The 237,932-nt window shown below is 38.5% G+C and overlaps 4 protein-coding genes across 15 annotated transcripts; 3 read left to right on the forward strand and 1 right to left on the reverse strand.

Moving 5' to 3' along the window:
• Nucleotides 1-4,872: 4,872 nt before the first annotated feature.
• On the reverse strand, nucleotides 4,873-20,553 carry ANGPTL5 (angiopoietin like 5). The gene is made up of 10 exons (XM_027739041.2): nucleotides 20,381-20,553; nucleotides 18,278-18,367; nucleotides 17,262-17,307; nucleotides 15,358-15,505; nucleotides 14,251-14,354; nucleotides 13,577-13,670; nucleotides 12,531-12,631; nucleotides 8,322-8,442; nucleotides 7,120-7,305; nucleotides 4,873-5,919 (listed from the first exon to the last, which is right to left on the reverse strand). The coding sequence occupies exons 2-10, from the start codon at nucleotides 18,331-18,333 to the stop codon at nucleotides 5,600-5,602; spliced, it is 1,176 nt and encodes a 391-aa protein (XP_027594842.2). The 5' UTR covers nucleotides 18,334-18,367; nucleotides 20,381-20,553; the 3' UTR covers nucleotides 4,873-5,599.
• A 201-nt stretch (nucleotides 20,554-20,754) lies between these two features.
• Nucleotides 20,755-61,022, forward strand: CEP126 (centrosomal protein 126). Of its 4 annotated transcripts, none has more exons than XM_027739070.2 (11): nucleotides 20,755-20,870; nucleotides 21,677-21,802; nucleotides 29,761-29,906; nucleotides 31,314-31,419; nucleotides 36,413-36,608; nucleotides 45,060-47,181; nucleotides 53,790-53,914; nucleotides 54,202-54,289; nucleotides 54,805-55,014; nucleotides 57,235-57,298; nucleotides 60,377-61,022. In XM_027739070.2, coding segments are annotated over exons 1-11 (3,279 nt in total). In that variant the 5' UTR covers nucleotides 20,755-20,775; the 3' UTR covers nucleotides 60,378-61,022. The 4 variants fall into 4 exon arrangements, with proteins under 4 accessions (XP_027594871.2, XP_039241374.1, XP_039241375.1 ...); XM_039385440.1 differs by having other exon boundaries at nucleotides 21,683-21,802; XM_039385441.1 differs by lacking the exons at nucleotides 53,790-53,914; nucleotides 57,235-57,298; nucleotides 60,377-61,022 and having other exon boundaries at nucleotides 54,805-54,890.
• Nucleotides 61,023-88,279: 27,257 nt separating this feature from the next.
• Nucleotides 88,280-109,416, forward strand: CFAP300 (cilia and flagella associated protein 300). 2 transcript variants are annotated; one of them, XM_027739055.2, is made up of 7 exons: nucleotides 88,280-88,424; nucleotides 88,955-89,036; nucleotides 90,656-90,728; nucleotides 95,903-96,069; nucleotides 98,253-98,425; nucleotides 104,695-104,761; nucleotides 109,038-109,416. In XM_027739055.2, exons 1-7 carry the CDS (start codon nucleotides 88,315-88,317, stop codon nucleotides 109,167-109,169), a joined length of 804 nt encoding a protein of 267 aa, XP_027594856.1. In that variant the 5' UTR covers nucleotides 88,280-88,314; the 3' UTR covers nucleotides 109,170-109,416. The 2 variants fall into 2 exon arrangements, with proteins under 2 accessions (XP_027594856.1, XP_027594857.1); XM_027739056.2 differs by lacking the exon at nucleotides 104,695-104,761 and having other exon boundaries at nucleotides 88,282-88,424.
• Nucleotides 109,417-109,969: 553 nt separating this feature from the next.
• On the forward strand, nucleotides 109,970-200,644 carry YAP1 (Yes1 associated transcriptional regulator). 8 transcript variants are annotated; one of them, XM_027739059.2, is made up of 9 exons: nucleotides 109,973-110,551; nucleotides 113,549-113,796; nucleotides 163,005-163,120; nucleotides 171,406-171,519; nucleotides 183,696-183,889; nucleotides 185,393-185,440; nucleotides 195,334-195,464; nucleotides 199,491-199,603; nucleotides 200,267-200,644. In XM_027739059.2, the coding sequence occupies exons 1-9, from the start codon at nucleotides 110,228-110,230 to the stop codon at nucleotides 200,503-200,505; spliced, it is 1,527 nt and encodes a 508-aa protein (XP_027594860.1). In that variant the 5' UTR covers nucleotides 109,973-110,227; the 3' UTR covers nucleotides 200,506-200,644. The 8 variants fall into 8 exon arrangements, with proteins under 8 accessions (XP_027594865.1, XP_027594866.1, XP_027594867.1 ...); XM_027739060.2 differs by having other exon boundaries at nucleotides 109,974-110,551; nucleotides 183,696-183,877; XM_027739064.2 differs by lacking the exon at nucleotides 171,406-171,519 and having other exon boundaries at nucleotides 109,970-110,551.
• The last annotated feature ends 37,288 nt before the right edge of the window (nucleotides 200,645-237,932 follow it).

Raw genomic sequence — 237,932 nt, forward strand, 5'->3', positions numbered from 1 at the left:
CCCTCTACATTTAGGTGTGGGTACATGGTGAACACAGAAGTCCTGGTCTGACAAGCATTCTGACCAGCACCTGGTCAAAGTATGCTCTAACGCCTGCCTAGGAAGTGCCATGTGTTACTTCTGCATGAAAACCCAGGTGCACCAGAGGAATTAACAGTCTGGCAGGCACCCAAGCAGAAGGGGAGTTAAGCACAGTGATGTTAAGCCACAGCCAAAGTTTATCCATCCCACCTTAACTAGGAAGTCCTTCTCACATCTCTCTCTATAAATGCAACTTCTGCGCACTTACAGAAAGAGATTACCCACCCTACACATTCCCATTACACAATCTTCATCCAAAGGTCCATCTAAGCAAGCCTCACACCTGGTGGGAGCCTATAGCAGATGCCTATGGAAGCTATCAAGGCAAAACAAGACTCAGCCTTCAGAAACCTCTGGTGCAGGCATTTCCTATTCTAGTGTCGATGTCTGTGAACATAATAGCACAGGGGAAGGTTTAGATTGGATATTAAGAAAAATTTCTTCACTGAAAAGGTCAAGCATTGGAACAGGCTGCTCAGGGAAATGGTGGAATCACCGTCTCTGGAAGTGTTAAAAAAAATGTGTAGGTGTGATGCTTAGGGACATGTGTTTAGTGGTGGACCTTAGAATGTTGGGTTAATGGCTGGACTCAACGATCTTGGAGGGTTTTTTTTCCAACCTTAATGGTTCTATACATTCATCTCCCATGAATCCATCCAAGTCTTTTTGGACTACATGCAAACTTTTACTGTCTTTAGCAAACGTTTTATGTGCAAAGATTCATTGCCATGAGCCCCTCTTCCCCAGTGCTAAATAGAAAATTCCCCACAAAGTATAGTACAAAAACATTTTAAAAAAAAAAAAAGTGTGAAAACCACAGTACGCGGAAGTCCTGACAGGCAGTGCATGCTCTGAGGGTTTTCGCATGGAAAGCAAACAGCAGTGACCGCAGTTCTGGGCTGCAAGGGGAGCCCAGGACATGCTGTGCCTCCTGCCATCCCGTGCGTCCTGGGATGAGCAATGCAGGGAGGTAACACGTGACATCGCAGCTGGAGGAGACTGTAGGCAAAATACACTCAGGAGAAGGAAACAGAAAAAGAGAAAGACGGGAAGGGGAAAGGAGAAAGAAAGCGGAAGGCAGGACCTCACGGAGGACGGGAAGCGCAGGGCCCGCCCCACGCCGGGGCACAGCGGCGCCGCCACGGCCGAGCGCGCGCCGCGCCCGGCGCTTTGGCGCCCCCTGGCGGCTGTCCCCGCGATGCGCCCGCGGCCCTGAGCGCAGTCCCGGCCCTGCTGGGGTCTGGAAGCACCCGGGATTCGGGTCCCGGGCAGGGGACAAAAGGGGTGTACCTGAAACAACCCTGTCAGTTTTGAATGGTTGTTATAACAAAGCTTTTCTGGACTCAAAGCCGAGTCTGATATTTGCTTCTGAGAGCTTGTCTTTGTTAGGCAGCCTTGCCTGTGAGCCCCTGCCAAGGACAGCCGCTGCAACCGCAAACCCCGAAACTGTCCGACCAGATAAGGCTGGGGAAAAGCTGAGGCAGTGGAGGAAAACACGTGGAAAATAAATGGTTGGGAGCGTCTTTGATACTGGTCTTAGCAGCCTTCTGTCTCACTGAAAGTTGCATTTGAAATGTACATTAGTACATAGGTTTGTCTGCACGTGTGTGATTTTTACACGCACACACACACACGCACACACACAGAGAAATTGAAAATTTGAAATGATGGAGCAAAAAAGCTTTCTGTAATGAAAGGACCATTCCTTTCTTCATGTGAATTGTATCTTTGGACAGTCCTGCAGAATACAGTGTCATTTGCACTGTTTGGTATAAGAAGTATTCATTAGAGCATGTTGTACAGTAACAACTTAACTTCTGGTCAATTGATATAGACCATGTCAGCAAAACCTGTGTCCGCTGAAAGCCAAGGATGCCTTCCTTTCCTCAATTTTAACTCATTTTACAATGAGCTGCAAAATGAAGTGCAGCCTGTCTTTATGGATTAGAACAACTGGCAGATCAATACCTAGCCTGGAAATATGTATGCAGGTTTCCAGTACCCCTTTTGTAAATAATTTACTTTCTCTTTGCAGCCATGCCAACAGAAATCCCACAAAGCACCCCTTCCATGCCAATGGATTGTCTCTGCTGGCTTTTGGGTTGACAATGGGACAATGCAGGGCATGCTCCAGGGGGAGCGGTGCAAAACAAAACTAAAGTCCCCAGAAAGGTTTCTTGTGACCAGAAAGGTCAAATGATTAAATAATTTGAATTCACCAAACTGAGACTTACAAATTAAAGATATACTATGGGGAAAAGAAAACGAAAGAAATGCAGTTTCATAACATCAGAGATTGCATGTCCTGTAAATACAATTTCTCATAGCTTAGAGTATCATTCCTGGAGTAGATATTAAGAGCATTTAAACCAAGATACTCTTTATTTGAAACACTCAATCAGTTTCTCTTAATATGGTACACCCTACATGTTCCTTCTTTGTATTATAGTCGAAATAAGACTGTTTGGGCAATGACCAACTGATTACTGGTCATAAATATATGGCCGCAAAAATCTTATGTGTGGTAGTTGGGAACCATCAGCTGTAAATATGGAACATAGGCCTCTGAAACAGTTTAATATTCTTGTAAATTCTCTGTGTTTAAGTAAAAATTTGTTTTCACAGTTGTTTTAGTGGAAATGAAATGAACCTTTGAAGACAGTAGCCATCTATCACATGGAAAATGTTCTGTTGTCATTGCTGTATTTCAGATTTGAATAGGCAAGCTGCCAACTAATCTCTAGCACTCTGATTTTCTAAGCACATGCTAAATTTTAAAACAAAACTCGACTAAACCAACACTCACATTTCAGAACATCCAAATGATAATAAAACTAAGAGATTCCTATGCTCAACAGCTTTTCATAGAAACCTCCATGAAAGGAAATAAAATCATTAAACTATATTAAATTATATTATTATCTAATTACTTGGCTTGGTGCCACAGAAGCATTTAGTGTGATCATGACTAGTAGATAAAAAAGAATTAAAGCATTATCCATCTTTTGATTGAGAATATTACATTGAAAACTCATACCTGGAAGATTTCTAGGAGTTAAAACCTGACTAGTATTTGCAATTTGGACTTCATCCTGTTTGCAGTTAATGCTGCAGATCCAGCTCTCACAGCACAACAAAGACACAAGTCAAGCCTGGGGCAAAATAAATTCATTTTATCTACAAAGCCACAGAGAACATAGTGTCTACCTGCAACCTTGCTAGTAGAGCAGTACCTAATGGTATTAAAGCATATGTATTGAGTTTAAAGCCAGTGTCTGCAAACAGTCTTGGAAATGTTTTTATCTTTCAAGGAACAGTAAAATTCAAAACCTCACCCCACCACTGACATTGTGAATTCAATTCATTTTTTGTATAGGTTTTCAATTTGACTTGACTTAAAGATGCAATGCTTATTTGCAAGATGATCCTTCAAGATTTAGTTACTTTTCCAGGCCCATCCCCACTGCGATTACTTCCTGCCAGCTAACCTAACCAATGATGGCAAAGAGGAGATTAAACCTGATAATTAATCGCGGTAGTATCTGCCAGCACACATCTGCAATCTTCACTTGTCACCTTCATTTTTAATCAGGGATTCTAATTAAGCCACAAGCAGCCTCAGGGTGTCAGTAGAATATAGCTCTATGCATCCAGAATTCCTACTTAGACTCTTCCTTTCTGCTTGCAGGCTCGGACCTGGTTGTCAGAACAGGGGCCCCACCATCAAAGTTTGAGGCTTTCATTAAAGCCATTAAATTTTCATGAAATTTAGCCAGTGGCATTCTCCAGTAGGATTGTTGTACTGCAGCCTGAGGACTCTTTCTGACATAAGAGCCCTAATAGCATGACACCATCCAGGCTTGCAGCCAGGATTAATACTCTTTTTAAGTTCTAATGCCTGTTAATCTTGGTGCAGAAGCTCTTTCATTTTAGTATCTACCTTTATAGGTCTGCTGGGTCCATGTTGCCATTCAAAAAGATTGCATTCCTAATAAATATGGAGTGAGAGGGAGGGCTAAACAGGGTTTACATACAATCTCTTCACCTCTAATTTCAAAGACTAAAGTGTCTGACAACAAAATCACCCCACGCTCAGAAAATTCAGTCTCCCCCAAGAGCAGGACATATCCCCTTTCTCATAATCCCTCTACAGAGCCTGTGATATTTTTCTTCAAGCTACTTCCTACCCTGTTTGTCTTGCAGCCCCTCTCCCCCGATAAGGATAGTCCCCAATTTCTCTCTAGCAGAGAGAAGCCTTCTGCTTTTAGCAACTTTTTACATCCGACTGTTAAAGACTAGTACTAAAGCACAGAATAAAAGAGGAATGTTTTCTCTCTCTTAAGCTTGTAACATACCCTATGAAAAGCTTCATTTCCTCCTATAGCTATGTATATCTTTGGGAAGAAGTTCTAAACCACTGAGGTTCTGAACTGATGATGATTTCTGCTCACTGTATTAATGTTTGGCCTAAATAAAAAATAGCAAAGGGGAAACTCAGAGTTTTTAACTGTTTTCATTCCACGTGCTACTACAGAGTTGATCTACTGAAACTGAAGCAAAGATGAGAAATAACATGCCTAGCTGCTGCAGATTAGATGCCAGGTTCCAGAAACACTGCTGTACTGACAAAAGTCACATTTTTACTGATATTATTTTATTTTTACTGACAGAAATTCAAAGAATTAACCATTTTAAATGTACTTATACAACTTAAATTGGTTTTGTTCATTACCATATGATCATTCACAAAGTGAATTACAATCAGAATGAAAAACATAAGATCAGGCCCATATATCCAAAAATTTAAATTCCAAAGCTATGCCTTTTCTTTAAAAAAAGTTTTTAATTCATAGTGAACTGTAAAATAGACAATGGTAGAGTAAAAATTGGATTATGAAACATATTGACTGTGCAAATTAAATACAAAATAGACCACAGTTCTTGAATCTCAGTATCAACCTTACTTGTATAAAAATCAGGACCTGAGGGTATAGTGAACTCTATATATACATTGCAACAATTTTTAACTTGACTGATAAAGAATATAAAAAGGAGAGCTGATTCTGAAAAATTAACCTAAGGTGAAGAAAAGATATTTTTCCAAAATATTATGATGGAAATGGCAGGTACATAGGTTTTTAAAAGAAAATTTGCTGCAATTTCTTAGAAATTCAGATATGCAGAGAGCATAGAAAAAGTACATTCAGAGGTCATCATTACACTTCTTTTTATAATTTTTTTCTGCTGGTTCTGAGATTGCCTAAGAGTAAATAAAATTGAAAGTTGAATAAAAGCTGACAAGAACTAAGCTTAATCCTTTTTCTGAAAACCCAGTTCTTTTTAGGACCTTCTTACTCAAACAGGAGCACTACAAATGCTGACATTTCCCAATAAAAATTAGTAACTGTATTGTAGAAATCCCTAATAAAGTTTTGACTGAACTCTTCAAGTGAAGATGAAAGGTATTTATGATTGCAATGATAGATTATTCCACATAATTGCCAGAAGAGATATATTTCTAATGGAAATATGGATAATAGGTTCTCCGAATTTTCATTGAAACTGATTTAATTTTGACTGGTTTATTCTTCATTTTCCATGTATCCCAGTGAATCCCAGTTGCAAGAAATCTACCTGTGTAGCGATGAACACCATTAAGATTTGCAAGGCCACACTTGCTGAACCACCATCCAGTGCTATCACTGAAGTTACTGCAGCTCTTTACAAGCTGTTCTTTAATAGTGCATACTGGTCTGCATCCATCATTATCAACATCAAAAGTGCTGAAAGGCATTGAGTTCTGGTTATCTTCTTTTCTATATCCTCTAAATGCATCACCTAAGCACAACAGATAGAACAGAAGGATAAAAAAATTATTTATGGAAGAACATTTCTTACTTGTTGCATATCTCACAAACTTTTTCTCTGAATTTATTAGAAAAATAGAATTCTTCAAAAACATTTCAAGAGCACCAGATAATGAGCAAGCAAAGTGTTAAAAATGAAGGAAAGAAAAAGAATAAAATACTGAGAAATATGGAAGAAGTTGAAATTCAATGAAACAACATCTTTATATTGTTGTTGCTTTTAGCAGTGCATACTGGCTAGGAAGGTAAAGGCTTCTGTCCTCAAAGACAGAGGAAGAAAAGATAAAGGAAACAAAAAGGGTTGTAATTTAAGATTTTCCAGTAATGCGTCCAAAGTCCCAGAGAGACTAATGAGAAAAGACGGAATTTTAAAACTCAAAGGTCAGTGATTATTGGCTCTGTTGTCTTACTAAAGAAATACAAATACACTGTCTTACAAATACAGGTAGAGTAAAGCACCAACACCTTTAGAGAATAGCTATTTCATTGGTAATAAGGAACATTCTTGCATATTACTAAACATGTGAAAAAAAAAAAGAGAAAAAAAGCAGTAAGACATGAAATATTTAATGAAAGCCTTTGCACACTTAGCTATTAAGAGAGGTCTGAAATTGTAAATTAATTTGTGTCTATGTAGCACCCAGTAACTGTTACACACTGTAGACCAACTTTGTTCACTCAGTTTCTTTCTCTACCCTTTGTGCATGACTGTCTGGGCACTTCTGAATTAACCAAAGCATCATCAGGAAGACTTCCACTAACATCAGCAAATCTGAGATGAGATAATAGACATATAAAGAACTGTACCATTAGATAGATAAACACTAACACCTAAAAAATCCCTTATTTGTTATATATATATCCTATGGACTTGAATCTGTTAAAGATCCTTCCTTAATTCATCTTTATTAAAGAAGAGTTTATTCAGTTACTCCATTAAGGACATTGAAGTGATAAAGTGATTTCCTACTATGTAAAGATTAATGTTGGCATAACCAAAATTGCTATATCATCACCATTTATCTGCATAAATGTTCACTATGCGCCAGAGAAAAACACATTATAAATAATTTTTTAAAAGTTATCTTAATTATTACTCTTTTGAATGCATTTTTTCATATTAAGAAAGGGACGAGCTACTTTTAAATACTTTAAAGAAGGAAGTTCTTACCAGCATTTCCTGAATAATGCCCCAAATGGATCTTAAAAGAACATGCTTCATCTTCTATCCAGAATCCATCATATGATGCATAGGCATGCTTGTCATTTTCTGATTCCAAGTCCACATAAAGATTGAAACTAGTGGCTTTTTGATTTACTATGTCAAAAATCTTCCTTAGTCCAAGCCAAAATTCCCCTTAAACAGAAATATAATATATAGTCTAGAAATGGAAACTGTAAAAGAAAAAATTATTGTTCTTTCTTTTCTACTTTTCTTCCTGAACCAAATGTAATAAAAGTTGTATGATAGGCTTATATTCCTTTAAAAGACTAATGAAGGAACAGAGTAATTTTCCTACTTCCTTAGGAAATCCATGGAAAGAATTCAATGTGGGCATCACCTTTTTTCTCTATGGTACTTTTTAGAAAATTGTCCACATGATAGATTTCAAACATTCGTCTGCAATATATCTTAGGAAACCACAAAAAAAATGGATGTGCTAAAGATCCACTTGCAAAAACGGAGTTCAGCATTCCTAAGGGCAGTACTGAGAAATGATGAATGTTAGCATTCTATGAAACACAACAAAACACAGACCCTATTCTCAGGATTTGCTGCCTCCGTAAATCGCACTTGTTGCCCCATATGAGCTGTGCTTTTTTGTACAGAAAACCTGTATGCTTCCATTGCAATCCCAGATAAACTTCTGATAAAGCAAATGGGTTTAGACTTGCTGGATGAAAGGTGGAAATAAAAAATTATTATCACAATTGTGTTGTTATTAGCTATTGAAATATTTCCATTCTGTTTCTAACTTTGCTTGTCCTATGGTGAAATATTACTGGTTTTTCTCTCCTTTAAGGAAATATTTTGCAAATGTGATTCAAAACAACTATTTGGTTTGAATAGGCTATTTTTTTTTTAATCTGAAAAGAGAGCAAATACAATCTATATATTATTTCAGGTAGAAAATATCATATTTTAAACACCTCCTCTGAGACAGCAATGGCTGAAGACTCTAGCGGGGTCACAGTCATTACTGAGAAGATCATACAACAGATTTGATTAAAAAAATACTTATGTAAAAATAAGACTTAAGAAACAAGAACTTTATACTACTAAAACTCCTACAAAATTTGGTGGAATGTTGCTCACATAGAGGCAGCAGAAATGTAGGATACGAAGCACTTTAGAGTATTTAAAATTAATACCAGTAAGATCACCAAATCCATCCAGATATTCAGACCATGTTCTCTGGAATGGAATGATTCCATCAGTTCTTTTCTGAACCACAGTCCATCCACCTCCTTGAAAATCCATGTCACAAAAAACCTAAAAATAGACATAGATGTGACTTCAGAATTCAGATTCAGATTTCAAGCATTCTTGAAGGAGCTGTTATGAAGAAAACATTTTAATTAAATAAAGGTGAGCCCAAGATGGAGCAGGGTCCTGGCAGAGACCTGCAGCCCGTGGAGAGGGCAGCCCACACTGGAGCAGGTTTTTCCCAGGTACGATTTGTGGCCCCTGTGGGGGACCCATGTGGGTACAGCTCATTCATGAAGGACTGCACCCCATGGAGGAGTGACCCACGGGACAGAAGTTTGGGAAGAACTGCTGCCTGAGGGATGGACTCACGATGGAGAGGTCCATCAAGGACTGTCTCCAGTGGGAGGGACCCCACGGGAGCAGGGGAAGGACTCCTCTCTCTGAGCAGTGACAGAAACAACAACTGACTGTAAACTCCATTCCCCACCCCTCTGCACCACTGAGGAGGAGGAGGGAATACACGGAAGGAAGGGGGGGGGAAGGTGGTTTTAAGACTGTTTTGTTTCTCACTCTTTTAGACACTACACCACCTAATTTGTTCAAAGTAATTCTAGGGATACTATACATAATGAGTGTTTAAAAACAGATGTTCATTGGTAAGTGCCTCCCAATGTGATTAATATCAGGAGAATTAACCTGGAAAATGCTTATAGCTATGGAGCTACTTGTGATAACAAAAGTAAGTTCAGAATATAATGTTGGCTGTCATAACATTAAGCAGATGCACAAGTGATGGAGTAAAGCAATTTTTGTTGATGTTACAGGGAAAGTACACAATGAAACATATTTCAGAAAAGAGAGATTTGCAATCTTAGCCAGTTGATAAAAGTAGAATCTAGGTGTAATTCAGTTTAACCCTCAGCAAAATTTGTGGCAGCCTGAGTGTTATATGTTCCCCCCCATTGCCTGTACTAGCCAGATATTTTTCACGAAACCAGACTTGTTCCTTGGCAGGAACGCATCAACATCATATTCAGAGCCTCTCAATGAACACCAAGAAAGCAACAGGACAGAGCTGCAATGTGGTCTAATATAACCTGGGGAATCTTAGATCTTCAAGTAAGCCAATGCCATTGGATGCTTTGGGCAATCCTTTCAACACAAATACTAAATGAATCATAGTAAGGGTCATGTGCACGAAAGAAACTTGTGGGCTTTATTCCCTGGAGAATCACGTGCTTATTTCAGTCACCCAGGGAGGGTGGAACAGGAATAAAAAGAAATACAGAAGATTCCAAAATGAATATTTAAATGTGAATACCTAAAAGTCATTCAAAATAATCCCATTGCCTCATCTGCTGTCTTGAGAAGATGAGTGCATGCTTGGCTACTCCTCTGACTATGAGTCAGAAATACTAAGAGGAGCCCACTTGATCACAACAGCAATCTTCAGTCCAGTATAACTCAGTGGGAGTGTTGATAATTCTCAGAAGGAGCAGATTTGGTTCTACATGAGAGGTCATCAGCCAATTAAATACAGCACCAATACAAACAGCAGCTAAGTAAAATATGAGATAGATTAGAGAGAGAGAGAGAGAGAGAGAGAGAGAGAAATACAGTCATAGCTGTGTAGTTTCTTAATTCCTTATAGGCTAGAAATGTTGCAATTAAAAAGCCTTAGAAGACTTTACAGTTTACTCTATGTCTCATATCATGCAAGGTATGAGGGGCATGATTGTGCCAGGTGCAAATTAAATTAAATGAGCAGGAGAATGTTTCCATTGAATATTTCTCCTCTTTCCATCTTCAGTGTGCATGAGGTATATTCCAAACAACTGTTTAGTTTGTCTGATCCACCTTACAAATATCATTGATCTAATTTCACTAATTGAAAAATGTATCAGAAATTGATCATGATTAATTTTTCCAAAAGTGAAATTGGTTTTAATTGCCTCATGTTTAAATGCTCAGACAAAAGCCCATTTGGAATTAACTTTCTGAGATGCCAAAAACCTGCCAATACCACTGAAACTGGATATTTTTATTGCTCCTGGAATTCAGGTTTCAATTAGCCCAAGATAAGCATCAAAAACTATACTCACTTTTGACAATATGAGGTTTTAAACACGAAAACATGAGAATAGGATCAAGTTGTTTAATATTTGTTTTCTTCATTAAACTGGTATCTTCATGCAAATGATTCTGAACACATTTTCATTTAGTTTCCATTACATTAAAAGGGCAGCTTATTGCTGAAAAGGTCCTCATTGAAATAAATTGTTTATATCAGAATTCTTGGCTATTAGCCTCTAAAAATGCATTATAATTTCTTATTTATGTTTTAATGTTTTAATGTCTTGATATTTTTGTTCATTTATCATTTCCTCTACCTTTTTTATGCTTCCACACATGAAAGAATTTGCATAAAATAGTTTTCCTTAAAATAACATTCTTTATAGAACACATATTTTACATACTTTTCTCTGACAACTTTTTGGCCCTGTCTTTTAAGTTCTGTGCAACATCTACCAGACAAGAAATGAGACACTCATTTCATGACTGCAGATATTCTTCTCATTATTTATTTTTACCTTTTTCTTTTAATCAAATTATTATGATTTTTCTTTTTTGTTTCTTGTACTCCTTAAAGAACCTTTCCACTCATATAACTGATTTTCAGATTCTGGAAGTACCTTTAAATGTGGAAAAGTGGCAAAAATATTTTGAATGAAAAGAAATTTTATCATTTCAGATTTATTTGTCAAAACCTAAAAGTAAACTGAGAAATCACTTTTCTCACATAATTATACATCTCTCGAGACAAGTGATTTGGGTAAGGTATGAATATTTCCTCAATGGAATCCCGCTCAATCTAAAAGAAATTCTGAAACAAATGCACTTTTTGGTATGGTTCATCCTGGGGTGAGGCAGACAGCATTTTCTTTATACTATAAATATGGTTGTTCCGTGAACACTGCAACATGTCTCTGCATTTCTTTTACATGGGAGGAACTTGCTGATGAGTTACAGACTGTTTTCCTGAGCTGACTGCATTGTAGAGAGAGAATGACAGGTTTTTGTATCGGGGGTTGCAGTCCATTTTTTTTTTTTTTGATATCCCAGCATAATTCTGAAGCCTTTTCTTAATCAGTTTGATCTCCTTTTTTGTAGCATTTTGAAGGGTTCCAATTGGCTAGAGGTAAAGGGATTCATCCTTCCTTTGTTATATATAAAAGAAGACTATAAAGTTAGATGTTAAACTTTGCTATTTATTAGTTGACCTAAATGTCATGTTTCTGTTTCAAAAGCTAATGAATCCAGCATGTACTGCAAAGTTAAGGGTTTGAAAGTGCCATATCTGCTTTTCCACTATACATAAGGCCTTCTCTAGGTAGAACAGCCTGAAACAGAAATAAAGACATAAAACAAAATATTCCTTGTGTTTGCATGGATGTGAATGTCCTGAGTCTGAGGAAATTAACCCAAAATTCTCTTCTAGATGAACACCATAACTCACAGCAATAACATAAAGTGCAGGTGGTGATAGGAAGCATGATTGCTGCAGTTTGTCTTAAGAATATATATCCTGCAAAATGGATATAAAACTAAAATTTTAGATGCCTCTCTGCCTCAAGACTGGGTTATAATGATACTCAGAGAAGAGCTAAGCACCTGCTCCTCACACTAACATACATCTGCCCCTATATTTAGATGCTTATAGGCATTGGAGTCACACCACAAAAGAAGGCAATGCTATACAGCAGAATAATTCAAAAAGCCAAAAGTCCTATTGTAGAAGCCAAATGGATCAGTCAATTGGCTCTTCAGCTTTCCATCTCTAATACAGAAAAGAACAGCACTTGTAAATGTCCAAAAGGGGTGCTGGAAAGTACCTTGGGTTTTCCTCTTTGGTACAGTTTTCACTGCATATGAAAAATGACAACAGGCTCGTATGACAGAGATTAAATTTCTTTGTAAAACATGAGAAACTTGTCAAAATTATAGTAACAGCAGACACATGCAGAGGATTTACTACATTTCTTATTCATCCGTTGAGAAACTGTCAAGGAAAACACCTTAAATCTAATAAAAATATTCTAAGTGCATATTCTCAAGCAAATTGTGATTATCCTGAGAGATAAATGTATTACCTCAAAAGGATAATTTGATCCTTCTGGATGGATAATGTACAGACCAGATGGAGTTTTTGAAACTGAACCAGTGGTATCTTTAATATGAGTGCAGTCCAAACCTAGAGAAAAAAAATATTTGATGAAATTCATTAGCAAAATGTATTTTTTTAAAAATACAGATCAAGCACAGAAATATTACTATTCTTGGTAACATATGAATGATTTAAAATAGCATTTTTTTCTCATGCAAGTTTTAAAATCATATTTTGTCACGAAATTATCTTGTAAATTCAAATTCTCTGATCTCCATTAAGCTCATAAGTAAGTATAAATTACACTGCATACAGAAAGTTCTTTCTAATCTTAATAGATATGATACAGAAATTAAAGAGTATGTATCTGGGTAATTTTACAAATGTTTACATTTTATTTATAACATTTTACATTTTATTTATAACACTTGTACTGAGAAAAAGACATATTCTCTGGGAAATTGTATCTTTTTCCTACAGACACTTGTATTTATACTTGTAAAAGCCTTTTCATCATAATGTATACACGAAAAACCATTTGTCTCTAAGTGTTAAGCCGGGTACATGTTAAATATACTCAAAGAAGCAGTTTCCACAACCAGCATGGCTGCTTAGACATAATGTTTCCTTTAGTTTGGATGGACACTACAAAGAAGATCAACTGTCCAGTGAACAGTTGACTTACATCCTATTTGAAGAAGGATATTGCAGATGCAGAGTACACTTTATTTCATTGCAAACGAACATGCCATTTAGCAACATTAGATTACTTACTAACAGATAATCATACCTGGTATTTTGCATAAAAATCAACAACAATTCCAGGATGCCTGGAATTGTCAATTACAAATTATTTAAAGCAGTATTTATGACAACAATTTTAAACAGTTCATAAAGTTTCCAGAGTTTTTATACTACTAACACGGGATAAATGTCGATGTTACAATTCCTTACTTTTGCTTTAATTAGTTTCTTGTCAAGATACAAAAGTAAAAAGGGAAGGTGTCAAGACTATATCTGAAAAATATTTACCATGAGATTGAACTGCTTTGTAAGGAAGTGGATCCAGATGCTTTCTCAAAACTACTGCATTCAAAAGAACAAGTTTGTTCTTGAGTTCATTTACCTGCAAATTCAAATAAAAGATCTTTAATTAGGTTGCAATGAGGAATTTTACATTCTAAAGATATTTTTTTTTACTCCTAGTAAATATAATCTGAAGTTTGTTTTTGTGATGTGTTAGTAAATTGTACCTTTATTAGGCAAATCGATCTTCTTTTTTACTTTTTTCATCCAAAATCTTTTTTAGGCACAATTCCGGCTGATTCAAAAAAAAGTCCTTCAGTTTGATTAAAGCTTTTTATCTGTATTGAGTGATGCAAAGTGCTTGTAAAATACTATCAGAGCTAACAATAGTGTAATATGTCATCTGCACAAATACAACAGGACTGGAGATGGCAACTAATGGGAAGGAATAGTCCTCCACTTATGCAACTGCCATGTATGACACTATGTTGTAAAACAAGTGGTGCTTATCACTCCTTGTAAAAATGGAACTCACATCTTACCCAAGGTACAAGGAATGGTGATAGGGTCTCTAATTCTACTGGTTTAATGACAATAATAATACTTATTTTTTCCTCAGATAAACACCACCTGTAGTGAGAAATAACAAATACAAACGTTAATGATAAAGAAAAAAGTACCTGACTAGAAAGGTAGTCCAAAGAAGACTGTTGATCATCCATCATGTCTCTTACCAGTTTTTGCGTACTTCTTGCATATTCAACAAGAGAGTCCTGCAAATTTCCTTCAAAAGAAATACGTTCATCCACTTTGTTATCATAAATCTAGAATTATTCTTGACCGAATGACAACACACTTATTTATGATATCTATGCAAATAGTGAAGGTGTTTTACCTTATGGCACCTGAAAGTGAAATGAAAGTAGTACAGAGACCACAGACTAAAGCCAAAGATGCTAAAAACTTCAGACTCATTAATTGCAGTAAAGACATCTTAAGAAGTGATGGCTCTTCTTATGTTTTGAAGAAGAATTTCATCTTATCCTTGGGCAAATTGGATGACCAGTTAATGGATATCACACAAATATAAATGCAAATGATAAAAGACAGATATATAACATTTCCTATCATCCTACATTTGCTCATTCACTGTGCTACTTCTGTTTTTTGCCCTAATGCTAAAAATAAAATCATCATCATCGTCATCTGGACAGATAATTAATAATATATACTAAAAAATCATATGTGAAAACCAAGAATTTATACAGTTGTTTTCTGAGGCTGATTATATCACTTGCTGTGTAGTTTATCAAGGTAGTGATAGAGAGTGCCCTGTGTATGCATGTATAAAAGGTAAACTGAAGTACAGATTTACTCCCATGTAACTAACTAAATAACAAACTAACTGGCTAACTCCCACTTAACATCCCCACACCTAGCTATGATGTTTAAATGAGGGACAGACATCCTGCTCTTCCTCCCTAATGGAGATAGATACTGACGTTCAGAAGGTAACACAGACCTAGATGAGCTGTGCTGCTGCTTAGATTTGTCTGTCTTCACCCATGATTATACTTTAACTTTGCCACACCAACTGCATCCCAAAAAAAAGGGCACCCCAAATTTTCTGAACAATACTCAGAATTTGGGCAGCAGGGTCAAAGGCTGCCACATGTGCTCAAGAAGATTAAAAGATAAATTGGTACAGAATAACATAGCATAGCAGAGGATTGCATAGCATGACATCGCATAGCTCATCACTAAAAGTATTTTTTATGAGTACATACTGCACATGTAATGTTTTTCCCCTCGTAAAATTTTAGCTTCAGCATCACATGGTACAAGGCATGGTTCTTTTTGTTTTGAAATGTCTGCAGATTTATTTTTCTCTTCTGCCTTGAGTGGTCCCTCCACAGCTCCAACATTCCTTGTGTCCTGTTGTACCAAAAAATGTAGGGGGAAATAAATTGATCATAAAGCATATATAAAATAGCTCCTCCCGTCAAAATGAAGTAGGTTGCTCCACAGATCTTCCTTCAAAACCTCTTTCTTTAAAGCTTGGTCAAGCTATAATTGACAAAGCTGAGGCCAAAACCGATTAGATGTTTTCTGCTTAGCCATACCTCACAAGAAAAAGATAGTGTCAGGGGTAAAGAATAACCTCTATAAATCCAAAAAATACCACCAACATTTCTGGTGAGGTATTCTGCCTGTGAGCACTGTGAACCAGAAGCAAGAACGTGAAAATCTTGCAATTCAGAAGCTCACATTTTAGAAATCACCACACCCAACAAACATCTCAAATGTTGACAGAGTATTTTCACCGGAAAGGAGCAGGCTTTTGGATTTACCAGATATTAGCAAAATACTTTTACTCTTGAAAATCCCTAAATTATTTATTCAGACACTGATCAGGGAAATACTTGCATAAGTTATTAACCTATGCATTTAAGAAGTCCCAAGCAGATTTAAAGACAAACTCAGCATTACAAAAAAAGCATTTTAAATGTTCTTATAGAGGAAAGAATAAAGAGACAGTATTCATGGGCACACAATTATGTGAAATAGTAAGAAAAATAGCATTAGTAGAAGTAGTTACACCTATTAATGTTATTTAAAATAATATTTTCCTGTTTAATAGTTTTTATTCTATGGTGTCATGTGACATAAAATAAGGGAGTGCCTCTGAGTCATCACTTCAAGAAATGCTAAAAGTAATTCCTGAAATATGTGTCACTGACAAAAGACTAAACAACATATTTTCATGAGAGTCTTTGTTTTGTTGATTCCATAATCTCAGCAAACCATTTGCAGTATGTTCATATGATGTATTTTCAAATTAAATAGGATTCTTAGACATTTCAAGATTTTAATGAAGAAGAAAGCTTATTTGGACTTGAATATATCTTCAACATAGTTGTTCTTTCCTGCTTCAGTTTTTTCTTCCTGGTATTGGCACTGCCCTGGCAAAGCACTTAACAGGTTTTTCTCCTGATTTTTGCTTTTAAAAAGTAAAACTAAAAATTACATAAAACTCTTAACAAGGAGATTTTACAAAAAGGGTTTCCGAATTACTAGTATAATTACATTTTGTGCCTGGAAATAAATGGTAGAAAAGTAAAAGAATATGTTTCTTTAATTTTGAAATAAGCACAAAGTAAAGGAGGAAAAATTATGTAAGAGTTATAAACAGATCACTTGAAATTTATAAATAGATCACTTGAAACGATGGCTTGTTCCAGGACATTATCACAGCTACTCACCAGATGTTCAATTAAATACTCTCAAGCAAATATTTTTAATCAATATTTATCTTTAACAAAAGCCAACATGAAACAAGTGATTAAGTGTGAACTCAGCAATTCAGGCAAAAACTGTGACTCTGCCAAAAACAATAGTTACTCTTCATTTAGAGTCATGCAGATGAGATTAAAAATATGACCTAACAAATATGATGAGATTAAAAATATGAGTTGTGATAAAAGACATTAACACAAAAATGTTCTAATATCCTGAAGTCCTACGATTTCAATGTAGTTTCTTTCCTGAATCTGAAAATACCTGATTCTTCTGTATTTTCGTATCTATCCTGAATAAGGCACTCTACATCTTTAAAACATCTGTCACTTTTCTGAGAAATCATTCAGTTACATTCATTATCTTTTCTAAGCAAAGTAATTGAAAATCTTACCTTACATGCACAGTGCTTTCCATTACTTATGACAGTCTCTCCTAAACTGAACAAAAAAATATTAAGACAAATCAGTGAAGTTACCCTAAACTGGTAGTTCATCTTTTACTTGAAGAAATGCAAATGTTTTAAACGGGTTTCAAATTTCTGTGGAAAGGATTGTACACAATGAAGTCCTGAGCTAACTATTTGGGAATGTCTACAGCACAAAGGGCAGCCAACACATCACTCTTTTACTGCCTGGATTTAATAAATCATATTTTAACTTCACAGTAGAATTCATATACTTCTTGCATCCTGAGGGAAATTGCTGCTTATCACCTCTACATGACACATCAAACCCATATATTTTTATTGTGATAAACTCTGAGAGATTTTCTTATATGCTACTTTTGAGCATTGGTATATATTTAGCATGAGTGATCTTGTCTACTTGAAAGAAAAACTAGTATTAATCGATGTCTTCACATTTTTACAAAGGTTTTTATCATTAAATTAAGATGTTTGTATTGTGGTGGTAGTGCACTAGAACAGGCATGGAGGCAATTTTGGAATATGTCATAAAAGCAAGTTCAAAATAGAAAACTGAAAAACATTATTTTAAATTAGTACTTTGTATTACATAGAAAATGTTTACTGGGGGGACAGTAGGAGTCTTGTGGTCTGAGACCACCTGTAGGAACACAGGTACTGAGAGTGAGACAATCATTCAGTACAATGATTTTTATCCCTGAAGAATGTCAAAGTACAAGAGAATGGCCCAAAAAAAGAGGAAAATTAAATGTAGTCCACATAAGCTTAATTACCACTATGCGACACTAACAGTTTTCACACGCCCAAGTCCACTACTTTTGTACCTAAAAACTGGATCTGATATTTTAACAAAGAAAAAAATTATTAAAGAATTTAAATTGTCTGTGCTCTGGCTGAATAAATGAAACCTCAGCTTCTAATGTACCGTTGGGAGATACACTGTTTAAAGAATATTCAGAATACACTGTTCAACAGCACCTTACCCTGGTACAGCCAGATAATGTTCCAAATTTGTCTTGATAAGGTGGTTCATCTCCATCCCTGTCTGAAGCTGGAATACACAATAGCTTTTGCTATGAAGAGATTTGAAAGCGTTTGGGAGCAGAGGATTAATACAGTTTTAATTCAGTTTAATACAGATTTAATTCAGTTTTTTAATCCATTTTTTTCTTTAAAATTAATAGCTAAAGGGTACCTGAGAGGAGCATATTCAACTTCTTGTGAAATTCTAAACAACTTTCATTATTCTGTACCTCTCAAAATCACATTTTTATTTTTTTCTGAAGTACCACATGGAAAATCATAGTTTTCCAATATGAAAATTACAAGAGTTTGACTAGTGCATCAGTTGATACTCTCTCAAGAAGACAGAAGTTTTGATTCATAGTTCAGTCTCAGGAAGGTGAAAAGATTTTCATGGTTATCTATACATGACATTGAGGGACAAAAAAGTTTTTCTTCTTCTTTCTATGCACAGAAATAGGCAGAGGTGACAGATTTCAGGAAGGGATGGTTAAAATACTGAGAATATTGACTGAATTTCTTCTCCCATGCAGTCACATGCACAGCTTGGAGGAATGGGGCATGAAGCAAATTAATCCCCCACTGCAAAAAGAAGGAAAGAAAAATGTGTTTCTGCAGCAGCACAGCTATGCTGCAGCCTTCGAATAAGACTTGTAATAAATTCAGAATCCCTCTCACAAAGTTTTAAGATCTGATCTTTATCCTTCACTGGAATATCAGTGTCTAGCCCAGAGTAAAATAATGAAACTTCTTTCAAACCAACTGCCAGAGCTGGACCTTCCATTCTGTAACTACTTAAGATAAGGTTAGTTGCTGTCCTAGAATAATCATATGTCTCAGAAATACAGATCCTCAGCTAGTCACCTTCTCATCCCACAGTCTGAAAGATGTGAGGTTACCCATGAGGAGGAGTTATCCAATAACCATAAAGCAGGACTGTGAGAATGTAAGAAAAATGTAAAGAAGGGAAAGAGAGAAAGATATATAAAAACTATTCTTACTTCTAAATCTCAGAAAGTATCTTAAGGTGAAGCTGCAAGTTGTGCTGTATTAGATCAAAATTTTCAATAAATCTAAAGAAGCTCAAATCTGCCAGCATGAGTTGATCATGAACTTGAATATTCTAGATGTGCCATGGGCTCAAATTCTGCAGTTTTTTCCCAGCTCTGCTTCAGTCTTGCTTGGGTGACTCAGTTCTCCATACTGATAAACCCTTCTGCTAATGAAAGCATCCTAAATGAAACAGTGTATTTTATCAGGCAAACTTGGATTTTAAACAGTTTATGTGAGTTGGAAAGCATATGGTGGTAAAATGACAACCACTTTTCTACCTGCAACACAGGTGAGCAGATGGGGCAAAGAGGTGGTGAATTTGGGGCTAGTATTGTGAACTAGAGGTGAAAGACTTCCATTTTAGGGTCATTTCTCAACTGTGGTAACTGCGATATTATAAATATTATGCGCATTTAGCGACCTGACCATCAATGATCTTGACTGTAAAATGGCAATAGTAACACCTACTTCACAAGCTGTGCTACAAATAGGGGGGAAAGGGGCTGGGGGACGGGGTGTCTGTGGAGAAAAGTATTTTACAAATGCCGAGTACTATTTTTACCTTCCTAGTCAGAGACATAGAACAGCTGCACAGTGGAAAAAAAAATAAAAAAAAAAAAAAGAAGGGGAAGAATTGGTTTAAGCTGAAACACAACAGCCAAGAAATGTCTCGCCAGGAAATCACCAAGGCATTTAGCCTGTTGCTGACAGCTCATCCAAGGCAGAGCAATATCCCAAGACAACCCTGCTTTGCCAAAAAAAAAAAAAAGTTTTGCATTTTTAAGAGCAAATTACTGTTTGGTTTTTTTGTTTTTTACTTTGTGTAACTTTATTTAATGTATTTTTTAATATTTTCCATAAAATTTTATACAATTTTACTTTTTAGTTGTTGTTCTTATGACTTCACCCTGTGGTAAAAAAAAAGGTTTATGCTGTAACTCCAAGTCTTCACCATCAACAGGTCTCAGAGGCACCCTCAGAGAGCTCTAGAGCTCGGCAAAGGAACTCACGAGGACGTGTTTTCGTTCGGATACCGGCTGCGTTTCGGGTTTTTAAGTGGCACTGCGCGATTTACAGCGGTGCAGAGGGGATGGACAGCAGCGCGGAGCCCGGCGCCGGTGTCCCTGATGGGACGGGAAGGCACGGAGAGAGCGAGGTGCCCAAGCGTGGCTTCCACCCTGGCACGGGGACCGACAAGGACCTGCGAGGCGAGGCGGTGCCGGGGCCCACCCTGTCCCTTGCTCCCGGCTTGGAGAAAGCACAGGCACGCCAGCCAAACCGGCTCCCCCCTCCCGCTCCCCCGCCGCGGCCCCGCCCCGTTGCGAAGGAAGCGGCGTCCCCGGTTGCCACGATGCGGCGGGGCTGGGGCCGGGGCCCGGCACTGACCGCGGTCCCGGGGCGCTGGATGGAGCTCAGCGGGAAGGGCGGCGGGGCGGCGCGGGGGCAGCACCTCCCTGGCGCCCCGCGGGACAGCGCGGGAGGGAGGCGGAGCGCCCCTGGGTATCCTTCTGCGAGCCGTGCGGGGCCGGGGCCGGGGCCGGGGCCTCGGGCGGGCTCTCGGGGTCGGCTGCGCTGCGTGGGGCCCGTGTGGGGCAGGGGCGGCGGTGGCCCAGCCCCCGCTCCTCGGTCAGGGACCGCCTCAGGGGTGGCCTTAAATTAAAACTTACACTTCGTGGGTTTTACACTGCTGTGGGAAATTCAAATTCTCAGGCAGCTTCGGAGTTTTCTTGTTTTCGTTCTTCTACGAGGCTCTGCTACTGGGAACTGTGTTTTCCATCCCAAGTGCTACTTAAATCAGTCTTGCCTCCTGCCACTAATGATTTGTCTCCGTGGAGAGCTTTTATGCAGTAATGTTGATCAATTTCAATGTAAACAACTACTACTTTAGATGTGTGGAGGGGGTGTTTTTGCTCTTGAATCATTTTCCCTGTGGTACATGTGTCCGTATGTTACAGATTTAGATAACTACAGAAATATGTCCCTACAAATGAACATGATAAAGGTGAGATTTTTTTCAGCTGGTGATCATCATGAAAGATGAGTGGAAAGCTTCTCTTAAAATCCCTTTAAACAGTAATATGCAATTACATTCTTTTCTGGATAAGCATAAAGTTAGTTATGTTATAACATACAATTATGGGACCAACTATTGTATCCTTAGTCAAAAAAGGCATATTAGCATTTTGTATCTCATCAATAAAGTTTGCCCTTTCCCGAAAAGGGGAAATATAAAAATCAGTCAAAAATTTAAAGTCAATCAAACAGGCTGTTCAATCCAGTTTCTGTTGTCCTCAACACAATACTAGGGATAGAGCTTTAAAATTTCATTTTGAACAGGATTTAGAAGAAGAACGTCGGACATTGAAAGAGGATCAGAAATTACATCGGAGTAAGGCACAAAAATATTTGATAGAGACAAACAGAAGAAGAAGGTAACTAACTAAGGTTCCTTTGGTAGAAGATTTAAAAAAAAAGTCAAAACCTTGAGATAGCTCAATATATCTCTACTATTTGCATGTTCACCTTGGTCTAGCAGAGTCTAGGATAAAAAGTTTCATAAATCCAGTTTCTTGCTATAGGACAAATAAAATGTAGAAAGAACAATATTCTGATTTACTCACTAATTTTTGGAAACTCACTGTAGTCACCTCTTATTGTATAAAGTAAAAGTAAGTAGCACGTCCGTCTTGTGGCTCTGATCTGCATTTCTAGTATTATTCTGGTTTTTATTAGCTTCAGTGGATGTGTGAAAAATGCACTCAGCTGTACAGAAAGGACCAGGAAGCTGGAAACTCTTGTTTCCTTCTGAAGTGTATGCTTTTCTGTCTGCACAGCATAACAGCTGCACAGCCTCCCCTTCGTTGTGGGGCTTTGTGCTCCCGCTTCCCAATAAACACAGAGCAACATCTTTCTAGTACAGGATTATATTTATAATAAAGTTATTCTGTACTGACATTTTAAACAGACCTTTGAATAGTCTGTATTTCTGCATACATGAGAATGCAAAGCCATGAAATATTCTGTGACAAATGGATTAAGTAAATCAGACGCTGAAATGTTTCAGTGAAGTGCTGTAAGTAGTTTTAATAGATTTTTTCCCTCACACTGGACTTGTGCTCACACGTACAGGAGACTTGCCTGTGTATTCGGTAGAGGCAGATGGGTTCCTCCTTACCAGTCCCCAGTCTCAGAGCAGCGTCCTCTGCCTCATGTTAACTCATTAACACTCATCCCCCACACTTCCTGTGTCCAATGATTTCTGTTGTACAATGTTTACTTATTGACATATGTTCATAACTCCTAAGAGAGGTGGTATATATTTTTTATACTGCCATTTTAGCTTGACAGTATATGCTGTCAACACATGTTTTGAAATATAAAGAAAAGTGGAAGAGGAAATATAATCACCTGGGAGAGATTAAAGACTGTGCGACTCACAACCTTTGCAGACAATAAACTGAGTCTCAGTTGAAAAATTAAATATCTAATTTAATTTTCTGGAACAGTACCACTGAAACACTACACATCTCAGATGAACACTGTTTATTGTATTACTGGTCTTGAAATATTATACTCTAATGTAAAAGCAAATACCAGACAGCCTGCATAGTTTTGACAGACTGGTGTAGTTAAGCTAATAGTCATTGATACATAAATACATTTCCATATGTATGTCATTGCAACCTTAAGAAACACTGTATAAATCCAAGTTACTCAGGAGAGCCAGTTAAAAATTATAGGTATGGTATTCATAAAATGAAATTGTTTCAAATTGTGATAATTGAGAATGGCATAACTATTAGCATGATAAGCAGTTCAAATGGAAGTCTGGTGTGACAAGTCTGAGGAGTTAGCTATCTAATGTTAGAAAGGTATTAAGTGCATACAGTTTTAATAAGATGTGAAATATAATTAAAAATTAAGGGTCATTGCATATATGGAGGAATGTAGTTTGACAATAAAAGATTCCTTGAATCTGAATATTTTTCCCAGACAGTTTTGCAGGTAGGAATTGATTAATCAACCACCAGGTCATGTCTCAAATCTGTGTATGAGCCAAGAACCATTAGCTTTGTTACACATGTAAAGGTAAGGGCCTGTTGTTGGCTCCTGTTGTACTTGTTGTCCAGCAGGGCCCCCAAGTCTGGGGTTGTTCCTCCCCAAGTGCAGGACTTTGCACTTCCTCTTGTTCAACTTCATGAGGTTTCTGTCAGCACATTTCTCCAGCCTGTAGAGGTCCTTATGAATGCCAGCAGAACTCTCTGGTATATCAATCCTTCCAGTTTGGTGTCATCTGCAAACTTACTACAAGTACACTCTGTCCCATCATCCAGATAATTTTTGGTCAACACCTGGCTGAACATGAGCCAGCAGTGTGCCCAAGTGGCCAAGAAGGCCAAAGGCGTCCTGGGCAGTATCAGCAATAGTGTGTCCAGCAGGACTAGGGCAGTGATTGTCCTGCTGCATACAGCACTGATGAGGCTGCACCTCAAATCCTGTGTTCAGTTTTGGGCCCCTCACTACAAGAAAGACATTGAGGTGCGGGAGTGTGTCCAGAGAAGGGCAGTGAAGCTGGGGAAAGGGCTGGAGCTCAGGTCTTATAAGGAATGGCTGACAGAGCTCAGGGTGTTCAGCCTGGAGAAAAGGAGACTCAGGGGAGACTGCCTCTGTCTCTACAACTACCTGAAAGGAGGTTGTAACAGGGTGGGGTGTGGTCTCTTCTCCCAAGTAACAAGTGCTATAGGATGAGAGCAAATGGCCTCAAGTTGTGCCAGGGGAGGTTTAGGTTGGATACTAGGAAAATTTTCAGTGAAAAAGGTTGTCAAGCATTGGAACAGGCCGTTCAGGGAAGTAGTGGAGTCACTGTTCCTGATGATATTTAAAAGCTGTGTAGATGTGGCACTTAAAGTTATGGTTTAGTGGTGGACTTGGCAGTGCTGTGTTTTTTTGTTGGACTTGATGACTGTAAAGGTCTCTTCTAACGTAAATGATTCTGTGTTTCTATCTTTAATGAAGATGTTAAACAGGATTAGGCCCAGTGTTGACCTGTATTGTTCGACACTATGTACTGGCCTCCATTAAGACTGTTTCACTATCTATCATGTACTTGTAATGAATTTTCTAAATATACTTGTAATGCAATTTTCCCTGACAGTGTTATATTGATTTGTTGTCAATACCTCTAAAATGCAGCAGCTTCAGCATTAAAAATACTCAATTTCTACAAGATGTGCTCAGTTAATTGCTTTAATAGTAAAAGACAAAGACATCACTTGCTCGGAAAAGGGGTAGTATAGCTTTGGAAAGAAAAGTCTCATAACTTAAGTCACACCTTTTTCAGCCCATCTGATGCCATCTGTTTCTTTGCATCTCTTTTACTGACCAAGCTTCTTACTTTTGTGTTAACAACAATGCTTCAAAACAGAAAAAAAACCCCTAGCCTATGGATACGCTTTATATGAGTTGCCTGAGTATCAAGAAAGTAATTTCTTTATTGTCTCACTGATAGGTGAAGTTGCAATTTCAAGATCAGATTAAGAATTAAATATTCACTGGGGCAGTAGCTGACAGATATTTTGTTTAAATAACAATATTCTGGAAATAAGAGCTACTGACTAAACACATACTTGATGTAAATTAATAGGATATCGTATTTTGTGTTTATATGACTCACTGCTTTCTAAGTACCAGCTGTCAGTTTTGCTGGGGACTATAGACTTCCTGCTGTTATTGCTCAGTGCAAAATGTGCATCCCATTCTACTGGGATGTTACTGGCTGCAGGTAGTTTTTTCATTCTGGAAATGCAATTGTCTATGTGCATGTTAAAATAAACCTTACAGTCAGTTATCTTGGTTCAGCGTTTTGAATTACCTTGCAATAGCTTATCCATCTGTTGTTACCGGAGAAGGGAATGCTTTCCCAATTTATATCAGTTTCCAATCTATTCTCATTACTATTTTTTTCATAATACTTAGTTTTCAACATGTGCACAAGCTTTGTGCTCCACCTACTGGCTGATTAACATTGATTATTTAATAAAAGCTCTTTAAATTTTTCATCGGTGTTGTTGACAGAGAATGAAAAGCAGTCTAGAGCCGGAAATAAGAGAACAATGCTAGCACTTGGTAAACAAAGTGTTATACATTTTGTATTGCTTTCTATATCAGAATGAAACTATGAAAAGTAGGTGAACACTGTAACTGTAGACTTGAAATGCAGTATTGCCATTTCTAATAATGGCTGAATTTGCAAGGCTTTGGGACAGATGCTTGCCAAACTTGCTCTCTTTGAACTTTTCTTGACCTGACAGCGGCTTTTTTTTACTTGGTTTAGCTGTAACAACAGTTTCTCTAATTGACCAGGTGTCTGTGGCTAATTAATTTTGCCTTGCGTAATTTTTTATGGTATGACCATAATTTTATATAGATTACACTAACAAGTAGTTTTTCTATGTAGAGAATGAGGCATTTATGATGCTAAACTAATGATGTAGTGTAGGGAAATGCAGGCCTGGTACAGCAGCAGAGGCCTTGATATCTGGAGGTGCAGGATGCGGCACAGAGGAGTATTGGCAGGAAGAGTAAGGGACGGCACACAGGCTTGGCACTGTAGACCCCATGGCTATAAACAGCTCACCAATACTCAGTTAAAAAAATGCAGAACTAGATCTGACAAACCTTTAGAGGCTTTACAGGTAACGAAGAGAAGAAAAGAATAGTGTGTAATATACATAAAAGGCACCATGTATGCAGTATTTTTGGAGGTACTGTGGAGCTATAGATAGTGAAGATAGAACAAAGGTGTAGAAGTGTGTTAGCAAATATAAAAATTATTCCAAGTGGATCCTGAGGTGAGGAAAAAGAAAGCAATAACATGAACATCCTGTTGGTCCTGCTGAAGGGACTCTAGATTTTGCCAGTTTACCCTAACCCCCCAGCACCACCAGAATGAAACTAGAAGCAATGCAAGCATGAGCATCAGGAAAAGGGGTAGAAAACTCAATGTGTGAATAACAATTCAAACTGTTTTATCATTGTTATTGACCGTTTTCTGTATAGAAGTATTCTAACTGCATTATTATTTTTTCATTAACAATTATAGCTGGATTAATAATAATTAGACTCTCAAGATTTGAATTATACTAACAGAAAAAATGCTTGGCTTTATATAAGGTATGCTTGCTTTTTGCTTATAAACAAGGTATGTAGTGTAACAACTGGTATATAGTGTGGGCAGCTCTCCTGTGAACCTTTTGGGCATTTTGGAGGACTGCCCTCTGTGAGCCCCTTCAGCATTGTAAGGGTTGGTCCATCTGAAGCCCTTACAGCACCTTCAGGCTGTCCTTTTGTATTCAGCATATGATAATCAAAGATGAGGGAATAGGTTAATATGTGTTCCTGGTCTGGGTAAGTGTCTCACCTAGAGGAAAAAGTTGATTTATTGACAATGTGCACAGATCTTTTTAAGGATATAAGATGTGTTTCCTGTTTGCCCACGAAGGGAATTTTGAGTGTGACACCCCATTCTAGCCTTTTCCTGCACTTACTGTACTCATTGACTATACAAATACCTCCCTACCTCAATTTTAAAATGATTGTACACTGAGTTACAACGTCATATGGCAACCAAAGGATGAATAACATGAACTCAGTATCAAAAGGTGCATTTCATAGCATTCCATATGCACTGTATATATTCTTCTTTTTTATTATTATTTTCATCTGAGGCAGTAGTAAGCATTTAGTCCACCTGGGAAGGTAGCATCCATCACTTCACTGTGAAGACAATTTTGTAAAATTAACCAGGAAATAGCTCCACCATCTAGTCATGCTGTTTTTAACATAAAAATGCCTTCCACATAATGTCTGTATATCTGAGACAGCTAAATATTTTAAGTTTCATATTCCAAATTCACTATAAACATTTTGGCAGCCGTTTCAAAAATTGCTGCACCGCTGGATTGTTTATAGTAGACAGAAAAATTGGGTTAAAAAAACACCAGTCAGGAAATTCTTCTGCTAACTCTTCATCTTAAAGCCATACTCTTTTGCCAATGTTACATCTGCGATATGAACCTAAGCTGGTGGCTTAAGGAGAGCGCATGAACAAACATTTGCTTTAACTGTTTTTCAATGTGCGTTTGTAAAATTATTTATTTTACATAGTGCACCTGGGTGTCACAATTTACATTCTGTGAGGTCAAGAAATTAATGATGCCGGCTTCACTGAATATCTTGCATGCATTTCTTTACATTTAAAATAAGATCCTTTTTTCTCCTTCATGTCTTAATCCAAACCAAATAATGATCATGATGAGCTGTGGTGAAAAAGATCTCTTGCATCAGCATTTGGCCTTGCTCATTCCCAGCTATATGGAACAACAGTCCTTTTTTTATGCCAGTTATTAGGAATGTGGAAGAGTGCAGCTAAGTCATATCCAAAATCATTTAAAAAATAACTAAAAGTTCTGTCAGAATTCACTTTTTCCTTTTTGGAGTTATATGCTGGAATTACTCCAGGTGTAAAGTTGCAGAATTTCCCACATGTTTGAATTTAACAACTACAGTTCAACTAAAGGCCTTCTTGACTGGCTTCTAGAAATATTGAGGACATCATGAAGAATGTGTTTAAAGTACTTACTAGGATAAGCAAGTCTGTTTCCTCTCTCGTGATTTTTTTTATTTCTTTAGTCAGGATAAAGATGTAAAACATTGCAGATTTCTGTATCAGACTTTAAGGTGAGTGAAATTCAGGACTACTGAAAGTGGTCGATGAACTCTAGTTCTACTTTTTAGCTGTCAAAACATGTTTTGACAGCCATGTATATGTGAGTTTTCAAAACAGTGAAGGTTCTTTATGTGTCTCTGTGCTATGCTTTGGCTTCCAAGTGGATTAAAGTAGATACTCCTATATAAGTGTATACTTGGGAATTATTTGGCAGTTTTCCTATTTTTTTACTATTGTGCAGTTACAGCCTTTAGACTTTCTAAAATAAAAAGTACCTATTTCAAATTATTTTTCTGTTTGTTTTCACAGGTGATCAGTCAGCACTTTGAAGGGATACTAGGGAGGCTCAAGTTGAATATTTCAGTTTGAACTTTTTTCCGAAAGGCAAAGGGAGGAATCACTAAAATAGCTTGAGTTAAGGAGAAGCTCTGTTAAGCAGCAGCTTTACTCCATTAAGCAAGAAGATGTATGAAGCAAATGCAAGTTATTAAAGTTATGGGGTGATATCTTATTATGGTGAGAGAACTGAAGAACACATGGCTAAACATTTCTTTCCACTACTGCTGGCTAAGAGTGGGACCCTACTTAGTGTACTAGTGACCTGTCAAATCACGTTTCTAATACATAGAAAACTTCAAAGATGGGAAGCTGCCTTGCATGGCAGGCTCTTGAAGTTGAACTTGAAGACTATTACTTTTACAGTATTACTCCATTTAGAATAGAATGTTTCCAGGGATGGGACGTCTACAACCTCTCTGGGCGACCTGTTCCAGTGTTTCACCACTCTCACTGTAAAAAATGTCTTCCTTATATCTAGTCTGAACCTACCCTCTTTTAGTTTAAAACCATTAAATATGGCTTGCCTACACAGGCACTGTGCCAATATGTTTAATGGGTATATTTCACTCAAGGAGCTAGTTTGTCAGTAAAAGCTGATGATTTTGCCAGCAGGAAAAAAAATTCCACATAACTTCATCATCAAGCTTGTGCCTACTGAAGGAAACCTTTGTGATGATGGTTGGTTTTGATTAGAGCTGCTTTCCTTTCCAGGTAGTAGAAGGACATGTTTAATATATTTGATATTAACAACTGACTCTGTCAATTACAGTTTCACGTTACTATTTTATCCCGTTTTGTGCTGCTATCTGATTGTCTTTCAGGAAGCTTCTTAACAATTAGAAGTTGAAACTAACTCTTGCATATTTGCAGGTAAAACCTGTAGTTCCTTTGTGTTATTTCTAAATAGCACCTTATAAACTGTTACTATTTCTTCAACAGCTTGTGAAAGGCACACACACAGAGCATTTGCAGTTCAGCTTCCTGTTTATCTGCTCACTGTGGTACATTTAGGTGGTAATGTAAAGGCTGTTGTGAAAGTAACATTGGTAACAAGAACTGGTCAAGTCTGCATGTTAATTCAAATATAAAGAAGAATCAAATCTCTGGCTGAGGCTAAAAAATAAAAATATGTTGTGACTTCTTCCCCACCCACTGCCCCATTTACTATAAAAGTCCAGCTGTGCTGAAGTTAATGGCATTTAATTTATGGACAAGCAAGCTTTTGTACTGAAGTGGCAAGTTGGTAAGCAAGTAAGTTACTAATATTTTGGTAAAAGTAATTCAAAAACATAGGAATGATCTTCTTCTGATTCTTACATACAGAGCCTTTGAAGAAAGACAGAAGCAAGAAGAAGAAAAAGAACAAAGATTTAGACAAAAAGTTCTTCAGCAAAGGAAAATTAAACTTCAGAAGGCAACTGAGAAGTTCCAGCGTGCTCATCTGCCTTTTTCTCAGCACAAACAAATAGGTTTGTAAACTAAAATTTAATCATTATTCACAATGCAAGTGTTTTTCTATGATTCGCAGAATCATAGAATTGTTAGGGTTGGAAGGGACCTCTGGAGATCATTATTAGTCCAACCCTTCCTATTATTCTATCAGTATAAAATAATTGAAGCAAACGGAACAATTAACTTTACTCAAATTCATTGAATTCATAAAAGCAAAACAACTGACAAGCTCGGGTCTGATACATATGACAATTGAGTAGAGGGAATTAAAAACACAGTTTTGGTTTTATTCCTAAAAATTATACTGTGAGATATTGCACTATATTCCGGACACAGTAAGTACATCACCTCCTTGGGGTATTGTGGCTTCCTGGGTTTTCCCCGCTTTTTTGACTACAATGTGCTTATTGCTTGCAGTACTGTGCTTTCACAGCTGGGTGAGAGGTGTTACAAAGCCACTGACAGTTACTAGGGTAGAGTAATGGTCCCCTCTTTGAACCACTGAAAATGACATATTCAAGAATGTGCATTTTGTTTATCATTAAGTAAAAGTAGTCCTAGCATATATTAATGTGTTAGATAACTTTTTTTTCTGAATTAGTCCACTTTCTAAGCTGTTCTCTCATTGCTGGGAAGTAATGATCACTGCAGCTCAGTTCCTGCTTTCTTGGAATCAGTGCAGATTGGCAGAAGTTTGTAACAGCATTGGCCAAGTCTGATTTCCAGTCAACTTTCCAGTGTTCAAACTCTTAAGATATGGTCTATTACTTAGGTATGCTTTAGCAGATTTACTCTCCCAACTGCAATTGTGCCAACTGTGAGGTAATGTCTCTTACTTCAAGATCAAATGTCAGATTAAAATAACAAAATAGAAAAGTACTGGTTTACGGCTTCTTTGTAGCCCTACTGACAGCCCAGACTGTGTAGCAATAGAATGAATCATAATTTTTTTTCCTTGGTTTTCTTTTATAGCAAAAAGTTACTCTTTACCCTACTTTTACTTAATTGAAAGAGGCAATAACTTGTGCCTGTCTGGACTCTTTCTTTCTCCACTGATTGGATTATTTGGCCTCTGTAAAATATCTGCAAGCCATAACTTCGGCTAAGTACATGAGCAGAATAATCATGATGTAAAGAAGAATTAGATTTTTTAACCTCCTACTTTTTCAACAATGCATTTAGAAAACAAAGAGCAAAACTGTTGAATAGATGTGTAACTTTAAACACTTAAATAGGCTGGCATTTTGTTTCAGAGGAACTCGAGGTTCTCTAGCATGTTTAATAATGCTATACCACTCTGTTTATTGTAACTCTCTGGATTTAGGCTTCCAAACTTCAGAAACTTAACCAAACCATTTATGGTGAATTATTCCAATTTTAAAAATATTTTTTCCACTGTGTTTTTTTAACTCTGATCCCTCTAGTCCAGACAAAAGCATCTTCTCAGTTAGAAGAAGCTCTTGAACAACTTAAAGGATCGGTTTTATCATCAGGATTGTCCTTCCCAAGGATAAACAAAATCAACTTCAGGTAAGCATTCCTGTTTACTCTGATGATCACAGGAAGTAAATTGATTTATTCAATAAACAGGAGACGATTACTCTTTAAGAAATTGTAGGACATTTCTCTCATAGCAAAGAAGGCATTTCTGTGAAGTTTTCCAATGAAGCATTATGCAACTTCCTTGAGTTGTTTGTGTCCATTTGGTAAGACAGCAGAGGAGGTGACACACACCTTTTCCCTTCAGCAGAACTCTGGGAATAGTCAGGACTAACCCAATCTCCATTCAGTTATAACCTGACTCAGATTTCCATGGTTATCAAACCATTTGCTCTACTGTGATTTATAAAGTATTCTGTCTAGATGGTTTCTTATTCTTATCAGATGTTTTTCCTTCTGACATTCAAGGATACTTTAGTTTATATATTCATGCAAGGATCTTCTTTCCAGCTGTCATTCCTTTATATTTCTCATTCTCTATATGTATTGTGAGTATCCTGTAATTTTATTTTATATCACATACAATTTGATTTGCATACTTTTCTCTCTGCCCAAGCACTCTTTCGAAGATACCTTGACTTATAACAATGTTTCTTCATACATAGTTTGTCTAGCTGCTGTATTTCATACTCCCTCCTGATTATCCCCTTCCTAATCTCTTATTTCTTTAGCATTTCAGTTCAAGGGGTTATTTTTGTTATTGCTGCTTTTGTTGTTACTATTATTATAATTATTTTCTGCATTATATAAATTCTGCAGATGTTCAGAATAGACAAATTCTGTCTAAAAGGGGTCTTCCTAATTTTGAGCTTCAGTGTGTTCTTCATTGTGACATTAATATTCAGCTTGTTTACATAGCTACTGCTGATTAATACCTTTGTGTGTGATAAACTGATCAGTTGAGAAAATATTTCATAACTCTACAGCTAAACACTCATGCTGTTTGCCAGTCAACATTCATAGGAAGATTGCAGCCATAAAAACAAAGAAACAAGCGAGAAATCTACCCGTTAAACCTAAGTTTTCATTTATGGGAAAAAAATGTAGATGTTTCTGAACCGTGTCTCAGGGTTCCTGATGGTTTGCCTCATTTCACTTATAGGCTTCATTAAGGATAGCAGCTCAGTGCCTCTTCCCCCAGCCTTTATCACTTGTTTCTTTATTTTTCATCTTTTTTCAAATTGCTCCTTGTGCTTTGCTTTTGTCTCTCAGGACCTCTTAAAACCACTTACCATTTTTTACATTGCTGTCACTCCATTTTTATTTGTATAATTTTAAATATTCACTATCCTGTAATAATGATAGTATGTTCCTTTCACAATCTTCAGGTTCATAATGAAAATTTTATATGTCATTTTTATATGATTTCCTAAGGAAATTAAATTTATATGTTCATATTCTTTTACAGCTTGTGTTTCCCTAGTAACCAAATTTGAGAGAGAGCTAAGAATCTCAAAGTTAATTGTATTTTTATAAGTTCAAAATTAGTAATTTCTCAAAGAAAAAAATTAAAATAAGTGACCCCAGCAGGAAAAAAGTTTAAAAGTTGAGTCTACTATGATCTATTGGCAGGTCACAAGTCACTTAATACAGATAAAACAGAAGAGTGTTTTGTGAAGGTTCACAAGGATGAAGGTTCTTCAAAGCTCACCAGTTCTGAGTTTTAAAGCTTTAAACATTTCTTGTAATCTCTTTAACTGGAAATGTTGGGATAGCTAATAAATAACTCAGATGAAGTAGTAGATACCTTTCTGTATTTCTCCTTGCAATCCTATAAACACTTAAGCAAAAAAATCTTGTATTGTCTTTAGAATTTAACCTCCTTAAAAACAGAGTATATAGAATTCATTGACAGTCACCTTTCAAAGGTAGAAATGAATACTGTATTAAGTATTCAAGATAAATATGGCTGTAGACCCAACAGTCTACACATATTAGTGAATTTTAAAAGGTTCTAAAATTCCTAATGTCTATGTTTAAAAAATAAATAAATTGAGCAATGAAGATGTATTAACTCCTCTTGGAGAAAAGCAAAACCAGATTTTTGGGGGGCCAGGTGTCTGACAAGAAAGTTTTGGGATAGGGATGCTATCTGCCATACAAAAGAATAGAGCATGCAGTTTTCTGAGTTCTGTAAATAAATACGAGATTTACCTATCTGGTAAATCTTGTTGGATCTCTGCTTTTAGGTAAAGGCATACCCATTCTACAAGTAGCTTCACTGAAAGTTTATACTGATAGTCTGTTTTCTCTATTCTTCTTCTACCACCATTTGTAATCATTGTGGAGTACAACAAAGAAAATCATAGTCGTAGAACTGTTTTGATTGGAAAAGACCTTTCCAATCATCAAGTCTATTTGTTAGCTCAGCACTGACAAGTCCATCATTACATACTTGATCCTAATGCAGCAAGACTTAACCTTGGCTTTCTAATCAATTGCAAGGATTATGGCTCTATTAAACATAGGTGAAAACATAAAGGATGGATCTGTTGACAAATAACTGTATGTGCCACTTTGGATACACCAGACTAAGGGCACTGAAGGCCCTTGAACGAAGCTGGAGCCAAAAGACAGGATCAGTGTCCTTCACTAACTGTTCCACCTAGACAGTCTAGCATAGCTGGCAACCTGGCAATAGTTATACTTCAGAATACTAAAGCTTGATCTAGAACAAAGGTCTCTATGTAACCTTTCAATACTGTGAGCAGAAAAGGTCTATGGCAGATTTTGGAACATTTAGATTGTCCCCCCAAGTTCCTTAAAATGATCATCTCACTCCATGAGGATCAGCACGGCCAAGTCAGATATGGCAACACACTTTCTGAGCCCTTTCTAATTACCAATGGTGTGAAACAAGGCTGCGTTCTCGCACCAACCCTGTTCACAGTCTTTTTCAGCATGATGCTCCAAAGGGCCACGGCAGACCTCGATGATCAGGACGGTATCTACATCTGATACCGTACTGATGGAAGCCTTTTCAACCTAAGGCGACTGAAGGCCCACACCAAGACCTTAAACCATCTTGTCCGGGAGCTGCTTTATGCTGAAGGCGCTGCCCTTGTCGCCCACACAGAAGCAGCTCTGCAGCGTTTAACATCCTGCTTTGCAGATGCTGCCGAGATTTTTGGGCTGGAAGTCAGCTTAAAGAAGACAGAAGTTCTCCATCAACCTGCACCTCAGGAAGTCTTCCTTCATCCCCATATCACCATTGGCGAATCAGAGTTCGAATCAGTCCAGCAGTTTAATTGCCTAGGTAACCTCATCTCCTCATATGGTAAGATTGATGGAGAGATAGACAACAGGTTAGCAAAGGCATATAGAGCTTTCGGAAAGCTTCATAAAAGAGTTTGGTGAAATAAACACTTGAAGAAAAGTACAAAGATCAGTGTTTACAAAGCCATAGTGTTGTCTACTCTCTTATACAGATCTGAATCATGGGTCATCTACCGCCACCACCTGCGTCTCCTAGAACGCTTCCATCAACGCTGCCTCCATACAACCCTAAACATCCACTGGTCAGATTATGTGACCAATACATCTGTTCTAGAGCAAGCAGCAATCACAAGTATTGAGGCCATGTTGCTGAGAACACAGCTGCGATGGGCAGGGCACGTCTCAAGGATGAAGGAGCACCGCCTCCCTAAGATCTTGCTTTATGGTGAACTTGCCACTGGCTGCCGCACGAGAGGAGCCCCAAAGAGAAGATACAAGGACTCCCTGAAACAACATCTCAGCCTTGGCCATATTGATCAACATAACTGGTCTACTCTGGCCTCCAGTTGGGAGGTCTGGAGACACACCATCTATAACGCTGCTGATGCTTTTGAGAAAGCACGCAGGATCACTCTTGAGGAGAAAAGACAATGCAGAAAGAATCGTGTCTTGCAGGATATACCACCTAAGGAGTCCTTCTACCGTGCCTTTTTCAACCGGACGTGCCTCTCTCACATTGGCCTTTTTAGCCACCAGCGCACTTGTAACAAATGTGGGTAGAACCCTCCCCAAATCTTCGTTCGCAAAGCCCAGCCATGACTAAAGCTTGATCTACCCACAAGCTGTGGGGTTTGGCATCTGGGTTATTTTTGCTTTTTTTTTTTTTTAGGCCTTCTTTTCCTATTGCTTAAAGCTACTTGTTTCTTGATTTTGTCATCCTTGATATCAACCCAGTTCTTACTTCTTGTTTTCCAAAGCTTGGTTCTTATTCCTAGCGATCTTACCCAGCTTCATTCCAGTTCTGTCTGCTTTTTGTTCTTGAACATACCTTGTTACAAACTCCCTGCCTTCCTGGTCACTAATTGCACTTTCCTTGTCATTTGGCTTTGCATGCTGCTTGACTTCTTTCATTCCTGGGTGTCAACCTGTCCCATGGTTCTTGTTAATTCTCATCTTGTAGAAACCTGTGGTTTCCTCTGCCTTAGTTTTGGCCCACCCTGGTAGCAGAAGCCAGCTACACTAGCTACTCCAAAGCTGGTTTTTTTTCAGGCATCAAATACATGTACTTTAACATACCACAATAGTGACATTACACATCATCAGTAGATTTGGGGTCTCTGCATACTACAAAGCTTTCTTGCTCTTTGAAGTAAGGGAACACCTGACAGCATGCTCTATCTAAGCCAATTTTATGAAAAAACAAAGCCCATTTTCCTTGGTTTTTTATTTTCCTTGGGCTTTTTTTCTTCTTTTTTTTTAAAAACACAACCCTCCGTGTTCCATTTCTGCAAATTACCAAACTGTTGGCTGACATCTTCCATATTAATTCAACCTGAGGCAGTCACCCAACAACCTAATCAGAAAAGTCTGACTATTTATAAATAACAGAAGAGAGGTCTTAAAATGGAAAGTGTTGGACACTTTTAGATAGTACTAACAGCACCACCTGTAGTTACATGTAGTATGACTATCCTTCACTTGCCAGGCATTTATTGGTGGTATATACTTTCAGAAAGGGACATATTTAAAAGTGTACTGTTGACACATAAAAATAAGATAAAGTAATAAGTTGCTTGTCTGCATCAAGCACCACAGATGATACATCCTCATCAGCATCTAGAAATGATTCTTTCCATCAGAAGCAGATGTCAGCAATGTTTGGCTGTGATAAACCAATACAAGAGAGCAGTAGAACAAACATGGATAGTCACCAACTTCTCTTCCAGAAAAATCTGAAAGAAATGCAACAGCTCCTTGAAAAACAGCATCTGAACAACTTGGAGGTATGATATTTTCCTGTGATTCATTACATGATGCTTTTTAAGTGTGACAAAAAGTTTCTTGAGTGTGACAAAAATGAAAGGTTTGTTAAGCAGTCTTTACCAAGTAGACAACACAGCTGTACTATGCCTTACCAATAGATTATTTATGGTAAAATAATCTTTTGCAGTAAGAAGTCAGAGATCTTTAAAAATATTTGTAAGAATATTTTCACAAATTCTTCAAATATATATGTCATGTTGTCTTTTTTCTCTTTGAATGTAGGATTTGTGTGTCAGACTTCTTGGCTCTGAAGTTGCAAGTAATTAGTCTATCACAGGAATCTTGTGCTACCTCCAAATTTAAATTGGTGGTTTTCAGTGCACAGTGAAGTTTCTGCTTTTCTATTGCTACAGCTCAGCTACTTCTATAGCAGTATTGTGATAGTAGGTCAAATGTTGGGGGATTTTTTTTTCTTGATTTTTTTTTCCCAATGAGTGGTGATTTGTTAAGAGATTGACTTCCAGTCTCTTGAGGCCCTTTTTTTGTCATCTTTGGAATAGCTGCAGGTGTTCCAGCAACAAGCTTTCTGCCTAAACTGATTTTTGGACCCAAAATCAGTTTCAAAACTCACCTTAGAAACAGTGAAAATCAAAAACTGAGCTCAAAAGTGATTTCTTATTACTGCACTTTTAAGTGTTATTTTACGTCTGTCAGTGTTGTCTTTGATTTTGAAAATATTGTCTTCAGAATTACATTTTGTGGAAAGAAAAGGACATACTTTTATATGTTTCTTTTATATATATAACATCTACTGATATCCAGAGTCGTGGTATCTGAAATGACCTGGACTCTGTGAAGCACCATCCCTCTATACTTGTGATGGCTAGAGACATGAGATCATTGGTGGCCATAAAGTAAGAGCTTTTTCTTTAAATACATGTGTATGGATAACTTTTGAAAGACTGTATAGAGTTCGAATCTACTTTGATATGGATGTTTTCAGGAACATTCATCTCTGCCTTTGTATCTACTTTGTTCTGATGGTTATTTATGAAAATCTTGAGCAGCTGATGGCTAACACAGAAAATCTCACTCAGTTGAAGTGAGATTCAAAAAAGTTGAGAAGACAGAAAGTATAGTTGTACTGGCAATGATTAGTTTCCTTTCTTTTTTCCAAACATAAAAAAGGAAGAGCAAATGATAATTTATAGAAAAGAATTCTAGATAACCACTTTAAAACAAAAAACAAAGAAGTCTAAGCTTTTTTTTTTTAATTAATATCACATTGTGCATTTCATTGGTATAGTGCTTGCAAATCCCTCTCTAAATGATGATGCTGAATTTGGCAGTAATTGCATTAGGATATCTTAGAATTAGAAAACAAAATGCATTCTCTTTGAGAAAAAATGTGTAAAAAGATTATTCTTAATATATTGTAAGACTATATTGTAGTGTATTTTATCAAACAGTTATCACTTTCTAATTGAATACTAGGAAAAATCTGCTATGAGTCATGAATAATTTTTTACTTGCAGTTTTTTCTAAATGTTGTAGCAACTTCGGACACTGCATATAAACTTGTGTTCACAAATTAATGTGTTTTTGAAAATATCTTGGTCCTGTAGAAAATTTACCTTTTTTTTCCAGAATGTATTTTTCTGCTGCCACTAGGGGTTGCTCAGTTTCTTTCCTCTGATAAATAGTTTCAAAACGTAAATATTTATACTTAAGGCATTTGGACTTTCTTTCTGTCTTGAAATTGCATGTTTTGGAGTCTGTTAAGAAGAAAAGTCAAGAAAGCTATTGTCCGTGTTCCATGACCTGAGTTTGGGAAGTTTAATATTTAGATTCTGCTGGTGTGCATGTGCATTGAGAATTCCTGTGTTGTGAAATAGTATTTATAATACTCTTACTAATAAGATTTATAATTTATAATTATTTGTAATACTCTTACTGAAATGACTAGATTTCATTAGTCTTGCTCCTACCTGTTGTCCAAAGTCACTTCAACAGTGCTTGCCTCTCTGAAAGTAAAGTATTTCCTTGTGCACATGCTTTGCAATCTAACTCTCCACTGAGATCCTTTGACCTCTCTTTATTTCTGTTTTTACAGGCCCAGCAGGATTATAGAGATTCCTAAAATTCTTTACTTTCCTACAAGGGAATAAAGTAGATTTGCTGTGTTCCCTGCTTTACATCCCTAAAAATTTGTATAGATTCATCAGTAAGCCAAGGTTTTTAGTGACCCTTCTACCATTTTCAAAAAATTATTTTGCTTAAAATATTGAGAGCAGTAGATTTTGTTCTGTGCAACAGTTGCATCTGAGCCAGTATATCAAATTATTATTAGTTATATGTTCATGAGTATGTTCTGTTTTGAAGAATTTAATATTGTTAACTTGATTCACAAAAAAGGATTTGTTGCACAGTTTTTTCCTGGGTTTATTGTATGCATAAACAAAATCTTTAAGGTGGAGCTGATAGCATAGTCTTTGGCTAAACCTGCAGGCAACTTTTCACCAAAAGACATTAGACCCAAGTGCTTATCATTTTTCAAAATTATTAACTGATTATGTCCAAATTTTTCATTTCTGGTGCCTGCCTTGAACTGAATAATTTAGAAAATTCTCATTAAAATGGCTCGACTGTGACTAGTAATAATATTGTTCAGGTACCTTTTGTCTTTTTCTTTTGGCCACCTCTTTAATTTGGTGGCCATACAACATTGTTTGGGTCAGTACAATGTTTCTAGGCTCCTCCAGAAGAATACATTATGTTGGAATCAAAATGTTTGGCATAACATTTTACCTCTTTGTTTCACTTTTAAAACAAAATACTTGAAGTAAGAGCTAATTCACAGACAAAATAGGTATGGATTATCACATGGAGGTTGTATTTTCTTCTTCCATCCTTTATGTGCCCATAATTAGGTTACTCAAGTGATATCCATGAAATCTAAATTTAAATCCCTTTCTGCTTGATTTGAAGCAGGATTTTTAGCTTGGCTCTCCTTTTCTTCCAAGCATATTGAAGTACTGAGTATCAGTCTTTCTATGGATTCCATTCTCCTTGGAAGAAAATACTTCAATATTTATTGAAATAGAGATGGAACGTAGAACTTGCAATGCAAACCACGAACTCAGAAGGTTATTCTTATACTGTCTCTAATACAAGAAGAATTTGTATCTTATTGTACTGTGTGTTCATGTGTGTGACATGTAAAATCACATGAGTATCTGAGAAATAATGAAAAGTGTTTTCTAAGTGATGTTTCACTGAGTGGAAGCAGCATAGGTATGAACATGGCCTTCCTTGCCTGAGTTGACCTGTATGACTGTCAGCAGTTTGTGTTACTGTGATTTTGAGGTTGGACAGTGTCTATGAAATGGAGATGTTTCAGGTCACTGATGGAAAAACTGTAGTATGACTGGAATGATTTAAACAAAGGTTCCTTATGCAAGGAACCTAATTATGCAGTCTAATTCTTCAGAGGCAGAGACAAGACCAGCATGGGGAAAAGGAGGGCCTGTGTACAGAGTCTCTGCCAAGTATCAGGAACTTGTAGAATGCTCAGGGCTGGTTAGTGGGAAAACAGATTCTGAAGGGGAGGGTTGTGATAAAATGGCATTGAAACAGAAGTCAGACTAGATTTTGTGGACACCAGTCAACAACTTGAAATAGGTTTCTATGGTCACCTTAAATCTAGAAACGTTGGCCACTTTTTACTTATAAATGGGAGTGTTAACATTTTTATGTTGATCACTTAAATTTTGTGATGGACTTAAATGATTTCTCTCCTTATTTTCCTTTTGGCAAGATCAGAGGGGTTCAGTTTTCATTGGCTTTCAACCAATATTGCAATATACAGCTATCTTCCACATTATTTCACTAATCCAAAATTCACATATGCTATAAAAACAATTTGAAATGTATCTCCAGACTAAATTATTTTACCCATTTATTTTAGTTTTAGATTGCCCTGTATGGAGTCAGGCTTTGGACTCAGTGATCTTTGCGGGTCCCTTTCAACTCAGAGTATTCTATGATTCTAAAAGGATTTCTGTATCTGACTTTTAGGAGTTCGTTATATAAATCCACCTTCTGCCTTGGTTGCTGCTGTGCAGTGCATAAGATAGAGTGGGAACATGTTAAAAACTGTTCCATCTTTACAATCTATTTACATTGCTAAAATAAAAAATCATGTTTTGTCATAGACTACTAAAATGTATACAAGTGTTTTAGCGAATTAGATAGTTCTGGTAGGATAGTCTCTCAGCTGACCTAGAGATTATTTTAAAAGTTATATTCACACACTGTGATTCTTTCAGGAAGTGTGTACTAGTCAAACAGTATTAATTTATTCTTTCTTACTGATGCTACAGCTCCAGTTCATTCGAATCTGTTAACTTAATCATTAAAATGTTTATTAGTTAAGCACTTAAGAACTTCTACAATTAATATTTCATATGCATGCCAAATTTTTCTCCATGGCTATTTGCCTTATAATGGTTTTCATTTATGCAGTCCCATAATATTTTTACATGACAAATTTGCGGGGTAGATGGTGCCTGCTCACCAGGTGCATAAATTTTTTAATGGGTTAGAAACAAAAAAAGAGACTAATGCATTATGGTGCACAGTGCCTCAACATTTAATGATTTACAAATTTTCATAGTATTTAAACCTAGCATTATGAGTTCTACTCCTGGAGCTGAATGACCAGGTTAGTCTGTGAGGGTTAGATACCTGGGGCAGGGTACCTGAGAAACAGCACTCTGAGTATTGAGGTGCTAAAACAAGAGAGAGACAAGTTTAGCTGAAAATCTGTTTCCTACACAATTACGTACATTTACCTCAGGACTTAATGAAAAATGGAAGTCAGACTGGCACCCTGGCATTCAATGTTCAGATCACTTTTCTTTTAAACTTCTCTACCAGTATGGCTTACTGAATTGCCCAAGTGCCCATGAAATTAGAAACATTAATTCTTTTTAACCCTAGAAGTTTGAACCTGCATTTCTAATATCCCGTGATGATTTTCAAAGAAGTGAATCAGATCCCTTTAAATATTCATAGAATCATAGATATCTAGTTTCTGTATTCCAGGAAGCTTGGGGCAAGATCAGGCACCTAGGAGTTAGACTAGGAAAGACAGGAGTGTCGATAGTAAGATTTTCTCTAGTAATCTTACACATCCATAGCTTCTTTGGTGGGTCTGGCACAATAAAATGGATCTCTTGTGTAATGTAAGCATTAGAATCCTTTCTTAGTGGAATTTGCTCTCTTGAGTCTGCCCAAGTCTTCTGAGAAAGTAGTGCCAAACTCATATGGAAAAGAGATTATTAATAATATTTTAATGGACTTTCCTATTCCATAGTTGGTAAATTCAAAACTAATGAAGGTGTTTAGGTACTTCGCTGGCTTTGAGAAGTAGTTTTGTATCTATATGTCCACTGGTGTCTTTTACCTCAGAATCAGTTAGGTGTATAACATTATATATATGTGTATATATATATATATGTATAACAAGCAAAGAATATCTGTAAAAATAAACCACTTGAAATTATCAAAATAGTAAGTAGTGTGAGAGGTGAGGGGCCTGGGTTTTCAGAGTAGGTAGCATTTTTTCCAGCATTTATCTTCAGAAGAGTGTTCCCATTTACCTCCTGGAATTATGAACAGTCAAAACTTCTTTTGCAGAACATGTCAAATACACATATAGCAGCTCTTTGGTGTAATAGTGTTCTGACAGAGTCAGAACACTTTGGCAGAAAATTCACTTGTCAGCTTCCCTTAAAATTTCACTTCTTACAATGTTTCATTGGCCTCATGAAAGATTTATTAGGCTCATGTTTTCTCTTTGTTTTAGTGCTTTACTAAAATGAAATTTTTTGACACAGCTGTTCTAAGTCTTAAGACATACAAGTGACCTCTTTAACTCCTCGGAAGTGTTCCCTTTCCTAGAATACCACATATGTGGACAGAGGGGGGTCAGATTTCAAATGTTAGAACATAAGATAATGCAGGCCACAGGCAATGCAATACATCGTACTTATATAACAGAAACAGTATGCAAATACAGAAAATAACAAAATAGTACACTCTATGAACATTTTGTTTCTTTGTCATCCTGTAGTATTCTCACAGATTAAATCAAATTAAATGATTGGGATTTCCAGGTTTATTTCTCTGCACTTATTGATCATAAAAATGGGTAATTGTTCAATGCCTTTTTTTTGTCTGCAGAAGTAGTTCTAGTTACACATTTCTATGAGGAAACATTCAGTTGCATTACATGGTAGGTTAAAATGGGGAATGAAATATGTGAATATTTTAATAAGAATGTTAAACATCTTTAATGTGTGAAAGGATGAAATTGTATGCTGAAACAAAATAAACGTAAAATTAAAAAAAATGAACTAAATTTGCATAAACTATGTAAAAGTAAGTATGTATTTAAAGGAGGACTCTATTCTTTAGTTCCTAACATTTCTGGATGTTACCTCAACTGGGATTTTGGGTTTTTTACAAGGAGAGTAAAATTATATATATAATGAAGGATGAAGTCTTTTGTGCTCTGGAGTACAACTAGGTAGAATTTTTCTTAATCTTAATTTTTAAAAGTTGCAAATTTTCTTTCATCCTCCAGATTTATCGGTTTAAGCTGACTTGCTATCAGAAAGAGTGCTTTTTAAATCAATCCTTAGAAAATTTTTCTGCTGTCTTTGTCATTTTAGAAACATGTATTTTGCCATACAGTTGCAGTTTCCAAATTAGAAAAGGACTAAGCCCTAATTTCTTTTTATTGTTTTTTCTTTCCATCTGAAAATTTCAAAGTTAGTTCTTAAATTTGGCCTGGTATTGAAAACTCTGAGTAAATACCTTTTCCTTGTTTGGTGAAGTTCAAGCAGAGGTTAACAATATAATTTAGCCAAACATAAAAGTTAATAAATAACTAACAAAGTGTTATTTCTTTTTTTCTATTAGAAAAGCACTGGTTTATATAGCTTTAGTTTGAAAATTTTCCCTAAAGGGATCTTTCCCTACACTTCGTTCTTTGTTCTTCTATTTAGTTTCGGTATCTCAGATCATAACTATAATGGAAGACTGCACCAACCTCTGAACATACAGTGCAAGATAAGATTTAATTCAACCATAAAAATCTTTCAGGACTTACTAAGCTTTTTATTCTGCAATTTAATACATTTGTACAACTATAAAACATGCAATATTAAGGTATAACAATTTTATTAGAATAAAAAATGTTTACTACAAAAATATATTATTATTATTATTCACTAAAGAATTTTATGTATCCTTTGGTGAGTTTTCAAAATGCTAATTCTATGTTATGGCTAGGGGATATATATTCACTTGCCTCGGTTAACAGATTTTGCTACTTGAAATATTTTCCATTTAAAGTCACTAATAAAAAAAAAATCTTCATTGCATAAGTTGCATATCTAATTCAGCTTCTCTTAGTTTATCACACCAGTTTTTTCCAACATAATTTTAACAATCACTTTGCTGCTGAGCTGTGTGAAAGTGAGTGTACGAGACTGTGAAAATAGTTGACATGCTTGTTATCCTTTATGCTTATGGGTATTTTGAAGTCTTGTACTTAAAAAAGTATATATTGTCAGCAATGTCAGCATCTCAGTGCTTGGATAGAGAAGTAATAGTGAAGAAAATGCTTGTACAGTACATACATAAAGTTGTCCCACTAATGTTTCAGATGGTACCAGTTCCTCTTATTCATCACTCCATTAAAATCTGATGAGAAGGTTGGGAGAGTTAGATGGGACTCCCTTAGGCTCTTATACCTGATCTGTCCTCATAGATCAGATGATACTTTCTTCTTTCTGAAAGACACGAACAGAACAGGGAATTTCACTGGGGGGTTGGGAGCTGTTAGTTGCTGTGGTTATGATAGCTAAGAGATTTTTCTGTGTTTGCCATGACAAGGCTTAACTCCTTATCACTTGTGGCTCGTTGTATGAAAAGAAACATATTCAGTCTAATATTATGGAAAAGTTCCAGTTTGGGGCAGATCCGCTATCAAATCTGCATTTTCATGGATTCTCTTTCAATTTGTAAATTCACTTAGAAGCCTTACAGAGTATGGAAGTCATCCTGTATCGTAGGGAAATCCATAAACAGTATTGTTGTTTAGATAAATCTAGTTCCTTTTTTGGTATTGCAGAATTCATATATAACTAAGGGTTAAATTTGTTGAACTATGCAGCTCTCTCCTCTAAATTTCTTCCCAAATACACCATTTTCTTTTGCAACTTAATACAGGTAAATTTTGACTTGGTGGAAACACTCATGGTGATGTGAACCCAAGTCATAAAAACATCAGGCTTAATATTGTTTGTATTTTAGTCTAAGCTATCATTAATGAAAAATTAGTATCAGCAAAACCACATTTCTGATAAATCTAACAGTCTGATTCTTTGCCTGTATTACAGAATTTTCATCAAGAACTCAATGAAACAGATGATTCAGAAAGCCTGACAAGCCTTGACAGTCTTGAGGCTGAAGGACAAAGTGGAAATTACACAACACCGAATGAATCATCTTTGACTGCACGGTGTGACTGTGCCCTGTATGATCCAGAAAAATCCCAGACTAGGAATAATGGTTTACTTCATATAGATCAAAGTACTTCTAAAAATGCGCATCTAAATAATTGCCTGAGAAATGCAGATCCACACTACCACGACATACCTATTCATGATCTTTTAGCTAAACATAATGTTCTAACTCCTGCTGAGCATGTGAACGCTTCAGAAGAGGAATCATCTGCTTCTCAGAGATCTGGAAAAAAACTTCCAGAGTTCTCTACCTCTGATAAGCAAAAGAGCTCTGTAATTAATACATTTAGTTTTCTGCAAAATACAGAAGACAGAAGCAAGCCATCTTCTGGAATGGCTAGCACATTAGCCATTACTCATCCTGTTTTCAATCCTAGCAAAGCCTGGGACAGCCCTGATTCTATTCCAGGAGAAAGAGTTCAGGATCTGATGCAAGATCAGAGTTTTAAAATGACCCCACAGAAGAGAACTATATCTGTGCAAGCATCCAGTCAACCTATTGCAACATCTATAATCTTATTTCCTAATCGGGGATGTTCCACTGGCATTCCCAGCACAGCTGATACATTACCAAAGGACAAAAATATCAGTACAAAGTTTTTAAAAAATACCTCAGGAAAAATGACTGAAACAAAAGAAGAAAATATTAAATGTATTAATGATACTATTCCAGGAACATCTTTATTTCAAGACATACCAAATGCCTCAGTTTGGTTGGAAGTTAAGCAACAGAATAACAAAGAGAAAGGAAAGGGAAATATAACTGACACTATGTCACTGGTGTCAGACACAGAGTTCAATTCTGGAATTCCTGCACGGGACACAACCCTGAAAAGTAATATTCTTGAAAGAAAAAGAGCAAAGTTATTCAGAAGTATCCTAAAGAAGGATTCTAAATATGAACCCAGTCCTTTCAAAACTGTGGTTATGAACCATGGGATCAGTTTTGGAACTCGATCCATGTCATCTATCAGAGACAGTTTAGAACTGGCAAAAATAAAAAAGAAAAGTGCAGAAAATGAAAAATACAATAGGAAGCTAAGATGGTGTGATCAAATTGACCAGATAAGAACAGAAAATAATGAAAAATGCTCTGAAAAAAGCACCAGTGAAGTATCTTCAAAGTTGCAATATGTTCAAACTGCAAATAATTCTCCTAAGAATAATTTAAGTATTGTTGCTCAACCTTCAAACCCCATGTTCATGAAAAATCATCAGGAACATTCTCATATATCAAAACCAAATGTTAATACTGAACAATCAAATAAAGAATGCACATCTCAGAATATATTTATGTCTACTGAATCCTTTTCTGCTAAAAAAGCTTGGATGGTGTCAAAAGATGAAGCAAGTAAACCCTCAGTATATAGCAATAATTCTAAAATTAATGAAGGTAATCAACTCCAAAATAAGGCAAAAATAACTGGAAGAGAAACATTTGTAAGAGCCCAGTCAAGTTTTATGCCCAAGAGAAGAGGCACTATACTCCAACTGCAGTCAGCCACTGGAGCCAACGAGACTCAAAAAGCTCCAGGGAAATTGCTAACACCTCACCTGCCTTCCGCACCTCTGCCGGGAAACAGAAGTGTCAAAAACGCAGCCAGCCCTGGGTGTCAGTCACTGCCGCCTTCAAGCCTCCAAGCTACCACTACTAGCAGGAATGATTTAAATGACAAGCATGTTGTGCTAGCAAATTGGGGTTTAAATAGGAATGGTAGAGAAAACAGTGAGAACATTGCTTGTTGTTCTGGCTTGGCCGCTGTGATCTCTCCGCCCGACTGCAGCACGGCCAAATATGAACCTTGGGCAAAAAATACTTGTTCTGTAAGTGGTGTTCGGGCAAGAGCCTGTCAAAATCATTCAGTAACCTGCACTGAGAGAATACCTGTTAATGCAGAAAATGGATTACATCTCCATCATATCCCAGCAGCTGGAAAAACAAGCACCTCCTGGCGTGGAGCACATTCTGCCCGAGCTGCAAAGGAGTCTGCTACTGGTAAGAGTCATGTTTCTGGGTCTGGGGTGGGGGGATGTTCAGACAAAAGTCTTCTTCAATTACATCATGAATTTGTTTTCAGTTGAAACGTCCAACCTTTCATCCATCCACACAGTACAACCAGTTTTAACAAGCTTTCACCATTTGTCATTGTCATTTCTATTCTACTGGTGCCCAGAGGCCTCTCAAACATTGATCCTCATTTTTAATAGCTCTCTACAATATTAAATGAAAAGGAAGTATTTTCCCTGAGATTATATTCATGACTAATGAGCAGATGTGACAGGTGGTCTAAATAATGATATAGGAGGAAGTGACTAAGTTTATGCAAGCAAGTTTTACAAGGTAACTGAGAGTCATAGCTTGTTGTTCAACAGTCACTGCCACATGAGAGCGAAAGAAGTATAGATCTACTGTGTTTTTAAAATGTTGGCACTGAAAATGCCTAAAATTATTAAGACTTATTCCCAATAATACAATTAAAGCTTAAAAAAAAAAATTAAAGGCAGGTTAAAATTAAAGAGCTTCTGCCAAGCAAACTTTGCTCTGCTGCAAAGTATGTCTGATTTATGAAGAATTTTAAGGAATTTGATAAACAATCCTGCATTTCATTAAAAATTAACCTTGATGAAGAGATTGATTGGTAAGATAGAGGAAAGATGCATAAGAAATTTTTGGGTGAATAAACTTTCATCTCCCAGTTTTTACATTTCAAATTACATTTTATGCTTTTTGATTTGCCTTGTTTCTCCTGTGCAGCCTATCTATATTCTGTCCCTTGGGCTCTGATGACATCCTTGTGCTTATAATTTCTATGTAGTTTGTTGGTTTGCTTCCTACTGAGGGCTACAGCAGGAGTTCCTGCAACTGTAGACCCTGTTTCAAGCATAAAAGCAGCATTTCAAACTGCTTCATGTACCAAGATCACCCAAGGATTGGCCATGCAACTCAAAAATACTTTCTAGCAAAATAATTAATTCAGATAACTTAACCCCCCCTACATTTCTAGTTTTATCTACATATATCTAGTATTTATCTACATTTATCTACATTTATCTAGTAATATATAGTTTTAACTATGGAGTGATTCAAAACAGCTCTGTTATGTAAGGCAGGCAGGTGAATATTCTTGGCCTTAAGTAGGGCTGGGAAATGAAAAATGCTATCTGTTTGTCTATTCCAGTTCAAAGTCAAACAGATGAATTTAAGATCCGGGTGACTTAACCTATTTGATTTTACATTGGAAGTGAATGAAGACTTGCATTACCATGCCTCGCCTCCAGCAGAGATTCTTGCCTTTTGATGTCCTTATCTGCACATCAGATCAATCAATCAGGAAATGTACTGGGTCAAAGTTGTGTGCACTACTAACACTGTCTTCACTGCAACTTTAAATGCTACATTCCCAATGTCACATACCTCCAGCTCTTTCAGGGGAAGAGCTGAGGAATAAATTTGGGTGGGTTGCCCTTTCTCAGTATCTGCTTAGATTTTGTGTTTTGAAAGTCTTCTTTATTTTAAATACTCTAGATAACTCTTACTGACTTGCTGTTATTTGTTCAATTGCCTACCAATTCACACAGACACCATAGTCTTTGTCCTGAAGTGCTTGCTGTGAGATTGAATACTGCATTGCTCTCAAGTAAAATATCTGCAGAGTTCCATGAGGTTTGTGAAGACACTGTAGAAAATGTGATTTGTTGCAATGCTTGGCCAAATGTACCTAAAGTATAAGTGAGAACAAAATTAATAAATAAAATTATCATCCATGAGGATCTTAATTTAATTTGGCTTCCAGGCTTCAAGTTGTATATCTTCTGCTGACACATATTATATTGTAGCTGGATATTAGAATTATTTTAAGACCTTTCTTGTTTAGTCAGTAAAAGGCTTTAAAAATGTGTTTGACCTTTAGCCTGTCACAAATATGGGGCTAATTACATGCTTATAGTTGAACAGCTGTAGACTGCTTAGTATCTTGTTCCCTTAAACATACTGATGCCTTAAGCCCCTAATAGTTTTTATTTTTCTAATACTTGTAAGTTTTATAAGTAGTGGAAGTAGACTCTAAAAGCAGCATCCCTCCCTTCCTCCCTTGTCCCTTTCCCTCTAGCACCCTTGTTTACACATTCCTTAACCCTCTAACCCCATTTTGTGCTCCCTATATCACTCCTACCCCCGAATCCAGTAGAAATGTTTAGTCTTTTGTCAAGGCAAGGCCTAGATTGTTGGCAGAACAGCATATCAGGGCCTAAACCACAGAACACGGTCAAAAACTGGGTGACTATGTACCCTTTGTTCTCTGATGAAGATGAAGATGGGATGAACAGAGGGTCCCAAAAAGCCCCCAGACCCATTTTCAGGGGGTGGACCCGGGGTGGTCCAGAGTAAAGGCCACAGGGTGGACACATCTGGCATTGGATGGATGGTATTATAAAATGTAACGTCTCAGGCATGGCCTGCGCGCATCTTGTAACATCTTTGCCTTGGCATAATAAACCCTTTCTTATCTCACCCCTAATTAACTGCTCTGGGAGATTTTTTCAGCACCTAACTCCCACGGCAACAATACTATTGCTTATTATAATTTTGTCTTACATGTCTCAAAGGAATCTTTCCCTTGGCATATATCTAGCATGTCTTGCAAACTAATTAAATTAAGTATTGATGCATCTGCATAGAGCAAGTTTGAATTTTATTTTTTTCTGAAAAACATCATGTGATCAGTGATATAATCAGGGGTCTCTTGTTTTCTTTTTGTTTTCTTTTTTTTTTTTTTTAACTTTCTGCCATATTCAATATAACATTTCTCTTCAGGTGCTATTCAGCACCATGCATCATATTACAATAATTTGCACTTAACTAAATGGCAACCTTTTAAATCTAATGTGTCCCATGTTACTATTGATGGCAGCAGCCTGTTAAGACCCGCCCCAGAGAAAGGGGAGGGGGGTAACCCAGGTTCTTAACAATAATTCCCTTGGGGTGGATTAGAGTGAAACGACGCTGAATAATCGGTGTCTGAAAACATACATTGGTAAGGTTTATTTTAACAATTTTGTATCAACAGGTATGCTAGCATTTCTGTGTCCTCATATAACAATGTGACATAGAGATAACCTTTGGGGGAGGGAGAAAATGTATAGGGGAGAGAAAGACAGGATAAGAGTAAGGGAGAGTAAGGAAAAAGAAAAGCTGAGAGTGGACAAAATGTATATAGTCACCGCCCATGGGGTCCAGCGATGACACTTGGTAGTTGCAGCTTCCATGTCTGTCAGTTGAAGTGGTGGCCTTGATCTGCTGGGGGTGAAGGAGGGAAGCCCCCACACTCCAAGAAGTTATGAGTTATTATACACATGGTTAGTGTCATGGGCCATGCCTCGAACCTCCAAACTCTCCCTGGGCCTGCGCAGAGTTTCTGTGTCTGGCCTGGTTCCTGCCTTTCAAGATTGGCAGAGGGGGGAATGGGCTTTGATGGGCCATCAGTGGTATAAACTCGGCTGTTTCTGCCTTTTCAGGGCTTGACACTTAGTCAGGGCTTCAGCACTGGAGGGACTGACGGGCCCAACTGCCCATCAGAGGTCAAAAGCCTGCAAAAGTCTCCTAGAATGCATAAATCATTAACCGTTTCAGTCTCTGACACCACCCCGTGATTTATGCATTAAATAATTTTTCTTCTTTCATTGTTCTCTGTCAATCTTTTTTGTGGGCGGCGCTTTTTGTATAGTGGACAGGAAGACAGGAGAGTAAAGGAAAGGAAGAGATAGCCCCAATGCACTGCAATTTCCTCCCCCCCCCCAAAAAAAAACAACTTTATAATAAAATAGTAAGCTAATTTTCATTAGCTACTCTCTCCACTCCGTGAGTAGTCATAGGGGATGTAATATGATCTCAATAGCTACAATCAAATTTCCCAATATTAACAAAGGTACAAACATCAGGATTTAATAGTGACACAAATCTAATTTTCACTAGCCACTGTCTCCACCCTGTGAGTAATCAGGGTATCCTTTAATGCGTAGTGGATGTGAGGGATTCTATAATAATGTGTCTGTTGGGGGGGAGCAGTGTGTCTTGAAATTGTACTTGAAATTGCACATTAGTTCTTATGCAAACACATTGAGTTACTTGGGAGTTGGTAAAAGGTTTTCTTATATTCTCTTCAGGTAACATTTTCTTTTGTTTTGTTTAGATTTAGTTTCATTTGTCAATATTTTGTGAAATTTAGCCAAATATAAAATTTGATGCCTTCCGAGGCAGAGGGTTAATGCATGTAATACATATTTGTATGATTCCAAATATGCATAAATTCTTGTACTAACTCCTAGGCTAAATTTGATTGAGTTTTTTGATTCTCAGTTGATTGAGACAGAACTACACACATCCAAAAGCCTCTCCTAAGCCAACTCGCCCCCCAACAAAAAGACAAAACAAACTTGGCGAAAACTAAACTAGCAGCACATAAAATGGCTTGTCTTACACAATCTTATCAGCGAGTTGTTCATGATAAAAACACAAATTTTGGGAGTAGAGGGGACACAAACACAGTGTTCGTGGTAAACTTTTACGTATTGCAAACTTACTGAGACAAAAATACATACAGACATGTATATTACAAAGTTATTAAGATAAAACCACAAACACATGTCAAAGAAGAGTATAAGTCTTCAGTCCTGTTGCTAGTTCATTTTCTCATGGGATACCTGTAAGCTGATAATAGAAGCAGTTGTGGGGGCAGGTATCTTTTCTGCCCATTGCTGCAATTGAAAGCTTTATTGGTCTCACACAGTTTGATCTCATCTGCTGGCAGGTTCCTGCGGAAAAAAAAAGAAATCTGGCCCACTATGGACCCATTATTAAAAAGAAGGAACTATCTATTTATCCAACTCCTAGAGTGTATAAATCGTTAACCGTTTCAGTCTCTGACACAGCCAGATGACTAGTTTCAAACATGCTTCAAGTATCAATTGTTTTCTTTTTCTGTGAATGGTAGGAATTCTGCTTTGTTAATGTCACTGTAATAACCACAAAAGAAATAAAATTCCGTTAGAATCAGTAAAAGATCTCTTGGTGAAATCACGAACTGTACATTAAATGGCACATGTGAATATTTATTATGTAAATAAAGAGGTAATTTATCTTCCCAAGTATAAATCAAGTAACTGCATTTACAAGTCTAGTAACTGTGTTTACAAATGGGAATATAATATCTCCTTGGGTATGTAGATTCCTGAGTTGCCCATGAAAATGCTAATTTGCATCTTCGGTTTGTATGCATAAACATTTAATTAAGAACATAATTTTAATTTTGAAACTTGATGCTTTAATTTTGAAAATGTATTGCTACACCAGATAAAACTGAAATAGATTTTGAGATACAGTGTCTAGGTTAGACCTCTCTGACTGAGGGAAAATGCTATACAACAGTACTGTCATTACAATTAGCAAACAGATGTATGAATTAGTAAGATTAACTACAAAATCCCAAGCTATAGAAATAAGGTTTAAAACCATGACTTTTAAACCTTACAACATTTGTGAGGCCCCACCTGGAGTACTGTGTTAGTTCTGGACTCCTCAGTACAAGAGACATGGATGTGCTGGAGACAGTCTAGTAACTGGCCATGAAAATGGTAAAGGAACTGGAGCATCTCTTCTAGGAGAAAAGGCCAGGAGCTTGGACTGTTCATCCCAGAGGAGAGAAGGTCATGGGGAATCTTATCAATGTCTATAAATACCTGGAAGGAAGCTGCAAAAGGGACAGTGCCAGGCTCTCTTCTGCGGTGCCCACTGAAAGTACCAGAGGCAAAGGGCACAAACTGAAACAAAGGAGTTTCCTTCTGAATATCAAGAAACATTTTTTTTTTACTTTGTGACTGAGCACTGGCACAAATTGCCCCAGAGATTTTATTGAGTCTCCATCCTTGAAGATACTCAAAAGCCATCTGAACATGGTCCTGGGCAAGGAGCTGTATGTGGACCTGTTTGAGTGGAGGTACCTGTTTGAGTGGAGGTACTGGAGACCTCCAAAGATCTCTTCCCACCTCTACCATTCTTTGATTCTGTGAATCAAATAAAGTATGAACTACCCCATTTTCTGCAAACTGCTATGTAATCTTAACAGAAGTTGAATCCATTAAGATATACATTACAGCAACTTGTCAACAGGCATTTACTGTCTTGGGCAGTTAGACTTCAAGATTATTCTTTAAATACAATTTATTTTCTAAAACATTACTTTTTGGCACATTATTTGGTATTTTTATATCATAGCTCACCTTTCATTCTCCTTTTTATTTAAGACCACCTTGTATCTTTGTACTTATCATTTTTATTATCTGGGATTCAAAGTGGGGCTTCACTTACCATGCTTATGTCCACATACAATCCACACCTGTATCTCATAGTCCTGTGCTAACATGAGGTAAAAAACGCCTTAAAAGTGCCTGTTTCTCTCTTTTCATTTTAAGAAAATATATTTAATGAGATCAGATGTAAACATCTGAATGTGGGCAGAGATATTTACTCATCATTATTAGTTTTGCTACTGCTGTCTTTATCATGGTTTTACACATTTTTGGTTTATTTTTGTCTGCATGTTATTTAAGGTTTTGTTCCTGTTACAAGACAAAATCAAGTTCTTGGCAACTATGAAAATAAACAAAGAGCTGTTTCAGAACACAGAAGACAAAATGTAGCATCTAGGAGATGGGAGCCTACTCATCATGCACAGGTTAATATAAAATACTACAAAAAATAAAAAGCTTGTTTATCTTCAAAATGGAAAGAGCTTTAGAAATATCAAAGATTTGTTCAGTGTCATGCAATTTTGAATCAGTATGTTTGCTGTCACTGCTAACGACAAGAATAAAACCAATCAGGATACCTCACTGAATTAGTATACACTAATATTTTGGCACTTCAAAACATTTGGTAATATGAAATAATAAATAAAACATGTTCAGAAGGTAGTGGTTACCTTAAATTATACTTAAAATATTCTTATAATATTTTTTATAGAATTCGTTATGTACTGTCCCGCTGAGTCCTGCTCCATCCACATTCGATCCAGTACAAAAGATGAAGAACATCTATAAATCTGAGGAAGGTATAGTAACACAACTCACTTCAATTCTTGGTTGTACATAAAGTAGAATGACCTAATACATCCACTATGTAACATGGCTTGTGCCTTTTGACATCAGTGATTCTAAGCAGAAAAGGGTAGTTATCTATCTAGACCTAATTTTTTTTTCCTGGAAATGCAATATATAACCCTATCATGGTATGGATGGTTTTATAAATGCATTACAACACATATTTAATTTTCATTCCATGCCCGTTTGTAACTGTACATGTCATACATAACTGTATGATAGGGACAGGTATTGCTTGCTACCATTGCATATTTCCAAACTCATTAGGACTTGCTCTGGTGCCAATTATAAGATGAATTAGTGTTCTTAATTATTTTATTTTCTAATGTATCAAGTTTCTTGATTTTGCCAATTGATCTTTCAATGTCGGTTTTATGTATTTCACAGACATATAGTCATGAAAACAAGCAGTTTACTTAAATGTAATGAGCTCTTCTCATTTGAAGTTCCCCTGTAATCTCTTCAGTTTCAGAAAGCACTGTTCAGTTTCTAATGGCAGAAAAACTAGCAAATACACACATGGCGGAGGGTGAAATCCTGGCAGCTATGGACAGTGTGCAGCCAGACAGACAGCCCTCACTGCTTAACAGAGCTCCGTGTCCGGGCATGAGTGCACTCTCAGTAGAAGAACAGAGGATTTTCCAGTCTCTTAATTATCTCAATCAGAGGCTACAAAGTAAGTTGGATAATAAATAAGATGATACATCAAATGATTAAATAACTTTATATTTTTTTGCCATAGATTTATTTGGGTTAAAACTAGGAATCCCATGATAGAAATTATTATTATTGTTATTATTATTTACTGAATTTAGCAAACAGTAGATCAAAATCATGAGACCTTTCTTGAAGTCAGTGAGATTAATTTAAAGTAACGGTGACCTTTTCTTGGTCAAAAATATGATTCAAAATATGACTGGACGACCTCTTCAGCCCAACTGTAGCTGTTGTTTGCAACAGATGTTTGTCAAAAATGTTCTTTCAAGATGCATCAGGTGCATCAGCCTCACTTGGGAATCTGTTTTTATCCATCTTGATTTTTTTGCAATTATTTTTGCAAATAATTGCCTTTTATATGATATATCATATATTTTTTGCAAATATGTCCCTTTATAATGAATGGCTTAACTTACTTAAGTATTCTCTAACTTGTTCTTTCTCTATGCCAGGCTGATTTCTTACCTGCTTTATACTGGTGCTTTTTGTATGAACTCTCCAAGCACAGCTTCCATTTTGCTGAAGAATGTGGGGAAAATGTCTATACTTGTTCTCGATAATTTTTTCCCCAGTGATTAATTAGCTAACATTTTCATTAGTCGTCTTAATGATAACTAACACAATTGTAGAACAAACTTACTTCTTGGGTCTGTTCTTTTATCTAATGGTTAGGATTTGCTTTGACCTATGCGGTCATACATGTCTTCCATAAAAGCTGTCACTAGTTTGGCATAATTTTGGTATTTTGTGTGCTCCATCTTGTATTTGAAATCAGTGGGGAACTTGTGACTTAGTCTACGTTGATCTCTTCACTGTTTGACTTCTCATATGATTGAAATAACTTCTGCTTGCCATTTGTGCTGTTTGTGGAATTGCCAACTCTCTTGAATTTTACATTTTCCTTGGACTTTTTTCATACAAGATTTTACGTGTCAATTATTTGAGTTTATAAGAGTTTCTTGAAGTCCATTGATTTCATTCCACTACTTTTCCTTCTGCACTGCACCATTGCATGGTCCGGTTACCCAAGTATACCTCCTTATTGCCTGGAATCAAACTAAACCAGGGCTTATTAAGCTTCTGCACACTATCCATACATTTTTACATCACATGGTGGATTGCATGACTTCGAGGGAAAAGGCTTCAGTTTCCTATAAACTGCACAGCAGAACAATAGATCTTTGCAACTGTTTAAAAATTATCTGCAGCTGTAGCTTACAATTCCTGCTCCATCAAACAGTGGTTCCAAATTTCATTACATCATAACCTGTGGTTATTGCTTCCAGGTAAATGGAAATGAAGAATTCCATTTTTTACCAGAGAGGTGTTTTAGTACGGTGTGCTCAGGTTAGGAAAGTAGATATGAAAAGAGAAATACACGAATATAGAAACTAAATTGCTGTATAAGAGGGAAATTACAAAGAAATATAGGGAAAGGTAAATTCAGCAAAAGAACTGGGAGACAGAATGCTGAAGTTTGCAAAGTGTGAACAGGAAAACTGTAAGAAAAGTATGTTAGAAATATGAAAAAAACAAAGAGTCATAGGAGTTAACAGATTGCAAATGAAGTAACTGTGCAAATTAATGTAATACATACAGATACTTATGTACCTGGGAAACTTAATTAGCTTGCCTAATTATTTAGGGATTAAAATTGGTAGTAGGAAGCTGGGAAATTTTACAGGTAGACTTACATGTAAGTAGGTACCTGTAAATCAGTAAGTAAATGGTTGTCTGTACTTATGTGTCATAAAAGTACATTGCTTTTTTAAACTGTGACCTTTCTGCACACCTTCTTTTGTCTTTGTTTTCACATGTTAAAAAATTAAGTGACTAAAACTGTGTACCTTCATAGCGGTCTTTTTAATAATGGTCACTAACTAGTCTACACCTGGAATATTTGTTGCCAGCTTAGAGTAGCTGGCATTCTTTTCTCTAGCTTTAGATTTCTTTATTGACACTAAATCTTTTGTTCATATAATATCTAGATACAAGTTTTAAAAACAGATATATGGCCTATTACAGGAGCAGTTAATAGGGGAAATAAAACTAGTGCTGTTAAACTACATTTCCACAATCTTCAGAAAGTTCTGTCTTGAATATTTGACTGTGAATCTTATTTTTATTAAAGTATTTGGTTTACATAATATTTATTATATACTTTCATGCTTTTTTTTAGATGTTCAAGAAGCCATTACTAGAAACCCATTTGCTTCACATGTTTTACAGATAAGCACTCCTTAGTAAGTATTTAATTTAAATGTGTTCGGTTTTAATACCTACAAAGTAAACTTACAGTTTATATTGTAAAAATAGAATTGAAATATTGACATCAATCTGTTCATCTGGATTGCCATATTTTCACATTTCTATTATGCAAAACAAAGCCCCCAAAAATATGAACTTTATAGTACTGTAAACAGGCTTTAACAGACTGCCTCATCCTCTGGTTTCATTTTCATTTTGGGATCTGAAGACACTTGCCAAGTGTCTCTAGTGTCTTCAGGAAGTTCTAAGAACTTTTAAGGAACAGTAATTTAGTAGGGTCTATTTGAAGTATATATAACTAATAAATAATTTGTATTTCTTAATAACACAGAGGAAAGGGGTAATTATGCATGGCAATGCATAAAATAATTGTTATTGCAGTGAATTCTTACTTTGACCTGAAGATATACCATTTTCTATAAGTGATGGGTATTACCTTTCTTCAATAAGTGTTTGTATTTTGTTTTGTATATTCTAGATCTTGTCAGTTTGAAACAAATACGATACCTGGAATGCAAAGAAATGAATAGGCAGATGAGTGTCTGAAGTACAACATTTACATTTTAAATGTTCAGTTTATGATGCAGGAGTTAGTATTTATAATTCTGTATTATTGATCTTTTCCTTTACTATGTATTTATACTGAAGAAAAATTATAGACACATGACCATATACTTAGAATCATAGAACTGTTTAAGTTGAAAAAGATCTGTAAGATCAAGTCCAGCCATGAGCCCAGCACTGCCCGGTCCCTCCCTAAACCATGTCCCTAAGTGCCACATCTACACTACTCCAGGGGTGGTGACTCCACCACTTCCTTGGACAGCCTGTTCCAATGCTTGACAACATTTTCCATGAAGATAATCTTCCTAATGGCCAATATAAACCTCCCTGACACAATTTGAGGCCATTTCCTCTTGTCCTTGTCACTTGTTAGCTGTGAGAAGAGACCAACCCCTGCCTGGCTACAACCTCCTTTCAGGTAGTTGTAGAGAGCAATGAGGTCCCCCCTAACCCTCCTTTACTCCAGGCTAAACAACTGCACTCCCTCAGCCACTCCTCATAGGATTTATGTTCCAGACCCTTCACCAGCTCCATTGCCCTTCTCTGGACATGCTCCAGCATCTCAATGTCTTTCTTATCATGGGGTGCCCAAAACTGAACAAAGGATTTGAGGTGCAACCTCACCAGTGCTGAGTACAAGTGGACAATAACTTCCCTGGCCACACTATTGTTGATACAGGCCAGGATGCTGTTGGCCTCCTTGGCCACCTGGGCACACTGCTGGCTCATGTTCAGCTGCTGTTGGCCAGCACCCCCAAGGTCCTTTTCGGTTGGACAGCTTTCCAGCCACTCTGCCCCCAGACCGTAGCACTGCCTGGGCTTGTTTTGAGCCAGGTGCAGCTGGCACTTGGCCTTGTTGGACCTCATACAAATGGTCTTGACCCATCAAGCCAGCCTGTCCAGGTCCCTCTGCAGAGCCTTCCTGCCCTCCAGCGTATCAACACTCCCGCCCGACTTGGTGCCGACTGTAAAGTGACTGAGGGTGCACTTGATCCCCTCATCCAGATATCAATAAAGATATTAAACAGAACTGGCCCCAGTACTGAGCCCTGGGGAACCCCACTTGTGACCAGCCACCAGCTGGATGTAACACCAGTCACCACGACTCTGTGGGTCCAGCCATCCAGATAGTTTTTTACCCAGTGAAGAATGCATCCATTCACACCATGAGCAGCCAGTTTCTCCAGGAGAATACTGCGGGAAACTGTGCCAAAGGCTTTACTAAAGTCCAGGTAGACAACATCCACAGCCTTTCCTGCATCCACTAAATGGGTCATATGGACATAGAAGAAGATCAGATCAGTGGAACAGGAACTGCCTTTCCTAAACCCATGCTGGCTGGGCCTGATCCCCTAGTCCTGTACATGCTGTATGATCGCACTCAAGATGATTGTCACATACTTCATATACTTTACTGGATAAACTGTTACCAAAAATGTTAGAGAAAATATTCTTTATTCATAAGGCTTTTGCAACTTACTGAATTTGAGACTGAAACACCTCAGGAATTATCCCAGCTCATAAATTCAAAATGGTTGCCTGGTTTTGAGGTGGAACTGTGAAAAGACCACAGGGTACATCATTACCTCTCTTCTTGTGAACCTCAGTAATAGGTGTAACTTAGAATATCAGCTGCCTTTCTTCTGCCTCCTATCTTATAAATTTAGTGTTTTATGGCTAAACATCTTTTAAATTTTGCATTTTTCAGCAGAGTTACCTTTATTGGATCTAACTGTGTTTTACTAACATATTTTTGAGCTTGCTCTCTGGTCCTTTCTTCATAGTCTGTCCTACATTAAAACAAAACAAAACAAAAACAAACACAAACAAACAAAAAAAAAAAAATCCCAGGAAACAAATCTGTTCCTCTCAGCAATGTGTTTTTCCTTGGCTGGCTGGTCTGTGAGAAAGCTTCCTCCCACTAATTCTTCATCTACAAAATTTTTGTTTCGCAAATAAGATATAAACACTACATATTACTCAGGCTGTCCAGTCTCTGGAACTGTAAGTTCTCTGATGGACATTTAAGACCTTTCTTTCCCTACAAATGTATACTTAAACATTTAAACAGGTGTCCAATTGCAGATAAACATTCAGATCTCAGCCACTCGTTTAGAATAATTCTTAGTGATAAGAGTGAACTGTTGAACAAGTAGCCATCTTCAGAAAAAGTACAGATGAATGAGATTTCATCAACTATGATAGGAGAAAGAAACACTGGGATTTAAAATTTTTACTTACTGAGAGAACACCCTGCTTCAGCTCTTCTAGTTTCAGAGCACTCTAATAAAGTATGGATATTCACTCAGTAATTTCTGTGAAGGACATTGTACTCTGTAATACCAGCCTCTAAATCCAGGTGAAGGTACACAATTGTTGATATAATGGAAAACATATCACATAATACCATCAAATGATGTTTCTTGAATGTTGTACATAATCACATTTCGATTTAAATTTATATCTCATTATTCTCCATTTCATTATAGAGTATTCAGCAATGCATGTTCTCCCTTTTGGTGAAACCTGCAGTGACCTCAGAGCAGTGCCAGAGTGCCTCAGCTAGCAATCCATTGCAAATGTACAGAAGACACTGATATTATCTGCTACAGGATCTTGCAGCTTTATGTGCTTTATATGCAGTGTCTATACTGTTTGACACTACAAAATTAGCAACAAAATAAAGAAGAAAGCAAAACTCAAATAACGAATTTAAATTGACTGGTAAGCATTTTTAGGATAATTGTCTGTTTTATTCTGCACTTTATTGTCAAATTAATTTTAAAAAACCTGCCTGAGTTGTTATGCCAGTTCTAGATTAAAGGCCCTTTGTTAGTTAACCAGCATGATACCTAAATCTGTGAAGTTAGTTAAGTGCAAAGAAATGGTGACTTTTTAACTTCTTCTGTTTGCTCTTCCTCTGCTCTTTCAGTACAAAGTAGATAAACATTCACAGAATCATAGAATCACAGAATCATTTAGGTTGGAAAAAACCTCTAAGATAGTTGAGTCCAATCTGACACCACCATGTTTACCACTAAACCAAGTCTCCATGTGCCATATCCACACTTTTTTTAAAAAAAAAGTTCTAGGCTGGTAATTAGCTGTAAGAAGCAATAAAAGCAATTTACTAAATCTCTGGATTTATAACTCCCTCTTAGATGCCTGATTTTCTGCTCATATAAGTATATAGTAAGAATTAGGTAGAGTAGGGTAGGGTTTGTCTGGGGAATTAAGTCCTATACTTCCACCAGAGCTGTGGTGGAAGTATGGGACTTCCACCCCACACAGTGTCATTGCTAGCCTTTGGAACAAAGAGTATGGAAACTTAGGAGAGCTTTATTTAAGGAGCTCCATAACAGTGCAACCATGGGAATATGCCCCCCGAGGAACACTGGTATTCTGTAACTGGAATGCATCTTCCCAAAAGAAGCTATTAAATGATTATTTGGCAAAAGTATTTTAAAAACTTTATTGTTCCCCATCATACTACCAAGATCATCATGCCATTATCCGTAAAAAGTGCTGCCATTGCTTAGGAGGGAACCAACCTGTGAGAAAAAGAGAAGAGGAGAACATGCCATCGTAACAATGGACAGTTTATCGGGGATTAGAGCTACCTGCTGGTATGTTGTGTCAACCAAGACTATGGTGAGCTACATATGCAAATAATAGTTAGCAGCTGAAATTTTACAAAGAATGTTTAGGGAAAGATTGATTTCTTTTTTGATACAATGTTTTGAAGAATGGAATAATAAATAATAAATAACCTTTCTCCTCTAGCTAGGGATTCCAACGTCTTTGGAGGAAAAATCTGACAGGCTTGAAGGAGCTGACTTCAGTCTGGAGCCTCTTAAGATAAACTGTATTTAATCATAAAAATTTGAGAAACTTGGTGTCTTTTAATCACTGTTGCCATCTGTACTGACACTGCTGCCAGAAAAGGGAAAGTATAGCTGAAGTCCACATGTCTAAAAATTCTTATGTATGGCAGGACTTACAGTGTCTTAGGTGATCAAATACATGTAGAATTTCCAGCAAAAGACATGAAACAAATAAACAAAGGGCCTTCTGAGTTGGAACTCAACATTGGTTTGCACTGAAATACTGAGCCCTGACATCTCTGTTTGTAAGCAGTACCCTGCAACATTCCAGTATGGTGAGGATTTCATATTTAAATAGCAGAGGAAGGTTTCCCCACAGAGATTAAGAGAGGGGAGAGCAAATAATCCAAATACCAGAGACCATGGATCAAAAGCTGTCCTGATAGTCAGCAAGCCAGAGCACCAGCTTAACCAGGTTTCTACTCCTGTTAATTGGTTTAGGTGGCAGAAGTAAAGCCCATGAGTCAGCTTCCTCAATTACATGGAGACATTCTTTCAAAAACAGGTTGCCTGCATTTACATTTCTAGGAAAAGATTTTCAATTTAGTTTTTTTATTTAGGGTAACAGGCTTCAACTCAAAGATAATAACCTTGTTTCTGAGGGGACTTTGGCTCTTTTGACAATAGTGAATTATAGGTTTTTGTTTAGGTGACTGAACAGTGTGACTCTTGGGCATCATGAATTTGCACTATGAGAGTGGGCCCAGGGGCAGCAGCTGGATTCTGAGCACTTGTGAAAAGCCAACAAGGTCTTTTGTTCCAATTAGTTGATGGTTATTCTTCTGATTGGTGTTCCCAGGCTTTTCTATGCAACACACAAAATTTAAAAAAAAAAAAAATGGCTTAACTTTATTTTTCAAGTATAAAGAAAACTAACTATGGTAAAATCAACAAGCTTGGTTTAGAAGTGAACATACAAAATTTGGGTACCTTCACTCTGCCTACCATTTTAACTGCTTTTTTAAATAAATTAATCCATATTGTTCATGTGATAAAAATTTAGTATGAAAACCAATTTAACATTATGGTTTCCAGTACGAGCCTAAATTCAAAACACCCACAAAGTTTCTTTAAATTTGTACCTACGTACAAACTTGATTGAACACCCGTGGTTTCAGGTGCAAGCACACCTTGGTACTTTTACAGAGAATGACATGGAAATGGTCCCAAAAAATAATCACGTGCAAGCAAGTAGTAAGGCTCCCAGGTCAAATAAAGGCAAGATTTCAGCAGGAGATGGCAGCTCCACAGCTCTTCTGTGGCACTATGTGGTGTGTGATGACACATCCATTACAGCTTAACTCAGGAAAAGTTACAATAGTGGTGTACACACAGCATTGTCTTTTGCCATCAGCTCATACAAGGCAGTAGCCTGGGAGAATGTCCCAAATGGGTTGCAAACGGCAGCAGAGCAGAACCTGATTAGAGTGTGATTGACAAGCAGCTTCCTGAGTGCAGACATTGCCAGGAAAAGGCCAGGGTTAGAAGAAAGAGGTCGATGTTAACACAACCTTTATGCCCCATCAAGGGTTTGCAGGGCGTGAAAGTGCCTCTGACACGGTCCACCTTCTCCTCCATCGCCTGTGCAGCAGCCTCCAATGCCAGGAAGAATATTATCTCCCTCCACATCTGGGAGGGCACCACAGCCAATAGCCATCATCCACTCCAGCACTTGCAGCTAGGCTCTAGGATGGCAGGAGTCAACAGACCTGAGGCCTGCTGCTGGCATGGGAGGCAGTAGTGACAGGCATAATGGTGCTGTGAATGTGAGGGCTAGGTGCAGCTGCAGACACATGGGGACTATGACAATCCTCCATGCTGGCAGGGACAGGCAGCGAGACAGGGATAGGCTGAGCTGCAGCCCCAGCCACAGCAGCCTGGGGATTGTGAACAAGGCTCTGGAACTTTCTGCCAGCCAGGATCATAAGGCAGCAGGGTCCTTGCCTATGCTCATTGGTAAGGTCTTGGTGGTGGCAAGAGCTGCAGTGGTAATGGGAGGGAAGAGGGGGGCAGGGAGAAGCCAGAGACCTTCCTTCTCCCTGCCACTGCTCCTGGCCAGTTTGCTTTCCTGGGGAAAAAGTATTTTCTGTAGCTACAAAATTCACAGACTAACAGAACTGTAGCCTTGTGAAGGGCCGAAGGCCTTTGCAGAGCCACTACTGACACCTGTAATTGATGCTTCAAGAATTTTAAACACTGTGTTTTGCAGCCAAAACAGGCACAAGTAAACCTTTATGACATTGTTTAGGGGCAGCTAAAGTGTGTGTAGAATTGCAGCAGTGAATACTGCTGTGTTGTACAACCATAGGCTGTTAGGACTGAGGGTGCTTCAAAGCATTTGAGACTAAAGTGCGCCCTCAAAATATGCATTTGCCTGTATTAGGCCAGTATATAGTACCCAAGTCTTGAGTTGTGTGGCAGCAGCTGTGGTAAAGCGCTGCTGCTGGGAGGAGAACATGACTGATACTGTCAAATTCCGCAGACAAAATGGGAATGACAATGCACATTACAAAAGAAACTAAAGATGACTCCACAATGTTTTTGGAATTGTATTTCAAATCATAGCTGCAGGATTCCTTCAATATTGAATATAAATCCCAAGCCAGCCACAATGGTGGCCATGATCCAGACAACAGAAGTCGCTGTGGGTGACATGAATCTACATATAAAGTCTCTATTATTGTATATATTAATTTTGTTCTTGTTTGGAGAAGGAAGCAATTGTTCAACATTTTTATTTAATCTGTATCCAATAGTTTGTGCTCTTTCAGAGAAAAAGAAACAAAAAAGAAAATAAAAACAGAAAGGAAAAAGAAAAAAAATAGAAAAAAACAAGGAGGGGGGGGGGGAGGGAAGGGAAGGGAAGGGAAGGGAAGGGAAGGGAAGGGCCGGCAGGGCATTGCCGGCCGGGGCCTGGCCTGTCCGTGCCTGTCCGGGCCGGGCCAGTGACTGGGCCGGGCAGGGCCGGTCCCGGGCCCTGGCCGGGCCCTTTCCCGTTCCTTTCCTTTCATAGTGGGTCCCCGTAGTGTACGGGCCGTGCACGGGCCGGTCCCCGTGCCGGTCCTTTGTCCTTGCCAGCCGGCGTCCGTGATGTTTCCGGCCGGGCCCTGGCGCCACCTCACGAGCCCCCCCGTTCGATTCCCCCCGATAAGCACACAAACGAAATCAACAAAAAACAAAAAACAAAAAATATCCGTTCCCCCGGCCCGCCCCTACTTCTTCTGCCTTTTTTTTTCGTTTCTCTTCTCCCCTTTTTAGCAATGTCTGTTCCTCTTTTCTTCCTCCTGGGCCTTGTCGCCTCTCCCCGATCCTGAATTCCTTTAAGGTTGTGCCATGCTGTAGTTAGGTAAAAATGCTGATAGAATGGACTGTTGTCTGCTATTTGATGGTCATTGAAGAGCTGTGACATTAAGCAAACCAAATAAATGAAAACATATATTTCTAAAGAAGGAAATGCTCCTGAAATAATTCATATTCAGAGTTTTGATCAAAGAAAAGAAATCAGAAAAGCTGAAATATTTCTGTTTGTATATAAAAATGTGACTTTTCACTTCAAGGTAAGGTTTTGAGACTAGCTTAATCCAATTAGTCAAAAGCTATGTGAAATGTTTAGTTTCAGGTCCACTTTTACCAATTTGGTAATTTCTTGCTTGTGGAAATTATTTCCCCTTCTGATTTCTCAGTTTGGCTGTCTAATAAAAAGCAAAATTTGCACAATCAAGCAGCCTGAATTCTGTTCTCAGCTGTAGGCAAAGGGTTTGGCACTAGGGAACATGGCCTTCAGAGGTCATATGGTCAGTGTGCAAGAGTTATTTTCTCTTGGTTATTCACACTGCAGCACTGATCTCTGTGTTGTCCAGTGAACCCATGCCCATGGTCTGCCTTTGGAGAACAGAGCTATGCGGTGCTGCTTTGCACAGCTGCTGAGGCAGTACCAACACAGATGTTCTCAGTAGCTGAGAACAGCACAGGGAGGTTTCAGCTAGTGGGGATTTGATGGGAAGAATGAGTATTTACACAGACTTTTCATGATATTGCTCTGAACAGCAGGAAGAAGTAGGGAGACAGAGCACAGGGTACTAAGAGAGAACCTCTTTCCCTTCCTGTAGACTGAGTCCTACCAAAGACAAAAGGTGACTTGACTGAAAGGTTGTGCATTTAGGTTAAGTATTTAATGAGTTACATTTGGTGGAGCTGATGAGTGAGCTTGGGATCTTCTATACAGCTTCTGAGCCAGTAATAAATATAGTAGGTCTTTCCCCATTTTCTTGGATTGCTAGAAAGCTGGATGAAAATGTGGAAGCAATTATGTCCTTCAGAGCTCTTGAAATTACTGCACCATCCACACCCTGTGACTAAGTCCCTCTCTCTGACTGAGATCGTTAGAGGGGATCTTTCTTTCTGAAGCAGAATGTGCTGTGAGGTCTCATGGGATGGCAGAGGCTTCGCACACACAATGAGCCTTTGCAGACAGAACTAAACCTTTCGATTCTATGATCTTATTACACGTATGTGTGTTTGTTTTCTAGAGGGATGGAGATATATAGAATATACATAAACATATTCTTAATCTTTAGCAATGAGCACTGCTTCTGACAGTGCTTTTTTCTTTTGTTTCTAGATTCCAAGATGTGGCACACTATAAATGCATGCTTCTGTGTCTTTGCTACAAAAAATACCCTCCTGCAAGTGGGGGGGATTTGTCTTCATTCAAGGGGGGGGTTGTAGACCAAATATGGCCCAAGCCTGTTAGATAGTTCTCTCGTAACTGAAATGATGACAATCCTCTTGTGACTAGGAAACATTCCAGAGCCAGGGTGTAGGGTTACACAATGGTACAGTGTCTTGCCCCTGATTTATAATTTGAGAAGCAGATTGCGTTCAGACAGAATGTGAGTTGAACAATGAGGTTTCTAGTCCTGATCTCATTAACAGAGATTTATACCAAGGGGCTATTGTATCTTGTTCCTTTGGTTTGCCATGCCAGCAAACATTCATAAAGTTATTTAAAAAAGAAAGCTTCTGTCACACACTTAGGTCAGAAAGTTCTCAGGAAAATAGCTAGTCAAATACAGAGCAGTCTCAATCTGCACTTAACTAATGCTTATGTTTCTGGCCTTAGTAAGTCTCAGAATGATTAGTGGATCAAACATCACATTCAAGCTTATTACATGTAAAGGTTTATGGGGACATGGCTTAAAATGCCTTTTCACATATTTATGTTTGTTCATGGTTGAGTCACTCTAAGATGCTTACTATTTGCAAATCATACATAATCACCAAAAGAATGTTCTTCCAGTACAGAAGAACCATTAGAGGGTGGAATAACAATAACATCCTGAGAGCTACTTTCCCTCCTGCAGCCCTAGAGCCTCTGTGCTAAACGAAAGGTTATAAAGACATGGCCTGGAACCTGCTCTTCATCAACAGCCTAGTAGTCATTGCACATCCCATTAATCAATATTTCAATAATCCTGCCAGGCAATTTGGACTGACCACCAGTAAAAAGAAAATGGAGGTTCTTTTCCAGACTCACCACTCACAGTGCTAGAAAATAGACTGGCCCGTCCACGTGTATTGACAACATAGCTCTGAAGCCTGCGGACCAATTCTGCTTCCGCAGCAGGAGGCTGTCTCGGAGTGTCACAGCAAGAGACGAAGTCACCTAGAGCACAGCAAAATCCAGCACGACTCTTAGGAGATTAAAGGACAGCGTATGTGGAATACAGGAGGCATCTGGCTTCAAAGTGTCACACAGCTGTCATCACCACTTTCTCATACTCCTGTGAAACATGGACAGCTTGTCATTATCAAGGCATGTGACTTCCCAATTTCACCTGCACCGACTACTATGTTGTTGCTGGTATAAATAAGCACACAGTGCAATTAGCCTGTTATTCACAGTCCCATCAAATGTTGAGTGCTGTACTAATACTCCTGTGAGCTGTGTTCTCCGAGGCAGCTGATGCACATGTCAGATGAGAGGCCACTCAAAGCCAAATTTGATAGTCAGTTTCCACATATGAAACACCTGAGAGTATGTCAGGAGACAGGGCAGCAAAAATGTCAGGCAAACCTTCAGGTGGCAGCCAGCTCTACATCATGGAAAATTGCTGCTAAATAACATCTCCTGTTGCAAAGAACTTGGATCGGCCAGATGACATATAGAAAGAGGGAGAGTAATGCTGTGCAGTGCAAGGGCGTGGAGGAAAGTGGGTGTTGTAAAGATTGACAATAACTACCTTTGGTAGGTTCAAATTGTGCTGTGACAATGGGACGCATTTATCCCTAGAAAAGACAAAACAACTGAGTCTTTGCGTGTTGAGTGAACAGCCACAATCATCCTTAAATCCTGTGGTGGAACTGTACCTAGACCTTCTATTGGTCTCCTCTGCCTGAACTCCTAGTAGAGTTTAAAAGAAGTGATACAACACACTCTCAACTCCTGGCCTCAGTGTTACAGAAGAGTTGAACTGAATTTTTTACCTTAATTTTAAAACACATTTTGAAATGGATTCAGGTTATCTTAGCTTCGTATCATGTACCTTTGCTGTCTGGTGAGCCTGGGGAAATTGGAACATGTTGCTCATGTTTTCTGTACCCTTCATTGTTTTGCAAACTTTTTCCAGAGGAGTTCAGATTGTACTGCAATAAGCAGCTTGTCTATCTTGCTAATGACTTGTTACTGAATGCCAGACGGCCCAAATATGGAATAATTAGGATAGAAATGAATGACATTTTCTAGGCAATATGTGAACGATAAACTTTAACTAACTTTGGTAGTCTTCTGCTTAATCCATACCTTTTTTCCTTGGGCTGAACATTTGGTGTTAAGTGACAGAAAAATGTGAACATTTCATTCTTTTTTTCCCCCAAAATGTATTAACTATTCTTTATCTCCCACAACAGCCACACTTTCTGTAAAACTTATTCTCGATCAAGAAAGTCCTTTACAAGTTTCCTATCCAAGTGCAATTGATTTCTAGCATTTTTCACTTCCTTTATTATGAAAAACTGAAAGACACAATCCAGACAGTTTGTTTAACTCCAGTTACTAAAGCTCTGTCAATGGGCAATGATCTGACAAGGCAATGCTTAAAGCAATGAAACCTATGTTAAATCTTTGCAGCAAAAAGACAGTTTTCAATTCCTTTCTGAGTTTCCTCTCTTGCTATCATCACCATTCACACATTTCAACTGCAGCACTCACAGCAGGATCACCCAGTTTCCTGCTGCCCTTTCCATGTTTCTGAGGGCCTAGACCCAGAGTGGAAAAAGCAGGGCTGAGGCTGTGCAGGAGGAGGTTATGCTAAAGCTTCTAGTCTCAGCTTTTGAATCAAGCTCCACAATGTGTCTTCTTAAATCGTATTTTGTATTGATGAAATCAATATGAAAAGAGCCACTTTATTAGATTCCCACACTTTGATTTTTAAAAAGGTATATTTGACAGAAAGGGTCCTACTGTTAAGAGCAAACTCCCTGTCTGAGGGACTGCTCTGGGTATTAGACCCCTACACATGTCATGGAATTATTTATCCACTTAGATACATGCACATCCTGCTGAGTCTTTCCAGAGGTTAATATCCTTCAGAGAACTAAATAGTTATTTCTTGCTTCTAGTCACTGTAACATATATCTCTAAGATATACCAATAGTCATAGCAGTTGTGCTTTCTCGTTATTCAATGAATTAGGACAGAGAAAAGGAATATAAAAGACGTCTCCAATCTTATGAGCTTATGTCCTACTCTAATACATACAGCTGTCTCCTGAGTCTGTCTCCTGTCTTTGCAATGGTCCAGCCACATGGTTCCAATCTCAGTGCCATTGAACCCCTATTAAGCCCGTTGCTCACAAGGTCCGATAGCACATTTAAATCATAGGGTCATTTAGGTTGAAAAAGACCCCTAAGATTATCAAGTCAAACCATGGCCCAACATCGGGCCACTTAAGGAGTCACAGACCTCATCTCTCCATCCTCCCCATCTCTGGAGATTTGCATCCCCATGGCTCAGCTCTACTTCATGAACAGAACATGTTAATGAACACCCAGGGCTGGGACCTGGGTCACCTCAGGGCTCTGACTCACAAACCTTGTCATGGACAACACTGGAAGTAGAACACAAGTGTTTTCCAGGCTATCCTCAAGTCCTGTTATATGGGAGACATTCAAAGAAGGAGAAATTGGATAGAAAACATATTCTTGCAAAAGAGAAGAGCCCCGGGATGCTCTCAATACCCATTCACCTTCTCGTCTTGTCAGGAATCTGGTAGATATTTTCTGCTCTTCTGACCATGAATGTATGACAGGAAAGGAGAGGAAATGACACTGTAATAAGCACTGACATGTACCATTTCCAACAAGAAAACTGCACCTGGCACTGCATGTCAAGACAGTGGCTACACAGATGGGTCAATGGTGGCTACATAGATTAATATCTCCAGAATTTCTGACTGCAGGTAAATAAGCTTGTTTTACTTTTGGTTTAGGCCTATTTTTTATTTTTTTTTCTCTAATATTGTCATTAAAACCATTGCCACATCAATACCTATGGAAAATGGTTGCAAAGCCAGAGGCAGAGACTTCTGGATTCAAGTTTTGGCAGACAGGGAAGAAGAGAACAAGTTTGAAACTGAGCTAGCTATGGCAGTACCATTCCTAGGAGACCCTGCAGCAAGGTGCAAAGCTTGCCACAAACCATTTGGGTACACATGGTAATTTCAACAGCAAGATCTACTGAACTGTCTTCAGCCCAGCTGTGATCTAAATGTATTACTTTATTGACTATGTTCAATGCAACTGTCCCTCATGCATATTAGTTGGACAGAGTATATTGCCCCTAATTTTGTGTTATTTTTTATCGGCTTTTGTAGCAGACTTAGTCCCTTCTCTTCTTTCACCTGAGAATGCTATGGGATACATATTTTTTGAGAGATTCTGTACCAATGTGATAGAATCATAGAATGGTTTGGATTGGAAGAGACCTTAAAGACCACCTAGTTCCAAACCTCCTTCCATGGTCTGAGACCAGGTTACTCAGAGTCCCATCTAGACTGGCCTGGAACACTTTCAGGGACAGGGAGTCCAAAACCTCTCTGGACAACCAGTGTAAGTGCCTCACCACCCTCACAGTAAATCTGTCTAATCTAAACCTTATCCTTCTTCAGCTTAAGACCATTCCCTTTTGTCTTATGGCTGCCTGTGGCTGGATATCCTTGTGAAAAGTCCCTCTCCAGCCTTCTTGTAAGCAACCCACGTGATGAGAACATCATCAGGACAAACTTTGCCTGAATAATGTACAGAAAACTGTGCTTAAATTGTTTTGAGAGTGGTTCATCTCCGTTTGTCATCCAATATACAAAAAAATGCTAAGATCAATTCTAAGTTGCTCTGCATCTGCCATTAATGGAGTAACAGAGACCCCACACAAAAGACAACTCTGTACTTTCAACCCAACACCAGCACAGCAGGAAGAAAGTCAGTACCATCTTTCTGCAGAACACCTCAAGGGTCTATTTTCTGAGGTCCTGTCATCTGCGCTCAGTTATTCCAAGAGCAGTAAATACTAAAATTCTTTCATCTCTCTTTGCAAGTGACCCTTTGTGTATCCCATAGGATTTACACAAACAGGCCCCTCTGGGAAAGCACATTTCAAGTTTCCTATTGGTCATGCCAAAGATTTTCAAATAAAACTGTACACTGGACAAAATTTCTTGATTTAAAGTTTAGATGAAGCAGATTATTGTGAGACACTATATCCAAATGGCCATTTGTGTAAGTATGATTACATTCTAGAATAGATTAGGTGTAATAGATCGGATGCCATGTCGGGAGTCAGATGGCCCTAGTAACTCAGCATGCTCATATCTCAGAATCTGTTACTCACATGTTTTTAAAATCTTGGGGGTGTACACCATGAGGAGGGGAGCATTATGGAATCTATTTTTCAATATTCTTACATTAGTATATAAAATATGTAATAAGGATTATAGTGTATATATACTACATTGCATACACCTATTATTATATGTTGCTAATAGTATCATTACATACCTAGTTTCATATTGGTGTCTTCTGCAAATGGGAAGCCAAGAAAAAGCTTGAGTTTTGTGGTTTACTGAATGGAGCTAGGAAAGTAGAAAACATAGCAGGAGACTACTTTTGTTTTGAATGTAAAAGCAAGATGATTCTGAAAAGTAGCACTAGTCTCTGCAAAATACTTTAATTTGACTTTTGTGCTATTGATAAAAATCAAAAATCAAAATATGTTGCCATGAAATTCTCATCAGAAATGCTTTTTTTTATCTTATTTTTTCTTCATTTTGCAAGGAAAGAAGGTGAAATAAAGTATTCAATATACTGAGATCAATAATTATTTGTACAATATTATAATAGTCCAAATCAGCTTCAGAAATTTTAGTGCCAGCTGAAGGCATAGGGTTCAAAGTTCCTGTTCATTTTAATGGAAATTCTGTGTCCACATTTTTTGGAAAGGTTTTTAAATCTCAGGTACTATTTATAAACCAAGTACAAAAGCATCTGAACAGCACCCAAAAAGAACAATAAATGTACAGAGCACATTGCAGCAAATCAAGGTGAATCCAATTGAAATGTGTAGTTCAGTTCCTGAATACCAAAGTGGAAATCCTTTACAGAAGTTTTGCAGAAAATACTTTAACAGATAACATAACTCTTAAAATCATACAGATATTCTCAGTGTGTCTGGGTCCAAGTTCTCATTCAGTGGTACGTAGCCACATTACCCTTCCTCTGAGAACTGACTACAAACACACAACTTCGTGGCACAGCGCTTATAGCCCTGAACAGTCCTATCAATTTAGCTTGGCCCTGCATACAACATCTGGCCCATAATTAATACAGCATTTTAAAATCTTTCTGGTACTATTAAATGGAAGATATGTTAAACGAAAGAAGTCTCAAAGTTACTCTTTTTTTTTTTTCTTCTGAAGAATTAAAAAACTGAAGGGTTAGGGAAGACAGAGTTATTATATATTTTAAAAAGCCAGAGTACTAGATCTGACAGTTCCTCAGATCTCTTTTATCCTTAATAAGACAATACTCGCACATTGGCCTGTGGGGTATCAGATGGCCTTTTTGTGCTTATTCATTTCCTATAAAGAACATAACTACTGTGGCCGCTCATGTTTCCTTTGGTAGCTGAGTAGCCAGAGATTTAACATGCCATAAAGCTGCAGCTGTAGCAGAGCCCAGGTCCCACCAGATCCATGGCCACTGTGTTTTCCATGTGCTGAGGAGGGCCCCCAAGGTACCCCTTCCCTGGGCCAACATGTGTCACCTACATCCCACTCAGGTCTGCGGCCCTCCCCTTCACTGCCTGACCACCATGGGGGGACTGCACGTAAGCAAAAGCTATGCCTTGACTGACTACTGCTGCTGCTGTGTATGGATTTATTCAGAAAGTTCGAGGAAAATATTAAAAATTATTGTATGGCACCATTGTAGACTGAGGAATTAGAAGCTATGTATGTCTTCTGTAAATGTGCAGAAATTACGTGTGAGATGATTGCCATGTGATTCCTTTATAACAACTGGAGAGAAAGAGACAATTTTAAGGTATGTTTCACCTGTTCCTATGTATCTAAAATAGGACAGATTAATCAGTCCCTAAAACTACTTGTTCATTTCTAATGACTTGAAAGAGAGCTTACAGATGAGCTCAGATATAAAGCTGTGTAGAAGTTAGATGATATGCACGCCATTGTAGGCAGACTCAGAGGAGGTCTACTGACTTCTTCGCTTTCTCTCTTGGTGTATTGTGATGTGTTTTGAAAAACTAGATCTCAAACCAAGATGACCAAAAATAGCTACAAAAGGATGTATAACATTCAGACATGATGATCACCAATGTAGAGGCACCTATGGCATATTTTGGCCAAAATGGTTGTGTTCCTGTAGATACAACTTTGTTTGCTTGCAGCTAATTCTCCTTTATTCGAGTAACTGAAGTGTTGGGATTCCACGAGTAAATGAAAAAATGTGTTTCCAAACCTAAAATGAGGAAATTTGAAATCTCCGCATCCTAATTCCTAATGTGCAACAGCACACTGAGTGTTCAGAAGCTAAGCTGGCTCTGCATAGATCAGTTTGGCTACATCTCTATCAGTAAATAAAATGGATAAGAGCCAATTCTCTGCCCCCCAAAGCAAATGTCACACTACGGTTTGCAACCACACAGCGAAACTCTCCTCTCACCTAGAGCAGGTGGCTCTGTTCATATTGCATTTGGGAAAAGTCCCAGGACTATGCCAAGCCCTGAGCTGGGCCTGGACTTTGGGAAAGCACTAACTGGAACGTGCCATACCATGACAGGGTCTATGCCACCAGTTAAACTTTACAGACCGTTAACAGGTCAGTGCCTAAACACATCCTCTCTAATACCACGTTTCCAGTGTAGTTATAGAGGTTGTTTAGGAGTCTAATAAAATACACAGGCACAGACCTACTGCTCTGTGAATGGGGGTTAGGGTTTCCATCATGCAGACAGATCATATGCCTAGAACACGGTTTAACTTCAGCAAAGATAATCTGGCCATCAATATGGGATGATTAGCTGTATTTTCAATATCATATCACCTTGTGAGCATATCAAGGGAAATCAATATATTGGAGTAGCATGTTCAATATTTAACAGGAGTGGAATTTTGATACTACACCTTTCTAGTCTCTGGACTCAACATTTCAAGGCAGAAATTCAGTATTATCTAAGTAAGTTTTCCAATCCAACCTAACCAACTCCACTACAAAGGTCTGAGTTACTCTAGATGGAAGTTTTAACACAGGAAAAATGTGATTTCAAATTTACTAAACACACAGTTCATCTATACTGTCTTGTTGGTGTCTGCTGGATTTTTGTGCTTAAGTGTTATCTCCTGATTGTCCATGCTACTTAAGTGCTAGTTCACCCTCAAGCTTAATTCTGGAGCAAGCTCAGTTGTTTATGGACTGGGAAGAACTAGGCAGAGAGTAAGAGATAGTGTGTGCCAGTGTCCCACCCCCACACTGCATGAAGATGCAGTACAAGTGTGACTCATGTAGGGCTTGGCTTCTGCCAGACTAACCAGTATTTCAGATGGCCTCATGTCCTAAGCCACCCTTGGTGTTACACAACAAAAAGATATATCTTGCAGCCTGCAAAGCAGCTTTCCAACAGCAGCCCAGGGCAACATCTTAAAAGGACCATACTCAAATCAATGGCTCCATTGTTGGGAAGATTTCTTAGCAGCAATTTAAAATTATACTGAGTGCCATAGCACAATGTGGTTTTATTTTATATAAACAAGAGAAGTGCTAGTTGTATTTCATAAATCTATCTGTATATCTATGCATATAAATTTTGTCTCCCATATGTATATCTGTGTGTGTGTGTACATACATGCAGAAGGGGTAACCAGCCCTTGGGTGCAGGCAGGCACAGCTGCCTAGGCTATACCAAGGTGCATGTGATTCTTATAAACTCAGCTTTCAGCAGAATTCTTTGTGATCCATGACTACTGTGACCATGATCTTGAGAGGCAGGTCTCTGCTTTGCTTCTCCAGACATGAATGTTACTGAGAGTGCTAGAGAGGAGCCCTCTTCCTAGGCTGCAACACATACCCCTATAGACTCACACATCTAATGGATGCATTGTCACTGGTGCTCCAAACACTTGTTTTCAAGTTTTCACAGCAACTGGATATTTTTTCTTTAGGGAGTATCTAGACTGCTAAACCAAAGAGGACCAAGTAATGAGCTCAGGTATTCACACTTACTGTCACACTGCTTAATTCTTAGTGCTCTCCTTCACTCTGTTTTGGAGCACTTCAGCTGTCACTGAAAGAAGTCAGTTGTAGAGGGAGTTGACCTTGTGGAGTGTGGACACAAGCCAGCCAGTGCTATTCAGCCTCAAGGCTTGAATCAACTCAGCAGTATAAACACAGCCAAACAGTCTGTATGTTCAATGAGATGAAAAGGAGCAAACAATTCTGATTCCATTTAATGCCAATTTATGGCTCTTAACATTGCCTTTCCCACAAATCAAGCAGTTGTATTGTCTAGCTGAGGGCTTTTGTCCAATGACAGGATGAGAGTCTGAGAAATCTGTCTGTTCTGATAATGTTGCAGGGAGTGTTCACGTTTACTATCAAGGCTTCACTAAGACATAGTCAACATGTTGATTTTGCTAAAATAAATGTCTGGAATAAAGGACAGCACTAAAAATAAACATGATCCTAGGAAGGACATTCACTTTGTTTTTCCCCTGATGGGAAGAGGTAGAGCGTGCCAGCTTCCAAGTTGTTTGCTAACTGAATAATGAACAGGGATAAGCTAACTCTGACTATGTTTTCAGTTTCCTTAGGGGACTTGAAGCCAATGAGTTTGAAGTTTTTCTATTAACGTCTGAATACTTCTGTGCAGTGGGGCCCTTTATGCAGCCCAGGATATGACTGACTTTCTGGACAGCAAGCACACATTGCTGGCTCATTGCATTTGGCCTTGTTGATCTTCATGAGGTTCATATGGGTCCACTTCTTGATCTTGTTGAGGTCCGTCTGGACAGCATCCCCTTCCTCAGGCATGTCAACCACACCACTCAGCTTGGTATCATCTGCAAACTTGCTGAGGATGTACTTGATCCCACTGTCTATGTTATTGTCCCTCAGTAGCTGGAGCAAGACGGCTTCATCAATAGGCTTCCCTTGATCAGGCGGCCTGAAGTACAGACCAACCACAAGGTGTCCTTTGTTGTCTCAGTCTCTAATTCTTACCCATAAGCTTTCAAGCTGCTCATGGCTATTCTTCAGAGAGATCTCTTCACAGTCTATCACATCCAAAGCACTTGGTGTAGAGGGCAACCCCTTTGCCCCTCCTTCCTTGCCTGCCCCTCTTGAACAGCCTGCACTCATCAGTAGTTGCACTCCAGCCATAGGATTTGACCCACCAAATTTCAGTAATAGCAACAGTAATAGCACCTTACAGCCAGATAATTTGCTAGAATTACGGTTCACAGGACATTTGGCATCATAGATCTAATTTATGACAAATAAATAGATATAAATATATCATTATGAAAATTTCTTCCTGAGATCCCTTGTTTATTCCTTGAATAACTTGTTCCCCTAATAACTCTCAGTGTGTTCTAAATCTAACTCTTAAAAGTATATTCTGTAAAATTCTGTATTAATATTGTAAACCTAATTATACAAAAAGAGTGATAAGTTTGCAGCTTGAGATACTCAGATATGAATAAGATGGGTGTCTCCAGCCCTTCTGCTGTTGAAACAAAGGCAGGCATCAATAACTTTAGTAGAAGTAGCATATGAAACATTTTCAGGGACCTAAAACGGGGAAGACAAATGGCTAGGAAGGAAAGAAAAAAATAAACCTCAAAAAACCCACAAGCAGAACTAAAACCAAACAAAAACTGCACAGTAGCAAAGCTTGTTAATGCATCACTTAAATTTACCTTTAAGTAAACTAAAACAATCAAACAAGAAATCTATAGCCAATTCCAGGTTTATCAGGCATCAGAAATTCTGCTAAAAGTCTTTTGGAAAAATCTTTGTATCTCTTTGTGCTTATGAAATAAGGAAATGCTGACAAGCCCTCTAGAAAATTAAATAATGCTTTCTGAAATGTGTGGAGATCTCTAGGTAGAACTGTAAAGCATCAGATTGTGTACAATTCTGAGTGCATTTAACAGATGACTTTGTAAGCTCTGAAGGATTTTATGGGTTTATTAAGAGCACCTTAACCTTTCCCTACTTGTTTCTTGGATACAAGCTTGAAACCCCTTTACACCTCTCCTTCAAATTACAAACTCTTTTATTGTATGCACATGTCTGGCACAATTAATCTATATTTTGGCAAGGATCTCTTGGTCTATTGTTATATAAATAATTTCTCCGAATGTTATTTCTCTAAATGTTCTCTAAATGTCCCTTATCCATTTTTTTTTCCTAAGAGGGTCTTAACACTCAAACATTTACCACTCTAGTCTAAATATTCCTCAGCTGAACTACATGAGTAGGAAGAGAACTGCAGCATTAGAGAAAATGGCAAAACGTTCCCTCCGTGAGCCGGATCAGGCATTGTAAATCATGCAACCTTGAGAAGAAAAGCTCACATCCTTCTGCCAGGACTTCTGACTATGAAGTTTGTAAATTGAAAACTTTAGCAAATCACTTCTTAGCTGAAGCTCTAGGAAGGATAATTTTAATTTAAACATTGAAATACAGAAAATATTGAAATCAAAAGCAAAATATTGCCATTTCTCTTTCAGATCATTGCTAGGGAATAAAAGCAGATTATTCATTCTTCATCTAACAGTTAAACAGAAAAGACAAATCAGTTTCTTTTCCAGGAGATGGAATGGATTGGGTTCCATCAGTTTACATAGTTTGTAGCTCAGTTTGGCTTCTTCTTATTGCAAGTAAAAGGTATATATTCTCAGAAACACTTTAAGAAAGCACTTACATATCATTGTATTCAAATGAAACGGTGCAGAATAATAAATAAGTGAGACTCTTAACTGGCCCAATACTCAGAATGAGTTTGTCATTTCCTCATTGGGACAGCATTGCTTTAGTAACTGAGCCATACACACTCATTTGGAAAGCTAAGAGTAAGATCTCTTTCATGCTTTCAGAATTCTTTCAGAATGGAGTCAGAGGGAAGCCAGAATTGATGCTGACATTCTTACTACACAGCATGATTTGCAGACCTGAGGACTGAAAGGAGATGAAAACACCTTGTGCAGAAGGATGGATTCTAGAAGAATATTTTGCACTTGCAAGAATACTATCCTGCTCTACTTGCTGCAGATCGGAGATAGGTTTTTATTCACTTTGCAGGTGCAAATTTATTCTCACAAGATAAATTAAAGAAGCAAACTAGTGTGCATATCCTCTTATCTTCGGGCATCTGTAGACAAAGTGATGAGTTCTCTGATTTGGTTTCCTGCTGGAGGACACACACAATATTTAGGCCACACATTTCGTGCCCATAAACAAGAGCTCCACACTCTCCTTGCAGTCTTGGACCTTCATCTGGGGAGAGGAATTTCTTCCTTCAACATGGATTCTGAGGCATACTACTGTCAGGAGATCACTATTTAACACTGAACAGAAAACCACACAGAAGCTTAGAAGAGAAAATAGAGAAGAAAATCACCAGCTGATCAAGGAGGAAGAGTTTGCAAAGATAACGTAGCAATCGCATTCTTCGATATGTAATTTCTTTCTGTAGTATAACTGGAAGTTTTGGAAAAGCGGGTTTTCATTAGATAATTTCAATTTGTATGAATCAAAACCAACTTCACCAAAACTCATGCAAAATTCTGCATAAAAGCCCTCCTAGTTTCCTGTCATCAAAAAAAACTACTGCTTGGTAGAATAATCAGGAGCTTGGTCTTCCTTGATTTGTGAATTCAAGATAGATCTATTGTGCAGGTAGATCTGGATTTCTAAACTCTATATTGTTGTTCTCAGAGCCTAAAATTCCTAACTCTAATGATAACTTCACCTTGGCACTGAGGGAGAAACCTGGACACTTGGTGACCTCCATCATAACCTGAGGAACCAAAGTTCTGGATTTTTAGCTCTGCCCTGGGAGACTCCATTGGGTTTTCCTGACCAGTGGAAACCCTGTAGACTTCTGCAACACTGACAAAAAGCCCCAGATTCACTAATGGCCTTGAATTAACCACAAAAATCCTGGAACTTAAACCAAAATGGTTACCTATTTCCTGTTTCTTTGGTAGAAAATGTAGAAATGTCAAGTTTTTGTTCAAACCGAGCAACAGTTTTGTTTTGACACCACCAGTGTTTCCTAAATTGACCCTATATTTGACTTCAGGCTGTGCTGCTTTAATACACCCAAAATAGATATCCTTGACAGTCTACCCTCTCTTCAATTAGTTCTGATTGCTATTATGTCTCTTATGTTGAGTAGAATAACAAGAACCCTTTGCTTCACACATTTACATGGGTGCCATTCTGCTCCCATGTACTTATTATCCTTAGGTCCCTAGAGATGTTTGTCTGTCCTAGTGTTGAATCTGTTGAGGTGAACTAGGACAGTCACAGTGCCTGTTGCTTAGCAAGGAATGCATTATCACCAGCTCTCTGGCAGAACCTTTATCTTATATTGAGCATGTCAAATTGCATGAAACATCTCTGCCTTTCCCACGGCAGGAGGTACAGGCACCAGCTTGAGAAATAAAAGTCTTGGCTGATAGTTTACTGGCTGCTGTGGGTATCATAATTGTGGAGGAAAACAGCAAAGTAGTTGGCTGGGAAATTCCAAAGAAAAAAATCTCCCCCCAAACCCCTTTTCTTGGTATTTTCTTTATTTTTGTGAATAAGCCTTCAACAACCTTGAACTTGACTTCATAGAGTATCTGTCCTACACCTAAATAGCATCAGGATTCAAAACATAGACTTTCCTCTTTCATGCGAATTCCCAAGCTCAATTCAGTAAGCATTCCCTGAGGTGTCCCGGCAGATAGAATCCTACATTAAACAAGAGAGACATTGGTTGTGTCACCCTTTTCCTTTCTCTGTGTGGGTAAAGCTGGATTTTGCCCACAGAGGAAATGTGTATTCATGTATCACCTTTTATAACTTCCAGATCAGAGGGCAATATAGGACAGGTCTCCATCAGTCTCACTGTTGAAAGTGCCTCTGCTTGGGTAGAAGTGTAATACTAGCTGGGCTGAAGAGCATAAAAATTACTGTAAAATTAGCAGCCAGAATATTTAATTGGAATCAGGGAAGCTTAAATTCAAGGGCATGCCATAGTTCTCATAGTTCATATGGAACCTCTCCTGTCAGGTACTGGTTCCTTATGGCTAGTTTAGGCATCTTTTTGCTTAAAGTGAGGCTTTTTGAAGAGGTAGCTCAGACACATAACTTAGAATCTGGATTTTGATGGGTATCTCAGTCCAACAACACTACCTTCTATGCCTTTTGTGGATCTAGTGTTAAATGACTTGCTTAAATTCCAGTAAAAGCTTTGTGGTCACACTGGGAACTGATTTCAGTTCTGCAAAGCCCAAAACAAGCAATTCACAGTGGAGTTCATCTTTTCCTCACCTTTCTAGAAAGAATATAATAAACTAGGTTTCCTTACACGATTGAAAACAACAGCAAGAAAAAATCTGCATAGGAATTCAGACCAGTTTAATGGTTTAAAATAAGCTCCCAAACAAATAAGGTGTTCTATAAAGGTTAAAGAACAGTTGCAGTTCAGCATAAACCTCATAATTTTAGTAAACAAATCCAAAACCAGAGCAGTTTCTCCACCCTCCCAGGCTGAATTAGGGTTTAGATCGCCACTCTCTCAGGTGGCCTAGATTAAGATTCACAATTATGCAATGAAGGATGGTTGTCAGACTGAATGGAAGATGACATTTGGGTACCTTATCTTATAACACTTCATAAGCTTTGTTTAAACAGTAAAAACAGCAGACAAAGGTAAGTTGATTTTGCAATAAAAGTTATTTTTATGAAAGCAAAAGTCACATGACCTCTTACCCAGCTTTTAAGAGAGCAACAGAACTTGCTTTGCCTGCCAGCCCTGAAAAAACCTGAATTTAATGTCAAAGACGGAGGTCTTATTAGGCAACAGTGGTAAATTCCAAATCTTACACATTTATAACTTCCCTCCTTGTCTTAACCTCCCCCTCTGGATGAAAAAAAAACAACAATGGAGTTAGGCTTAGTGCCTCATAGCTCTCGACTTTTACAGCAGCTGTGACCACCTTGATTTTTCACTCAGCAAATTTTTCAAAGTGAAGTATAATGATGCGTAGTTCGCATACATGGCACATGTTAGTAAACATGCACTGCAGGAGGGAAATCAAGGTCTCTGTGGGTCCTAAATATCCTAATTCCAAGCCACATGTGTCAAGCTACATTGAGATTTGTCACTGTTGTATGCCTCTCAATGTAAAATCAATATTGCAGGCAAGTCTTTGCTTGTTGCTTGCTAATTTCAACACATACACATTTCTCCAAAGTCTCCTTAACAATACTTTTGGTAAATATATCATGCTGGATAACCACACCCAGTTTCCTTCTGAAACAAAGCTTTCTTTTTCCTTCCCTGAAACCTTTAATAAACTCCTCAAATGGAAACCCTGTAAAATCCCATGCAATAATAAGAAGAGCCAAGAAAAATCAAGGTGAATAATTAGCAGAATAAGCACCCAAGGAGTATACACTAGTGATCTGCTTAGAACCCATCTGTACTTCAGCAGACTGATATAAAATAAACAAAAAGAAGCTGTTTAAATACCAGAATAGTATTTAGCCCTTTTCAGAGAAGAAAAAGTGGTGAAAAATATAGTGGTGATATTTCTGCCCTCCCTTTGTAATGAAAGTGGCTTTGGTATGTATAGTGAAGGACTTGTGAGTGAGACACCAACGCCATGGCACAGGTAGCACCACAAGATGCAAAGAACCTGGTGGGTCAGTGCAGCAGAAGGGACAAAGTAACCCAAGGCTAGATATAATGTGCCAGAGTCAGGAGGGAGGGAGGAAGATGGGATCCTGTAGATAGCTGTAATCTGCTCATAGGTATGGGGGAGTGGGGCTAAACTGGGATGTACAAAATACTGCTGGGAAGGTAACAGTCAAGAGTGGAGAGTAAGGTGTACAAAGCTGAGAGGGATAATAAGTTTTAGATAGTAAATTTACAATAGAAGGAACAGTTGTGCTTTTTCAGCCACTCGGTCAGCACCTCCACAGCTGGAATTCATCCCTGTTTTCCTAACTTTAGGTACCTTAGGGGTAGATGTGTACATGTAACATGTACTTCAGGTACACATGCAATCATACATTCAATGGAGTTCAATTATGGAGATTAGGATGTTTTGAGCTCACCTTATGGTAGACATCTCATCAACTGAATAAATCTGTTGCCTCTAAGGACAGTACTGACTTGGGACTCATTAGTCTTTCCAGTGCTAAAATACTGTAACATAAGTCTGATGGAGAGCAAATTAAAGTCCACATCCCGCACCTTTTCTGTAATGAGGACTAGAACTACCCAGCATGGAAGGCACTCTACACTACAGTGAAGTTCAGCTCCTGCAGAAGATTTATGGGGCGTCAGCGTCCAATTCTAGGCACTTGCACTGATAAAAGACTCCAGATTCAAGTCTGTGAGAGAGACAGAAGCCAGTTAGAAGCCAAATACATCTAAACCAGTAAATTCCTCAGATGCTTCTACGTGGCCACTTAGATCCATCTGAGACAAAGTAGAATATGGCCTTTATGGAGCTGGCAGATATCACTGCTTAAGAGTAGACTCAACCTCTAGCTGCCATTCCAGAAAAACAGAAATCTGGGACAATCTGAAAGATACCCTGGGCATCTGAAATGCCTCTCTATGCAAATAAATTTACATCTTGATCTCCCTTGATGACAATGGAACTTGGCTGACCTGTAAAGACCTACAAGTAGACATCTAAAATTAAGTCTCTGAAGCTGAAACACACCCCAAGGTCTCAGGTCTCACCTCTATGTCTAGTGCCATTTGAAATACCCACCTGACCTCCAGCCACCAGTCTGGAGGAGCATAGGTCTCCTCTAGGTGTTGTGTCATATCTGACAGCCCCATGAAGATCTTCCAGCCCCTTGAGGGATTTTAAAGTTCAAGCAACTGAATTAAGCTTCTGGCACCTAGACCTTCAGTCACTCCTAAATGTACCCAGATCACTGACCAGAGAAAAACAGCACATCCAGTGGCTGGGTAGCCTGTATTTATGCACACAGAGGGAGAGGAACTGTTACACTTTAAAGGAATTTGTAACAGGACACCTTGCAGTATGGCTACACAGTTGTCTAAAAATAATAAGGAAAAAGTTTAACTAGAATAAGTAAAAAACATTTAAAATAAAATTTCTAAAGAATTTGCATGCCTAAATCCAACATTACTTCAGTATTTCATATTAGCCAGGTAGTCACTGGATAAAAGTAATAAACAGCCTTTTGGAACTTGAACAGGCCAAGAGTTCGTTGTCCCCTCCTTCCTAAAGTCCCTAATCAAGAAGTTAGAGATACAAATTCATGTTTATGTTCTCCAACTACTATAATAAAACTTTATTTTTTTCACAGGGAAACAGTTTCTGTGACACAAATACCCAGACACCTTGTAAGCTTTTGTAGGTAAACTGTGTAGGAAAACTATGTGTGCAAGTGCATGTTTGGCTTGTGGTCCTAGAACAAAGGGGATATAGCACTGAAATCTCAAAGCATAAGGTGAAAAGCTTAACTTTGAAAATGGGCATCTCAAATGCTGTTTGCGTATATGAACAACTCCTGTATTGCTTGAAAACAGGATTAGTAGCTCAGAAACCCTTTTTTTCTTCTGCTGGGTTTAAAATTAACAGCAATCCATATCTGATTTAGAGAAAGGGTGTTTAGCTATCAGCCTTCGAAGGAGAGTTTTAAGGCAGTGAATCTCCAGGGGAGAATGTAAATTGTAATGGTAAGATGAGACTTTAGTGTGTGAATCCTCTTTGTTTCCCTCTTAGATGGGGCTGGATGGTTTCACACACACTGTGTTGAGTTTCCTAGGCCTCACTCTAATTCTAGCTGTGCATCTCCATGTTTCTTTTTGGAAATCTAGGCATTGCAAAGCTTGTTGCTTTGATACCTAAGCTCATTTCAGCTAATTATCCTCACGTATTTTCCTTACTACTTATCTCTAAATACTTTAAAAACTTGCAAATTGTAAATTATCTATATTTGCCTCACTTTTTGAATTAAGCCTCATAATAGTGCAAGATACCACACTTCCTTTGGAAACAGAGGTTATTAATGGAACAGTCACTCACATATATATGAAGTTGATTAAACTTAAACAGACAATGTGGACAAATCTGCCATAAACACAACCACCTTTTAACCAGTTGCTGTGTGTCAGGCAGCTGCAAGAGAGGGCTGCTCTGTAAAATTGGCTGAGCTGGCAGCCAAGGGTGACAGCAAAGTTGGTGGGGCAGTGCCATCCCTGACACAGCCCCATCCCGCAGCACCCTAACCAGCAAAACAGGTCTGGTGACAGTGACCACATTCAACCACAAGTCCAGATCACCAGACCAGTCCAAACAGATGAGACGGGTTTAGTCTAAGGTCAGACTCAGGACCAATAGGTTCATGGCCAGGCACGAGCATGCTGGCCACACAGCTACAAGAAGCTGAGACAACAGCTGGGTCTGAAATGCAGCTCCAGAGCCAAGATGAGGATCCCATTGAGTGTCCTTGCAGCTCTGTCCCACCCTGCTGTCTGATCCAAGGTCACAGTAGAGCTGGCCTCGAGTACAGCAGCCCTACCACTAGGAAAAAGTGTTTGCTGAGTCTCTGCAGGATCCTGACACTGTGATCCAGAAATACACTTGCTGGGATAATGGCAGGTTAATTCAGAGGATGTGACAACAGCCCTAGTAGTTGAGGCACTTCAGATGTAAAAGCTCTGAGCTTGGACTTCCTCATGCCTAAAAATGTTAAAATCCAGATTTTCCTCTTCCTGGGTGAGGCCTCCAGTTGCATGGTATGAAGGTGGCCATCACAAGCCTGTTCTTTGTGTTTTAAAAGAAAAAAAGTTCTCTGCAAACAGAGGTGTTAATGCCTGCCCTCGCCTGAGGTGACTTCTGCTTTGCAACCTTCAATTGCTGAAGAGTAACGTTAGAGGTGGCAGTGGAGAAAGGGGGAAATTCAGATATTCTACAGACTTTTCTATTTACTGATTTAGATATATTTGTATTTAGCATCTAATTGGCTTCTGTCTCTCTCACAGACTTGAACCTGGAGTCTTTTATCAGTGCAAGTGCCTAGAATTGGATATTGATACCCTATCAATCTTCTGCAGGACCTAAACTTCACAGTGCCTTCCATGCTGGGTAGTTCTAGTCCTCATTACAGAAAAGGTGCAGGATGTGGACTTTAATTTGCTCTCCATCAGACTTATAGTATTTTAACACTGGACAGGCTAATTTATATCACAGATGAATATATATGGTGATAATTTTCCCTTCCCTCCTCCATTTGGCTAATTCACGTAGCTTAACTATCCCTCAGCTATGCTGAAGACTTCTGCAGGAGGGAGGGAGGGAGGAGCTGCCATTCAGGTTCTTCACTACCTCCCTGACTGGAATGGGCTGCTGCTCTGTCACCAGCTGACCTTTGCCTTAAAGACTGATGCACTTCGAAAAGGTGCAACAGGGCTGGTCCTCTGTAATTTGATTTTTGTTTGCCATGGAAAGGCTGGTTTGTTTGCTTTGCACTTAAGGCCTACAGATTATTCAGGACTGTAAAACTCTTCAAAACACACATAAGTAAATACGTGAAAAACAAACAATGCTGAAAATCAGTCTGCTCAAAAGGAAGGGACTACTATTGCTTAATAATATATACCTACCAGACTTCATTCTACGGCAGAAAAATATGTTTTCCACCCTTCAAATGTCTTCTGTGAAAAGACAAAATCCTTAACATTTTAAAAAACAAATTTAGTGTCTGTGTTTAAAAGAGTACTGTGCCTGACTTTCTACTTCAGGCTGTTGTTCATGACATCAGAGGATAATGAGGTCAGTCTTTAAACTGAAAGTCCCAGTTTAACTTTTATTGTTGTGTACTGCTTAAACTGGAACTATTGAATCATAAACTATGATAGGTAAATGGCACAGCTTTAAAGAAATTAATTCCACAGTTTAGAGTTTCCTGTCCTGATCCCTCTGGGCCAATCCTGAAGTCCTTGCTCATTTCCTTTCTCCTGATTCATCAAAGTGTTTAAACACTCTAGATTTCAGTGGGGTTTAAGCATGTGCTAGTTGATTCAACACTTTAACCAGAGCAAATCCCTACTAAAGTCAGTAGAATTTTTTGCCCACAAAGACCTAAAGTTTTGCTCTTTTTTTTTTTTTTTTTTTTTTTTTTTTTTTTTAAATCTGTATTTGAAATTAAGAATTTATGTGTTTGGTAGTTGCTGCTACACATCACTCCCTGCCCAAACCAGTTCTTTCACTTTGGCTATTTAATCTCTGGCTAGCAGTATTAGGGGCCAGAGGAATTTAACAGATGGGGTAGTGCTGGAGTAGGTGGAGATGTGTTGAGAATAAGGTTATAGTAATTTGTTTCTGGTGCCACCACTCTACATCATATTTAAAAACTGAGAAGAAAGGCACACTTTTTCTTCATCTCTTCTTGAACTATCTCTACCATTTAAACATCCTGAAGTATAGCGTATCTTTATTTTCTGTCATTGCTTAGGTGTAAGCAAAATTTATCAGGTGAAAAAAATGGAAATGTGTGGGAACTTGGAAAAAAACAGAATGGAGAAGATAGAGGGGAATGACTCCTTAAATCTCACATACATAACTGCTACACAGCAATCTGATCTGCTGAACTGCAGCTCGCTGCACTGTTAGAAAATGTAGTGAGTATGTAGTGAGCAATGAATTCTACTGAAACTATGTTAAAACAGGGCTCCTTAATAGGCTTATTATATCAATTTCTTCTGGATTCCTTTGGTACAAGCCTGTTTGATGAACATGTCTTACAAATTAAATCTGTGGGACATCTTTTAGAGGGCAATGAGACCAGGGTGTGTGTGGCAGCAGTTTCATCTTGGCTCCCCGCTGTCGTGGCATGCTGCACCTTTCTCTTCTGCTTTCTAATCAAATCGAATGTGATTAATTTTTTTTTTATTAGAAACCAACAGAACCACTCCTAGAGGTGGCGGGGGAACAGGCGAAGGGTGCTGAGGGCTGGAGTCGTCACCACGCCCTCAAGGCTCCTCATCTGGTGATGGTGGGTCCGTGTTTCTCTCTATTCTGCTTTTTCTTTTTTTCCTTAGAAATGGGGCTACCGTTCAGCCTGAGCAGTAGGTTAATGGGAAAACGCCATTTTTTGGAAATCTGCAGTAAAGCAACGGCGGGTTTGGGAGGCGGTGAGCTGCTGAAGGATATAGCATGAGATGTGCAGCAACCTTAAACTCTCACTGCTTTCCCTGCAAAGGCCAGGAAATTGCCCAAACTTTGCAAGGTGTCCCTTGCTTTACTAGACTTTAAGAAATATTTTCCTTAAGTAGGAATATGCTCTCCTTTAATTTCGACTGGGAAGAGTTCAAAAGCACGGCTCTGCAATTCCCAAGCAGCGTAGCATCCTGGGAAGCAAGAAGCAAAGCTGATTCATTAGAGGTTCATAATGCATAACTTTGGGCTTTTCCTAATAGGTTTTGGTCTTACGTTACTGAGGTGGCTTTGGCAGAGGCAGCAATGGCAGCCCCCGCCCCTGCCTGTTGGGCTCTCCCTGGGCAAGCCTTTCCTGGTGCAAAGACAGGAAGAGAGGGGAGGGGGGAGAAGGCTGGTGTTGAACTAGGGGATTTTATAGGTAAAAGCCAAAGAAAAGGGGGACGGCCGTGTCCGGGGGCCCTCGCGGGTGGCGGAACGCTTGTGAGCGGGATCGAGCTCCGCGCCGGAGCGGCGCCGTCTCCACGGCAACCGCCAGGCCGCGGGAAGATGTCGGCCGGGGGTCGGCGCGGCGGGGCGGGCTTCGTGTTCCGGGCCCTGCCACAGAAATCCTTCTCTTGCCTGCAGGACAGGGACATCGAGGATCGCCTCCTCAAATGGTGGGAGGAGGAAAGCCCGCTGCGAGAGGCGTCTGGCTAGGGGCGGCAGGGAGCGGCGGGCGGCGGGGAACAGGCAGGCGGTGCTGAGGGCTGGAGTCCTCACCTCGCCTTCAGGGCTTCCGCTCCGGTGGCGGCGGATCCGTGTCTCTCTATTTTCCTTTTTTCTTTTTGAATTTCTCCCCTCGTTTATTCCCCCACTTCTTAATCTGCAGTCTTCTTGATATTTTCCAGGCACGCAAACCACTCCTTCTGAGGTGCGAGGCATCTGTCCTCGCCTTCCAGAGTGAGCCAAGATCTGTTTCAGCTTCGCAGCGTTGCTCTGATGCAGCCTGAGCCCTCCAAAGTGGGGGGGGGGGGGGGGGGGGGGGGGAGGGGATGGGAAGCTCCTATAACTGAGAATGAAAAGCAAAACCAAAACAAACAAACTCCTACAATTATTGGTCAGAATAGGACTTTATGTGGTTAAGTTAACAGAGTGAATGAGTTCTTAGTATGTCTGCAGAATATTTAATCTCATTTTTCCATTTCAGGTCCATGCAAGGCAGGATCACCGCACAAGCATTCGGTTTTGACCAGCAGTTTAAGCCCTATCAAAAGGATGAATTTGTTATGGTAGTTCTAAGTCCTTTGTATTTTAAATTGACTTTTTTTTCCTCCCATGAAATTATAACTAATGGAAAACTGCATAACAGGAAACATAGTACCAGTGTTGCATGCTATTGGCCTACTCACTGTCTCCTTGAAAATAGGTGTGGTGCTCAAGTCTTACTTTGTGAGTTAACTGTATTGTCCAGTAAAAATATTTTAGTCTGTACTAGTGTTACTCTGCTATAAGAGGGAAAAATTTAGTCATTCAGGTTTCCCAAGAATGGAAATCTGAACTGGAGCTGATCTTGGCCACAGCATTTAATATTGGGAAGTCCACCCAGGGTGAGACTTTAAACAGTATACACACAGGTGGTACCCTTGCCCTCAGCTGCTATGGCTTTGTCACAGTAACTACACTGGGCAATTAGATGTGCATGTGCACCACATATCTGGAGATGTAATTTTTTGAAAATTAATGGGTACCATTGCTTTATACTGGAAGTTTGAACTTTTAGCTTTTTTGAGGCTCAAGTCTCATACTGATTTTGTGTCCTTCACTTCTCTTGTCTGCAAAATCAAATCTGTGTATCTATTTGCAGACAGAAAAAAAAACCTCAAAAGCACTTGTGGTTTTAATTTATTATACGTCTACTTTATATTGTTATCCTGGATAAAGAATTTAGCCTCTTTGTATTTTAAAGAAATTCACACAGAAATGCACCAATATTTCATCTCCCACTGATAAAAATTTCAATTTATTGAACCTCAAATTATTGAAGTTTTCAAAATACGCATTTACCTTCTCAATGCTTGAATCTTTTGAATTAAGAATGTAAAGATATCACTATGAATGGATGAAATCTGAATAGCTGTGAAGTAACTGGGGGGAAAAAGGACCATTACATTATATTGTCTGATCTCTCTGTATCCCAGAGGGGTGGTAAAGAGATTTGGTGATGCAGAGACTGAAAAATCCATCATTTTCATAGCAGCTTCTTCAGTGATTATTCCCACTGCTTGTATACATGTATGTAAGTGTGGTTTTCTCAGTTGCCTTATCTATCATTTAAACTTGCCAGCTACCAACATTTCTATGCATGTCTCCTTTCTTAAGTGATAATAAGATTGAATACATCAAGTCTTAATGTGGAACATCTTCTCCACACTATCAATAACTTATAGATCTCTTCTGTATCTATTTAATAATTTTTGTGTCTCTACACTTCTCCAAGCTTTGAATTTATTTGAAAAGTGCAAATTTTAAAATCCTACTTAGCATTTAATTTTTAACTTCAACGACATTGCATAAAGAGGTAGAACTGTCTCATCTCTTCCTCACTTTTCTGTACCTCTGAGAATTTCATACAGCTTTTTTGTGTATTCCTGGACTAAACGTACTTTACTGTAAAACTTTAATACTGCATATATAAACGTGCACCTGAATATATCTTAAATGTATAAAAGACACTGGCTACACAAAGTTACAAAAGCATGGATTTGGTGGCATCCAAACTGAAAGATCATACAGAATCTACTGTTGGAATTGGAGCCTTATAATTTGCTTTGAAAATATTCAAGCCATTATAAATGATGATTTTATGTTTCATTTCATTAACTGATATTCTCTTATTTGAATATTGTAGGCATTTTTTAATGATCAAAACGTGAACTCCAGTTTAAAGTTGCTGTCAGCTTCAGGACAGTGGACTACATTGGGTAAATTTAGAATAAATTAGTCTTAACTAAAAAAGTCTGTGTTGTAACTATTTTGCTCTAATTTGCCATTTCTACTAATGACAGTTCATATATGTGTATTCTCACCTGGTTCAAATACCTTAAAGAATGATTTTTTTACTAAAAGAAAAGATTGTTGTCTTGTCTGTTACTAAATTGTCACATTTTACTCTTTTTTTACCCTCGATCCCTGCATCATTCATAAACCAAGCACCTAGAACTGTTTCGGAATGGTCTGTGACATCTGGTTGACCTGACCACGTATCCAGACAAAATCAACTGCATTAATTATTCAGATAATGTTTGGAGAAAGGCATTCTTCTATAGATGCAACAACCTTACTGGACAGATCTGAGAGTATTGCTCTGTTACAAATTAAACTTGAGAGAGGAGCAGATTAGGTAGAGCACACCTCCGAGCTCCTGTAAATCTGCTGTCTGCACAACAGAGGTGATCAAGGCGCAGAAGAGCCCCACGTCATAGGTTGCTCCAGGTGCAATCATGCCATGAGGTTGACTTCTAGTTTGTTGCCGTATCAGAAACTACTTAAAACGCTCAGTTACGTCTACAGATATAGATGAGACACTAAAGCAGAAAGGCTAAAATCAAATAGCAAATTTATGGCACCACTATGAAATGTGTTTTTCGTTGTGTAAATAACACATAAAATTTCACAGCAATTGCATGTGATAATGTAGTGAGATTTTGTGCATAATGTGATCTCTGGTATTGCCGAAGCGGTTTTCCATAATAAGAATATTTTAAAAGGGGGTAGTGGGAAGTCCCAATTTCTTTTGGTTTGTCTGCAAATACTTTACTGTGTGTAAATATTTAATGGAGCTTTGGGAATTTTCTAACTTTTCCATTTCAGCTCTCTGAAATTGGCATAGATTTTTCCCACTATATACAATGACACTAGACATTGCCACTAGACATTGTTCAGTTAAAATCCATTTTCCAAACACTACATCCAACTGTTAAAAGAATTGAAATAAAAAGATGCAAAAAATATCTCAAGTACCCCTTCAGGTACCTCTTTCTCACTCTGGCAAGCAGAAAAAAAATAGATATATTTCAAACTGTTGGGTAAACCTTTTCCTGCTTTAGGCAAGAATTTTTTTAGGCTATCTGTCTAGCCTATGACTTGCCAGTCCCTGCAGTGAAGGTCAGTAGGTTACATACCTTATGTTAAGAGTGGAGGGTCACTTGCCAAGTATCTCAGCTTAAGTCCCAATTCTGCTCAGTCTTCCTCTGCACAGAAGTAGTGCATTTTGTTCTAAGGACTGGAAGGGTTCCCTTTCTAAATCCTGAACAGCTGGTATACCCCATTTGCTCTTAAAATTTCATCTTCCCATTCTTTGCCTATTTTTGGTGAGGAATGTTGGCTCATTTTTCTATACTTAGTCTTCATGTGCATTTTTTGAAAATATAGTAAGAATTTACTGTGAGTGGGAGGAGGTAAAAATCATTTTCTAGTATTTTCTTCTTCAGACATGCTGATATATTAATGCAGATTTATCATTTACTTATCGCTGTGGAGTAACTCTTTTAAAAACACATTCCTGTTCCTAAAAATTGCTGGAAATGGGCTTATTTTGCTTTTTAGAATATCTGAGGAAAAATTACATAATCTAGGTTGATTCAGATACTGTATTTATTCTCTTGCAAACAAAAATGTTAGGGTTTTTTTCAGAGGGGAAATAGTTTGGATGCATAATATAAGTCAGGTCTAGATAGATCCTTAGAAACTTCCCTTCTCTCCTCCATGAGCTTGAGCAGCAAGTATTTATGGACCCACAGAAAGACGTCAGCATTATATAAATCATCAATATAACAGTAGTGTTTGTTTTCATAATAACTTTGTCTTTTTCGAGGATGTAGTCCCCTTGCACCTTTTCACTAAGAATGTATTTTTTCCTGGTAGAATCCATAATTATACATTGTCTCAAGGACTCCAGCTTTAACATTGCTTGAAATAAAGCATTTTAGGTAAATTATACACAAGGACGTTCTCTAGTCTGCTTGATCTGGTCAGAAAGATACTTACTATCCTATTCTCGCACCACACTTTTTGCCTCTTGTAGTAGGGATATTTTTCCCCTCCTCCTGGCTGCATGGCACAGTACCTGATAGTTCTGACAAGTGCTTTAAGCCACCTCTTCATGGGTTACTCTGATATTTCAAAAATAGAAGCAGCTAAAGGAACAAATTTGATGCATACCAATTTATATCTTGAGTCTTGTGTGTTTGAAATAGCTGCAGTGAGAACTAAATAGTAGTTTTTCCTTGGACGCATTGCTGGCCTTGCACCTGTCAGCAGTCTTGGGGAGGCAGGACTGTATCTGCTTAAGCTCAATTAACACTTGAAAACTTATCTTCAAAGGGGTAGGGTTATGCTCTTTTTGTGTAAATAAAAATTTAGTATTTGCCTAAAAAAAGATTCTCGAGTTCCCATACGTACTTGAAGCTTCAACGATTTCTGTCTTTGGAATGGCATTTTAAAATCTGAATTATAATCTTAGATCAGCAATATTTTAGACTACAGTTATAGGTTATAACTTGCCAACAAAATGTAGATGTCATTTGAACCTATAAATCATCAACCTGCACCTTTTACTTTTGAAATAGCCTATTTTTAATTCTAAGCACTGAACTTGCAGTATATATAACCTGTTTTGTAAATAGTAAATTGCAAGATGTTTTTCTGACGTAAAAAGCCGTCTTAGATTTTGGAGGAATTCTAAATATACCTAGTCCAGGGTTTGTCTGCCCCCTACTAGATATGCAGCATGTTCATTTAAAATTATATTGGCAACACTTTATAGATACTCCAGAGCTGGCTGTTATAAGAAGCTTAAACAACTTCAGGACTTCTCAGCTCTTTGTTTTCCACTTGCAGAGTTGTCAAGGCATTTCTTCTTCCTCTTTTATTGCTCACTTTTACAGCATTATTAAAACTAGACACTCTTTTCTAGGAAATTTGGAATCTCCAATTTCAAATCTCACCTCTCAAATGGAGACTAGGAGCTTCCAGTGTATTTAAACTTTTCCATTTATAGTTCAGTTTTCTGAATTACTGAATAGATTACAAAGCTCTGAATTTTTTTTACCTGATCAAAGTTTTCATAAAATCTTTTTTCAGAAAAATCCTTACAATTCAAGGCCTATAAATAGCTCAATTTCTTATACTTTTAGCTCAATAACTGGGAAAATGTAAGATTTTTCATTTTTCTCAAGTCATTTAACATCTGATTTTTATTAGTTGACTCAGTTTTTAATTCATAGGTATTTACAAAATCAGCCTGTTAAGGGCTGATTTGGCTCATATTAAATCCCTTATAAAATAAAAATTCTATCCCTGTGAAAGGAAGCTGGATAATTAAAAGTTAGAGGAAGCTGGAAGTGAGGGGGTGGGAGGAAGGATGAATAAGTAAATATAAATCAGTTTGGTTGTTTTCTTAGGTTGTGAGGCTGTAATTAATGTTTTTTTCTGACTTGTGTTTTTGGTTACATAATTTCATTATTGTTTGATAGTCACTACGTGGACAGGTAGGAGAATGTCCTAAACTTTTTTTCTTTACTAAAAGGTACTCTTTTTCATAATCTGTAGACGTGAAGCCAAGCAATTAAATGTCTATAGCTGATTTTCTTTACATCACATTGGTCTGGTAAAATAATTATAAAATTTCATGTCAGTATTTTAGCTCAAGTAGGCACATTTTCAAGCCATCAACTTGTAACTTCTCTTTAATTTTTTTCCTAGTGTTGATCAGGTAGGTGGTACAGTTTACCTGGGTTTAGATATTAAAATGCCAGTCCTACCTAACCTATGAATAAATAGTCTCCATGTAAGTATATGGCAGAAATCCCAAGGGCTTTCTGGAACTGTGTGGGCAAGAGAAATTTTAGGTTATGCTATGCTTGCAAAGATGAGGGTCGAAATGAAATGGTAGGTGCTCTTGGACGCATCCTGGTTCATACACCCCTTTTTGGCATGTTTCTTTTCCTGAAATACTGTCATCTAGAGGGAAATCTGGACATTTCCCAAATAGTAGTCCTTAGTGATCCTTTAGGTCAGTTTGTCAGGACACAACTGAATTTTATCTTTAATTGTATGGCAAAAAGCCTTTTGATACTGTGATGTTGTTGACCAGTCTCCAATGAAGGGAACCTACAGAGGAGAATAGATAAGAGTAAACTCATGGACAGCTGGAATGCTGTGAATATTCTGTCTGCTCAGACACACTGCCCTTGTGTTGCATCTCACTCATGCGCTCCTCCCCTCTCCTGTTCAGAAGCACTTTGCAGGGTGTTCAGGTGGACTTACGAGATGGATAGAGAATATGTTCTGAACACTTGGACTGTAGAGAGCACACAGAACTGGACTGAGTCCAGAGCTTCTCAAACGTGGGGTCTAATGCTATTTAAGGTGCCATAAGTTATCCAACACCATGCATACAGATTTGTAGATGTAACACTGTATATAGAGGTGTGCCCTTCTAGACTGATACCTCATTAAGGAAAATACTGTAGGGCATCTCAAATGGTTCAGATGTCTATGAGCAACAGGACTGGCCTTGGATGACTTGCAAGCAGAGGGAAAAAAATATAGAAAAATATACCCTGCATTTAGTGATTACAGAGATAATACTTCAGATTCATACGGGAAATGTTGAGAGTACCTTTTTCATTTTCTGAAATAGCTGGTTAATAAAGTTTTCAAAAAGTTCAGATATAATACTTAACAAATAAAAAATTTGTTGGGGCTGGGTTCATTTTGGTTTTTACATTGTGGGGTGCTGTTAGCAGCTGTTGACTTTTGTACTTCATCATGCCAAATTTGACAGCTGTCCTTAGATTCTTTAAGGGTTAAGCTGTGGAATATGATTTTTCTAAGGGTGTGATCTAACGTGATGTTGGGTTCACAGTGTTCCATCTATTCCTAGTTTCGGTTGATAGTATTTACCGACAGAGGGAGCAAACACATGAGCCTTAATGGAAGGTGGTATTCAGATGAATTTAATGTTTTCTTTACACTTGTTTTTTTCTTACCTTTCTTTGGCTTTTTTGAGGGTCTGTGTGATTGAGTCATACTTATGTGATCTGTGTTTTTTTAAAGCATATGAAACATGCAACCAGCTTCCTATATATTCCAGGCTCTAAAGTGACAAAAATTGAAGCTACAGTGGTACCTTGTACACAGATTTCCATGTCATTTTTTGATCGGCTGTACTGTGAAGGAGTTGTTAGAGAAACTGGAGATATTGTGAAATGTTACGATGACTATTATGATGATATTCTTATCTCTGATGAATTAAGGAAGGTCAGTATAGTAATGAATAATTTATTATAATTTTTCATACTCTGTTAGGTACCATAAGGACACATTGATAGTCATGTTTTAGAAACAATTGAGGCAGTACATTGCCTAAATGTGTGAAAGCAGGGACTGTTTTCCAGGTGGACCCTCTTTCCTTCTTATTTGGGAGAAAAAGGGAAAACCTGCCCACCTGTGTCTCAGGTAGTCAGTCCTTGGGTGTATGTGTATGTGGGGAAATGTAGATATTCGTTTGTTTAGGAGAGGGAAACAAGGGGTGCCAAAGGGAAGGTTCTCTGATATTCAGAGCTGTAGGTTCAGCCAGCCTTCCAGGTAGTTGATGAAATCGAATGTATTTGATAGCTACATCCTGAAGCATTCTTGGCCAGGGGTGTTGACCATATCATATGTGAAGACATTTAAAGAAAGTCATCTTCATAAATTTTCACTAAAACGAAGAGGAAACTATGAAAAAGGAAATTATTTTTCAGTGTAACACTGGAAGGGGACTAAATATAACTCCTGAACAGGCCTGCAATGTAAAAACTTTGTTATACTGTAGTGGAGGTGTCAGAAAGCAGATTATTCTGGAAAAGAATCTAGCATTGGCACCTTCTTAATCAATGTATGTCTTTATTGTGTTTCTTTTGACTTCATAAACTAAGCTAAACCAATTTTTTAAACTTTAGTTTGTTTAGCATTAGCAAAGCATAGTGTGGGAGAACTGGATTTCGCTCTTCCTTGTATATATAATCAGCATAAGTACTTAATAATTATAGAGTTGCACTCATTTGCACTTGGCAAATCCTTTGAAGGCAATGTATTTGAACCAGTGACACTGGTTACAGGATGTGGCCTGAAATACTGGTCTGTCTTGTAAAGTTCTGGGAAAAGGTGAGAACTCCAGCTCATGTTTAAATTTCAGATGTGGTTTGTAGCCTAGCAGTTCAAAATACTATGTATTTATTTATAAGATGGGTACATGTGAAATATTTTCTGAAAATTAAGTATATTGTATGTAGGAAAGTTAGAGGCAACATTTAAAATTAGAAATCATTGAGGTTTCAATGTCTTCCCATTTTCCTTCCCATGGAAGGGATGTGTGTCAGCATTTGCAAATTGAGGTTTTCACGTTGGTTTGAAACAAATGGGATTCCTACTCGTAGTAAGACAGCAGGAAGAATAAGAGTAAAAATCTTCCAGGAATGACATCAAAACTTCAAATTAAATTAGCCAGGGCTCTAAGACAGAAGACTGTAGGGGGCACCAAACTGTCTCCTGGTGTCAGAGGGTGGCCCTCAGCTGCAAGGCTCCATGTTTCTTTCCTACCTGCCTTGTCTTCTCTTGCTTCAGCCAAGAAGGGGGTTGGGGTATATATGAAGTGACCATCCAGAACAGTTGTTGCCCTGACCCCTTTTTACTCAGGCTGTGTTATAAAAAGGGCCAGAGAGCAGTAGGCTCATGTCTAGCTTTGACCAGTTTGCCTGGGCTGGCATCTGCAGTTTGGCTGACATGACTCAAATGTCTTGTAGCCATTGGGATTGTCCTGTCCACATTTACAGTGTGCAGTGTTGGGACTAATTTAGCAAGTCCTCTGTGTTCACATAATATCTCAGCAAAAGGCAGGTGAGACACATAGAGGCAACTGGAGAGCATGTCTGGTTAATCCAGCCTACAGATTAAGGTTTACTGGAGTCTGCAGTAAAGCATGATGTGAGTTTAAGTGGTCTCCTCTGGGAGATCCTCAGGATTCTTTTACAAATATGAAATAACTGTGTCAATCTAAGAGTGAAAATGCAAGTGTTGGCAAAGTTACCAAAACCTAACTGTTTGGCAGTGGTTCACACCCCAAATATAGTTAGATTGTTTTCAGATTATTGATTGTTTCACTAGCATGACAAATAATTAATCAGTGAAACAACAAGATGTGAAAAATATTCCCTTATGTCTTTTGGGCACAAATCTGACAGTGATTCTGGTTTATATTTTATGTAAGAATTTTGAACATAATTGCATCACTGGAAGAAGGATTTATAGAGAAATATGTATTTCCATCCCTAGTTCCTATATTTTATATGGACATAATTTCTGTGTGCCATACAGCAAAGTAGTTGCATTGTTTATAAACTGAATCTCAAATAAGCAATTTTTATCAATTTGACCTCCTTGGTTTTTTCTTGTTCTACAAGGTCTTGCTTCTGGAGGATTCTGACCATTATGACTTATTCAGTCAATTGGATCGCGAGGAATTTCTGTTCTGTCTTTTTAAGCATTTTTGCATCGGAGGAACTCTTTGTCAGTTTGAAGATGTAGTTGACCCATACTTAGAAACTACAAAAGCTTTTTATAAAGACTTGGTGAGGTAAGTGTTATTCTGTTTTATACAACCGTGTATGTCTGTACTGTGCATAGATACTTTGTGTCGATTTGTGTAAATTTATTGTGCACTGCTGCTTCAAAAACGGAGCTGTTATTTAATCCACCTGTAAGCTTATTTGGCTTCGACCATCAAAATACCATGTAACAACAGTATTAGTTCAGTGCAAAATATATGCAATTTTAATCACATCTGTCCCACATAAAAACTCTTTTTATATAACATTTATGGACATAGATGGTTTATAATTCGCTGCCATTTTAAAGATACTCTTTTTTTGCAATCATCTATTGAAAACATGGCATGGTACTGGAAACAGATTGTATTCCCACTGTCATTGATAAAATATCAACAATTAAGTCTTGGCTGTTTAGTTTTAGACTACTTTCCATTGGACTGCTTTTGATTTAGAATTTAGAAATTGAAATAATTAGTTGAAAATTTTATTTCTGTATATATTTTATTCCTGCTGATTCTTTTTTTAAATTTTTTTGTAATACACTTGGATTTTGGCCTTCCTAATTCGGCAAATACACTTCTCACAGTGTAATGCTAAGGGTGATAGAATCTGGCTGTTAACATGACACAGTGGACTAACATATATTTTTTGCCAGGTCTGGTGTATGGAATTGTTTGGAATTTTACGTGAGGGTTTCTTTTCCTTGAAATTAAGGGTGGTTGTTCAGACATTCAAATTCAGAATAAAAAGGCAATTTTGTTTTGATATATCCATATGCTGACTTCTCCGATGGACAAAACTTCTTATTCCCTGGTTAGTGGGATACAGAATGTAGTTATAGGTTATGCAGACTCATTCCTAGTTAAGCAATGGGAATATAGCGATTGTCAAAGATATTACTAAATTTTTTATTAGTATGATTAGTTTTTGTATTTTCATATCATATATAGATGGAAATCAAGTGGGTTCTTCAGAAGTACTGGATGTGACAGAAAAAGCATCCATGAGTGCTTCAACGCTACCCTCCCTTTTCTTTTAAATTGCTCACTCTGCACTTAATCAAGCTGCTTGTTACTTTAATCCTGGGCCTTAGTTGACTCTGCATTGCCTGCAGCTGTTTCTGCTCTTGTGTTGTTGAACTGATCTAGGACAAAGTGCAAATCCAATCAGTTCCTTCCCTTTACTGCTTCCCTTTGCTGTTGAATTGTTTTATCCTAAACATGTTCAAGTTCTGTTCTAAGCCATTCATTTTCTTTACCTTCCTATCTCCTTAAACATCTTCCCATTCTTTTTCCTTTTTATGCTGTAAAATTTGATAAGGATGTCAAGTAGGTCTTGCTACTTAAAACAAAAAAAAGCATCTGCCAAGATCTTCCCACAGTTTCATCCTGCTTTCAAGGTTTACTTTTTCTGTATCCTCAACCTATTGACCCTTTATATATATCTGTGATTTTCCTCTTGTATGCTACTTCTGTCCTTTATACAATATTAGGAGAAAATATTTCAAGATCCATTCCTCTGCTGTTTGTTTTTGTCTTTTTTTTTTTCTCAGTTGGCAGATTGCTTTCTATCCTCTGAAGTTTTGAAATACATCTACTCAGTTCATGTGAGATAACTGATCTTCAGTATTTATCTACCATGTGCCTCTCCATTTCTGTGCCTATAAATGTCTGCTGGTTTCTCACTGCCAGAGGAGCTGGTGTTAACACTCAATACCAGTTGAAAAAGAAATTTAAAATTTAACTAAATCTTTTTTCTTTGTCCTTTGATATTAAGTTCTCTGTCACTACCATGAGAGAAGTTTTTGATCTTGACATTTCAGACCTTCCCTCCCCCTTCACAATCATGGTTGTCTTTTTTTTGGTCTTATTTCTCCCTGTCCCCAGGTTACCAAAATGATGCTGTTTTATTTCCACCATCTTAAGAGAGAAGAAGCCACTGAAAGGCTGTGAAGATGACCACTAATGACAGTCTTGACTTAATTTCTGATTTCTAGTCCATGCTAGGTGCTGTGTTACTTCATTTTTGTACAAATTCACCAGAAAATAATGCAATGAAAATTACCTGCTCATAGCCTTTTATTTTCAGTAAACAACTGCTAATGACAGTAGCAATTGCTTAAATTCTGTTTCCCAAAGAGTTCACCTTCAAATTCCTGTTGAATACTAACTGTCCTTTAAATTCTTTTTTAGGCTGCTATCCTCTGTCTGGTTTCTTTTCATCTTAGATTATAGTCGCATTGGATACTTTCTACTCTTTTAAAGTGATACTAAAAACCTTTTGTGGTATTAAAAATTCTGTAAACTCTACTCTCCTTAAGGTTTAATTTTGAATTTTTATATTTGAAGGCTGAGAAGGCTTGGTAAAAAACAAATGGATAATAAAGTAATTATTAGCTGCTAGGTGATGTGCGTTGAAAAATTAGCTGCCGCAGATGAACTCAGACCAATAACAATAAGCTTATAGAGGTATAAACTACCACTGTTCAGTCCTGTAACAGTATGCCTTATGGAAAAGAGCCTTGGCATGAAGAGTTACACAAAAGTGTCTTTACTGCTAGGAGCAGCAGGCCTATGAGCTTTTCCTTACTTATCTTTATTACAACAGTTTTTTCTGGCCTTTCCTAAGTTCTAACTCCAAGGCACTGGCATTCGAAATAGTATCAAAAGGTTTGAGATTTTGTTTTATTAAAGCATTTCCATGTGTGTAGCTTTATTATGAGAAAATGCAATAATCTTTTTGAAATTAGGAGATTTAGATATTTTACAAGCACAGCTAGGGACTTCCAGATACAATTATTAAATGGCAGATATTTTCTTCTTTGCAAAAAAAGTGATATTTTCTTACTAATGAATTAATGCACAACTTGTAGTCTGTTACTAATCCATTCATAAATAGTCTGTGACCAGTTGAATCCATCCAAAATTCTAGTGTTTAGTGTCATATCCTGTGTAACCTAAATGATTCAAAATTTCTTGTAGTATTTTGATTTGGTTAAAGAATATACTTACACAACAAAAATTTGTTAATTAAAATAAAGTCCATGAATCTTTGCTGATAAATCTTGTCTTCTCTACTTAACCCCAGATTTTTCTGACAGTGTCTGTCGATGGTGACAGCTGCTGTGGTATCTTGTAGTCAGTGTTTTCTTCTCCTTGCTTCATCTCCATCTCCATGCCCTTTCCCCCATAATGAATGAATGTATTTGAAGGCATTAAGTTGTTCTTTTATTATTTGGAGAGCCTAATAAAATACTGCTGGTAAGGTTAGGGTATTAATATTGAGAAACCATGAAGATGTTTGCTCTTCATAAAAATAGAATAGATGCACATTAAAGTGATGAACTACCATATTCAATGAATAGTTTAGACGTTTACAATTTGGAAGAACATGGGGCTATTAATACTGTCCTCTTCAAGAAGACAACATGGTTTTTTCTAAAACCTTTTAGGGGAAAAAAAAAAGAAATGGGGCAAACGCGCTCATTAAAGGCAATGTCCTGGTTTCTTTCAAGTCAACAAATGAAGAATCTATCTGATTTTCACAGACACAATTTTTTGCCTTAAAAAAATAACCAAAGTGCTAGAAATAAACACTCATTCTGAAAAATTACAGGAAGCTAACCACAAGGGGAAAATTTCTCAAGGCAGTGGAATAAATAGAAAAACTTATTCTTTGTCACCTCTTACTTTGATATCCTACATATATGAAACCAGAAAGTGGTAGCCTTATTTTCAGAGAAGAATCTGAAGACAGAGTAACTTAGAACTGTAGCTTTTGGGGGTGGTAATATATGGTAGAAAGCAATAACCCCACTAACTCTCTATATCTTGTTCTGAAAGTTGTCACTCTTTCCACAGAGATGGTTAAACAGTTTCTGAAACGCTGTAGTTTCCAGCCTAGTATGTTAGCATAAACTGACATCTATGTTAGTTTGTCTTAATATGCTGGTCTGTAAACTGCAGTGGTTCAGAAGCTGAGCTGTCCCTGCGAGGGACAGTCATCTCTGAAGGGCTGGGAAGGCAGACAGCTGGGGTCAGTACCAATTTCAGCAATGCTTTTCAATCCACTGTTGAGTATATCAACTTATCAGATGCAACAAAAAGTTCTGAGAAAGCCTTGTTACTGACTCCCCACAAGGAAGACGATCTTCACAGTATGGGTTCAAACATGACAAAGTACTCCACAGGCGGTCAGTTAATTGCAGAGTCAATTTCTTTTATTGGCTGGAGAGATTGAATCAACAAAGGTGATGTTGGTTGATTTGGGGTTCACTTGCTCTTATAAAAAAAAGCTTTGCCGAAGCACTGGTAGTAGGGGACTGCTGTCACAGCTTGGACCTGGTGTGGTGATTTCAGTGGCCTGTGTTTAACATACATTCTAGTAACTTGTCTATATTGGGACCTTTCCCAGGGATGGAATCTGTTTGTGACAAGGCAGGTATTGAGCTATGCATTTCTTGGAAGTGTGTAAGTATGGAAGTGTATAAGCCTCAACTATTCCATAGTGAGTTAATGTAAATAGGAACCTGCAAAATTAGATAAATTAATAGCAGTTACCTGATCTAATTTCTGAAGAAATGTAAACATCACTTAAAGCAGAGCTGGGGAAAAATAACAAATTAAAAATACTTAAATTGAAAATACGTTGAGATGCCTGGATTCTTCGCAATGATATCTCAGTGTTTTTTGTAAACATGATGAAAGAAATAGCAGTCTTCATAACACAGACTAGAAATATAAAAATTCGGAACTAATCCCATCCTAAATTGCATAGCTGACTATGTATACAAAATTCCAAAGGAAGAAAAATGATCCTAAACTATACATACTAGTTAAAAATGAGCTAAAGTCTGCATTTCTTCACCAGTACTGCTGCTGTTTCTTGTGGTCTGTACTAAGATGCATTTCACTTCGCAGGTTTCTTATCTCAAAGAATATGTGAAAAGATTTTTACAAAGTATTTAGCTGCATAATTTTTCATAGCTATCAAAATGCAAACTATACTGGAGTCATCAACATCTGGGTAATATTGCTGTGATTTATTAGCTGAAACCTGTGAAAAGTAGTGGGGTTCCACAGAGCTGCATTTTGGACCCTGTGTTCTTCAACCTCTTCATAAATGACTTGGATGCAAGACTGGAAGGGATGCTAAGCAAGTTTGCAGATGACACAAAATTCAAAGGAGCTGTTGACTCCCTCAAAGGCAGGGAGGCCCTGCAGAGCAACCTTGACAAATTAGAGGACTGGGCAGTCACCAACCATATGAAGTTCAACAAGGGAAAGTGCTGGATTTTGCACCTGAGACAGGGCAACCCTGTATGTACGTACAGACTGGGGAATGAGATGCTGGAAAGCAGTGCCACAGAAAGGGACCTGGGGGTCCTGGTCAATGGCAAGTTGAATCTGAGTCAGCAGTGCCCTGGCAGCCAGGAGGGCCAAGCGTGTCCTGGGGGGACATGAGGCAAAGCATCACCAGCCGGTCGAGGGAGGGGATTGTCCCTCTCTGCTCTGCACTGGCCTCACTCATATTGTGTGCAGTTTTGGGCACCACAATATAAGAAAGATATTAAGCTCTTAGAGAGCGTCCAAAGGAGGGCAACAAAGATGGTGAAGGACCTTGAGGGGAAGCCGTATGAGGAGCAGCTGAGGTCACTTGGTCTGTTCAGCCTGGAGAAGAGACTGAAGGGAGACCTCATCGCAGTCTACAACTTCCTCATGAGGGGAAGAGGAAGGGCAGGCACTGATCTCATCTCTGTGATGGCCAGTGACAGGACCCAAGGGAATGGCCTGAAGTTGTCTCAGGGGAGGTTTAGGTTGTAATATTAGAAAAAGGTTCTTCACCCAGAGGATGCTTAGGCACTGGAACAGGCTCCCCAGGGAAGTAGTCACAGCCCCAAGCATGACAGAGTTCAAGAAATATTTGGACGATACTCTCAGTCACATGGTGTGACTCTTGGGGATGGTCCTGTGCAGGGTTAAGAGTTGGACTTAATGATCCCTGTGGGTCCCTTCCAACATGGCATATTCTGTGATTCTGTGATTCTATGTCTAAAACCAAGTCAGTTTCAGACTAGATATACTCAATATTTTTCAGTAAAATGTCATAATAGCCACATTATCTAGCAATGGCCACATACCTTTCCATGGTCAATATGACATAAGTTGATTTTGAGTTTGACCTTCATAAAATTTGAGTGAGGACGTAGTGTTTAAAATGTCTTTAATAAATGAAAGATTCTAATCATCAGTACTTACAGTGTATAGTAAGTACATATTATTCCCCTGTATTTCAGCGTTCAAAAGAATCCTGAAACAAAAGAAATACGTATTATTTCTACAGTCTTCAGAGTGTCTGCATATGTAAGTATTAATAATGTTTTGATACAGGATTTTACTGGAAGTTGCATGCACAGCATGAAAATAATGAATTGAAATTAAGACAAAGAAAACATAATATTCCATTGTAATGGGTTATTTTCCCATAGTTGTAATTTTTTTATTCATGAACTCTCTCCCTGATCTCATCCTGCTTTCTCATCCTCTACACTAATTCTTCATCAGTAACTACTAACTAAAGTTTTGTTTGGTAGCTCACTAAAAATAGGCTTACTGGATTACACTTGAAGTCATAATAGTCATCCAGAAACTAGTTTATGGGGAAAAAAAAGATCTGAGTAATTCTGGGCTTAGATAATAAAACTTGAGATAGCAGTAAGGATTAAGAATGCACTCTTGACTTCATATATTCTGTTTTCAGAAATGTTGCTAGAGCTTTCTGAATAGCTTGCATTGCATCTGTTTCTCTAGAGACTGCAAGGAAGTGTAGTATACAAAAAGGCTGGACATGACTGCTAACCTCTTTTGCCCTCTCTTGTCAAGTCTCATTCCTCTTTGTTTCCCTTGCAAAATCATATATTTACCATCAAGATAAGTTTGAGAACTGGCTGCATGTTTACCAGTTTCAGCATATGTTATCTCTTACAGTAGAATTAACTACTTCAAATTCTTCTTGAGTAACCAGAATATGTAATAATTAAATGTCAGATAATGTACCCCCTTTCAACAGCAGTAACTGATGTCATTTCAGACTGCACAAACTTCCCTGTAGGTTGCCAATAACCCAGTTGTTCATCTGTGGGTCATCACCTTTAAGTACTATATGTGATTCATAAAGACTTTCGAAAATAAACACTTTTTGGGTGTATTAAAATTTATCTTTCTACTAGGTTGCAGACTGTAATAAAAATAAAATAAAAAACCAAACCCCTGATAACTTAATGTTCTTCTGTTATTACTGTTTTTTACCCACCTCTGAATCAAGTGCATTGATGTGAACTTTGCAGATTTCTATGTTTAGGTAGATGGGTGACATTAAAGAGTTCCCCTAACTGTCTTAGACATACATTAAATACCACTAGGGAAGAAAAAAAAGCAACTTTTTGTAAACAAAAATGTGTATGGACAGAAGAAAATCCAGTGTAAATGCAGAGCAGGCTATCCTCTTTGTAGCCTTGGAGGAAAATTGGGCATTGCTGTGCATTCTGAAAATTTGTGAGGTGAAGAATTCTGAAATTATGGTTTGTATTAAAGAACATCCTGAAGAATTTTCTCTTGGAATACAGAAAGGCTTAAACAGTATGTCTAGACTGTTTCATGGCTGTGTGGATCAAAACTATTCAAGTCAGCACTTACAGGAAGGACACGTACTGGAGCACAAATGTCTTATGCTTGTGATGAAAAGTTTCTCTCAAGGAGATAACTACATTTCTGCAGTAGATTTAGTTTGAGTTCATTTGCTAAGTAACTGTAGAGTGTATTATTATAATCTTTATGCTGAGCTGACAGTTTTTAAGCCATGTTTTCTTGTTTTGTATCTGGAAGAAGGGGACTTATCCTCTTAGCCTGATATAAATAAATAAATAAATAACTTTAAAAAAGATGTTCTGGTAAAAGTGACTTCTGCAGACAAGAAGTTAGAAGAACACACATTTTTGCAAGATGGATTAACAAATGAACAAATAAATATACATGTGTATTTGCACTAGTATAAATGGAATGAGGAATTAAGAACTTTACATAACACCATCCGGACACCGTCCCTTCCTCTTTGTTTGGTTTTTAAGATGTGGCTAAGAAGCCCTTGTTTTGGAAACAATATCTAAAAAAGCACACTATTAGAGATGTACATAGTTCAAGGTATTAAGGTGTAGTTATAAATGTCTGTAGAGCTGTGATTAGCAGCTGTGATGTTTAGCATCAAAACCTGATAGACATAGACCTGGGTACCGCAAGAGAAATAATTTTAGATCTTGTGACAAAGTACTCTCTTGAACTCCAAATACCCTTGAAAGCTTTGGGGCTTTGCATATAATGAAACACTGTTACAGCTAAAGTATTGGGATGCTCACTGATATTTTTGAACTTTCTTTACCTGAACCCAAACTGTGGCAGTGTTAGAAATCAGCATAATGCAGAATTTATTCAAGAAGTATTTTTTAAAAAAACTTGATTAAATTATGCAGTTTTGAGAATGTTCAGCAGTATTTTTATTTCTGTATTATGCTGTGCATATGTATTCTTAAATCATCAGCTGATTATCTGTGTTGCTACAAAGAAAAAATACAGTACATCAATAAATCAATCATTACACCCCCTGGATGTCTGAACCAAAGTCCACACTGCAGATGGAATTGGTATGGTTCTTAGTTTGTGTACATGCATGAATGTAAATTTCAGAGTCTTTGAGCTCAAGTATTTTAGGGGTTTTATGACCTCTTTTACTAATTAAAATAAATTTTAAAACCCTTTTCATTTACTTAAGTTATATTTATTATTTTCCTCATACCAAGTTTGGTATATTCTGGACTTTCTTGAAATGCCTTATCACCAGAACTTAATTAGTTTTTGTTCTTGTTGAAAAAATTTTTAGTGGGCTAACACTGCCTTTAAACAGCCAAAACGTCAACTGGCATCAGTTGATTCCATAAGGAGTGCAGGAGTGGGATCCTTGGTAGCAATGGGAAAAGATTTTAGCTAGCAATCAGATCTTCATGTTGGTCTTCTCTTACTTTTTTTTCTTCAGTTCTGTGCATGAGCTTAGGTTATTTTTGGATCAAACTCCAAAGGCATTGTGATGAGCACTGTAAAATCTTAAAACTTTCTCCCCTTACTTGCAGATGAGAATCCAGTGTTTGTTACATATGTATCCCTAAAAAACACCTGAAGAGAGCTAGGCATCTTACAATTGGAGCTACAGAGCTTGTATGCTGCGTTGGCTTAAAAATAGAATACTATTTTTAGCTTGTGGCATTTGACTACCATTGGAAAATGCTGTGAATAAACATTATCAAATCTCTACCTGTCTTAAACAGTGCTTTTACGGTGGTGCTTAGCTTAACTTAAGGTTCAGGAGTTTGAATAATCCCCCAAAGGAAGACACCAGAACATCTAGTAGGGGGTTCATCCTCTTTGAAATAGCAGGAGAAAATGAGGTGCCAGTAACAGCTAATGGATAAAATTCACAAATGGTCCTTGGAGCAGAAACAGGGACCCAAAACTTTTCCTTCTAACCTGACTGCCTTAACCACTGAGATGGATTATTTTATGCAAAGGAAGACAGCTTCAACAAAAGAATGTGAGACATGTGACCCTAATCTGGAATACTCTGGGAGTTTAAAATTTTCCTGGACAGAATGGGCAATATATGCAATATAGCAATTTCCCTCAGGCAAAAAAGTGGAACAGAATTTACATCTCTTCAGCTCTTTCATAAAGGTGTTGGGGAGCAGGAGGGAACTGTTACATGTTTTAAAAGAAAAGAGGTGTCCCTGCGTATTTATTGATCTTTCAGATGTTCAGTTACCACGTTGACTGAATAAAAAAAATCAGCTCTTCAAAAATCCCCCCATCTAGCTCCTGGATCCCTACTGGGTTTGAAGTATGTGTCAAACTGTGCTGCTCTGTCAACACTGAAGCTTTTATTGACATGTGCAGACGTAGGATGTTAAACTGAAGAGCCCAGTTCCTGTGCTGATTGTCAGCTGAAAGTGTTTTTTCAGAATGAGTATTTTGTAGCTAGGTGCCTAGACTCCCTTCAAACCCTTTCTGAGGACTGGCACACAAAATGTTTTCAATAACAGTCCTAAATTGTTAAAAAGAGCTGTAATGCGGGTTTTGCTTAAATGCAAATATTTGAACCTGAACAGATGCATTAGCAAATGTTAACTGAAAAAAAATTATAACGATGGAACAGTTTTATGTGTTAATATAGAGTCTATGATTTTTTTCTCTTTCACAGGAAACATGATGGGGCTGTTGTAAATTTAATCATTTGTAATTTGTATAATTGTGTAAACACATGCTTACATGTTTATTTTTACATTTTATATTAATATCACATTTACCTCAAGGTTATTTGAAACATTCAGCTAGAACAACTGTGCATTTTGTAGTGTTGGGATTCTCATGGAGACATAATGCTGTTTCAATAAACTACGGTGTATTTGTTCTGTTTTGCTATGCAATAAACTATCAATTGGAACAAATCAGTTTCATTCAGATTTTCTTAATTTTCTCATGGGTATCCATATTGTCCCTAATACTGCTTTGTTTTTTCTTTTTTTTTACTTCCTCGCAGGATGCTAATGGCCTATGTTACCCTTCAAGCAAAAGCCACGAACAGACTTTTGCCTACTTGATTGTGGATCCCTGCAAGCGACACGTGAATACGCTGTATCACTGTTTCGGTGGAGGCGTATTTGCTAACTAGTTACGAACCCCAGTTTTACAATGGAGGCGGCCTTCTCTCTGCATGGATTCAGGTAGAAAATGCATACTTTTCTGACGAGGAACGATGTGCTCCTTGATTACAGGCTCGGAAGTGCTTCACGTTTACTCAGATGTTACTACGGAGTTAGTGACAAAAGTTTTCCTGTATTTATAGTTCTTGACGCTGTTTTCTTGGCAGTGCCCCCCTCCCTTCACCCGTTTTATCTAATAAAAAGTATTTCCCCAAAGGTCCCGTCCCTTTAATGAGCCAGTTTCACAGACCCACGGCGCGTAACTGCGGGGCAGGCTCTGCGGGACCGGGAAAAAGCGCGGGAGGGGGCCGATCGGAGGGGGGGTGTCCCAGGCCGATGCCCCGTTTCGGGCCGGGGGACAGCCGAGCACGGCCGCCCCTCCCCACCCCCTCGCGGAGCGGCCTCCTGGAAGTTGGATAGAAGTTAGGGCGAAAAAAAAATTCTGGTTGGCGGCACTGCTCCGTGTCGGCCGCAGGCGGGCGGGCGGCAGCCGGGAGAGGTGCGGGCGGGCGCACAGAGAGAGGCGGAGGGGCGAGGGCCGAACGCGGTCCGAGGCGGGTGCGGTGCGGGTCCGGCGCGGGGTGCGGGGGTCCCGGGCAGCGGCCCCGCGCCGGGAGCCTCCCGTGCGGGAGGCGGTGCGGGCGGGCGCGCGCAGAAGCGCGACGAGGCACAAGCTGCCTCTGTCGGATACGGTGCGGGCGGGCTCAGGAGGGGCGGGGCCGGCGGCGGAGAGTGAGTGATTCGGGCGGGCGTAACTGCGAACTTTTGTTTGGTGTGTTGTGTGAGTTAGTTTCCGCCGCCGGGACAGAGGCGCCGGCCGGGCTGGGCCGGGCTCGGGGAAGCGCCGCACGGTCAAAGTTGTTTTGCCAGTTGCTGCGGCCGGGTCGGTCTCCCGACCGAAGGGTGAGAAAGTACCGGCGACAGAAGGACGAGCTGCGGCCCGGGGAGCGGGGCATGCGGGGCTGGGAATCCGGGCTCTGAGCCGTCGATCCCCGCCAGGGAAGTGCCGGGGGGTCCTGACGGAGCCATGGATCCCGGGCAGCCTCAAGCGCAGCAGCCGCCGCAGGCAGCGCAGCCCCCGGCCCCGCAGCAGCAGCAGCAGCCGCCGCAGCCCCCGGGCGCGGTGTCGGGGGCCTCGGCCGGCGCGGCGCAGCCCCCGGGCGCGGGGCCCCCTCCGGCGGGGCACCAGATCGTCCATGTGCGGGGCGACTCGGAGACCGACTTGGAGGCGCTGTTCAACGCCGTGATGAACCCCAAGGGCGCCAACGTGCCGCACACGCTGCCCATGCGGCTGCGGAAACTGCCCGACTCCTTCTTCAAGCCGCCCGAGCCCAAGGCCCACTCCCGCCAGGTGAGGGGGAGCGGAGGAGGGGCCGCTTGCGGGCGGGCGGGGGCCGGCGGGACGGCCCGGCCGAGCTCCCTCTCCCTGCCGCCGCCGCCGAGCTCCTCCCGGGGGAGGCGTATGGGGGAGGGGGCCGGGGCGGGAATCTGCGGGGCCGAGCGGGGCGGGGGGCGCCCGGCCGGGGCTGCCGGGGCGCTCTGTGCCGCCCGCCGGAGGAGTGTGTCCCCCCATCCCTTCATTTGTTCTTCCCCAGGAGCGGGGGCGCCGCGCGGCCCCTGTCGCGCCTCTCGCGCTGGGACCTGGACGGGGATCCGGACGGGGACCGGGGCCGGGACCGCGGCGGGCGGGCGGGCGGGCGCTGACGCCGTCCCAGTGTCCGGCGGGGACATCCGCTCCTTGGCTTTCTCGGCTTCGCCGGGACCGCGGCGGTGGGGGTGAGGCCCTAAAACTTGGGAGAAAACGCTTTGCTTGGAAGACGGGGAGAATTTCTCTCTGCGGTCCAATTCCCTGCCTTCTGTGAAGGGGGGGTGATGAGGCGGTGCCAAACCTACACCCCCCCGCCCCGTCAGACAATATGGATGTGGCTTTTCCACCATTTCGGCACTGCGCCGGGTAGAGTAGGATTAACCCTTTCACATAGAGACGCACGCACATCCGAAGTTAATTTCAAACTGAGCCAGACATCAGGTGTGACGGCGTCGAGGGTCCGACCGGGCGCACCTCTCGCATCCCGGGAGTCGCTGGACTCGGACCTGTGGGGCCTCGGCCGTGCTAGCCCGGGCGAGGGAGGGATGCGGGGCAGGGCCGAGGAGGGAGCGGGGGAGGGATGCGGGGCAGGGCCGGGAAGGGGGGGCGGGGCGGGGCAGGGCCGAGGGGGGAAGGGGCGATGCGAGGGCAGGGCGGAGGAGGAGCGCGGTGGGGGATACGGAGCAGGGTCGTCCCTCGGCCTCCGGGAGCGTTTCGTCTTCAAGCGGAGGGAGTTTTGTGCCAAGACCTAAATGCTGGTGTAAATACGGCTGAAAGTTAACGTTTAGGCCGCTGTTACCAATTTTTTGGCAGGAGGCTGTGCCTGCCTACTCGAGTGTTATTAAGTAATGAACTTTGTTGCTAAGCTATAAAATAGGTTTTATTATTGGCTATTGTCACTTTATCTGTGTAGCCAGTAAAAGTGAAACTCGCTGTGTGGACTGTTGCCTGCTACCCTTGTTGTTAAGGGTCTGTCAACATTTCCATTATTAAACTTCTGTTTTGAAGGATTTATAACTTGACTTCTGAAGTTCATTCCAGGCTGAACCTTGGCACGTTCTCTCCCAGCCTAGGAGTTAATTCATTTTCCAAATACTCGAAAAATCAGTCTGGCCTTCATATACCAAGACTGAAAAGAAAATCGAAAGGAGTGGAGATGAGTTGCTTCTGTAATTTTGCTAGCTTCTGAGTTGCAGACCTTTAATAACATACTGAATTCCAGCAAAGAAAAAGGATTTTATGTACAGTCTTTTTCCAACTTGAGCAAATCTTATCGCAGTTCCATTGTGTACAAATCTGAATAGGTAGACATTCATCTAAAGCTTGGTGTTGTGTTTTGTTAAATACAGTAACTGCAGTTAAGTAGCTATCGTGTTTGAAATGCACTTAACGTCTGTGATGTTCCTACAGCTTGCACTTTTAAGCTTAGCCTTATCTTCTTTGTGTATGTTACTCTTCATCTGCAATGCATATTTAGTTGGATCACTGTTCCTTGTACCACTCGGTGGTTGTTAAAATATAAACTTGAAGCCAAAGAATCATTTGCTTCACTGTGGACTTTTAAAATACGACTATTTTCACTTTCCTTTTTGTTTAGTTGTGCCACAAAAACATTCTCTTTAAAGAAAAGGTCTTTCATTTTCTGCAGTTTCCCCTGATTCTCAGGAATCAAGATGCCACAAATTCAGTTGATTTGCTACTCGATATTTTTTTAAAATGTAAATGCAAGCTAATTCGTTTCCAGTTGAATACGTGGAAGTTCACGTGTGCTTGCATACAGATGGAGTGAAGCATAATTGTCAGTCTCCATAAGAGTGTGTAAGTGGGGCCTCACATATGGTGCAATACCTTGTGTAGAGAGGTGTGACAAGGGCTGATACATGCATTTCATTATGGGTATCCATGTTGTTCTGCTGTATCTATAAAACCAGTTAATTGGCAAATATATTTTAAAAAGCCATTTTTACTTCAATCAGGTCTTCAGAGCTGCCTTTTCTGTTCCATGGTGGATCTGTATTTACTACTGGCAAGGACATTCTTTGTGCTTGTAACTGATGGCTCCAGTGAATGGTTTTGTGAATCACTTCAGATTGACTGGTTCAACCATTTCCTGAAGCTTTGCTTTGGATAAAGCATGGACAGACTCTTTAAACCCTCGAAAGCGTGGATTGTTAGGAAATTCTGTGTTCAGTATTTTCGTATATGTTTTCTTTATGGTTGAATTCGTGAGTCTTCCTCCATTGGACCTCACTGCTGCCAGTTGGCATTTCTCTATTGCTTTTCTCTTTGGATAATCTTTTAAACCCTACAGAGGGTCTGTGTGTGGGTGTACTTGAACCCCCACACCCCTCTTTCAAAAAGAGTGGGAAATTACCTCCTCCAGTAGAAAGCGGGTTTGATGGTGGTGAGTGGGTGCAGTCCAGTAATGAACCACTCTATAGTGTATGAGGTCTGCTGACTGCGGGCAGGTTTTTTTCTGAACCCTGCACCAAGGAGTAAGAGTTGTAGTTTTCAAAGTAAAACTAAGGGCGCTTAGCACATACTTAGTGGTAATAGGTCTTGACTAGGGCTTTTGTGATGCTAATTAACCAGACTACTTGGAGGCTCTCTTGAACGGCATCAACTGGAAAATAAGCAGAATTTAGAATGACTGACTTAAGAATTTCTCCTGAAAGGTTCATTTAAAGCGAAATGTTATTTGACAGCTGCATTTCTGCTGAAATATAAGAATTTTAATGGGAATAATTTCACTCCTGGCAGGCTAGCACTGATGCAGGGACAGCAGGAGCCCTAACCCCACAGCATGTCCGAGCTCATTCCTCTCCAGCATCACTGCAGCTGGGAGCTGTTTCTCCAGGGACGCTTACACCCTCTGGAGTAGTGACTGGACCTGGAGCTCCATCTTCTCAACATCTGCGCCAGTCTTCATTTGAGATCCCTGATGATGTACCTTTGCCACCAGGCTGGGAGATGGCTAAGACACCATCTGGACAGAGATACTTTCTTAAGTAAGTAAAATTTCTTTTCAGTTAGCTGTATCTCTGGTGCTTGTTGGGATATATTTTATACTTTTTTTACAGTCTTTGAATTTTAGTAAATTTCATTGTGTTTAAAATATGTATTTCTAAAAACATGCTCCTAATTTGAAGTAGGAGAGCCTACCACTTTCGTACTTCTCCCGTATTAACTCTCTGCTGTATCTAAAAACTTTATGATACTCTGTGAATATTCATCTTACCTTAATCTTAGCTGAAGAATGTTATCGGTTGTATTGTCTACTAACAATCAGTGAAGCGCACATAGTGATTTTTAAACAATGTGACGTTTGGATTTGCTGAATCTTGTCAGAGTTGTCATGGAGGTCAAGATACATTTTACTTCATTTTTATAATACAGATGTAAAAATATAGAGTAACTTTAGAAACTGTTCTAGTGACTGTATATCAAGACTTTTTATCTCTTGATTTAGAACAGTTGTGTAACTACGCAATCAAAATGTTTTTGCCTACTCTCTATTCATGAGGAAATTAATATATGTGTTTGAGTGCAGTATTTGAGTCTGTAACTTCTCTACATTTTCTGCAGTGAAATGGAAATTAACAGAACTTGTAACATTGTTTCATGCTCCTACAGCTGTAGCTTTTTCACACAGTGAAATTAGTATCACCTCTCCTATAACTGAAGAGAGGTTACACATGCCAGCCATCTGACACCTAATCCATAAGGGAGCATTTTCTTTTATTCTGCACAGTTTTCTAAAACAGCAGGAGCTTGTCCTTCTCTTTCTGAGACCATAATTTGCCCTCAAATATTTTGGTTATATTTTAAACTTTTTATTTAACTGCAAGTCTCTAAATAACCCATTATATGTCATTTTCAGGGCCGGGATAGGCAACGCTGTGTTACTTATATAAAACTCGTTTCAGCCAAGAAAAACATCTTTATCCCTACCTTTCTTGCGTAGACATTGTCATTTATATGTGCATCTGATTGAAGTAATTGAGTTTGTAGCTTCAAAAACAAACTTACCTTGTCTTCAATGAAAGTGGAACTTGCAGAACTTTTTAAAAATGTGTTTTGTTCCTGTAGGGGTGGCGTTTCCATACAGAGAAGTTAGCTTTTTTTTTTTTAACCAAAAAGAGGTTGCAAATGTCTGACATTTGAGTCTGAAGGTTGTTTTTTGAAAATAATCATTCTCTGTCAGGAGCATGAAAATAAGCATTAGCTATAGAGCCTGAAGATGGGATATTTTCTAAAAAATCAGCATGTTCTAGAATGTGAACTTTTCAGCAGGCACAAGTAGAAGTTTTTTTTGAACTGTGTAAGTTTATGCCGTTTGAGAACTGTAGCTCATTGGACCTTGAGGAAAGAACAGACTGTTTTGAAATAAAAAGCAAACTTTGTTTTGACTGTATTAGTGAGAGCTCTTAAAGAGCAGCTTATAAAGCACAAAAGATAGATATTTGATTTTTAGGTTTTACTGCCACAAGTGCTTGTTTTTGATAATGCTGTCAAATTTACAGAAAAATGGAACAGTTTAAGAGACGAAAAATGTCTTCATGCTCTTGTAATAAATTTTTTTAATTATGCTCATTCAGGTGAAAGCAGAGTGAAAGATGCATTCTTGGAAAGCTTTTTCTGCAGTTTGATTATTGCCACAAAAAATCTTTTCCTTTTTTCTGCAAGTTTTTTTGTCCTTTCTTGGTGTCCTGGTATCCATTTCAAAGGGTCAGGTTTCAGCAAGAACAATAAAGAGCCTGAGAGTGGAAAGTACACACAAGTCTGGCAAACTCATCTGCATGAGCAAGATCGTTTGTTCTCAAGCAGACATCCAAAGTAAATGATTGAAAGAGCTGCTAGCTGTGAAGGATGTGTCTTGAAGGGGAAAGGAGTGGAAACAAACCATATTGTTAGGAAGAAAAATAAAGGCTGTACTTTTTGAACCTCTCCCTGCTGGGTCCCATGCTGACCCTGGGAGATTTTAAACAGTGTAATAGGCTGTTTTCTTTTGGCTTTCCTTGGGTGATACTGTGGTATGGGAGAGTCTAATGAGGACAGTTCAGAAGGCTCTGTTCACACTTAAAGAACATGTGTTGTTCCTTAAAGGTTGCTTAACTCTATCTACAGGTGAGATCCACTGAGATCATTGGAGTTCATGAAGATTTGTAAAAAGCATTTCAAGACTTAGCAAAATGTTTGCTCTGTATGTGTAGGAAGTCTAAAGAAATGTAAGAATTAGCTTTGAGTAGCAAGTTTGTATATTAAAAGGTTTTTTCAGTGTTGAGTGATAAATTCTATCTCACATCTATAAGCCTGTTAAAAACTAACATCTTGCTTAGTTATACCTTAAACATTTGCTTGAAATGTGAATACTAAGATTTCTGATTCTAAATACATTTAGAGTGGTTCCTTCTACCATATGCAGATTTCTGGTGTCTTTTCCAAGTATTCAGCTTTTTGTTTTTTTGGGGGTTGGCTGCACCGCTTTTTGTTTCCATTTGCTCTGTTCTGTAGCCACTCCACGAACAGTCTGGTAACCGGGCTCTAGAAGGATCTTTGCCGAATAGGCAACAATGTTATATTTTTTCCAGATGTCAGTAAGCCTTATGGTTATAGTTATCATAATATACTACGGTGCAAACAGAATAAAATAAAATTGAGTACTGTACTTAATACACTTTGTAATTACAGTCACTTCCACTAATCGATGGGTCAAGTACTGCAAGCATTAGTTTGTGCAAAGAAATGAAAGTAGTGTATGTGGGAGAGAAAACATTTAATCGCCTGTGTGTGCATATATATATATATACACGCACAGAGTTATTTGGCCATGTATTTTATGTACACACCCCACATATCCGTAAATATTAAAAGAGGGTGAGAGTGGTAGTGTAGGGTTTGAACCAGAGCTACTCTTATAAATTAGTCAGTCAGCTAGATAAATAGACCCCTTTAGGTGTGAATGCCCAACATATGATTTACCAGAATTCCACTCATTAATGTTCATCTCACTGTTATGAGCAGTTCTGCTGCGTATAATTTTCCATTAGTGATGATTTTGAGCCATGAGTTAAGGCCACTACTATACAGCTGGTAAAACTAATCCTATTTCTTTACCGATACTGCTCCTTAAATTGAACTCATCAGTTAAGACTTGCCTAGTTAGTAAGTGGTCAGATCTGACTCATCCCAGCACTGCTGTGTGGTAGCTTTAGCCCATTCTTAAACATGCAGTATAAAAGCCGTGCTTGGTTTGTGTGGTGATGTCAATTGCATTGCTTTTTAACCGCTTCCTGTTAGCCAGCTGCTGGTTGACATTTTGGTGAACTATGGAGAAAGATAGGGGATCGCTCTCTAGGCAAAAGATAATATGCCATGGGAGTAGCAGGCAACTACTTGCAGAAAGAAAAAATAAGTTTTGATTAATTTTAGAGTTACTCTTGTATCATTTTAGCTTAGAGTTATGCTTTTAATTCTTACAAAGCTTGTCTAATACCGCTTCTTATGTTGTAGTGTGAGGAAAAGTTAACTGATTGTCCAGCAAACAAGTCTTATAATTATTTTTCCTACAGGAAGTAGTTCTTGCAAGCAGTTTATCAACAACTTCCTATTTTTTTTTCCTATGAAGTGTTGAATGACTTCCTGAAGGAGGCCAAGGTGGTTTTCATTAGTATCTGTGGGTGTGTTTGAGGTGTTTACCCATCTGGCAGAAACCTTAAAAATAGATTTCTGTTAAGCATTTCTTATGTGCTCCATACAGAGGTATGGCTTTGGACATTATGAAATGAGATCGTTTAAGACAACCGGGAAGTTTGTTGCTGTGCTTTTACTTTTTTTTTTTTGTTTAAATTTCCTCATGTCACACATGAAAAATACCCAGTGCTGCTGTTAAATTTCTCTTTCATCCCGTTTTTGCACCTGACTGGAGCCACCCACTACACCAATATCATCTGCTCCCCTCCTCCTCCCCACCTCACCAAAGTAATCTTAGTCTTCAAGGACAGAAGATGTTTATTGGAAAAGCTGCAGCCACAGTTAATTATTTTATTGAATACCTTAATTTATTGGGGAAATGCATATTCAGATTCATCAGTTAATGTGAGTTCTTGTGCTTACAGTTCAGTCTAGTTGGTCAGTAAAATAACGGTATTGTTGGAAACCAAAACTGCAACCACTGGTTTTGATGTATTTCTCCACTTTTTCATGCTTTTTGTACTGAAAAGTAGTTGAAGATGTCTGTTTGCTAAATTTTATTTGTAATATGTCAAGTTAGTTGCATTTTTATATTGATTTGACTGTTTAATGTAAGATTGAAGATCTACCCAAAAAAAGCCATAAAAAATGGGCACTGTCGGTTTTGGAACATAGCTTAAGAAAAGAAATATTATTAAAACACTTTTGAAGTAAAGCTTGCTGTAATATAGTTTTGGCAATTTAAGGGGGGTTTTTTGTCTTGGAAGATGGTCATAGTACTACCAAGTGTATATTTTTCTTTCTGTCTCTTACTTTGAGGAGTCCTATGAAAGAACAGTAACACAAGCTATTTGGAATTTGCAGTTGTACTAAAGATTTCTTTGTTTTTAAAAGGGCCGAGGAAGAATAAGGGCAAACCTGCCTTATTTGTTTTACCACTGAGACCGAGTTCAGAGGATGATGAAAGTACATACTCAGCCCAGTATGAATTCAGAGAACTTGCAGTCAGTTTTGCTTGATGGGCATCAGTGAAAGCAATTGCACACAGTACTTTGCTTGGGTTTGGTTTTTATTTTGCTTAAGAAAAATTGTAAATTATGATATCCATGCATTCAATACCCTACCGTACAAGGTGATTTTATAAGGCTAATTCCAAAAGCAGTTTAATAGATGTTTTATAGATGTGATTTCAGGTAAACCAGAACTATATCTTGTGGTTTTTGCTAATGTATCTTTCTCTTATTTATAGGCATCTTGACATTTATTATCTTCAGAAGAAATTAGAACTGGGGAAAATATAGAATCTCTGGCACTTAACTGGAATAATTAAATTATCTCTGAGGACTTTTTTTTTTTTAAATTAGCTGTTGATCTGTACCTTTCTTTTTCCCACAGATTTTGTCTTTCATGTATTTCTCATAAAAATACTCTCTGTGCTTAATAATGTCTGATTTTTAGTTTATGTGTTGTGAATGCTTCATGCTGTTTTATAGCAATGCTTTCCTATCTCCTGAATCGAATTTGAGATCAATTTTATCTTACTGGTGGTCTGAAAGATATGGTATTATGTTGAAAGCAATAACTGTGACCAAGATCTATTAACTTATATTTTATAACAAAAAATTCCAAAGTCTCTGATCAGTACTAAGAGTCTTTGGATACATATTTAATCAGAATTTCATGTTTAAAAAGATATACTTTTGCCATTCTGCATATGAAATATTTTGTCAGATTATATTTGGTTTAAAGTATTAGCATCAAGCTCCGTGGGTGCAGTTACGCTGCTGTGGAACCACTTTTGTTTTCTCAGGTCTTGACTTCTTCTAAAGACAAACAAGAATTTGATATTTCAAGATGTGCGTCTTCTGAACTCTTATCCTTTCGCCTTTCTTCTTCTGTATGCTGAGGATGGCAAAGAACTGTGGGTTTCCTAGTAGTCATCTGGTTTGTAGCATAGGGTAATCTATAAACCATCACTCACATCATGGAAATTCCTACTCAGTAGAAAGCAGTAAAATAATAAAACGATGTTAATTTGAAAGTTCCCATGAAAGTAAGACCAGGCACTACCCCACCATTTTTTTTGCAATAAATTCCTAATGGATAAATGCAATGGAACTGATCAGTGGCATATGTGAATAAAATCATACCCACTTTTACAAAATTCATCTCTCGCTGTCTTATCTTTCCTTTCTGGAAATGAAAAAAAAAACCCAGTAGCTTTAAAATTCTAAATATAAAGCCTCCATTTACAGTTTGCTCAGTTTCCTTCTGCAATTGTGGCACAACAGCTACAAAGTTTTAAAAGCTGACACAGCAAGTAAAGTGGATTTTTCACTCAGTTTATCAATTTTTAGATTAGACTCTCAGAGAAAGTAACTTATTAGCACTGGTAATGCCGAAATATATAATTGCAGGACCTAAACTGGGTCACATATAAAATTAAAGCAGAGTTCTTAGTTTGCTCTCAAAGAAGCATTTTCACAAATCAGACCTAAGCACTTAGGGGACGATGCCCAGGAGACCAAGATGTGTTGTTCAGGGTCGAGGTAGAAGATTAACCGTTATAACTAGTCTGAGTTACCAGCAATTTCTTTCAGGCTCTTGACACCTCCCCTCTGCAACCAACCAAAGAAAAAAAACAAAAATGAGGTAAACAGCAATAGAGATCTGCCAGCTAAAACTAGGATGTTTGTCTTCTTTTTATACGTGGCCAGACCACTGCATGTGTTTATCTTCGTAGCTGGGAACAAATTCAGATGATGTAATTAGATTTACTTTAGCCTTTCAAAACTGATAGCTCCTCGGTTCCCCTATTAATTTCTGACCATGTGTTTTCATACATTCCAACATATTTGCATTTATTTGTACAATTCACATATCTGATTAGCTGTGGAACTGTCACTTTTTGAGTAAACATTGTTAACTTTTATAAAGTGTGGTTTTTTTCTTTTCCTTTTTCTTTCTTCCTTCTCGCCCTCAACAAGCTGTGAGTGATTATGTTAAAGCCAATATTTACATGACTCAGTTTCTCATGTAAATGCTAAAGAAAATTTCACTTCCTTGAGTGCAGGAAATTTCCAGATTTCTGTGAGTAGCAGTTCTCTGGCAGGTGCCCCTGGGATATGGTCAGGATACCATGTATTTTACCCAAGAGAGAGACAGAATTGTCCATAGGGGAAATGTGATAGCATGGGGCTTAGCATAATGGGAAACAAATTCTTGGGAGAAGACTGTCTATTGGAATGTTAACAGGTAGATGCCATGTACTCACTGTACATACTCTCCCAAACAGCTTGTTAAACCTCATTTTGATGTCAGTCTCTATTGGGAAATTTACCACATGAACTGTATTTTTTGTTAAGCGTTTGAATAGGAATCTACAGTGTGGGGGAAGTTTGTCTTTATTATGAAAATGGTACCTCATAGCTATTTTTTGGTAAAAAAAAAACCCTGGAGTTTTATTTGGAGAACGAAAATTTTAGTTAGGCGTGACTAAGCTGTGTTGCTGTTTCATGGCCTCCTGAAGTGCTTCTTGGAGTCTGTTTTCTGGGATTCACTCTGCTGGTGTTTTATTTGGCTTTTAACTAAGTTACTTCAGACTGTGTTTCAGGCAAGTATAGTTAGCTTTTCTGAATTGCTGGCTAAATCAAGCTAATAATATAAAGTTGCCTTGTAAAGTAAGACTTTTACCAGTATACTGCCTGTCAGTCATGCCAGTTGCCAAGGAAACAAAGCTGTCTTGAAAGCAGTCTTGGACTTTGCTTTAATTTGGCTAATGAGACTTTGCTGCATCATAGTAGAAGACTAGATCCCTTTTGTTGAGTCTCTGACATGCTGTTTGGTAACTTAGATCGGTGTTAGTGGCTCAGTGTAGTTACTGATTATTACGTGGAGGTTGCAAAGCCAGTTTTTTTTCTGCTGAACTGTTTTATAGGAAAGTCAGCTAAAGGTCATTTACTATTGCTGGTTTATCTCCAATGAGTTCTGATTTATTGAGAACTTCGTTGAAAGTCTGCACTACGCAGATTTGTTTAAATAGTGTTGCTACTTTAAGGATGCCTTTCCCTTTCTGATTACCTATTGCAATTGAAATGCAACTGAAGTGGCTCTCACTTCTCAGTTATTTTTTTCTAATTTGTTGTACCTACTTGAAAAGCTTGGTTGACAAGTCCTTCGCAATTTTTTTGATTCCAGCATTTTGTGTAGTCTCTTTAGAATGGTGAAATACAGAGTAAAAGAGAAATTTCTTTCTGTGCTAACTATGCTGATGGTATAGTTAATATAGTTGATAGATCTAAATGTCCAATGAACTTGTAATTCAGTAGTGATTTTTATTTACAAAATCTTTGTTGTTCTGAGAGCAGCTTTGCATGAGTTAAGGGTTTGAAATGATATGTACTTAAAAAGATGTGATCGGAACTATAAAAGGCTGTTACAAAATTACTTGGAAGAGTGTTCTATGTCCAACTTTATAGGCCATTTTTGTATACATATTTGAAAAATACCTATATATATATATATATGAAAAACATGTTTGTAGAAAAATGTGGTTTGATTGGAGTTTAGGTCTCTATTGACTTCTGTGATGGTCTTTGGGTCAGGATGAATTATACTCATTTAACACTAAAATGTTTTAAATCCTTCCAGTCTTCAGTGAAAACAGTTAATAGCACATTCCATGGTTACAGGGCTTTGTACACAAGGGCCTGACTAAGCTAAAACTGCCTGTGTTCTAGTTACTGTATGGATAGATTTTTGAGAGCTTTTTGTTATGCTACTGTTGACATAATTATGTAACCAGCAGTGTGGAGCTGTGTTTCATTTTCATACCTTCTGTCCCTAAACACATGCACACTTAATTTCTATCTGTGTGTATCACTTCTGGCCCTTTCATAATTGGTATGTCAGGTTTTCACTTTTTATGAGATTCTAATTCTAAAACTATTCTAAAGCAGACCCAATTTTTTGGAAGCAAAAAATTACTAGGTAACAGAGGGCAGGAACTTTCAGATTTGTAGTACTGGGAGAGCTGTTAATATTTGTGCTTGTGGGGGTTTGCTGTTGGGCTTTTTGCTTGTTGTTGTGTGGTTTTTGTTTTTGTTTTTTTTTCCCTTCTTCTTCCCATAATGACTAATAACTGGGAAAAAAACAACTATTGGATATTTCACAGCATCTTGATAAGTTAGGCCTTGGTTACGCATAAGGAAGAGAAAATGTGAAACAGACCTTAGCATAAACAGTTAGTTAAGAATTAACATTTTAGCATCCTTGTTACCAAGGTCAAAGGAAGTCTTGATTACATACTTTAAAAAAATAGTTTGCAATTCAAAATTGTCCCCATTTTTTATTATGCTGTCAGATGGGTCCTGACACGATCAACTTTGTATTATACAAATTTGTTGAGGAACTTGGACAGTTCATTGTTTTCTTAATGAATTAAATTTCAGTTGTATGTGGTAATATCTTTAGGAAAACAGAATCTTAATTCAGTTTCATAATTGTGGTACCCATTTTCCAACTTTTGTTTTTAACGTTACATTGGAATAGGGAGCAGGGAACATAAGGGAGACTTGTTTTGTTTTTTTTTCTTCTGGTGCAACTATTTGTGTGGCTTTTGCTGAGGGCTACAGTTTGAACCCTGTTTATGCTGTGATGGTGGGCAACTCAGAGATTGTGTGTGAACTTTAATTGATTCCTTCGCTCTGCAGTCCTTTTGGAGTAGGAGTGTAGACTCTGGTTTGTGCCAAGCTTTGCCCTTTCAAAATGGCCTCAAATGCTTGCTCTGTGAAACTTAAGGGGGAGGATTTTAAATGGTTTCCAAGCCAAGGTAACAGCTAACTTACCAAATAGTTGAAGGAGTTGCAATAAAGTGAAAATTATAATGGATAAATTTTATGTAAATCAGTTTATGGGAAGTCTTTTATCCTTACAAGAAACCACTGAGTTCTTGTTTTGTGCATGCAAACATGCATATATGTTTGTGTGAAATTTATTTGAAATAAGGAGATTCTGGTGTTGATGCTTCTTGCTTTGCCAGGATCTGTGCATAGTTTGCCTATAACTTTGTAAAATTGTTTTTATGAAAGACATAAGCAAATATACAATTTTGCAAATGTGTACGGCTCTTTTACTTCCTAACTAGTTGAAATACCTAACTTATCTCTGATTTCTACAGATAAATATATTTGATCATTGTTGCCCTTCCAGCAGCTGTGATATGAAGTACATATGAACTGAATGTAATCATTCAGTTACATACCCACTGTCAACTAAAATTTTCCAGCTCCACCTACCATATGTAGGTGAATATGCACATATTGTCCCTCTTCATTTAGTCAAACTGCAAGACACACCTTTAGTAAAAGGTGTTCTTTTATTATATATAATGCAGTTCAGTTTCTGACTTCCAGCTAAAAATCTGTGTCGTGCAAGTTGCAGAAAAATAAGTAAGATACAAATTCTTGTAAGCAATTACTTAATCAAACTGATTACTCCAAAAAGTGCTACTAAACTAATATATACAGACTACAGTGCAGTGGCAACTGGTGCTGTCACGCTGTGCTTCATAGAACAGCCCTTTCGTTTGCACTTCATTAGGATTAATAGCTTTCCATTTAGGTTGATATAAATCTTACATACCATTTGAGGCAGCATTTCTGCCAAAGGAAAAATGTTTATTTGTCAAAGCTATTAAGGTCATGCTCCTGCCCAGCGTTCTAGATCAGCTCTAGTGGATCCTACAGCAAAGCTGAACTGCACGATCAGATGATAGTGTTGTGTTGTTTCATATAGTTATCTTTCTGACTAACACGTTTGAAGTATACTTACAATGATCAATTGAAGGAAAAAATTCAGATGATAATGTGAGGTTGATATGGAGATAAAAAATAGGAATACTGGCAGTAGGGAGGTAGTAGAAGTAGCTGTACTCTTCCTAAGTCTTCATCCGCTGTTCTTGATAAGATGTTCAGTTTTAAAACCTAACAACTGCTGGGCAATGCCAGGTTTGTTTTTGTTAAGAGAGCTTGTTAGCAGCATTGCTTTAAACTGCCCATACTGGTTCAGACCAAGTGCCTGTCCAGATCAGTATCTTGTTGCTTGCTAGTAGTGGTCTTGAGCAAATTTCTTGGAAAGACAAAAACAGGGCAAGCATATATGATATTCTTCTCTGAGAACTCTTACAACTGTCCTCCAAGACTTGTGCTCTCTCCCTTTGAGCCCATAGAAATTTCTAGCACCTGCTGCATGCTTTGACAAGGAGTCTCACTGGTTGTCTTGTCTGCTGTGTGAAGAAGCACATTTAATCTGTTCTAGGCTTGGCTCTCAGCAGCTGCATTCAGTGGTGCCCAGTTCTTAATTTGGAAGTGACAATAAATAGTTGGTGCATATTTGTTCTGCTCATGATTGATATCTTTTCCTTGGGAAATTATTTCTTTTGAAACTTGAGGAATCTTAACCTGCTGGGTCTTCCTGGGATAGAAACTTTTTTCAAATATCTCTGCAACCCTTCTTTTTCATATCATTAACTCATGCCTCTTCCAGTTTTTGTTATTTTTCAAATGAAAGGTTAGGAAATGAAAGGTTAGGAATTTTTTACAGCATTTGCCATTCTGAACCTTTCACCTAAAAAATACTCAAATTATTCCTTCTGCTGCTTGTCCTTCTACTCTATATAGCTTCCCTCCCCGCCCCCCCCAAATCTTTGGGGGTTGTTAGGAGTTAGGAGTTGACTCAGAGCAAATTTGTATCATTGGGAAACTGTGATGCTGCTGCTCCTCCTCCTTAGATAGATCCTAGTGCATAGGCCCTGTGGAAGTTGACCAAAGTCCTACCTCAGGTGCAAAAGCTGCTAATTCCTCCCTCCTAGTGGTGTATTTTCTTGGTTTTAATTTCTTATTGGTAACTGTTCACGTCGTATCAGGACCTATCTTCATCTTGTTTGTTGTTTTTCTTTTTTTTGTAAAAACCAACAATACTTGGTGTTCCTGATCAGACCTTGTAGTCGCTGGTTTCTGGAACTTAATGTCTACTATGATTGCTGTGTCTTCAGAAGTTGAGCCTTCTGTATGAACTTTGGGATGCAAATACTTCTGCTGATGCATTCACCTTGAAAGAGAGAGGTCATTTGCACTTGCTTACTGCTTATATTTGGGAGCTGCTCCAACAACATGGAAGTATGCTGGTGTGCTAAAATGATGTGTATGTGCTTTAAAAAAAATCCTAGTGAGATTAATTTCTAGAACAAAATATGTTGTGGATGATAGTACATGTGTACGCAGGTCTTTAATCGAATGGATATATGATTACAGAAGTAAGCAATGCCAGCATATTTGGAAGATGGTTTGTTTCTTCATATACTCAGTTCCAGTGATGCTGAAAGAATGTCCATCTCAACCTTGTTTTGGAACTGTAATTTCATATTTACTAAGTTTTGTTACAAAATTTTTTCTGCCAATACCATGCTTCACTTCCTAGTATCTGAGTATCAGATGCTTACGCTATATTTTTCTGTGTTGTGCAGCATATCTACATATCACAACAGTTCAATAACCAAAAGAAAAGTATTTGGCTCTCCAAAATTGGGATTTTTTGAAAGTTTGTCAACCAGCTGTAACTGATTTTGTGATATTGTTTCAAATGTGGCAATTAGTTAATGGATAATAAGGGACAGTTGTCTGAGTCTGAAAAACACCTGAGTGGTTAGCTTAGTGGAAGCTTTCTTCTACTAGTCAAGGCTGATTAATTAATTAATTGTGCATAGGATCTTCAGGATAAACACAGCTGTTGGTGTCTTTCTTATTATCTAGCTGTCGTAATACTTAGTGAAGGTTATCCATCCAACCTTCTGCTGAAACCACAAATGTTGCTAAAGCTAAATCAAGTCAGAATTGACTGTTGAGCCAAGTCTGGAAAACCTCCAAGGATGGAGATAACCACACCCTCCCTTCCTATTAATATACTCCTTCAGAAGCTGATTTCTTTGCAGCAGAGCAAAATATCTAACGTTGCTCCTGATGGGCAGCTCACACCTACTGATTTTGTAAATGGGCTGAAGTTTCTCTACTAGCCAAAAAAAGGAATATCATGCTTTAGGTAGTTTTCTTAGGATTAAAAAAAAAAAAGAGCAGTGAAGAAACTTGCTGTATTGGTTTGCATGTGAAGATTTTGGTCACGTGGGGGGACTACAGGGGCGACTTCTGTGAGAAGTTACTAGAAACTTTCCCTATGTCTCACAGAGCCAATGCCAGCTGGCTCCAAGATGGACCTGCTGCTGGCGAAAGCTGAGCTCGTCAGTGACAGTGATAGCGTTTCTTGGATAATGTATTTAAGAAGAGGGGAAAAACTGCTGCAGAAAGCAGTAGCTGGAGAGAGGAGTGAGAATATGTGAGAGAAACAACTATGCTGACACAAAGGTCGGTGAAGAAGGAGGTGGTGGAGGTGCTTCAAGCACTGGAGCTGAGGTTCCGCTGCAGCCTGTGGTGCAGACCATGGTGAGACAACTGTGCCCATGCAGCCCAAGGAAGTCAACGGTGGAGCAGAGACCAACCTGCAGCCCCTGCAGGATCTCATACCGTAGCAGGTGGATGCCCGAATGAGGCTTCTGGCAGGACGTGGGACCCTGTGGAGAAAGGAGCCCTGGAGCAGGTTTGCTGGCAGGACTTAAGACCATGTGGGGGACTCACGCTGGAGCAGCCTGTTCCTGGAGGACCGTGGGAAGGACCCACACTGGAACAGTTCATGAAGAACTGCAGCCTATGGAAAGGACTCACGTGAGGAGTGAGTGAAGGACTGTGTCCCATGGGAGGGACCTCACACTGGAGCAGGAGTCCTCCCCGTGAGGAGGAAGGAGTGGCAGAGACAGGGTGTGATAAACTGACTGCAACCCCTGTGCCCTTGCACTGCTGTCAAGGAGGAATTAGAGAAATCAGAAGTGAAGTTGAGCCTAGGAAGAAGGAAGGGTGTTTTTTAGATTTTATTTCTCATTGTCCTGCTCTGATTTGATTGGCAGTAAATTAAACTTGTTTCCCTGCATTGAGTGTGTTTTGCCTGTGATGGTAACTGGTGAGTGATCTCTCCCTGCCCTTACCTCAGCCCATGAGCCTTTTATTATGTTTTCTCTCCTTCACCCAGCTAAGCAGGGGAGTGATAGAGTGGCTTTGGTGGGCACCTGGCAACCAGCCAGGGTCAACCCACCACAGTTTCTCAGTCTGTTTCATATGCATAAGTTAGTCCTGTGTTGTGACATCCCATGTACCATCTTACACTGAGTAAGTTCTCCAAATGACTGTGCTGTACTCTGCAGTCTTGCATGTATTCAGTAATTCATCCAGCGATTTACCTTCCTGGAATACCTGGTTTATGTATATCAATTTTCTAAGTTATTGCTTGCTTACAGTTGTGATCATATTTATGCAATTTCTTTTAACTTGCATGAAGCTCTGACAGGCTACTGGATGTGCAATACAGTAACAACTTTTCAGCTAGCACATGACATGGTTCCTTAAATGATCTATACACTGAGTGTTTAGTCATAATAGCAGGGAATCCTATTCAAATAGAAGAAATTGCTGCTTGTATATGAAGTCATCCTCCATATTTGTACTCTCAGTGTACTGTAATTACAAGTTTCTCAACAGGATAGAACAAGAATAGAGAGGTAGATAGAGTAGAGAGAAACATACTTCCTTTGGGAAAGTGTGTCTTTTCATGTAATTTGGTTTTGCAAAGAAGTCTTACAGTGCTAACTTCCCAGCTGATTTCAGTAGTGTGCCTATAACATTAGCTGATACACAGGTAGGGGCCTTTTATCAGCAGTGGTACTCCCTGGCTCTTATTGCTACAGTTATTCTTAATTTTTCCCTGTAAGTCAGTTGTTGGACAACTTGTCATGGCACAAGGGGTGTGAATAAGTAAAGTCATGGGAAGACAGCAGAGCATGATGAAGTTGAAGATGTTAGAATAGGTTGCGTTTGAAGAGTAAAAGCAAGCTCTGTTTATAAACTTTGGGGCAGCCTCTCTGAATTTTGTAGCTGAAGCTTCGCTGGCATAGTTCCTGGTGTAATTATGTCATAAGCCATACATCAGTTTTTTTCTGTGATGATGTTTTATCAGTTGGATTTGTTCTCTGATCCAGGTCATGGTGTGACTACTCAGAGGAGGAAGTAGAGATAGACACTTCCTGAGAATTAATTAAGCCTTAATTCAGTGATGCCACTAAAGAGAGTTGCATGTTATTCCATCTGACATCAGAATCTGTTTTTACTTTTTTGCCAAAACAAGCCACTATTCCATGAAGCATTTCTGATGGGTTTTAGTATTGCTCATCTAAAATTCAATATAATCATAAACCAAATATTTTATGTTCTTAGAGCCTTTAAAATAATTTGTACAATATTGCTGACCTTTAGGAGAACTAGTAAATTATGCAATCAGTTAATAAATATTATTTATTTATCCCTTCACATTTTTAGTAATATTTTACTATAAGACCAAATACAATTTTGGAGCCCTTTTCTTTTACTTTTTCATTGCACTTGGGATATACTGAAGGGGATTGGGGATTTAGAGGAACGGCTTGTTGGTTGTGTGGTAGGGTGTGGTTTTTGGTTAGGGGTTTTTGGGGGAGAGTGCCTGTGTGTATTTTATATAATCTGTTTATTTTTTACATTTGCTGTCAATACCATTCTCTGCAGTTCAAAATCATATGGTTACCATTTCCTGTAGACAAATAGGTGGATTTTATATTGCTCCATTCCGGGCAGCGTCAGTCAGGATTTGATCCATTTGTTTTGTCTGCAATAAATATACTTTAGATTTAACTGACGCCTGTTTTTATTCTCTTATACTATGATGTACTCAAACAATATTTTGATGAACCTTATAGTGACTGAGTTGAATGATAAACCTGTGTTTAAAGGAGAGACAATATAAACATTTTTTAAAAGCTTTATTGAAATGTTACTTTTCGATTCTTGAGTGAATTTTCTAAGCAGTTCACTGTGAATATTAAACAGTCATTCCAAGAGTAAGCCATTAATAAGGCATAACATTCTTGTCTTTCTTGAATCCAGATTCTGTTATGAACCTACAGAAAAGAGGACCTTAAGGTTTTTCAGTTAATCTTTGTACACATCATATTAGCTAAGTAGATGCTCAACAAATATAACAGTTCTTAATCTAAAATTCAGAGAGCTGATTGAGTGCAGTCCTCAAGAAGTTGGCTTAAAAAGTGTACAAAATTTCACTGTTAAAATTACAGTTTGAGGTATTTGGTTTGAAAAAACCAAACAAAACAAAAAAACCCTTGTGTTTGAGCTCCTGTAGATATGTGATCAGCATCTCCTTCTGTTGTGGAATGTGCATGCTTGTGCTCTTTATGGAAGCACAGATCTCATTGAATGGAGTAGCAAACGTGTAAGATGGTCTGAAAATGCCAGTCTTCTGCTCCAAATATGTGGTACATCAGTGAGGGACAGAGGAAAAAGTACAGATAAGTTGGTATAAATCTTTGGTTTAGATGGGAATTTGGGGGGCTGGTCGTTGTTAGTGTTTTTTGTTCGGTTTCTTTTTAGTAAATAAACCCATGCATTAATGTGTAGCTTAATATGAACTTCACAGGCAGCAAGAAAATAATGGGGAAAAGGAGTTCTTAATGACCCATGTGGAGGGGAAAAAAAATAAAAAGCATTTGTGTTCGTCTGGCTTGTAAACTTCAAGTTTTATTGCAGCCATCTGTGTAGAGTTACCACCTCCATTTTGCGTAGAAACTGGACTAGGGTGACACACGGATTCTTCCAAGTACACCAATACACATCTTAGTTACTTAGTTACTTTTGGCAACTCAAAAAAAAAAAACCCTCAATCCAGAAAAAAAGACATACTTTATTGCTTGATAAGTATTATACTTGGCTGTGATCCAGTATGCATTCTGTAGCTGATGCATTGAGGTCTGAGCTTGGTTTTATTCTAACAGTATGCATAAACTTGGCTTTGCAGCAGTTACAGATCCGATGTGTGATCTTACTTCAGCTGAAATCAACAAGATGTGTGTGGTGGTTTTGTGGTTGGATTTTTTTTTTTTTTTTTTTGGTTTGTGGTTTTGAGGTTTTTGGTTGTGGTTTTTTTTTAGTTAAAACTTGCACATTGAATTGAGCTGTTAGCTCGATGATGTGTTATGCTATCCTAGTTAATATGCTAATAAAGCTGTTCTGAAATAAAATAGTGTTGCCTTTGTATAGAATCTTCTGTTTCCTTGTAATTTATCAGAGTGAAAAACTTGTAGCTGAACTGGAATATCTGAAATACTGTGGGATTTGGGAGGAGTGCTGGCAGGAAAACAACTTGGATTTTTGTCACTGCATATAAGTGTTAATCTTTAAGCCTACAAGCATTTAACACAGTTCAAGAGTGAAAGTCCATTCAAGCCTTTAACAGGGTCTAAAATCTTCACAAAACAAGCATTTTACTGTAGTTAACTTTTAGCGAGAGATCAAAATATTAATTTTACTTTGTTAACAGTGTAAATTTTGTACACCTGGTATTAGAAAGTTACTGTAAGAAAAACATGAGCCGAACTAATGACTGACCTACAGGTGACTTTTAATCATGGAATCATTAAAGTTGGAAAGGATCTTTAAGGTCATCAAGTCTAACTGTTATAGTGAACACAGTGGTGTCAGGTTATCCCAAAGTGCCATATCTACATGTCTTTTAAATACTTCCAGGGATGGTAGTTCCACCACTTCTCTGGACAGCCCGTTCCAATGTTTGACAGCCCTTTCAGTGAATAAATTTTTCCTAATATCCAATCTAAACCTCACCTGGCACAACTTGAGGCCATTTCCTCTTGTCCTGTTACTTATTACCTGGGAGAAGAGACTGACCCCCACCTGTCTACAATATCCTTTCAAGTAGTTTTAGAGGGATATGGTCCCTCCTGAGCCTCCTTTTCTCCAGGCTAAACCACCACAGCCCCCTTAGCTGCTCCTCATAAGTTTTATGTTCCAGACCCTTCCCCAGCTCTGTTGCCCTTCTCTGGACATGCTCCAGCACCTCAATGTCTTTCTTGTAGTGAGGGGCCCAAAACTGAACACAGGACTTGATGTGTGGCCTTATCAGTGCTGAGTACAGGGGGACAATCACTGGCCTGGTCCTGCTGGCCACACTATTCCTGATACAGGCCAGGATGCCACTGGCCTTTAAAGGCTTTACTGAAGTCCAGGTGGATATATCCACAGCCTTTCCCTCATCGAGTTACCTTGTCTCAGAAGGAGATCAGATTGGTCAATCAGGACCTGCCTTTCCAAAACCCATGCTGTCTGGGCCTGATCCCTTGCTTGTCCTGCATGTGGTATGTGTTGGCACTCAAGATGATCTCCCATTCCTTCCCAGCACCGAGGTCAGGCTGACAGGCCTGTAGTTCCATGCATTGTCTTTCATCCTTTCTTGTAGAGGGACATCAAATTTGTTGACCTCCAGTCAACTGGGACCTCCCTGGTTAGCCAGGGCTGCTGGTAAGTGATGGAAAGTGGCTTGGGGAACACTTCCACCAGCTCCTTCAGGACCTTTGGTTGGTTCTCATTTGGCCCTGCAAATCCGTGTGTGTCTTAGTGGTATAGCAGGTTGCTGATTGGTTCTCCTTGAATTATGGGAGTTACATTCTGGTCCCCATCCCAGTCTTCCAGCCTGGCTGGGTACCTAGAAAACAATTGATCTTACTATTAAGAGTAATTGAGGCAAAAAAGGCATTAAGTACCTCAGCCTTTTCTTTATCCTTTGTAATATGCTTCTCCCTGTTTCCAGTAAAGGAGGAGATTCTCCTTAGCCCTCCTTTTGTTGCTAATCCATTTATAGAAACATTTTTATTGTCTTTAGCAGCAATAGCCAAATTAAGTTCTAATTGTACTTTAGTCTTAATTTTCTCCCTGCATAACCTCACAATACCCTTGCAGTCCTCATGAGTTGCCTGCCCCTTCTTCCAAAGGTTATAAACTCCTTTTTATCATGTCTTCCAGCCAAATCTCTATTCAGCCAGGCTGGTTTTCCCCAACAGCTCGTCTTTTTACAACGTGGGGATGGCCTGTTCCCACGTGTTTCAGATTTCCTTCCTGAAGAATGTCCAGCCTTCCTGCACTCCTTTGCCCTTCAGGACAGCCTTCCAAGGGACTTTCTCAGCCAGGCTCCTAAACAGGCCAAAGTCTGCCTTATGTAAGTTCAAGGTGGCAGTTCTGCTGATGTCCCTCCTTACTACTCTGAGAACTGAAAACTCTGTCATTTTGTGACTTCTGTGCCCAAGACAGCCTCTGACTACCACATCACCCACCAGTCCTTCTCTGCTCACAAACAGCAGCTCCAGCAGGATGCCTTGCCTAGTTGGCTCCCTCACCAGCTGTGTCAGGAAAGTCTCTTCCACACGCTCCAGGAACCTCCTGGACTGTTTCCTCTCTGCTGTGTTGTATTTCCAGCAGACATCTAATAAGTTGAACAAGGGCTAGTGATGGTGAGACTTATCCCAGCTGCTTATAGAATATTTCACTTGCATCTTTGTCCTGGTTAGGTGGTCTATGGCAGACTCCCACCACGATATCTGCCTTTTTGGCATGAAACTGTACTCATTAATACTTTGATCAAAACATACTGAAAATAAAATGGTGTTGGGAAATACAAGCTTCTACAGAAGCAGAGTGGTTTTAGATCTAAAGTGAGGTATTGATAAATAGTTTGAGTTGTTCTAGTTTTAAGTGGGGTATTTAATGGTGAAACTATTGTACTTAAGCAAGACTTAGGTCTGTTGCAACTCTGACTGCTCCTGGCCTAGGTAAAAGCAGAATGATTATTTTCTGTTCTCGAAAGTTTTGTAAGTACACCTGTGCAAGCAAAAGTCTCAGATGTTCTGATGGTCTATGTCAGTAGAATAAACTACAGAAAGAGCAAGCTTTTTTAAGAAGGGTGAACACGTAATGGTGTTCAGAACTGTATCCACACCACACTCTTGTTTTTTGGTTGGTTTTTTTGGCAGTTTTGTTGTTGTTGAACATCTTGCAATTTCTTGAAGCACAGATACCAGCAAAATTCAAGTGTAGAACAAGGTACAAATTCAAACGGCAGGTAATTTGAGTCAGGGCTTAGAGTGAGATTGAAATAGAAAAGAACTGAAAAATTATGCAGAATTGGCATTTCTTCATTTCTCCCTTGTGTTGAATAAAAGTTGTTCAACAAGAGCAATAAAACAAGTAATGATTTAACTTAGTTTTAAAGAGTAATGACAGTTTGAAATTATAATTGCATGCCTATACAATACAGTGTAGTATGCTTTTTAGTGACAAAATTAGCATGCTACTGCTTTATGTCCTATAGTAAAGTTAGGCTTGATATGGAAGCCTAAGAGGAGGGATAGGCTATTTCTTTGCCGTGTTTTTTTCTCAGAAAATACAGGTGGATGTTTTGTTTGCCATAGGCAAAGCAGGGTGATGAATACTGAATGTCTGACCAACAGGAGTTGATGTAGGGAAACAAGAAAACAAGAAACGTGTCTCTACAGGTCTGCTACTGAAAGAATTTCTCATGGTTTGTTCTTGGAGGAACTGATACTAATAAAGAATTCAAGCCTGTACCATTGTTTTCAGATATTCTACTAAACATTTAAAAGTGTGAGTAAACAGTAGTATTTTTTAAATTTTCTGAAGTCCAATACTTTTCTAAAATCTCTTCTTTCTTGTTCCTTATTTAAATAGTTACTGCAGTTGTGGTTCATCTCAAACATTAGAATAAAAAATGAAGTTGTTCCTTTTGCTACACATGGCTCCTCTTTGATTTATGACTTGTTCTTCCAGTTGACCAGCTTGGTTTAACTGCTATGCTGTGTAAAACTAAAGTAAACTTTGAATGCTTTAATTAACTGTCCTACCATATGATGATAGAGCAAATAGTTTCAGTGTATGTGTTCATTACAGAAAGATGTATTCAACTTCTCTATGAACCTTTTATTCTCCCATATGTGTATAATTAGATACATAGATCAAGATATATACAATTTGATTTTAACCAGAAGTCAGAATTGTAACACACAAACATGTTTTAGGAAACAAATGCCATTAAAATTCTTGGTGCAGTGTTCAATACAGAATGTCAATGATTGACACATCCTTGGAATGAAAAAGCATAGCAGTGTTAGATATTTTTTGTAAATCCAGTCAAGGACTTTATATAGCATGAAATTTCTGTTCGTTCAAAGTAGAAATTATCAGATATGCCTGAAATCTAAAGGTAGTAGTTCTGATTCTGGGAACTTTTTGTATTTGAAGTTATTTCAGGTTTTTACAGAGTAACTGTGTATCTTAACCAGTGTGACAAAATCAGAAATAGAGACAATAAATCTCAGTTATGAGTTTTATGCACTTTTTTATCCTTTGGTTGTGAGCTATTTTTTGTTTCTAGTAGCAATAGGTATGCCATTAATGGTAATGTCAGCCAGTAACAACAAGAGAGAGACAGTAAAAATTAATTACTTTAATTTCCTTTTTTTAATACTTCTCTGTTTCAAGATACAGGCTTTTTGATTGTATGGTCAACTGAAGCCAATTTACAGGTTTTTAGGCACTGAATACTGCCTTCTTTAGTGAATGATTTGGTATTAATAGTATTAATGTTGGTTACCAGAAGTCTAGTATTTTAACTCTTTATTCAATCTGCTTCCATTTGGTGAATCCATTTTAATTCCAAGGTAATGTTTTGCTTCATTGTGAGAAGCATATTGGGAACAGAGTAATGCAGTAATGCTTCCTCTGAAAGAAAAGGGGAAGGGTCAAAAGGATGACTTCTTTATTTGATGCTTTCAGCATGCTGTTCAGAGGCAACCGATGAATTTCTGTTTATTAGGGGAATTCAACCCCTTGTAAAGAAAACCTTATAAAGAAAGTTTATACTAAATAACTTCATTTTTTTTTGAGATTGCAAGCCTTGGAACTCTTTACTGGTTACTTTTGCAAATCACAATCACACAACTTGGAGATCAACCTACTGCTGTTTTTACTAGTTCATTGGATTTTAGACCGCACAAACAAATTCAACCTGGCTAAAAAATTAAATGATGCCCTTTTAGACAGATGCACTTTCCAGCATCAGCCAGAGAATTTAGAAACAGTAGAGATGTCTGTCACCTAGTTTGACTTTCTTGATAAAGGCCAGATAACGTAATCCATGAATTTTGCTGTTGACAGTATGTACATTTCTTCTTAAGAAATACTGGTCTATTTAAATGTTTGCTTCCAGTGAAGTCATGCAAAGACCATGCAGGAGAAACTGTTTGTGCATGAAATGGGGACAGGATTCTGAAATGAATTTCACTTTTGAGGGATCAGACAGGATATGGGATTTGTTTTATTAGAGAAATAAAAAAGTAATGGAAAATAATTGGAAATAATGTTTAACTCCTCCCTGTGTTGAAGGTATAAACATACTATTGCTTTTAGTCCTCAAACTTTGGAGAACTGAGTCTACTAAAATACAGAGACCACTTTAATTAAGGAAAAAAAAGGACACATAAAGCTTGAATACTTAAATGAAATTGAGATTTATTTTCTTTTCTTGAAAATGTGACAGAGAATATGTGACAGATAAAAATGAATCCCTGCAGTTTGTAAAGGCAGCAGCTTGTGTACTGACTTTGCTTTTCAAAGTCAATAAAGTCTATCTAAACACCTTATAAAGCCAATTTTAATTGGCATATAGGAATTAGTTTGAGACTTCCCCACCTTCTTGTGGTGTTAATTAATGACATTTAAACCAAAACCAAGTTAGTTACTTCACAGCTGTTTGTGGTAGAGAGAAGCAGTGAGTGGATTAAATTTGAGGCCTAGTTTTCTTGACAGGAATTTCATAACATTTCCCACACAGTACTGTACTTGTCTCAGGCTTCAGAGAAGTGTGTGTCTGTAGTTTCATGGCTTCAGTAATGACCTGTTTGCTGAAACTCTGGTTTGTAGCTTCCTTTAGTGCAACTTTACAAATTCAAGAGGTGGGTTATGAAGTGGATTGTAGGAAGTAAAGCTGCACTCGTTTTACCCAGGTTTTGTGATCAGTAAACCTAATCGAGACTTTGGCAATGGTTGCAACTTTGTATAATACACTGAAAGCATGTATCAACTATATGAAAAGAAGAATGAGGTCTGTGCCACTTCCTGAAAGTGAAACTGGGACTAATGTTTAAAGGGAAATTTGGTTCTCTTGTAATTGTGCCAGTTTGATAGGCATGTAATGTTTCTTTCTTCTTAAGGGAAGCAGAGGAAAACAATCATATGAAGACATGTTTTAACAGTGTCTTGTTCAGCACAGCAGTAGTTAGCCATGTTTTGAAGCCTTCTGGGAAGCAAGGGCTTGGACATTATCTATGAGGCCAAATGATGAGAAATTTTGAATAAATGGTGTGGGGAAATACATGCTACATACTGAAATTATTATAAAACTTATTAGTGCCTGAGGGAACACTTCACAACGAAAGCATTAATTAAAAGCAGTATTATCCTGGCAAGACATGGAGAACAGGATCTGCTCTTATAACAGAAACATAATTGCAGTCTTGTCAAAATATCATTAGACCCTGTGGCAATTGAAAGAGTGCCTCTCCAACATGGCATGACTTTTTGGACTCTATTTTTTATGCTTTAAGTAATTTAGCAGTTTTCTATCTACATCTTTTAATTTTTGCAGTCGGGTAGAATAATGGTGTTTTTGTGAAGATCGGAAAAAAATGAAACAAATGCGACCAGCTGCCCTTCAGCTTGTTATTAAAGGGAGTCGTACATTGTTTTTGCAAAGCCGTTTTATCCTCCTACAGTATAAACCTGGTGGCTTCTTGGTGTGGGAAAATTAGAAGGAGATGCATTATAGAGGATAGACATGATGGTTGTTAATTTAATCCTCCTATGTTTTAAAAGGCTGTTTTCAGCTTGAGTCAATGAACCATGAGATATGGGAGACTGTCTAAAACAGCTTTATCAGCAATGTGCTGCATGCAGCATTCTCAGCAATGTCATTCATGCTGCCATGTTATTCAAGAAATGTTGCATGTATGTAAATATATCCTTTTGAAGGCTGTGTTTACAGTGAAGCATTGCTGTTTAAAGGGGATGATTGTTCTTGTAGATGAGTGCTATCTTGTCGAGATACTAGCAACAAAAGAGGGAATTCAAATACAATCTGCATTATATTAACTATAAAAATTTGAAAGGTAAACTCATTAAATGGCAAGTCTATACAGAAAAATATATGCACATCTGTACACCTATACCTTTAATGTTTATCTTGACTTTTAGTCTCTGTATTTTAGTAATTGTTAGGTGTATGTAGTTCTGTGGTTTATAGGCATTTAGGCCAGCTGATCACAATTGACTTAAAAAACTCAAATGCTCCTGTCAGAGTTGCTTGGTGGTATTACAAATACTTCAGTTCTGCTAATTGCTTACATCTGGCAATAGTTTGAGACGGCATAGTTTAATTATTTTTCTTCTTTTTTATTTTTTCTTAAAGCTGCTCAAGAGTTTTTGAGATTCAGTAGTGTTGTTCTCTAAGGTGTTTCTTTTCATCAATTTAAGGGGAGGGAGGAGCAGAGGTAATATTAAGAAATCAAAATGGCTCGGTGGGTCATAAGATATAAAAAGTCAGCTTTCTGAAGCTGGTTGTAGAAGAGATTGAACCAATTTGCTGTTTAAAATAATTAGTAATTGAATCACTTCAATTTCTAAAATTCAGCAATTATTTTCATAGTTGGTATGCAAATGTTTAAAAACATTTGCTCCGTTTCACTGTTGAATTAATTAATGAAACTTGTTTATTGTGCAAAAGTAAGGTAATCTGCAGGAGTTGGCAATCCAGTCTGTCTGCAGCATTCAGGGTAACTTTTGTTTAAATTGGTTCTTAATTGTGAACTTGTCAGACTTTAAACTAATTAGAAGTTCCCAAAACCGTACTCTTGGGAAGTAACTAGAAACAAATACTTTATGAGGTGGCTTAGTCAAAATCTAGTGCAATGTGAGAGCTGCTGCTCCATGCATCATGTGGTGTACATTGGTGACATGAACCTGTTCCTAGACTTTTTCTTCCTTAGTCCCTTCTGTCTAGGATGTCTGAAGTAGGAACTTAAAGAACCCTCTGGCTCCTATGTTCTTTAAAATACTTGGACTTGATGACTCGGTTTGCATATGGATATATGAGTTTTAGTATCTACCCCAATACATATGTGTGTCTGTTATGTGCATGTGTATTTTGAAGTTTTCTGATTTCAGAACTGCTGAAAAAATGAAAATGTATGAAAGCTTTCATGGTTTAGAAACTGTAGCCTGTAGGAAAAGATTAGTCTTTACAATGCAGCATTGTCTATTGAGTCAATTAAGCATGTAGTTTTAGCTAGCTTGGGAACAAGTTCCAGCATGTGACATTATAAATAACACTCTCGCATAACAAATGTAAGCTTAGCAAGTGGGCCATAATTTCCCCTGCCACTTTACCAGGGTTTTTTAGTCAACTGTGTGTTTTTGGTTTGTTCTTTGTCCCGCTCTCCTTTCCTATTGGAAAACCTCTGTATTCTCTTATAACTTTATATTTAAAACAGTTGGAACAAAGCATTTTTCAGTTTACTTTTAATAGATCAGGTTTACCTCTGTGTGCATATATGAGGTTGTCTGGTGTAAACAATTAAATTGTGGTAAGATTGCTTTGGTTCAGTTGCTTTGGTGTAAAAATTTTAGAAGTTTTATATAGCACTTTTGTATGATGCCAGAATTTAAAATTTCAAGAACTATGGGGCACTTTTAAATAACATAGTGTTAGGTTTACTGATGTTTATAGGCTAAATACAAAAAATAAAGCCTGTCACAGTTTAAGCTAAAAACTTAACTTTGGAGGTCATGTGATATTTGATGAGCCATCTATATTGCTGAAATGGCAAGTGTGAAACTAAATTATTTTGATCTGCATCCTCATTTTTATTTATATGCTTCTCCTTTCATGTTTTCTGTTAATTTATTTAATTTTTTGTTAATTTAGAAATTATAAGCTTATTGACCTGTTGGTTACATCATAAGTCATAAAATGAAATTAAGCTGAGGTTCTAATGAAATGTCTAGGGTTTTACCATAAATGAAACTCTTTTCAATTCACGTTTTAAGAAAGATAGTTGTTTAGGCTGTTTTTACTAATTTTTCTGTAACTTGATCAAAAAAAAAGCAACATCTGAACATCTTTCTTCTGTACAGTTCCAGGATTGATGTAGGGCACTTGGTCCTAATCCACTGGACAGATTCTTCCTAATCCACTGGACAGATTCTTACATTGCTTGAGTCTCGTGTCAGGGAATTAGATTTTTCTTAAAATGTGTTTTTGAAGGGCGTTGCTTTCCGAAGCGGTCTTGAATATTCTTCCTGCATTACATTACATACAGCAGAAAGAAGAGGCTGGTTACAGTGCATCTATTCCTTGGCCCAGTTGTGTCATCCTTGAAACATTACAGCAATCTGAACCTTTAACATAAAAACTTACAAAACCGTAGTCCTAAACTTCAGCATTTTCTCATGTTACAGGTTTGGGTGGTATCTTGGCCTTACTGCTGCTTATGGAGAGTTTTTTGTTCATTTATTAGTGTTCACTGTTGGTTTTGATACTTTTGGATATTTTAGGTATTTTGGAGATTTTTTCTTTCTTCTTAACTGTGGTGTCTGTAAGAATACAGACACATTTTTCACATACTGAATTTAATTCCTTAGATAGAAGTGGGTTAATGTAGTCATGAAATAAATGCCTGTCAGAAAATGTATTACATCAGCAGAGCCCCTCAGTGTGGTTTGGGTAGGTGTTGGCATAAAGAAGTATTGTCTGAGTAACAAAAGCAGGAGAAATGCCTTAGTGTTATCACAGCATATACCATGGGAGGCTTGTTTGCCTGCATAGCAACATCAACCAGAAGGATGAAAATTTCAGTCTTATACCAAGGTGATTAAAGATGTGCCTGGTAGCAAAATAGCATATGTTATTGAGTCTTGACTCAATCCTTTCTTCTCTTGGGTTTTATTGTCATGGCAAGTTTGAAAGATAAGTGATCTGTTGGTGTTGTAAATGTTTCAGGTAACGTGGTGTCTGTGCTTTATGCTGGCCAGCACGTTGTGTACCCAGCATTTGTATGGGAGTGGAGCAGGGCTTGAATTTGGTAGATGTTAGCTGTGCTGGCCTTTGTGGCCACCCCTAAAGAGGCTTGAGACGTTTGATAAGATTTTCAGTCAGAAGTGCTCTTCCTTATTATACCAGCTAAAAAAAAAAAAAAAAAGGCAAGTGTTGATGATAAAGGCTCTCCTGGAAAAGAGGAATTTGGTATTGGGTTTTTGTTCTTTTTTAAAAGTTTCTCCATTAAATATTAATCATTATCAGGTGCAGCTCTTTTCTATATACTCTTTGCTTTTTGTTACGATTTGGCTATTGTATGGATTTCTCCCTGCATTTGCATCTGGACTTGTAGGTGAAGTAGTTCTGGAGGCCCCTTGAAGTGTCTGTACTTTTTGTTATATCTTTTTACAGGTGAATAAACTGAAGTAACTGGATCAAAATTCCACTTGCACTTCTGTGCTTTTATATGAACTATGATATTCCTTCTTTAATGATGTATTTTATTGTTTTCAGTTTAAGGTTCTGGCATTCTCAGTAATTTATGGCTGTCTGCCAATACAGGGGGTATGTTTTCCTTGGTGTTTTGTGATCAGAGGCAACTGGTTAAGAAGAGGAAGCCTGTTGATTCTGCCTAGGAAGAAAAACATGTAGTATGAACCTCTCTCTTACTGGATATTGTTAAATCTTGAGAGTACTTAAATTGATTGAGATGTCTAGTTAGTAGGGCTGTACAATTGACTCTTCTGGAAGTACTTTAGAGACCTGGTAGGATAATGCACTCAGAACAGCTATAGAGGTGGGTTCATCATCAGACACACTGATGGCTGAGTTTTAAATGGCTTCATCTGTCCAAACATATGGGTGATGGCACTGGAGGCAGAACTTGACACTTACAGTTACATAGAGAGGAAAGAGCCTGGCTTGACTTTCAGGGTGGTAAGAAAGCTTTTTGAGCAATGCTGAGAATCAGTTTTATTTGTAAAGTAATATAAAATTGTGCCCCCAAAATATGAAGCCTCTAAAACTTGCTTCTTCAATATACAAAGTTCATGCTGCTTTCTCCTATTTGGACCAACATTGAATCCATTTTCTAGGAGCAGGTGCTTCAAAGTGTCTAGAGCTTTCATTGTATACACTACAGCTTAATTTTTTTTATGTATAAGAAAAACCTGAATAGTTGTGGCTGCCTGTGGATTGGTCAGTTTGAATGTATAGAAAATGTGTGTACTTAAAAAATTAAATTAAGAGTATTTAAACAGCCATCTGAAATACAATGATTGTTTTACTTGATATTCCAAAATATATTCATTACTTAACTTTAGGACCTAAAAGTAAGGAGTCTGATGCCTATAAATAAACTTTCATATATTCTGTAAGATTTTTTAAATGTCTCTGGTGTGATACTACTTTGGAGCTGGAAGGTGCTACAAATCTGAATCCTGATTATTTGGCTTCATTTCAGTCTTCATTAAGATGGTGTGACTTGTAGGTTCCAGTTGATTAAGTCCAGGGATGGGGCAAATAAACATCTTAAACTTCTTCCAAACCAGTGTAAATCTGTTAGTGTGCTAAGAAAAAGCAAACTCAGGGTTTATTTCCTTTCAAATTTTTGTTAAAAAGGGGATTACAGGCTCAAAATTTTTTTGTGAGTTTTTCAGAAAGAAATCAAATATTTTATCATGCTAGATATTCAGGCTGCTCAAACAAGTAGAACTTCTGAGGATTTTAGAATGTCTCCATAGAAATTCTTTCCTCCCCCACCATGTTCTTTCATATTTAGTTTCCATAACCAGTGCACTGTTGTGAAGGAGGGGAAATGCAGGGTAACTGCAGGGAAGCCAGCCAATCACTCCAGCATCAGAGCAGACTCTGGGGCTTGTGGAGCTAACCTTTGTGACCTTCACAAGGGGCCTCTCCAAGGAGACCCATTTTTCCTGCCTTGTAATGGTAAAGAAAAAACTTGGCAACTCCTTTGATCAGCAAAGCAAAAACAAGGGGAGCAAGGAGCAAATGGGCAGCTTTGTGCACAAAACTGCTAAGTCAGTGCTGGCATTCTCTGTGCTGAGAACAGCGTTACCACCTTACATAGAGTACATTTCTGTAGGGTATTGGGATATTTGTTGCACATTTGGAAAACCCTTCAGTTCAAAACTAAGGGAAAACCTTGTTTGTTACCAGTTATGGTGAAGTAAAAATGTTTCATCTAATAATTTGCAATGTGAGAATGAGGAGATTTTTCCTTTCTTATTTTTTTGGGCAAGATTTTCAAAAGAGAAGGAATTGCACAACACTTTAAAAATAATTCTAGCATTGAGAAGTGGTCATTTCTTGTATCCAGCTGGTATATATCTTTTACTGTAAGACTTATTGCTTTGCAGTTTTTGATGATATTTTTTCTGTTTCTCAGTTGATGTCTATAGTACATCTCAGATGCACTCTTAAAGAAAGTAGTTTTGCTTTGCAAGTATGTAAAGTTATTTTTTTGGCTTGTGCAGATTCAAAACCAGACAAAATCTGTTCTTAACATATCAGCTTTTAGCTTCTTTTCTCCTTCATTGTGTTCTTTTACTGTTCTTGAGCTGCTGATGTACAAATGCCTGTATCCTTTTGTTACCGTTGCTATTCTCTGATAAGTCGTGTTCCTCCTCTGTGATAGTTTTCTGCTCAACAAATTGAGTTAGTTCTCCCCCCTGAGCTGAAGTGCTCTGTGTTCTTCCTCTGCCTGAGAATAGAAGAGGATTCATAATGTTTTTATTCAGTATTTCTTCCACTCCAGTGAGAGTCTACCTCCCAGTTTAATCTCTCAGACCAATACATTTCTGTCCAGTGAACTCAACAGTTCGTTCACTCTCGGTAAGAATTCTTCCTGTGGTTTGTAAGTTTGCAGATTTCGACCTCCCTCCTTGGCTACTTCAGCTTCTCTTAGTGCAGCTTGGCTCCTTAGGAGATGTTGATATTACAAGATTGCCAGATCTCTCCAAGACATGTTTCTTCTTTTACACTTACACTGTTCACTTTCTTTTGATGTTTCATACTTTCCTCTGCCACTCCCTAATTAATCACCCCTAGTACTGTTCTGAAGTGGTTCACAGTGATTTTATTGTTTTTTACTTGACTGAAAATAAGTAACAGTTGTGGAGTCAGGTAAACCGTGTTTTCACATCTACAGTTTTGAAGTGTAGTGCCCTTCACTTTTATGAAAGTACAGAAATTTACACGAGTTTCGTTATCTCACAAATTAGCTACAGGTTTTCAGTAATTAAACAGTTTATTAGATCTTTGCACAGTTCTGGATAGGATGCAAAATAATTTTCAGTGGATGTGATTTATTTTTATGCTAACTTTTCTTCAGCAGCTTTCACCTGCAGGACACTGTTACTGTAACATATACAGTGATTTTTAGATAAGATGCCAGATAACAGCATCTGATGAAGATATCCAGGAAACATTTGTTTAAAGTCCCTTATCACCAATGTTTTTCAAAGTATGTTATAGTAGAGTGATTCCATCAGCAGATTCACTTGTCTTGTGTGCACTAACAGTGAGGTATGGTCTCAATGCAGTTACTGTATTTAAGAGATAAATCCAACATCTGCCTACTGCCTTCCCCATTGATTGCATCGACAAAATCAGCAAAGAGCAGTTCTGGCCTGCTCTGTGAGCAGGAGGAGTGATGCCTCCAGGCCCTCCTCTCCCATGTGGAAGCAGTGTTGGCAGCAGCAGCTTCCAGCCAACTCTGTGCATGCTCTAGCACAGAAGGTGGTATTTGGCTGCTTGAATGATGCTTGCTGTCCAAGCAGCTGTTCCCTGTAGTAGAGTAGGAGCATTATCAGATAGACTGCTAGATTACTGGCCTACTGCAAGTTAGTTAAGTAAGATTGCAGTCCTGATGAGCTCAGCACATAAGCAGTCAAGTCAGAGGTGAGGAGAAATGTAGCACAAAGAAATGAGCATTGTGAAATAGAGCCACTCAACTCCAGGGCCTTGTCGAGCTTCTCTGTTTCATATTAGATATTTTGACTGTCTTCTGCAGCATATTCTTTGCCCTTGTTGTACTCTTAAATTTTGTTGTTCTTGATATACATGAAAATGTAAATAGGTTTCTTGTAGAGAAGCACGTTACATTGTCAGACCTGTAACAGTCCTTTTCAGTTCTCATGTGAACATAAATATTTTGTAACAATTTTCTGAAGAAATAGATTTTTTAAAATATATTTAAAGGATAACAAGATATCAGATAAGAGTGACTAGGGGGTTTAATGTCCCAGTTTATACAACTAGAGTCATGGTATCCAGGAATAGATTTATTTCTTTCTAATGTACAGTTTACTTTTAAAAGATTTTGAGATAAAGTTTAAAATTATGACCTGTGTAGTGATATCAAATGATTGCAGAATAAATTTTAAGATAACACTAAACACTACACGTTTGCTACTGGATTTTGAGTGATAAATTCTGGAAGGAAGTGCTGAGTAAGTACCTGGAACTATAAAGCATTAACCAAGGAAATGTTTACTTTTTTTGTTTATTCAAGCATCTTAGTTAAAAACTAAGAAACTTAGCCGAAGAGCAGAGTGGTTTGTTTCTTTCCTTCTTCCATAATTCTGAATGTAAAATTGATGTGAAAAAAAGACATTATTACAAAAACTTTCCGTACATGGTGACTAGAAACAATTGATTCAGATGGCTAAATACAGATCAGACGTTATATGGGAATGTTGAAAATTACTGGAAGGGGGCAGACCAGAAGGATTATATTAACTCAGTGTTCCATTTTAGCAACCTAATTGTGGGTGACTATCAAGGGTTATTAATTTAAAAAAATATGGAGAGTTTCATTCTCCTCTCGATATATCCTTCTTTTTTTGCCTGTAGGTACTGGTTTACGACTTCTGATCTGAAGATTACAATTAGATTACAGAATTTAAAGGGCAAGAGTGGATATATTCTGAAGTTTGCAGTGACAGTGAGTCACTGTGATGGAACCATGTTGTAACTGTGTTCTCATGTGCAGTTTAGGCACTGTGCCCCAGCAGGTGTGTATCAGGTAGCCTATATAAAAGCTTGCTTAGTGAGAAGTTGACATGGAACTGGGATGAATATTGTTTCATTAGCTGTGTTCACTAATTTAATGCTTAAATTTCAGAAAAGCTTTGTCTTATTACTCAGCTGTTGAAATTACTGATATGTGATAGCACATACTGGCTCTTCTGTGATCAGTAGCAGTATATTTTCCAAACATGGGTTATGAAACAAATATGTTTCGTCTTTGGAATTTTGTATGTTAGCTACTGTGAATGAGCTAAACCCAAACAAATAGATAAAACCTAGACAACCTTTAGAGCTTGCACTTACAATTTTGTTTGAATTGAAAGTTTTAAAACAATTTTGGCTGCCTAGCTGTTGGGCAAAAGTAGTCCTGTAGAATGGTGATAAGAAGATCTGGCTATAGGAAACCTATCTTATAGAAAGATTAAAGGAACTCAGTTTGTTGAAGAGTTCAAAGTGACTTAATACTCATGGAAAAAAGCTGCTTTACTCTCAAGGGAGTTTCTAAAATAGTTTGTGAATTTTGCAGGCAAAAAAATAGAAAAGCTGGAAGCTTATAATGACAGCATTTGGAACTGAAAGGGAGTGGAGGAAAGGGATGCATCATAGGGAAGTGCTGACTAATGGTCAGCAAACACTGTAAGGGAGTTCGGATATTAAGAACTGAGCTCACTTCCTAAAGATAATAAACTCCATACTAATCAGAGTGGGGAAATTTGGACTGAGGAAATCTCTATACTGGCCTATTAGAAAGTGGGGAGGGACTGTGCTGGAAGATAAGTTTGATTATAATGATGTTAGCCATTAAAAAAGACACACAACTCACCTCTGGAACAGAAGTTAGTAGTACTGCGTAGTGTGCGACCTGTAGTCTGATCTCTTGTATAGGTAGGATGTGCTCTTATCTTTAGAGCAGTCTATTATGAGTATGATTACTAAACATGCTTTTAAATGCTAGACATATATTTGATGAGTACTTGTTTTTTAAAAATATATGCCCATAAGTAAATATAATGTTTTTCCGCATATCTCATGGCAGCAGCACAGCCCCTTCACCACTCTCCCCTCCCCCAATGTCTGAATGCTGATTTTCATAACTAGTAGATGAAGACAGAAGTAATTATAAATTTGGAATTAAGTTATGCTAAGTTAAGGTGATAATTTAAAGTTATTTAGGATTTCTTTGGAACTCCAACTCTTGTTATAAATCTCCTGCTGAAACTTACTGAAATTTGTAAATCTGTGATTTTTGCTTTGCGATCTGTTTTGACTAAACTGTTAGTACTTTAAGAACTGTTAGTTATTTAAGTCATATGCTTTTAAATATAATCATGTGCTTAATACATTTTATAATCACTATTTCTAATTCCCTCTGTACCAAAAGATACTCAGAAAGCAAATTAAATTACTGCAAATCAAATACAGAAATGCTAAGCTATTGGTATTTATTATGATGATTTAATGAAATAACTTAAATCTTTAATTGTTTCTATAAAGAAAGTAGTTTGTTTTGCTGATGATAATTTCACAGTCAAACTTTTAGTTTCTGTTCCATCCTGTACTTCGTGTACTATTCTGTTACTTGCTTGAACAGGGAGGTTGGACTGAATGACCTCCAGTGATCCCTTCCAACCTTACAGATTCTGTGAATACCCAAATTCTTAATAATAAAAAAAATGTAAATTAATATTTCTAGTAGATAACTTCTGAAACATGCGATGAAATTTGAGTTCAAAGTTAGTTTTACTTTCCTTTGCTTATTTTACAATGGACCTCTGAATACTTTTTAAACTGATGCTCTTCAAATTTTTGTGAATGGTAAAGGGAAGTATAGAACCTGAAACTTGGAAATCCTCAAGTTGAAAGCATTCTTAGGTCACTTTTAAAAATAAATATAGTAGGTATTTAAGTATACTATACATTTAAATGATAGCTATAATAATTAAAATTATATACTAAGTAGCTTGATTTCTTCTCAGGCTTTTGCTTTGTATTTTCTTTGCCACTCTAGGTTAAATGGGTAAATAAAAATAACTTTTCAAAGCATAGCCTTTAGACAGTGTATTGTATCTAGGGTCAAGAAATCAGTTGCCTCTGGTGCATTGCAGCTTGGGAAATCTGTCTTCAGGGGTTGAAGTGTGGGGGGAGGAAAAAGAATAATCTGCTGGTGAAAAACAGAGTATGCAAGATGGCCTAGAGTTGACTGAGCAGGTATCTTACAAGTACTGACTGAGGCAGCAACTTGCTATTGGAAGATTTTCTGCTTTGTTTTAGGTAGCAATCTGCAAAGTCTTCAGGGACAAGAGCAATTGCCTCCAACCTCAGAACATAGTGTTTGAGTTGTAAAAGTAAAAAGCTCACCTGAAACATGGTCATAAGGAGGAGCTGCTTTTAAACTAAAGAAACTACAGTCTCTTATCAAGGAAAAAATAGTCCATAAGGCTATTTGTGTGACTAAAACTGAGAACATCTAAACAGCTGATCGATTTAAGGTGTGAAGTGTCAGTTCTGAAGCACATATTTAAAATGGATGTCAATATTAATGACTTTAATGGCAAGAAGAACAGGTCACTTATTCTTTGTAGCAGAAAGCTACCTGTTCATTCATTTCCAGTAGGTCCTACCTAATGGTTTCTTAAAAGTCAGTTCATCCTGTCAAGGCCATCTGGGAGTGATCATTGTCTGAACACTCAAGCAACCAGTTTGAACTGCCCTCTGAGACTTCCTACTTAAAGCAATAAGGAAACAACCTAAAGAATCTTTTTATCTTAATATTTTGTTTTCCTTAGTGGTAGTTAGCCTCAGGGTTAATGGACAGGATTGCTACGAACCCCCTTTACTAAGACAGCTGGCTATAGCAGCTTTATTGCAGCATGCTTAGGCAAGCCTCTCTGACTTGAAAACCTTCAGGCAACATAAGTAAGGGTGTATAGAGAGGGGCGTAAAATTGCCTGGCTTCTGTTCATGCAAAGAGGCATTTGATTTCCCTCTTGGTTTCTTTGTCTCCTTTTAAGAGCTAACTAGGGAGAGAGAAATGAGATAGAATCTCAGAGATAAAAGGACAAGAAAGTGATAAAGTATTCCATGGCCCATCACATCTGAAAGTAATCTGCCCTTCCCTTAATAAATGTGAGAGCTAGTGTTTGTGTAATCTTGTCTTTAGTGTTACAGAAGGCAAAATGGTTGCATCTTGAGGAGGTCTGTATTTGTTAAGCTGGGGTGTAGGAGGGTATCTGTAAAGTAAAACGAATATAGTAATTTCACTTAAAATAGCAACAGAGATGGTTCTTCCTTTAGATTTGCCCTCCTTGGTGATATATCTTTATCTCTTTCATTGAAAATTAAGGAGAGAGAAAAAAGATGAATTCTGCATGCGGTAAGTGACAGCCACAGGAAGCAAACTTCTTAACTTTGGGGGCAGGGTAGAGAAAAGAGAAGGTTTTCTTTAAAAGTAACCTCTTTTTCTGCTGTGAAACTGAGAGGGCAAGTTTAAAAATTAAATCTCTCTGGTGATAGAGAATGTGATCACAGCATTTAGTCCTTTATGGGGTTTGGGAAACGATTGAACTGGTACAAAGACTGTAAGACAAGGACTTTTCTTAGTGTCTGCGATACTGCTATGTCTTACAGTTTTCAAAGTAATGGAAAGAACCCTGGAAATGAAAACATCCTCATGCTCCTTTTTTGTTCCTGAAACCCAGAAAATAACTTCATTTTATTTGAGAAATCTACAGAGGAATCCAAGAATAATATTTTTGAGAACCCATTTAAAATACTTCTAAGCATTGTGATACTAGTCCTGTTTTTCTATATGAGGTCTTTGAGTGCGGGCAGGAAGAGGGGCAGAAGAAAAAGGAATAATAAGTGCAGAAATAAGCATACTATTGCTTCCAGTTTTCTTTTTACCAAGGGCAGTTGTTTCAAGAGCACATTCTAATAAAAGTGGTGCTACTTTGGCAAGCCTTTGAAAATCATATCATGTCTTCATCTCTTCTATTAATCATGCATGTGTGGTCAGACTGCCTACTGCCCACACATCCATTTTAGCGTTACACACTCTGAAGTGAAGACCTTTCTCTGAGTGCTTTCCTAAGAAGGGCAGTGCTGTTCTGCAGCTTCAAAAGAGCAAGGTGTTTTTATACAGAACAGGAAGCTTAGTTTTAAGTCCTTGGTGTATTGTGTGTTGTCTGCAGGCAGGCCAGTGCTAATGAAGACTGCCTTTGAATACCTTAATATAAAGTACTGTGTTTTGTGTATCTGTAAAAGCTCTCTGTTCCGTGTATCAGTGTCCACAGCTCTATGGGCCATGCTTTCTGGAATTTCTGGTAGCTCTTAGCAGCTTGCAATCTCCAACCACTTTAGGAATAAACTCCAGAGGGATTTGTAGAAGAGCTAGCCTGACCAGTAATGACTGCGTGCAAAAGCTGTTTCTTGACCAATTAGACTTTTGTCAGAGGCATTTAAGTTTCCCTTATTTCATAGTTCTAGTTCAGATTCAAACCATTAATTTGCTGAAAGAATTTCTGCTGCTTAAGACTGTAATTTTGTAGGATAGCATATGTGGTTCTATTTCATTAAGGGGCTTGAGCTCTGACAGGCTCTCTTCTCACCTGGTCAACAGAATGTTTGTGCCCACCACTTTAGTATTTTTTTTGCTTTTATTCTATCTCAAAGTTATTCAAATCACAGTTTAGTGAGGACATGATCGGTGGCATAGACGGTGTAGTCCAACACAAGCTTTGCTTAGTTAATGCATAAAGACCTGTCAAGTAGAAGGAAGAATATGAAAAATTCAAAACCACAGCCATGATGTGATGAATTTTAGAGGCTTTTTCTGACATTTTTGGGAAACATATTAGAAAATTATGAATTTTACTGCCATGTACTTTTATATATATTTGGCTGTAATAATCCCGAAAAAGGAAATATTGCAGGCTAACATGGAGAAGACAAGTGGAAACACAGTACTTTCCCAAGCAATGGGTGGAATATAATCTCTCAGCAGATGACATTTTCGTTGCTGTGTGACTTGCTTTTTCTTTTGCTGGATTTTGTTGGATTTTTTTCTTTACAAAGCCAGGTGGAAAGCCCTTAAAGGGTTTTGGGAACTTTAAGTGTGTATCCTTGTCTAATAGTAGTGCAAATTCAGGGAAGTCTTTATGGAGGACTGAACAGGTAGAGATAATTGCTAACTGTCTCATTTCCCCTTCAGGCTTTTCTCTGTACTGTTGCTGCTTGGAATTGAAATCTTCTCAAACAATATATTCATGCTACTTAAGGTATAAATCTGTAATTTTGTTACACCACTTGCAAAGAAAAGTACTTTACTTTCCAGTCAGCTATGCCTAATTAAAAATGTCACATATATCTGAAGACTTAGTTCATGTTTTACTCTTTTCCAATTCTTGAAATTCCCTAAATAGGATAAAAAAGGGTGCATGCACAAAGAACATCTTCTATCCTGGGGCGAAGCTGAATCCCACTCCATTGTGTGTGAATACTCTAAGAGCATCATCAGCCATAACCCAGAAATTCTCTGCATGCTATACTCCAGTTTTCGAATGTCTAATCAAAGCAACTCACATGGAGGCTGTTTATTCTCAACCTTTTTTCCTATCCCATTTCTAAACCAAACTATGGAAAATTTACCTGTGGGAATCCCCGTAGCCCATCTGCCCTGTCAGACTGATCTGGCTATTGTCACCTTTCTTAGTAATATACATCCATTTCTATTCTTGAATTAGTGGGTACTCTCACAACTGCCCTGTGGTCAGACTACCAGATTTGTTACTCTACTGTAGAGCTTAGGCCTCTTCAGAAGTAGATATTCCGGTTTATTCTCTGCCTGCTAAAATGATAGGTAGGTAGATATCTTGGAGGTACCCTACACTACCTATGCACAGGACAAGTCTGTATAAGATTGGGCAAAGGGGTTAGTTGATTTTTTTGTTTTGGTTTGTTTTTTTTGGTTTGGATTTGTTTGGGTTTTTTTGGACAAACTATGCTAGTTTCAGGAGCAGAAATACTCAGTTTTTGCTGGCATCACTAGGAAAACTAAGTTTCAATATATACATCGAGACCTTACGTGCTAAAGTGTGCTGGTGACAGCTCTAAAATAATTCTGGCATTTATGAGGAGATGCTTACTCATTACTAATCTTTAAAGTTAGTAGATGAACATAAATAAAAAGAGAAAACCTTTCAGAAAGTGATGTATTGTGTGGATTGATGAAACCAGCTGGTTCAGAAGACAAAGGAAAATACATGAAAGAGTAGAATCTATATCTCAGTTATTTAAGGTAAAATAGAATCATAGGTAACTTGCTTGTCAATGGAGCAGTTGACGTTTGGGATATAATGAAAAGTTTAAATTTCACACCAAAATTAGAACATAATTAGGTTTAACTTCATTGGTGCACTTACTTATGGTACACAGAGACTTTCCTATCTATCCTCAGAACAAAAAGTACACAATGCCACGTCAGCAGCTTTGGAAGGTCTGTCATGATGTGGTCAGTGGTATGTGACTGTGTTTTCCTTTTCTTAAAATACTATTTCCAGTGAATTCTTAAATCAGTCCCAAAAATCTGAAAACCAAGATCCAAGTTAGTCATCTCAAGTTCACTAAAGACTGAAAATAATTTTTTCACAGACATAAAATGAGTCTTATCTACATTGTAAAAACACAAACATTACCTTATGGAGAGATGCTTGCATAGGTTTTTATGGTGATGCTTTTATATTGAAGAAGAACTTGTCTTTCTGAATGTTTGAGACTAGTTTTCCGAAATGTCCTGTTATGAAGAGTCGTGTCCAAACATACTGAGAAGCAGTGGATTATTTATTGTGCCGTGTGTTTATTCTTTTACATGTAGATCAGACCTCTTCAGCTGCAGAAATTTCATACAGTATGTTCATCTGGTACTGAGGATTAAAATATCTCTTTGTTATGTCTTGCTTTTTTTCCTAATGTTACATTTCTATTACACACTTCAGTAAAACAGTCTTGCAATTCTGACCTGCTTGTGTTAGTATCTGTTCTGAGAAGATCCTTTTTTGTGAAAGGTTCTCATTACAAATGATGTAGCAGATGTACACTGTATATAAGGTGACTTTGTGCTAATAAAGGTGAAAAAGGGGGAGAAAGAAACATGATTTTGTAATGATTCAGAATTCTGTTACACAAATGAAGTTCTCAGCTTACCTTGAAAAGTATACTTACCAATGGGGGCGCTGTAGTTGCAATACGTACCATGGAATATCAAAACTGAAGGCCTCTTAGATATGCCTTTCTTAAAATGTTTAAGTAAGTTTTTGAGTGTCTTTTGTGTGTTAGTTCATTTCTGACATGGCTTTCAGTACGACAGTTCACGTCTTTTCAGTGCAGCCACTGGAGAACAAATGTGAAGATGTATTACACTTTGTGCAAAGGCAGATCAGTTGTTTGGTTTTAGGAGTGGTATTATTTTATTAGCCTATTAGGATCTAAAGGTTATTTTCAATAAAAAGTAATAACCTTTTTTTTTTAATCTCTGGATCTCTTGCTTGTTTTCCATTGTATTTTAAAAAATCCCCAACCAACCAACCAACACCTAAATCAAAATCCCCAATACCCGTCTCCCTCCAAAAAACCCCCAACAAACCTGAACCGTGAACTGTAAAATTACGTTAGAATTTGAATCTGACAAATCTTCAGGATGTGAGTGTTTAATGCCAATAAAGGTTTCTTGCAATCAGAAATTCAGATTTTGTAGTAGCTGCAGAAATGGTCTTTGCATACATAAGATTAGAACATTTTTCTTTTCTTTAAAGTTGTTCTTCTCAAAATGCAAATAATTTGTATTTGACTGTAGAACTTGGCGATGGGTGAAGAGATGCAGCTTGTTCTCAATGCACAGCACTTTGAAAGTGCTTTTTGGTGGAGGGTGGTGGGTGATATGCCTTGGAACAGTCACTCTTCTTGGTACTAGAATTGACGTAAGTTTGCTAACAAATGTTTAGCATGTGGTAGGCGTTTTAGCTTTGTTTTTCTAAGGCCTGTTACCATAGACCTACATTTATGGTACAGTCTAAATTGATTTGCTTAGTTTATAGTATATTTGTCCAGTTTGACAAGGATTTGCTTCACCGAGACATAAATGAGCAATAATAAATAGTGCCAGGTAGCTAAATGTTGGATTTGAGAATTTATTCTATGAAGTAAAATGTCTTACACCTTGATTATCCTAGAGATGTTGATTTTAATTCCAAGAGTGTTTACTCATTTTGCTCTGTTCACACAGTATAGAGCTGTGATTCTTATTCATGAATTTAAGTTTTCATGAATTTAAGTTTTCATAGATTTTAAGTTTTAATTTGATAATACATACTAAATAGAATGACTGATTTATAGGTTTCATTGATTTGATATGATTTGCTAATGTTTTTTAATTTTTTTTTGTGTTGACAGTAATTCTTTGTTGAGATATGGCTCAGATCATATAACATAGAAGATCTTGAATGTAAGCATTGGGGCAGTTGACTTGTAATACAGCTACTACGAAAAAAAATCCGCTTAGTGCAGGGAAGAATAATGTAATGTTGATGTCAGTTATGTCCATTTAGACATTACCTGTGCTGCTATTTAAAATAGAGGGAAACATCTTTTACCTGTGGAGAATGTCCTGTTTTAGTACTTAACTTGATAATTAAAAATACACAGTGTTTATAGTAAGTTACCCTGATGCATGTACTTAATTTTGATAGGAACAAAATTAAGTCCTATATTCCTTCCTCTAGTACTAGGATTGGTTCCAGGTACCAGGTTCTAGTACTAGGATTGGTTCTAGTACTAGGATTGGTTCCTCTAGTACTAGGATTGGAACCAAGCTGATGCCAGGCCAAACACAATAGTTTAGGCTTCGGTTCAACCACTTTGCCACAGAGTGCAGCTGGGACCACTTGTATGTCTATGATGGAGACTCCATTTATGCTCCCTTACTGGCAGCTTTCAGGTAAGTCCCCCTCAATAAGGCTCTTAATGATATTTTTAATTTAGAACCTGGCTTAAATGTGGCTTCTAACAGTGCCAGATATGTTCCAGGGATCCAAATATCTAACCCTGCAAGTGCAGCAGTATAGCCAGTGTGTCCTTTTGTGCAGTTGTCATCAGGATAAACAATTAAGGAGTTGTTTTTTGCTGTTACAATGAACAAATTGTGTCACTGCACTGTTGCATGGAAGTGTTATGTTTTCATTTCCAAATCCTGAGTGTTTGAGAGACAGAAAAATTGAGATGATTTGGAGTGTAGGGTCCTCCTGGAACAGGCTCCCCAGGGAATGGTCACGGCCCCAGGACTGCCAGAGCTCAAGAAATGTTTGGAAAACGCTTTCAGGCACAGGATGGGATTGTTGGGGTGTCTGTGCAGAGCCAGGGCTTGGACTGGATGATCCTGGTGGGTCCCTTCCAGCTCAGGATATTCTGTGAAAGGAGAAAACTGCCCCATTAATGAGCTTTGAACGTGGATTATGAGTTAAACTTGTAGTGTGTCAGTGCTGACAGAAGGGAAAAGCCAATTCATATTGGAGACACAAGGAGCTCAATATACAAATGTGTATGGATACACAGGGATCTCAATATACAAATATATTGGATACACATGGATCTCAATATACAAACGTGTATGGATACACAGGGATCTCAATATACAAATATATTGGATACACATGGATCTCAATATACAGATGTGTGTGGATACACGTGGATCTCAATATACAAATATATGTCTTTATGTACCTTAATATTTTAATTTTGAAACTATTTGTTACTTGTTCAGAAGCAACAGCAAAGGATCAGACAGTCTTGTGGAAACTTGGAATCCCAAAATGGTTTGGGTTGGAAGGGAACTTAAAGAACTTCCAGTTCCAACCTGCCATGTGCAGGACACCTTCCACTAGCCCGGGTTGCTCCAAGCCCTGTCCAACCTGACCTTGGACACTTCCAGGGATCCAGGGGAGCTACAGCTTCTCTGGGCAACCTGTGCCAGGGCCTCCCCACCCTCCCAGGCAGCAATTCCTTCCCAATATCCCATCTATCTCTGCCCTCTGTCCATGTGAAGCCATTCCCTGTGCCCTGTCACTCCATGTCCTTGTCAGATGTCCCTCTCCAGCACTTGACACATGTAAAAATATCCCTTCTTCCAACAGGTGACAGGAATTTGGCTCATCCCTGTGGTGACACCAGTCTGTGGATGGTGGTGAACAATCAACATTTCACACCAGACCCCACTGTAACTCCTGCATTCCTGTGCTTCAGTCCCACAGTGGCACCACTACCTTATGGGTTTTATTCCTTTAACTGAAATTAGGAGAATAATCCCAAGTTATCCATGGAAAAAAACTAATGGTTCCCCCTGGGCTCTGCTTGTTCCAAGTGGCTGCGTAACCATGTCCAGAATTAACCTTCTACTGGGCTCCCTCTCGTTTGTGAAATGAGGGTCTAAAAATACTTGGTGTTTGTTGTAGAAAATCCTCGTAATCTGTAGGAGAGAAGATCAGCAGAGGAACAAAAAGTTGATTAAAATATCAGAGCCACCACATGTGGGCTTTTTTTTTTTGGCCTTCAGCTGTAGTTGCAGAGTTGTTTTGGAGTGAAGGAGCGATTCCTGCCAAGCTTCAGGACAACCCCAGGTTCAAAACAGGCCACAGGAATGAATTATTATGTTGTTCTCACCTCATTTCGAAGAAGAAACAACCTTCCCTCTTCTAAAAAACCTCCAAAAAACCTGGAAGTGGCACCTGGAAGTGCTCTTCTGGTATCCTACCCTGACTGATATGCAGGAAGAGGAGGAAATGTCATCCTCACTTCTCATCATTTCGCTCTAATCGAGCTGTTTTTGAATGTGCTGGTGAAAAGATGAAATGATGATGATTGTGCCTGCAGTTTCTTGTGTATTTTCCAAAAATTATTAGGCTTCTGAAATGGAGGTTATAAGTAGTTCACAGCATTAACAATTACGGCTGAGACTGGAAAATCCTCTGTAAATCACTAGGAAGTCTGGGCCTTGGTCATTTGAGACTGACCAGAGATGACAGTCTCTTGGGGCAGCCCCCTGAACGACCAAGCAGCCTTTTCAAGGACGGCATTGCTTGCTCCACTCGGAGAGGGGCCTAGAAAAAGTGGCCTAAACAAAGCTCATCTCCACCTTCACCCAGTTGGTTAACCGCTGTCAATGGGCATCTTCTTCCAATGCGGTCGCACAGAGATCAAAAGACAAAGGCATACACCTGCCTCCAAAGGTGTACCTAAATTAACTCTAGCATTGTTGGAACATCAGAACCATGCTCGATTCTGCGGATAGCGGATGCCCTGAGCGTCGTTCTGCCCTAATTGCCCATGAACTGGCTCATCTCAACATTGACATTGCTGCTCTCAGTGAAGTTCACCTTCACGAGCAAGGCAGCCTCAGAGAACATGGTGACTTACACACTCTTTTGGTCAGGTAAGCCCAGAACCGAAAAACGTCTCTCAGGAGTCGGCTTCATGATCAAAAACTCCATTGTTCCTAAACTCGAAAATCTGCCGACAGGTCACTCTGACAGCATTATCTCCCTATACCTTCCACTACACAACAAGCAACACGTTGTCCTCTTTAGTATATATGCCCCAACTCTCCAAGCTGACTCTGCTGAAAAAGATAAATTTTACACTGACCTGCGCTGCCTTACCCAAAAGGTGCCTGCAGATGATAAGATCATTATCCTTGGTGATTTCAATGCCAGAGTAGATAAGAATTTTGAAACCTGGAAAGGAATATTAGGCAAGCATGGTGTTGGAAACTGCAACGATAATGGTCGCCTTCTGCTAGAATTCTGTGCGGAGCAGCAACTCACCATCACTAATACTATCTTCCAGCAGAAAAAGTCTGAAGACAACCTGGATGCATCCCAGATCTAAGCATTGGCACCTCATTGATTATGTCTTGGTGCGATGCGACGGAGAGATGTTCGTGATGTCCTCCATACCCGCGTGATGCCCAGTGCAGAATGCCAAACAGACCATCGGCTTGTGCACTGTAAACTCAACTTCAGTCTCACATTCAAACCTAAAAGGGGCAGCATCCCAAGGAGAAGACTCCAAGTTAACAATCTCCAATCAGCAACAGTAAGAGACAGATTCCAGGCTAACCTTCAAACTAGGCTTGAAAACCATTCCACAGATTCTGCAGATTCTTCTCCTGAAACAATTTGGCACCATATTAAAAACAGCATCCTGCAATCCTCTTCAGAATCCTTAGGGTTCTCTCTCAAGAAGAACAAGGATTGGTTTGATGAAAACAATCAAGAGATCCAGGAATTGTTGAGGAAGAAGAGAACCACCCACCAAGCACACCTTGCACTGCCTTCCTGTCACGCAAGAAAAATGGCCTTTCGTCTTGCATGCAGCAAGCTCCAGCAGAAACTCCGTGACATCCAGAACAAGTGGTGGATCGATCTAGCTGAAAAAACTCAATTATGTGCAGATACTGGTGATCACAGAGGATTCTATGAGGCCCTGAAAACAGCATACGGGCCAACATACCAAATCCAAAACCCCCTACTCAGCACAGATGGTCAAACGCTTCTAACAGATAAATCTCCATTCTGAATCGATGGTCTGAACACTGTCAGACTCTTTTCAGTACCAACTGTGTAGTCCAAGACTCAGCAATTCAGTCCATCACACAACAACTGGTGAAATACGAATTGGATACTGCCCCCACTTTAGGAGAAACCCTCAAGGCCATACAGCAGGTGAAAATCGGCAAGGCAGTTGGGGTTGATGGAATTCCACCTGAACTCTGGAAATATGGGGGCCTTGCACTCCATGCTAAATTTCATGAGTTTGTGGTGCGCTGTTGGGAACTAGGTGAACTACCATCAGACCTTCGTGACGCAGTCATCATCACTTTGTATAAGAAGAAAGGTACTAAATCAGACTGCTCAAATTACCATGGTATTACTCTGCTCTCCGTTGCTGGCAAAATCCTGGCAAGGATACTCTTGAACAGACTAATACCCGCTGTAGCAGAAGGAATTCTACCTGAAAGTTAATGTGGTTTCAGAGCCAACAGGAGCGCCACATACATGGTGTTTGTTCTCAGACAACTGCAAGAGAAGTGTAGGGAACAGAACAAAGGTCTCTATGTAACCTTTGTTGAGCTCACCAAGGCTTTCGATACTGTGAGCAGAAAAGGTCTGTGGCAGATTTTGGAACATTTAGGTTGTCCCCCCAAGTTCCTTAAAATGATCATCTCACTCCATGGGGATCAGCACGGCCAAGTCAGATATGGTAATGCACTTTCTGAGCCCTTTCTAATAACTAACGGTGTGAAACAAGGCTGCGTTCTCGCACCAACCCTATTCACAATCTTTTTCAGCATGATGCTCCAAAGGGTCACGACAGACCTCGATGATCCTGATGGTATCTACATTTGATACCGTACTGATGGAAGCCTTTTCAACCTAAGGCGACTGAAGGCCCACACCAAGACCTTAAACCATCTTGTCCGGGAGCTGCTTTATGCTGATGACGCCGCCCTTGTCGCCCACACAGAAGCAGCTCTGCAGCGTTTAACATCCTGCTTTGCTGAGGCTGCTAAACTCTTTGGTCTGCAAGTCAGCTTAAAGAAGACAGAAGTTCTCCATCAACCTGCACCTCAGGAAGTCTTCCTTCATCCCCATATCACCACTGGCGAATCAGAGTTCGAATCAGTCCAGCAGTTTAATTGCCTAGGTAACCTCATCTCCTCATATGGTAAGATTGACAGAGAGATAGACAACAGGTTAGCAAAGGCATATAGTGCCTTCAGAAAGCTTCATAAAAGAGTTTGACAAAATAAGCACTTGAAGAAAAGTACAAAGATCAGTGTTTACAGAGCCATAGTGCTGTATACTCTCTTATACGGATCTGAATCATGGGTCATCTACCGCCACCACCTGCGTCTCCTAGAACACTTCCATCAACGCTGCCTCCGTACAATCCTAAACATCCACTGGTCAGATTATGTGACCAATACGTCTGTTCTAGAACAAGCAGCTATCACAAGTATTGAGGCCATGTTACTGAGAACACAGCTGCGATGGGCAGGGCACGTCTCCAGGATGAAGGACCACCGCCTCCCTAAGATCTTGCTTTATGGTGAACTTGCCACCGGCTGCCACAAGAGAGGAGCCCCAAAGAGAAGATACAAGGACTCCCTGAAACAACATCTCAGCCTTGGCCATATTGATCAACATAACTGGTCAACTCTGTCCTCCAATCGGGAGGTCTGGAGACACACCATCTATAACGCTGCTGATGCTTTTGAGAACGCACCCAGGATCACCCTTGAGGAGAAAAGACAACTCAGAAAGAACTGTGCCTTGCAGAATATACCACCTAAGGAGTCTTGAGACACGCCTGTCTCGTATTGGCCTTTTTAGCCACCAACGCGCTTGCAACAAACGTGGGTAGAACCCTTCCCAAATCTTCGTTCGTGAAGCCCAGCCATGATTTGATTTTGAGTACTAGGATTTATTTAAACATTTCATCCATATGAATGGGGCTTTGCCTACTTTGTATTCCATAAATTGGTGAGCATGTTTTGGAATTTGTGGAAAAGAACTGATCTGTCATGATGTGTTTTGGGGGGTTTCTTAGTATATAACATTCAAACATTCAGGATATGGAGCAGGTAGATACATAGAAGGACTGTGATTTGATGGAGATTGAAGAGAAAGGTTTTGAGGGAAGGTGTAGGGAAAATGGATATGCAGGTCAGGAAGCACAGAGCTGAGTGGGAGGGGAAAAAAAAGGAGTTTGCCTTCTTGAACCAGTCATATGATTAGTATGATATTGATATAATCAGCTTACTTTTGAGACTTTTTTTTCGTGGTTCTTTGCTCTACGATGACTACTGGTTGGAGTTTAGTTGGTCAAGTAAGGAACATGCTGACTTTTCTCAAGTGATACTCAGCTAGGGAAAAGTTTGAAGCTGCTGCTGTCTAAAATCGCTGTCTGTGTTAAAAACTCCATATGAACATAAACTATACTTAGCATGGTATGCTTAAGCAGTCTTGAGGAATTGATAATGCTCTCCTTGTGCTCAAATTGGAGGTACTTCTAAAATTGCTTCTTCTATAGTTCATTCATCTATCCTGTATTCAGATCTGTTTTGAAAAACTGGTGAATGTTGTTTCACTGTGTTCCGACAGTTGATGGCAAAAAATGGTTTTGTAGTGTAGGGAAACAAAAGCTTTTCCTTCTGTTTCTTACTCAACACTCAAATAGCATATAAAAAGAAAAGCTATAAATTATGTACCTTAGGTAGACATAAGTTCATAGTGTTACATGGATTTTTATAGGAGTTAAATGGAAATAAATGAATGTGTTATCATGGGTGCAGTGGTGTTTTCCCAGTTTCCACTATTCCCAGAATTGAGTTGAGCAAATATAACAAATCAGAAATGGAGGGGAGGAGTAGCACATGCTGGTACTGTAATTTAAACACATGGTCTGTGAAACATTACTGTGCACTGTTTTTACATCTGTGTTATCTTTACCTGTTTTCATTGCTTTGCAAAATTGACCAGCAGAAAAGTGAGAAAGTGTTCTCCAGTATGAAGGTTTATGTATAGTCCAGTATATATAGGGCAGTCTTTACTATGCTGTTCCGTGTTTTATAAATAAATAGGCTAAAAAAAAGAAATAAAGAAATCATGCTGTATGTGGCATGTTTCTCAGTGGAGCAGAATATTTGAAAACATACACAACCAGAGATGCAGTGTGCTTACAGTACCTTGCTGAGGTTTAAACCCAGCCACCAAACAGTTTAAATCATTGGTGCGACAATCAGAGGGAAGTCACATTCATCCAAAACATAGCCCAATACTAGCCACTGGACTAGTAGTGAAGAAAATTAACTCTATCCCAGACAAAACCAGCACATATCTCTATTAAATGAATTGTATTGTGACCCTACTACAGTGTGTCTGTAACTCTTTGACCTGGAATTGTTCACGTGCATGTTTAGAGAGGGTAAAAAATATGTATCTTAAAACAGTTTTAAAAACCAGTTTGTGGTATGTTCTACCTTATAACAGAAAGTACCTTCAGTGATTAGAATGCGATAAGTAATTCTGTATCAGTAATTGTTTTGGTGACTACTGTCCCATTTTATGTTCTTCTGAATTTAAAGGTTGCGATTTTGCTGAAGTAAATGAAAATGGGTGTTCCATGTAATCCAGAAAAACTTAATTTTAAGGATAATTAATCTAAGAAAAGAATGATACCAAGTTAATGATTCATTGGATTTGAATTGATAAAAAAAATCTGAGTATGAGTTTCAGTTGATACCAGTTCTGAATGAATGGATAACCAACTTTGTTGTCAATGTTCAGTGTGTATTGGGAGTTGTATTTTTGTCAACATGTACTTCTCAGTGTTGCTTAATTACATAAAGATAGCATTGATGCTTGTTACGAATAACCTACATTTGTTGTTCATTAGCAAAACATGCTAATCACATAGTCAAAAGGTGAAGTAATCATTTGTTACACATTTGTATTTTCATTGAATTGAATACGTTTATAAATGACAGCGCTGAATGTACTTTCCATTTTTTTCAAAACAGAAAGTTAGGCTCTGCAAAGGGCTGGGTGGATTACTTGGCAGTCTCACTGTCCTCATCTTTTCACGTTAGTTGAAAGGCACATCACTTTTACATTACTGCTTTAGTGTGAATGATTACTTAAATTGCCACAGAGAGATTGTTCAGTTGTTAGGGGTGAGGGGAGTAGTCCATCAAATAATCTGAGGACATGGTCTATGCACAGCAAGTTTGGGAAGACTAGTGGTTACTTACTAGCCAGCTCATTACCACTCCGTAAGCACTGCATATGAACTCATCGTGCCAAGGTACTGGACTGTGCTTGAGATTCCAGACATAACTGGCTTTGTTTGAAAGTCTGTGAAGTCACATTTAAAAATGGCAAATAACTAATCAATGAGAAGAGGGAAGAGAATGTTTAATTCAAGGATACAACATCTAGTTATGGTACAACAGTCTAGATTACGATATTCATGATGAACCTTATCTCCCGCTCTGATTGCTACAGCTGTTGGTTGGGAAAGTGATGGTAGCCAGGGTAAGGGTTTGAGAATCTGACATACAGTGATGCTTGGAGAGAATCCAAACGTTCTTGTTTGGTTTTGAATGTGGCTGTTGTTGGCAGGCTTAACTTTTTGTTGTTAAACTTTCTGTGCGAGCAGGTCATTGCTGTGAATGCATGACTGTCCTAACTCTCGCTTTGTTTTGTCTTAGTCATATTGATCAAACAACAACATGGCAAGATCCTAGGAAGGCCATGCTCTCCCAGATGAATGTTACAGCTCCCACTAGTCCTTCCGTGCAGCAGAACATCATGAACTCAGCATCGGGTAAGCAAAATCTGTATTTATGAAAAAATCATACAAATAAAGAAACTACAAGCTATTGTAATTGGGGAAGAACATTTAAGAAATGTTCTTCTATTTATCCTGGTTGAAAACTTTAAATTTGTTCATGTCTGATGCATCAAGCAAGAAGCTGATACTTGAAGTAAGAGATTTTTTATAATAATTGTGTTTATAATAGTCATGTTTTTATAATATTTATATTTATGCTGTAGTTCTTTGATTTGTGGGTTTTTTTCAAATGAATGGTTCAAATTTCTAAGGAAGCAGAATTTTTGTCTAGTTTCTTCTGGCTAAAAATGCTGTTAAATTGATAAAGACCAGAATTTCCATTAAATTAATGTCAATTTACATTAAAGCTTTTGTGCTTCTGCACTGTTCTTCTGCCTCCCCTTACTCACTGACTGGATGTAGTATACTGCAATTTATTTACATTTCCTACGTTTATTATGAACATCTCATTTTTTCCTGTCTTCTCTAAATGCATCAAGGGAACACTTAGAAAATCCTGTTTAGAAACAGAGATGTTTTGGTTTTCCTCTTGTTTTTCTATTATTTCCAAAATCCAGTATCATAATGATTATTTCTATAGCTGAGGAAGTCTGATGTCTTTTCCTGGAATACAGAATTGTTTTCAGCTGGTCTGGGGGGGGCATCACTAGGTAGCAGTAAAGTGTTCTTGTTCTTGCTGTAGAACCTGCTGTATGTTTTCAGAGCTCTCTTGTCCTTATTATGCAGACAGCAAGCAGATAAATTTGGTGCCATGCTAGTTTGAATGCTATGGTCTTTCCCTTGCTTTGTCACCTTCTGTCTGTCACGGAGGTTCATGTTATATTTATTTTCTCACAGTCTGATTGTATTTTGTGTATGTCTGCTGTTCCTGTACTACACAAAGGTTATTTCTCTGGTGCTGCTCTTTGTGGTCCGTTTAGGCAGCTTTGTTTCATGCTGCAATTCATGTGCTGCAGACAATACTGAAAGATTAACAGGCGTGACCAAACTGTGCTGTTCATGACTGAGAAGTAGAGGGGAAGTTAATCAAACTTTTTGCTGGCTAGGCCAGGAGGCTGGATTATCTTGAAACAAATGAGTCCTGTTCAAGTTCAGGAAGTCGTGATTCACAGCAATTAAGGTCTCAGGCTCTTATATGAAAATAAAATAGCTTGATTATTTTTTCTGTAAATCTGTCTCAGGAAATCTGCAGCAGTAGAGGTGACATGTTTTTACAGGGACACTTCTGAAGAACAGAGAATAGGAGAAAGGAAACAATTCCCTTGGTCTATCTTGGTTTTTGGCTTATCTTGTTTGTGCTAAAACAAGGTGCTTGCTGTTTCAATATTGACATAAATTCTGTATTTTCAGTTAACTCCTCAAACCTTCAGTTGTACCAAGAATTGATAGGAAAAAATACTGATAGTAAAGTAGGATTCATTTTAGGTACTTAAAAAGAAATTAAGAGTCTTTAGCAAAAAAATTACCTTTAATTGTAACAAGGTAACAAACTAGAAGAGAACCTAGCAATCAGCACACGAGGACTATATTTGAAAGAAAATAAAGAATTTACATGTAATTGCCTGGTGTGTGTGACTCAGTGGTGCCACATAGATATTGTTGCTCATGCAATAAAAACCAGTTCAGATGTTTAAGTGGGTTGTCTTGTGATTTGAGAAAGCACTTATTTAAATACAGGTTTATTGAACATTTATTTTTAATTTCACATATCATACTGTGTTGAATATCAACTGAAAATCATGTAAAGTTTTTTTCCACCAGTTCTCTGAATTGGATAAAGTGCATGAAGAACTCAGAACTTCTCTGTATACTGAGTTACATGTTTACATGGTGTTAGGGTTTTTTAAGCTTAAATCAGTTGAGGTAGTATGACTTGGAACTGGCTCTTTGGATACATCTGCTTACCCTTATCTTATTTGCTATTAACAAAAGTCTGCTTGGAATTAAATAATGATGAACCTGCATTTATTGGGTACAGTTCTTTTTCTGATACCTGATTTGGCAAATGTTTAGTACTAACTTTAAATTATGACTGTATATTTATTTTTCATAAAGTCTCTTATATCTATTTTTGTTGTTTTTTACTACTGAGTTCACGGTAGCTTATGCTTCCATGGTGGCCTCTTAAAAAATCTTTGAGAGAAATGGAAAAATCAAGTAATTCTTGTACCATTTCAGCATAGTGGAACTTAAATCTTAGTGTCAACGTCATGGCTATAAGACTGCTTAATGTTCTAATTTGGATATTCATCCTCAAGAACTGGGAAATAAAGCTGAGACCTTTAAGACAGAAGTTTCCTGTTATGAAATGTTGCTGGCAGTGAAACATGCCCTAGTGCTATGAGAGTCTTTCATGAAAGATATTGGGAAAAACTGAGCGTAAGTATTGTGACAGCTGGAGGTCACTGGCTTGCAAAAATAGGTCTGAAATGCCACAAGGGAGAATGTTTTGCTTTCTGTATAGACCTTGTATAGTGCTTGTTAATTGTAACCCTTAATCAAAGTTACTGTCCGAGTTTTAATGTTACCACCATAGGAGCTTGTGTGTAAAGTTACTGTGATAAAACACAAGAGAGATTTTTGGGAGCTGTCTCAAAAGTCTTTAGGAGCTTTAACTGTTTAGCCAGAATTAGAATTCCCATCATTAGCTAGAATTAAGAACAGGAAAGCAAACAGAAGAGGCAGAGAGAGGAGACCTCTGAAAGCTGCCGTGTGCATATTGGAGATAAATCTGTTCTTTTTGGATAAATAGGGAAACTAGAACCCAGAGAAAACGGGAAGAAAGCATAACTAGAAGGTGTCATAAGGGTAAGGGCAAGTCAAAAGATTGTTCAAAATATAAAAATGGGAAAGATGTAGTTTAGCATGAGGTTGAAATTTTTAGGTTGTTTTAAGAAATTCCATCTCTTCACGCACTTGAGACTGGATGAGAACCCATGTATCTTTCTGCATGTAATGTTCCTTTGAGGAAGTTAATAGACATCTGATCCAGCTTTATCTGTTCCTGGCATGATTTTGTGAATGAATTATTTTTTGAGTGTTAGTTAGCATGATACCTTTACGAGAAGGCATCAGAGTGAAAAGTGAGGGGTTTTTTTTTGTCTCAGTCCTGCTGATCTTAGCTTGCTACACATAATCAACTAAAATAATTTGGGCCATATGTATGCAGAGAAAGCAGCCCAGTGCTCTTTTAGATGGCATTTGTTGGTTAATCTTCTGTGAAATACAATTGCATATTCACATCAATAGTGGGAAGGAAACAATCCTGTTAATTGTAAATATCCCACATGTATATAAAAATTATTTGTGACTGTTCTGATTTTTTGTGTTGTTTCTAACCATTTTTTCCCTGAAGGTATTACAGAAGAAACTATGTTCTTCTGCCTTCATTTAAAACAAACAAACAAACAAAAAGTAGTAATAATGGTACATTGTTCTTCTGAGGAACATCTCCTACACATCTCTTACTGAGGTAAAATTATACATTTGAAAATAAACAGTGGCTGTTTCTTACACAATTGCAGTTGATATAGCAGAGGTGGGATAGTAATTGTAGTTACATACTTCGGTTCTTCAGATACTTTTACTTTCTGAATCATGTTTGATTTACTTTACTGCTTACTTTAGCCTCTTCTGCTTGCACATAGACCTTAGATAATTAGCTTTGGAGCAGATTACTTGTCTTTGTCCTCTTTTGTCTTCAGTCTTATGTGGCAGTTTTCAGTTGGGTTTCCCAATGAGAGTTTATTGACCTAGTGCAATTCTTTTGTCTCTTAAGGTGAGACTCTTAAAGTAGTGCCATGTTAAAGGTTGGTAGGAAAATGAACACTCAAATTCATAACTTATGGGTGATAGGAGGGTAGGAAGGAATATGCCAGTAAATAAAACAAGTTCAAGCTGTTCTCTTAGGTTCTTGCTCACTTCAATTAGATGTTTCTCCTCTACGTAGCCAGTCTTACTACAAATTCTGCTTTGTGTACAGTCAACACTATATACGATCTGTTGTGAAAATCAAGTTTCTAAGTATTTCCATGACAGTAATGTTCATTATTTCTTCATCTGCAAAAAACGCCCCTTTTTAAATAGTGTCCATTTGTAATTTTTACTAATTTGACAGGATAAATATCTACTCTAGGTAAATTTTGTAGACTTCGCTATAATTTTAAAAAGTTTTGGAATTACAGTGTCAGTGCATGAAGGGAAAAATTTCAGCTGTCACAGAAAAAGATTAGGAAAGTTCTTGGAGCTCAGTGTTTGTATTAGGTGAGGTGATTCCTGTTGTCGAATATAGGTGTTCTAGTTCCTACATTTTCTATACATATTCTTTTAGTATATAGATACAGCTTCCCTCTAATATGCATTGACCTTTTGATAAAATATGGCTTTATTTACATTTATTTTACAATTAAATCTAAGAAACTGTAGGGACTTGGAAGACTCCCTGTGTATCCCAGTATAGTTGGAATCTCTACTAAATTTTTTCTTTGTTACTCTTGCTGTTGTTCTCTGCCAGCAGCAAGCTCTGCTTTGCATTCCGTGTTTCATGGCATATGAGAAGGTAAAAAACATCTCACAAAATGTGGAGACATGCACCAAAGAGACGTGTACACCAGCTTTTGACATTACATGTTATTTATATTGTTACACCATTATATGAATATTTAGTTACAGAAGAATGCCTTATCAGTAGTTATGTACAGATGGCTTGCATTTGGAAATTGGAATTTAAATTTTTTATGACTTTGTCCTTAAAAGTACCACAGTGCAGGGTGAGTTGCCTAGAAGGGTTGTCTCTTCCTTTGCTAATAATCTCATAGAATTGTAAACTTATGATTGTGATAGTGTTCTATTGACCTAAGAAGCACCAAACAGAACTGGTAGGAACCCATGTCACAGGGATATTGTTGGTGGGCAGACTGGAAAAGTACTTGAAAGATATTTTGGTACCTAGTAAGCAGACAGAATCTAGTTCAAGGAATAACTTGAGATAGAATCATAGAATATCCTGAGTTTAGAAGGGACCCACAAGGATCATTGAAGTCCAACTCCTGGCCCTACACATGAATGTCCCAAGAATCCCACCATATGCCCAAGAGCATTGGGCAAATGCTTCTTGAACTCTGGCAGACTTGATGCTTTGACCACTTCCCTGGAGAGCCTCTTCCAGTGCCGAGCATACTTGGAGGCCAAGGGACTGTTCATAGCCTCTTTAGCTTTTAGGTCTATATGTGTATTCAGTGCTTTATTTAAAAGTTTGTAGACTATGGCACTCACTAAATGGGCTGTTTTCAGTAACAGGATCTGTCCATCACACCAGGCTAGATGTCTGGACTAAATGGACCTTTGGTTAGACCCATCATTGCTGTTTCTGTACCACGTGGGCTACAGTAACTGTGGAAATTTAGTGAGAAGGTCTGAAGAGCAGCAATATAGGACTTAGATAACTGAAGTCACAAAAGCTAGTGCTGGAAATTCTGTTCTTATTGAGCCTTTTGGGTGAAAAGGGACATGTAATTGTGAAGGAATTTTCCTAGATGCACTGGATGAATGTGCCTGCTATTCCTCAGCATGGTTTTCCGTCATTCCTCTGGTACTTGCCTCTAATACAGTTTGTCAGACAACCAGTTAGAAAATCAGACTTCTAGTTTCACAGTTACTCACCAGTTACAAAAGCAAACAGGAATTACAGAAAGCAGTACTAATCAATTTTTGAACTACCATTTCAACATGTAAGGATGACAGCAGAAATATGAGAGCAGTTTGTTGTCCAAGAAGAAAGCAACGCTGTTAATGCCAAAAGTTTGTATAGAGAAAAGTTCTGTTTCTGCAGTCATTGATGGCACTTAGCAAGGAAGGTTTGCTGCTGTGACAGCCAGGTGAGCAGATGGACCTTTCCTGTCCTGTTCCACAGCTGTGCATTTTATTTGGAAGAAGAACCTTGCCCAGGTTTGTCTCCAGTAAGCTAGTACTCATCAGATCACTGACTCTCATAAGTAGTATTGTTCCTAGGTAGGTGGACTGATCAGCTCCTGGCAACCTGCTTCAAAGGCATTTTGTTCTTATTTGTCACGAAGGAACATGCTGGACCAGTATTGACTTCAGTGTTCAGCAGGACTGACACCCCAAGGCTGGTTTTGTTTTTCCTAGAGCCAGATGGGGTTTTTTTGGCTTCGCAGTTCAAAAGAGAATTTCTTGCTGAGTTTCTCCAAGTGATGTGTGGCTTAGATGGACTCTGAAGAGAGTGATAGTGAGGTCTGCCACATGGCTAGTGTGTTGGCTTAGCAGTCAAGGAGTGTTTTCAGTTCTTCATTAGTTTCTGCACTTAGATGATGGGGGCCATGTCACTGTGCTCCTGTGCACCAGTTTTATAAAATACCATCTCACTGATTGTCTGGCTGGTCTTTGGGTGTAACAAAAGACAGGGTTCTTTGCACTGGAGCCTTCAACTCTGCATCAAAGTCCTTTTGTACAGTGAATATGTTAGGAAGTATCGTCATTCTTTCTTGCCTGTTCTGTTCACTAGCTTCTGATAAAAGTTGAGGTTCTTGTTACTTGTACTTTAAAGTTTATGAGCATTAGGAATGGGAAGGAAATGTCCAGTTTTCACTGTTTTTCCTCACTTGAAAACCTGTAGCTCTAATGGTGGACTAGTGAAGTTGCTAGAGAAGGGCATTGTTTTCTGAGCCAAAATGAAAGTTTAAATTAGAAATGTAGTTTGCAAGGGATCTTCAAAGACCACAAGAAATTCTTGTCCTGGTTATGCCTTGAGATATTACTGGAACGCAATCAAATTATTGTTTTACTCTTTTTGATGTTTCTCCAAGAACATCTTTTGAGATTAAGCAAACAAATCTATCCTGCTCCCCAAGTCCCTCCCAGCTTTAGACTGAATTTTTCAGAAGGAGCACAACTTCAGGACAAAATGACAGTCAAGAGCTAATATAGTTTGAAGATGCATATAGGAGGTATTTATCAGATACATATATTTTTGTGTGTATATCTGAATCTCATGTGTGAAATTATGATGTTTGTGCATACTTAGTGTATCTTATATTATACAGAATAGTCTGTTAGTCCAAGTCTAACAGCCAGATAGCTTTTGGTAGTGTATTACTGTATTATACTGAGGAAGTGTGGAAGGAGAGTTTGTAATAGGACAGCTTGCTGCTGCAGCAGGTTTTGTTCTAATTTCTTTTCTATCCTTAACATTGTAGTGGATCTTTATATAATTTTAGGATTGTACTTAAATCTAAAATGCAGGGAAGATATTCCTGTATCTAATTTAGCTATTTTAAAAAATAGTGTCTTTGTGAGGATAAGAATTCAAAACTATATGTTTTTTAAGCACCTGCCAGATGAGATGAATGTAACTTTAAGAATAGTTTTCAGTCTAAGGAAAATACAGATGGATGTACATATAGAGATGGGAATGAGTGGTTTAAGAACTGTGTAGGAATGAAAGGTGGTTTCTTGAAAGCTGCTGATTAGAACATAAGGGGAGCCCTCCTAAGGCTCTGTGTTTAGACATTAGCTGTGAACTCCACAAAACCATCACCTACCTCCCTTTTAGCATTTTCTAAAAGCAGTTTTCCCTGTGTGTGCCTTTCTGCTTGTAGAGGTGTGTAGCACTGCTGTTCATAGCACTGTGTCTCTGGCTGCTCGTGGTGTCTTCTTACCTTTGCTTTGTCATTGCTTGTTTGCCTGCCCTGTTCTTCAGGTTTGCATTTTTGCCTGCTTAAACCTTTCATGTTTTCACAGAAAGTTATGAGGTAAAGGGAAAATGAGTTTTGTCACTTTTTTTAATTGTTTTTGAAAGAGGAATATTTCAGAATCTCCTCAGTGTTATCGTGTTGCTGCTGCTGTGCTTTAATCACTAGATGAACTTTCCTATGAGAAGTAGAATATGTTTATTCTTCTTTCTCCTGGTGCTCATGCTGGTTTCATTCTGGCAGGCTTGACTTATTGCTGGTTTTATACTATAATGCTATATCAGAAGGAAGTGTCAGAAGCATATGAAAGGATGCAAACAAGTTTTAAAACTAAACTCCAAATCCTAAATCAAAATGATAGAAGTGTTTTCTGTTCCTTGATTTCCCACTCAGCACTTCTTTGCCCTTATCCCAGAAATGTTAGACATGAGCTTGAAACTCTTCTGTTTCATGTACTGTTATATATGTAAAATGTTGAAATTTTTTTTAGATCAATTTCAGCTGGAGCAAACAAGAGCCCGCCATCAACTCCTTCCTTCTATATTGCAGGCCCACTCCCCGATGGATGGGAACAAGCTATGACCCAGGATGGAGAAATTTACTACATAAACCATAAGAACAAGACCACATCTTGGCTAGACCCAAGGCTTGACCCACGCTTTGGTAAAAGTTCATCTCAATTCAGAATTATTGACTTGCTTCAGTTCGCTCAGCTTTAATTTTGCAGGCCTATTTTCAAAACTTCATAGTACAATTAAAATATATTTTAATTTGAGTTACAGAGACCTTATTTAAATAATAATTTTTTTAAGATAAAAACTATAAGTATATATCCTTCAGGACTGTATGTTACCCAAGTTTCTAATGCTACGGGTTGGTATTTTGCCATATGATCCATACAGTTCCCAAAAGTGGTGACATTCAGAAATTACTTTATTTAGAGACAGTTTCAGCCAAGCTCAGTCTTCCCTTTAAAATTGCAAAACTTTACCACAGAAGAACCTTTTAATTCCCAAACAAATATTTGCTTTCCTTTGTGCTGTCTTAAGAGGGCATTGTCAAATAATAATTTATGCTGTTTAAATTCACTTGAAATATATACCAGCTTATAATTCCAGCTTGTCACAGTGATGATCATAACAAAACCTTCTGTTTTAAACAGTACGGTGAGAAATTAAATTAGTTTTGTTGTTTCTACTTTAGTAATCTTTTGTGGGGTAAAGACTATGTAATATTGGAAATAGCAATAGTAAGTTAAGTGAAGGATCACAAAATCTAGACGTAGAAATTCAAAGAAACAGAACTAATATGTAATTTTTTCAGTAATGTTTTTGATCCATATTAAGAGCAGAACTGCAGACTTTTCAGTAAAATATTGGCACTGATGACTATGAAAAGCAATCGTGTATAATATGAAGACTCTAAACTAGTTTCTTAGATTGTCCAAGTAATGTATTTAAAGTAGCATTACCATTTCTGTTTTTATATAAAGCTGTGACCTGTATGTGTAAGCCTTATTAGCTGTATTAATTTACCCTTGATTTGTTTTCCCAATAACTTACTATTTTCAACTCCTTCGGATTGTAGTTATTTTTCCAGAGCCATGGAAAAACAGTAGGGGTAAAAAAAAAAAAAAAAAAAAAAAAGAAGATATCATTGTGGTTTTCAGGCTTTACTTTTGGACTCAGTGCAGCCAAATGAAAACAGTGTGCAGATCACTGAGTAGGTCAGGCTGAGGGGATACAAAACCTTTGAAGCTTTACAGGGGTTGACCTAACAACAACTGTGGGCCCCTTTTGGGAGAGGCATTAACTCCATGAATGCCATATAAATACAGAGCTACAAAACTCAACAGTCACTGTTCTGTTTTGTTTTCTGACTTGACTGTTAGAAATTCCTGCATTTTTTTGTTTTTAGGCTTGAGTGTGTACTTAAAACATCCATTTGCTCTTATGGAGAACACCAGATTGTCCCAGTTTGTTTATAAACTGCTCACCAGTTTGTAGACAGGTTGAACCACTGTGCAACTTGAGTCCAAAGGTGGGGCGTCAGCTTTGGCAACTGTCCATACTGGCTTTAACACCAGCCAGAGCTACAGACCTGTTTGCGTGTTGCAAGAGGTGTGTGTGGGTAATTTGCAACTTCACAATTACTTAATATGTGAATAAGGCTGGAAAGGAAGCAGTCATTTTGAAAATCAGTGTTGCCTTTTGCAGTCAATTATATTTACTCAGGTAATCTTGCAGGGTATCTATTTTTCTTTACATGTATTACTTTATAGTTTCCAGTGATGAGCTGGAATTAAAAAGGAGTGTGAAAAAGGCCTTAATTGACAGAAGTCATGAGTGAGATGAATCTTGCTTTTCAGAACTGTTTTGTACTCCTGTAAATAGAGTAGTCTAACTGTAAGGGCAAAAGCTACTTGTCTTGTGCATACTGAAACTCCATCAAATGTTAAGGCTGTGCAGTTAAACCGAAAGAAGTTAGAAATGTCCAAAAGACTGATTAAGGGTTTCTTACTGCATAGCTTCCCTTTTTGGGCCCACTGCGTATGTGTATCCCAGACAGGCTTGAGTACATGCCAAGGCTCTTTATTTTGTGGTCGGACTTTTAATCTGTTCCAGACCTTTTCAGTCAAAGAGCTCAAGTGTAACTGAAAGGGGCAGGAAAGGAGAAAAAAAAAGCATGTGGGCTCTTCTGATCTAGAGTGATGGCAAATAGAGACAAGCTGCTAGCTGCTGTTGAGCTTGAAGAAGTTTTCCTTGAAAACTTAAGTTGTACACATTGTATTGTGGTTTATGTTTTTATCGTTTGAGCCAAGAAAATACAAAATCTTATGCCTGTTGCTTTCTCACTTGTGACCTCCTTAAGTCACTCCAGTCATGAAGAAAAAAAATCTCTTTGACAGAGTTAACTTACTGGGCTTTGTATTTATTTATCATGTGGAGATCCTCGACAAATATGCGCTGTGACGCTAAATAGCATGCAAATGACTCAGAAGTTTACCTTTCTATGCTTAATATAGATTGAAACTCCTGTTGGGTTTTCCCCCCCCTTTCTGTCACTGTGTTGTAATGTAAGGGCTTGGTTTTCACTATTTTTTGACGAATAACGCTTTCAGAAGCAGAGTGAAATCATTTTTGTCATGTCAAAGCTTTTGGTTATTACAGTTATATTAATGTTGATTGAAAATAAAGGAGAAATTAATTTCTTTCTCGATACTGCCACTTTCACCAATCTTAAGAACCATTGAAGAAAACAAACCTATTGAATGGCATGTGCAAACATACTCTTCTGTTCCAATATTCAAAACCAGAAGGTATGAAGAGTTTTTGCTCTTATTGCTTCTGAATTGCCAGCTTCCAGGGAGACAACCTTTAGATCTATGTTCCTCATCAGATGGAAACTTTGCATTCATCTTTATTTTCTCTAGTAAGTGTGCATATACCTCTTTTTGAAACAGTGCTCTGAATTTTCCATTATTGTGGCTAGAAAAGAGAAAGGAAGGAGGATCAGTTTGAAAAAATTATTTTCGGTGGACTTACTGACTTGGTAAGGCAAATTTTGGTGTTGCATTCATGCTTTTAAGCAGAAAATAAAAGAATTTAGTTAATATGGATACTTTCTTGGAGCAGACTTTTAGAAATAAATCAGATAAGAGCCCCTGTTAGAATACCCAGCTGTGGAGTAGGCTAGGTCTAAAACCTGAGTTGGAGATAAAAACTTTGTTCCAAGACTCAGGTCTAACATCTTTGAAATGAGATTGAGGTCTTCAGCTACACCACTTAAATGGCAGTGAAGTCTTGTGGCTCAGACGTTTGTCCTCCAAGTGTATGACATATGACTTAAAAGCAGTTTTGCATTAGGAGAATTCACAAACTTTAAAATCTAGGAAAGAACTGAGTATGAAAGGAGGGTCTTCTTAACCAAGCACAGGCAGTCGTAAAAGGTGACATGGGATCAAACGAATGGGAATGGGGGCGGGGGGTCGTCCTTAGGCCTGTGTCAGCAGAATTCTTGTCTAGTGGAGCATCTGGTACAAACATGCTGTCCTACCTTCTCAGTGCCTTTAGAGGTCTCAGAGTAAGGTGCTTCAAATTGCCTTTTTTTTGAATGTGGAAGGTGGTTTTTTTTTTCTTTAAGGTAATTGAACTGTCAGATTGAGCTCGTGTTTTGGACTGTTTTGTAATTTCTGCTGTTGTTCACTGATCATTTTTCACAGATTCTTCTGGATTTTTAAGCCTTCCAGATAACTTAATGCATTTTCTTGATAGTTGAAGAACATCTGGAAAGGAGGCAGGTCAGCTATGCATTCTGAGTGGCTGGAGCTGGTGAAGTAGAACATCTGCTTTTTCTATAAAATTAAATTTCCTAGTACCAATCGAAGTTTGGAATCATTCAACTTTATTGCTACAAGTTTCCAAGACTTGACTTTTGTATCAAATGCCGTTGAAGGGATTTTAACTGTTACTTAAGTTAGCAGATGATAGGACTTGGCTTTAAAATGCAACTTAAAATTATTTGCCTTTTGAGGATACTTAATTTGTTAAATTCAAAGATGGAACAGCAAACTTGAAGTGGGAAAATTCTGGAAACTGACAGTTCATTTCTGTCTGAGTTGGGTTAAGTCTGGTTTAGAAGCAGAAAGTACTCCATTAGAGTAGTCAGACAAGTGTCTGCAAGGATTGGAGTAAAGGAAGATACTGTTTCAGCTTCCTTGTTATTTTGTTCCAGACTTCGGTTTTTAAGAGTTTGTAAGTAGTGATCATACCGGTGTTACACACGCCCAGTCTTCTTCCTTCTGTTCTTTCAATTGTCGAAGGTGCAATAATGGGGTATGAAGCAAAAGATGTGACCTCAGGTTGAAATCATTGCCACGACTCACTCTCTCACTCCCACTTAGAGATTATGTTAATGTTCTTTGAAGTTCTGCATGAATTTCTGTTGAGGGGGAAGGTATGGCAAGTCAGTGTTTAATATTATTATGGAAAGTGCCATAGGGGCTCTCTGTACAGTAGGTGCTTGAACTGCACAAGTAGGAAATGGAATAAAACTGATGATGACAGTAGGACTATAGAGAACGTGCATCAAGATTTTCTGCTTTCTTTTTTATGTAGTGTAAAAACATTACACCTTTGAAACAATAAAAAGGGCTTTGTTTCAATTAAATGTACGTGTAATTGAAACGTATTTATCATTTCTATTTTAAAAAAAGGCAAGCAAACACACAACAAGCTTGTAATTCACTTAAAAGCTTAAGCTTCAGAGCATCTGCTGTTTTTTAAGTATCAAAATTAGAAGGAAGTATTCCATAGTGTTGCTTTCTTATCCCTTTCCTGTCTAGCTCTTTGTTTAATATATGTGTCTTCAAATTGGTTTGCAGGAGCCTTTCCAGATGGAGATTTGTGGACAAGATAGAACGGGAACCCTAGACTGAAAAAGTGGTTTTTGGCCTTTGTCTAGTCAAAAAGAAAACCAGCCAGACCTTGTGTCTGGTCATAGTAGCATTTCAGACTTTTTAAGTTCCAGATCTGCCTTCCATTTTTGCACAAAAAGCAAAGTATGAGCCACAAGTGGTTTTGATCTGCAAATGCAATGAAATACCCTCTTTACATACTCCTTAAAACAAAGAGGATTTGACTTATCTAGAAGGTCTAGTGGTATTAGATTTTTCGTTTCCCTATCTCTGTTTTTGCAGAAGAACAGTTTCAGGAGATTATTTAGGATGGGGAAATGTCTTATTTATTTTGGTTTGTGTGTCAGAGAGTATGTACAGATGAAGCAGCATCAGTTTTCAGTGAACTTTCTGTGAAAGTGAGCCTGTTGCAAATCTGCAGAGATAGATGACATTTCAGTGGTAAGCATCACTGGTAATAGGCAGATGCTGCTGTTATGGTAGTGATGATAAATACTTATTTGTTGTGCACCATTGTATCAGACAGTGAAATCTTTGTTTGAAAGCAGAGTGCATTTATATCTCTTTACTCTTTATTAAATCTGTCCACAAGTATTATGTCAGGATGCAGTTGTCTACTTAATGTAGAATATTTCTATACTAATAAAGAGGGGGGAAAACAGTTTTATTAAGGATTTATCAAGGTAGTAGGTTTATATAAGTTTATACCCGTTTTTGGGTTTGGTTTTGTTTTCAGAGTAATTTAACCCTGTTTTAGAAAGGAGATTTATTGCTAATGATGTCTGTGTGCCAGTAAAAACAATGCATGCTTCCAGTGTTGTGCTAAGCAGCTGTGATAGTAAAAGGAAACTGCACTCCTAATAGGTATGTTTTTTCCACCATATCCTTCTAATAGAACAGTTTGCACTTCTCTGTTAATGAGCATACTGTGTTAGAAGTTGAAGGTGGATCCTTTTGAACACATAATTTATTGTATGTAATCTAAATATATATATATCCAATAATTATATATCTCTATATCTAATCATATATGATCTTAAATTCAAAGAAGCATCAGATTTTTTCTTCTTTGAATTCAATCATGTTGAAACACAATTGCAGTTTCTTATATAGAGAAATGTTTCTTGACAAGTATACTGTTGATTTTATTTTTTTACGGTAGTTTTCACTGGATTTTTTAATTCGTGTTTAATCATTTCTAATGGGTTTATGACAGAGATTAAAAAAAGATATAGATGTGCACGTGCATATACATAGGGTTTGTTCCCTTAAAACAAGTTGAAGGAAACCTGCATTAAAAGAAAGGGGTTTGGCCTCTTTAACCCAGGAAGTATTATGTGGTGATTAACCAGTAAAACTGTTTGCAGCTAATACCCTTATGTACACTCCTTGCTGATTAAACTTTGATCTAAAATGTGGACTAGCTTTCATTAAATATATTTTTCCAGATACTCAGTTTGACAGACATGGGGCCTTGGTGAGCTCAGATTCCTGCTCTTCTGCATTTCTTACATACAGTTTAAACTGAGATGACATTACATCACATTTTCTTCCCATAATCTGTCCAATGCAGTGTCTTACATAGTTCTCCTGTAGTATTAATACCTAGGGTGTCAATTGCATTCTGTATGAAGATTTAAAAATAAAGTCAAATATTTTAAAAATCGTATTGCCTTTCAAAATTAAAATTGATTTATTTTTAAAGAGTGGAAAATGTTTTGTTTTGTATGTGTACACTGAGCAGAAGTTCCTAATAGCTACTTATTTTACTGCAGAATCTCATTTATATTTGCTTTTCTGGCTGGCATACATTGAGTGAAAGTCCTTTATAAGTATTGCTATTGGGGAAAAAACCTGATACAGCATTTTACTCCAGTTTAGTTTCCAGTGTGTTAATAGTCTGTGTGCAGATGCTATGGAGTCTTAGTGGTGATCAGTCAATCCACCCATTGCACCTCGACATTTTACAATAGGGACAGAATTTTAAAAACAATTACTTAAATTAATTTAAATTGTTTTTGCCAGCTGGTGCAATAGTGTTAGTAGAACAAAAAGAAAAATACTGATTTCATTTGAGTGCAAGTAAACAGTAAATGTAGAGTAACCAATCTGTAGTTTGGATATGCTTCTGTAATAGTACTTTCATTGGATAGATCTTGTTTTAACCAAAATTCACGTCAGGAATCTGTGAATATTTCTTTTTACCTGACTAAGACAGTAAGATTTGTTTGTACCCTTAAGAGAGCAAAATGAGCCCAGAGTCCGTTTCAGGTTTCCCCCATAGTCTAAGCTCCAGGATTCTAAGATTAATCAGAGACCGAAAGCAATGGAATATTTTATTGTGCTAATTTTTAGGTTGGTTTATAACAGCGGCATTATGAAACTGCAACTGGGATTTCCTTGAAGTAATATACAATGCATTATAAAGAATGCAATCCAGAAACATTACTTATATCTTGATTAAATAACAAATTGTTGTACCAAGCCTCTCTTAAAAAGTCACTTGGAACATGTTTTTATTACTTCTGAGGCTCACTCTTTCAAATCCTGCTGGTAATTTTTTTTCTTCACAGCTCTTTTAAATGTAATCAAAGAGAATTTTTTGCCTTTGTTGTAGTTGCAAACTAACACCATGTAAAACCCTGACCATAGCCAAAAATTATGCACAATGACAAAAATGGTATCTGGTTCCTAAATGAAACTGAAGTGGACGAGTTCTCTTTTTTAGTTCCCCCAGTGAAAACATTGATTCTTAATACTAAGGACAGCCAGTTATAGTATGCTCAAATTCTGAGCTTTTTTGTTGTTGTTTGTTCAACTAAATAATGTCTTTAATTTTGCAGATTAAAATTAGGTTTAGCTTTGAAGGGTGAAATTATAACGAAATTAAAAAAAATCAAACATTCAGCTGTGCCTATTAATCATTAAGGGTGCAGTCTCTGCATGGGATTCTCCATAGGGCAAAGAAAGTGTTACTGCAAGCTGTCACAGCCCTGGGACTTGCGATTTTCAATTGACGTAGGATCTTGAGAGAGAATTAGCCTTTTATGTTTCAGTTGTTAACAAGCTGCTGGCCTTTTTTCTCTAGCACCAATACCTGGTAATAGTTTCTCCCTCTTGGTTTTGGTTTTTGGGTTTTGTTTGTTTGTTTCTTTTTTATTTTTCATGTAGTCTTTATCATTTAGACGGCAGTCTAAACTTGTTTTCAATAACTGTCAGGTATTATCTGCTGCAGTACAGAAGAGGCATTTTTGCTGTTGAGTTTGGACAGTAGAAGAACATTTAATGTGTAGCATTTGAAGACCACTCATTTTCTATTCTTGAAAGCATATTGCAGCACTTACAATTGACTATATCCTGCAGATTGTGAAGTTAAGCCATATTATAGGACTACAAGATCTTTTTTATTGTCTTAAGTTGCCTGTGTTTTTTAACTTGTCTGCCCCTCCTCCCTCAAATCCCCCTCTTCTAGAAAGAAAGACTTGTTTGTTCCTGCTCTGCCTGTGAGGTCTTTGCAGCCTCCGCTGTGTGGGTGCAGAGCCCCTTATTTAAATGCTTTCCATAGCCATGGAACATAAGGAACAGGATGCATTAGAAAACTGGTAAGTCCTAGCTAACAGATAAAATGAAGCTCTTTACCTTTAAAAAGAGCTGTGTGTGTCAGCATCATCACAGACCCATGAGATGTGGAAAAAATAAAATGTCCTTATCTGAGATCACGTTGATAAGCATGTTCTTTAGAGTGCAGATCTCTGCAGTTGCATCCGTGGTAAGTAATGGAGAATTGAGAATGTAAAAAAAAAAAAAAACAAACCTCCCACAAAACAAACAAATAAACAAACAAAAAAACAACTTCAAAACAACAACAAAAAGCTTTAAACCCCTCTTTTTTCACTACCATTGAAACAAGATATGTTTCCTCTCTTTTCATTAAGTATTGTATTGGAAATGATAAAAATTACATTCTTCTTATCACTAAGGTGGCTGAAAATCACTGAGTGTTATTACTGCTGGGTTTTTGGTCACTGGTTCTTCACTTGGATACGTTAAGTCAATGAAATTCAGTTAGCTGCATCTTCTTTTAATATCCTGACTTTTAGTTTATATTCGGGGTTAAAAATAGTTCACTCATATAAAATACATTTCCATGATCTGTTCTGAGGACAGTTTAAAGTTTTATCAGTTTGAAGTCTGTTGCATTTTCATTCTTGAAATAATAAAATGTTCAGAAACATCCTTTTAATGGAGACCTGATCAATAATAATTTAGAAACTGGAGTTTTGGGTTCAGTTTCCGAAGAGTTGCCAAATCATCTCATTAAGTTTTCTTCTAATATTTATTGATGAATATTAAGTACACACCAAAGTCTCAGTATCTTATGATATTCCAGTTTTAGATACACTTTCAGTTACAAAATTACTTAAAAAATAGACATTAGAAGGCATTTTGGGGATCTGGGATGAGGGATTAAAACGAAAAATATCAGAGAAACATGATTTCTTTCTTATAGTTTTTGTTGTGAAGTCAGTAGATGAGAAGAATGGAGCAAACAGTGGTCAGAGAGAACAGGAATAATACATGCAGCTATCAGAAAGATACACTTATGTAAAATATGAAGCATTTGGCATGAGCAGGAAATTATTTACAAAACTACCTATTCGTGGAAAAGAGACCTAGGGAAATAATACTTGTATAGTGCATTCAGGAAAAACAAAATCATAACATATTGAAGGAATGTTACTGATACTGCACTTAAGTGTTTAAGGTTAGACACTTAAATTTTTATGAGGTTATCTGTAATATGCCTTGGCTGTGAACTACATTGAGGCAGGACTCCAAAACCTCCAAAACCAAGATGTGATTATATCTTTGGGGACTAAACCGTAAAGGCAGCCTTTTTAACCAAAAGAAATTGACATTTTTCAGCTTTGGTTACTTAATTTTTACAAACTAGGTAGTCTGCTTTTAACTTAGATGTGCTTCTTTCCGGTGATTGTAATTTTCAAACTTTCTTCCCTCTTGGCTTTCTACTGTAACTGACCTTCCATCTTGTTTAATAACAGGGTTTGAATCCCGGAACTTCTGAAGGGTAGCACAGACTTCAGATGGAGTTGCAGAATTAACTAACAGCAGGAGAAGGCTGTTGTTTTCTGTTGTTCCCTACTAACTCCTTCATTACTGCTTTTAAGTTGAAAGAGGGTAAGATATATAAAGCAAAAGGCATGGTCCTGGTTCCAGACTTGAAAAGAGAGAAAGAAGGACATATGTTCCCCATTCCAGCAATGTCATGTCTAGCTTGTCTAGAACTGCTAGATGGGCTGCATTTCTTTTTGCATTGCTTTCTCTAGCTTCAACTTTGCCCTGATTTGGTAACTTTAGGTAGTCTAATTGCTGTCAGTCTTCCAGCAAACAGTGCCCAGTGGAGATCCTGGAGCATGTAATTAAAAGTTCGCTGCCCACATCCTTACAGGACAGCTGTTGAAACTGTTTGAACTTCTGCTTAACATTTTCCGGTGTCTTGGGGCCAGTCTTCCTGTTGCTGCCTTAGAGACTACAGCTTGTATAGGAAATCTGGTTAATTAGCTGATTCTGGTCAACTTCTTCCTAAAGTTCAGTTCTGATGGGGAAGTGATGCTGGGTGTCCATGCTGGATAAGGATGGGACTTGTGGGTTGGAGTTGAACCTCTGGCCCTTGGTATTCCTTTTGTTGTTTCTGCTTGGCATTGGAATTCAGTTTCTATTCCTACTTCACTGGTTTGCTTACCTTTACAGGAAATTTTATCTTATTAGTGATCATATGTATGAAGCTCTCTCACTAGTAACTGCATAAAATATTATTTCAAATTACTTCAAGCTATTTGACACCATTTAATTTTGACGTGACTCATGAAAATGTGCTCCATCTGCCCATTAGACTGTTGACTCTGTGCTAGACGAGTGGATTAGTTGAAAGTTGGACTGAAGAGTTGAGTCTGTAACTGGTTTAGTCTTTTTTGTTTGACTTTCTGTTATCACTCCAGTTAGTATATGGCATTTGTTCTTCATATATTACCTCCCAATGGAAAGGTGAGCTGTGGTAAGGGAAAAAGGGAGTAAGGCTTATGGACAGTGGAGACTGGAGGGCTTTTCAGTGAAAAGTTGATACCGATTCTTTATGAGATAGTTCTCCTTTCTTATGGCATTTAGAAGTGTTAGTGTTCCAGAAATCCTCTATATGATGAGAACATTAAATCAAACTAATTCAACAGATGGTTTTCTTTGCCCCAAATCACCCTGTCATCCTAAAAGAAGCTCTCTCCTTTTTTTTCCTATGTTTCTATAAACTATAATCCTCATTCCCAGAAAAAAATATAAACCTCTACCATTCTCCTATCACTGCTTTATTCTGTAGCATATTGTGAATGTTAACAGATTCAGGCTATTACAGAAAACACAATAGAGAGTTAATTCCAAAACTGAAAGCCCTTGAAAATGTTGTCCTTGCAATACAGTCAGCCTTTCCCAGCCCTATGTTTCGCTATGGGAACTCCAGTCCCTCCGTTGACTTTAACCATACTGGTATCATATGAGGGAGAAATCCGGCCTGTCAGGTAGATGCATCCCAGTCATGCATTATTTTATAAAATAAAATTGTCTTAGACCTTGATTTTATGGGGGAAGATGGGTTCTCATTGTCCATTAGGCATAGGAAGTGACACTTTTTCTTCTCCGCTCCCGAGAAAAGATGCATTGCATACTGCTGTGGGGTAAAAGAAAATGAAGCAAAATCTTTCCTATGTTGATGTCAGTAGTTATGGCTGTATAATTCATCTGCCATTTCTGTACCAGCTCTAATTTTGCCTGTCAAGAAGCTCTAAATAGAGTCTATAACACTAAAAGCTTGATGTGACATGGATGTGAATGCTTGTTGCGTGACCTGCACTGCAGTGGGAAGAATTTAACTTCCACTTAAATTAACCTTTAACTAGATGTAGTTCAGTATAAGTAGGATGATCCATTATCATTCTCTGTGTTCTTGTGTTTAATGATTCTAAGATTTCACATGAATATAAAAAGTTATTTTATACTATTCGTGTCTAAAGTGAGAATAGTTTATTAGAAAGAAGAGAGATCCTTGTAATTCAACTTGAAATATTTTACTACCACTTTTGAATTTTTCACCAGCTTATATATTTAACTGTTCTCAGAAGCTTTTTGAACAAGTATGCATTCTTAAACAGGAGACTATTACATTAATTTTACACACGTTGATTGCTCACACGTGAGCATACATTTCACACTTTGAACATCAGTGTAACTGCATGTTTTGCACTGTCATGGCTTGTCATATAAATTTTTTATTATATGCCTTTTATGGATAATACTTTCCTTGCATGTATTTGTTTGAGTTTCATTTTAAATGTTTATTGTTTTGGTTCCTTAGCCATGAATCAGCGAATCAGCCAAAGTGCTCCAGTGAAACAGCCACCTCCTCTGGCTCCTCAAAGTCCTCAGGGTGGTGTGATGGGTGGGAGTAGCTCCAATCAGCAGCAACAGATGAGACTTCAGCAGCTACAGATGGAGAAAGAAAGGCTGAGACTGAAGCATCAAGAACTGCTTCGGCAGGTGAGGCCACAGGTTAGACACCTACTTCCACTATTTCTTTTGTATGTTATGTTTTGATTTGGCTAAGTTGTTGTTTCAGTGAATTTTAAAGACCTGTGACTGTACAAAAAGCTTTGAGATCTAGAAAGGTCTGAATTCATGCTCTTACTTATATCAGCTTGGTAGTGAAAATATCTGACTTATCAGACTGAAGGATTTTGCTTTCCTTCCTCATTCCTCCTCTAAAAGAATTCTCTGAGAACGGGTTTCATAAACCAAAAAGGATGACAACATGGACTGTTGATGTGATTGGATATTCCTCTTGAGGATATATATCATATTCATTGAGTTCCAAGTCATGTAAAAGGCAAAAAGTTGGTTCCCACAGCTGCTTTGGTTTTCCCTTTTAAGTGGAAGAAAGTCTTCAGTTTTAGAACCTGTTGTAGTCTGCAATATTTTGAAGTATTTTTAAAGTTCATATAAGATTCATTAAGGGGGACACCTTGTTGCCAAAATCTTGCCTGTTCAACAGTGGAGTGAGCATGGAACAACTGAATCACTGCTGCGTTTTGAGCCCATGGTTTTCTTATGCTGAAGAACTTCAAACTTCATAATTAGGCTACAAGCTATTCTTTTCAGTATTTTTCTACTATATGAATATAGCTGTAGCAGATGTTAAAGTGTAGGACTAGACTTTGCAGTCTCTGGATGTTGAATTCGGTCTTGACCTCCTTTTGACTCTAAGCCTTCTGCTTCGATTTTTCCATCTGAATGTTTTAAGAGTTGCTACCATCTGTGCTAGATACTTAGGGTATTCTTTGGGGTTTTGACACTGCCAGAGAAAGCACTAATCTTTTCTTTGAGGAAAACCTTCTAAAATCTTATCCTTTTCACTTTGGGTGATGGGCCTTGTATCAGAAGAGGATAATATCTTAATGTCCTCAAAGACAGCTTTTCTCTTTCTTCATCACCTGCAGTATTCTGTCCTGGATTCTGACTCCCGTTATCCCCTTTGTAGTCAAGGCCTGTTTTGTAGGAATCTTCAGCATCTCTTGGTGTAAGATGGGTCATCTTTACAGCCGTTACTTTTTATAGTACTCTAGGTAAGAATACATTGCAAAGGTGGTATCAGGACTTTCTCTCTGCTTAAGCACCTGGGCTTCTGCTGTTCCTGCTTTGCAATTAATCCACCAACAAACATTTTACCCTGCGCTAGCATGCTTCTAGGTAGGCCTTCTAATTGTCTTCTTGCCTCAGTTGTCATTGAGAACCTGACTAACTTTGGACCAGGTGACAGCCAGTTTTCTTCATGTTGTTCTCTCTAGTCGTTAAGCTTATCTGTCAAATACTCATCCCTGGTAAATCTGTGAGTTTTGTTTCACTGTGTCATGATTTTTATAGTTTCTTAACTCCCTTATCCTGTCTCATCTGGCCTGTCTTGGGGGCTTGATACTACAAGATGGTGTTTGTAAGACAGCCTGCATAGGTAAACCATGCAGCTAAAGTAATTTTTATCCATCTTATTTTTACTCTTAGGCATTGCGGAATATCAATCCCAGCACAGCAAATTCTCCAAAACATCAGGTAGGCTCTTAACTGATGTTTCAGCATAATTAGAAAAATGAAAGCATTAAATTAGGCTAGCAGGGAACTTTTTGCTACATGAAGGCATTCTAAGAACAGAAAAAACATACAAACAAAACCAAGCTCTGCCATGCGAATTTTTGAACTACTTTTCTGGTCGTGACCCTAAACACTGTTTTTTAAGAGTGCTGCATTACCACAACTTTATATCAATATGTAAGAGCAAATGAGGAATTCATTGCACATTTTTCTGCATTGAAAACAACCTTCTTGTTTAGCATTCTTGAGGATACTGCTATTCCAGTCCCGTTGTCATCAAGATGTGTATTTAAAAGAAACTATCTAAGGTAGTAGTTAGTGACTTTTAAGTACTGTTCATATGAATGTTCTTATCGGTTTGTTTAAACAGGTATGATCTTAAAGAAGGATATCTGTAATCAGTTAATAAAAAGTCACTTGAAATATTTATGATTTTTAAACATGCACAGGTAACAGAATTACTTAATAGACTAACAAAATAATTGCTATGCAATTATATAATACATAATATGTAATTATTCCATTTTGACATTTAGCAGGCTCTTTCACAGGTACATTTTCCAAATAGGAACAATTCAGAAAAGCCTTTCAAGTTCAGACCAAAACAAAATTGTTCAAAATGTGAAGCATAATAAACAGGTTAATGTGATCTTCTTTTAGTTTCTAAAGAAGTTGAATATGGAATGAATCTCTGAAAGGGTGATTTATATGTATATTCAGAGAGCTTCACGTTTGCTGGTGCTAACAGTATTCTTAATCTGTTAGTTCTTAGTACAATATTTATATTGGCTTGTATTGTACTTTGTGTTTTAAGAACAACTGTATGCACTAGGCAGGAAAAGCAGAATAAAAGAAAGTATCCTGTGTTTGGAAGCCATGGTGTACTGGTGTACTATTGCATACCACAAAATTTGTATGTTACTAGTTTGGAGAAGAGGAACCTCAGACCTTAGAAATAGTGCTGACATCCTGGAATAAATACTTTGCTTGGCAATACCAGAGCAGTTCTTAAACTGAAGCATTTTAATTGAGATGTAATAACTTGATTCCTTTACAGACCATTAACCACATAATGATCTTGTCGATCAATATTAGATACTATTCTAGAGGAGAAAAAAAATCCTAAAGAATTGTGGATATACAAGAGAATAAACAAAGGAGGACACTCCTCCACACCAGTTGGAAACACCTTATCTTCTGGCATAATTAGGTCATTCAGAAGGATTCAGGAGGGATGTTTTTCTTACTGAATGCCAAAAGCGTATTCTATGTTGTCTTGTGTGCCTGGAGCCCTGTCATACCATTGTTCGTTCTTCCATAGTATCTTCTTCCTGTAGCCAGCTCAGAAATATGCAGCGAATGGAGAACTTTGGTATCAGTTTCATACTTAACTCTATAAGATGAGATTTTTGGAACTTCTTGAAATTCTGGCTTTAAATCCTAAAATGCTGCAAAAACTCAAAGGGCCTATACTGATAGTTCATTAAATGCCTATGTAGTGGTCACTCTGCTTTGGGATAGAAACTGATTAAAGGATTTGTGCAAAAATCAGGATTGCTGTTACATTTAAACTAGTTTCATACCAGGCTCACCTATATAGTCACCTGCCTGGGATCAGTTTTATTAGTCTGCACTTGTTAATGAGTTAAGGTGTGTTTGAGTGATCTGTTGGATAGAAAAGTACACAATCATGTCAACTTCTAAGTTCTATAATACTGGATTATTCATGTTGTATCATCTAAATGTATTTTTTGTGTTTTTGTGTGTCACCTCGATAATGTATTGAGCAGCCACAGGTGGAAGAAAGTGCTTAGAGAACTGCTTCTGGAAACTGTTCTCTAAATGCTTCTTGAGGCCTTGTACTATAGAGGCAGTTGTTGTCTGTCTTCTCCCATGATGCTATCTGTACATCCGATCAGGTCACAGATGACCTAGTGAATCTGTGAAAAATCTGTAGAAAGAATGAACATTTCTTCAGTCAGCTTTTTCTTTCTGACAGATCCTTTCTTTCTTTTTGAATAAAGTTAATGAAGTCTGAAGGAATTATCTACTTTCGTGATGATAAAGGTGTGCTTGATGACAGAATAATAGCTTCTCTTGCTAAATTTTAGATGTTCTCTTAAGGAATACTGAAAATAAAATCTTCATATGTTCAGTGCTCTTAATTCTGGGAAGACTAAAGTCTTTTGTTTGTAAAGAAATTTTGTGACACCAGCATTCTTAAAGCTTGTCTCTAATGAAATATCTGGCTTATATGGATAAAAAATCCATAACTTTTAATGGGATCTCTGAGCTTTTCTAAATCACAGAATCAAATAAGTTGGAAGGGACTGGTAGAGGTCATCTAGTCCAACATCCTCTTCCTTCTTGACATTTTTGTCCACGTATCCTGGATACAGTACCATGGATGCATTGTTGTCTATGGTCAGGTTTTTTTGGTACTGAGTGATCATAGTGTCCTTACCACTTTTTATCTCTCTGCTGTGATACTGTAGTGTACTGTAGTGAGACTAACACTCCACGTGTTATGTATGGAGGCCTTAGCACCTTCTGGAAGGAGTAAACAGTTGCTCAGCTTCATCTGTTTTTAGCAAGCACTGTAAGAGTCTCTCCTTGTTTGAATGAGGATTTTATTGTAGTGCTAAAAATATCCAAGTCAAAGGTACCTGTAGCAAAAACTGTAATTTCCAGACTTATCGTGTGTAAACAAGAACTGTCAATACATCCAGGAAATTTGAAAACAACAAGAATCTGTCCGGTTACTTAACGCTCTTCATTATCAATTATTTATGAAACTTTATAGATGTCTATCTGTCTTACTTAAGAGATTGAATGACTTGAGTTTCTCTCCATCCCCAGTAGCTCTCCTTCCATTTTTCTGCAGTTAGCATCTGGTTGTCAACAATGTCTCACCTAGAGCAGATGTCAATCAGCTTTTGTATATGTCATAAAATTGACCAGATATTAAGTAACAGATTCTGGTATGTGATGGAAAGAAATAGAGGCAAATAATGTCAAGGCACTGATGGCATTATTCTTAGATGATGTGCAAACGACTTTCTCTTGCTAAGACTGGAAGAATTTTTATTTATCTGCTTCTAATATCAAGATATTTGTTAGTAAGATCAGCACAGACATTTATGAGATAGGTTCCTACGTATATGCTTGCTCATTCTGTATCTACTGCTTGTTTCTAGCACTGAAATGAGATCTCTGAGAACAGCCCTGCTTCCCTGCTACTCTGTTCAGCTGTGCTTTCCAGCTTGGCTTTTCATTACCTCTGTGCTGCTTTCTTGGTAGTTCTGTATACCTGGAATGTGCTCTCTGTTGATTGTTTCCATTCTTTTGTCCTTTATATTGTATGAAGTACCTCTCATATTCTCTGTCCAGTTGACCTAAACTCACTTCTAATCAACTTTTGAGTGATATCCTGGAAATTTCCCTTCTCGGTATAGAATCTGCAGAGACATATGGCCAGTCTGTCATTCTCTGCTGAGTCACTTGGTTTTGTTTCATACTTTTTTTCATGTTTGCACTGCATAAAATATATACACTTAGAGTACTCAATAGTTACTGGGTTTGAAATACTATTTTAGTTTCCTATGGTTCCTGTTTTTTTAGATGTTCATCTTGGTTGATGTTTGACACCTTTCATCAGCTTAGTTGAGAAGATTTTGAGTATTCCAAGTAAATATTGAATTTTTAGAATACTCATAAATTGTTTTACAAGAAAGAATTTTTTTTTCAGTCACTTTTCATGCACACCAGTACAAAGCTGCATTACTGTCAGATTTGGGACATGTTCTAGAAAGAAAGGAAGATGTCATTTAAAACAAGTGCAGTCTTGAATTCTGTACTCTCTGAACTTCCATGATTAGTGAGGCTGGAAGTTTTACTGAAGACTTCAGGTATTATTTGTGACCCTTTTGTTGGGTTTTAATTGCTTGATAGCTCTTTTTACTAGTGCTAAGTTTTGCTTTATCCCTCATGGTTTAAGTTTTGGTAGATGTTTCTTTAGCACAGTGAAACAGAGCAAGGACAGAAAGTTGGTACTCTCCAAAATCAATAACAAAAGTTACTAGAGAACTGTCATGAAGATAAGGGAGCTGAGCAGCATATATAATATCATAAGATTCCAAGGAAGCAGAAATCAACTTTGTATGCATTTATTTATCTCAGCTTTCATTGAACTGTTGATACGCTTTAGTTAACAGGAATATTTGACTTCATTAGGTAACAAACTGTTGTTATTCACTGGACTACCTTCCAAAAATCTTTGCAATTAATGAACTGATTCCTTTAGTCTGTGGCAGTAAATTCAGCATGTAATAACAAGTCTTAGCTTACTGTCTTTATATAGGCATCTGATTCTAGGAAAGCACTTGTATTTTAGGTAGCTAAAGATTAGTTCAGATAATCTGTGAAGTACCTGTCAGTTACTCAGCATCAGTTGCACAGAACTTTGTTACAGAGTACCATGAAGCTTACACATAAGGTAGCACACCTATACAGTACCGTGACTTGGGAAATTAATTCACAGGAAGACTTAGTCAGCTGGCTAGAGCAATCCTAAACTGGGACTGAAGACTGCAGCTGAGGAGTTGTGTGGTATTTTTTTAAGCAAAATATTTGCTTCTTAATAAAATTACTTCTTGCTGAGAGGTCTGGTAGACATGCTCTGACAAACTGAACTGCAGCAGTTTAAGGTGTTTAACTCGGCTGTCTGCCAGTGATTGCCTTAATAATAAGACAGCAGAACAGGATGTATTTAACGTCCTTTTTGCATAATCTATTAGCTGAAGCATTGGTGCGGCCACACTGCAAGACAGATCAAATATCTGATCTGTCAGAAAAAAACATTTTTCAGCTTGATCTGTTTTCTGATTTGTCTTAGTGTATGGCCATACAAATGCTAGTTCCCAGCTGAAAGGGAGGGTAAGAATATGCAGTCAAAGGCCATCTGTAACTATCAGTAGAAAGTCACTTGGAGTTGCCCACTGTGTTGACCCACAGTGATTAAGAAATCGAGATCTTCCTCTGACCTGACTAAAAAACTCTGCTGCTTCTAAACACTATGAAATAAATATGAAAGTTTTGTCAGAGCATCAAGGATTTCAGCTTGAAGTGTGATGTCCTGTAGAAATTATGGAGATGTTCCTTGACCGCATTATTGTTGAAGTTTCTGGTATTTCTGATGAGTATGCACTAAGGTACTGCTTTAAATACATGATTGGACATAAGTAAACAGACTGAGACTAAGTTGTTGAAAGGGTGTCCTGTGTGGCTGCATTTGTTGGGGGGCAGTGTATGCTGGCTGCCATCAAAGTATACAAAAGGTGGAATTCAGCTAGTTTTACTGCAAAAGCAACATTGCTGTTGTTCAGCCATCTTGGGAACTAAATGCTTTAAATGTTATTCAGGTCCTGAAATAGTAGAGTAGCTTCATTCGTTATTGAAAAGCATAGATCTGAGTGAAACTTTATTAGTTCGTGTGGCAAGAGTTTGAGTTTCACACACTGTTGGTTTAAGTGGGAGCAGATGAGCAGCATTAGCTGGAAGATACCCAGTAGGAAAGATATTTGTATTATTTTAGTAATTTGAAAATTCAGAAGCTGTTGATTGGACTTGCAGCACCTAAGCTTTACAGATCAACAGAATAATTATATTGCTTACTTGTGAAAGTAGATCTTTATGGATAAACACCTTGTCTTAAAGTCTGTAGAGTAAACCAGAACTGCCTTCATTGCCAGTGCCTCTCATTGCTTCAGGACACATTTTGTGTCTGTATAGGAGTTGTAACTCTCTGCAGAGGGTTTCTTGTAGTCACCAGTGCTGCTTGCAGTTGCAAAACTTAATCACAGAAGTACTGCTAAAGCAATTGGGCAGCAAAAGATACAAGTCCTGTTGACCAAGTATGAGATGGCTATGAATAATAAGCGGTAGAGGGAGGCCATTCAGCTGTGCATGGCCTTCCTGATTGCTTACTGCTGCTGACAGGTACCTTCCTTACAGAGCTCTGAGACACTTCAGCAGGGCAAGTGTAGTGCTGTGGAGCCAGGAGTAGATAGATACTAAGAGGGTATAAAGCAATGGCTTTATACCTCAAGAGGAATATGAAGCAGGGGCACAGCAAAGGACTGCAAAACCAGACAAGAAGCTAGACTTCCATTACAAAAGTCTGTTCCATTTTATGCTGCCCTATCTGTGCTTGTCATGCTCTACATAGCGTTGAGTTCTTTTCTAGGTGTATACAATAGAATTAATTATCACTCTGTGAGTATCACCTCTTAAATTAATTTTGCTGATTTTCACAGTTGCAACACTGAATGGTATGTTTTCCCCTTACTCTTCACAAATTGCCTAACTCATCATTGCTGAGTTCATTTGTCTTCATCTGTCTGTGTGTCTTCCCTGTTTCTTTTGTATATGTGCTGTAACTCTGTGACCGTCACAAGAATGCAGGCAGTTAATACGAGGAAGAAACTGGTGTTGTAAGTGTGTCCATAAGTGTTGTGGTCTTGTCCTTCCCCTAAAACTTCTCTCCCATGCCAGGGAAGCTTGTGGATAATTTGGTAGTGAAGCAGTGGAGCAGTGGTTGGGGGCAGAAATGTTACAATTGGCACTCTTAAAGTAAATTTATAAAACCAATTAAAAGCATATATTAATTCAAATTGAGTAGTGTATCATATGTTTGATACAGTAAGAATATGATAAGTGAGTTGCACAAGGGAGTCGTCTGCCTTTCCTGAAAAGCACATGAAGATAAAAATGCTCTGAAAAAGGTATTTTTATAAAGTTACTTTGGACATGGTGTGAATGACCTGGAACTGCATGTAAAATTTAATCTGTATGCAATTATGACAAAAAAAACATGGATAAGGTCAGCCAGATAAACTACACAGTGCTGACCTTATTTTTAAAATTATTTAAGGAGATGACAGATCATTTTGGTCTTTTTGTAATAACAAAAATTCAACTTTTGTGTTACCAATAGGTATTAATCTTTTCTTTTCCCAGAGGTACTTAAAAAAAGTTTGACATACTTACAAAAATAGGATGAGATCAGGTTATAGAAATCTAAGCCAGGATTTTGTCATGGTTTTATTTTTGCCTCCAGACTTTAAATACTTCTAATAAAGGATATATTTTAAAGCATGGACTAAAAGCCTAGAGTTCACATTGCTCTGTTTGGAGCTGGGAGAGACTTGTACCCTTCTGTACATTTTTTTACATTTAGGAAGCGTAAGTTTTTTTATTGCAAATCAGTTTTATAAAGACAGAGAAATGAAAAGACCATTCTTCAAGCAACACAACTTCAGTTTCCATTACGTGGACCTTTTAGGAAAAATAGTCTTAATACACTCTTTAGGGCTTGTAGGAAACTGCTTATCTTACATAATGATTTAAAATTGCTCTGTATTTGTTTCTGAGTAGTCCATCTTTTTGGGTAACTCCTTTCTCTTTCAGACTTCCAGAATGACATAAGAGTATTACTTAAATGACTAATGTAATAACATTCTTTCAAGGGGGAAAGTGCTTCTGACTTCTAAATAAGTATCAGTAATGCTACTTATAAATAGTTAAAAATAGTTGTAGTTTTGCATTTTTAGTAGTGTTGTTGAAACAAGGGTAAAAGTAGTACTAATTTTAAAAATACTAGTTGGACTACATTGTACATGCCAAAGAATAGGCAAAATACAATTGTCTCTCCTGGCTTAATACAACTCTTTTTAGTGGGCCTTCAGTGAAATGTGGTAAACAGAAAAGAATTTGTGGCTTTTTTCTTTCCTGTTGTCAGTAGCTCTTGAAAAGGAGACATGTTCTTCTCTCTTTTTCTCACTCTCTCAACTATTAAATCAGGAGGCAGTGCTGATTGGAAAGACCAGGCCTACCACACAATGAGATACAATGTCACTTTCATGCTTCATATACAAAAATGAGTCCATGTAGGTTTTGCTTTTTTACTACTCTTTGTGGCACTGGTGTATGATTAAGCTGCTTCTGCAGTTTTGGCTCCTCCTCTTCATCCTAGTCAGGGACTGCAGCTCAAGGAAATAAAGATGCAATGTACAGATCAAACCAAGAGGGAAGGGGAAAAGGACAAAGCATGTGAGTGAGCCATCTCTGGGATGGCTGTTTTAAGACCTTCTGCTTTCTTCAGATCACTGTTTAGGAAGCATTCCGGGAACGAAAACTTTTTGTTTTTTTTTCTAAATGGATTTAGTCTACCTGTATATCAGGTAATTCGTGACTGATACAAGTTTGTATACTTAGCTGTAAAGTAAGACCTCATTATATAGGCTTTCAACTTGGGTTTAGTACATAAGCAAATGAAAATTATATGGATAAACCTTTATAAATTATTAAAAGGTGCCTAGCATCGTGTGATCTGAAAATGAGGAAGGAGTATTATTACTATTTGTTAGAACAGTGGCAGAGTAAGTGGTGGTAAGCAGGGGACTGGATTTACTTGAAGTAGGAAGTTGGATGTGATGAACACAAAAACCAGTGATATGTTTGTACACTTTCTGCAAAGGCCTAATCAAGTGTAGCGAGAAAATCTTCTAGTGCAAGACATAAAATTTGGTATTAAAGGGATACGTAATAATAATCCACAGGAATGGGAGTGAAGCATATGCAGATGAGAAAAGTTAAAAAAACAGGCAGGAGGGAAGTATTCCAGCACAATCTGCTGGAAAATAAAATAACCTTAAACTTTTTTTAAAAGAAAACACTAGAAGAATTGGAGAAAGGTTATTTTTTATATTTTAAAAGTGTACAGTACAGTAGTCCTTAGGCTTGTCATTGAGAATGGATGAAGATCTTTCACTTTACAAGTGAGAAATATTGAGTATTGTGAAGACTGACAAGATTGGTTTTGCCTGAGGTTATCTTTCCAGGCACAGCCTGGAAATGACATACTACTAATAATGGTAACAAGATAGTCAAAAGATTTATTTACCAGTCTTTACATTAACAAAGCTCAGTCATGGTGAGCCATTGATGATGTTTTAGGAGAGTTGCTTGAAGAAAATTATTTTTTCTTTCACATGTTTAACTCATTGATTACTTGTTTAAAAAGGGGGAGAGGGATCACTGGAAATTGCATAAAGTGCTGCTTATCTCCATCCACCTTTAATTTCATGTATTTTATGTTAAAACTTATTTTCATTAATTACTAATGACAGGCTTTATGGATGGTTTGATTCAAGCTGGTGAACGGTCAGTGTGTAAAAATGTATATGTAATCTAGGTTTGTAACTTCAGAATAGCAGTGTCTTAAGTTTTATGAAGAAATTACTGGGGATTTAAAGAGCTTTGGGATTTATTTGTGGGACAATTCAAATAGATTTGATCAGTCAGAAATTTCAAAATACATGCCTCAAACAGGAAGAGTGAATGGGGAAGACTTGAAACAATAAAGGTACAAAGGAAACCAGGGAGTGAATCAGAATTTAAGAGAAACAGGGGGAAAGTGCTAATCAGTAGAGGTAGACAGAGATATATTTGGGGTCAGATAGTATTAGCAATTCTTTTTTTGGTCTTAAGAATATACTTAGCGAAAAGATATTGAAATTAATTAGAAAATATTTATGTAAATATACAGATATTTGTATCCATAAATGCATTTTCGGTGCAGTCTCTGTAATGCTGGGCATGATTTGTGGAACTTGCATTGTCATTGAAGCCAGGACAGATTCTTGCTTTGTCCTCAGAAACTTAATTTCATTTAACTCTTGTAACTGGAAGCAGTAAAAGCATCAATTATCTATAATGTCATGTATCTGTGTATCTGAAAAGTGCATTCAAATGTCTAACATGATCTCTATTTTTCCCCCTTCCTGCTGTTCTAGGAATTGGCTCTCCGTAGCCAGCTTCCAACAATGGAACAAGACGGTGGATCGCAAAACCCCGTGTCATCTCCTGGAATGTCTCAGGAACTGAGAACAATGACTACAAATAGTTCTGATCCCTTTCTTAACAGGTTTGTAGGAGTAGCTACTAGAGGAAAAAAATTTGATTTAAAATTCTGTTTGGTACATGTAATAGTTTATTTTGAACATCTGTCTGTGCCAAGAGCCACAGCTGTAAATGAATCTTTCCTTAAATGGCAAGTCTAGTAAAAGTTGAGGATTAAAAGCTGTCTCCTGTGGGAGGAAGTAGTCTGTTCAGACTTGTAGGAAGGTTTTTATTCAAAGTCATAACATGTTTGTCTCTGCATAATCTGTTGACTAACAGTCATTTCAAATTACTGACTCAAAGAATTTGTGAATAGCTCGCTGTGAGATCAAATGAACTGTGAGGCACATTTAGGACTACACCTTGAGGTTAATTTTAAAGTTTCTCCATTCACCCCTTCCTTCCACTTCAAGTATTTAGCAGTATTTTTACTCTCTTAATGTTAGGTTTGCAAGTAGTGGCATGTTTCATTTTAAACGCTGTATTATTTTGAAGTGGGTATTTTAATTCAAGATTTAGAATTTTACAGTATACACTAGTTTTTAATACAACTTTTTCCTTAATCCCTCTGAGTTGGAGTGTTTGTTATGCTGGAAATACTGTTCAAATTACAGCTTGCCAATGCTTCATACTAAACACTACAACTTTGGAAAAACTGCTGGAGCTTGAGATGAATGATGTCTGTATTTTGGGTAACCCCTCAGGAAAATTTATCTCCTACACAGATAAATAATGACTAGAAAACTTAGTTTTTTGTTAGAGGGAGGGATTATCCTCTATGGAATTCATCCTGGGATCTTGTGTGAGCTGCAGCTGTGCTGGTCTTGTCCTAAAGTATAGAAAGGACAAGAAATGTTAAACCTGACCTGCTCTCCTATGAGAAGGCTCAGTAGACAGATGATGGTCTTGATGTGTTCTAGTAACATACTAGCTTGAATTTCTGGAAGGCTGTTGCCATCATACATACAGGTCCTCACATCTTCAAAACCTGTTTTCTGAAAGAAGTGCATCTTCAGGTTTCAAATGGCCACAGCAATGGGCTGATGCAGTTTATCCATTGTGAGCTTACACACATGAAATAAAAAGTGATGGATCTTTGCCATTAGCAACAAACAGGACAAAAGCTAGAAAGGGCAAATTCATGTTTTGTAATTTCATGGCAGGTTGATATTTACTGTAAAGTGCAAAAAGATACTGCTTGCCTAGTTGCATATAGGTTTGACTGGGTTTGTGGGCTTTTTTTGTAGCCCTTACTCCACGCAAAATATTAAAAATGTGTCCTTGACTTGAGTTCAGAATATTTTAATTTGCATTTTGATCTGAGCATTGTCTCCTTCTAGGTTATTTTATGTGCATCACCTCATTTAATTCTATCATATGGGTATGGGAAAGGGATTTTTAAGAAAGGACATTTGTGAAAATGCTTTGCTGTCCTGAATTAGATACAGCAGTCCAATAGTTTTGCTCTAAAGTTCTTGTTGATATTCCTTATGTTAAAGTTCAGACTTAGGGAAATACTTCGTGCTGTCTTTATAGGCTGTACATAAAGTTCCTGGTGAACTAATTTTAGGCCTAGGTCCTAGTTTTGGGCCCTGAATTTGGATATCCAAAGTTTAGGTAGTCCACTGCTTGTATAATAGAAACATTAAAAAAAAAAATCTCAGAAAATAATGAGTACACTGGAGCAATTGGAGAAAACATGCAGTAGTGTTTTCATGTACATAGTCTAATCTTCTGCCTGCTATCTTCAGTACTTCCTGTCATTGTGGCATATTTGATTTTTTTGAATGGGTCATTCAACAGTGCAGATTTTATTAGACTATTTCACCTTTTGATTTACCACGCTGTTCATATATTTTTGTCTGCTATATTTATATTGGTAGTGATGGTAATTCTCTGTTTAACTCCTAAATTGGTATTTCTTCTTTTGTATACACATATTTTAATAGTTATTAGTTGAAGAAGAATCCACTCTATTTTGGGTAATGCTGTTTAGTTCAATGTGGTAATTTTGGGTGGTATGACTACTAAATGAAGAAATCCTTGTGGAAGAAAGAGGAAATGTATATTAAGGAGTGATTTGAAGAGAAGTGCTGGACATTCCAAGTGTGAGAGCAGCAGCCAAAAAGCCTTCTCCACTAAAGTGATTTAGTTCAGCATTGCCTCAGTTCTGTTTTTAGTATTTTGTCCCATAAAGTAAACCAACATCTTTTTTCACAGAAGTTTTAAATAGTTTATTTATTAGGATTGTGTCAAATGTGTGGTGATTCTATTCTTAAATCAATCTAAAAAAAGAGAAATATTTATGATTTAACTGTAAAGAAATGTTAGGTTCCTTTCTTGTATGGTAAAGATGTCCTCATGAAATCTAATACATATATATGTCTTATGGCATTCTACTGGCATCCAATGTTGAATAGCTGTTCATCACCATTTTGGTTCTTCATTCTTAATAAAAAGACATATACTATATACTTCACAAGCACATTATGAGAAGTATCAGTGTGTCTTCAGATGCTAATTTGAACAATAAATCAAGTTGATCTTCATTTAGTATGCAGGCTGGAAAATCAGTAAGGATTCTCAGTGAATGCTACCACAACCTGAAGAAATATAGATTTTGAAAATATTTTGTGAAAAGACTGGATATTAGGAAATGCAGGGGAAGGGAGGTAGTAGTGTGCTCCTGCAACTGCTTATGCAGGCCACTGCTCCTGCCATCAGACCTCCTCTGGCATGGGCTCCTCTCCACAGGCTGGAGCTCTTGCCAGGAGCCTGCTCTAACTTGGCCTCTCCATGGACTACAGCTTCCTTCAAGGCTTGCCCCCCTGCTCCAACACAGGGTCCTCCAGGGGCTGCAGGTGGATCTCTGCTCCATCATGTTACCTCCATGGGCTGCAGGAGCACAGCTGCTTCACCATGGTCTGCACCTTGGGCTGCAGGGGAAATCTCTGCTCTGGCATCTGGAGCACCTGCTCCCCCTCCTTCTGCACTGACCTTGGTGCCTGCAGGGCTGTTTCTCTCACATATTCTCACTCCTCTCCTCTCTCCCATCTGTTCAGCATTTTTACTCTTTTTAAAAAAAATACGTTATCACAAAGGTACCACCACTGTCACTGATGGGCTCAGCTTTGGGCAGTTGGACCACTTTGGAACCAGCTGGAACCAACTGGGTCAGACGTCGGATCAGCTCCTGGTGCCTTCTCACAGGGTACATCCCTGCAGACCCCTTGCTACCAAAACCTTGCTATGTAAACTCAATCCACTGGCCAGCTTCCCCGCCCCATCCCAAATTTCCCACTGTGGCTTTCTTGGTTTTGCTCGCTGTGCTGGCAGTAAGATGGCAGTAAGAAAGTGAGTGCATGTAAGGCCCCATGCCATTAGTTTGGTTAACCGTTCTGTCAACAGGATCATTCTGAGCGGGGTTTGTTTACAGGACAGCTTCTGTACTAGTATTTGATTTATATTAGGGCACTCGGTTGCCTTGATGTGTGACTGAACAAGTAGTAATGCAGCAGTGGGAAGCAAATGAAGAATAGCTAAAGGAGTTCCAACTATTTATAACAGCAGTGACCTAAAAATATACTTCAGTCGTTGATTAAACATGAGGACATTAGTAGTTAGAAATATTTTTTTGTTATCCTTATGGAAGCCTGAAAGGATGAACCATCATTATTATTATTTTTATAATCATTACAGACTATCTCATATGCTTCCAATGGTTTTAGCTGTGGGTGGGTGGGTGTGAAAATATTAAAATTATGCAGAACACAAGTAGGCAGTTTCTTAAAGCTGCTTGAATATGCTCTCATCAAGTTAAATTGAATCTAAATAATATGGTTTTAATTGGAAAAGGTCTGCATAAAATACAACCCAGGTGTCCCACCCAGACAAAGGCTTCAGTTTTTTTATCACAGTAGAGCATTTCTCAGGACAGCAATGTTTCCAAAGCCCTTGAATTGGTTGAAAACAAGCATCTATTTTATTTTCTTCTATAATCCTCTGTTTTTCTTCAAAAACCCTCATTTTTTTTCTCTTTCTTCTGTTGCAGTGGAACATATCACTCCAGAGATGAAAGCACAGATAGTGGACTTAGCATGAGCAGTTACAGTGTACCCAGAACCCCAGATGACTTCCTGAACAGTGTTGATGAGATGGATACAGGTCTGGTTTTGTGTTCATTTTTAATGCATGTTTTCCTGATATACTTGTATCCATTTGCAATGAAAACAGTTAACTCTGAGAAGCTGTGATACTTTTTGCATTGTTTTTCTACCTTTTTCTATTTTTTCTATTTCCCCTATTTCTGTAATAGAAATGTTATGGTTAGATTTGTAAAAAACGTATTGATAATCAACTGTATTGGAAGGATGGGAGATTGCTCATAAAAAGTATCACTCTTGTTGTTATAAGGAATTTGAGTGTGTTATAAGGAATTTGCTTTTTAAAGTATATTTTTTGTTCAGAGCTAAGAATAATATCTCCTCCACTGTTGTTAATACTACTCCAAAACTGTATTTGATTCAGTATTGTCTTTTTCCTTTAAGTGTAAAAATCAAATTATGCTAAATGACATCAAAGATCTGTAGAGATTTGGGTTGCGTAGATGAAAATTTGAAACAAAGACATGTTCTTTGTACATCTACGTGCATTCAAGTTACCTTTGGGTAACTTGATGCCTTTGGGTTTTGTGATGGATTTCTGTGAATCACATTGTTTGTACAATGCAGGAGATACATGATTAACCTTTAACCAGTTGTCCTGTTAAATTATAGGTTTGGTACTTCCAGTATATTTAATATCCATCCTACTTTGTGTTATAACTAGGTGACAGTATCGGCCAAAGTAACATACCATCCCATCAGAACCGTTTCCCAGACTACCTTGAAGCCATTCCAGGGACAAATGTGGACCTTGGGACACTGGAAGGAGATGGGATGAATATAGAAGGAGAAGAACTGATGCCAAGTCTGCAAGAGGCTTTGAGCTCTGACATCCTTAATGACATGGAATCTGTCTTGGCAGCCACCAAGCTAGATAAAGAGAGTTTTCTTACTTGGTTATAGGGGCCTCAGGGAGACTGAATTCTGAATCTGTGAAGGATCTAAGGAGATTAGGACATCTGTATCTGAAGTTCAGAACAAGCCAGTGTGGCACACTTTGGCTTGTGTTCAGAAAAAGTAAATGAACAAATATTCAACAAGATTCTTTCAGTTTGCTCTTCCTTGTCCATCGCTGCTGTTATATATTGCTGACTTTTTTCCACAGTTGACTCTGAAGAACAGACATCTTGATTTTTTTCTATTGCTGTTGCAACTACTGTTCAAGGGGGGTGGGGAGGGATGATGAGCCTATTTGGATGACGAATGCCATTCCTTCTGTCCTAGTGTGCGCTTGCATATCATTTTATCTAAGTACTCAGATTTGAGAGTTAATTTCTGCATGTCACTGCTTGTAGTTTGCTTAGCTAGTTGTCTACTGCTGCCTGTGACAAGTGGTAAAACATGACATACTCGGGTGACAAGCCAAAAATGATGTATCTGGTCAAAAGAAGTCAATACTGATTTGGAGATACAACTTAAAGGAGGGCTGAAGACTGTTTGGCATTAAGTGTTTCTACTAGTAGCTCTTTCATTAGTCACGAAGTGCTCTTCTTCATATGTTATAGTAAATCATGAGTCATTTTACATAGAAACGTATATGAACTTTGATTGTTGCCACATACTCTAGCCTAACTTTTGTTTGTCATCAATACTTTGATTATTTTTGTTAGTTGGTTTAACTGTAGCTGTAGGATGGGAAGTAATTATAGGTGTTCTTGGGGTTTTTTTTAATAGTGAAATCTAAGGGGTTTTTCTGATTTCACACAGTCTTATTTAAATCTGAATTGTCTGCTTTTTTTATACTTAAAACATGCCTATTGTAGCCTGATAAGCTAGTGAGTACATAAACCAGTATGTTTTGCCTGTAACTTTTTTATTTTTTTAAAGGCTAGTTTTGAATGTAATCATTAGAATTTATGACCAGTGGCTTATTTTTCGTGTATATTTGCAAGATTTTGAATTAGAATCTGATAACAGCAATGTAAAAGTTAAAATACTGTGTTGTATGTACAATTTTTAAATGCATTTTAAAGTAGCAGAAACCATTTTAAAATTACATGCATCTAATCTCTCTTCTGGTTTTCAGTTTTGATCTCTGAGTTTAGATTTTAAAATCCTTAATGGGAAAAAATTGGTGAAAAATTTCTCTCAAGTTAGCATGGACAAAAAGTCTGAACCATTAATGTCACTGTGCGTTGCAATGAAAAGGCTAGAACACCAAAAAATCCTCAATTCAAACTTCTAAGTGTAATAGTTATCAAATTCTGTTTGGTGAAAAATAAGCCCTGGACACTATATGTAGAAGAATGTAAAGATATGTGTTAGATGGTGACATGAGCAGGTAATGAAGTGTATATTAGTAGTAGAGCTTAGCATGGGGTAGAGGTGAATATGAATTATCTTTATTTTAACAGGAAAAGATGTATCACTAAGTTGTCTGCAGGAGTTGACACAAGTTTCCAAAGAGTATTTTTAAATGAACAAAATGAGCATGAATCAAACTTTCAATATAAGCTATGAATTTTTGTGGGGCTTGTGGGCTTTTTCTGATGAAAAAGTGTCACCAGTTAACACCTCTATAATTAAGGGCCTGTCACCATTCTCAACATGAGCCTTTATTTTCAAGGGTGTATAACATGACTATAAAGATACTCTAGGCGTGTAACTTGGTTTTGAAAAAAAAAATCTCACTTAGCAGGGACTATTCCTGAGGAGAGATTTTTGGGGTTTTATTGTTTTGCTTTTTAAGACATTGATTATTTTTCAAGTTAGGAATGAATCAGCAAAACAGACAAAAAACCCCCCAGATATTATCATTGCCATTTGGATTTTTTTTTATGCTTCAGAAATAGTTCTGTTTTAGGATGATGTAAAGAACGAAAACTCTGAACCAAGTTCATTTTAAAAACTGGAGCAGCAGAGGCAGAGATTTGAAATTTGCCACTATAAATGTAAACTTACTATTTTACGTAAGGATATTAGTGTTTGAAAAACACAAAATTTTTGGCTTGTTATGGGATACAAGCAAGTTTTAAAATACTAATTTTTAAAACACATCCACAATGACAAATATATTCTGCTACACCAATACTTCAGCGATAAATAGGCCACTTATATTGTGCAATGACACAGTAGCTCCTAAAGCAGTGTATTGTGTCCAAGATAGGGATTTTAGTAGCATTTTTGCAACTTTATTATGAATTCTTCTCTCTCACTCTCTTCAGGAGAGGAAAAAAAAGGACACTAAGTTGTTATAACTTGAATGGTCTGACATAAAACCACAACAGCAAGGAAAGTCAGAGTTGATTCCATTTCAGTTGTCTTCCACAGTTGTATCCAGGTATCGTAGCTCATACAGAACCATAGAATATACTGAGTAGGAAGGGACCCATCAAGATCATGAAGTCCAACTCTTGGCCCTGCACAGGACACCCCAAAAATCACATCATATGCCTGAGAGCATTGTCCAAATGCTTCTTGAACTCAGACAGGCTTGATGCTGTGACCACTTCCCTGGGAAGCCTGTGCATCCTGATATCTAACCTAAACCTCCCCTGACACAACTTCAGGCCTTTGGGTTCTGTCACTGGTCATGAGAGTGAGGAGATCAGTACCTGTCTCTCTACTTCCCCTCATGAGGATGTTGAAGACTATAATGAGGTCTCTCCTCAGTCTCCTCCAAGCTGAACAAACCAAGTGACCTCAGCCATTCCTCATAAGGCTTCTCCTCCAGTCCCTTCACCATCCTTGTGGCCCTTGCTCTCTAAGAGCTTAATATCTTTTTTATATTGTGGTGCCCAAAACTGCAAACAATATTGAAGGTGAGGCCCTCCCCAGTGCAGAGCAGAGCGGGACAATCCCCTCCCTCAACCGGCTGGCAATGCTTTGCCTGATGCCCCCCCCCGGACACACTTGGCCCTCCTGGCAGCCAGGGCACTGCTGACTCATGTTCAACTTGCCATGGACCAGGACACCCCAGTCCCTTTCTGCAGCACTGCTCTCCAGCCTCTCATTCCTCAGTCTGTACACACAACCAGATATGATGCACCGAGTGCAAACTCCTGACATGCTGTACCTTGCTCCAACAGAAATGAGTAAGAACAAATTTTCTTTCCTTGCTTTTGTGTGTTTGTCGCAGCTTTAATATTTGAATGTTTTATTCTCATCGTAGAAACACTAAATGGCTTATACTGTATTTGAGTAGCACTGCTTAGGGTAGATACTGACAAACTGGGAATCCTTGAACTGCTCTAACATTAATTATGTTTTGTGATACTTATTTTAATTGATTATAAGACACTTCCGTTCTCTCATTTATTAGGAAACATACCATAGAGATGCTGTACTGTTGGCAATCAGCATTAATTTGGGTTATTTTTTTTTTTAATTCTGCAAATGCATTGTTTGATGAAGTGGTTAAAATTGTTTGAAATACAAAAGTTTTTTGGGTAGTATTTTATACTGTTGTATATATTGAAACAGAAATCATTGTAATAATTGTAATAGCTTTTAGTTATAAATACACTATATGCAGACAGATGGGGCTGTACAGTACTGTGCTGTTAACACCCGGGCAGGGCTACTGCTTGGAAACAGGTTGCAGTGTCAGTAAACCACATGGATCAAATATTGTACCATTCAGTGTTGGCGCTCACCAATGCAAAAGGAGAAGAGACGATTTCAACATGATTAACACTACATGGTAAATTAGTACTACAGTGACCTTTTCACTTACAAGCATGTTTTTTATACAAATTAACAGGTGTGCCTGTGTAAAATAATTTGTGTTCTGTATCTTGGAAAAAGTACTCTCCACATTTAGAATCACAGAATCATGTCGTATGTTAGAGAATTATGTCCAAAATTATATATATTACTTACCAATGTTATTTTTAGATACGAGCATGACTGTAAGCTAGGTACTTAAGTACATTCTGTTACATTATTTTTCTTTATGTAATACTTTTTCAGTTGTTTTATTTGTTATAAATATATACTTTGTGCTTAAACTTCTTTGTTTGTTTTTAACATTCAGTGGTATGTAAAGATATGATTTCCTTCCTTAAGATGGATGCATTGAATTGTTGGAATGCCTATTGTAGTGCGTCTGTTCTTGTCCCCCTTGTCACTGCTTTTTTAGTCATAAACTGCAATCCTGCAAACATGGTGTGCAAGCTCACCTGAGAGACAAATGAGTCCCACTAATGTCAGTGAAGGCTTAACATTAAAGTATATACATCTCCGTGTCCTTGCAATAATGAAGAGACAGTGATTCTGCTGAGCGTCAGGCAGCTTGTGTAAAACAATTCTTTAATTGCATTCGGCACTATAGTGAGAGCTGGTAACAGAACATCTGATTATCTACTAGAAGAAAGCATCCACTTTTTGCAGATATGCTTGCCATGTTCAGATGGCAGATACATTTTTGGCTAACTAAGTTTATGCATTAATTTGTGGCAGACTATCAATAAAGACACGCTATTTTAATTTCCAAGTTTTGACTTATGAATTGGGAAATATGTAATGACATACCTTGAAAGTACCTGAAGATTTAAGTTTAACATATCTTGACAGGATTCATTAATTTTGACCTTCTCTAAAAGAGAAATTCTGAAAAGTGGGGGTTTTTTTGATGTAATGGCCAAAGTTGTACACTATTTGCATTTAGCAGTTCCAGAGTTACTACTACTATTCAGCACCAAAATGCCCCAACCCTGTGAAATTCAGTCCATTTGTGTTTTGTTAATTAAGGGTCCAGGGCTTGATGCTTCTGTCCTTTTGTCTTGTACTCCTCATAGCCATCTTTAGTCACCCAGGTCCTTTAAATTTAAGCCTAACATCACACCTTGCACCTCGGATTAGAAAACCAGTGCCAGGGAAGGATAAGGCACCTATTTTATTTGCTGATATCACTCTCATTTATAAAGTGGTGACATACTGCAGTAGTTGAAGTATGAGTGACCTTCTGAGGCAACCATAAATAGACTGTATTACTGCAAAGCAGGATATTTGCTCCAGGTGTTCGAGGCTCACTTGGCAATGCTCTTTGAAATATTTTCAACACTTAGTTAAAAATAAAAAGTATTAATTTCATTAAGTCAGAAATAGTACGCTTCCAAGGAAGCAAGTGCAAGTTATTAGCCAGAAAAAGCATTTTTCATCTTGGATCATTACAAAATAATGATTTGAAATCAGGCTATGATCTGTCTAGCACCTCCTGTTTTGGAGTTTCATTTGGACATTAAGTGGGGCCATTGATTTTATTTGCAGTATCAGCAGCCAGCGTTTATATGTTCACGTTGAAGAGTAAAAGTGTGCTTCTTGTCCCTTGTCACCACTTCTTATTGCTAACAGCGGTTTTCTGCACCCTCTAAATTTAGGTGTCATCACAATAGGAAGACATCTGTACAGCATGAGAGATCTTGGTTGACATGAAATGGTAAAACCATCACTAACTGAAGAAACAAGTTGTCTTTAGAATATACGGTAGAGCTTATCCAGTACTTGATGCCTCTTAAAGGAAACCGCTGATGTATTTTTCTCTACAGATGGAGAAAGTATGTTGAATGAGAAACGTATAAATACCAGTACATCTGACAAATCTGCCTAATGGTTTTTGTGGAAAAATCATGATGTTTACTTTTCCAAACATACTCCTCTGTCTTAATGCAGAGGTTGTACCAGTGAATGCTACAGATAAAGGCTGTCACTGACTGGTATTATCTCTATGTGGGAATGAAGTTGGTCACTCTGATGACAGTATTTTCTATATTAAATTGGCTTGTATTAGAACATGAGAGGCAAAGTAATTTTATTAGATTTTCCTCTCTCTCTTAGCATGGGGGCTTGTTTTTTTGTCATCGTTTTTTTGATGGGGATTTTGTTGTTTGTTGGTTTGGATTTGCAGGTTTTTTTAAAGGGAGGGGTCAGGAGCAGCCCAAGAGGCTTTTTCTTCAATGTACTAGAGCTCCATAAAAATGGTGCACTAGATCTTTCTCCTTTCTCCTCCTCCCATAGGTCTTATTTCGTAGCTGCTCTCACATGTTTTAAATTATTTATTGTATTTACCATATGTGAGTTTTGCTTTCCTAACACCTAAAAACTGGGATTGTAGTGCTAAGTGCTGTTCATCCCCTGAGGAGAGCAGAGTTCCTCCTCTCCAGAATCCAGCTGCCATCCTGTTTAAAGTCTGTAATATATAACAGAAATTACAGACTGACTCCAAACATGCTGCTACCCAGCTCCCGTTACAGGATGGTTATTGGGAAGCATGATTTTTTTGAATAATGGTGGTTACCTGTTCTTGTTTGAGACTCGAAAAGTTGGTTATTTTATTATTTTTGGTTTCTACAGCCAGCTGTCCTAGCAGGGGCACAGGGTGCCCCTGTGCCTACTGGACAACTCCTACCCAAACTTCAACCTGATCTTGACAGTGATGGGTTTTTTTTTAAGCTGACAGTTTGATTCAGTCTTTCTCTCATAGTTTCATGTTAGGCATAAAAATACAATTAGCTCTCTTGACTGACAAGGGACCCTTTTCAGAATTCACCAAGTGATGTAATCCTTTCATAGACATCATCTGCTGTTGACAAGTGTGACCCAGAGGTCTCTCAGAGGTTCAGCTGTAATCCTGGACTTTGAAAGTCTACAGTTGTAAGGAGATAACTGGTTATGTATGTATATGACAAAATCCCAGACCCCCAGTGCTAAGAAATGGTGTGATTTAGATGGTGATACCTCACAGCAAATGGCAGTAACTGTGAGGTTCCTTCTGGTCAGAACAGTGGCCTTCAGCCTGAAAGCCCTCACCAAGGCCTTTGTAGTCCAAGAAGTTGCTGGCAGAATCAAAGGTTGTGGGTGAGCGAGTACAGGAGAAATTCAGGCTGCTGCTGTGAAAAGTCAGTGCTACAAAAAGGTAACAACTGCTTGGCTTGTTAAAGCTCTGCTGCAGCCTGTACCTGCCACCCCCTTCATCCCTGCCCACAGGTGATTCTACCAACCGCTTTAAAGCCCTGGGATTTGATTTATACTCATCAGTGTATAAAACTATGTGACTTCCTTAATTTCTTAATTTTTGTTTTCACTTAAGAAATTACTTTCCCTTTACCGGTCTTTGTTCCTGTGAACAGCCTTTCAGGATCTGGTTATCTTTCTATGGATAAATCTTCTTCTAAGTAATCTGAATGTGATAAGCACCAATAGATCACTGAGAAATACAAATTTCACTTTGCAGCTTAGTGGCAAGAATGCTAGAAAACCTATCATCCAAGCAGCGATATCAGTATCCAAGTTCCTCTCATCCATATACTAGCCATGGTTTGGAAAATAAGCTGGGTTTATGTGAAAATTCATGATTGCAGGAAGGCTCAGGTTCCTTACAACTGTCATCTGTACTGATTAAGTTTACTGTTGTGATATGTGGATTTTGCTTTATCATCACATTGAAAAAAAAAAGTAATGGAGTCTGGTGAGGTCCATGAAAATAGGAAGGAAGCAGACCTGTACTGATGCTGCATAAGGCCAGTGTTTCTTAACTGCTCTTGGAAATGTGTCACTTCTAACCAAGTGAAGATATCTGGTGCACTTGTCTCTTCACATTTGCTTGCATTTAATTTTTAATGTCACTGATATCTAACAGACGACCACGTTATTCAAGTAAGTGCATTGGTGACAACTGAAACTGAAACAGGACAAAGATGTTTTTTTAAATGTAGCCATGTGCAATCTACCTGGGTATGCATTGCCCTGAATAAAGATGACTCCCACCATGTGATGGCACATCCACCTTTCTGCTGGGCCTTTAAGCAAGGCTGTGTGCATGGTTTTACTTGTGTCTTGGGAGCACTGAAATGTTAATGTTTGCAAAATGCTTTGAGGGTAAAGCATTAATTCACTCTCAAACTGTGCTATTCTGGGGCTCTTTTACTCGGTGGCAGCACCACACAGGAATATAATTTTTGCAATGTAGTATAAGGTATGCATCTGATGCACATAGAAATGCATTATAGAAAGGCAATATGTTAGTGCATATCGAATGATAGTTTCCACTTGGATGGGGACACTCAGTAGGAAGGGTGAACTGACTTGAGTTAGCCCTTCTCTGCTGCTTACCAGTTAACTTGAATTTCCTTGTATTTGGTGGAAGACAAGAGTGCACAGTTACCACTGACAGATTAATGTGCACCAACTCTTCCTTCTCTGAAAACTTTTATGCCTAAGTCCTTAGGTTTTTAGCTATTTTTTAGATTAGGATTTTTTAATGATCTGCTGCGTGGAAGCCAGAATAATCATTTAGGTATGAGAGTACCTTGATCACGAGTGTGAGGGGGAAAACAATCTTGCATCCCTATATATATGCAGGCATAGAGTAACGCTGCATGCATTTGTGTATGTGTCTATATATAGACACACTATATATAAACACTAATTTCCTGCCTAATGACAACTCAGTTTCTCATGAGCATTATATTTATTCTAGGCTTCACAAGGAAAAAAAAACAGTAGAAGTGCCATCTTGGTTATAAAATCTGCAAAGTTGTTGCTTATTTTTCAATCTTGGAGTTTTTAGATGTGATGTAGAAGCATTTCAATCAGAAAAACAATGAATAATGAGAATATGAATGCACATGATATTCCACTGTGCTGCCTCTCAAGAAACCAGTTTTGAATAGTCAGCTTTTGGGAGCTGGGTAAGAGAAGTTGGGTTGCCAATCACTGCCCCCTGTGAGAATGCATCTTTAGCTTTTAAGCTGGGACAGATGAGGAGATGGATGCAGATCAGATTTGTCTACACTGAAGTTTACCTTCAAGATTAATGCATAATCCATGTTATGCACCTTAGCATGTGTGCCCTCTGTAACTGGACAGTCATGCATGTGCATACGCAAACACAGATGTGTGTGTGTGGCTATGGAGACAGGGAACTGGTACCTTATGGAGCAAAGTGTTTACTCATGGCAGAGATTAAATGCCTAATGGGTGCCTAATACAACTGAGTGCCATGTTCCACTGACAAGTAGCACATACTGTGCTACTTGCTTGAGTTATTCTTTTTAAATAGAGATTAAGATGTTTTTGGATTACTTCCCTATCCCCAAGATCCCATGACAGTTGCTGGGGTTTCTTTTGTTTTTCAAGATTTAAACTGCCTCCATGGGTGGACCTACACTGCTTTAAAATGTATGAACATGTGGATTTATTCTGCACTTGAGTATAAGTATTTCTGTGCTCTGACTTTGTTGCTAGGTATGCCTTTGTTAGAACAGCAGCAGTGGAATATAAGATGATGAGTTGATGTCCAAGCATTTGGAACAGATTCAGGGTGCTTTTGAAGCTAGAATTCTGGGAAGTATGGGTTTAGGAAAGGCAGGTCCTGCTTGACCAACCTGATTATCTTTTATGATCAGGTGACTCACTTAATAGATAAGGGAAAAGCTGTGGATGTTGTCTACCTGGACTTCAGTAAAGCCTTCGATACTGTCTCACGCAGCATTCTCCTGGAGAATGGGCTGCTTGTGGCTTGGACTGGTGCACTCTTTGCTGGGTAAAACTGTCTGGATAGGAGGCCCAGAGAGTGGTGGTGACTGGAGTTATATCCAGCTGAGGGCTGGTCACAACTGGGGTTCCCTGGTGCTCAGTATTTGGGCCAGTTCTATTTTATATCTTTATTGATGATCTGGATGAGGGGATCAAGTGCATCCTCATCACCCCAAGGAAGTGGTGGAGTCACCATCTGTGGAAGTGTTCAAGAAATGACTGGGTGTGGCATTTAGTGCTATGGTTTAGTTGACATGGTGGTGTCCAGTCAAAGGTCAGATTCGATGATCTTCGAGGTCTTTTCCAGCCATAACAATTCTATAATTCTGGGACCTTAGATTTTGAATCAGCCCTTTGGACCTTGCATTGGACCTAGTCTGCTACTGGAAAAAAGAAGAGATTTTTATATCCCACAGTAGGCAAACTGAGTGATCTAGCTGCTTCTACTTCTAGCACTGATTAGAGTGGCTTTTTTTTTGCCTTTTTTTTCTTTTATTTTTCCCATTACATCATCTGTAGAAATGAATTTTATACTTTGTGTTATTCAAATACTCAGGTCTCAGCCAAGATGTTTACATTTTATGCATTTATATGCATTAATACACTTGCATATACTTGTGGATTGTATTTAGAAACACACGCACACAAAATTTGTAGGGGCTCCGAGTGTGCTGTGAGACAAGATCAGACAGTGAAGTGTTTAGAGAAAACATGGAGACAAACCAATTGAGACAGATAAACGAGCATGTACTCAGAAGTAGTCAGGAATCAAAGATTAGGACCTAGTAGCTCAGGAGATAAAATTGCTTTTGTGGCTCAGGAGAACATCACAAAATCCATTTATCTGTTATTTAACTGAGAGATAAATGCATATGCTCTTATGAGATGCACAAATGCAAATACAACAGGCAAAGAAGAATCCTATGCTGGTTCATATCAGTGAGCAGCTGCAGTGCTGGTCAGCCTTTTGGGTAGAGCATTTGATGAAAGACAGGGACTGAACATGGTTCAGAGGAGAGCAGTGATGATAAGGAAAATGTGAGAGAGGAAGATTATAGTAGTTGGGTCATTTATCTAAAGAAAAGCTGATTAAATTGTTAAAGATGATCTTTGAGTAAAAAGCAACTGCTTCTATCAATCTATTATCCACAGAGCAGAGGATGAGAAGTTATATTGGAGTAAGGTAAACCAGGTTAAGAAAACCTTCTTTTACTCCTCTGAGTATCTTGTTGGGGTGTCTGAGGAGGCTGTAGTAGCTCTTACAATGTCAGAACTCAACAAGTTAGATGAGCATCTCTCAGAAATGGGATGGACCTGACCCAGCCTTGAGGGGGCTGGGCGATCTAGCTGAGCTCTGAGGTCCATTCCTGAGCACCAACTGTAAGAACTGGGGCCACTGTTAGAGTTCAAGCACTAGGTTAAAAAATGCAGGTTCCTAGAGTTTCAGATGAATGGACCCCTTCCTTACATCAACTGGCAACCCCTGTTGCTCCTGCAATTTGTCGTTAGCTAAGATAACCCCTTGGTAAGGTGCAGTTTTGACTCCGTAACTTTGTCTGTTAATTCCTTACAATGGATGATCATACCGATGGTGTAAAAGTAAAATAAAAATAAAAATAATAAGAATTTAAAACAAACTAACCAACAAAAACTTTTCTTCAGTTTTGGTTTCCAAACACTGGCCCTTTCTCTGCTTAAGATGTCTTTTGGTACTTGCTTTTTTCTTCTATTAAAAATATTAACATTCTTTAATTAAGCTCAGCTGCTTTAATAAACTGGACAAAATGTTTCCACTGTGGTAAAGGGTGCTTTAGTGCTGTCTGTCTTCTAACTAAATATACTGCAATTTGTCTGTGAATTAACCCAGCAAGTTGAGTTTGACTGTGGCCAAGATACAATAGATTGAGCACAACTCCCACTTAGTAGGAGAAAAACCTCCTGCAGAGAAGTAAAATCATCCTGAAAATCATCCAGCCTTTGTGGAAAAGATGTATTTTTGGCTGAAACTCTAGGGGAACTACTGATGAGCTTGAAGCTAAGCCCAGATACCAGTCTTGGCAAAAACAAAAGCATCAAACTGGGTAAGAGGGGAAAAAATCCAGCCAAAGAAGTGTGTGGTCCTTTCTAATGGAACAGTCTTTTGCACGTTCTCTGGTACAGAGCAGTGTGGTAAAAATGATGGCCTGCAGACTTACACATCATTTGTTTACTGGTATATATTTCCCTTAAGGGAGTGGCATATTTCCCACCCCCTTCACCTCAAAACTTTCTCTTTACAATTTTTTTTTTCTTTTTTCCCTGCTGAGAAAGGTCTTCCTTGTAGCTGACTTTCTGCTGTTCACAATTCTGCCCTAAGCTTCATGAGACTTGAAAGAGAATTCTTTGGAATATAAACATGTTTGGGAGCAGTTTCAGTAAGTTAAGATGAAATGGTCTGTTTGGCTCAGGGTCATTAAACAATTCACTGTGCTTATTGCCAAGCAAGGACTCTTTCATACATTGTTTTCCTGGCTAAATTCCAACCTGGGTATTTCATGTGCCCACCTAAATTCCTCCTGTGTGTTTGAATAGAGGAGATGATCATCTTCACTTTCCTCTTTAACACACTTGAGCCCCATCTGGCCCATACAGCCTGCCTGCCTTCCACAGGTGCCTGTTCATGGGTGGGTAGGCGATAACTCCTATTATATAAAACACTGCAGGCTCTCTGGGGATGAAAGGTGTTAAATGTATGCAAGTCATTTATTATTTTGCTCAGAGCCTGAGCTGGAGAGATGCAGGACCTGTTCTGACTTTTCCAAAACAGGTTTTAATGTGTACTAAAACCATTTGCCAACACTCCTGTGCTGCCTTCTGTTTCTAAATTTACCCTATTGCACAGCTGATTAGGGAGACAGGAAGCAATGTATCTTGAAGCTTTCAGGAGGCAGCCCCTCCCTGAAGATGTACTTTAGTGACCTAAATGTACAGTGAACAACCTGTGAGAGGTGGGGTTTCAGGCCTGGACATGCCGATTTTGCCATCAAAGAGTCTGTCACTTCCTTCAGAAGTTCACTAGCATTTTTTCTCCCTCTCAAATGATTTTATTTTAAAATTCAGGACAGATAATGTTGCTGTTTCTCACTACCCTGCACAGATGAGGTGGGACTTTCAGGAGTTTGTGATCAGCAGCATCAGCACAGGAATAGGTGAAGAAGCATTTTGGTGAGCTTAAAGTAGAGCTGGAAGTGGGTTTTTTTCCTATCCCTTATCATTTTGGCAAATGCCTGAAGAAGTATTGTTTCTCCCTTTTCTATTTTTGGATAGAGGGATGGGAACGCTTTGTTCCTTTCGAGTAGCGTGCGAGTCCAGTTAGCAGAGAACTCCTTAGCACTGTGTCCATCCCTCTTGCACAAAAGACAACACACTACCTTTCTGAGGTTATTAACTGTGCAATACCCACAGCCTGCAGCTGATGCCAGCAATCAGGATGTTGGATTTACAAAATGCACTAATTCTCTTGACTCACTGACATGGAAAATAGGAGATTAATAATATACTCATTTTATACAAGCAAGCTTTTCTAGTTTGCTTTCTATGCAATGACAAACAACAAAACCAGTCATTTGATACTTCTGACTAGTTAAGTAGTCACTCATGAGTGGATGGGCAGGGGTATTGCACAGGATCACAAGCCAAACCCTGAACTGTAATAGAGCACAGACTTCTGGCAAACCTCTTTCCTTTACATGTCTCACCTGTGAAATGCATACAGTTAATTTACAACTGTGAAGGTAACCTGCTTTATCAAGTCATTTTAAGGTTTCTTTCACTTTGCAATCTAACAAGTCATTCTTGAAAGGCATCCACAAAAAATATGTAGGGTTAAGAACTCCAAAAATATTTCCTGAAAGTTCAAGTGCAATCTGGGAGCCTAGCTTGTCAACAGTATCACTTTCATGGGCTTGGCAACACTTGCATCTGCCACCAAAACTCTGGGATGCCAGAAAATTGCCCTGGCCAGCCTGGTATCTCCTGTTTGTACTAGAGAGTGCCTAAACTGTGGTGGTTTAGAAGCCATGCAGCATTTTCTATGAAAAGCAGGAGCAAAATTCTAGTAAGTCGAATCACAGGTGTAGAAATGAGTTGTCACGGGCAGTAGAGACCCTGGAGAATTCTCCCTGGGATATTCTTCAACTGTATTCACTGCTCAGTATAAACGGTTAATACCATTCTGTCCAGCAAGGTGAGGGAAACAGGAATCTGTAGTCAGCTTCAGGACTGAAGAGGGTGGTTGCGAAGGTGTCAGTGATCACGCAGTCCTGCCCAGTGCAATTACTTCAATGAGAGCACAGTCATTCATCTGTTATTTCCCATGAAGTTTACTAATCCTGTAAAGCTACCTTTTGATGAAAGGTAAATTGCTTGATTCATCCATTCAGAAGGTATGTGGAATCTCTACATCATTTACCAAAAAAGTCATTACATTACTTCTGCCGTGTTTCTTTAGTGGTGGGTGTGATGGCCCGGTATCAGAAACATATCCCATTCCCAGGGTGTAGTTCAATTATCAAAGCATGATCATAGTTAAAACTTAAGAAACACTGAATTAAGTGCATCATTCCAGAATGTTGATAGATGAAAGCAAACACAGAGCCCAGTAATCCAGCATCCTTTTGGATAACTGTTGCTATGCCATAAATTGCAAGTTAAGAATGGAATTGTTGGTTTGAGTACTATCTTATTTTTATGTCTGGGGGAAAAAAAATTGAAACACAGCTGATGGGGCAGTAGGACGTGCAGCCTCTAAAAGCAATTTTTCCATTTAGCTGGATTTAGCTTTCTCTATGCCAGTGCACTCACTGAGGCCACAGGTTTTTGTGTGGTTGACTGAATCACCCTGATCCTAAACACGCAAATCATACTTGTCTGCTACAACTTTAAATAAGTTTGGAGCTCTGCACAGAATAATTAAGAGCCATGGCAGGGAACTCTAAACATTACTTACAGCCTCCAGTAAATCACAGATCTGTGTACGGGATCTACAACAAACTGAATCCAGTTTTGCTTGATGAATACTTCCATGTTTTTAACCTTCCCTTTTCAGGGCAAATTCCACCTTTTCATTAAAAGATCTGTGAGGAATTGAAAAGTGATCCAAATGCTACAATGCCTGTCTGCTTTGAACCATTTGTGTTCCTACCAGATTGCCAGATATTCCAACACCCCCCACCATGCATTGTACTCCTCTCAGCACAGACCCCCCCCCCCCACACAAACCATGGGGGTCTATACATAAAAAACTGGGATCTCCTGTCCCACCAGTGATATGGTGACTCAGGCCACAGCATTCTTGCCTGAGCAAGTCCTCCAAAGTCCATACATTTGAAAAATCCCATGATGATGGGATCAACCCATTAAATTCAGTAACAATGGGGATCCCTTCAAAAACCTGGGCCTCTCTGGCAGTTTTATATCTGGGCAAGTGAATTTTTTTAAGATATCTATATAGTTTTAGGAATATCAGAAAAGAAGTGTGTGCTGAGAGATTTGGCTTGATGGGCTTGCAGAGGCCACTAGCTGACTCCCGTGAGTGAGATGGTCCTTGTGACACTGGTGCTGTTGAAATTAGCCTGGAGACTGTTGCTCTCCAGCTGAAACTGATTTTCTGTATTTTGTGGCATTTGTGTGATTAGTTCATGGCTGTCTGGGAGAGAGAGCTCATAAACATCAGACTGGGGGTGAATTTTGCTGTGCTACCAGCTGGGAGAATCTGAGTTACTCACGGAGAGACACAAAAAAGTAGGACTTAATTTCTTCTTCTCCTTCAGAATAAATGAGCCATCTGCTGATCATAACTGATTTTTTTTATTCGCTTTTTGGCTCTTCCCATTTTTTCTTCTGGCCTAATTCTGCTACTTTTTCCAATCCAAAGGAATTTGAAATTGATGCAGCCAATCCTATTGGAAGCCCAGACAGAATGGCACCTTCAACCCACCTTTACAGAAAATTGAGATAAATAAAAACTGTCTCCAAGGAAAGAAGAAAATACTTCACAACTAATTTTTAAAGAGAGAGTTTGCACCAACTGCTTACCTTAAAAAAAAAAAAAAAAAAAGAAAAACAAAAAGGAAATGTATTCTACATATCATTAGGTAATGTGTCCACCAAACCATGGCCCTCGGGTGAATGACATGACCCCAACAGCAATTCAGAAGCTTTGGGGCTTTACAGAGGAGTGTTGGTAGCAACAACACTAATTTTAAAAAGGTAATATATAAGCATGGACCTCAAATATACAACCTGAATATCTGCTTGGTGATGTTGTGAAAACCGGAAGAGATTCTTATTATATATTACATTAATTGTGTTCTTGAATGATGTTTTTACGAAGTGTGGAGTAAATGGTAATATATGTTTCTTGGTTTTCTTTAAAAACATCATAGTTCAATCAAAATTTTCTTATGCAGAGCAATGCTCAACTTCTGAACTGATTATGTCTTAAACTGAGGAATTTCCTTTGTTCTCAGTCTTTTGTCTCCTAAAAAATACTCTAGCCATAATAGTCTATTGGGAATGCCCATTTCTAAATGCCAAATTGCTTCATAAATGCCCAATGCCAAACATTTGTAAAGGCCAGAATCTCAAATAGAAGAAAATATATAGATGAAGCATCCTAGCTTCAGTATAAATCTGAATACTGTTTATGATCCTGAAATAACTTTTAGAGTCAGAGCAAAGCAGGGGGTTTTTTAGCTTAAAATTTCCTGGATCTTAATATATTCGATTTCTGTTAAATTTAACTTTAGCTTCATTATTTTTAGGTTGTGTTTGCTTTGGAATGATTCTAGAATCCCAAGATATTTTTTTATGTTTTTCACAGTGCATACTTACAAATTTAATGTGGTTACTTCAGCTTTTTTTTGTTAATTGCTAAAACTTTCATGCCACCAATGTTGAAACAGCAAAAGGATGTGTCGTTTCCAGTAATACAAAGATAAGTGTCAGCCCTGTAGGGCAGTTGATTTTTATATGATAGATTAACTAAATCCTTGGCAATTGTCCTTTATTTTACAGTAGTAAATAAGGAAGAAATGTCTCTGGCAGCTTTAACTGGATCTTCACCTGCTGCATCCCCAGAAGTGGGCTCAGTTTCCTCCTTCCTTCCTTCCCCCTGTTCGCTTGTATACAAAGAAGAAGAAGGAAATGAACTGGAGAGCGTCAGGAGATCCGCTTCCCTCCCAGCTCCCAGGCAAACCACTGTCTGGCCCTGTACAAAGGGGAGAAAAAGCCTTTGCAAGCCCCTTGGAAGGTGGGTGACATGCATTAAGGAATACTATTCCTCCATGATAATGAGTTGCTGCTAAGACACCATGCAGAGTTTCTGTGCTTGGTGTTGCTGCAGATGGATGCTGAGGGGAACCTGCAGAGCCTTTGCTTTCAGGTGATGCTTTAGCACAGGGATCTAGTTACGGGACAAGAGGAAATGGCCTCAAGTTGCACCAGGAGGTTTAGATTGGACATCAGGTAAAAATTCTTCACTGGAAGGGCGATCAGGCATTGGAACATGCTGCCCAGGGAAGTGGTGGAATTACCATCCCTGAAAGCATTCAAAAGGAGTGTGGATGTGGCACTTGGGAAGATGGTTTAGTTGGTGAACATGGTGATTCTGGGTTAATGGCTGGACTTGATGATCTTAGAGGTCCTTTCCAACTTTAATGATTCTACAATTCTATGACCTTCAGGCTCTCCACTGCGAGATGTGCTTGTTGCCGTTCTCTCTGGGCACCATGTCAGTTATTAAACCACCAGACTGAAAGACTAAAATAATCTCAAGAGATTATAAAGTCCTCTGTCAGCCTCCAGAGAAGCTGTGGCTGGATATGACTCAGTGCACCTCAACAGCCTTGTCTCACATGGAAATCTTCAGAAGACCTAGAAAAGTTTCAATAGTTTTTGATATCTTTGTAAAAAATATTGTCCCAGTCATCACAAGAGACTTGGCAGTTCCATTTTAAACTAAACAAAGAAGATTTTGCAGAATGAAAAATCATATTGACTGAAACTTTGTCACTCTGACAGCACCTGGGACCTGAATGGAATTAAAAAATAAATACATTCAGTAGTGTGTAGGCAATGAAAGCCTTACCATAGGATTATTTGGTTTATAATTTGTCCCACACAAAGAGCTATGTTAAGATTGCCAAGTTAGAAGTCAAAGGAATAACAGATTGAAGTCTGCCAGGCAATCCTACCCTGCCTTCTCATATACATTATTTATGTATATGTATTCATTGTACTATAGTCTTCAAGTAAATATGGCTACAAATTATCTTCCCTACAGAAGCACATAATGAAAATATTCAGGGAATAAGCAACCAACCTATAGTATGTAAAAGAAGCTTGGAACTAATATTGATTTTTGAAAGATGATGTTACTTCAGATTTTCTTATTTCAATGCACAAAGAAAAAAAATAATTTTTCTGTAGTAAAACTTTGAGAATAACTAAGATCAACTGGAAAAAAAAAACCCTTAGATATATTTATCTATGTATTTGTGCACTGTGTTTTTGTTTCTGAATTTTGTTTCATGCTTACACAGAACTTTTTTTCCCCTAGAAAAATCTGCTTCCTGGAGCAAAGCTCTGCAGAGGCAGGTACCACCTTGCAGCTGTGGCAACAGCGGAGAGGCTGTAAGCACTGGGAGAAACACATGTGTAAGAAGCTGTTTGAAGGCCAGAGTACAGAAGCATTGTCATCGACTGCCCACTGTGAGTGTGATGTAGAAGTCCTAAATGCTCTCCTGACAGATGGTAAGCACTTCAGCAATCACTACTTCATGTGGCAAGGAGTTAGACAGTTCTTTGCCTGATTAACTGTTGTGCAAATAGCCACTTGTCTTGAACTTGTTCCCTATTAATTTCATTTGATGCTGTCTGATTTTTGTAACAGAAGAAAGGGTGACAAGTAGTTTCCTGTTCACTTTATTCCTTTTTATACTTCTTCTTTTTCTCCTCAGTCCTCTCTATTCTTGAGAAGAAAAACTGTAGCTTGTTCAAGTACTCCTTGTGTGAAGTCGTTCCGAAACCTCTGAGCCCTTGTAGCCCTTCTTGGAACCTTTCCATTCCCACAGTGCCATTTTCAATAGAGAAAACTGCCCAGGGAATTCCAGACATGAGCCCATCCTGGAGTTCTCCAGTGCATAATGCTGTTGTCTCCTCCATTCTCCAGCCTCTACAACTTTCAATCAACTTTTCTGGTCAAGCTGATCAAACTGGAACATAACTTAACAAAAGATATCACTTAAATGTATTCTAAGCAATGCCTAGCTGAGAATGGTGTATTCTAAGAACAAGGATGGAAATGGTAGAGAAATAATTCCTGGAGCTTTCCTTTATTTCTGCTTTTCAGTAATGCTTACTGCCCTGGCATTTCTGTGGCCAACTATGTTATGAATTTTTTCTTCACCATGCTCTGAGACCCCAGCTCTCACCACTAGGTGATATGGTCTGGTGTGGTGTGATATAGCATGGTATGGTTGGGTGCTGATGACATTGATCGGCCGAGGGTGCTGCTGCTGAGCCAACCCTCCCCAGGCAAGCTCACAGCACAGGATGCTCCCTGGAAATTTGAAATGCTATTCTGGAGGACAATAAAGATTAGCGCTGAGCATGACTTAAGATTAAGAGTGAACACACAATGTTGTTTGGTGCACAGTCCTCTCAAAAAACTTTGTACCTCAACAAAGGACACATCTAAACTGAGCTAATTCTTGTTTCCACTTACACTGGTTAGAGAGGTAACGATGCTTTTGGGGCAGTCAAAGGAAATATCTAAAGTGAGGTAGATCAGTGGTGCCCTAAAAGTATCTGCATTCACTTTAAAGGAAACTGATACTCACTGGATTGGATGCAGGTGCCCAAGGTCAGCTGGGGGGGACCCCAACCCTCGGGGCAGAATGGGCTGTATCTAGAAAAGACAAGCAAGTGTTGTGCTGCTTTGCTGGTGAGGTCTCTGTGCCCACCTCCCCTTGCATGAAGAGGAAGAGGCGGCTGGAGAAGGTGTTCAGGATGACACTGGGAACTAGACCTTGGGGTCTTGGGCAGCATCAGGGATAAGGGAGTTGTTGTAGGAATAAATCTGAGGGTAATCAGGGTCATTGGTGATGTGGGGATGAGTGGAGTGAGAGTGTGTAAAGGCTACAGAATAACAGGGTTTAATGCAAGAGCCAGGAGGGCTCCAGGGTGCTGTTGCTGGATTTGAGTTATCGGGTGTGTGCTGGGGTATTCAGATGATACTGGGGCTGAGGCCTGAGGGATAATGGTCACTGGTGGCAATGGTATTGGGAAAATGCTGAGGTGCAGAATGAAGACACGCTGGCATGACTGAGGCAGAGGTTTAGTTTTATATTTATTGAAAATACTGGGGTGAGAGGCTGGTGGGGATATGAGAGAAGACTGGCCATTGATTTAGCTGGGGAAGAAAGAGATTGCTAAGACACAGGATTAAAGACATGGTTAATGACCATTGCTTCTTGCCTTTCTTCAGTTCTTCCTCCATCGCTGCTCTGTGCTATGCCTCAGGGCTGGCAGCAACACATGGCTTTAGGGCCTTTTATCATCTCTGTGCAGCCCAGACTAGAGACGGCTGCTCTTCTTTGCCCCACCAAGCAGCAAGGAAGGGAGCACAGACAGCTAGTCTGGGTCTGTACCACCTCTCATTGCCCCTGCAGCTTTAGAGGAGAGCATGCAGCATGCATGACAGGTGGCAGAGATGTGTGCCCTGATCCCAAGCCGAGTTGCTCCACCAAGGCAAAGTGCTAATGCATCTCTCTGGTGAGAATTGAAGCTTTAGACCTAACCAAGGAAGAGGAGTTACAGGTTTTCAGCCAGTGTTGAAGACCCTGCAAGCAGGAAAAAACATACATGCCAGTTGACTTACTGATTTCTGTTGGGGTGACCTCAGCTCTACTGTGGGCTCTGAAAAGGACATGGTAACATTACCAAGATGTTTTTCTTTCCTTCCTCCTGACCACCGTGCTCCTCTTGTCCCACCAGTCACCCTGTTTAAGGTTATGGGCTCTTTGTTAGCCTGGGGTGTTAGTACTTATCTTTCCAGTTTCTTACATCATCACAACCTGATTCTCAGTGTTTGTAATCCAAGTGCCTTTTTACCTTGGAACCTCAGCCCCACTTCCCTGCTCATACCCTCCTCCAGCCTCAAACCCCCCAGGATACCCAGAGGCAGGCACCTGCCCTGCAGGCAGCATCCAGCTCTGCTGCCTAATGGGGACAGTCCTGCCTGGACCTGGGAGTAGGCAGTGGACACACTGTGCTCTGTGCTGACACAAGCCCGTGCAAATTCATCTGCCAGGCTGACAAGTCACTGCTAAAGTACATGAACTGAGATTTTTTAAAAACACATTTATAGCTTGGCTACGTCTTCTGGCATTGGGGTGACCTCCCCGCTTGTTTTGCCAAATTTCAAGTTCTTGCTCAAATAAACAGTTGCCTAATCTTGCCCTGGAAACCACAGAACCATTTTTACTGAAACTGCCCTCCCCCTTCCTCCTCTCAAAACAAAATGGAAGGAGAAAGAACCAGCCTGAGGCCAATCCTTGACAGAAGGCATTTCAGCCTGGATGAGTAACATCTAACAAACTTACCAGCAGTTGAAAGCGGGAGCTTGTAACAAGAACTGTCAGGAGGGGGTAATTGCAAACACTTCTACCAACTCTGTCTGCAATATGCATCACCCAGAAAAGGAGGGAAGTGCATAAATGGTAAAAATCATTTTACATAACCTGGAGAATTGGATGCCTGCCTTGGAGTGTCTGTTTCTCATCCTACTTCATCTATCGTTATCTTCCCCTCATTGCTTCTCACAGTCATGCTCTTCTTCCTCTGCAGCTCCTGCCATCTGGAGCAGAGCTCCTGTATTCTCCTATCAACTCGCTATTGTCAGCTTTTGGTGACATTTGTATCTGGGATCCCTTGTCTTTTGCTCTCTTCTCGTTCTGCTAATATTCATCTCTGAAACGGTCGGTTTACTCAACTCAGCTGAGAATATTTGGGGTTAGTTTTAAAAAGGGTTATAAAAAGGAGGTAAATCTACAAATATATGTAGATTATGACTAATTAACATTTAAGACACTGATTTTTATTGTGCAACTTATGTAAAGCTGCTTCCTGATCATGAACCATTATTTACAAGAAGAAGGCAAAAAAATTGGTGAGGAAGCCATGGACATCGTAGGTTAGATTCCCTCCATCTTTAAAAGGTGGGACTTTTAGTAAAATATAGTCTCTTCCCAAAATCAGAAATATTCATAGATGTTTCATTTCACTTCCTGCCTATTCTGTAATGATTTTTTTAAACTGCTGGTGCTGAGAAAAATCTCCACAGGACAAGCAAGGAAGAAGTATTTATCTTACAATTTAGCACAGGAATGAGCTTCAGATAAAGGCAACTAAAAAAACTGATAGTCTATAATCCCCATCTCTGGACACTATTTGAATCTCCTCTATATCATCTTCAGATATAATCTTAAAAATAAAATAACAGATATGAATGGCATGTTGAGGAGATATGTGGCTCACCAATAACACGGAATAAACTATATACAGGTCAGCTTGCTCAGTCAGCTCTGGTTGGGATTCACAGAGGGTTAAAATTCTACCTAATCAGTTGTAGGAAGGATTCAGCCATTTCACAGTTGTAAATCAGGACAGTTTTGTTATCTAATCTGATATTTTGCATAACACAGGCGGCGGGGCTTCCCTAAATTGACCTTTACCCAATTAGACCATAATCTTCATAAAAAGCAACACCCAGGCACTATTTTATGGTAGCTCTAGGTACTTCTCACACTGAGCCCCCAGGTTTTGCATCTGTAATACTTTCGGGTTAACTGTGGGTGTAACTTATGAGCACTTGAAGTTACCTACATAGTTGGCGCCTGCTTAATGGTGATGAATCCCTGTGATGTGGAGTTACGCAACTGCTGGGTAACACCACTAGTTTAATCACGGCCATACAAATGGACATTATCCTGGGATGAGAACTGTTCCACCAGCTGCAATTGTTAAACAGGAACATTTAGTTCAAAAATAGTCTATTCCATTTCAATATCAGGCTCCTTTACAGTTATTTGCTGTTAAAATAATTTAAAGTCTACTAATCAATGCAAATACCTGGAATTTCTATAAGTGAAAATCTCTTTTCGAAATCACTTGAAACAAAGGAAGCACACTGCATTGAGGAGGTGTCTGCCTTTACACAGCTGCTGAATCCTGCTCTGGAGATGTTTGCAGATGTTGTTGGAAAGGCTAGGGAGACAGAACAATCAGAATTGCTGGAAATTGACATTTTTCTTTATTTATCAGGTTTATGATTCTAATCTCTACTTACATGGTTTACCTTTCTGGTTTCTTCATTCACTGTCTTCCAGAGAAAGCACATGTAATCAGGGGGTTTGGTAGGTGACACCAAGGATTAGAGGGATGTGGTGTGGTAGGATGGTGTGATGCACACGGGGTGTGGGTAGCTGCCGGCTGGATCTTGTCCTTTTTCCTTTCCATGTCTGTTTTCTGTTGCCCAGTTATTGAATGGTGTTTTTGAGAAACAAGCTCAGAATGAGAGTGGTTGACTGCTTCTTGGTACCTCCTGAGAAGGATCAGAGGTCAGGAGAGGACAGGGTCAGATGCTGGTCCCCGGGCAGGGAAGAGACAGGGAAATGATGGGTGCCACTGAGCCAGACGGGTTTAGCTCTCTTGGCTGCATTTCCATGGAAGTTCAGTTGGGAAATAAAACATATCGCTAAATCTCTGAAAAGCACTGCAGTAGGTAAGAGAGCCCAAGGGTTTGAGCTAGCCACATGGCAAGAGGTGTAAGAGAGACCTGATTTATATACTGTATCTGTGCTTTTTAAAACCCTTCTACTATGAAAATCAAGGCACAAACTCTTTTCTTTCCTTAATGTCATTGCCACAGCTGGGCCAGTTGGAACAAAATCTTCATTTTATTCAAATACCTTCATGGTTCTATTTGCATCCCTGTTACTGTGAGGTACCAGGACATCTGTGAGGAAGTACAATCTCTCCTTTAATCAGCCTTGTTCCAAGGGAGGCCTGGGAATTGCAAGGTTGCAGATGCCATCTTGTGAAACTGCTGAATGAACCAGGCAGAAGCAGCTTTGTTTACACAGAAAGCTGGTACACAAACAGCTGGGCAATGCACAATGAGGAGAGACAAAATGCAGGCCCTCTGCTCCAGCCAGAACCAAGATCAAATGTACTTTCTAAACCAGCTCCGTAATAGATCCCCCAGATGCTGAGAACCAGATGCAAAAGATGATTTATATGCTTACAAACTGAACGTTGCAAGGCTGGACTTTAAGGAGCTTCCTATTCTGAATAGAAGCTGGACCCTGCATTAGACAACCCCCTTTCCCTGTGTGCAACATTTAGGAAGACTCAGATTGTCTCAAAGGGATCCAAAATGCCAACAGGTAGAGCAAGAGTTGGGAAGCTTCTTGGAATGAACCAGCAAGAAGTTCTAGGAACACACATATGTCAAAATACTGCATTTCAGGGATCCCGTTGCCTTGCTTTACTTAGAGTCCATAGCTCAGAGGCTTCCCTTCAGCCCAACTTTGCAACTCATTTATTTGTTTTAGAAGAGAGAAGGTGGACAAGGTTGTTGTGATAGGGTGCATTGCATGGGATCAAACACACTTATTCCCCGTCCCTGCAGATTTTGAGTAATTTCTGCATTCCTGCGTGTTCAGGTCTTCAATCCTGTGAGTTGCACAGTACCTGTGAATAAATAAGAAGTTGTGCTCTTGTGACTGCACATGTGCCATCAGCTGCAGAAGGTGAGGCAGCCCTGACATCTAGGGCACCGTACTGATCCACCTGACCTGGTAGCCTGTTGCACAGCTTGTGTGCTCAGGATGAGGAGGACCAGTTGTGAATTCCCTCCTTACTAATAAGGGTTAAATGAGTACAACCAACATATCTGGGTTATAGATACCTTGCAATAATGCCACAATTTGCCAGTCTTCCTATAGATGCTTGGACTATCAAGCAGCCAAGGCTGAAGACTCAGGTGCCTTCTCTGGTACAGTACAGTGGCAGGTAGGTAGGAGATGGATTTTCCTCCACCAAACCAACTTAACAAGCAAAATAGCAGTCAGACTCCTTCTTGCTTTCTTTAGCCCCATGACTAGTTTTCTTGGGCTGCGTTATTTTGAACTTAGGTGCTCTGATGTATTATAAAGAGCTGACAAATCTACTGCTAGGCCTGAGTGAGTGTTCACTTGACCTTCAGACGTGTGTGAGTGGGGCAAAGGAGAAGTACGTGACAAAGATTAGCAATAACTACAATATGTAGACTTTGAATGTCTGAGAGGGATTTTTTTTCTCCTTCATTCAAAGCTGAGAGGACCTGAGGCGTCAGCTGTCTCTCAAATGCTTCTATTTTAAGCAGGCTGTGATAAGCAAGCAGCAAACATGCTGTTAAATGTGGAATTTGCAGGAAGAGTGTGCATAGTCTGCCCGGGAACTGCTGCCAGGAGAGATCTGTTGGCTACAGCAGAGTATCCAAAAGGATACTCACCAGTAGTCCAAGTGTTAACCTTCTATAGGATGTATTTTGCGAGTGTTGCCTCTCCTTGCCTCCCACACCAACATGAAGAACCTCTCTTGGACAGGAGCCATTTCTGCCCACTTTCTGCCAGCTCGGTGAGGGAGGACACAGACCCTTTGTGGGGCACAGGCCATCGTGGGGGTCCTGCTGAGGAGCTGCTGGGAAGGCCAGAGTGGCTCATGCTTTCATTTTCTCCCTGGCTTATGTCAGCCAAAGGTAAATGCCTCAGCAAAAAGACAGCATGTGCATTTGTGGAGTGGCACAAAGGGCTCTCTAGGCTGTACTGTAATCCAAAAAACAGATCCATAACAGGTAAGTCACAGGACACAGAGCTGGCCAAAGCTTTAGGCAGAAGTGTGCAAGTAAAGTACATAGAATATAGGTAGGGGGGTGCACACGCTTTTATTTAATTCAACAAACTATCTTATCTGGTGCCAGGGGAAAGCAGTTCTTATGTAGCTACAGCTGCTACATGTCTTCATATATCTTCTATGAACAGCATTAAAAACTGTCCAAGGCCAGCCACCCACAACAGTTACCATCCAAAAGCCTGTAGAACAGTTGGGGTGTAAGAAACACTTTGAAATACTACATTAAGAGGTTTTTTTTTCCCTTTGATTTAAGGAACAACCCACTTATTTACCTATTGGAGCATTGATTTCAAGGGAGGCAAAAATGTCAGAAAATACTGAGAAGTGTCTGAACTATTTCTGAGACAACTGAAATTCTGTATTAAAAATTACAGATTGTGTTTGTTTTCTATTTTGGTCCTATTTATTACAGATATTATGTTTGTATTTATACATCTAATGTTTTCTGAGACAACTTTCCAGACTCAAAGATCACATGCAGTGTAACAAAACCCCATGATTTAAGGGGTATGAGACCTTCCTGAGATACTTGTCAATAAGAAGAACAATATGGGTGAGGTTGAGGCATTGCTCAGGGCTCTTGCCCCAACATGGGACCACTGCCTGCCAGGACACCCATGCATCCAATCTCAAAAATGAACTTTTTTTCCTTTATTTGTCCACCCGGTGGTGCTAAAACACCATCAGCCCCTTTTTGGCATTTTCTCACTGGCCTGTGTCAGGCAGAGAGCGTCTGTGCTTTGTGGGGTGTTTAAGTCACTGCTTTAAAAAAAATATACCTATGCAAATCCAAGGGACAGGAAATCAAATTATCTCCCTGGGTCTCTGCTTTGTATCCTGTTGCTTCGTTCCAATGGAATAGAGATAAGCAACACAAAAGACTTGTCATGCCTAATTACATAAGATAAGATTAGCAAATCCATGATCTTTTTCTCTAATTTTGATTATAATTTAATTAACTTTGGATTCTGTGTTAATTTTAGAGAAAAAGTGAATGAGGCATGGTCACTACCAAGCTAGTTTTGTTTTCAAAAAGAGTTGACAGAGAAGAATTAACTCTGCTAGGCAAAGTTTGTGGACAAAATAGTTTTTTTCAGTTAGTCAACTGATACAAGAAAAATGGGTGAAAAAACCAAAGTTTAATCTATTACACCCAGTTCTCTTCAGGTTCAATTTCTTTTAAACTAATGTGTAGGTGAGACTGAGCCTCAGCATCCAGCATCCAGCACAGAGCCTGTCCTGTGTGGATTGGCACACAGTGAGAAAGTGATTTGAACTGCCAGGAATGTTTCCTAACCCTAATTCTCAGAGTCAAAACTCAAAAAATGGCAAGTGGCTCAGTATGACCGAAGGGCAGGAGTCTCTGAAGTTAAAATCTGTGAGAAAAACCTATATAGCACTTGATGTGATTACAGAAGGTGAGCTTAGATTAGCTATTAGGAAGAAATTCTTTCCTGTGAGAGTGGTGAGACACTGGAATTGGTTGCCCAGTCCCAAATCTTCGTTCATGAAGCCTAGCCATGATGGTTGTGCAGAGAAGTTGTGGGTGCCTCATCCCTTGAAGTGTTCAAGACCAGGCTGGAGACGGTTTGAGCAATCTGGTCTAGAGGAAGGTGTCCCTGCCTACGGCAGCAGGGCTGGAACTAGATCTTTAAAGTCCCTTCAAACCCAAGCCTTTCTACAATTCTATGAATTCTTGTAATATAACTCTTTGTAGACAATTGCAATAGTACCTCTAAACTCTGGTATTATGAAGAAACTCCAGACACCCTCAGCACTTGGCACATGGGCCGTTAAATCCTTGCAGACAGTGTTGTACTTTGTTCTCCCTCTTTATACCAGTTTTTACCCTATTAACTTCCTGTTACCAGAAACAGTGTTGGGGGTTAACAGCCTGAGTTACAGCCTATGACCTGCTGATGTGCACACACCTCTTAATCATTTAAATTCTTTGTGAAGAATGCTCCAGGAATGTGGCCACATGGCAGCAACATGATCTGCCCAGATTGTCCTTTGCTCAGGGTACCTAACTGCTGCATGTGGGTGACACTGAGTCAGGCAATGTCTGTGCTCTGCCAGGGCTGGATCTCTTCCAGTTCACAGGCTGCCCAGGAAACACAGATTTACCTGAATCCAGGCTTCTCCTGTGCTGTGAGTCAACAAGATCCTGTAACTTCTCTTTCAGGGATAGAGATAGCTGTTTCCATCTCTCTTTTGGGGCACAAATGGGGGAAGCATGGCCTTGTGGGCTCCGCAGTTGTTGGGTGCAGGAGGTGATGGGGTGAGGGCTTTGGGAGTAAGGGGGATGCCAAGGGGAAGGCGATGGAGAGAGTGTCTGGCTGTGTTGCTTCCCTCTCTTCACAGTAGCTTTCTGTAGAGGTGTGTGGTCTGCAGCACTTATGATGACTGTAGCTATCCCAAGGAACCCCAGGGATGGACTTTCCTTGCTGAATACGTCTGCTGGAAAAGCAGATGTTCACCACAGAAACATTCTGTCTCTGCAGCAGCGGTGTGCATCGCTGCTCTGAGTCCTTGACTCCATAGGCTGGGGAGATCCATATTCAGCCCATGAACTCTCACATCCCTTAATCCTCAAAGATGATTCCCACAAACTTTGAGGGTAATGCTGCCAAATATTCTGTCCCCCTGGAGAGTTTGTTTCACAGAAACCAATCTGAAAGCTCACTGAGGATTCACTGAAGCCTCTTTGGCAATAAAATACCACTGTCACGCTGCATGATGGATCATACTCTGGAAAACACAGCCCTTGGTGGGAGCAGCCAGACAATTTTGATTATCTTGACTCCTTGTTTGTGAAATTTGGCCCCATGCCACATCTTGTAAGTATGTCAAAAGTTAAAAGTTTCTATGTGCCTGAACCCACCCCGTAGACTGCTCAGCTTTCCAAAATCCTGATGTGTGAAATGCACTGTTGTGCTCTTCTGCAGGACCACCTTCCCGAGGAGCTATTCATCCCTATACTTTCACTTCCCACCTCGTTGCCCCAGCGGCAGTCACCTCCTGCACTTTATGTGTTGAATGTACAGAATGAGGATGAGATGGCAGAACTGCTGCTAATGTGAGATGCAGCTGCCATGACTGGTGATTACCTGGATTTTCAAATTCAGATGTGGCAGTGGGAACAGTGGTTCCCTTAGCTGCAGGGAGGATTAGCCCAACCCAAGAGAAGGTGCTCACTGCTCAGAAGAGGCTTTTTTGGGACCAGTGCATGTGACTAACAAGCCTGAGCCTTCTGGGATGGTGTTTTATGAGCTCAGGCCTGCCAAATGGACATCTACATATAGTTTTTAGTGTCCTACTAGGAATAAGTTATTGCCGTAGCTCATTCTGTGTAATTACACCAGTAAAACAATTACCCTTTCCTGATCATCTTCTAAAAAACCCATCACTCAGCAGTTCATTAAAAAAGAAACCCAAAAAAACTATTTCATGTGTTCTGATCCCTTGCCCCAAAAGGAAAAATTTCGGTTTCGTTTCTCTGCAGGATTTTTATCAAATCCTGTCCGTGACGAAACAAAAGTGAAAATGAACAGAAACAAAAAGAAAAATGTAATTGAAGAGCTGCTGTGTTTACCCATAATTTCCTGCTACAGAATTTCTTGTATCTCCTGTGGCTTGTAGAAACGGCACCAGAGTGCACCAGCCAGACTACAGGTACAGTTCATGAGAACAACTGCTGGGTTCCTGCCTTTGCTACATAAACCATGCACTAAAACATATATATATGTAGAACAATCATGAACTCATTTATCATTTTCCCTAGTCCACTGATTATAGTTACATTAGCCTCCTAATGATTTTACAAAAATGTGAGATTAAAAACAGATTTGGTTTTTGTTATTTGTCCTAGTGGCCTCAGAACAGCCTCGCTAGGGCCTTAACATTCTCATCTCCTTAGAAATTAACAGAGAGAAAAAGGCACTTTGGGGTGGTGCATGTAATCCATTTTATTTTTATGATTTAATACAAAAACACATCCTAAAGGCATGTTTTTCTTTTCATTTGACTATGAAGACTGACCAGCTAAGATATATATATCTATCCTATAGCCCTTATATGGTTTACTAGATGATTCTCTCTTGCCAATTGCATCATTGTAACCTTTGTCCCTCTCTTTCCTGACATTCAAATTCTGCACCCTTTTTTGGTGTTTCCCAAGAGTTTTGTTGGTCAGCAGCTCTTTTTGTTTCCAGAGTTGCTGTAGCATGCCTGCCTACTATAGCTCACCACAGTGCCTGCCGTAGTGTTATATTACAGAAGACAAACACATATTGCTTTGCAGAGGCTTGTCTTTTGTTCAACTATTTGTTGAACAGAAGAAATTGGTTTATTGGTAAATTTTTTGGCTTATCTTTGTCTGTGAAAAAGCCATAGTCTTTCTCGCTGGGGCTGGGCAAGTATATTGTAATGTGGGAGGCCTGACAACCTGCAAACAATGTAGCTGACAACTTGTCAGCTGAGGAGTACTTGTGTGTAATAACTAAAGGGACAAAACAACGTTTGACAAACAGAATATTGTATAAATGTGCTCATTTTCTATGTGCAGGAAATTAGCAGTGGCTAGAAAGGAAGTGACTGGAGGGGGAAAGAGAGATGTGAAAGGACAGAAACAGAAGAACAGCACTCACAATGTATAAGTATTTCAGTCTGCAAAGCTTTGGCCATAGGTCTACATGTTTGGATGCAGGACTGAGCAGCTTCGTATGTACATGCAATGTTCCATTTTAAAAGAAATAATTTTTTAATTACTCTATAGGATCCAGCAGAAGGGAAATCACTGTGGTAATGCTGAATGTGCTAAGGTCTGAAGTATGCTGCATTTTTTATTGCAATTGCTGTGAATTGAGAAATTCAGCTTCATAAGCAGTAACCTCATGAACTGCCCAGGCATGAATACCACTATTGTTTCCAAGTAAGAAAAACAGAATCATAGAAAACAGAAACTCCTACAGTCCTGGGTCAATGCCAAACTCTTGTATATTCTATCAGAGGCAGATAACCTGTTTAGTTTTGGAAATGTTCTCACAGTAGCTTATGTTGTTCTTATAACTGTGTAGCCAAGTGAAGGAGACAGTGTTCTGGAGACCTACAGCATTTGTTTGACAAAGTTCAGACACAAGCCAGGTTCCTAGTTAGATGTCCATTCAAAACTGTATTAGGAAGAGCTTTGAGATAGGATAAAAGTTAACTTTCTTTAAAATCAAACTAAGGAAGTCATAAGGAAGGGGCAAGAGGCCAGTATCTAGCCCCAAGGTACTCGTACTTTACTGAGACCCTTGCATTTGTACTTCTTCATGCTGGTGCTATAAATGATGCTGTATGCTTAAGGCTTCAACACACTGGATATTAAGACTTCTGTGCCAGACCTTAGATGGCAATTTAATTTCCGCTATTCCCAAGCGTGAAGCACCTTGAATCTCAGAACTGCTGGTCGTGTCTTTTTTAAATATGTGATTTGCTTTCAGAGCCAGATAAAATCCATCTCATGTCAACTTACGACAATCATGTTGTTTAAAGTAATGACTTAAGGCCTCAGAGACTGGGGCTTAATTTTTCAGATGCTGTACAAGCATATTTTACCAGGTTTTTCTTTTTGTTGAAGACATGCTCTTATTGCTCTTGTGTGTTGGGAATGGGATGCTTTTTTTCTTTAATCTTGGTTAATGGAAGGATGGGAGAACCTTACTTTGTCCTTTCTCTTCTCGTTCTTTGATCTCAGTGATCTTTAGGACACTGCTTTTTCAGCTGAAAATGGTCTTTCTTTGCTGAAATTACTCAGTAGAGAAACAAAGGACCCTTTGCTTCTCCAAAGCTGCTGTATCCTGTCTCAACAGCACTGTGGGGTAATGAACTCAGCATCTAGCTCCTGCTTCCTGAGCCAGCTGTGTTTGCTGCCACTCTGAATTCCCAACCCAAGAATGCTTCAATTTGGATGCAAACTTTTTTTCCCCAAAAATCTTTGTTCATAAAATGAGGACTGAAGTGGTCCTTTGGTATTATCACAATTAATAACACTGAACTTCAGATGATAGGCCCAGATTATTGTATTAAAGGTTGCGATGGCTTTCATTATATAAACAGATTAGCTGATATCAGGGATATCTGGTACTGGCTGGCACTGAGATAGATGGATTTTAGGTCAGTGCAGCCACTGCTTGATGCTAAATTAAGCCCTGTCAGTATGTTCTTTGTTTTTCAAGTCTGAGGTGGTCCTTCTAAATGAGTGCACCAGGAACAGAGCAATTTTCCTTCCTACTCCACAAAAAACCTCCAAACAAGTGAGTATTCATCATGACATCTAGTGTGGTTTTTTAGCCTGATTTTGGCATCTCATTTATGCAATAATTTTTGTATAAGAATGTATCTCTCTGTCCCCTCTACTTTTCAATTGTTTGAACAATTGAAGAGCAAATCTGTCACAATTTGACAGCAAATTCCAGCAGCTGGAAACCCAGTCTTCTAACCTTCTCACTAAATAGTCATTTATATTAATTTGATTAGCGCTGGTTGCTCCTCCCATGAACCTCCTCCCTTTATGTGCATCCAGTGGGGACTGGTATGTAGGTTAATATTCAATTTGTAGCCGCCAGCCAGAAAATATTAGCTTAAACCCTTATCAAAGGCTTATCATCCTTCTTCTGCTTTCTCTATGTTTTCCCCCTAATATATTCTTATGAAAACATGACAAATTTAATGCAAAGTCTAAAGGATACTTCTTTTTTCAATAATGCATGTTACATTACTTTTAATTTATTTACTCCTCTAAGTCCTAAGAAGTCAAAGGGTTTTAAGTACAACTATGATTTGTCTTATCTCTCAAAATACTCTTTAGAAACATGGTGTTGTGCAGCAGGATATAAAAAGGGAAAGCCCAGCTTCTCTCAGGCTGGTTTTACTACCATTTGGCAGCGGGATTAACCTAAGCAGCCCCTGCTCCTGTCATTGAAATCTGTGACTGCTACAACTGCTTGTGCCACCATTGTTCAAGTAGAGCTGATTTAAGGCTTGCTCAGTTTGCACAAGGGTTTTGTTTTGTTTTGTTTTGCTGTAAATAATAGATCGGTTCCCCATTATAGCTGCATTGGGAACTCAGGCACAGAGCTCAGATTTCTGGTTTTGCTTACAGAATTAGGGCCTTATTTTGCATGTGGCAATAGAAGACTTAAGCTTCTCTTTGCATGTGGGTTTTTGGGAGTTAGTGAATTCCCACGTGCCATTCGAAATTGTGATACAGATACTTTGCAAAACTTCACCTTGTATCTGTAACCTCTAAAAAGATGATTTAATTTCTGAGGTAGATGGCCTTTTAAACAGAGTACTTTGTCAAGGCAGTGACCCATTTTGTAGGTAAAGTGTGATGTAATCACATTTAGCGTGATCCACAAACCACCTGTATCTTCCTGAATCTAGTAAACATCCAGTGTAGTCTTCAGGAAATTAAACAGTGTCACATCTGATTGTCTTTCAATTGAAGGAGTATTGAAAATCAAATTTGAATAAAAGATTCCTCAAGAATATGAACAGCAACAGCTGGTTCAACTAAAGCAAATTGAACACCTTAGGAAGGATCTAAAATCCACAGAGAGATGATGGGGAATAAACGAGGGAAATCAGATCTAGAGAAATTTTCATACTCTGACAGCAGGAAGTAACTTGGAGTCAAAGCAGCCAACCTGCTGTTTAGAAAGACAACTCCTTTGGAAAAACTAGGAATGTGGAGCTCTGAATTTACATAATTTGATGCAGTTGAATTGAAGCCTTTTGATTCCCTTGATATATAGGTGGTCCTCTTTCCACCTAAATGTGGTTCATTTTAATCCAGTCATCTCTTCTTTGGCATTCTTCATGCTTCTATCTCCTGTTGAATGTAATGTTTATTATATCACCAGAAGAACAAAACAGGTTTTCCTAGAAGCATACAATAAAACTTGGAAAAGTGATCAGATTCTCAAATCTAGAAAGATAATTGAACTCAGCATTTACCAAGATCTTCCTGCAATTCATTCTGATTATTTTTTATCTTCCAAGTAAATATTAATCAAAGAGAGTTTCTGACTGATTTAAAAACCTCAGTTTATTCAGTGTGACTTTGATACATTATTGAGGCTATTGGGAGAATTTATCTGAGCACTAAATGTGAGAAAATCCACAACTGATTAAGGTAAACTTTAACTTTTGTACTCGTGATCCTTTGAGTAGGAGGATGTGGAAAACAAAACTCTGTCTGCGTGAAAAGGGAATGGAAACTTTGCAGACTGTGAATGTACTGACCTTCAGAAAGGGAGCAGCAAGATGTATGCTCTGGGTTTTGGTTTTTTTATTCTTGAACATTTTGAGTTATTACGATGAGTCATGGCTGCCCTTAATGTCTAGATATTATATTTGTTCCTTGTGAGGTTTATATTTCTTTTTTTGCTATATGCCCAAATGCAATTTAAAAATTCTGATTTAAAAAAAGAAAAAAGTAATCATTATTGCTGGTTTAGATGTAGGTGCCCTGTTGCTGTGTTCAGTCAAAACAAAGTGGGCAGTTTGCACCCACCTAGATTAACAAAACATAGTTTATCTGATCTCATGTTTACAGGATGTCAGAACTACTCTGCTCTTGGGACTTGGCTTCATTTGATAGGGTAGTGCCACTTTATCTACAGTTAGTATTTTCTGCCTCAAGTTGGTTTTTCCCAAGTTTTCCTTACTATCTACTTTTTTCCTATTTCTCTCATCATTATCTTCCTCTTGTGTCCTCAAGGAGCTGATGAGCCATATCTTCCGGAGAAAATTCATTCAGTAGTTTTTTGTGAAATGCTAATCACCATCTTAGATCAGTTTAACAGATGAAACCTATCTCCTTGCTGCTGAAACGGGAGTTGATGCTTGCAATGAAATTAACACTCCAAAATTCAAAATAAGTAGATCATGTTCCATGGAGGCATTTGATACCTTTGGGAAGCTCAAAAATGTGGGCACTAGCCAGTGATAACTGGTTTTATGTTTTAATACAGGTTTTATAGGTGGGTTTAGATTTGTGGGAGAGCTGGTACGGGAGTCTCCCTCTATCTCTCAGTTCACTAGATGAGTTGCATGGCTTCCTGATGAAGCCTTGTGAGGCCTTGGAGAAATGCCAAATTTCCAACTCCTAAAAGCAGCTTGGAATGAAGATATTTTCTGTTATCGCTGTATATCAACAGCCAGGCAGGCTGTAGATACAGCTGAAGTAATACATTTAATGTTTTGTGGAGTACTTTTTCTTCACCCAACTGAATGCTTGTCCCTGCGACAAAAAAGCAACTACAGGTTATATTCTTAGACAGGTTTAAGGACCAAAGCAGTTTTACTGAAACTGTAGATGGCACTGACAAGATTAATTTGCTACTTTGAGCTAGTTGTATCTCCAGAAAACACCTGTGATAAAAACTGTGGTTAACCATTGTGCATGTCAGATTGTTAAGGTTGTGCATGTGTAATTGGTAAGGCTGAAATCCTAGCAAGATATTCTGGCATTCCCTTATGGTGGTGAGAAACTAGGTTATAGTATTGTTTCTGTAATTTATGGGACAGAAGAGCAATAGTAATGGAAAAGGCAAATAACAGTGTGTTTTCTCCCTCTCTCCTCTCAATAGATATTTAGAGGTGTGTTACAGAGGCACAATTAAAGCCAGATGTTTTAATGTTGTGGAGGATGGTAAACGGGAGAAGGCACTGGAGAAGGATGACACCTTGGGGAGACTGATATTTGTTAGGCCTCCCAGAGAAGACTTCTGGGCTTGCAGTTATATGAAGTACTTCAGGGGCTGTCTGTGTTACTTGATAGATGTGGCATTGGTAATGCACTCATGCTGCAGGGGCACTGCCTTCCACCTCCAGAAATTTGCTCTATCACCTCTGCTGTTTCAGCCAACACTGCCGTTAAGTTTATTTTCATAAACACTGGTAATGTGGCAGCCACACTTTTATTAGCACTTTGACCTCTATGATTAGATAGGACTCCTTATGAAAGCAGTTTCCTTTTTTTGAGGACAGCTTTGTCTGAAGGCTGCCTTCTTCCCCCTCTCGAGAGCTAAAAGTCTACAAAGTAGAAGGCCTTGTTTCAGTTTATCAATGCTACTGGGTTTTAGATCAAGATTGTGATCTTGAAAGCTTGCTGCAGCTGGTGAAAGGGCTGAAATAGGGAACAGTCCTTGTGATGTGACTGAGAATTTACAGAGAACCAAAGCCAAAGCCTGCATTTAGCTTGGGTAGGGCTTAAGCACCACTGCTGTCCTCTTCTTCTGCTTCTGAACAGTTACCCTGGTCCCAGGCTGAAGCCATACACAGAATACAGATGATAATGCACTGTTCCTCAGGAATTTTAGCCCATTAGTTACGTTCTTACCTCATGTTCTTTGGGGACATCGTTGCAGCTAAGTGAGGGAAGTTCCTTCTTATCTCTTTCTCGGAAAAAGCAAAGGAATTGCTGGGATTGGAGAAGTGGGGGAGCTGCTACTATACTGAAAGAGGCAAAGCAAGCTGAAAGAGCCTGACAGCTCAGGGCAGCTACACATCTTTTTCTGCTATTCCAAGTATTTTAGTCTGCTTCATAGTTCCTCCCCTCCCTTCCTCCTCATTGTGACATGAGGCTGCCAAGCTGAAAGGGAGAACCTGAAACCTCTTGCCTTGAGGCCTGGAAGGGGAGGAAATAGCAGTTTATAGTGCCAGATTAGCAGGAGACTGAAGGGTACAGAGGGGTAAGGGCAGATAGTGGCTGGGGGTGGAGTGGCATAAGGGAGGGAGCGATGCAGCAGTTAAGGAGGAACACTGGATTAACTAGGCTTGGGAGAATGTACGGTAAAAAGTCAAGAATCTTATAATAGATTCAATGTAACTTCATTTGGGGAGTCCTGCTTTAAGTCCCAAAACTGGAGATAACCCGTCAAAGTAAATCTTCAAGCACATGCACGTACAAGTATGTTCCTTATGTGACATTTATTCACATATGTCAAACAAAACTAAATACCACACCCCGTCACTCTTCAGATACAGTATTTTGAACCTTGACTTCCGTGTAAGCAACTTCCTTAACACAACATATCAGTGATCTGACAACCATTTTAAACTTTAAAAAGTTTTTGACCTTTTTGGGATTTTTTTGTGCAACTGCTGAAATGCAAAGGTTTCTATGTCTATCATTATGTGATATTAAATGGTGTAACAGTAGCAGCTGTACTGTACTGTCACCACAGCTAGGTGGTTCAAATGTGACAGTACCCTTACATACGATAGATGTCATCACATATGACAGGAAATTTGTAACAGTTTTAGAAAATATATGAATGAGTCTCTTCCAAACTCATCTTACTGGAACTCTGTTACAGAAAATTACCCACTAGTGTCATAATGCTCTGTCACACTTCCTTTATTTTTACTCTTCAGTTCTCAGTTGTGTAAACACCCTACTATTATTCTGTCGTCCCAAAAGGGGGCTTTTTAAAATCTTTTATCTGCTGTTTCTTCATAGGAAATGCCAGACCATAACTGTGCTGGGAGATTTTGAACTTTTGATCAGCGTTCTGGTAGCTGCCGTGGAAGTTTTTCAGATTTCTGTACTCAGAGATACTGCCTTAAACCTTTCCAGTGGAAATTTATCATCTTATTTTGTCTTCCTCTTGTTCTTCCTCTGTGACTTTCAGTGACTGGGGTCTTTCGCCTGTCACGTTGCTTCCCCTCTCGCAGGCTGCAGAGCTGCCCATATTAGGAAATGCGGCCGAGCTTGACACTGGTGTCAAGGAGCAGAGGTGAAAAACTGCGGGGTTTGAGGTGAGCCCCGTCCTGGCCACCCGCTCGGGACGGCGGATCTG

This window comes from Pipra filicauda, unplaced genomic scaffold (assembly GCF_003945595.2).
Source record: "Pipra filicauda isolate LSUMZ 115617 unplaced genomic scaffold, ASM394559v2 scaffold117_size3949168_pilon, whole genome shotgun sequence".
Lineage (NCBI taxonomy): Eukaryota > Metazoa > Chordata > Aves > Passeriformes > Pipridae > Pipra > Pipra filicauda.

Coding starts and splice junctions, on each gene's coding strand:
- ANGPTL5 (XM_027739041.2), bottom strand. CDS start 18,333: ATGGAGATGAACCACCTTATCAAGACAAATTTGGAACATTATCTGGCT. Junction 14,355..15,357: donor GGAAAAACATTACATGTGCA/GTATGTACTCAT, acceptor TTTCTTTTGAAG/GAAATTTGCAGGACTCTCTT. Junction 13,671..14,250: donor TGGACTACCTTTCTAGTCAG/GTACTTTTTTCT, acceptor TTGAATTTGCAG/GTAAATGAACTCAAGAACAA.
- CEP126 (XM_027739070.2), top strand. CDS start 20,776: ATGGAGCTCAGCGGGAAGGGCGGCGGGGCGGCGCGGGGGCAGCACCTC. Junction 36,609..45,059: donor AGCATCTGAACAACTTGGAG/GTATGATATTTT, acceptor CCTGTATTACAG/AATTTTCATCAAGAACTCAA. Junction 55,015..57,234: donor TCTCAATCAGAGGCTACAAA/GTAAGTTGGATA, acceptor GCTTTTTTTTAG/ATGTTCAAGAAGCCATTACT.
- CFAP300 (XM_027739055.2), top strand. CDS start 88,315: ATGTCGGCCGGGGGTCGGCGCGGCGGGGCGGGCTTCGTGTTCCGGGCC. Junction 88,425..88,954: donor GAGGATCGCCTCCTCAAATG/GTGGGAGGAGGA, acceptor TTTCCATTTCAG/GTCCATGCAAGGCAGGATCA. Junction 89,037..90,655: donor AAAAGGATGAATTTGTTATG/GTAGTTCTAAGT, acceptor TGAATATTGTAG/GCATTTTTTAATGATCAAAA.
- YAP1 (XM_027739059.2), top strand. CDS start 110,228: ATGGATCCCGGGCAGCCTCAAGCGCAGCAGCCGCCGCAGGCAGCGCAG. Junction 183,890..185,392: donor TTCGGCAGGTGAGGCCACAG/GTTAGACACCTA, acceptor TTTTACTCTTAG/GCATTGCGGAATATCAATCC. Junction 185,441..195,333: donor CAAATTCTCCAAAACATCAG/GTAGGCTCTTAA, acceptor CTGCTGTTCTAG/GAATTGGCTCTCCGTAGCCA.